Here is a 266,848-nt window from a genome sequence, read left to right on the forward strand (position 1 = left end):
AACCCTTCAGGTGCTTCACAGGAATTTTTGTAATGTGGAAGAAAAAATTAACATTTAATTTTTTCACAAAAATGTTACTTTAGACCCAATTTTTTTATTTTCGCAAGGGTATCAGGAAAAAATGGACCACAAAATGTGTTGTGTAATTCATTCTGAGAACGCCGATACCCCATATATGGAGGAAAACCACTGTTTGGGCGCACGGCAGGGTTCGGAAACGAAGGAGCGCCATTTGACTTTTTGAATGTAAAATTTGCTTGAACAATTAGCGGATGCCATGTTGTGCTTGGGGAGCCCCTAATGTGCCTAAACAGTGGAAACCCCCCACAAGTGACCCCATTTTGGAAACTAAACCCCCTCAGGGAACTTATCTAGATGTGTGGTGATCACCTTGAACCCCCAGGTGTTTCATAGAAGTTTAGAACATTGAGCCGTAAAAATAAAATTTTAACATTTTTCCAACAAAAATGCTTTTCAGCCTCCAATTTTGCATTTTCATAAGAATAATAAGAGAAATTGCACCATGCAATTTCTTGTGCAATTTCTCCTGGGTAAGCCTACACCCTATATGTGGGGAAAATACACTGTTAGGGCACACGGCAGAGTTCGGAAGGGAAGGAGCCATTTGAATTTTTGAATATAAAATTTTCTTGAATAATTAGCGGACGTCATGTTGCTTTTGGAGAGCCCCTGATGCGCCTAAATAGTGGAAATCCCCAAGAAGTGACCCCATTTTGGAAACTAGACCCCTCAAGGATTTTATTAAGGGGTATAGTGAACATTTTAAACCCAGAGGTACGACACAGAATGTGATAACATTAGGTCATCATATTGAATAATTGGTCATTACTCTTGATCGCAAGTGCTCGCTACTTGAGTTTGCATCGGGTACTCAGGCATGCACCATGTATCGCGGGTGCACAAGGAACATGCTCGAGTCCCCGCCCACATGTTTCGCGGTTATTAGACACCCAAAAATAAACATGCGGGGATCGCTCGTGCATGGCTGGCAATCCCCGCAAGTTTTTTTTTGCTGTATAACAGCTGCAAAACATATGAGGCGGAGACTCAAGCATGTCACTCGAGCACCCACTATTCTCAGTGCATACCCGAGCTCCCGATGCAAACTCAAGTAGAGAGCACTTAACACTAGTCACCATATCGTCGTCATTTTTTTTCTTTACTGTTGAAAAAATCCCAACCCCAACCCTAACCCTAGCCCAACCATAAACCTAGCCCAACCCTAACACAACCCTAACCCAACCATAACCCTAGCCTAACCTTGGCCGAACCCTAACACAACCCTAGCCCAACCCTAACCCTAGTCTATCCCAACCCTAACCCTAGCCCAACCGTAACCCTAGCCTAACACTAACTCAACCCTAACCCTAGCCCAACCCTAACCCTAGCACAACCCTAACCCTAGCACAACCCTAACCCTAGCACAACCCTAGAGTTTATTTTTTATGCCGTTCCTCGTGCGGTATAATTGAATAAGAGACTTTATTCTTCGGCTTGGTGCGATTACAGCGATACCAGATCCATATCAGTTTTTTATGACTGACAGATGTCACATAAAAAGACGCGGCGATCGGCCCGCACCGCTTGTGTGTGGGCGTGATCACCACATGAAGTAACATGAAAAAGGCTTTTCCCCTGAGTGAGTTATTTGGTGTATAACAAAAATCAATTTATGGTTAAACAATTCCCACTTTCTGAACAGGAAAAAGGCTCCTTCATTGTGTGACTTTTCTGATGTTTATTAACAGCTGATTTCCTCATAAAATATTTCCCACATTAAGAACATGAAAATGGCTTCTCCCCTGTGTGAAGTGTCTGGTGTCTAACAAGGTGTGATTTCTGCACAAAACATTTTCCACAATCTGAACATAAAAAGGGCTTCTCCCCTGTGTGAGATCTCTGGTGACTAACAAGATCTGATTTCTGGTTAAAACATTTTCCACATTCTGAACATGAAAAAGGCTTCTCTCCTGTGTGGGTTCTCTGGTGCTTAGCAAAATCTGATTTCTGGTTAAAACATTTCCCACATTCTGAACATGAAAAAGGTTTCTCCCCTGTGTGAATTCTCTGGTGTGCGATAAGCTGTGATTTCTGTATAAAACATTTCCCACATTCTGAACATGAAAAAGGCTTCTCCCCTGTGTGAATTCTCTGATGTGTATTAAGGTGTGATTTCTCTACAAAACATTTCCCACATTCTGAACATGAAAAAGGCTTCTCCAATCTGTGAGTTCTCTGGTGATTAACAAGAACTGATTTGCGGTTAAAACATTTCCCACATTCTGAACATGAAAAAGGCTTCTCCCCTGTGTGAATTCTCTGGTGATTAACACAATCTGATTTATGTTTAAAACATTTTTCACATTCTGAACATGAAAAAGGCTTCTCCCCTGTATGAGTTTTCTGATGTGCGATAAGCTGTGATTTCTGTACAAAACATTTCCCACATTCTGAGCATGAAAAAGGCTTCTCCCCTGTGTGAATTCTCTGGTGATTAATAAGATCTGATTTCTGGTTATAACATTTCCCACATTCTGAACATGAACAAAGCTTCTCCCCTGTGTGAATTCTCTGGTGATTAACAAGGATCCAATTTTGGTTAAAACATTTCCCACATTCTGAACAGGAAAATGGCTTCTTTGCATTAGGAGCAGTTTGTTTTTTAATGCTTATTTTGTGACTTAGATTTCCATGAGTAGTCAGTAATGAATCAGAAGACAGGACCTGTTTCATAGGATCAGATGACAGATCTTTGCTGTGAAGGGATGATGGCATATCTGGAGTAATGGCATTCACTTCAATTGTATCCTGTGGGATCTCAAGATCGTCTGATTTAAAAATTGAAGATGTCAGCTGTCCCTCTGATCTCCGGGTACAGTCATCTGCTAAGAATAAAACCAATTATTATTTTTGAACAAAATATCCATGAAATTTATGTTTTTGAACATTTCTTCTTACACTGTCAGTACAAATGGGAAGTTATGTAAAAATATTGAATTGTTCACTAAGACAATGACAGTTCACAGTCTAATAGAAAACCTCATAGGATGAACCAGTGGAGCATTGTGTTCAACTATTTGTTCATTCTGCCTCCCAAATATGGAATAAAAAGCCAAACAATGTTATGTAGATGAAAATAATACCAATAAAAACTTCTACACATCTCGCAATAAACAAGTCCTCACTTAGGTCCATCATCAGTCAGTGGAAAAACAGAGATTTCCACATTACTAGTGGCTGAAAGGCTCTTGTAAAGAAATATGGCTTCCATAAACCAATCCAGCAATATCCGCTCTCCCAAAGTCAGATCTCCCCCTCTCTTCCGAGCCTTGCAGTGCGCCCAAACCACATTTATCATCCATGTATTTGGCATTACTATAGTGAGAAGAACCCACTTAATTTACGGTGTGGGTCTCCTGGAGCACCATCTGGGCACTATGTGTAGACACAGATGCGTTTTTTATGGACTGCAACCTAAACTATGAGTTACAGGTCATCAGTATCCAGTCTCGGGAAAGAAGAATTACTCATTTAGCGGAAAAAGAGATACCGCCTATTTTGGAAGATTAATTCCCTTAAATCTAATCAGGAACGTGAACGAGTCCCTAGGGCGCTCTGAGTCTTCAAAGAGGTGTTTCAATTTTCCAAAAATAAGAACTTTGTGTTATCTTGGGAAAAAAATACACTTAAACTACACAAAAAATCTGATGGATGTAATCCTTAAGCAGAACGAAAAAGAATATAATGAAGTAGCCATAGAGTTGGAAAAAGTAAAAATAGAACTTCAACTTCTCACTAGCGGCACAAATAATCAAGTTACAACGTTTTTCTCCAAATTAGAGAAGAAACTGGTCCCTATTAGTGTTGAGCGAGCACTAAAATGCTCGGGTGCTCGAAGCTCGGGCCGAGCTCACCGTGATACTCGGGTGCTCGACCCGAGCAACGAGCCTAATGTTAGTCTATGGGAGACCCGAGCATTTTTGCGGCGGCACCCCCGGCAGTCTGTAGAAAGCCTAAAAAGTGCCCAAACAGAAGTGCAGAAACGCTTAAAAAACGCATGGTAGAAAAAAAAAATCTATACTTACCTTCCGATGGCCCCCGGTGTCTTGCTTCGCTGCGTCCTGGCCGTCGGCAGATCGCGGTACACTGAAGAACCTGCCGACGTCAGCATCGCGTGACCCGTCACATGACTATGACGTCAGCGCAGGTCCTTCAGTCAATCGCTAGCTGCCGGCATGGGAGTACAAGCGCACCGGGGGCCATCAGAAGATAAGTATAACATTTATTTTTTATTTTTTTTACAGGTTCTATGGTACCCGGGTCCGGAGGAGAGTCTCCTCTCCTCCACACCTGGGTACCATCTGCACATTGGAATGCATGGAATGCGCATCTACATATACAGTGATGCGTAATCCATGCGTTCCAATGAAAGTCAATGGCGGCGAAAACGCAGAGCTTCCGCAAAATAATTGGTAGTGCTGCGTTTTTTTCCGCAATAATAATCCGCAGCGGATTATCATTGGGGAACATGGCAGGCAAATGACATCACCGCTTGAGCAGGAGAATTCTCCCACACTGGGATGGCATTGAGATGGCAGGCTGGATGGTAGCAGAACGCTGCCATCCAGCTTGTCATCCTTCAGAGACATTGCCTGCGCTCCTCAGTGTCTCTGAAGGATGGCACGCTGGATGGCAGCGTGCTGCTACCATTCAGCCTGCCATCTCAGTGCCGTCCCAGTGTGAGAGAATTCTCCTGCTCAAGCGGTGACGTCATTTGCCGGCACCGCATGCGCAGGAGAATTCTCCCACGCTGTCAGTGACGACGTGCATGAGGTGAGCTGAGTTCATTGGACATGAACTCAGCTCATCTGGATGCCGTCACAGCCAGACACTGAGGAGCTTCACTGAGGAGCTTCTCAGTGTCTGCAGCATGGCAAGCTGGATTTCAGCGTTCTGCTCCGATGCAGCCTGTCATGTCAATGTAGCAGAGCTGAAACTGTCCTGGGAACCATGGAAAGGTAAGGATGAGGTTGGTTTATTATTTTACTTTTATTGCAGGAGATCGTTGGCTTCAGCTGGAATGGGCGTGACGGTAAGTAGAGTTTAATTTAGAACATTAAAGAATTGTGTCTTTATTTCAATTAAAGGACTTTATTCTGAGTGTTTGTGGGTTTTTTTTAACTTTGACTATGGGGTTAATAATGGGGGTGTCTTATAGACGCCTCTCCATTACTAACCTGGGCTTGATGTCAACTGGCATTATAAGCTGACATCAACCTCAACCCTATTACCCCACTGCCACCGCTACAGGGCAGTGGGAAGAGCGAGGCTAAGTGCCAGAATTGGCGCATCCTATGGATGCGCCATTTCTGGGGCGGCTGACGGCTGGTGTTTCTAGCCTGGGAGGGGGCCAATATTCATGGCACCCTTCCTGGGCTATTAATATCAGCCCCCAGCTGTCTGCCTAGCCTTTGCTAGCTATTAAAATAGGGGGGACCCCACGTCATTTTTTTGGGGGTCCCCCATTTTAATAGCTAGTAAAGGCTAGGTATTCAGCTGGGGGCTGATATTAGTAGCCTGGGAAGCTCCGTGGGTATTACCCCCTACCCAGGCTTCAAACATCTGCCCCAGCCGTCTGCTTAACCTCCGCTAGAGAGTAAAATTACGGGGAACCCCACGCCAATTTTTTTTTTTAATAAATCCTTTATTTTAACACTAAATGACAAGTACAGTAACCAACACTGTCACTGTACTTATTATATATGTGACTGACATGTTTCTATCTATCTAATCTATGTGTGATGCTCTATTCTTTCTGTTCTAAATTGTCTGGTACCGGTGTATGCCGCTGCTGAATTGCCGGCTTTTCATGTTTCACTGTGAGCACTGTTCCCATCGATTTGGGCAATCACTATAATGCCACAACCACCATGGCTGTGACATTACAGTGAGTGGCAGACAATCCCTGCATGATTGGTGCTCTAAATAGCGCCAAAATGCAGGACGGGGACCCAAGCTCCCGCCCGAGCATCTCGAAAGTACTCGGCGAGCTCCGAGCATCTCGAGTACTGAGATGCTCGGGCGAGTACCGAGCAGTGGTGAGCATGCTCGCTCATCACTACAGCATATTAAAAACATTCCCATTATTGGGGAGTGGGTCTCCCATAGTCTTTGCCTATGCCTTCCAAGCAAAAGCTGCCAAAAATTAGGACAGAGGAACTTGCAATGCCCCTTACAAGAGCCATGCAGTACAGCATATTAAAAACATTATTCCCATTATTGGGAAGTGGCTCTCCCATAGTCTTTGCCTATGCCTTCCAAGCAAAAGCTGCCAAAAATTAGGACGGAGGAACTTGCAATGCCCCTTACGAGTGCCATGCAGTACAGCATATTAAAAACATTATTCCCATTATTGGGGAGTGGGTCTCACATAGTCTTTGCCTATGCCTTGCAAGCAAAAGCTGCCAAAAATTAGGACGGAGGAACTTGCAATGCTGGCAACACGTACCACGGTCACCCTGGTGGTATAGTGGTGGTGGAGGCTGAGGATAAGTAGAAGAGCAAAAAACAGCCGAAATTAGGAAGCGTATACCCATGTGTGGGTGTGAAGCGGTGCATGGGAATACACCTCCCGAAATAACACAGTGGATTTGACTTTATGTTACTCTGCTGTCATTTGGTGGTGATGAGAAGTCTGGCCCAATCCAGCCCTTTTTGATAAGGGTCAGCTTGTCAGCATTGTCAGTTGACAGGCGAGTGCGCTTATCAGTTATAATTCCCCCAGCAGCACTAAAAACACGCTCCGATAACACGCTAGCGGCAGGGCAGGCCAGGACCTCCAAGGCGTACAGAGCGAGTTCATTCCAAGTGTCCAGCTTGGATACCCAATAATTAAAAGGCACAGAGGAATCACGGAGGATGCTGGTACAGTTGGAAAGGTACTCCCTCACCATCTTTTGAAACTTTCCACTCCTTGTGAGAGTACCCCGCGCCTCAGGGCCTGTAAGCTGGGCGGGTCTCAGAAAACTGTCCCAGAATGTTGACAGTGTTCCCCTGCCTCTGGTGGATTGGAGTTGCGTCTCTCTCATCTGTACGCCTTGGTTGGGCAACGAACTGTGACCTCTGCTGCTAGTGTGTTCAGATGGGAATTTTTTAACAGTTCTGCAGCAAGGGCCTTCTGGTACTGCCCCATTTTTGTAGACCTCTCCACCTCAGGAATAAGAGAGTGAAAGTTCTCCTTGTAGGGGGGGTCTAAAAGTGTCACCAACCAGTAATGACTATCACCCAACATTTTGACAAAGCGAGGGTCCTCACCAAGATGACGACTGACCATGCTCTCCTCCTCCCCCCTGTCCTCTGGCCACCCACGCTGAACCGACGGTATGGCAGTTGTACAGGTACTATTGTCTACAACGCATGACACCAGCTCCTGTTCTTCCTCCTCCTCCTCCACTCCCTCATTGTCCCTAAATGCACGTTGGGATGAGATGAGGCTGGGGTGTGTGTAATCGCCTGCTACGGCTTCTTGATCCATCTCATCATACTCTGGCTGCAATGCCTCCTCTTTAATTTTCTGCAGAGAGCATTGCAAAAGACAGACAAGTGGGATGCTGACGCTAATGATGGCGTCATCGCCACTCACCATTTTGGTGGACTCCTCAAAGTTTGCCAGGATGGTACATATGTCAGACATCCAGGTCCACTCCTGAGGTCTTATGTGTAGAGTCTGAACCTGAATATCGACGGCCTTGTTGCAGCTGGTACTCCACAACTGCTCTCTTCTGCTCACAAATCCTTTGCAACATGTGGAGGGTAGAGTTCCAACATGTGGGGACATCACACACCAGTCGGTGTGCCAGAAGCTGCAAACGCTGCAGCAACACAGCAAGGGCGGCGGAAGCTGTAGCCGACTTCCAAAAATGAGCTGACAGGCGGCGTACTTTGACGAGCAGATCTGGCAACTCGGGGTACGATTTAAGAAACCGCTGAACCACGAGGTTAAGCACATGAGCCAGGCATGGTACGTGTGTGATCTCGCCTCAAAGCTGCCACCAGGTTACGGCCATTGTCACACACGACCATGCCTGGATGTAGGTTCAGCGGTCTCAGCCACAGAGCTGCCTGCTCTTTCACAGCTGTCCACAACTCACAAGCAGTGTGAGGTTTATCACCTAAGCTTATGAGTTTCAGCACAGCCTGTTGCCGCTTGGCTGAGGCAGTACTGCAGTGCTTCCAGCTTGTAACTGATGTGGTGATATCTGAGATGGAGGCTGAACATGAGGAGGAGGATGATGCGCATGAACTGTACACTGTGGGGGCAACTCTGACTGACATAGGGCCCGCAATCCTCGGTGTGGGGAGGATGTGTTCCGTCCCAAGGTCCAAATGGGTCCCGGCTTCCACTATGTTTACCCAGTGTGTCATCAGGGAGATGTACCGTCCCTGGCCACAAGCACTTGTCCACGTGTCAGTTGTCAGGTGGACTCTCCCAGTAACTGCATTGTTGAGGGCACGGCAGATGTTTTGGGACACTTGCTTGTGTAGTGCGGGGATGGCACACCGGGCAAAATAGTGTCAGCTGGGGACCGAGTACCGAGAGACGGCCACCGCCATAAGGTTGCGGAAGGATTCCGTCTCGACTAGCCTAAAAGGCAGCATTTCCAACGCAAGTAGTCGTGAAATGTGCGAATTTAGGACTGTGGCCTGTGGGGCATTGGCTGCGAATTTGCGCTTTCATTCAAAGGTCTGGGATATGGACAATTGAACGCTGCGGTGGGACGTGGACGTTGATGCTGTTTCTTGAGAAACTGCCATAACAAGTGAAGACTGAGAGGAGGGGGCATCTTTGCATGCAGTATGGACAGGGGATTGCCTTGTACGCACAACAGGCAGTTCTCTTACACGCACAACAGCGGAAGAAGCAGTGGTGACACCCGCTGACACTGGTCGTGGACCCTGGGTTTCGACCCACAAAGTCGGGTGCTTTGCTGACATGTGCCTGATCATGCTGGTGGTGGTCAGGCTGGTAGTTTTGTCACCCCTGCTGATGCTGGCCTGGCAGGTGGTACAAATGGCCTTTTTGGGGTTATCAGCAGAGTCTTTAAAAAAATTCCAGACTCTGGAAGACCTACCGGTTGTACTAGTTACGTCCCTCGTGTTGGTGTTACGGGGAACCGTTGCCCGCCTTCTGTCTGCGGCCACCACACTGCTTCTTCCTGCCTGTTGGGGTACTCTACCTCCCTCCCCCTGTGTGCTGCTGGCCTCGCTCTGCGTGTCCTCCTGCCACGTTGGGCCAGTTACTAGATCATCCACCACCTCCTCCTCTTCTTCCACTTCCGCACCACGGTCCTCCTCCTTACTTCGTGGCAATTGTGTCTCGTCATCGTCCACCTCTTGTGACAAATTGCCAGCGTCGCCTTCCTGTGGCCGTGTCTGTTCAAATATTTGGCCATCGCTACATGGGATCTCCTCTTCCACCACTTCAAGCGGAGCAGGCGAGGGGCCCAAATATGGAAATGGACCAGTGAACAGTTCTTCAGAGTGTCCAACTGTGGGATCAGTTGCGTGCGCAACAATGAGGTTTGGTCCCCCCTTCCTCTCGGATAGCAGGATGCCGAGAGGATGTGGGAACCAAACCTCATTGTTGCGCACGCCGGAGGTCACTGGAGCGGAAGTCACAGTGACTCCCGGCAATTGCGCACTAGAGCAAATCAGTATAATAGCGCAGGGAGAGAAAAAAAAGCACCTTCAGCTATATGCACATTGCGCATAAGAGGGATGTTCAGCTTTAGACTGCACGCTACAGGGCCCTGTGACGTGCAGGGGCGGGGGTAATATTTAAATTAAGCAGATAAGTGGACATTCCTTGGAAGGTGAGCCTTCGTCCAAGTCTGAGGTCCAGAGCACTCTGGAAGAAGTTTTCATCCAGGGTATCTCTGTACTTGGCCGCATTCATGTTTCCTTCAATTGCAACCAGTCGTCCTGTCCCTGTACCTGAAAAACATCCACACAGCACGATGCTGCCACCACCATGTTTCACTGTTGGGATTGTATTGGGCAGGTGATGAGCAGTGCCTGGTTTACTCTACACATACCGCTTAGAATTATCACCAAAAAGTTCTATCTTCATCTCATCAGACCAGAGAATCTTATTTCTCATAGTCTGGGAGTCCTTAATGTGTTTTTGAGCAAACTATATGCAGGCTTTCATATGTCTTGCACTGAGGAGAGGCTTCCGTTGGCCCTTCTGCCATAAAGGCCCGACTGCTGGAGGGCAGCAGTGATAGTTGACTTTGTGGAACTTTCTCCCATCTCCCTACTGCATCTCTAGAGCTCAGGCAAAGTGATATTTGGGTTCTTCTTTACCTCTCTCACCAAGGCTCTTCTCCCACGATTGCTCAGTTTGGCTGGAAGCCCATGTCTTGGAAGACTTCTTTTGTAACCTTGGCCAGATCTGTCCCTTGCCACAATTCTGTCTCTGAGCTCCTTGGGTAGTTCCTTTGAGCTCATGATTCTCATTTGGTCTGTGATATTTTAGTTTTTCTTTTTTTAATAAATTTACAAAAATGTCTACATTTCTGGGGGGTTTTCAGTCAAGATGGGGTGCAGAGTGGACTTTAATGAGAAAAAAAAAACTTTTTAGAATTTACCAAATGGATGCAATAAAACAAAGAGTGAAAAATTTAAAGGAGTGTGAATATTTTCCGTACCCACTGTAAAGTGACACACGTCAGATTTGAAAAATGGTCCCTGATTAGGAACACAAAACTATCTGCGGGAAGGGGTTAAATCAGAGTATTAGGGGGAAATAACTACTGTAGTCGAAAACTGAGTATAGACAATAACACATCTACTGAAACTGAGTATAGACAATAACACATCTACTGAAATGATCAAACTCAACAGTCTCCATCAGTGAAAAATGTAAAGGAGAATATTTTCTATCAGATGCGATTCAAGAGGAAATATTAGTCATTTAAAGAGAAATATAGTTATAAAACTGCAGAGCTGAGGAGTCTTAAATAAAGATATCAGACTTTTGGAAGAGGCAATGGAGATCTTTTTTTATAGACTACCAGTGAGATACAGTCTCATATAAGTGAGGCCGGCCGATCCCACCACAATCAAACTATCATACAGAATGAACGTGTAAAAAAAAGACATAGAAGAAAAAAACATGTTACATCCTCAACAAGAACGTATGTATGAGGGGAGACCTTCAACACTAAATGGAGTTGCACTCATTTATGGTGGACCATTGGAGCTACTATGAGTACTGACCAGAAGAGTAGAGAAAGTATTAGTGCCCCCATTTCAGGAGAGATTGTGCAGGAATCTGAATTCTTTAGGATTGAAAACATAATGAAATTTATGACGTGGAGTGAATCCATGAAACCAGGGCTCGAGCCATGCCACCACATCTCCTGCAGGCGTGAATAGATGTATATTACAGCCATCAGCCAAAAGAGATACAGTGGGGGAAATAAGTATTTGATCCCTTGCTGTTTTGTAAGTTTGTCCACTAACAAAGACATGAACAGTCTATAATTTTAAGGGTAGGTTAATTTTAACATTGAGAGATATAATATCCCCCAAAAAATCACATTATATAAATTAAATATTTTTTTTTGCATTTTGCAGTGAGAAATAAGTATTTGAACCCCTACAAGCCATTATAAGTTCTGGCTCCTACAGACCAGTTAGACGCTACTAATCAACTCGTTACCTGCATTAAAGACAGCTGTCTTACATAGTCACCTGTATAAAAGACTCCTGTCCACAGACTCAATTAATCAGTCAGACTCTAACCTCTACAACATGGGCAAGACCAAAGAGCTTTCTAAGGATGTCAGGGACAAGATCATAGACCTACACAAAGATGGAATGGACTACAAAACCATAAGTAATAAAAAAAAAAGAGTAAGACGCTGGGCGAGAAGAAGACAACTGTTGGTGCAATAGTAAGAAAATGGAAGAAATACAAAATGACTGTCAATCGACATCGATCTGGGGCACCATGCAAAATCTCACCTCGTGGTGTATCCTTGTTCATGAGGAAGGTAAGAGATCAGCCTAAAACTACACGGGGGGATCTTGTTAATGATCTCAAGGCAGCTGGGACCACAGTCACCAAGAAAACCATTGGTAACACATTACGTCTTAAAGGTTTAAAATCCTGCAGTGCCCGCAAGGTCCCCCCTGCTCAAGAAGGCACATGGGCAGGCCCATCTGAAGTTTGCCATTGAACACCTGGATGATTCTGAGTTATTGGGAGAAGGTGCTGTGACAAAATTTGAGCATTAACTCAACTCGCCGTGTTTGGAGGAAGAGAAATTCTGCCTATGACCCAATGAACACCGTCCCCACAGTCAAGCATGGAGGTGGAAACATTAGGTTTTGGGAGTGTTTCTCTGCTAAGGGCACAGGACTACTTCACCGCATCAATGGGAGAATGGATGGAGCCATGTACCTTAAAATCCTGAGTGACAACCTCCTTCCCTCCGCCAGGACATTAAAAATGGGTCGTGGCTGGGTCTTCCAGCAAGGCAATGACCTAAAACATGAAGCCAAAGCAACAAAAGGAGTGGCTCAAAAAGAAGCACATTAAGGTCATGGAGTGGTCTAGCCTGTCTCCAGACCTTAATCCCATAGAAAACTTATGGAGGGAGTTGAAGGTCAGAGTTGCCAAGTGACAGCATCACAATCTGAATGATATGATTTAAAGATGGTCTGCAAAGAGGAGTGGACCAAAACTCCTCCTGACATGTGCGCAACCCTCATCATCAACTACAAACAACGTCTGATTGCTGTGCTTGCCAACAAGGGTTTTGCCACCAAGTATTAAGTGTTGTTTGCCAGAGGGATCAAATACTTCTCACTGCAAAATGAAAAAAAAATATATAGAAATTTATACAATGTGATTTTCTTGATTTTTTTTGGGATATTCTATCTCTCAATGTTAAAATTAATCTAACCTTAAAATTATAGACTGTTCATGTCTTTTTGTCAGTGGGCAAACTTACAAAAACAGCAAGGGATCAAATACTTATTTCCCCCACTGTATATCATGGCACAGGTGTAATGTTTTTTTATGTAGTTTATCGCAATCCTGTTAGAAGTTAGTCAATTTTAAAAGAAATTGAAAAGTATAAAGGGAAACTCTGTTGTTATTGTACAGAAATTCACACTTGGTCCTCACTGCACATTAAATGTTGTCGATCATAATAGTGAAGTTTGGTCAGAAAGACTGGACCTGGTCTTGTAGGGACCATATGAGAACATTCAGCAGCACAGAAAGGGCTTCCATTGCCCAAAGTCATTTGAACAGTTTTTGGTGGAGGAGAATGTTGTGGTCTAGAGGCAAAATGGTGATCACACGATTGTGATACGGCCGGACTACACCACCGATAAAGCAGCCACAGCTGATGACTGAGAAGAATCTGTGACTTCTCTGCATTTAGTGGTCACTACTCACCTGGGTAGTCATATGTAGGAATCTCCTCCTTACACCGATCATCACCCCTCACATATGTCTCTGTAGTATTAATATGGGTCAGATCTTCACCCTGAAACAAATATTATAAAAGTCACAGACAGATGGAGAAGTCACATCTATGATCAGCTCTAATCCTGCCATCTCCACCGTTCTCATTACACAAGTATAAAACATATAATACTGGTGGATAAAACAAGACTGAGCACAAGACCTTCACAGCCATCTACACATCATAGGGGAGATCTCATGACACCTTCTCTCCATCTACCTGATGATCCTGAGGAACATTGGGATCTTCTTGTTTACAGTCCTGTGGAAGAAGAGGACGGGGACATCTTTCTGGTGTTGTCCTCTTACTGCATAGATCCGGAGGAAACACAAACAGGGCTGAATTCATTCTTTACATAGAGATAATTATAGGCCGTGTGTACTTAGTCCTGTCTATTACCTGGTGATGTGAGGGGCTGGGGAACCTCCATTATGACGTCCTTGTATTCATCTTTGTATCCTTCTAAATACTCCCACTCCTCCATGGAGAAATAGACGGAGACATCCTGACACCTTATAGGAACCTGACACATACAATGATACCGTCACCCCCCGATCCCTCCATAGTGTTACTGTATAATGTCCCAGCATTCCCAGCAGCGTCACCTCTCCAGTCAGCAGCTCAATCATCTTGTAGGTGAGTTCTAGGATCTTCTGGTCATTAATGTCCTCATGTATCAGGGGGCGAGATGGAGGCCCTGTGATTGGGCTTAGGGGTCTTCCCCATCCCTCAGACACAGGGTCCTGACAGCGCTCACTAGAGGTCTTCTTCACTACTGTGTAATCCTGGTTATGGAGAGACACATTAATAAATCTCACTCCAGACATTTCCAGAGTCCTCACCTCTCCAGTTCTGTCCATCTGTTATTCCCATAGATAAGAATGATGTAATGTGACGTCATCAGAATCTCTCACCTCTCCAGTAAGCCGGAAGAGGATCTCTAGGGTGAGGTGTAATATCCTCTCCGCCATCTTGTCTCTGTCCATATCGATATTTGATGGGTCCATAAGGAAAATTCTCTTATATAGATGTTCATTGACAGGATCCAATATTGTACGGACCTGAATGAGAAGAAGATGAGCCGATGTAACATCATAAAGAATCCTGTGTAATAATACAATTACTGCAGATAATAAGGGAAACATATCAGATTTATTATATTACAGTATTTAGTTTTCTTCTTTACATCTACTAATAAAACCTTTATATTTTAGGCCCCAGACAACAAGCAGTTACTTCCTCAGAGTCGGCAGCTGAATACGTTTCTCACGAGATGGTTGTCTGATGGTTTTATGAGATGGTTGTTAGTTCTCGGCCCCGACCCTTTCACATCTCCTGTCTCCTGGTTTAATCCCAAGAGAAGCCGATAACGAGAACCTGCCTTACACCTCTGGGTTTTCACCAATGCGGCATTGATGAATGTTCACCATGTAAATATGCCGAACACAAGAAATAGGTTTAATCACATTAAATAAAAACATTTCATTAAACAATCGATCGCCTGCAGCAGTGAATTTGTAGCATATGGTATTCAGTGTCTGGGATGTAATGTCAGATATGTCGGCTGCTGCTCCCGTAAATAAGGCAGAGAATTAATGAGCACATAGGAGACCCCATTAATCCCGCGCCCATTAACCCCTCCAACGATTCCACACATTTCCTAAGAGAACACAGTGGTGACTGTAAGAACGTTCAGTTTTGTGGCATTGAAAGGGTAAATAGCTGAGGTCGAGGAGAGATGGCGGAGGAGCATTGCTGAACCTGAGGGTAAATCCATCGCACCGGAGGAATAAAGAGAATATGGGGGCGATTATCACCAGTATCTACATCACTGTGCGGGAACTAGGAGAGAAGCAGCGGCCATTGTGTGAGGACGTCTCTGGGCTTCTGTCCTTCATCCTGCAGTCGTCTGAAGGGATCTAATGTGGACGGGAACCAGCGAAGCCGCATTCTGCCCACAGCTGTTACCTCACTGTTCACACCACACAGAGACCCCCAAAGAGCCTCCGTGCTGAAGGGGTTAATGCCCCTGCGCCCAGTAATGGGGTCTCCACATACCTCCACCTGCAGAGCCGCCACCACATATATGGCTGTTGTGTGCGCACAGGACCTGTGATGAGGTCACAGGAGGGGAGGAGTCAGGGGTCACATGATCAGGGGCCTCAGTGGATGCACAGTGTGAACTGCGCGGCTCCTGTCCTGATATCCGGGGTGAAGACTCTACATGGAGACGTCTCCGCAGTCAGGGACATTTCCGCCATTATTTGCCCCTCACTTCTGGCACAATTTCCCCGCGCCGCCTTTTCTACGGTTTTATGTGAGGATGTAACGTGGGACGACACATGAGGTGATTATCACCAGTTACCGGACGTCTACCATATGGCGGCATATGATTGTGCTATCCACTTCATGCCAGGAGCTAAAAGGCCGAAATCTCGTATGTTTAACCCCTTCCAGGGAGGGCGGCCTTGATAGACTATATTCAGAGTCCGGATAAGGGTCTGTTCACATCAGCAGATTATAAATCGCTCCGATGTTCATCCCGAAAAGTTGGACGATTGTCATGCGAGTGTGCGATCTTTTTCTCGCCTGCATCCGTATACAATGCGTCATTAACATCGTCTTTTACTTACTATAATCCTCTATGTAACCTAAAGCTGATTACAAAACTAAGAAAACAATGTTATGTACAGATATCGATAGATGATAGAAAGAAGTTAGAGAGATGATAGATAATAGATAGATTTCCTACATATAATTTCACAACCCCCCTACATATATAAATTTTCACCCTTTACAGCCTTTCCAATGGCATTAATGGCCGATAAGCCTTGTTTAACCTAACAAATAAATAATTAAAAATAATGATGTGCCCACCCCTCCCTATTTTTGTAACCAGCAAAGGTAAAGCATACAGCAGAGAGCTGATATCAGATTGGGAAGGTCCCTGGTTATTGGGCCCTTCCCAGCTTAAATATACCAGAAGTCTATGAGATGCACCAATTATGGCATTTTGCCTTTGCTCTTCCCAATTGCCCTGATGCATTGACAATCAGTGTAAAGTGTCTTGGGATTGATGTCAGCTGTAATTTGTCAAAAATCACAGCTGGCATCAAGCCCTGATGGTAGTAATGAATAGGTGTCTATAAGACACTCCCATTACTGACCCAGCAATCAAAAATAAAAACACACAAAAAATACTTCATTTGAATAAACATTTCCCAACACTTTTCCTGGTTCACTAATTTATTAAAAAACACAAAAAAAACATGCAGGTCTGACGTAGTCCACTGAATCCAATGTAGTCCACAAATGGATAACCAAAAAAACATAAAAAGAGGGAAAAAGAAACAAGGCACTGTCTCTCATTCAACAATTTATTAGAAAATAACAGGTCCAATGTAATCCAGTGCTTCCCACAACGTTCCCCGAATCCGTCGATAAAAGCCTATGGAGATTTGTTCTGAGTCTCCATAGGTTTTTAGCAGCAGTCACTCCTGGGTCCCGCTAAGCTCTGTGGGACTTGGCAGCTCTGAACAGCGGTGACGTTGGTAACTATACTGCTCATCAGAGTCGCCAGGTCTAACAGAGGACAGTGTGACCCGGCGACTCTGATGAGCAGTATAGTTACTGAAGTCACTGCTGTGCAGAGCCGCCGGGTCTCAGAGTGCAGCAGGAACCGGGAGTAGCGGCTGCTAAAAGCCTATGGAGACTCTCCATACACTTTTATCAACGGATTCAGGGAACGTCATGGGAAGCGCTGAACTATGCCGGACCTGCGGGGGATCCATATTTTCTAATAAATTGGTGAACAAGGGACAGTATCTTGTTTTTTAATTCTCTTTTTATGTTTTTAAGGTATCCATTTGTAGACTACGTTAGATTTCCAGGACTATTATAAAGTGCCTAAGGAGATCTTTCTTTGCCTTTGAGATTGAGGCTATGTGCGCACGATCAGGATTTGAAGCAGAAATTTCCTGAGCGTTTCTGCATCTCCTTGGCAGGAAAAATGCTGCGGATAAAATGTGCGGTTTTGCCTTGATTTTTTATGTGTTTTTTGGAGCTAAATAAAGTTATTTGGTGGACATTGCTTAAACCCTTGGATTTCCGTCAGAACTGGGTTCGGTATATTGGTTAATTTAAATGATTAAAGAATGTGCCTGTTGTATTTCAAATAAAGTGTTTGCTTTATGTCTGTGTGTTTATTTAACTCTTTACTTTACTTATGTTTGGTCATGAAAAGGTCTGATTGACATCTTGACATCACCAAAGAAAAGAGCTCGGTGTCAGCTACTGCCATTCACCCAATCACTGATGTCACTGCTGTAAAAGACAGCAATGTACACTGACAAGGAGTGTAAAATCACTCCTGTCAGTATATATTGCTGTGCAGGAGTGAGGTCACTGGGGTTGATCAGCTTAAGATCAGCCCCGGTGAGCTTACCACTCAGAACTTGAGAGTATTCCCAGGGTGAGGTCACGTGATCATCAGCTGATCGGTCACGTAACCAATCAGCTGATCGCTTACTTCACCACAGGTCCTGGAAGCACAGTATACTGCTAGGAGCGAGCGCACTCCCAGCAGTATAACGCCAGCCGCCGGGAGGAGAGCATTGCTGGGACCGAGGACACCAGGGGTCGCCGGACAGGTGAGCATAAGGTTTTTTTTTTCTCTTTTTACTTTTTTTCTTTCTTTTTTTCACCGCGGGCACGCCGGCTCTGTTGAGGAAAACTACTGCTCCCCTCAGCAGCGCCGCTCTCGCTGTTATCAGTGGGAGCGGCGGTCGGATGAGAGGAGTAGTAGTCCTCATCTCCCGACCCAACCGTCGATCTTTGACAGTTTACATGTTTTGAGAGATATTGACATGTTTTTTAGATCCAACGTTAATATCCTATTAACCCCCTTCTGGAACATCAAATTCTATTTCCGCTGGTCCTACTAATTTGGATCATCCCATTCTCCCTCTTCCGCCCCATTGCATTTCCCATATCCACCTTGTATCCATTTAAAACATAGTACTCAGCCTCGGAATGTGATATCTCTGATCCATAGTATTATCACTAGCTTGGAACACATACTTCCACCCATCTGGAACGCACCATAGGCATCACATGACCGGATATTCATCTACCTAGCAACCGATAGCGTCACTTCCGCCGTGGTCACAATTTTCCTATTGGCCGGGGTCTCTGCACGCTCATTGCATGCCTGTATAAAACACTTCCGGGTGCTCTCTGATACAGGCGCCGCACGCTGACAAGCGGTGAATACCGCGTCAGGACGCCAGACCTAGGAAATCCTGAACAAATCCTATGGTATGCCTGTATTCCTCTGACACTGGGGCTGTCTATGATGTGGTGGATACCTATCTTATCTGTCTTTCTTTACAGTCCTAGATCTCTCTGGTGAGACACTGTGTCACACATCTGTTCCTCTCATTATATAAGCTACACAGGTATATTTTCTCTTTCCCCTATATCTCCTTAACTCCCTGCCCAATAGGGAATGATTTAATGGCCTCTCATATCTCTCCTTCAGTGAAAGCTTTGTCTAGTACCTCCTGCTCGGGGGTCTGTAAGGAAGGAACGGTAGTGTCCATAATATATTTGTCAATTTTTGTTTCAAGACTCTTAGGTGGCACGTCGTGGTATTGTGCATGAATATTATATAGTGAGCTATAATAGCAATGAAATGCTTCCTCTATGTCAGTGGGGTTATGAATCTATAGCCGGGTGCCCCTTTTATTCTGGATACATATGTCCTTTACATGTGTGGATGTAACCTCCTTGTCAATGTGAGACCACATTTATCTGCGAATTTGTAAGAATACCTCTGCATGCGATCTTGATATTTTGCATATGTTTGATCTATTATAGACCTTCGCATCTTTCTTTTTTTCAATCAGATCATTTTGAACAAAAGAAATAATTACCAACATTTTTTTTTGTAAACAAACTTTGTGACAAAAAAAATAAATAAAAATAAATAACCAGTAACAAAACAACAACCGGTGTACAATGATACAAATCCCAATATCGCTCTATAGTACAAGGTTTTGGAATAGTAATTTTACATTTGTACATAAATGTCTGAAATATTCCTGACGGATTATTTTTTTCCCTATTGGGACATCAAAAGAAAAAGAATATATCTAAGAAGGGACAATTATGTGGACTGAGACAATTATTATTCGCTGACACCTTGGGTATAAGGATATAAATTCCTGGGTTACTGTAAGGAAATGGACAAACGGTCCAGTATAGTATTTCTGAGAAGGTTTTCTGAGGCCATACCGGGGGTAATTAACCATTGTTCCATATGTGTATGGATTTCTTGACAGCGTTTCTTCATATATAAGCTCCCTTTCCAAGCATAGTGTCATTTATCCTGGATTTTAGTTCTGTTATCGTTGGGGGAGAATTTTCTATCCAATGTAGTGCCAACAACTATCTGGCTAGAATAATATTCTGGAGCTAGCTATTGCCATATGGGAGTCTGGTCTACGTCCTCTCCCAGGAGTCCTAGGATACAGATTTTAGGTTCCAACTGAAGTTGTATCCCAAATACAGATAGTACAAGAGCGATCACCACATTACAGTAGTCGCCAATATTCCCACATCATATGTATCAGGTTGGCAGCATTTTGACCGCATCTAGGGCATGTGTCATCAGTTTGTATTAAAATTTTAAATAAAATACTTGGGGATCTATATACCCTATGAATGAGAAGAATTTGGGACAATCTTTGTGACTCTGACAATGAAAGATTCGCTGTCTAATCCAAGTTTCCTCAGATAAAGGACCCACATCCTCCTCCCATTTCGTCTTAACTATCAAAGGATATTTACCCAAATGTAGGGCAAGTAACTGCCTATAAATAAGGGATATTAGACATTTTGTATCCACCACTGTAGCAATGGTATCTATCGGGTGATGTCTATCAATCAGTATGGCGTTTTTTCTAATTGTGTGTTAAGGCCCCGTCACACTAAGCGACGCTACAGTGATCCCGACAAAGATAAGACCTGTCAGGGAACGTTGCTGCGTCGCTATGTGGTCGCTGCTGAGATGTCAAACAGTCAAATCTTCCCAACGACGCAGCAACGATGTGGTGACCCGCAACAATCAGTATAACGATGCACGCCTATGTGTTTCTGTGTCTGCGTCGTTAACAAGGTCGTTGGTAAGGTGTCAAACACACCGATGCATGCTACCCAGCGGGGCTTCAACGATGAAAGAAATGTCCAGACCTTTCCGACACGAGCAGCGATCTCACAGCAGGGGCCTGGTCGCTGCTAAGTGTCAAAAGTAACGAGATCGCTACTGAGGTCACTGTTGTGTCACAAAACTTGTGACTCAGCAGCGACCTCGCTAGCGATCTCGCTTAGTGTGAAGGGGGCTTTATATGCATGACGTATTTACAGATACTGATAAAGCACCCTATGTGAAAGGCTAAAATCTGCCTTTATTTGTTCAAAGCTCTTGAATAATCCATTCCTTAAGAGTTGTGATACCGAACATATACCCCTATCCACCCACTCACTAACAGTATTTAGTTTCTGTAACTCTGGTAAGTTATAGTTGTGCCATAAAGGAGTATAGTTTGTGTACTTTTCAATCCCCAGAATATTTTTACCCCTATCCCACACCTTATATATTAACTTTAGTTTAGGACATTTTAAGTCATTTTCTTGAGGAGGCCCCATATCTAGTACCGAGAATGGAAGCTTCCACTTGGTTCCTTCCATAAGTAACAATATTTGCGAGTAACCCATCCATGAAACGACCTTAGCTGCTTTCTAGCGTTAAGCAGGTCTGCGTATGTCTGGAGGGAAGCAGATCATTTATGTTGTTTGTCAAGGAGATCAATCCGCTCAAGCAAATGGGAGACTTTAGCTGCTTTCTCTTTTTAGCCGGCATCCATGTTTTATTAGTATCCCTCTGAGGACGCATTTGAGAGCTTCCCATTGAAATGGTAAGGCAGTTTCATCATGCTCATATTTGTGAAGGAGTCTATTGTCTCAAGAAGGTCTGAGACACAGAGTGAGTCTTTCAGCAGATTATCATTTAAGTTCCGACAGTTGAAGCCTTGGTGGAGTCAGGTATAGTCAGATTACAATATACAGGAGCATGATCTGACCATATAGCAGTCCCTATCAGAGATGTAGGTGGCCATGTAAGCAAGTGATGGCAATTTAATGAAAAGTCTCTACGGCTATGCATATTGAGTATAGGAGAATAATACGTATAATCCTTTACATCTGGATGTTGTATCTTCCATACATCGACCAGTTGGAAAGACCGGAGCACGTTTAGCAAAGCTTTTGGGTGATTTAGATTGGTGACTCCAGCCCAGGAACGCCTCTAAAGAAGGATCCAAGACCAAATGAAAGTCACCTTCAATGATGATAAGGTCCTACAGAAAATGTTTTAGTTTGTTTAAGTATTGACATAATGTCTTAATTAGGTCACAATTAGGGAGATACAAGTTTGCCAAAGTCAAAATGTTGGAATAGATGGAGATCTTAAACACATACATCCTCTCAGCGTCAGTGTTTCTACAATAGTATGCGGCAGTGATCTGTGGCGGCCTATACTCCGCACCTTAGACTTCAAAACAGCATTTGTACTGTGATGCCAAGATGAATAATATCTGTTAGTAATCTGAGGTACAGTATATGATCGCCTCTAAAGTGGGTCTCCTGAAGAAGAGAAAATGAACGTGTTGTTTATTCATATGATAAAACACTTGAGCTCCTTTCTCTCGAACATTAAGTCCTCTGACATTCAAGGAACGAGTTTTGAGTTGTGTCATATTATATGAAAAAAAGGAGGAGGGGAGGAGAGAAAGATTAAGAGCAAAGAGGAGGTATAGATGGTAGATAGTAATGTCTACTGCTCAGTGGCCAAAAGGTATAGATTAAGAATATATCGAACACCAGGAAATTACGAAACAAGCAGGTCCCAATGCAAGTCCCTAACTGGGGGTTGTCTTTACAGGCGTAAATCAAACCTTTAGTCCTAGAGTTCCTATTAGGGGGAACCATAGAATATATAGAGAGCAAAGTAATACGGCCTGATATTACAGTAATATAATGTGAACTCAGCTTAAATGGCGTTCTAAGATATGAACTGTGACATTCTGTATAGTGGAAGAGTGGCACCTAAAACTCTATTTAGATATATCTTATTATATACTGAAAGAAATAAGTACGCATCTGCAAACTGTCTCTCTCATCAGGGAAAAGAAGATTCATTTCAGGAGCTCATATGATTGGCAGGTTCCTTTCCCGTCTGGGTGCATCACCATCAAATTCCTGATCCATTGAAAGCCTTCTGTGATGTGCCGAAACTCTGTGGCAATGGTGGAGAAGGTGACCAGTCAGATATATGGATTCTGGGAATGTCCAGGGCATCACAGAATGGTCTCATGTCGCTTTGATCTTTCAAAGTATACAATGTTCCATTTTTTTCGGACTTGCAGCTGGAAAGGTACCACAGGAGCACATCAGACCATTTTCCTAGAGAGTATCAAGTAGTGGTTTCAATACCCTTCTTTGAGCAAGTGCCATTCAGGATAGATCTGTGAGCAATTGTATGCGTTTTCCATTGAAATCACCAGGACCCAAATCCCCTGCTTTCCTCAGAACGGCCTCTTTTACATTGAAAAAATGTATGTGACCGATAATGTCCCTTGGACGCTCAGGATCTGGGTCATGATTGCCTAATGTACGGTGTGCCCTGTCGATCTCCAGCTCCCTATCAATAGGGTCACCAAGAATATAATTGAACAATGTCCACAGTGTTGGCATAATCGCCTGTGTATTGATGATTTCAGGATATTATTGTGATTTTCTTGGTCATCAATGATATTAAAGAGACTGTTTATTTGCTGGCTGTGAAGATCCAGTGTTTGTTTCTCTGCATTTTGATGGCCACAACTTGTACGACATCAGCCTCTTATCTCTGTACCTTGTCAGTAAGCTGTGATAGGCTAGAAGTGAGGGGACGTATTTCAGTTTTGTACGTGGTCTTCAGCCTTTGTATATATTGCTCTATCTCTTGTTTAGTAGGGATAGACACAATATGAAATACAAATCAATTATGGCTTTCCCCATATTAAAATCCCTGTGGCTGCGGAGGGAGGGGAGTAAATTTCCCTGTGCAGCAAGCACTGCTCAGTATGTGGGCTTTGGTGAGAATACAGGGAGATTTGTGGAGATGTTTTCTTGTGAGGCCTACATTAAGAGAGAAGTTAGTGCAGGACTTACAGGCTTGAGCTGTCTGGCATCATGAGGGTTAACACTGCTTCTTTTTCCAAGCTGAGATGAGGCAGTAATGGCTCCAGAGCAGGATGATAAGACTTTCGATAAGAAACACTGCATACCAGACATGCTGACGGAGGTGGAGGACCTCAGATTAACCTCCGATCTCGTCTTTCTTTCCCATATCGGACATCATGTTCAAGGCCGACAATTGCTTATAATTCCCCCAGGAACACGGTCTGAAGAGAGTGCTCTCATTGCTATGTCCAGGTCATGTCTTTCCTGTTGATTTTCAATACGTCCGAAGGCGGCGTTGATTGGGAGCAGGATTGTGTGATGTAATAACCTTATGTGAGCCCCAGTAACGCGAGTTGTGACACCAATGGAACGGCGCCACAACGGGAGGTGCGTATGAGTGTTTTTATTTTAACAAGGCCAAACATGAGGAATGAGAAGACGTTGTACCAAGAGAAGTGGAAAACCCCTTTAAGAAGATACAATTTTCGGTTAGAATTTAAATAGGCTTCTCCCGTGTGACTTCTCTGAAGTTTATTAAGAGTTGATTTCTGTGTAAAACATTTCCCACATTAAGAACATGAAAAAGGCTTCTCGCCTGTGTGAGTACTTTGGTGACTAAGAAGTGAGGATTTCTTCACAAAACATTTCCCACATTCTGAACAGGAAAAAGGCTTCTCCCCTGTGTGAGTTCTCTGGTGCTTACCCAAATCTGATTTCTGTTTAAAACATTTTCCACATTCTGAACATGAAAATGGCTTCTCGTCTGTGTGAGTACTTTGGTGACTAAGAAGTGAGGATTTCTTCACAAAACATTTTCCACATTCTGAACAGGAAAAAGGCTTCTCCCCTGTGTGGGTTCTCTGGTGAATAACAAAATATGATTTCTGGTTAAAACATTTCCCACATTCTGAACATGAAAAAGGCTTCTCCCCTGTGTGGGTTCTCTGGTGGCTATCAAGAATCGCTTTACGGTTAAAACATTTTCCACATTCTGAACAGGAAAAAGGTTTCTCCCCTGTGTGAGTTCTCTGGTGCTTACCCAAATCTGATTTCTGTTTAAAACATTTCCCACATTCTGAACAGGAAAAAGGTTTCTCCCCTGTGTGAGTTCTCTGGTGCGTAACCAAACCTGATTTCTGGTTAAAACATTTTCCACATTCTGAACAGGAAAAAGGTTTCTCCCCTGTGTGAGTTCTCTGGTGATTGACCAAATCAAATTTCTGTTTAAAACATTTTCCACATTCTGAACAGGAAAAAGGCTTCTCCCCTGTATGAGTTCTCTGGTGCTTAAGCAAATCTGATTTATAGTTAAAACATTTTCCACATTCTGAACAGGAAAAAGGCCTATCCCCTGTGTGAGCTCTCTGGTGATTGACCAAATCAAATTTCTGTTTAAAACATTTTCCACATTCTGAACAGGAAAAAGGCTTCTCCCCTGTATGAGTTCTCTGGTGCTTAAGCAAATCTGATTTCTGGATAAAACATTTCCCACATTCTGAACAGGAAAAAGGCCTCTCCCCTGTGTGAGTTCTCTGGTGATAGACCAAATCTAATTTCTGGTTAAAACATTTCCCACATTCTGAACAGGAAAAAGGCTTCTCCCCTGTGTGGGTTCTCTGGTGGTTATCAAGATGCGCTTTACGGTTAAAACATTTCCCACATTCTGAACAGGAAAAAGGCTTCTCCCCTGTGTGAGTTCTCTGATGTCTGATAAAACTTGGTTTCAATGTAAAACATTTTCCACATTCTGAACAAGAAAATGGCTTCTCTCCTGTGTGGGTTTTCTGGTGGTTATCAAGATGCGCTTTCCGGTTAAAACATTTCCCACATTCTGAGCATGAAAAAGGCTTCTCCACTGTGTGAGTTCTCTGATGTCTGATAAACCTTGATTTCTCTGTAAAACATTTTCCACATTCTGAACAAGAAAATGGCTTCTTTGCTTTAGGAGCAGTTTGTTTTTTAATGCTTATTTTGTGACTTTGATTTTCCTTAGTAGTCAGTAATGAATCAGAAGACAGGACCTGTTTCACAGGATCAGATGACAGATCTTTGCTGTGAAGGGATGATGGTAGATCTGGAGTAATGGCATTCACTTCAATTGTATCCTCTGGGATCTCAAGATCATCCGATTTAAAAACTGAAGATGTCAGCCGTCCCTCTGATCTCCTGGTACAGTCATCTGCCAAGGATAAAACCAATTATCATTTTTGAATAAAATATTCTTGAAATTTATATTTTTTAACATTTCTGCTTAAACTGTCCGTAAAAAGGGTAAGTTCTGTAAATATATTGAATTATTTACCAAGACAATGACAGTTCACAGTCTAATAGAAAACCTCATAGGATGAGCCAGTGGAGCGTGGTGTTCAACTGTTTGTTCATTCAGTCTCCAAAATATGGAATAAAAAGCCACCAAACAATGTTATGTAGGTGAATATAATACCAATAAAAACTTCTACTAATCTCACAAAAAACAAGTCCCCACTCAGGTCCATCATCTGTCAGTGGAAAAACAGAGATTTTCACATTATTAGTGGCTCAAAGACTCTTGAAAAGCAACTTTGTTTCTATAAACCAATCCAGCAATATCCGCTCTCCCACAGTCAGATCTCCCCCTTACTTCTGAGCCTTGCAGTGCACCCAAACCACATTTATCATCCATGTATTTGGCATTACTATAGTGAGAAGAACCCTCTTCATTAACGGTGTGTGTCTCCCGGAGCACAATCTGGGCACTATGTGTTGGGCAATAAAATGGCATATTTGTAATTTTCACTTTGAAACATCTACTGTGTGCTAATTTTCGGAAAGTGACTGTGGAGTCAAAGTGGTGACAACTTCTTAAGATTAATTCATTGAGGGTCTTAATTTTCAAAATGGAGTCAATATATGGGAATTTCTACTGCTCTGATTTTCTGACATTTTGTATGGTGTGGTGTGTCCCATATCCTCTGGGACCTGCTCCTGCGACGTCTGCTTCTGTCACCAGGTGCTGTCCTATTTATTCTGCAGGCGGCGCTGGTGATTGAGAAGACGTCGGGACCAAAAGTTCTGGGCGGCGCAGGCTCTGTCCAGCCACTTAGATTAGTTTGCATGGAACCAGTAGTACCATCCAGTCTGGCGGTATGGGTGTGTGTGCTGTCCAGCTGGAGTAATCTGCTCCCTGCTTCAGCCATATGGAAAGCACCGCACCCTACTAAAGCTGGAAGCATATTGCCGGAAGCTGCCAGATCCAGCCTTGTTCTCCTCTGGTTCAGTCCTCTGTGCTCAGCTCCCGGCTTGTGTATTTGGTTCCTGTTGTGACCTCGGCCCGTTTACTGACTATTTTTGCGTATTCTGATTTTGTACTTTCTCTGCCCTCCTGGTTGTGACCCGGCTACCTGACTATTCTTCTTCCCATCTCACTCCACAGAACAGCAAGTAACACTATGGCCCAAGCCTAGGAGTATCTGTGTAAGTCAAGATCCGTAAGGAAGAATAAAGGGTAATGGGCAAAACTGTGACTACAGATAATAACACCGACTGAAATGATCAAGCTGAACAGTCTTCTTCAGTAAAAAAAACCTTTAGTCTGTAACTGTAACTACTAGGTAGTTAAAGACTCACATAGGTGAGGCCAGCCGATCCAACCCCAAATAAACTATCATACAGAATGAACATGTAAAAAAATATACAACAATAAAAATATATGTTACATTCCCAACACCAATGTATGTATGAATGGAGAAATCCAACACTAAACTGGAGTTGTGCTCATTTATGGTGGACCATTGGAGGTATGATGAGTCCTGACCAGAAGAGTAGAGAAAGTATTAGTGCCCCCATTTCAGGAGAGATTGTGCAGGAATCTTAATTCCTTAGGATTGAAAATGTAATGGAATTTATGACGCGGAGTGAATCCATGAAACCAGGGCTCGAGCCATGCCACCACATCTCCTGCAGGCGTGAATAGATGTATATTACAGCCATCAGCCACGCACAGCTTAGAGAGATATCATGGCACAGGTGTAATGTTATTTATGTAGTTTATCCCAATCCTGCTTGAAGTTATTCAGTTTTAAAAGAAATTAAAAAGTCAGGATAAAGGGAAACTCCGTTGTTATTGTACAGAAATTCACACTTGGCCCTCACTGCACATTTAATATTTGCAATCATAAAAGTGAAGTTTGGCCAGAAAGACTGGACCTGGTCTTGTAGGGACCATATGAGCACATTCAGCAGCACAGAAGGGAGAGAAGGTAGATTCATCCAATAAGATATCAGGGTCCTAGGAAGCCAACAGCATCATCACCCTCTACTTTCTCTTACAGGCCCATCAGAATATTTTTCTTCAAGTGATTTTCTCACTTGTCAGCACTTTCTACGTACGCTGTCATTTGGCTTTGTAGTTTACAGATGTGGGGAGGTAACGGTCAGCGTCTACTAATCCCAGGGGGTAGGTGGATCCCCAGGTTGCAAGTTCTCTAGAAAAGGGGTGTTCAATGCCCAAATTCATTTGAACAGTTTTGGGTGGAGAAGAAGGTTGTGGTCTAGAGGCAAAATGGTGATCACACGAATGTGATATGGCCGGACAACACCACCGATAAAGCAGCCACAGCCGGTGACTGAGAAGAATCTGTGACTTCTTTGCATTTAGTGGTTACTACTCACCTGGGGAGTCATATGTAGGAATCTCCTCCTTACACCGCTCATCACCCCCCACATATGTCTCCGTAGTATTAATATTGGTCAGATCTTCACCCTGAAACAAATATTATAAAAGTCACAGACAGATGGAGAAGTCACATCTATGATCAGCTCTAATCCTGCCATCTCCAACGTTCTCATTACACAAGTATAAAACATATTAATGGTGGATAAAACAAGACTGAGCACAAGACCTTCACAGCCGTCTACACATCATAGGGGAGATCTCAGGACATCTTCTCTCCATCTACCTGATGATCCTGAGGAACATTTGGATCTTCTTGTTTACAGTCCTGTGGAAGAAGAGGACGGGGACATCTCTCTGGTGTTGTCCTCTTACTGGATAGATCTGGAGGAAACACATATTGGGACTGAATTCATTCTTTACATACAGATAATTATAGGCCGTGTGTATTTAGTCCTATTACCTGGTGATGTGAGGGGCTGGGGAACCTCCATCATGATGTCTTTGTACAGATCTTTGTGTCCTTCTAAATACTCCCACTCCTCCATGGAGAAATAGACAGCGACATCCTGACACCTTATAGGAACCTGACACATACAATGATACCGTCATCCCCTCGATCCCTCCATAACGTTACTGTATAATGTCCCAGCATTCCCAGCAGTGTCACCTCTCCAGTCAGCAGCTCAATCATCTTATAGGCGAGTTCTAGGATCTTCTGGTCATTGATGTCTTCATGCATCACTGGAAAAGGTGGAGACCCCGTGATTAGGCTCTTGGGTCTTCCCCATCCCTCAGACGCAGGGTCCTGACAGCGCTCACTAGAGGTCTTCTTCATTACTGTGTAATCCTGGTTATGGAGAGACACATTAATAAATCTCACTACAGACATTTCCAGAGTCCTCACCTCTCCAGTTCTGTCCATCTGTTATTCCCATAGATAAGAATGATGTAATGTGACGTCATCAGAATCTCTCACCTCTCCAGTAAGCCGGAAGAGGATCTCTAGGGTGAGGTGTAATATCCTCTCCGCCATCTTATCTCTGTCCAGATCCATCTTTTATGGATCAATTAGGAAAATTCTCTTATATAGAAGATCTTCACTGAGAGGATCCAATATTGTAGGGATCTGAATGAGAAGATGAGCAGATGTAACATCATAAAAATCCTGTGTAATAATACAATTACTGGAGATAATAAGGGGAAACATATGAGGAGATTTATTATTTTACAGTGTTTAGTTTTCTTCTTTCTTCCTCAGAGTCTCCAGCTGAATACATTTCTCATAGACTCATCTTCCATGACGCTAATTCTCATCTCCTTTACCAACATTGGAATCAGCATTAGCAATACTGCAGGAGATATTCATTACACGTGACATGACAAAAAACTACTTCATGATGAGGATGATATCTTAATCTTCTACTACTGTTCTAGAAACATATTTGGCCAGAGTCTGTCACTGACTACATCATCACCACTAGCAGTCTGTATGAATGTTTCCCGTCTTCCCCGGAGTGTAATCTTCTATCACGTTAGATCTCATGCCTGATTCACACACAGAAGGTTGAGGCTTTTATAAAAGCATTTTTGTTTGCACAAACATCGCAGACAGAAATTATTTGATACCAAGGCCTCCATGTACAATGTTTTATGGAGTTTATTTTTGGCTTTAGGCTTTCCAATATTACAAGAAAAAAAGCAGAGATTAAAATGTTTCAAAAGAAAATTGGCACCAACAATTCTTGTAAAAAGAAAAAAACATGAAAAAGCACAAGACACATTTTGTTATTTTTTAACAAGTTAATTTGTTTTTTAAAAAAAACAACTCTTTTGGGCACCAGAACATAGATGTACACCGCAGGGATATCACAGGTGCGGCTGCAACAAAACCCTGGAGGTTGAACCACTTGCTGCTGTCAAAAGCAAATATGGCATCTAAGAAGGTGTGACAGAGTTCGGCCGTATGTCCCTCCTCCCCCAAGTATTTGATAGTATGGGGCTGCCTAGTTACTTTGATACCTAAATGTCTATTAATGGTGTCTGGGCCTGCAATGTATGAAAGTCTATTTGGCCGGGCCAGAGGCAGCACCCAATAAGTTACATTTTAACGCTCCCATACACATTAGACTAAAGTTGCATGAAAACACTGATTCAGGGGGTTTGATTGACTATATAAAGTATTTGGGGGCCTCCCGACAAATGATGTCAGAGCAGAGAAGGATCTGTCATCCTGAATTTCAGAGGCTAATCCATTTGTTTTTCCTGTAGATAATCGTCCGCTAGAGGAGTCGACTCTCTCATACAGACCACAGGAAAGCTGTAATATTTGAGTATGGGGGAGTCTGGAGAGATAGCCATCTGCCAAATGACCGTTCAGCCAACACTTATCTCATGTGTATGGGGCCGTTAGTATTACACTGACTGGCAGAGATAATACACGGCACCACAGTAGTACAGTGCATCACCTGAGCAATCAGAGGCTTGTATGGTGTATGATCGCACTGAGGAGAGTTGTTTAAAAAAATATTTAACCTGAAAAAATCTCAGTTTTAGCAATAAGAAATACCTGTCACTAGTAGTGTTGAGCCACCCCCGTAGTGTTCGAGTTCGGTTCGTCGAACACCCGTGTGTTCGCCGAACTGTTCGTTGAACTGTTTGTCGAACACCTTCGAACACCGTTAAAACCAATGGCAGGCAAACAAAAACACATAGAAACACATAGAAACACATAGAAAACACCTTCAAAGGTGTCCAAAAGCTGACAAACTGCTCAGAAGACACAACTAACACATGGAAAAGTGACAAGTACATATAGTCATGCGAAAAGAAAAGAGGTGGAGGAGTAAAAGGAGGGGGAGACACAGATATAGGCATGTCATGCCCTTCTAAAATCCAAAAAGTGAGAAGCCGACACGTTCAGTCCGCCCCTGCCCGTGCCACCTCCGTGTCGCCGGATTTGTGCCAGAGCCGCGGTGAACCCTGACGGCCAGCCCCCCTCTCCCAATACTGGTGCCTGTCCGCTGGTGGGTCGAGCGAGCCTCCCTGTGGTGGAGGCAGGTCTAAGCTTTTTAATTTAAATTGTCTCTCTAATTTGAATGAATACACTTTAAATCCATTTACAAGGATCTATTGGAGGGCAAGTCTCATGCCAGCATCCGCGTAATTCCGCTCCAGTAGCGTCCACTAAAGCTGCTGCAGTTAAAAAGCTTTTATAAGGATCGAGCTCGGCTGTCCACCACAAGGCATCCTACTGCCAGTCCCAGCCCCTATGCCTTGGGGTGCCTCCTGATGCTCTTCACTGAGTATCCCGTGGTCCCGAAGCATTTCCTTTGAAAAAATTAAGTGTCCAAACTACAGGTGGTGTAGCTTGCTTAACAGCCGGGATAATCCGCTGACTAGCAGACACTGCTACTAGGCACAAAGTATTTCCTGGGCTAGATGCAGTTAAAAATTTGTAATTAGATACTCTCGTTGGATGCTGAGAAAGCATTCCATAGAGTCTCCTGGCACGCCATATATGATTCTCTTAAAAAGCTTGGGGTAGGGGTCTAGGGGACCCTTTTATAGCCAAAATCACGGCCCTGTATCGCAATACGTCACCTAGGCTGAAGATGAATGGAACTGTAGCACCCTGAGGGCTCGGTTGCTACAGAGGTATTGCACCTCACCCAGAGGTGTGATATCTCACTCTCAGGTAAGGATGGAGTGTGGATCAGGACCCAACACCTGCATGCATTACACCACATTGCCGTGGGGCAGGGCGACCAATATGCCCCTGAGATGGGCACGACAGTCCCTGTCCCTGGCTGGAGTGGGGGAAGGGAACACTGAGGAAGGGGAACCCTGTAGTGCAGGAGCAGGGAGGAAGCAGTTCCTGGGTGCATTGAGAAGGGAGTATAAAAGGTGGGCACCATCTTAGTTCAGTGCAGAGAAGTCTGAGCAGAAGTGGCAGGGAGCAGGGGCTCTGCATGAGCTCTGCTCCGGAGGCGGGCCTAGAAACAGAGGCCCAGGCCTGGAAGAGGGAGAAGGAAGGAAGAGGAGCGGAGAAGGCTCCAGGAACGAGGAACGAAGGGATCCCAGGGGTGCGGACGGGCGAGTCGCCACCGCACGCCCGAATCCACCTGCGTGGAGGGGTCAGGCCAAAGGGGGAGACCGGTCCCCGAAACTAGTGGAGGCAGGAAAGGACCCTCAACTAGAAACCGGAGGCTGTGACATTTTATGTGGCGCAGCCCCTCGCTACACCCGCTAGGAAGGCACCACATAGGGTCAGGGAAACTGGCGCCAAGTTTACCAAGAGGAGGCCCGAGGCAGCCGGACAGAAGGGTTGGTAAGAAAGGCCAGACAAAGGACACACAAAGGGGGTCCTGTGAAGCGCTCCAAAGTTATCTGGGAGTTGTCTGAGCCCCTCACCTGGTGAGCACAGTACGACGTGGGCAGCCGTTACCTGCAGACGTGGTCTAGATAATAAGAACTGTGAGTAAAGGCCCTGGACTGCATCACTGACTCCGTGTCGTTACTGCTGCTGCCCTGCACCATCACCCCCATCCTCCGCATACACTGCCCTGAGGCTATACTCCTCCCGTGGGGAGTTATGCTACGCTCTGCTGCACCCACAACACCAGCCTCAGCGGTCTGCCCTGCAGCGGCGGTTCACTCTGACCGCAATCCATGGGTGGTGTAGTCGGACATTTAAACATCAAAACCACATAAATAGTTCCGCCACTGGTTTGACCGCCCTGAGCCACGGAACCGGGTCGCCGCCACGAAGACTACAACCACCAGCATCCACCAAAAAGGGTCCGGCTCCGGGTATCCCAAGGCCCAGGGGGTGCATCAGAACATTTTCATCACCTTTCACAATCACCAATGGGACAAGGCAGGGATGTCCTCTGTCCCCTCTCTTATACATCCTAGTGACGGAGCACCTGCTCTCATCAATTCACCATAACCCCAATATTAGGTGGATTGAGGTGGGAGGCACCGAGTACAAGTGCTCTCTATTTGCTGATGATGTCCTAGTATATATCACTCAATCACATATATCCATCCATGCTGTTATGGCTGAAATAGATCACTTTGTTACATGGTCAAATTTTAAAATCAATGCAGCGAAGTCTGAGGCCCTCGATGTCTCCCTCCCCAAATCCATACAGGATTCCATCCAGTCCAACTTTCCCTTTGCCTGGCCCTCACAGGGTATCAAATACTTAGGAATTCCTATTCATAGAGACCTCTCCCATCTATGTTATCTTAATTTTGGGCCCTTTATTGAACAACTCCATACAGACCACGGTTGGCAAGTTAGAATTGTAAGATTCACTACGTGAACCACTGGTGTTTTGTGGAAAAGCACATGTACACTGTGTTCCAAATTATTATGCAAAAAGTGTTTAGGAGTCATAAGGGAAGAATTTGTTTGTTTGTCAGTTAAACTCATTGATGGTGATGTGTGTCAGGGCTCTTTATATCACTGTAAGCAATTGCAGACACCTGTGCTAATTAGTTTGGCAGGTGTGTCCAATGAAAGGCAAGACTACTTAAGAAGGCTGTCTCACATTATTAAGCAGCCAACATTTTCTGCCAAAATGGGAAAGAAAAAGGATGTGTCGGCTGCTGAGAAGCAACAAATTGTGGAGTGTTTAGGTCAAGGCATGACTACAATCAACATTGTGCGATGATCAGGATGAAGTGTCTTGGCAATCAAGAAGTATGTAGCTGATTCACAGTACACACGTGTGCGTGCTGATAAGGGCAAATTGAGGACTCTTTTCTACAGGCAATTACGTCAGGTTAAAAGAGCAGCGGCAAAAAAGCCTTGTCATAGCAGCAGACAAGTTTTTGAAGCTGCTGGTGCCTCCAACGTCCCCCGACTGATTTCAAAACTGTTTTGTTCACGGATGAGTGCCGTGCAGCGCTCGATGGTCCAGATGGATGGAGTGGAGGATGGCTGGTTGATGGACACCCCACGCAAACACGGCTACAGCGCCAACAAGGAGGAGGTGGAGTAAAGTTTTGGGCTGGAATCATGGGGAGAGAGATTGTCGGCCCCTTTAGGATCCCTGAAGGGGTAAAGATGAACTCCATAATGTATGTGGAGTTTCTCAAACAGCACTTCCTGCCATGGTTCAAGAAGAAGAACCGTGTATTCCACAGCAAGATCATTTTCATGCATGATAATGCACCGTCTCATGCTGCACATAACACATCTGCATCTCTGGCTGATATGGGCATAAAAGGGGACAAACTTATGGTGTGACCCCCATGCTCCCCTGACCTCTACCCCATTCAGAACCTCTGGAGCATCATCAAAAGGAGTGTCTATGATGGCGGGAGGCAGTTCACATCTAAGCAACAGCTCAGGGAGGGTATTCTGTCCTCATGCAAAACAATTGAAGCAGAAACCATCCAAAACCTGACAAATTCAATGGACGAGAGAGTTCAGAAGCTCCTTTCGAACAAGGGGTCCTATGTGCAAATGTAACATCACCTAGAATAAAGTTTTGAGTTGAAAACTGTCTGATTTCAGTTTCTAATAACCTGCTAATGCTTATAATTTCAAAAATGACAATTTTTTTGGTCTTTATTAAAATGAAAAGGTTGATCGAAAAGTTTGGGGGATCTAAGAGTGTGGCAACCCAGTAGTCATGATTACTTCGAATTCTGACAATATGAGGGTCATGTTGCAGGTAGTGCAGCAAGAAGGCACTTATGTGTCTTGCGCATCTCGGAGCCCCAAAATAATTTTCCGGGCTAGATGCAGCTAAAAATTATTATTAATTTTAAATCTGGTGGAGTTTAGTATAGATGGCCTAATAGAATCAGTGCTGCACACTGCTACAAAGCCCAAATTATTTTCCAGCCAAGATACAGATAAACATGATTAGTAATTTGAAAGCTTAAAACGGTTGGTGAGGTGATTTTAACCAATCATCAAGCTTTTACTCTCCCCAGGATGACACAGGGGTAGAAAAGTCATTTCGGATCCATGATTTGTTCATCTTTATGAACGTGAGTCTGTCTACATTATCAGTGGAGAGCCGCGTGCGCTTATCTGTCAGCACACCACCAGCAGCGCTGAACACACGTTCAGACAGAACGCTGGCTGCGGGGCATGACAAGATCTCCAAGGCGTAAGTGGCTAGCTCCAGCCATTTATCCAGATTGGAAGCCCAAAAAGAACAAGGGTCCAGTGACACAGTCATGGCTTCAATGTTTACTTGGAGATACTCCTGTACCATCGTCTCTAGGCGTTGACTATGTGTCAGACTTCTTGTCTCCTGTGGCCTTGCAAAGGGTGGGCTAAAAAAGTGGTGGAATGATTCCGCAAAATTGATGTTACCAGCAGATACTGTGGTTCTGTTACGGTTTGAGTGCTGAACACTTGACGGTCCCATGGTTGGCACGTTGGAACTGTGAGATTCACTACGTGCACCACTGGTATTTTGTGGAAAAGCACATGTAAGATTCTGCAACAGTCTCTGCTGATACTCCTGCATGCGTGCATCCCTTTCTAAGGCAGGAATAATTTCTGCAAATTTACTTTTGTACCGGGGATCTAACAGTGTGGCAACCCAGTAGTCAGGATTATTTCTAATTCTCACAATTCGAGGGTCATGTTGCAGGTAGTGCAGCAAGAAGGCACTCATGTGTGTTGCGCATCCAGGAGCACCAAGTCCCTGTTGTGTTGGTGGCAAGGTAACAATCATGCTTCCTTCCTCTGTCCTCTCCCCCCAACCTCGCACAACAGAAATGTGATCAAGGTCTCCCTCATCTGATGAGTCTTGCATCAGTTCGTCCTCCACTTCTTCCTGGGCTCCTGCACCTTCCTCACTAGTTTGGCTGCTACCATGCGCCCTGGTAAAACCATCTCCCCCACTCTCACATGCCTGCCGCCTTGGTGCTGCCGACCGTCTGGACCTTGCAGATGTTAGCCCTTCCGCATACAACTCCTCCTCCTCTACTTTCTCCACCTCCTCTTGTGCCACCACCTGACTCCGAATTCTGTTTAACATGCGCTCCAGCATGTAAATCACCGGAATAGTCATGCTGATAATGGCATCGTCAGCACTAAACATCTTCGTCGCCATTTTAAAACTGTGCAGAAGGGTGCATAGGTCCCTGATCTGAGACCACTCCTCCAGCGTGATTTGCCCCACCTCTGGATCTCGTTGTCCCAGGCTATACGTCAGAACGTATTGCACCAGGGCTTGTCGGTGCTGCCACAGTCGCTGCAACAAGTGCAGAGTTGAATTCCACCGGGTAGGCACATCGCATTTTAGCCGGTGAAGTGGCAGGCCCAACAACTTCTGTAGAGATGTAAGTCGCTGAGCTGCGGGATGCGAACAGCGGAAGTGAGCACACAGCGACCGTGCCCTCTGCAGAAGGCCATCTAGTCCGGGATAGTGGGCTAAAAATTGCTGGACAACCAGGTTCAACACGTGAGCCATACAAGGCACGTGTGTGACATTGCCCCGGCGAAGGGCCGCACCCAGGTTTGCAACATTGTCGCACACGGCCTTCCCTGGTTTCAGGTCCAGTGGAGACAACCATTCATGAAATTGGTTCTCCAGAGCTGACCACAACTCCTCAGCTGTGTGACTCACATTTCCCAGACATTTCAAAGTAAAAACCGCCTGATGACGTTGAGCCCTACTGCCAGCATAGTAAGGAGGTGTACAGGATCCCTCCTGCGCAGTTAGAAAGCTTGTGGCATGACCAGACAAGCTTTGTGTGCAGGTGGAGGACCGAGAGGAGGTTGAGGAGGCAGAAGCAGTGGAGGAACTTTGACATAAAGAGGATTGACGCACAACTCGTGGGGACGGCAAGACTTGGACAGTGCAAACTGCCGGTCTGTGAGGAAGATGCAGGCGGACATGTTAGGTTGCCTTGATCCAAAGGTGGTGCTATCGATGTCGGACAGCGCTGAACACCAGCTGGTGTTACCACTTCCAAAGAAAATGATGACCTGCCAATCACGCTGGCTGTTGCGGGTAAAGAGGTGGCAGGTCTGTGCCCCAAAACAGGTGTGACTGCTGTCCCCCCAGTCACAGAGGATGAAGAGGCCGCGGATGCACAAGATATGGCAGACTTTGGGTGGCCCGGCCGGCTAGCCCGCATTGTAGCACAGTGAGCTTCCCACTGCAACTTATGCTTCATGTCCATGTGCCGGTTCATGCATGAAGTACTCAAACTATGTATTTTTTGGCCTCTACTTAGCTTTTGCTGACAAATGTTACAGATAACACGAGTTGGGTCATCTTTATCGATCTGAAAAAATGCCCAGGCTATGCAAGGCTTAGCACCCATGCGACCTGAAGAGCCACCACGACTTGTGGTGAGAGGCAGAGTTGTGTTTGAGGATGCAGTTGATGACGTGCTTCCAGTGCTACGTCTCTGTCCAGGAAGGCGCAACCTGACCTCGTCGTCACTAGCATCCTCCTCCACCTCCTCTGCTGACCTCATCTCTTGGCTGACTGTGGGTTGACAGTAAGTGGGATCTCCAACCTCATCATCATCACCCTGTGCGTTATCACACCCGTCGTCCTCAGAGCCAACCTGTTCCTGCCCTGACAAAAAACTAAAGTTGTCGCTCCAATCAGGTATTTGAGTCTCATCATCGTCTTCCTCATTGTCTCCACCAACAGGACTTACAGTTTGGGAATGAGGGTCTACATTATGGTCAGAACCTTCAGCGTCTGGTCCTGGATCCGACTCATAAAGATTCTGGGCATCAGTGCAGATCATTTCCTCGTCTGGATTCACAGAAGCGCTGGAGTCGACCTCTGATTCCCAGGCTATAGTATGAGTAAACAGCTCTGCAGACTCAACCATCTGTTCTACCTCATACTCAGACGGGCAGCTGGAGATTTGGGAGTTGTGAGGAAGCAAGTGCGATTGGGGTGACACCTTTGAGGACTGGAGTATTTGTGATGTTGAAGTTGATGTGGAGGAGAGCCCACTTAAAGGAGCACTTGATATCCGTTGAAGCACCTGCTGTTTTTGTGCCTCATCTGGAATTTGTAGCGATTGGCGTGGCCTTAAGAAAGGGATCTTATCACATTGTCCGCTAAAAGAAGTAGACATTTTAGTTTGGCTGGAAGATGGTCTTTCTTCTGCAGATGTTACTGTTGCTTTAACACCTACCCCACGGACACAACCTTTTTTCCCCTTCCCAACACGCCTATTCCCCTTTCCACCAGCCGCAGGCCTTTTTCCACTCATTTAGGTGGTTAACTAATTCACAACTCTGGAGTTGTTTGCACAAAAAAACAATGGATGGGATCCGAGCAGAGCTGAGTGGCCAAACTGTGGTATTAGGCCAAAACTATTGGCTGGGTTAGATGCAGAAAAAAATTATATTCAATTTGCAACCTGATGGAGGTCAGTATAGATGGACTAATAGAACAAGTCCCACACACTGCTAGAAGGCCAAATATTTTTTCAGAGGTAGATGCAGATAAAAATTATTTTTAATTTGCAACCTGATGGAGGTCAGTATAGATGGACTAATAGAGAAAGTCCCACACACTGCTAGAAGGCCAAATATTTTTTCAGAGCTAGATGCAGACAAAAAATTATTTTTAATTTGCAACGTGATGGAGGTCAGTATAGATGGACTAATAGAACAAGTCCCACACACTGCTAGAAGGCCAAATATTTTTTCAGAGCTTGATGCAGAAAAAAATTATATTCAGTTTGCAACCTGATGGAGGTCAGTATAGATGGACTAATAGAACAAGTCCCACACACTGCTAGAAGCCCAAATAATTTTTCAGAGCTAGATGCAGAAAAAAATTATATTCAATTTGCAACCTGATGGAGGTCAGTATAGATGGACTAATAGAGAAAGTCCCACACACTGCTAGAAGGCCAAATATTTTTTCAGAGCTAGATGCAGACAAAAAAATATTTTGAATTTGCAACCTGATGGAGGTCAGTATAGGTGGACTAATAGAACAAGTCCCACACACTGCTAGAAGGCCAAATATTTTTTCAGAGCTAGATGCAGAAAAAAATTATATTCAGTTTGCAACCTGATGGAGGTCAGTATAGATGGACTAATAGAGAAAGTCCCACACACTGCTAGAAGCCCAAATATTTTTTCAGTGGTAGATGCAGATAAAAATTATTTTTAATTTGCAACCTGATGGAGGTCAGTATAGATGGACTAATAGAACAAGTCCCACACACAGCTAGAAGCCCAAATATTTTTTCAGAGGTAGATGCAGATAAAAATTATTTTTAATTTGCAACCTGATGGAGGTCAGTATAGATGGACTAATAGAGAAAGTACCACACACTGCTAGAAGGCCAAATATTTTTTCAGAGCTAGATGCAGAAAAAAATTATATTCAGTTTGCAACCTGATGGAGGTCAGTATAGATGGACTAATAGAACAAGTCCCACACACAGCTAGAAGCCCATATATTTTTTCAGAGGTAGATGCAGATAAAAATTATTTTTAATTTGCAACCTGATGGAGGTCAGTATAGATGGACTAATAGAGAAAGTCCCACACACTGCTAGAAGGCCAAATATTTTTTCAGAGCTAGATGCAGACAAAAAATTACTTTGAATTTGCAACGTGATGGAGGTCAGTATAGATGGACTAATAGAACAAGTCCCACACACTGCTAGAAGCCCAAATATTTTTTCAGAGCTAGATGCAGAAAAAAATTATATTCAATTTGCAACCTGATGGAGGTCAGTATAGATGGACTAATAGAATGATGCTATGCCCAAAAGATTTTACTTCACTAGGTGCAGTAAAAAAATTGGTATTCTATACACAGGTGGTATATCTTGCAACACAGATAGGCTACTCCACTGACTAACACACTCTGCAATAGGCCAAAAAGGATTAGCTTTGCTAGATTCAGCCAAATGCTGTGAAAAAAACTTGCACAGCACTGGCACAGACCTGCCTGGCAAAAACTGATAGGAACTGATGTAACTTAGTCCTGAAAAGGACTGCAATTACAATTAGTCTTTACTCCCACAATCTATCTATTTAAGAGCACAGACCTGCCTGATAAAAGTCGTAGGAAATGCTGTAACCTAGTCCTTAAAAGGACTGCAATCACAACTATTCCCTACTCCCAAGCTATCTGTAGATTTGTGCGAAAATTGGCTTGAAATTAACAAGGTATAGTGCACACAGCAACAGCGGTGCCGTCTAACACGCAGCTGTAGCAGTGAGAAAATGGTGGCGACGGGGAAAATGGCTTGGTCTTATAGGGCAAGGACATGTGACATACACTGCCAATGACACATGCCCTTGCTTGTGTGAAAAAAAGCACTTCGCTCCGTTTGTGCGCTGCTGATAGGCTGACAGATTGCACCTCCCCACTGTAAATGCGGGAAAGAGAAAAAAAAATGGAGATCTTCATTATTCCTGCAGAGATCCATCCCCTGCCCCTCCCCCCACCCCGCTATACACTCAAACTGTGTATTAACATTAATTTTCATCATTACTGAGAAAAAAATCCAGTTATGATATTGGTGCACGAACAGTTATCGAACATAACCTCGAACAGCCGAATTTTTCTCAAATCGTTCGTGTTCGCCGAACGGCTCGAACACCGCCCAAAACAGCTCGAATTTGAGATTGGCGAACAGTTCGAGTCGAACAACGCTCATCTCTAGTCACTAGGGAAACCAGACTCACTGCACAATGTTCGTTAAGTCACGTCCATAATAACCTTCTTATACTCTGTTTTCCTTTACACATCCTCTACACAGTGACGTAGATAGAAATCACAGTGTTACGGATCCGGGTGGTGGAACCTCTGTGCTGCGGTGCAAGGAGGGACCAGAGGGGCGTAACTAGGTATCAACTTGGAGCAAACAAGGTCGTATGGCGGCTCAATCGACTCCGTGACCAGAGAAGGACCGAGCAGAGGGACCAGGTGCTACTCTGGGCCAGACTTTGTATGAGAGCAGGTGACTCCCACGGGTCAGAAGGCAGGGACTGACTGGTATAGCAGATGGGCACAGCAGGCAGGCTGGTGGGTGATCCGGGTAGACTGACTGGCAGACTCGGCAGGTAACAAGCAGGGGCCTCCAGGTAGGCACGGCAGGTAACAAGCAGGGGCCTCCAGGTAGGCACGGCAGGTAACAAGCAGGAGCCTCCAGGTATGCACGGCAGGTAACAAGCAGGAGCCTCCAGGTAGGCTGGCTGGTAGGCACGGCAAGAAACAGGCAGGTGCTTCCAGGTAAGCAAGCGGGTTGGCAGGCACGGCAGATAACAAGCAGGAGCCTCTAGGGTAGGCTGGCTGGTAGGCACGGATGGTAACAGGCAGGAGCCTCTAGGTAGGCTGGCTGGTAGGCATGGCAGGTAACAGGCAGGTGCTTCCAGGTAAGCAGGCGGGCAGAGCCCATAGACAGACTGGCGGACTGAACGGAAGACAGACTGACGGGCTGGAGAGTAGTCAGGCTGGCGGGCAGGACTGGTAGTCAGGCTGGCGGGCAGGACTGGTAGTCAGGCTGGCGGGCAGGACTGGTAGTCAGGCTGGCGGGCAGGACTGGTAGTCAGGCTGGCGAGCAGGACTGGTAGTCAGGCTGGCGAGCAGGACTGGTAGTCAGGCTGCCGGGCAGGACTGGTAGTCAGGCAGGCAGCGGAACCTGAGGGCTGAAGCAGAGGTAAGTACACAGTGCTACAACTTTGCTCGGGCACCTCCATTTTGGAGGAGGTGCCTTATATACGGGAGGTCCTCCGGCCATTAACCGGGGACTCCTTAGGACGGAATGCGCTGCCTCTTTATGAGGGAGGAAGCATGCGCCCTAAGCACAGTACCTGGACAGCTGCGCCTGCAGGCAGCCGCAGCAGTAGGAGCACCGGAGGATGCCGGGCAGGGAACGCGGCGGTAAGAGGGACGGCGTCTCTGCCTGTCAGGGAACAGACACGCCGATACTACACACAGTGACATAGCAATAGCTGAAATTGAGCCCCCCCACCCGAAGGGAAAAAAAAAAAATATATATATATATATATATATATATATATATATATATATATATATATATATATATATATATATATATATATATATATATATATATATATATATATATATATACAGTCATATGAAAAAGTTTGGGCACCCCTATTAATCTTAAGCTTAATGTTTCATAAAAATTGGTGTTTTTGCAACAGCTATTTCAGTTTGATATATGTAATAACTGTTGGATACAGTAATGTTTCTGCCTTGAAATGAGGTTTATTGTACTAACAGAAAATGTGCAATCTGCATTCAAACAAAATTTGACAGGTGCATAAGTATGGGCACCTCACCAGAAAAGTGACATTAATATTTAGTAGATCCTCCTTTTGCAAAAATAACAGCCTCTAGTCGCTTCCTGTAGCTTTTAATGAGTTCCTGGATCCTGGATGAAGGTATTTTTGACCATTCCTCTTTACAAAACAATTCCAGTTCAGTTAAGTTTGATGGTCGCCGAGCATGGACAGCCTCTTCAAATGATCCCACAGATGTTCAATGATATTCAGGTCTGGGGACTGGGATGGCCATTCCAGAACATTGTAATTGTTCCTCTGCATGAATGCCTGAGTAGATTTGGAGCGGTGTTTTGGATCATTGTCTTGCTGAAAGATCCATCCACTGCGTAACTTCAACTTTATCACTGATTCTTGAACACTATTGCCAAGAATCTGCTGATACTGAGTGGAATCCATGCGTCCCTCAACTTTAACAAGATTTCCAGTGCCGGCATTGACCACACAGCCCCAAAGCATGATGGAACCTCCACCAAATTTTACTGTGGGTAGCAAGTGTTTTTCTTGGAATGCTGTGTTTTTTTGCCACCATGCATAATGCCTTTTTGTATGACCAAACAACTCAATCTTGGTTTCATCAGTCCACAGGACCTTCTTCCAAAAAGAAATAGGCTTCTTCAAATGTGCTTTTGCATACCTCAGCCGACTCTGTTTGTGCGTACTTGCAGAAACGGCTTCTTTCGCATCACTCTCCCATACAGCTTCTCCTTGTGCAAAGTGCGTTGTATAGTTGACTGATGCACAGTGACACCATCTGCAGCAAGTTGATGCTGCAGCTCTCTGGAGGTGGTCTGAGGATTGTCCTTGACTGATCTCACCATTCTTCTTCTCTGCCTTTCTGATGTTTTTCTTGTCCTGACACTTCTGGCCTTAACAAGAACTGTCCCTATGTTCTTCCATTTCCTTACTATGTTCCTCACAGTGGAAACTGACAGGTTAAATCTCTGAGACAGCTTTTTGTATCCTTCCCCTGAACAACTATGTTGAATAATCTTTGTTTTCAGATCATTTGACAGTTGTTTTGAGGAGCCCATGATGCCACTCTTCAGAGGAGATTCAAACAGGAGAACAACTTGCAAGTGGCCACTTTAAGTAGCTTTTGTCATGATTGCATACACCTGGCTATAAAGTTCAAAGCTCAATGAGGTTACAAAACCAAAAAAAGTGCTTTAGTAAGTCAGTAAAAAGTAGGCAGGAGTATTTAAAACAAGAAAATGATAAGGGTGCCCATACTTATGCACCGGTCAAATTTTGTTTGAATGCAGATTGCACATTTTCTGTTAGCACAATAAACCTCATTTCAAGGCAGAAACATTACTGTGTCCAACAGTTATTACATATATCAAACTGAAATAGCTGTTGCAAAAACACCAATTTTTATAAAACATTAAGCTTAAGATTAATAGGGGTGCCCAAACTTTTTCATATGACTGTATATATATAAACCGTGAAGGAAATAATTATTTGATCCCATGCTGTTTTTGTAAGTTTGCCCACTGACAAAGACATGGACAGTCTATAATTTTAAGGGTAGATTAAGTGTAACATTGAGAGATAGAATATCTAAAAAAAAAAAAAATCAAGAAAATCACATTGTATAAATTTGATAAATATATTTGCATTTTGCAGAGAGAAATAAGTATTTGATCCCTCTGGCAAACACCACTTAATACTTGGTGGCAAAACCCTTGTTGGCAGTACAGCGGTCAGACGTTTCTTGTACTTGATAATGAGGGTTGCGCACATGTCAGGGGGAATTTTGGTCCACTCCTCTTTGCAGATCATCTCTAAATCATTCAGATTTTGATTGCTGTCGCTTGGCAACTCAGAGCTTCAACTCCCTCCATAAGTTTTCTAAGGGATTAAGGTCTGGAGACTGGCTAGGCCACTCCACGACCTTACTGTGCTTCTTTTTGAGCAACTCCTTTCTTGCCTTGGCTGTATGTTTTGGGTCATTGTCTTGCTGGAAGAACCAGCCACGATCCATTTTTAATGTCTTGGTGGAGGGAAGGAGGTTGTCACTCAGGATTTTACGGTACATGGCTCCATCCATTCCCCCATTGATGCGGTGAAGTAGTCCTGTGCCCTTAGCAGAGAAACACTGCCAAAACATAATGTTTCTACCTCTATGCTTGACAGTGGGGATGGTGTTCTTTGGTCATAGGCAGCATTTCTCTTCCTCCAAACATGGCGAGTTGAGTTAATGCCAAAGAGCTCAATTTTAGTCTCATCTGACTACAGCACCTTCTCCCAATATCTCACAGAATCATCCAGGTGTTCATTGGCAAACTTCAGATGGGCCTGCCCATGTGCCTTCCTGAGCAGGGGGACCTTGCGGGCACTGCAGGATTTTAAACCATTAAGGCGCAATGTGTTACCAATGGTTTTCTTGGTGACTGTAGTTCTTACTGCTTTGAGATCATTAACAAGTTTCCTCCATGTAGTTTTAGGCTGATCTCTCACCTTCCTCATGATCAAGGATAACCCACGAGGTGAGATTTTAAATGGTGCCCCAGATCGATGTCGATTGACAGTCATTTTGCATTTCTTCCATTTTGTTACTATTGCACCAACAGTTGTCTCCTTCTCACCCAGCATGTTACTTATGGTTTTGTAGAACATTCCAGCTTTGTGCAGGTCTATGATCTTCTCCCTGACATCCTTAGAAAGCTCTTTGTTCTTGCTTATATTGGAGAGGTTAGTCTGTCTGATTAATTGAGTCTATGGACAGGAGTCTTTTATACAGGTGACTATGTAAGACAGCCAGTGTTGGACTGGGGTGTCTGGGGCCCACAGGGGGAATTGATCCTCGGGGCCCACTCTACAGCTATATGCAAATACCTGTTAGCCGTTATCTCTGTTATAGTGGAGCGTCGACTGTAAATTGCAGGCGGCTCCTGCATCTACTGTGCACCACTATAACTAGGATGTACAAATAAGGTAGTTTGCATTAAAGGGGTTCTTTGGTTACAGCAAGTTATCACCGATCCATGGGCTTCACAAGATATGTGATAACTTATTGATTGTTTGGGTCCGAACATTGGAAAACGCACCTATCGGAAGAATGGGGAAGTTTTATCCCTGTCAGGACACTTATCCCCATTTTAAAATGCAGCAGCAGGTGGGAAGTCTGACCGCAGCCTCATACATTCATTTTGGGGCTTCCAGATGAAAACAAGAACAGCAACTGAGGGAATGAATGGATCAGTGGTCAAGTCGCACATGAGCTCCAGTCTAATGGGTATAAAAACTCCACATTCTACCAATTGGTGCAGGTTCCAGTATTCAGACCCCAACCAATCAATACTTTATCACTTATCCTGTGGAGAGGTGATTACTTGTTTTCCCCGGAGAACCCCTGTAAGTGCATCTTGTTCCAAGTATTTAATCACTAGTGCAAATAAAGAATCTTCTAATTAATATCAGAAAGAACAAATGACCGCCATACCCAACACAACCCACTATACCAACAGCAATAGTACCACATACAAAGGAGAAATACTGCCACACATTACCAGACCACATATTACCACCACATAGTGACCGAATAATACTACATACAAGGCAGAAATACAGTGACACCCGTGACAAGACCACATATTACCACCACATAGTGACTGAATAATACCACATACAAGGGAGAAATACCACCACACCCTGACCAGACCAGATATTAACAGCAAATAGCATCCAAATAATTTCCCATCATTGCTCTCCCCCCACCTCCTCCATCATTGCTCTCTCCCATCTCCATCATTTCTCTCCCCCACCTCCTTCATCATTGCTCTCTCCCACCTTCTCCATCATTTTCATATTGCCATCTTCATTGCCATATCTCCCCCCACCTCCTTCATCATTGCCATATCTCCCCGGCACTCCTCCATCATTGCCATATCTCCCCCACCTCCTATTTTATTAAATTTTATATTTAATCCAAAATTGAGGCAGTGTTTATGAAAAATGTACAAAGACTTTACACAAGGGGCAATACAATACATATGCAGTTACACAAAATAATAAGTATTAAAGAAGAAACTTACTATAAGATCGCAGAGATGATTCAATATAGCTGGAGGGGAGACCACACACGGTATAGCTGCAGTCCATTTTTCTCCCCGGAAGGGCTCACAGCTCCGGGAAAATAAGCATATTGTTGCTTGGCTGACCCTGTCACTAATAATATGGGCCCCATTATCATCGGAATAAATGGAACTTTAGTTATTCCATATTTTATTTTGGCTCCGATAATCCTGCAGTTTGCAGGTGGGGAATTGTCTTAGTTAACGAGCTGTGTCCTCCTCAGCTAGATGTAAATTGTCGGAGGTCTGTGTCAGAGGAAAACACACTCACATGGTAATTGGGGTTGTAGCACCTTTCTTTGTGCCAGCATCTGTCCAAGCCACTTCTGCTGTGGTGATAATTTGCATACAGACAGATGGCAGCTCTTCTCTCCTGACAAATACTATAGGGGAGGAGGAGAAGAAGAGGGGTCTGGGGGGGAGGGAATTCTTAATATTTTTCTGACAGGACTAAATACTTATTTCTCACTGCAAAAGGCAAATAAATTTATCTAATTTATACTATGTGATTTTCTTGATTTTTTGGGATATTCGATCTCTCAATGTTAAAACTAATCTGCACTTAAAATTATAGATTGTTCATGTCTTTGTCAATGAGAAAACTTTCAAAAACAGCAAGGGATCAAATACTTATTTCCTTCAATGTATATTTCATATATATATATATATATATATATATATATATATATATATAGTACAGACCAAAAGTTTGGACACACCTTCTCATTTATAGATTTTTCTGTATTTTCATGAGCATGAAAATTGTACATTCACACTGAAGGCATCAAAACTATGAATTAACACATGTGGAATTATATACTTAACAAAAAAGTGTGAAACAACTGAAAATATGTCTTATATTCTAGGTTCTTCAAAGTAGACACCTTTTGCTTTGATGACTGCTTTGCACACTCTTGGCATTCTCTTGATGAGGTTCAAGAGGTAGTCACCGGAAATGGTTTTCACTTCACAGGTGTGCCCTGTCAGGTTTAATAAGTGGGATTTCTTGCCTTATAAATGGGGTTGGGACCATCAGTTGTGTTGTGCAGAAGTCTGGTGGATACACAGCTGATAGTCCTACAGAATAGACTGTTAGAATTTGTATTATGGCAAGAAAAAAGCAGCTAAGTAAAGAAAAATGAGTGGCCATTATTACTTTAAGAAATGAAGGTCAGTCAGTCCGAAAAATTGGGAAAACTTTGAAAGTGTCCCCAAGTGCAGTTGCAAAAACCATCAAGCGCTACAAAGAAACTGGCTCACATGAGGACCGCCCCAGGAAAGGAAGACCAAGAGTCACCTCTGCTTCTGAGGATAAGTTTATTCGAGTCACCAGCCTCAGAAATCGCAGGTTAACAGCAGCTCAGATTAGAGACCAGGTCAATGCCACACAGTTCTAGTAGCAGACTCATCTCTTCAACAACTGTTAAGAGGAGACTTTGCGCAGTAGGCCTTCATGGTAAAATAGCAGCTAGGAAACCTCTGCTAAGGACAGGCAACAAGCAGAAGAGACTTGTTTGGGCTAAAAAACACAAGGAATGGACATTAGACCAGTGGAAATCTGTGCTTTGGTCTGATGAGTCCAAATTTGAGATCTTTGGTTCCAACCACCGTGTCTTTGTGCGACGCAGAAAAGGTGAACGGATGGACTCTACATGCCTGGTTCCCACCGTGAAGCATGGAGGAGGAGGTGTGATGGTGTGGGGGTGCTTTTCTGGTGACACTGTTGGGGATTTATTCAAAATTGAAGGCATACTGAACCAGCATGGCTACCACAGCATCTTGCAGCGGCGTGCTATTCCATCCGGTTTGCGTTTAGTTGGACCATCATTTATTTTTCAACAGGACAATGACCCCAAACACACCTCCAGGCTGTGTATGGGTTATTTTACCAAGAAGAAGCATATGGCGAAACGGCGTCGTCGGGGCAGATTTCTCTAAACCTCCATCGGCTGTACACTGCCACTAACACTCTACATGTAAGTACTGCACTTGGATTTCATGCCTATGAATAATACAACTCTGTGCACATAGCTTTCCACTAATAGTTTCAGTGAATGCTGATTCTTGTTGCTGCTTTTCATATACATATATGAAAATTGCACTTGCATCTATATCTACCAATATAGTCAATCTTCTCAAATATGAATAATATAATCCTATACACATAGTTCTCCATTATAACTTTATTTAGTGCTGATTTTTGTTGCCGTATTTCATATCCTTCATAATTGCACATTGCATTTATATTTACAAATATAATCAATCTTCTCCATATATAGGGAGAGGAATCGATCTTTCATGCACTTGCACTTTATATTTTGATTTGGGGGGATTGGCACTAAATTATTTACAGCACGTTATATCTAGGGAAGAAGTGCAATATTGATATTTTAGATCTTATAGGCATGTGTTGCTAAATAACTATTGTTGCATGTAATTTGAGCCAGTGTGGAGTGTTTTATTGATGACATTTGAAGGCACCTGTTTTTTACTAAGTTTTTAAATTATTGAAATAAAAATTAATTTATTTTAGTGGATTTGCATCTTATCTTGCTTTAAACCGAGCTCATATAGCCTGTGTTTGTGTGCCAAATATATTTATTCGGGAGGTATAATTGTTGACCTTATTGATATATACCATATCAATTCAAGTCTGCAACCACATAGACCAAAGGTCTGTATTTCTCACTTACTTATCCCTATCTCACTCATCACTAGGAAATTGTTCTCCTGTGCGCCCATGTAGCTCAGTATGAGGGCTCCCACACAGTATGATGGCCCCCACAGATGTCGGCCCCCACAACCCTTCACTTAATATGATGCCCCCACAATTCCTGACATTTAAAAAAAAACACAAACTACTCAACCAACTGTAATATGAAGCCTATAGTACTGAGACTCCATACTACAGGTGGGATGTAGTGACGCCATTGTGCCTGCAGTGCACGGAGTCTTAGACTCACAGGCGAAGGCTGAATGGTGGATCGGGAAGCTTTCGACTCCCTGATTCACTATTCTATTCAATGCCATCACCATCAATTCAAGGGCACCATAGCGGTCACGTGGGCTCCCACTATGGATGATTCGCCCCTGCCTATCCAACTATTGAGAGGTAAATATCTCATTAGTCCCGGGTTCATTAGAATCTGCCCCAAGAATGGGGCTCAGTGAGTGTCTCTTAGAAGCCCTAGTTTGCCCTTATATAGATATAGAAATATATATAAAAATACACTGATACATTAAATAGGACCAGATATGTATCAAGGTATAAAGGAAAGGGTATGGTACTCATATATGTATATATACACAGACACATACATACAGTAGGGAAAATAAGTATTTGATACAATGCCGATTTTGAAAATTTTCCCACCTACAAAGAATGGAGAGGTCTGTAATTTTTACCGCATGTTCACTTCAACTGTGAGAGGCAGTATCTGGAAAAAAAAACAGAAAATCATATTGTAGGATTTGTACATAATTGATTTTCATTTTATTGCATGAAATAAGTATTTGATACAATAGAAAAACAGAACTTAATATTTGGTCCAGAAACCTTTGTTACAGTTACAGAGGTCAGACGTTTCCTGTAGTTCTTGACCAGGTTTGCACACACTGCGCAGGGATTTTGGCCCCCTCCTCCATACAGATCTTCTCCAGATCATTCAGGTTTCGGGGCTGTTGTTGGGCAACATTGAATTTCAGCTCCCTCCAAAGATTTTCTCTTGGGTTCAGGTCTGGAGACTGGCTAGGCCACACCAGGACCTTGAAATGCTTCTTACGGAGCCACTCCTTAGTTGCCCTGGCTGTGTGCTTAGGGTCATTGTCATGCTGGAAGACCCAGCCACGAACAATCTTCAAAATTCTTACTGAGGAAGCTCAAGACTGGGTTAATGACGGCAGTTAATTTATAGGGACCAATGAACCTAGGTCCCAGCTTCCAGGAAGGGACTTTCAACTTAACATTCCTGGTAGACAACCACACAAAGTTAATCACATTCAGGTTCGGACCTGGCAAGCGTTTTTTGTCAGCCATGAGTTTATACCTGTCTCCCATGATCTTTAAACTACTCAGCACCCCCCGCCACATAAAGAAGAGCTACGAAGAAAACCGTTCCTCCTCAGGAACTCCTGAAGTTCCTCCCCCACTAAAGGTGCCAAACTGTGGATGGTAACCGTATGCACCAAAGAACAGTGACCTGCCAGTGGATACTTGAAGATGATTATTAATTGCAAATTCTGACATCAGTAAGTAGGATGCCCAATCCTCCTGATTTTTGGCGACAAAACACCTGAGGTAGGTCTACAAACTCTGACGCGCTCGGTCATGGGGTGGAAGGCAGAGGAAAAAAACAGCTGCACCCCCCAGTCGAGAACAGAATGCTTTCCAGAACTTGGAAACAAACTGGGTCCCCCTATCTGATACCACATCGGAGAGAACCCCATGAAGCTTCACAATCTCATTTATAAACACCCGAGCAAGTGTCTTAGCATTTGGAAGTGCAGGTAATGGGATGAAGTGAACCATTTTACTGAACCTATCTACAACCACAAAGACCACTGTTTTACCTGCAGAAACCGGGAGGTCAGTAATAAAATCCATGGACAAGTGTGTCCATGACCTGGTAGGGATAGGTAGTTGAAGAAAAGTACCAGATTGCAAAATAAGAGGAGGGGGGTATACATACCAAAATTTTTTGGAAACCAACAGCTACAAATTCCCTTCTTCGGTGGGAGAGCCACTATCCTCTCCCTCTGACGAAGGGAATACCAAAAGGCCAATACATCAGGCTGAGAAGGAATTGTTCGACTGATGGTGAATTTATACAGCAGGCTAAGGAAATGAGAGAGAGGTCTAAACGAAGGGGATACCCTGATTGGGTTTTGAGAAGGGCGCACCAGTTTGCTTTAAAACAAAATAGAGAAAATCTGCTCTCTCCAAGAACAAAAGACGATAATGAAAAAGAAAAAGAACTTATTAGGTTGATTGCGACATACAATAATGGTGCCCCACAAGCAAGGGTCATTATAGAAAAATATTCGGGAATTCTACCATAGACGAGGATTTGAAAAAAGTTGTTGGTACAAAACCACAAATCACGTTTCATAGAAACAAAACGATTGGAGACAGGGTTGTCAAAAGTCATTTTGTGCAATCTAAAAAGGACAAGTCTTGGTTATCAGGGAGACCGAATGGCTGCTACAATTGCAGCGGATGTGTGGCCTGTCCGAATGTTAAGACTACAAAAACCTTTATGAGTAACGTTACTGGATTGTCCTTTGATATTAGAAGTTTTATTAATAGCAGAACAAAATTTGTGATATTTAAAGCAACATGTATTTGCAAAAAGGAGTAAATGTGGCGCCCCTGCTGCGCATTGGAGCCACAGATCCCAGTGGGGTGCATGGACGGATTTCTCCACAAGAGGCCCTCACAGCATACACACACCTCCACCCTACCACCTCAGACCACCAGAGGGAGCCCGGATAGGGACGGATATATATGGAGGGTGGAGTTAGGCAGGGAGAACAAGGTCTATCAGGGAACAGATCAGAGCACAGTCTGCTCAGAGAACAGAGTTCCTGCTCATAGGCAGAGAGGGACAGAGTTCTCAGTTCAGTTCCTGCAGGAGTCAGCTCAGTTAAGAGTGATTAGACTGCAGTGGAGCTCAGGTTAGTGAGCTTAAGGTGTGCCGACACCATAAGAGCGGTGAAGAAGCAGTGAGCTTCCTGCTAGTGTGTAGCATAGTGAGGGCCCCAAGTAGGCCGAAGGCAAGTGGAAGGAGAGTAACATAGGGGGCAGAGGAGCTTTACCTGCTCACCCTAAGCACATATACCGGACACCGGGTCCACGTCTGCAGAGATTCCTTACACCCAGCAGAGACAACCGGAACCCCTGGAAGACTTCAGATCCCAGGATCACCCAAGAGCTGATACGTACCAGAGCCAGGAGTCACGGAGGCCCTGCAAGCAGGGAGAGTGATCTCCAACCAAAAGCCCTACCACAAGATCAGCCGGTGCAGGACAGAAACCAAGTTAGGCCTAGCTCCAAGCAGGTCAGAGACTTACTAAACAAAGGCAAGAAACAGGAGGCCCTACACCCGCTCACTGGGTAGAGTCCTGATATGCACCATTCACCCTACAGCGCCCCGGATCGTGCCTGAAACACCACCAGTAAAGATACTGAAGTGAACTGCGTGCCTATTCTTGCTCTGAACCTGCTGGGTCCCCTCTGTCCTGCATCCCTACCTCTACGCTGCCCTGAGGCCCTGCTCGACCTGTGGGGAGCTATACCATCTAAGCTGCCTGAACACCGGCCTCAGAGGACTGCCGCAGCGCTGGTGATCCTCACCAGACACCACTGGTGGCGTCACGAACATTTATAACCCCAACTTAAATTACCCTTTTTAAGAGATACCCCAGGGTACGGGCCCAGGAGCCGAGTACCGCAACATCCCCAAGACCAGGCAACAAGGCCCGGGCGCCGAGTACGTCCCCATCCCATGGGCGCGTCTGTAAACAGGGAAAACCATACGAGAAATGAGAAGAAGAATAGGAGAGCATCTAAATTATATTGCAAACAATAAAGACACCCATTGCTAAACATGTAAATTTCGTGCACGGGGGAGATCCGAAAGTTACATCATTTACGGGAATTGATTGCATGAAAGTGAATAGTAGGGGAGGGGACATGGACAGAATCCTACAGCAAAAAGGAGCAAGATCGATTTTCCGGTTGAACACCATGGCCCCTAAGGGGCTCAATGAGCAACTTGGCTATAGCTGTTTTATCTGAAAGGAGTATCTCCTGATCCCCATCTCCACCGAACAAAATCCTCCCCCTCCTTTCACCCCGTTTGATCATGGAGGGTCCCATTACATGAGCCTGTCAAAATCAGATTTTTGAGCCTTTAAAATCTTGAGTGCCTTCAAAAGAAGGTGATCTTTATATCCTTAAGGATTATATACCCTTAGGAAGAAGGGAAATTTATGGATAGATATATAATATATGACATTGTGGGCAACAGGTTGCTTAAAGAGTGCCTTCAGAATGAAATACGTATATTCAAATTATGTCTGATGAAGTTTGTATTTAAAGCTGCCAGCCTATCCCAAGTAGGAAGGAGCATTTGGATTGATGGTCACTATGGCAGTGGTAATCATTCAGAAATAATACGGTATATATGGGGACATGTGACCATATGTGGTCGGCCGTGTGACTGAGGCGTTTCGGGTGCCACGTGACCGAAGCGTTGTGGAGTCCACGGCCACATGTTGTAACATATGGCTGAGCGTAGATGGCTGTAAAAATGGGGCTGCATTGCGTGATCGCGGCATGCCGGGCGGCCAGAAATTATGTGATCGGTTATGTCACCTGGTCGCGGTGCGATCGGGTGAGACCCAGCCGTGTCATGTGATTGTGAGACTCCGCGCTGCAGGAAATGACATGTTTTGAAAGAGTGGGAATACATATAAGGTGGTCAAAATGGAATGAATCTGATGAGAGCACTATTATGGGATAATGTATTTGAAAAAGCAATGGGTTTGATAGAGATAAACCCGGGAATTATAGCAACAAAAATATAAGACAGATATACCCCGCCCGGGAAGTGACATAGGACTCCCTGGAAAGGAGGGAGAGTAAACCTATTTACATACAGGAAGTGAGTGTGTGGGATTATCTCCCCATACATTTTTTTGGAAAAATAGTGGAGGAAGCACTCTGCACCATTGTAATGAACACTCGCCATTGTGAGCCTCATTGAATTTTTTGTTTTACTCACTTTGACACTATATTGGCACAGAGTCACCTTCTCTCTTTGCATGAATTGTGCCTTCCCCAAAATGCTAAACATACTCCCCTGATGAATTCTCCGTAAGGAGAAAGAAACGCGTCGGAAGGGTTTTTGTGGGATATGTTAGAAGGTACACAAGGGTACTGCCCGTGTCGGGGTGGGAACTAAACCCAGGTTCATGACAGGGGGGCATCAGTCCTCATAAAAAGATCGACAGACAGAAAATCCTGGATGGTGTCTACATGCAAAATAGGTGAGAACCACACATTTTCTTTCTATATTGCACAATAGCACTTTAGATTATGATTAATGTTAACAGTCAGGACTGGATATATTCATCCGGGGACCGTATCCTGTAAATATCTGTAATGAGTCTTTTTGAGTCCTGAGGTTAATAGGGGTTATGTTGATTCAGTAATGGATATATAGGATATAAAGTTTTATAAGTATAAGTGAAGGTTATGTTATAAGAGAATCCTCTCTGCTGTGAGTTCTCCTTTCGTTTAGGAATTGAAGGACAGGTCCTAATAAAATGTCCCTTTTTCCCAGAAAAAAAAATACGCCTTTATTCCTGCGAATCTCCGGGGAAATGATGATGTAAAGGCACCCCCTAACTGCATGGGTTCTGCTACCTCCCCCAGTACTGGTTCACCTCCAGACCGCTCCCCCGGCAGAGGCACATAAACCCGACAAGAAGGTCCCGTAGCAGGTGGTCTCACCCGTCTATACCGAAGGCATCTATCAAGACGTATGGCCAACGACATGGCAGCCTCCAAGGACTGAGAGAGGAAGTAAGCAGACTACACCTGCTCCAAGCTTTCACAAGGAAACATGTGAATATCACCGGCACCTCCCTACTACAGACTGAGGTGCATGTGTCTAACAACCATGACACATGCAGCCGCGGCGGCACTAACATAGATGCCGAGCACGCCGCAAATACTGGGCGAGCACCCGAGCGTGCTCACCGAAAGGGTTAACAATACACGCTCCCTCATCACTAATGAGAACAATATGTTTCCTCCCTTCCTGTCTCCATAGTTGGGTCGTATGTATCTATTACAGGAAACAGAACAGAAACCTTATGATTCTTATAAAGGGGCAACACAAGACCCCAAAAGAGCCTCCGTGCTGAAGGGGTTAATGCCCCCTGCGCCCAGTAATGGGGTCTCCACATACCTCCACCTGCAGAGCCGCCACCACATATATGGCTGTTGTGTGCGCACAGGAGCTGTGATGAGGTCACAGGAGGGGAGGAGTCAGGGGTCACATGATCAGGGGCCTCAGTGGATGCAGGACTCTGCTGTGCTGGTTGTCATGGTGCTGGATGAGCTGAAGTTTATGTGTGGGGTCAGGAGGGGTTTACAGTGTGGATGTAGCAGAGCCGCGCATGTACGAGGCGTACGGAGCGGAGCCGCGCGTGTACGAGGCGTACGGAGCAGAGCCGTGAGTGTACGAGGTGTACGGAGCAGAGGCCCGTGTGTACGAGGTGTACGGAGCAGAGCCGCACGTGTACGAGGTGTACGAAGCAGAGCCGCACGTGTACGAGGTGTACGGAGCGGAGCCGCACGTGTACGAGGTGTACGGAGCGGAGCCACGCGTGTGCGAGGTGTGCGGAGCAGAGCCGCGCGTGTGCGAGGCACGCGGAGCCGCGCGTGTGCGAGGCGTGCGGAGCGGAGCCGCGCGTGTGCGAGGCGTGCGGAGCGGAGCCACGCGTGTGCGAGGCGAGCGGAGCCACGCGTGTGCGAGGCGTGCGGAGCGGAGCCACGCGTGTGCGAGGCGTGCGGAGCGGAGCTGTGAGTGTGCGAGGCGTGCGGAGCGGAGCCGTGTGTGTACAAGGCGTACGGAGCAGAGCCGCGCCACGCGCGTACGAGGCGTACGGAGCAGAGCCGCGCCACGCGCGTACGAGGCGTACGGAGCGGAGCCGCGCGCGTATGAGGTGTAGGGAGTGGAGCCGGAAATGTTTGGACTACTGCTTTGTGCAGGGCAATCAAAGATTTTTTATATACACTAATATGGACAGAAGGCAGGCTCTGACCCCTAAAGCAGCGGGGAAAATAGACCAGTGCTAAAAAAAAAAGAAAAAAATCCGCACACAATTCTACTTCTGTGTGTGCAGGAAAAATATTGCTTTGCCTCTGACAAGAGCTGTTTTAAGATGGACACTGGAAGAACACTTTATCCTCTCCCTAGCTAATACACAAGCTCTTCCCTGTACTCTGTCTTAGTTGTGAGTCTTCAGTAGTGTTGAGCCACCCCCGTAGTGTTCGAGTTCGGTTCGTCGAACACCCGTGTGTTCGTCGAACACCTTCGAACACCGTTAAAACCAATGGCAGGCAAACAAAAACACATAGAAACACATAGAAAACACCTTCAAAGGTGTCCAAAAGCTGACAAACTGCTCAGAAGACATAACAAACACATGGAAAAGTGACAAGTACATATAGTCATGCGAAAAGAAGAGAGGTGGAGGAGTAAAAGGAGGGGGAGACACAGATATAGGCATGTCATGCCCTTCTAAAACCAAAAAAGTGCGAAGCTGACACGGCCAGTCCGTTCCTGCCCGTGCCACCTCCGTGTCGCCGGGTTTGTGCCAGAGTCGCGGTGGACCCTGACGGCCAGCCCCCCTCTCCCAATACTGGTGCCTGTCCGCTGGTGGGTCGAGCGAGCCCCACTGTGGTGGAGGCAGCTCTAAGCTTTTTAATTTAAATTGTCTCTCTAATTTGAATGAATACACTTTAAATCCTTTTACAAGGATCTATTGAAGGGCAAGTCTCATGCCAGCAGCCGCGTAATTCCAGCTCCAGTAGCGTCCACTAGCTGCTGCAGTTAAAAAGCTTTTATAAGGATCGAGCTCGGCTGTCCACCGCAAGGCATCCTACCGCCAGTCCCAGCCCCTATGCCTTGGGGTGCCTCCTGATGCTCTTCACTGAGTATCCCGTGGTCCCGAAGCATTTCCTTTGAAAAAATTAAGTGTCCAAACTACAGGTGGTGTAGCTTGCTTAACAGCCGGGATAATCCGCTGACTAGCAGACACTGCTACTAGGCACAAAGTATTTCCAGGGCTAGATGCAGTTAAAAATTTGTAAGTAGATACTCTCGTTGGATGCTGAGAAAGCATTCCATAGAGTCTCCTGGCACGCCATATATTATTCTCTTAAAAAGCTTGGGGTAGGGGTCTAGGGGACCCTTTTATAGCCAAAATCACGGCCCTGTATCGCAATACATCACCTAGGCTGAAGATAAATGGAACTGTAGCACCCCGAGGGGTCGGTTGCTACAGAGGTATTGCACCTCACCCAGAGGTGTGATATCTCACTCTCAGGTAAGGATGGAGTGTGGATCAGGACCCGACACCTGCATGCATTACACCACATTGCCGTGGGGCAGGGTGACCAATATGCCCCTGAGATGGGCACGACAGTCCCTGTCCCTGGCTGGAGTGGGGGGAGGGAACACTGAGGAAGGGGAACCCTGTAGTGCAGGAGCAGGGAGGAAGCAGTTCCTGGGTGCATTGAGAAGGGAGTATAAAAGGTGGGCACCATCTTAGTTCAGTGCAGAGAAGTCTGAGCAGAAGTGACAGGGAGCAGGGGCTCTGCATTAGCTCTGCTCCGGAGGCGGGACTAGTAACAGAGGCCCAGGCCTGGAAGAGGGAGAAGGAAGGAAGAGGAGCGGAGAAGGCTCCAGGAACGAGGAACGAAGGGATCCCAGGGGTGCGGATGGGCGAGTTGCCACCGCACGCCTGAATCCACCTGCGTGGAGGGGTCAGGCCAAAGGGGGAGACCGGTCCCCGAAACTAGTGGAGACGGGAAACGACCCTCAGCTAGAAACCGGAGGCTGTGACATTTTATGTGGCGCAGCCCCTCGCTACACCCGCTAGGAAGGCACCACATAGGGTCAGGGAAACTGGCGCCAAGTTTACCAAGAGGAGGCCCGAGGCAGCCGGACAGAAGGGTTGGTAAGAAAGGCCAGACAAAGGACACACAAAGGGGGTCCTGTGAAGCGCTCCAAAGATATCTGGGAGTTGTCTGAGCCCCTCACCTAGTGAGCACAGTACGACGTGGGCAGCCGTTACCTGCAGAAGTGGTCTGGATAATAAGAACTGTGAGTAAAGGCCCTGGACTGCATCACTGACTCCGTGTCGTTACTGCTGCTGCCCTGCACCATCACCCCCATCCTCCGCATACACTTCCCTGAGGCTATACTCCTCCCGTGGGGAGTTATGCTACGCTCTGCTGCACCCACAACACCAGCCTCAGCGGTCTGCCCTGCAGTGGCGGTTCACTCTGACCGCAATCCACGGGTGGCGTAGTCGGACGTTTAAACATCAAAACCACATAAATAGTTCCGCCACTGGTTTGACCGCCCTGAGCCACGGAACCGGGTCGCCGCCACGGAGACTACAACCACCAGCATCCACCAAAAAGGGTCCGGTCTGGGTGTCCCAAGGCCCAGGGGGCGCGTCACAACATTTTCATCACCTTTCATAATCACCAATGGGACAAGGCAGGAATGTCCTCTGTCCCCTCTCTTATACATCCTAGTGACGGAGCACCTGCTCTCATCAATTCGCCATAACCCCAATATTAGGTGGATTGAGGTGGGAGGCACCGAGTACAAGTGCTCTCTATTTGCTGATGATGTCCTAGTATATATCACTCAATCACATATATCCATCCCTGCTGTTATGGCTGAAATAGATCACTTTGTTACATGGTCAAATTTTAAAATCAATGCAGCGAAGTCTGAGGCCCTCGATGTCTCCCTCCCCAAATCCATACAGGATTCCATCCAGTCCAACTTTCCCTTTGCCTGGCCCTCACATGGTATCAAATACTTAGGAATTCCTATTCATAGAGACCTCTCCCGTCTATGTTATCTTAATTTTGGGCCCTTTATTGAACAACTCCATACAGATCACGGTTGGCAAGTTAGAACTGTAAGATTCACTACGTGAACCACTGGTGTATTGTGGAAAAGCACATGTACACTGTGTTCCAAATTATTATGCAAAAAGTGTTTAGGAGTGATAAGGGAAGAATTTGTTTGTTTGACAGTTAAACTCATTGATGGTGATGTGTGTCAGGGCTCTTTATATCACTGTAAGCAAGTGAAGTGACTTGGCAATCAAGAAGTATGTAGCTGATTCACAGTACACACGTGTGCGTGCTGATAAGGGTAAATTGAGGACTCTTTCCTACAGGCAATTACGTCAGGTTAAAAGAGCAGCGGCAAAAAAGCCTGGTCATAGCAGCAGACAAGTTTTTGAAGCTGCTGGTGCCTCCAACGTCCCCCGAACAACAAGATGCAGGGTCCTTCAGAGGTTTGCAGCTGTGCGTACGCCATCCTGTCGACCTCCTCTATCCACTGCACACAAGCAGAAACGGCTCCAGTGGGCCAAACAATACATGAAGACTGATTTCAAAACTGTTTTGTTCACGGATGAGTGCCGTGCAACGCTCGATGGTCCAGATGGATGGAGTGGAGGATGGCTGGTTGATGGACACCCCACACAAACACGGCGACAGCGCCAACAAGGAGGAGGTGGAGTAATGTTTTGGGCTGGAATCATGGGGAGAGAGATTGTCGGCCCCTTTAGGATCCCTGAAGGGGTAAAGATGAACTCCATAATGTATGTGGAGTTTCTCAAACAGCACTTCCTGCCATGGTTCAAGAAGAAGAACCGTGTATTCCACAGCAAGATCATTTTCATGCATGATAATGCACCGTCTCATGCTGCACATAACACATCTGCATCTCTGGCTGATATGGGCATAAAAGGGGACAAACTTATGGTGTGACCCCCATGCTCCCCTGACCTCTACCCCATTCAGAACCTCTGGAGCATCATCAAAAGGAGTGTCTATGATGGCGAGAGGCAGTTCACATCTAAGCAACAGCTCAGGGAGGGTATTCTGTCCTCATGCAAAACAATTGAAGCAGAAACCATCCAAAACCTGACAAATTCAATGGACGAGAGAGTTCAGAAGCTCCTTTCGAACAAGGGGTCCTATGTGCAAATGTAACATCACCTAGAATAAAGTTTTGAGTTGAAAACTGTTTGATTTCAGTTTCTAATAACCTGCTAATGATGATAATTTCAAAAATGACCATTTTTTTTGTTCTTTATTAAAATGAAAAGGTTGATCGAAGAGTGTGGGGGATCTAAGAGTGTGGCAACCCAGTAGTCAGGATTACTTAGAATTCTGACAATCTGAGGGTCATGTTGCAGGTAGTGCAGCAAGAAGGCACTTATGTGTCTTGCGCATCTCGGAGCCCCAAAATTGTTTTCCGGGCTAGATGCAGCTAAAAATTATTATTAATTTTAAATCTGGTGGAGCTTAGTATAGATGGCCTAATAGAATCAGTACTGCACACTGCTACAAAGCCCAAATTATTTTCCAGCCAAGATACAGATAAACATGATTAGTAATTTTAAATCTGGTGGAGCTTAGTATAGATGGCCTAATAGAATCAGTACTGCACACTGCTACAAAGCCCAAATTATTTTCCAGCCAAGATACAGATAAACATGATTAGTAATTTGAAAGCTTAAAACGGTTGGTGAGGTGATTTTAACCAATCATCAAGCTTTTACTCTCCCCAGGATGACACAGGGGTAGAAAAGTCGTTTCGGATCCATGATTTGTTCATCTTTATGAACGTGAGTCTGTCTACATTATCAGTGGAGAGCCGCATGTGCTTACCTGTCAGCACACCACCAGCAGCGCTGAACACACGTTCAGACAGAACGCTGGCTGTGGGGCATGACAAGATCTCCAAGGCGTAAGTGGCTAGCTCCGGCCATTTATCCAGATTGGAAGCCCAAAAAGAGCAAGGGTCTAGTGACACACTCATGGCTTCAATGTTTACTTGGAGATACTCCTGTACCATCGTCTCTAGGCGTTGACTATGTGTCAGACTTCTTGTCTCCTGTGGCCTTGCAAAGGATGGGCTAAAAAAGTGGTGAAATGATTCCGCAAAATTGATGTTACCAGCAGATACTGTGTTTCTGTTACGGTTTGAGTGCTGAACACTCGACGGTCCCACGGTTGGCAAGTTGGAACTGTGAGATTCACTACGTGCACCACTGGTGTTTTGTGGAAAAGCACATGTAAGATTCTGCAACAGTCTCCGCTGATACTCCTGCATGCGTGCATCCCTTTCTATGGCAGGAATAATTTCTGCAAATTTACTTTTGTACCGGGGATCTAACAGTGTGGCAACCCAGTAGTCAGGATTATTTCTAATTCTCACAATTCGAGGGTCATGTTGCAGGTAGTGCAGCAAGAAGGCACTCATGTGTCTTGCGTATCCAGGAGTACCAAGTCCCTGTTTTGTTGGTGGCGAGGTAACAATCATGCTTCCTTCCTCTGTCCTCTCCCCCCAACCTCGCACAACAGAAATGTGATCAAGGTCTCCCTCATCTGATGAGTCTTCCATCAGTTCGTCCTCCACTTCTTCCTGGGCTCCTGCACCTTCCTCACTAGTTTGGCTGCTACCATGCGCCCTGGTAAAACCATCTCCCCCACCCTCACATGCCTGCCGCCTTGGTGCTACCGACCGTCTGGACCTTGCAGATGTTAGCCCTTCCGCATACAACTCCTCCTCCTCTACCTCCTCTTGTGCCACCACCTGACTCCGAATTCTGTTTAACATGTGCTCCAGCATGTAAATCACCGGAATAGTCATGCTGATAATGGCATCGTCAGCACTAAACATCTTCGTCGCCATTTCAAAACTGTGCAGAAGGGTGCATAGGTCCCTGATCTGAGACCACTCCTCCAGCGTGATTTGCCCCACCTCTGGATCTCGTTGGCCCAGGCTATACGTCAGAACGTATTGCACCAGGGCTTGTCGGTGCTGCCACAGTCGCTGCAACATGTGCAGAGTTGAATTCCACCGGGTAGGCACATCGCATTTTAGCCAGTGAAGTGGCAGGCCCAACGATTTCTGTAGAGATGTAAGTCGCTGAGCTGCGGGATGCGAACGGCGGAAGTGAGCACACAGCGACTGTGCCCTCTGCAGAAGGCCATCTAGTCCGGGATAGTGGGCTAAAAATTTCTGGACAACCAGGTTCAACACGTGAGCCATACAAGGCATGTGTGTGACATTGCCCCGGCGAAGGGCCGCACCCAGGTTTGCAGCATTGTCGCACACGGCCTTCCCTGGTTTCAGGTCCAGTGGAGACAACCATTCATGAAATTGGTTCTCCAGAGCTGACCACAACTCCTCAGCTGTGTGACTCACATTTCCCAGACATTTCAAAGTAAAAACCGCCTGATGACGTTGAGCCCTACTGCCAGCATAGTAAGGAGGTGTACAGGATCCCTTCTGCGCAGTTAGAAAGCTTGTGGCATGACCAGACAAGCTTTGTGTGCAGGTGGAGGACCGAGAGGAGGTTGAGGAGGCAGAAGCAGTGGAGGAACTTTAAGATAAAGAGGATTGACGCACAACTCGTGGGGACGGCAAGACTTGGACTGCAGCCCCTTGTCCTGCTGTCACCATAGTTACCCAGTGCCCAGTCAGCGACATGTAACGCCCCTGTCCATGCCTACTCGTCCAAGTGTCTGTGGTGAAATGCACCCTGTCACACACAGAGTTTCTCAAAGAAGCGGTGATGTTGTGTGCGACATGCTGGTGGACCGCAGGCACATCTTTCTTTGAGAAGTAGTGCCAACTGGGCATCTGGTACTGGGGCACTGCGACGAACATAAGGTCTCGAAAATCCTCTGTGTCCACCAGGCGGAAAGGTAGCATTTCTGCAGCCAAGAGCTTGTAGATGGTGAAATTCAACCTCTTAGCTTTCTCATGGCTAGGAGGAAATGGTCTTTTACTTGTCCACATCTGAGGGACCGAGGGCTGGCTGTTGTGCTTAGACGGGGTTGATAAGGGTGTCCCCGGCAAACTGCCGGTCTGTGAGGAAGATCCAGGCGGACATGTTAGGTTGCCTTGATCCAAAGGTGGTGCTATCGATGTCGGACAGCGCTCAACACCAGCTGGTGTTACCACCTCCAAAGAAAATGATGACCTGCCAATCACGCTGGCTGTTGCGGGTAAAGAGGTGGCAGGTCTGCGTCCCAAAACAGGTGTGACTGCTGTCCCCCCAGTCACAGAGGATGAAGAGGCCGCGGATGCACAAGATGTGGCAGACTGTGGTTGGCCCGGCCGGCTAGGCCGCATTGTAGCACAGTGAGCTTCCCACTGCAACTTATGCTTCATGTCCATGTGCCGGTTCATGCATGAAGTACTCAAACTATGTATTTTTTGGCCTCTACTTAGCTTTTGCTGACAAATGTTACAGATAACGAGATGGGTCATCTTTATCGATCTGAAAAAATGCCCAGGCTATGCAAGGCTTAGCACCCATGCGACCTGACGAGCCACCACGACTTGTGGTGAGAGGCAGAGTTGTGTTTGAGGATGCAGTTGTTGACGTGCTTCCAGTACTACGTCTCTGTCCAGGAAGGCGCAACCTGACCTCGTCGTCACTAGCATTCTCCTCCACCTCCTCTGCTGACCTCATCTCTTGGCTGACTGTGGGTTGACAGTAAGTGGGATCTCCAACCTCATCATCATCATCCTGTGTGTTATCACACCCTTCGTCCTCAGAGCCAACCTGTTCCTGCCCTGACAAAAAACTAAAGTTGTCGCTCCAATCAGGTATTTGAGTCTCATCATCGTCTTCCTCATTGTCTCCACCAACAGGAGTTACAGTTTGGGAATGAGGGTCTACATATGGTCAGAACCTTCAGCGTTTGGTCCTGGATCCGACTCATAAAGATTCTGGGCATCAGTGCAGATCATTTCCTCGTCTGGATTCACAGAAGCGCTGGAGCCGACCTCTGAGTCCCAGGCTATAGTATGAGTAAACAGCTCTGCAGACTCAACCATCTGTTCTACCTCATACTCAGACGGGCAGCTGGAGATTTGGGAGCTGTGAGGAAGCAAGTGCGATTGAGGTGACACCTCTGAGGACTGGAGTATTTGTGATGTTGAAGTTGATGTGGAGGAGAGCCCACTTAAAGGAGCACTTGATATCCGTTGAAGCACCTGCTGTTTTTGTGCCTCATCTGGAATTTGTAGCGATTGGCGTGGCCGTAAGAAAGGGATCTTATCACATTGTCCGCTAATAGAAGTAGACATTTTAGTTTGGCTGGAAGATTGTCTTTCTTCTGCAGATGTTACTGTTGCTTTAACACCTACCCCTCGGACACAACCTTTTTTCCCCTTCCCAACACGCCTATTCCCCTTTCCACCAGCAGCAGGCCTTTTTCCACTCATTTTGGTGGTTAACTAATTCACAACTCTGGAGTTGTTTGCACAAAAAAACAATGTATGGGAACCGAGCAGAGCTGAGTGGCCAAACTGTGGTATTAGGCCAAAACTATTGGCTGGGTTAGATGCAGAAAAAAATTATATTGAATTTGCAACCTGATGGAGGTCAGTATAGATGGACTAATAGACCAAGTCCCACACACTGCTAGAAGCCCAAATATTTTTTCAGAGCTAGATGCAGAAAAAAATTATATTGAATTTGCAACCTGATGGAGGTCAGTATAGATGGACTAATAGAACAAGTCCCACACACTGCTAGAAGGCCAAATATTTTTTCAGAGCTAGATGCAGATAAAAATTATATTCAATTTGCAACCTGATGGAGGTCAGTATAGATGGACTAATAGAACAAGTCCCACACACTGCTAGAAGCCCAAATATTTTTTCAGAGCTAGATGCAGAAAAAAATTATATTCAATTTGCAACCTGATGGAGGTCAGTAAGATGGACTAATAGAACAAGTCCCACACACTGCTAGAAGCCCAAATATTTTTCAGAGCTAGATGCAGAAAAAAATTATATTCAATTTGCAACCTGATGGAGGTCAGTATAGATGGACTAATAGACCAAGTCCCACACATTGCTAGAAGCCCAAATATTTTTTCAGAGCTAGATGCAGAAAAAAATTATATTCAATTTGCAACCTGATGGAGGTCAGTATAGATGGACTAATAGACCAAGTCCCACACACTGCTAGAAGCCCAAATATTTTTTCAGAGCTAGATGCAGATAAAAATTATTTTTAATTTGCAACCTGATGGAGGTCAGTATAGATGGACTAATAGACCAAGTCCCACACACTGCTAGAAGCCCAAATATTTTTTCAGAGCTAGATGCAGATAAAAATTATTTTTAATTTGCAACCTGATGGAGGTCAGTATAGATGGACTAATAGAACTAGTCCCACACACTGCTAGAAGTCCAAATATTTTTTCAGAGCTAGATGCAGAAAAAAATTATATTCAATTTGCAACCTGATGGAGGTCAGTATAGATGGACTAATAGAACAAGTCCCACACACTGCTAGAAGCCCAAATATTTTTTCAGAGCTAGATGCAGAAAAAAATTATATTCAATTTGCAACCTGGTGGAGGTCAGTATAGATGGACTAATAGAACAAGTCCCACACACTGCTAGAAGCCCAAATATTTTTTCAGAGCTAGATGCAGAAAAAAATTATATCCAATTTGCAACCTGATGGAGGTCAGTATAGATGGACTAATAGAACAAGTCCCACACACTGCTAGAAGCCCAAATATTTTTTCAGAGCTAGATGCATTAAAAAATTATATTCAATTTGCAACCTGATGGAGGTCAGCATAGATGGACTAATAGACCAAGTCCCACACACTTCTAGAAGCCCAAATATTTTTTCAGAGCTAGATGCAGAAAAAATTATATTCAATTTGCAACCTGATGGAGGTCAGTATAGATGGACTAATAGACCAAGTCCCACACACTGCTAGAAGCCTAAATATTTTTTCAGAGCTAGATACAGATAAAAATTATATTCAATTTGCAACCTGATGGAGGTCAGTATAGATGGACTAATAGACCAAGTCCCACACACTGCTAGAAGCCCAAATATTTTTTCAGAGCTAGATGCAGATAAAAATTATTTTTAATTTGCAACCTGATGGAGGTCAGTATAGATGGACTAATAGAACAAGTCCCACACACTGCTAGAAGCCCAAATATTTTTTCAGAGCTAGATGCAGAAAAAAATTATATTCAATTTGCAACCTGATGGAGGTCAGTAAGATGGACTAATAGAACAAGTCCCACACACTGCTAGAAGCCCAAATATTTTTCAGAGCTAGATGCAGAAAAAAATTATATTGAATTTGCAACCTGATGGAGGTCAGTATAGATGGACTAATAGAACAAGTCCCACACATTGCTAGAAGCCCAAATATTTTTTCAGAGGTAGATGCAGAAAAAAATTATATTCAATTTGCAACCTGATGGAGGTCAGTATAGATGGACTAATAGACCAAGTCCCACACACTGCTAGAAGCCTAAATATTTTTTCAGAGCTAGATACAGATAAAAATTATATTCAATTTGCAACCTGATGGAGTTCAGTATAGATGGACTAATAGACCAAGTCCCACACACTGCTAGAAGCCCAAATATTTTTTCAGAGCTAGATGCAGATAAAAATTATTTTTAATTTGCATCCTGATGGAGGTCAGTATAGATGGACTAATAGAACAAGTCCCACACACTGCTAGAAGCCCAAATATTTTTTCAGAGCTAGATGCAGAAAAAAATTATATTCAATTTGCAACCTTATGGAGGTCAGTATAGATGGACTAATAGAATGATGCTATGCCCAAAAGGTTTTACTTCACTAGGTGCAGTAAAAAAATTGGTATTCTATACACAGGTGATGTAGCTTGCAACACAGATAGGCTACTCCACTGACTAACACATTCTGCAATAGGCCAAAAAGGATTAGCTTTGCTAGATTTAGCCAAATGCTATGAAAAAAGCTTGCACAGCACTGGCACAGACCTGCCTGGCAAAAACTGATAGGAACTGATGTAACTTAGTCCTGAAAAGGACTGCAATTACAATTAGTCTTTACTCCCAACCTATCTATTTAAGAGCACAGACCTGCCTGATAAAAGTCGTAGGAAATGCTGTAACCTAGTCCTTAAAAGGACTGCAATCAAAACTATTCCCTACTACCAAGCTATCTGTAGATTTGTGCGAAAATTGACTTGAAATTGACAAGGTATAGCACACACAGCAACAGCGGTGCCGTCTAACACGCAGCTGCAGCAGTGAGAAAATGGTGGCGACGGGGAAAATGGTTGGGTCTTATAGAGCAAGGACATGTGACATACAGTGCCAATGACACATGCCCTTGCTTGTGTGAAAAAAAGCAGTTTGCTCCGTGTGTGCTCTGCTGATAGGCTGACAGATTGCACCTCCCCACTGTAAATGCGGGAAAGAGAAAAAAAAATGGAGATCTTCATTATTCCTGCAGAGATCCATCCCCTGCCCCTCCCCCCGCCCCGCTGAACACTCAAACTGCGTATTAACATTAATTTTCAGCATTACTGAGAAAAAATCCAGTTATGATTTTGGTGCACGAACAGTTATCGAACATAACGTTGAACAGCCGAATTTTTTTCAAATCGTTCGTGTTCGCCGAACGGCTCGAACACCGCCCAAAACAGCTCGAATTTGAGATTGGCGAACAGTTCAAGTCGAACAACGCTCATCTCTACTAGGTAGTGCTTGAACCTTTCTGTGATGGCCCAGACCAAGGCCAGGAACTCTAACTTAAAGCTGCTATAGTTCTCTGGGTTCCTCTCAGTCGGGCGGAGCTTCCTGCTTGCATACGCGATGACTTTCTCCTGGCCATTCTGCTTCTGACTTAGGACAGCTCCCAATCCTTCATTGCTGGCATCAGTATACAGCAGGAACGGTTGGCTGTAGTCAGGGTAGGCTAGGATCTCATCACCTGTCAGGATCTCCTTCATTTCTTGAAATGATTCAGCCTGTTCTTTACCCCAGTGGAATGGGGAATTTCTGCCCTTGGGGGACTGTCCTACCAGGAGGTCTTGCAGAGGCGTTGCTTTCTTCGTGTAATCTTTTACAAACCTCCGGTAGTATGCTACTAGTCCCAGGAACTGACGCACCTCCTTGAGGTTCTTCGGCTACGGCCATTTCTAGATGGCAGTGACCTTCTCCGGGTCTGGTGCTACTCCCTCTGGACTAACAATGTGCCCCAGGTACTGTACCTTTTTCTTGAGCAGGTGGCACTTTGAGGGCTTCAACTTCATCCCATACCAGGACAGTGACTCAAATACCTCCGCCAGGTGCTTCAAGTGGTCCTCATACGTTTTGGAGTACACAATCACGTCATCCAGGTATAGTAACACGGTCTCGAAGTTGTGGTGTCCCAGGCAGCACTCCATCAATCTCTGGAACGTTCCAGGGGCATTGCAGAGTCCAAACGGCATACTGTTGAACTCGCAGAGTCCCATCGGGGTGGTGAAGGCCGTCTTCTCCCGATCCTCCTCAGTCACAGCTACTTGCCAGTACCCACTAGTGAGGTCAAGGGTGGAAAAGTAATTTGCAGACTTTAAGGCAGCCAGGGATTCCTCAATACGGGGTAAAGGGTATGCATCCTTATGTGTAATGAGATTTACTTGACGGTAATCTACACACATCCTCATGCTCCCATCCTTCTTCCTGACTAGGACTAGGGGAGCTGCCCAGGGACTACAACTATCCCTTACTACCCCTGCCTTCTTCATGTCATGCAACATCTCCTTGGCTTTCTGGTAGTGTGCTGGAGGTATAGGCCTGTACCGTTCGTTGATGGGGGGATCGTTGCCTGTGGGGATGTGATGTTGTACCCCCTTAATCCTCCCAAAGTCAAGTGGGTGTTTGCTGAATACCTGCGCGTATTCCTGAACCACCCGGTGTACTCCCTGTTTCTGGTGGGCTGGAGTGGTGTCTGTCCCAACATGGATCTGCTGACACCAATCCTCCACCTGGGTTGCAGGGTCATTATCCTCCATTTGGTCTGGGGAGGTTAAGGACTCCGCCGTGTGAATAGAGTTATTATTTACAGTGTAAAGTTTGGCAACAGTGGCATAACGTGGTAATCTGACCTCATCTTCCCCATAGTTGAGAAGACGGACGGTCACCCTTCCATTGCGTACATCTACTACCCCCCTGGCAGTTAAGAGTGTAGGTCTGTGCTCTGAGCTAATGGGTTCTACTACCGCCTGGTAGCTCTGTCCTTTAAGACCTATTGCTGCTCTACACCAGATAAGCATTTCACTCATTGGGGGAATCACAATGGGTATGGGATCTGTTACCCGCACATTACCAATCTCACCACCGGTCAGCTTCACTTGCTGCTGGTACATCAGGGCTCGGATCTCCTTCTGGATCGCTCTCTTCTGCCCTGGTCTGGCAACGTCAGGGAGCTGTTGGAGTAAAAACACAACCTCCTCCACAGGTTACCAACAATGTTAGTGACTAGTACCACATTCAGTCCATTTTCCTCATTGACAGTCTTCACTACAATGAGTCCCTGGTCCTTTAACTCCACTCTCCCCACTTTTACTGCTACATTGTTAACCCCAAGTAGGTCAAGAGGGAGGCCGTTAGAGGCATATTCTGAAAAGTCTGGGTTTGGGGGTTGGAGACTGTCCATGGACCAGTATTTGCTATAGAGGATATCAGGTATGATTGTTACCTGGGATCCGGTGTCTAGCAGGGCAGGTATCGCAATGCCGTCCAGTATGATGTATAGGAAAGGTCTTCCTCCCACGAACCTGCGGTGCCAGTCTGAGGGGCCTGCTGAGTCTATTCCTGGGTGTTGGCCCTCGGACCCAGGGTCTGCTTGTTTAAAGGACACTGGTGCACTGTGTGACCTGCCTTCTGGCAGCAGTGGCAGACGAACTCTTGGTGAGAATGGCGCTGGTTGTTGGTCTTTCCTGGGGGCGGCGTAGTCCTCCTCCGGGGTGGCGATGTCCTCCTTCTCCTCCGGTTCATCCAGGGGACATCCTCAGGGCAGTCGGCTAGCAGGATCTTTCCCTCCGTCTCTGGGTCCGTCCATAGCTGCAGGGCACTCATCACAGTGGCCAGGTTTTTGGTCAGCTGGCGCACATCTGAGCGCAGACAGTCCAGCTCAGTGGGGGGCGCAGCCTGCACTTTGGCTTCAGAAGCCAGTGGGGAAAAGGTGGGTGCTTCTGGCGTTGGAGTGGCCCCACCCTGGTAACGTTGGATTGCAGTATCTGCCGTCTTCAGGGGTTGCAGTCCCTTTATAGCCATATCCTTAAGGGTGTCAAAGGTAGCATCTGGATGATCCAAGGACCACCAACGCACAGTCCTGCTCTCCGCTTGGGACCTCAGCCCCCGGACAAATTGTTCTTTTAGCATTTTACTCTCATTAGTTATGCTAATTGGACTAACCTGTTTTAGAGCTCACAAGGCCCCTTGTAAATGGCAGGCATAGTCCCGAACGCTGTCCTCCGGTTTCTGAGAGCATTGGTAGAACCTCATCCGGAGGTCGGCTTCAGTGCGGTCCTCAAAGGCAGTCTGTAATTTTTCGAAAATTGCGGACACTGACTCCTGGTCTGCGGCCGACCAGGTCTCTACTTCTCTCTCTGCAGCACCAGTCAATTGTCCCACAACAACTGTAGCTCTTTGTTTGCCCGTCATAGAATACATGTCCAGGATGCTGCATATTTTGCGCTTGAATCCAGACAGGGTGTCTGGCTTGCCGCTGTACTGGGGGAGCCACTTTGCTCCAGGCATGTATGGTAAAGCCAATGGTACGATAGGGGCTACAGGCCCTGGTGATGGAGCGGCGGCTCCGTCTTGCGCGGCGGCGGCCGCGGGTGCATCATCGGGGCTGTCAGCCTGGGTCGCGACGTTGGGTTGTTGCTGCAACATCTTGGCACCCCCCTAGTGAACCATGGCCTACCTTCCTTCTGTAGGCCGCAGCTCCGCAGGTGACAGTCTTCTGGTAGGACCTTGTGTCGCTTACTTTCCACGTCAGAGCGTTCGCTGGGGCTTCCTGCCAGGACCTGACGCTGCGTCAGTGCGTGGGGTGTGTCCTCGACTTCGCGCGCTTCCAGCGGTTATGCCCCTCTTCTTCCCACGCGGTGACCGGAAAGATGGCGGCCAGAGGCGGGAAACTCCAGAAAATGGCGGGAAAAGCTTCACCACTGTGAGTGTTACAGTTTCTTAAGGTGCACAGTACCCGGTGGCAACGGGCACGCAATCTTGTTCGTGACGCCAGTTAGAGAGATGTGACGCCCAGGGGATGGGGACTACTCGGCGCCCGGGCCTTAATGCCTGATTTTGGGGGATGTCGCGGTGGTCGGCTCCCGGGCCCGTACCCTGGGATCTCTCTTAAAAAGGGGAAAATGAAATGTCAAAGTTCGTGACGCCACCTGTGGTGTCTGGTGAGGATCACCAGCGCTGCGGCAGTCCACTGAGGCTGGTGTTACGGCAGCTTTGATGGTGTAGCTCCCCACAGGTGGAGCTAGGCCTCAGGGCAGTGATGTTTGACGAGGTGCACGATATGGCGGTGACCCAGCCGGGTCCAAGGAAGGACAGGGGACACACACGGTTTGGTTCTGTACCTTTTACTGGTGGAAATGCAGGTACCGTCCGGAGCACTGTAGGGTGAGGGGTGCACTGCAGGACTCTCCCCAGTGAGCAGGTGTAGGGCCTCCTGTTTCTTCGCCGCTTAGTGTTAGTCTCTGGTCTGCCTGGAGCTAGGCCTAACTTAGTCTCTGTTCTGCACCGGCTGATCCTGTGGTAGGGCCTCCTGTTTCTTCGCCGCTTAGTGTTAGTCTCTGGCCTGCCTGGAGCTAGGCCTAACTTAGTCTTTGTTCTGCACCGGCTGATCCTGTGGTAGGGCCTTCTGTTGGAGTACACACTCCCTGGTATATGGGGCCTCGGTAACTCCTGACCCTGGTATAACAGTCAGCGTTTGGTATTCCTGGGACATGTAGTTCGCCAGGGGTTCTGGTTGTCTTCTGCTGGGTGTAAAGAATCCCTGCAGACTAGGACCCGGTGTCCGGTATATGGTTTCTGGGGTGAGCTGGTAAAGCTCCTCTGCCCCCAATGCTACTCACTCCTCTAGCCTTCGGCCTACTCGGGCCCTCACTAGGCTATACACACTGGCAGTTAGCTGGCTGCCTCTTCTGCTGCTCTCTGAGCGTCAGCAACGCTCCTAGCTCACTTAACTCGAGCTGCTTGAGTCTGACTGAGCTCCACTGCAGACTGACCTGTTTCTCTGTGTCTCACTCTGCAGGAACTGGCTGTGGACTCCAGACTGTTCTGTCTCCACTCACTTCCTGAGGAGAACTAACTCACAGACTCACTCTGCCTAGCTCCACCCTCCGTATTTATATCCCTATCCGGGCTCCCTCTGGTGGTCTGAGGTAGGGTGGAGGTGTGTGTATGCTCTGAGGGCCTCTTGTGGAGAAATCCGGAAATGTACACCTCCAGGATCTGTGGCTCCATGCACAGAAGGGCGTCACACTAGGGTCATGGGAAAGGCAGCGTAACATAAACTCAGCCATGCGTGCCAGACTACTAACAGGCAAGACTTCTGTGTCCTCACCAAGAGGATGACTGACCATGCTCTCCTCCTCCTTCTCCTCTCTGTCCTCTGGCCATCCACGCTGAACAGACAGCTATACAGGTAGTGCAGGTGCAGGTAGTACCGTCTATAGTGCATGAAACTAGCTCCTGTCCTTCCTCCTCCTCCTCCTCTTCCTCATTGTCACCTAATCCTTCTTCCACGTTAGGATGAGATGAGGCTTGGCTGTGTGTAATCACCCTGTATGGTTCCTTGCTCCATCTCATCGTGCTCCGCCTGCAATGCATCCTCTTTGATTGTGAGCAGAGAGCATTTCAGAAGACAGAGAAGCGGGATGGTGACGCTAATTATGGCGTCATCGCCGCTCACCATCTTAGTGGAGTCCTCAAAGTTTTGGAGGATGGTACATACAGGGTCGGACTGGGGTGCCTAGGGCCCACCAGGGGAACTGACTCTAGGGGCCCACACTACTGCCCACCATAAACAGTTTTATTACTTGTTATGCTTTTCTATAATGCACTATGGTTACATGATTGGCCGTGCTGTGGAGCACCAAGCGGCAGGACTTTCTTCGAACAGCCATTCCGTACTGCCAGAGTCCTTTTAATGGTAACTTGTCACCTTGAAAAATGCTATTTATCTGCAGATATAGGGGTAATCTGCAGGTAAATAGGGTTTAAAGCCTGGTTAGACGGCTTATTGGAAAAGTCTTGGCTACACGGAGAAAATTACATTTTATTCTCCCTACCGCCACTCGCTTCCTGTCATAGGATCGGCAAGGAGGGAGACTTTACAGTCACCGCGAACTACAAAGTGAGGGTGCTGCAATAACGTCCGGCACCTTGATTGTGACATCTTCCATGGAGCCCAACCTCAGGCTGAGCTTCATTGAATGACTAACATGGCAGCAGCACCTGGCAACTAGTGCTGAGCTAGCGTTGTCGGATAAGGTGTGATCCCAGCATGCTCAGGTGTTATCTGAGTATCTTGTAGTGCTCTGCTACTATGCTCGAATCCCCAGGGTATCATGTTTTGCGGCGGTAGACAGACGCAACACATGCAGGAATTGCCGGTTTGTTAGGTAATCCCTGCATGTGTTGCTTCTGTCTACCGCCGCAAAACATGTTACCGCAGGGACTCGAGCATATTAGCAGAGCACTACAAGATACTCGGATAACACCCGAGCATGCTGGGATCACACCTTATCCGACCACACTCACTCAGCACTAGTTGCCAGGTGCTGCTGCCATGTTAGTCATTCAATGAAGCTCAGCCTGAGGTTGGGCTCCATGGAAGTGTCACAATCAAGGTGCCGGACGTTATTGCAGCACGCTCACTTTGTAGTTCGTGGTGACTGTAATGTCTCTTATCCGACCACGCTCACTCAGCACTACTGGCAACCCATCAGCAACCTGCAACTGCGTCACAGGGGGCTGAAGGGAACAGGTGACTGCATGCACCGGCCATTGTGCTATCTAAATGCCGCTGTCAGTGATTGACAAGGGCACTTAAATACTCAAAACAGCAGCAATCAAGGCGAGCTCTGATCACTGCTGTTACAGGCAGACGCCGGCTATGTAACACAGCCGACATCTGCCCGGTATGGAGCAGGCTCAGCTCCTGAACCCGCTTCCATACAAGCACATCCCTATGGTGACAGTTATGTCAGGGTTAGCAAATTTCACTTGTCTGTTCCTAAATGTGGAAAGACAAATGGAATTCCCTAACACATGTGAAAGAGACCTAATAGATTTAGTAAAGGTGCCTCAAGCATATGAATGTTATTACACACCACAATGCACAGTTACATACACGCATCTTACAAAAATACATATTATTCCAGATACGCAGACGCGCACAAACACGCAGAAGCGCACAAACACGCAGACGCGCACAAACACGCAGACGCGCACAAACACGCAGACGCGCACAAATACATCAGTACATGAATACATCATCTGAACCACCATCATTTGTAATGTCAGGTCAGCCCCATATATCTTTGTATCGCATAAACCTACAACTCCCAGTATGTAATTAACAATAGAGATACTGGGAGTTGTTATCAGTCATCATCAGACTGCGGACCATACAGGAACCACAGTACTGATGAGACACAGGGAGGATCACAGATGAACATTTACATCCAGGTATCTTACCTGAGACGTCTTCTCTGATTAGTCGTTCTCTTTCTTTTCTTCCTCTAGTCCAGACGCCATGATGACTTTTCTCATCCACAGCTTGTCTCTGCAGACTTCCATCTTCTCCGGTCTTCTGCAGCACATCCCCACACGATGCCCTTAAAGATACAGTGTCATTATAATGCTCCTGAATACAAATATCTACACTGAGCCCCTGAATAAACCTAACTCTTACAATGCTCCCTGCACAAAAAAACATGACATACACTCTACCCCTCTTATGGTACCTGCTCTCCACACTGTCCTCTCCTTACCATACTGGGCCCCCTCTTCACATTGTCCTCTCACACTGTGTCCCCCCTATACTGCCCAGTCTCTATACTGTGCCCCTTCATCACACTCCCCCCTCCTCAGCATACTGTTCCCTCCTTGCTGTGCCCTCACACTGTTTCCCCCATATTGCCGCATCTCTATACCTTCCCCCACACTACCTAGTCTCTGTGCGGTGTCACCTCACACTTTTCTCCCTCCATACTGTCTCCTCACACTATTCCCCCACTCTCCATACTGTTTCCTCACACATCCCCCTTCCCCATTCTGTTCCTGCACTCATTCCCACCCCTCCTCTGGTTCACCATACTGTTTTTTCACACATCTCCCCATTCTGTCTCCTAAAATTTCTCTCCCATCTCTCCCCAAATATAATAAATCTTCGGAAGACCACACAGACATGCAGAAGCGCGCTTACACACACGAAAACAAGCGCACACAGACACATACTAAGGGCTCTTTCACACGTCAGTACATGCGGTGACAGTTTCCACACGAACCAGAGACATTGGTACACGTAGACCCATTCAAATGAATGTTTTTACCTGCTGCACCTCCCGCAAAACGTCCCGCACACTGATGACAGCGCTCTTCCTAAGCACCGGGTGCTGAACGCTGCTCTCATCATAGATCCCTGCCGGCGCTGCGATCAGCAGCAGCAGAGTCAATGATGAGAGTAGTAGTCTACTCCCGCCGTGTAGAACTGTAAAAATAGGAATAAAATAAAAAAAATCCTTATACTCACCTCTCCTAAACGTCAGCCACTGTAATCCGTGCAAGCGCTCACGCCGAGGAGAACGACTCCTGCAGCGAGTGGGCCCCGGAGCTGCGCTCAACAAGGGGTGCCCTGTCAATCACTGAGCGCAGCTCCGGGGCCCGCTCGCTGCAGGAGTTGTTCTCCTCGGCGTGAGCGCTCACACGGATTACAGCGGGTGATGCTTAGGAGAGGTGAGTATAAGGATTCTTTTATTTTATTCCTATTTTTACAGTTGGACACGGAGGGAGTAGACTACTACTCTCACCATTGACCCTGCTGCTGCTGATCGCAGCACCGGCAGGGATCTATGATGAGGACAGCGCTCAGCACCCGGCTCTTGGGAACAGCGCTAACTGTACACTGATTCCCAAGCGCCGGTACGTGTCACACGGATGACACACAGGTGGACACGGATATCTCCAGTCCCGTAAATATCAGGACATGTGAAAGAGCCCTAATATGCACACACAGATACACATACTCACAGAAATGGGGACACGTACACACGCAGGCAAGCACACACAGAAATGCACACGCAGTCATGCTCAGACACACTCAGACAATCACACACAAAAATGCAGATACACAGGGAAGTACGCACACACGTGTGAAGACACATATACACACGTAGACATGCAGGCACTCAAATACATACACACAAACACATGCAGGCATATACAGTACACACACAGGCATATACACACACACTGTACACACACAGGCATATACACACACACTGTACACACACAGGCATATACACACACACTGTACACACATAGGCATATACAAACACACACAGGCAGGCATATATACACACAGTCAAGCATATATACACACACACACACAGGCATATACACACACACATGCAGGCATACACACACACACATGCAAGCATATACACACACACATGCAGGCATACACACATGCATACACACACACACATGCAGGCATATATACACACACATGCAGGCATATACACACATGCAGGCATATACACACACACACATGCAGGCATATACACACACACATGCAGGCATATATACACACACACACGCAGGCATATACACACACACACACATGCAGGCATATACACACATGCAGGCATATACACACACACACACATGCAGGCATATACACACACATGCAGGCATATACACACACACACACACACACACATGCAGGCATATACACACACACATGCAGGCATATACACACACGCATGCAGGCATATACACACACGCATGCAGGCATATACACACACACATGCAGGCATATACACACACACATGCAGGCATATACACACACACATGCAGGCATATACACACACACATGCAGGCATATACACACACACACATGCAGGCATATACACACACACACACACACACACATGCAGGCATATACACACATGCAGGCATATACACACACATGCAGGCATATACACACACACACACACATGCAGGCATATACACACATGCAGGCATATACACACACACACATGCAGGCATATACACACACACACACGCAGGCATATACACACACACACACGCAGGCATATACACACACACACATGCAGGCATATACACACATGCAGGCATATATACACACACACACACACACATGCAGGCATATACACACACACATGCAGGCATATACACACACGCATGCAGGCATATACACACACGCATGCAGGCATATACACACACGCATGCAGGCATATACACACACACATGCAGGCATATACACACACACATGCAGGCATATACACACACACATGCAGGCATATACACACACGCATGCAGGCATATACACACACACATGCAGGCATATACACACACACATGCAGGCATATACACACACACATGCAGGCATATACACACATACACACACACACATGCAGGCATATACACACACACGCATGCAGGCATATACACACACATGCAGGCATATACACACATACACACACACACACATGCAGGCATATACACACACACATGCAGGCATATACACACACACATGCAGGCATATACACACACACATGCAGTCATATACACACACACACATGCAGGCATATACACACACACACATGCAGGCATATACACACACACATGCAGGCATATACACACACACGCATGCAGGCATATACACACACATGCAGGCATTTACACACACACACACATGCAGGCATATACACACACATGCAGGCATATACACACACACACACAGCCATATATACACACACACACACACACACACACAGCCATATACACACACACACACAGCCATATAACTCACCCATAAAAACGTTATTGACTATTTGGCACGGTGCTCTTGACATGAAATTGAAGCAGTGAGAGCTGTAGGCCTGCAGCCTTGTTTCCAATTCCAGGCCAGATTCCACATATCCAGCCCCGAAGCCGGTATAAAAAAGCCCAGAGTCAGAGCAGGAGAGAAGAGGGCGGTGCCACCACCTGGTCGGGAGCCGGTATTACTACAGGTCAGCAGGCCAGGGCAGATATAGAGCCGGGATGGGTCCGTATCAGAAGCCCGGGAGCAGGGAGAGCAGAGCAAGACATCAGCTTCGGTGGCGCCGGCGTATCATAGGACGGCCCCGGAGCAGAGAGAGAGCACTGCAGAGCGCGGGCGCGGTGTATCAGAGGCCAGAAGAGAGCGGCGTCAGCGTCACCACAGTCTGCCAGCCAGCGGGAAAGCAGAGCGCGGTGCGTGACACCGCCCAGAAAGAATCCATCCTCTTAGTGTCAAGGACTCACGTGGTAAGTATGCTGCATGCACGTCACTGCAGGCCCGCTGTCACCAATGAATGTGCCGTGCGCGCGACGCTACATTTGATTCAGCCGCGCTTTTAAAGGGCTCACACTTTTAAAGGGCCCCCACCACCAATTTTCTCACACTCATATCGGGGCCCACCGGGAAATTTCCCGATTTCCCGCCAGGCCAGACCGACCCTGGGTGGAAGAATGGCCATTCTGGCAAACAGGAAAGGGTTCTTTACATTCAGGGCAGTGAGACTGTGGAACGCCCTACCACAAGAGGTAGTAATGGCAGACACTATAACAACTTTTAAAAAAGGGCTGGATGATTTCCTCACTACATAACATTGTGGGTTATAGATAATTTATTGACAAAAAAACTATAATTGGTGGAGAATTGGTTAACTTGATGGAACTAGGTCTATTTTCAAAGTATGTAACATCCCCCATGTTGCTGTATGGCGATCTCTACTCCCCTCTAAACTTATATTAGAAAATTCACCAAAATGGGAATGCAAACCATAATTACAAAAGAGGGCAAAGTTCCACTGGACTGATTGATCCGATTATTAAAGGCAAACTCAGCAAGAGATAAGAATGAGGACCAGTCCTGCTGAGCCGCAATAAAACACATTAAAATTTGTTCCAAAGATTGATTTGTTCATACATAATGTTATCAGGAATTCCATGCAGTATCACAACATGACACACAAACAACCTGGAGAGTGTCTCACCATCAGGTAACCCTGGCAAAGGAACAAAATTAATCTGTTTACTGAATCGGTCAACTACCACCCAAATAACAGTCTTCCCACCAGACAGAGGCCAATCCGTGATGAAATCCATGGACAGATGAGTCAGCTGTCTTTCTGGAATTGGCAATGGAGCCAATTCCCCGGCCAGACAGTTATGACAGACTTTATTGTGTGCACATACTTCACAAGCGGATACGAAATCTTTAATATCATTATTCATAGACGGCCAACAAAAAAGCCTAGTAATAGCTTTCCTCATAGCTGTAATCCCAGGATGACCACTCAAGATGGAATCATGAAACTCCTGCAACAGATGCAATGTTAGATACACGGCTACAAATAATTTGGACCCAGGAGTGGCAGAAGGAGCCAAAGACTGGACTTTACGTATCTCAAATTCCAATTCAGAGGATATCACAGAAACCACAATGCCCTTAGGTAGAATGGAGGTTCTGGAGGAGAAACTGAACTTAAACTGCTTGATAGTGCGACAGCCTTCACATCCTTGGACCCGGCCTGAAAGCGATAAATAGAAACTAGAGAAAAATAAAGACTCTCCGGCCTGTCTAGGGGCTAGTCAATTATCTGATCAATATATTCCAAATTCTTATGGTCCGTGACCACAGTGACTTGATGAACCCTCCAGAAAAGGTCTCCATTCCCAACAGCAGAATGTCTTTCAGCAGACGAAAATTTTCTCTAGAAAAAAGCACATGGCCACAAATAGGTCAAAGTTTTGTAACCCTGAAATAAAACGGCCCCTACCCCGACCTCTGAAGCATCCGCCTCCACAATGAATGGTTCTTGTAGATTGGGTTGGATTAGAACAGGAGCAGACATAAAACTCTCCTTCAATTTTTCAAAAGCCCCAATAGCATCCGGTGACCAAACCTTGAGATCTGCCCCCTTACGTGTGAGGTCAGTAAGAGGTTCAGCAATCAGAGAACAACCCCTAATGAATTTCCTATAATAGTTGGTGACGCTTTCAGGTCACTAGGTTGGACCCAATCTATTATGGCTTTCACTTTCCCAGGATCCATCGTAAACCATCAGCCGATAAAATGATCCCCGGGAATGAAATTTCCTGAACAGAAAAAAAAATATTTCTCAATTTTAGCAAACAAATATTTTTTTTCCCCTCAATCTTTGTAATAGAAGACGGACATGTTCCTGGTGAGAATCCAAATCAGGAGAGAAAATTCTATCATCAAGATAAATCACAACAAATCTCCCGATGTAATCAGAGAAATATCATTCAGAAAGTCGTGAAATCCTGTTGGTGCATTGGAGAATCCAAAGGGCAGAACAAGATTATCGATAAAACCTCAGACGCTAAAGACGCCGATTTACACTCATCACCCTTCATGATTAAATTGTAATAAGCTCCTCTAAGGGCAAGGTTAGAAAAGCATTTATCCCCCAAAGGCTGATTATAGTCACGGCTCCGCTCCGTACACCTCGTACACACGCGGCTCCGCTCCGTACACCTCGTACACACGCGGCTCAGCTCCGTACACCTCGTACACACGCATCTCCGTACACCTCGTACACAAACGGCTGCGTACACTTCGTACACACGCTTCTCCGCACACCTCATACACACGCGGCTCAGCTCCGTACACCTCGTACACGCGCGGCTCAGCTCCGTACGCCTCGTACACGCGCGGCTCAGCTCCGTACGCCTCGTACACGCGCGGCTCAGCTCCGTACGCCTCGTACACGCGCGGCTCAGCTCCGTACGCCTCGTACACGCGCGGCTCAGCTCCGTACGCCTCGTACACGCGCGGCTCCACTCCGTGCGCCTCGTACACGCGCGGCTCCACTCCGTGCGCCTCGTACACGCGCGGCTCCGCTCCGTGCGCCTTGTACACACGGGGCTCCGCTCTGTACACCTCGTTCACGCGCGGCTCTGCTCTGTACACCTCGTTCACGCGCGGCTCTGCTCCGTACACCTCGTACACGCGCGGCTCCGCTCCGTACGCTTCATACACGTGCGGCTCCGCTCCGTACGCTTCATACACGTGCGGCTCCGCTCCGTACGCTTCATACACGTGCGGCTCCGCTCCGTACGCTTCATACACGTGCGGCTCCGCTCCGTACACCTCGTACACACACGGCTCCGCTCCGTACACCTCGTACACACGCGACTCTGCTCCGTACACCTCGTACATACGCGGCTCTGCTCCGTACACCTCGTACATACGCGGCTCTGCTCCGTACGCCTCGTACACGCGCGGCTCCGCTCCGTGTGCCTCGTACACGCGCGGCTCCGCTCCGTGCGCCTCGTACACACGCGGCTCCGCTCTGTACACCTTGTACACACGGGGCTCTGCTCTGTACACCTTGTTCACGCGCGGCTCTGCTCCGTACACCTCGTACACGCACGGCTCTGCTCCGTACACCTCGTACACGCGCGGCTCCGCTCCGTACACCTCGTACACGCGCAGCTCCGCTCCGTACACCTCGTACACGCGCGGCTCCGCTCCGTACACCTCGTACACGCGCGGCTCCGCTCCGTACACCTCGTACACGCGCGGCTCCGCTCCGTACACCTCGTACACGCGCGGCTCCGCTCCGTACACCTCGTACACACGCGGCTCCGCTCCGTACACCTCGTACACACGCGGCTCCGCACACCTCATACACACGTGGCTCAGCTCCGTACACCTCTTACACGCACGGCTCCGCTCCGTACACACGCTTCTCCGCACACCTCATACACGCGCAGCTCCGCTCCGTACACCTCGTACACGCGCAGCTCCGCTCCGTACACCTCGTACACGCGCAGCTCCGCTCCGTACACCTCGTACACGCGCGGCTCCACTCCGTGCGCCTCGTACACACACGGCTCCGCTCCGTACACCTTGTACACACACGGCTCCGCTCTGTACAGCTCGTACACGCGCGGCTCTGCTCCGTACACCTCGTACACTTCGTACACACGCGGCTCCACTCCGTACACCTTGTACACACGGGGCTCTGCTCTGTACACCTTGTACACACGGGGCTCCGCTCCGTACACCTCGTACACACGCGGCTCTGCTCCGTACACCTCGTACATACGCGGCTCTGCTCCGTACACCTCGTACACGGACAGCTCCGCTCCGTACACCTCGTACACACGCGGCTCTGCTACATCCACACTGTAAACCCCTCCTGACCCCACACATAAACTTCAGCTCATCCAGCACCATGACAACCAGCACAGCAGAGTCCTGCATCCACTGAGGCCCCTGATCATGTGACCCCTGACTCCTCCCCTCCTGTGACCTCATCACAGCTCCTGTGCGCACACAACAGCCATATATGTGGTGGCAGCTCTGCAGGAGGGGTTGCGTCTAGTTTGGAGTTGATTATTTGTGCTCCTCCATTCTAGCTGATTCACCAGTGAGCCGTCTAGATCGGAGTTGATTTTTTGAGGCCTCATTTTATCAGCTCCACTCTAGGCGGCTCACTACTGAAGTGACTGGATCGGGGGGATATTTTGTGGTCCTCATTCCGACATCTCCACTGTAGCTGATTCACTGGTGAGGTGACTGGATCGGGGGGATATATTGTGGTCCTCATTCCGGCATCTCCCCTCTAGCTGATTCACTGGTGAAGTGACTGGATCGGGAGGATATTTTGGGGACCTCATTCCAGCATCTCCACTCTAGCTGATTCACTGGTGAGGTGACTGGATCGGGGGGATATTTTGGGATCCTCATTCCGACATCTCCACTCTAGCTGATTCACTGGTGAGGTGACTGGATCGGGGGGATATATTGTGGTCCTCATTCCAGCATCTCCCCTCTAGCTGATCACTGGTGAGGTGACTGGATCGGGTGGATATATTGTGGTCCTCATTCCAGCATCTCCCCTCTAGCTGATCACTGGTGAGGTGACTGGATCGGGTGGATATATTGTGGTCCTCATTCCAGCATCTCCCCTCTAGCTGATCACTGGTGAGGTGACTGGATCGGGGGGATATTTTGTGGTCCTCATTCCGACATCTCCACTCTAGCTGATTCACTGGTGAGGTGACTGGATCGGGGGGATATATTGTGGTCCTCATTCCAGCATCTCCACTCTAGCTGATTCACTGGTGAGGTGACTGGATCGGGTGGATATATTGTGGTCCTCATTCCAGCATCTCCCCTCTAGCTGATCACTGGTGAGGTGACTGGATCGGGGGGATATTTTGTGGTCCTCATTCCGACATCTCCACTCTAGCTGATTCACTGGTGAGGTGACTGGATCGGGGGGATATATTGTGGTCCTCATTCCGGCATCTCTCCTCTAGCTGATTCACTGGTGAGGTGACTGGATCGGGGGGATATTTTGGGGTCCTCATTCCGACATCTCCATTCTAGCCGATTCACTGGTGAGGTGACTGGATCGGGGGGATATATTGTGGTCCTCATTCCGGCATCTCCACTCTAGCTGATTCACTGGTGAAGTGACTGGATCGGAGGGATATTTTGTGCTCCTCATTTTAGCATCTCCCCTCTAGCTGATCACTGGTGAGGTGACTGGATCGGGGGGATATATTGTGGTCCTCATTCCAGCATCTCCCCTCTAGCTGATCACTGGTGAGGTGACTGGATCGGAGGGATATTTTGTGCTCCTCATTTTAGCATCTCCCCTCTAGCTGACCACTGGTGAGGTGACTGGATCGGGGGGATATTTTGTGGTCCTCATTCCAGCATCTCCACTCTAGCTGATTCACTGGTGAGGTGACTGGATCGGGGGGATATTTTGGGGTCCTCATTCCGACATCTCCACTGTAGCTGATTCACTGGTGAGGTGACTGGATCGGGGGGATATATTGTGGTCCTCATTCCGGCATCTCCACTCTAGCTGATTCACTGGTGAAGTGACCGGATCGGAGGGATATTTTGTGCTCCTCATTTTAGCATCTCCCCTCTAGCTGATCACTGGTGAGGTGACTGGATCGGGGGGATATATTGTGGTCCTCATTCCAGCATCTCCCCTCTAGCTGATCACTGGTGAAGTGACTGGATCGGAAGGATATTTTGGGGTCCTCATTCCAGCATCTCCACTCTAGCTGATCACTGGTGAGGTGACTGGATCGGAGGGATATTTTGTGCTCCTCATTTTAGCATCTCCCCTCTAGCTGATCACTGGTGAGGTGACTGGATCGGGGGGATATATTGTGGTCCTCATTCCAGCATCTCCACTCTCGCTGATTCACTGGTGAGGTGACTGGATCGGAGTTGATCTTTTGATAATCTCTCTGCTTCTCCATTCTAGACAGTTCAGTTTCTACAGTGATGTTCCTCAAAAAATCACCTCCAATGTCCAGAATGGAGCAGATTCCCGGATCCTCATAGCCTGCAATGTAGTGGAATTGGAATGTACACACATTGTAGATATATATCAGCTTTATAATTGTAATGATTTCATGTTTTTATTTTTTAGGTACTTGCTGAAACTGTTATATTTATTACGTATTTCCAAAGGGCAAAATTTTATTTTTTTCATGATTAATCAAAGTTGTATTTTATTATCGCTTTTTATAATATAAATAATCACACACAGCGCTGATCGTTCAGTTTTACGTGGGGAAAAACGTAACAGAGCGCAGCGACAGACTCCTCATAATTTACAACATTGGATCGGAGTGGATGTTTTGAGGACCTCATTTGAGCAACTCCATTCTAGCTGATACACTAGTGAGCCATCTAGATCGGAGTGGATTTTTTGAGGATCTCCCTGTAGCCTTCACTCTGTACAGTTTGGTGCTGAGGTGACTGGAATTTAGGTTTTCAAAGAGTAGGTGTAGCCTCGCGGGGAAAAACATAACAGAGCGCAGCCGACAGTCCTCATAATTTACAACATTGTATTGGAGTGGATTTTTTGAGGTCCTTATTTGAGCAACTCCATTCTAGCTGATTCACTAGAGAGCCGTCTAGATCGGAGTGGGTATTTTGAGGATCTCCCTGTAGCCTCCAAAGTGTACAGTTTGGTGCTGAGGTGACTGGAATTGAGTCTTTCGAGAGTGAGCGGAGCCTCGCGGGGATAAACGTAACAGTGCAGCGACGGAGTCCTTATAATTAACAATAATGGATTGGAGTGGATTTTTTGAGGACCTCATTTTAGCAACTCTATTCTAGCTGATTCTTCATTGAGCCGTCTAGATTGGAGTGGATTTTTTGTGGACCTCCCTGTAGCCTCCAAACTGTACAGTTTGGTGCTGAGGTGACTGAAATCAATTTTTTTTTAAAGAGAGCGGAACAGCGGAACACAGCGCAGCAACAGAGTCCTCATAATTTACAACATTGTATTGGAGTGGATTTTTTGAGGACCTCATTTGAGCTACTCCATTCTAGCTGATTCACCAGTGAGCCGTCTAGATCGGAGTGGATTTTTTGAGGATCTCTCTGCAACCTCCATTCTATACAGTTTGGTGCTGAGGTGACTGGAATTCAGTTTTTCAAAAAGTGGCGGAGCCTCGCAGGGATAAACGTAACAGAGCGCAGCCGAGAGCCTCATAATTTACCACATTGGATTGGAGTGGATTCTTTGAGGACCTCAAGCAGCCTCTGTGGCCAAATGTTTGAGACACCCACTCGAGTCTATAAGCTACAGCTGCCAATCAAAATACAGGGTGCCATGATATACTGAGGGGCTGCCATTGGTTTGATTAGTTATTCTGTGATGACAGAGTCTCTTTACACCCTGAGTGATTTCAGACCAATCACTTATTCTGTGGGGAAGTGATAAAGATTTACAACATGGTGACTTGAAGGGTCAACATGATATTTGAAATTTTTTCTCAACATTTTATTTCAGTTATATTTTCAAGCAGATCAGGGGGTGTTCATATCCTGAGACGACCATAAGCTGCCCCCCGAAAAACTCACTGTCTTCACCGAGGGGTGCGCAGTTCAGGCATAAGAAACTATACTCAGTCCATAATATGGATATCCATGGAAAACAGAGGGCTTGTAGTGATCGATGGGTTATTGCATTGTGGGGTGTCTAGGTTCTGCTTGAAAGTATAAGGACATTCACAAATGAAAAAGATATCATACAAGGTTTACTTAAATCTCACAAATGAGAAAACAGGTGTACTGGTGTGATAATTCTAATAATACAGGTGCATCTCACTAAATTAGAATATCATCAAAAAGTTAATTTATTTCAGTTCATCAATACAAAAAGTGAAACTCATATAGAGTCATTACAGACAGTCATCTATTTCAAGTGTTTATTTCTGTTAATGTTGATGATTATGGCTTACAGCCAATGAAAACCCAAAAGTCATTATATCAGTAAATTAGAATGATTAACAAAATACATCTGCAAAGTCTTCCTAAGCATTTAACAAGGTCCCTTAGTCTGTTTCAGTAGGCTCCACAATCATGGGGAAGACTGCTGACTTGACAGATGTCCAGAAGGCAGTCACTGACACACTCCACAAGGTCTCAGAGTCTGGAGGAAGAGTGGAAAGGCCACAATCCAAGCTGCTGGAGGTCTAGTGTGAAGTCTCCACAATCAGTGATGGTTTGGGGAGCCATGTCATCTGCTGGTGTAGGTCCACTGTGTTTTATCAAGACCAAAGTCAGCGCAGCCGTCTACCAGGACATTTTACAGCACTTCATGCTTCCCTCTGCCGACAAGCTTTTTGGAGATGGAAATGTCATTCTCCAGCAGGACTTGGCCCCTGTCCACACGGCCAAAAGTACCAGTACCTGGTTTACACACAACAGTATCACTGTGCTTGGTTGGCAGCTATCTCGCCTGACCTTAACCCCATAGAGAATCTATTATAGAGAATCTATGGGGTATTGTCAAGAGGAAGATGAGAGACACCAGACCCAACAATGCAGACGAGCTGAAGGCTGCTATCAAAGCCACCCGGGCTTCCATAACACCTCAGCAGGGCCACAGGCTGATCGCCTCCATGCCACAGGCTGATCGCCTCCATGCCACATTGCCGCATTGATGCAGTGATTGATGCACAAGGAGCCCGACCAAGTACTGAGTCATTTACTGAACAGACATTTCAGTAGGATAACATTTCGGTTTTAAAATAATTTTTCAAGCTGTTATAAAAGTATTCTAATTTACTGAGATAATGACTGTCGTGTTTTCATTGGCTGTAAGCCATAATCAACATTAACAGAAATAAACACTTGAAATAGATCACTCTGTGTGTAATGACTCTGTATAATAGATCACTCTGTGTGTAATGACTCTATATAATAGATCCCTCTGTGTGTAATGACTCTATATAATAGATCACTCTGTGTGTAATGACTCTATATAATAGATCCCTCTGTGTGTAATGACTATATAATAGATCACTCTGTGTGTAATGACTATATAGGAGTTTCACTTTTTGTATTGAAGAACTGACACAAAGTAACTTTTTGATGATATTCTAATTTAGTGAGAAGCACCTGTAGATAAAAGGGTTTCTTAACTTGAATTGACGTCATAGCACAGACCTGCATCAACTCAGCTTAAACAGAACAAAACCCATAGGACCCTATTCATCATAGTTTTTACTCCAGAATTCTGTTATAAAATGCTCAATCGTATAATTTGGATGCAACTGAAAACTATGTAAAAATGTTGGAACTTTTTGCTTTCTAATACCATTTTTATGGGTAAGTGGGCCGGGTTGTGATGACTGCTGTTTGGCATCTTCATCATCAGCAGCTGTGGTCGCTACAAGTCCTACTCCAGTCAGTGGCATAGCATGGAGGCGCTGTCCAGCCATCAGACGCTTCTGATCAATATGTCTCTTAATGAATCTGGAGCTGCGTCCTTCACCCCTGCCCTCTCATCAAGACATTAATCAAGTGCAGAGTTCTTTAAGGCGACAATGCAGCAATTTAGCTCGAGTAGTTAATATTTTCTATGCATTTATGTACATAAGTGACATAGCCGAGTGCTGTGATGGCCTATTTTTATTAGTCCCATACAGAATCCATGAATGGACGGACAGACCTGTGCTATGCATATGTGAATTTTTTTTTATTAAATATGGACATAGTCTTTCCTAAGTAACATTGGGGTCCCTGGTGGTCCTAACCTCAGCAACTTGTTTTATCCAATATGACTAACAGTGCGTTCTTCACTTGCATTTCCGCATGCGGGTTGACAAGCGCTTTCCAAGCGATTTTAGCATCACTTGGAAACTGCTTGACAACTTGGTCACACTATATAAATCCATGCAAACGGCATGAATTTATATAGTGTGACCGTAAAAGAATGGTTAAAAATAAAAAAATAAATCTATACTTACCCTCTGATGGCCCCCGGTGTCTTGCTTTGCTCCGTTCTGGCTGCCGGCAGATCGGGGGACACTGAAGGACCTGCCGACGTCAGCGTCACGTGACCCGTCACATGACTATGACGTCAGCGCAGGTCCTTCAGTCCATCGCGATCTGCCGGCATGGGAGGACAAGCGAAGCGGGGGCCGCCAGAAGGTAAATATAACATTTATTTTTTATTTTATTCTTTTTTTCACAGTGTCTATGGTACCCGGGTCCGGAGGAGAGTCTTCTCTCCTCTAGACCTGAGTACCATCCGCACATTGAACGCTTGTATTCCGCATGTGCTTATCTAGTGAAGCGGAATGCATGCGTTCTAATGCAAGTCACTGGCGGCGAAAATGCTGCGCTTCCGCAAAATAATTGGTAGTGCTGCGTTTTTTTTCCGCAGCTCGCGGTACACTGAAGGACCTGCCGTCACATGACTAAATGACGTCCCCGCAGGTCCTACAGTCCACAGCACGCTGCCGGCAAGTGAAGACAAGGAGAGCGGGGACCATCAGAAGGTAAGTATAATATTTATTTTATTCTTTTTTTCACAGGTTCTATGGTACCCAGGTCTGGATGAGAGTCTCCTGTCCTCCACACCCGGGTACCATCCGCACATAGAAATGCATGTTATCCGTGTGTGCAAATGTGCTGACACGGATAACATGCGTTTCAATGCAAGTCAATTACGGCAATTACGCTGCATGTCCGCAAAATTAATGGACATGCTGCGTATTTTTCCGCAGTGATAATGCACAGCGGAAATTTCCACAGCATGTGCAGAGCACAGATTATCATGGGGGAACATGGCAGGCCTTCTACCATGCGTTTAAGCATTTCTGCAGCGTTTTTGCTGCTGAGGAAACGCTTAAACACATAGTGGGCAGACAGCCTAACAGCGTGTCCCTCCCCCGGCCGGTGTTCATGGACTGTCATGTAATCAGGCCTAGGTCAACATCTCTTGTTGCATCTAGAGGGTGTAAACCCTTCCCGCATCCAGGGGCTGATCCCAGTAGACAGAACAATAGACTCATGTTTGGCCCAGTCAGTTGCGTGGTGCCTCCCGACGCTGGAGGGTCTCAGGCTGAGGCCAGATCCTCGTGGCGTGTGAGGATTGATAGAAGCTGCCACGTTGGATTGTGTTGTGTCCCTCATCTGCTGGATCCATTGAACTCATTCAAGGACTATTTCTATATTTTCCTGGCGAGAGGCGCCCCCGAACTTGTTTCTGCTGTTATATAGCAAAAACGAACCAAATACGGAGTATATGGCAAAGAATCAAAAAACTTTATTGTAAACAATATATAGAAAAGACATACAGTGCCTACAAGTAGTATTCAACCCCTTGCAGATTTAGCTGGTTGACACATGCGGAATTAACTTGGCATTGTGACATTTGTACTGTAGATCAGCCTGGAAGTGGGAAATGCACTGCAGCAAATATTGTTGTTTTTTTTTGTTTGTTTGTTTTTTTAAAACGTTAAAAGTTAATTCAGAGTGTCATTTATTATTCAACCCCTCAAACCACAAGAATTCTGTTTGGTCCCCCTAAAGTATTAAGAAGTAGTTCAGGCACCAAGAATAATGAGCTTCACATGTGTGGATTAAAGATCTCTTTTGCCAGCCTTTTCTGACTATTTAAGACCCTCCCCAAACTTGTGAACAGCACTCAGACATGGTCAACATGGGAAAGACAAAGGAGCATTCCAAGGCCATCAGAGACAAGATCGTGGAGGGTCACAAGGCTGGCAAGGGGTACAAAACCCTTTCCAAGGAGTTGGGCCTACCTGTCTCCACTGTTGGGAGCATCATCCGTAAGTGGAAGGCTTATGGAACTACTGTTAGCCTTCCACGGCCTGGACAGCCTTTGAAAGTGTCCTCCCGTGCCGAGGCCAGGCTTGTCCGAAGAATCATAGAATGGTAGAGTTGGAAGGGACCTCCTGGGTCATCTGGTCCAACCCCCTGCTCAAAGCAGGATTCACTAAATAATCTCAGACAGATGTCTGTCCAGCCTCTGTTTGAAGACGTCCATTGAAGGGGAACTCACCACCTCTCGTGGCAGCCTGTTCCACTCATTAATCACCCTGTCAAAAAGTTTTTTCTAATATCTAATCTGTGTCTCCTCCCATTTAGTTTCATCCCATTGCTTCTAGTCTTTCCTTGTGCAAATGAGAATAAAGATGATCCTTCTACAATGTGACAGCCCTTGACATATTTGTAGACAGCTATTAAGTCTCCTCTCAGTCTTCTTTTTTGCAAGCTAAACATTCCCAAATCCTGCAACCGTTCCTCATAGGACATGGTTTGCAGACCAGTCACCATTCTGGTCGCTCTTCTCTGAACTTGCTCCAGTTTGTCTATGTCTTTTTTAAAATGTGGTGCCCAAAACTGTACACAGTATTCCAGATGAGGTCTGACCAAAGAGGAGTAAAGACCAATAATGACTTCACGTGATCTAGACTGTATGCTTCTGTTAATACATCCCAGAATTGTATTTGCCTTTTTTGCTGCTGCATCACACTGTTGACTCATGTTCAGTCTATGATCTATTAGTATACCTAAGTCTTTTTCACATGTACTGTTGCTTAGCTCTATTCCTCCCATTCTGTATATGCTTTTTTCATTTTTATTGCCCAGATGTAGTACTTAGCATTTTTCCCTGTTAAAAACCATTCTGTTGGTTGCTGCCCACTGCTCCAGTTTATTTAGGTCTTTTTGAATCCTCTCTCTCTCTTCTCTAGTATTAGCTATCCCTCCTAGCTTTGTGTCATCAGCAAATTTAATCAGTTTACCCTCAATTCCTTCATCTAAATCATTGATAAAGATGTTGAACAATACAGGTCCCAGGACGGAGCCCTGTGGTACCCCACTTGAGACATTCATCCAGCTGGATGTGAAGCCATTTACAATCACCCTTTGAGTCCGATCACTAAGCCAGTTATGAATCCACCTAACAGTTGCCTGGTCCATTGCATACTTGGTCATTTTTTCAATAAGAGTCAAGGCTAACCCAAGGACAACAAGGAAGGAGCTCCGGGAAAATCTCATGGCAGTGGGGACATTGGTTTCAGTCAATACCATAAGTAACGTACTCCACCGCAATGGACTCCGTTCCAGACGAGCCCGTAAGGTACCTTTACTTTCAAAGCGTCATGTCAAGGCTCGTCTACAGTTTGCTCATGATCACTTGGAGGACTCTGAGACAGACTGGTTCAAGGTTCTATGGTCAGATGAGACCAAGATCGAGATCTTTGGTGCCAACCACACACGTGACGTTTGGAGACTGGATGGCACTGCATACGACCCCAAGAATACCATCCCTACAGTCAAGCATGGTGGTGGCAGCATCATGCTGTGGGGCTGTTTCTCAGCCAAGGGGCCTGGCCATCTGGTCCGCATCCATGGGAAGATGGATAGCACGGCCTACCTGGAGATTTTGGCCAAGAACCTCCGCTCCTCCATCAAGGATCTTAAGATGGGTCGTAATTTCATCTTCCAACAAGACAACGACCCAAAGCACACAGCCAAGAAAACCAAGGCCTGGTTCAAGAGGGAAAAAGTCAAGGTGTTGGAGTGGCCTACTCAGTCTCCTGACCTTAACCCAATTGAAAACTTGTGGAAGGAGCTCATGAATAAAGTCCACATGAGACACCCAAAGAACCTAGATAACTTGGAGAAGATCTGCATGGAGGAGTGGGCCAAAATAACTCCACAGACCTGTGCCGGCCTGATCAGGTCTTCTAAAAGACGATTATTAGCTGTAATTGCAAACAAGGGTTATTCCACAAAATATTAAACATAGGGGTTGTATAATAATTGACCCACACTTTTGTTTAAAATTTAATAAAATTCAACTGAGCAACATAACTTTTTGGTTTGTAAGATTTATGCTTCTGTTCATAAATCCTACTCTCGTTTGCAGTTTGAAGGCTTTAACTTATTTGCATCTTATCAAACCAGCTAAATCTTCAGGGGGTTGAATACTACTTGTAGGCACTGTACATGATTAAAAAGGACGACACACAGACAACCAAACTGGGTGGCACATATACAACATAATAATAGATGTTAAATATCTATTGGGACAAAGTGCAAGAAATGCTCGTATTCAAGGCATTTATGCACTGGTACAAAATTATGGCATATTTCATCACTATGGATATGTACCACGTGCCATATGGCCTATAGTGTCCTATGAAAAAATGATAAAGAATTATCATTATTGTTTAATAGGACCTTCCATGTCTGTTTAAATATACTTTAGGGCCTGAGGTCACATGACCACAACGGACCAATCATCTCCTGGACCATCAGCGCATGCGCGCTGAACAGCCCAAGCCAGATGCGTCACGCATTGCCATCAAGGTGAACCACGCATGACAGGGAACCAGGACACGTTGCCATGGCCCCCCAACATGCGCAGACACCATGCAGATGCCGTGCATGACGCAGAGGCAAGGGGAGGCACAGCACCCACGCGCTCGCCAAAGAGAACAACACACCAACGCATTTAGACAAGTATAGTAACGCAACTACTTAATAATGCAAAAATGTGTTAGAGTAAGCAGTATCATTTTCCTATAATTGCAACACGATTCTGTCAGTACGAAAATCTATTTTCTTGGTCCAATTTAATTGTTGCTCGTAGTATCCTCATATTGATTACCATATGTAGGTGATCCATATAGATGGTGCATATAGACTATGGAGGGAGAAAGTTACAAATGACAAAGAAAACTAATTAAAATCAACACATACAATTGTATAAAAATACCACAAAGATTATATCTATTAAAGAAATGGGTGAAGCTTAGAGCCTCATTAAGGCCATTTGGTGTCATTGTTCCCAGTTCCACTATCCATTTGGTTTCCCCTTGAGCCAGAACTTTTTTACATTTCCACCCCTAATGCCACTATGGATGACATCGATACCACGTACCATAAATGTTTCAGGAATTCTCCCATGACAGATTTTAAAATGGCGTGCTATCGTCTTTAAGGAGGTTGTGTCGGCCACCGTCCTCATACCCCATGCCCCCTCACACCAGCCACGCAGCCCCTCTACATACCCCATGCCCTCTCACACCAGCCACACAGCCCCCTGGATGTCCCTCTACATACCCCATGCCTCCTCACACCAGCCAGACAACCCCCTGGATGTCCCTCTACATACCCCATGCCCCCTCACACCAGCCACACAGCCACCTGGATATCCCTCTACATACCTCATGCCCGTCACACCAGCCACACAGCCCCCTGGATGTCCCTCTACATACCCCATGCCTCCTCACACCACCCACACAGCCCCCTGGATGTCCCTCTACATACCCCATTCCCCTCACACCAGCCACACAGCCCTCTGGATGTCCCTCTACATACCCCATTCCCCTCACACCAGCCACACAGCCCCCTGGATGTCCCTCTACATATCCCATGCCCCTCACACCAGCCACACAGCCCCCTGGATGTCCATCTACATACCCCATGCCCCTCACACCAGCCACACAGCCCCCTGGATGTCCATCTACATACCCCATGCCTCCTCACACCAGCCACACAGCCCCCTGGATGTCCCTCTACATACCCCATGCCTCCTCACACCAGCCACACAGCCCCCTGGATGTCCCTCTACATACCCCATGCCTCCTCACACCAGCCACACAGCCCCCTGGATGTCCCTCTACATACCCCATGCCTCCTCACACCAGCCACACAGCCCCCTGGATGTCCCTCTACATACCCCATGCCTCCTCACACCAGCCACACAGCCCCCTGGATGTCCATCTACATACCCCATGCCTCCTCACACCACCCACACAGCCCCCTGGATGTCCATCTACATACCCCATGCCTCCTCACACCACCCACACAGCCCCCTGGATGTCCATCTACATACCCCATGCCTCCTCACACCAGCCACACAGCCCCCTGGATGTCCATCTACATACCCCATGCCTCCTCACACCAGCCACACAGCCCCCTGGATGTCCCTCTACATACCCCATGCCTCCTCACACCAGCCACACAGCCCCCTGGATGTCCCTCTACATACCCCATGCCTCCTCACACCAGCCACACAGCCCCCTGGATGTCCCTCTACATACCCCATGCCCCCTCACACCACCCACACAGCCCCTGGATGTCCCTTTACATACCCCATGCCTCCTCACACCACCCACACAGCCCCCCGGATGTCCCTCTACATACCCCATGCCTCCTCACACCAGCCACACAGCCCCCTGGATGTCCCTCTACATACCCCATGCCCCCTCACACCAGCCACACAGCCCCTGGATGTCCCTCTACATACCCCATGCCTCCTCACACCACCCACACAGCCCCCTGGATGTCCCTCTACATACCCCATGCCTCCTCACACCAGCCACACAGCCCCCTGGATGTCCCTCTACATACCCCATGCCCCCTCACACCACCCACACAGCCCCTGGATGTCCCTTTACATACCCCATGCCTCCTCACACCACCCACACAGCCCCCTGGATGTCCCTCTACATACCCCATGCCCCCTCACACCAGCCCCCTTTATGCCTCCACAGCATTTATTCCCATGGTCAGTTCTCCCACCTCAATCCTCACAGCACAACGCTGAACACAATCTCCTCATCACCATCCTCCGGTCCCGGCACAATGTGCACTGCTGCAGCTGCAGGTGGAAGAGCGTCCACTAGACTGAGAAGCCCCGCCCCTTCCGGTGACGTCTTCTTAGAATGAAATCACTCCTCCCCCTCAAGAGATCAACTCCAATCTAGACGCTACCGTGGAGGTATATGGAGACCCCATTACTGGGCGCAGGGGGCATTAACCCCTTCAGCACGGAGGCTCTTTGGGGTCTTGTGTTGCCCCTTTATAAGAATCATAAGGTTTCTGTTCTGTTTCCTGTAATAGATACATACGACCCAACTATGGAGACAAGAAGGGGGGAAACGTATTGTTCTCAGAGTACAGGGCCCCCCACAGTGTAATGCCCCATTATGCCCCTTATGCAGGATGTATGATGCCCCCCACAGTGTAATGCCCCCATTATGCCCCTTATGCAGGATGTATGATGCCCCCACAGTGTAATGCCCCATTATGCCCCTTATGCAGGATGTATGATGCCCCCACACAGTGTAATGCCCCCATTATACCCCTTATGCAGGATGTATGATGCCCCCACACAGTGTAATGCCCCGATTATTCCCCTTATGCAGGATGTATGATGCCCCCATTATGCCCCTTATGCAGGATGTATGATGCCCCCATTATGCCCCTTATGCAGGATGTATGATGGCCCCCACACAGTGTAATGCCCCCATTATGCCCCTTATGCAGGATGTATGATGCCCCCACACAGTGTAATGCCCCCATTATGCCCCTTATACAGAATGTATGATGCCCCCACACAGTGTAATGCCCCCATTATGCCCCTTATGCAGGATGTATGATGCCTCCCACACAGTGTAATGCCCCCATTATGCCCCTTATGCAGGATGTATGATGCCCCCCACATAGTGTAATGCCCCCATTATGCCCCTTATGCAGTATGTATGTTGCCTCCACACAGTGTAATGCCCCCCTTATGCCCCTTATGCTGAATTTATGATGCCCCTAGACAGTGACTATGACGTCAGCGCAGGTCCTTCAGTCCATCGCGATCTGCCGGCATGGGAGGACGAGTGAAGCGGGGGCCGCCAGAAGGTAAATATAACATTTATTTTATTCTTTTTTTCACAGTGTCTATGGTACCCGGGTCCGGAGGAGAGTCTTCTCTCCTCTAGACCTGGGTACCATCCGCACATTGAACGCTTATATTCCGCATGTGCTTATCTAGTGAAGCGGAATGCATGCGTTCTAATGCAAGTCACTGGCGGCGAAAACGCAGCGCTTCTGCAAAATAATTGGTAGTGCTGTGTTTTTTTTTCCACAACTCGCGGTACACTGAAGGACCTGCCGTCACATGACTAAATGACGTCAGCGCAGGTCCTACAGTCCACAGCACGCTGCCGGCAAGTGAAGACAAGGAGAGCGGGGACCATCAGAAGGTAAGTATAATATTTATTTTATTCTTTTTTTCACAGGTTCTATGTTACCCAGGTCTGGATGAGAGTCTCCTGTCCTCCACACCCGGGTACCATCCGCACATAGAAACGCATGTTATCCGTGTGTGCAAATGTGCGGACACGGATAACATGCGTTTCAATGCAAGTCAATTACAGCAATTACGCTGCATGTCCGCAAAATTAATGGACATGCTGCGTATTTTTCCGCAGTGATAATGCACAGCGGAAATTTCCGCAGCATGTGCAGAGCACGGATTATCATTGGGGAACATGGCAGGTCTTCTACCATGCGTTTAAGCGTTTCTGCAGCGTTTTTGCTGCTGAGGAAACGCTTAAACACATCGTGGGCACACAGCCTAACAGCGTATCCCTCCCCCGGGCTGTGCTCATGGACTGTAATGTAATCAGGCCTAGGTCAACATCTCTTGTTGCATCTAGAGGGTGTGAACCCTTCCCCCATCCAGGGGCTGATCCCAGTAGACAGAACAATAGACTCATGTTTGGCCCAGTCAGTTGCGTGGGGCCTCCCGACTCTGGAGGGTCTCAGGCTGCGGCCAGATCCTCGTGGCGGGTGTGGGTTGATAGAAGCTGCCACGTTGGATTGTGTTGTGTCCCTCATCTGCTGGATCCATTGAACTCATCCAAGGACTATTTCTATATTTTCCTGGCGGGAGGCGCCCCCGGACTTGTTTCTGCTGTTATATAGCAAAAACGAACCAAATACAGAGTATATGGCAAAGAATCAAAAAACTTTATTGTAAACAATATATAGAAAAGACATACATGATTAAAAAGGACAACACACAGACAACCAAACTGGGTGACACATATACAACATAATAATAGATGTTAAATATCTATTGGGACAAAGTGCAAGAAGTGCTCGTATTCAAGGCATTTATGCACTGGTACAAAATTATGGCATATTTCATCACTATGGATATGTACCACGTGCCATATGGCCTATAGTGCCCTATGAAAAAATGCTAAAGAATTATATTGCACTCTTACCCATATTAGATCAGCACCCAGAATAAACAAGGACCCCAATGCGTGTTTCGCGTGGTATATCCTGTGGCTTCCTCGGGGGGATTGTTTAATAGGACCTTCCATGTCTGTTTAAATATACTTTAGGGCCTGCGGTCACATGACCACAACGGACCAATCATCTCCTGGACCATCAGCGCATGCGCGCTGAACAGCCCAAGCCAGATGCGTCACGCATAGCCATCAAGGTGAACCAGGACACGTTGCCATGGCCCCCCAACATGCGCAGACACCATGCAGATGCCGTGCATGACGCAGAGGCAAGGGGAGGCACAGCACCCACGTGCTCGCCAAAGAGAACAACACAGCAACGCATTTAGACAAGTATAGTAACGCAACTACTTAATAATGCAAAAATGTGTTAGAGTAAGCAGTATCATTTTCCTATAATTGCAACACGATTCTGTCAGTACGAAAATCTATTTTCTTAGTCCAATTTAATTGTTGCTCGTAGTATCCTCATATTGATTAACCATATGTAGGTGATCCATATAGATGGTGCATATAGACTATGGAGGGGGAAAGTTACAAATGACAAAGAAAAATTAAAATCAACACATACAATTGTATAAAAATACCACAAAGATTATATCTATTAAAGAAATGGGGTGAAGCTCAGGGCCTCATTAAGGCCATTTGGCGTCATTGTTCCCAGTTCCACTATCCATTTGGTTTCCCTTTGAGCCAGAACTTTTTTACATTTCCACCCCTAATGCCACTATGGATGACATCGATACCATGTACCATAAATGTTTCAGGATTTCTCCCATGACAGATTTTAAAATGGCGTGCTATCGTCTTTAAGGAGGTTGTGTCGGCCACCGTCCTCATACCCCATGCCCCCTCACACCAGCCACGCAGCCCCTCTACATACCCCATGCCCTCTCACACCAGCCACGCAGTCTCCTGGATACCCTTCTACATACCCCATGCCTCCTCACACCAGCCACACAGCCCCCTGGATGTCCCTCTACATACCCCATGCCTCCTCACACCAGCCACACAGCCCCCTGGATGTCCCTCTACATACCCCATGCCTCCTCACACCACCCACACAGCCCCCTGGATGTCCCTCTACATACCCCATGCCTCCTCACACCAGCCACACAGCCCCCTGGATGTCCCTCTACATACCCCATGCCTCCTCACACCAGCCACACAGCCCCCTGGATGTCCCTCTACATACCCCATGCCTCCTCACACCAGCCACACAGCCCCCTGGATGTCCCTCTACATACCCCATGCCTCCTCACACCACCCACACAGCCCCCTGGATGTCCCTCTACATACCCCATGCCTCCTCACACCACCCACACAGCCCCCTGGATGTCCCTCTACATACCCCATGCCTCCTCACACCACCCACACAGCCCCCTGGATGTCCCTCTACATACCCCATGCCTCCTCACACCACCCACAGCCCCCTGGATGTCCCTCTACATACCCCATGCCCTCTCACACCACCCACAGCCCCCTGGATGTCCCTCTACATACCCCATGCCTCCTCACACCAGCCACACAGCCCCCTGGATGTCCCTCTACATACCACATGCCCCTCACACCAGCCACACAGCCCCCTGGATGTCCCTCTACATACCACATGCCCGTCACACCTGCCACACAGCCCCCTGGATGCCCCTCTACATACCCCATTCCCCTCACACCAGCCACACAGCCCCCTGGATGTCCCTCTACATACCCCATTCCCCTCACACCAGCCACACAGCCCCCTGGATGTCCCTCTACATACCACATGCCCGTCACACCTGCCACACAGCCCCCTGGATGCCCCTCTACATACCCCATTCCCCTCACACCTGCCACACAGCCCCCTGGATGCCCCTCTACATACCCCATTCCCCTCACACCAGCCACACAGCCCCCTGGATGTCCCTCTACATACCACATGCCCGTCACACCTGCCACACAGCCCCCTGGATGCCCCTCTACATACCCCATTCCCCTCACACCAGCCACACAGCCCCCTGGATGTCCCTCTACATATGCCATGCCCCTCACACCAGCCACACAGCCCCCTGGATGTCCATCTACATACCCCATGCTCCTCACACCAGCCACACAGCCCCCTGGATGTCCATCTACATACCCCATGCCTCCTCACACCAGCCACACAGCCCCCTGGATGTCCATCTACATACCCCATGCCTCCTCACACCAGCCACACAGCCCCCTGGATGTCCCTCTACATACCCCATGCCTCCTCACACCAGCCACACAGCCCCCTGGATGTCCCTCTACATACCCCATGCCTCCTCACACCAGCCACACAGCCCCCCGGATGTCCCTCTACATACCCCATGCCTCCTCACACCAGCCAAACAGCCCCCCGGATGTTCCTCTACATATCCCATGCCTCCTCACACCAGCCACACAGCCCCCCGGATGTCCCTCTACAGATCCCATGCCTCCTCACACCGGCCACACAGCCCCCTGGATGTCCCTCTACATACCCCATGCCCTCTCACACCACCCACAGCCCCCTGGATGTCCCTCTACATACCCCATGCCCTCTCACACCACCCACAGCCCCCTGGATGTCCCTCTACATACCCCATGCCCTCTCACACCACCCACAGCCCCCTGGATGTCCCTCTACATACCCCATGCCTCCTCACACCAGCCACACAGCCCCCTGGATGTCCCTCTACATACCACATGCCCCTCACACCAGCCACACAGCCCCCTGGATGTCCCTCTACATACCACATGCCCCTCACACCAGCCACACAGCCCCCTGGATGTCCCTCTACATACCACATGCCCGTCACACCAGCCACACAGCCCCCTGGATGTCCCTCTACATACCACATGCCCGTCACACCAGCCACACAGCCCCCTGGATGCCCCTCTACATACCCCATTCCCCTCACACCAGCCACACAGCCCCCTGGATGTCCCTCTACATACCACATGCCCTTTACACCAGCCACACAGCCCCCTGGATGCCCCTCTACATACCCCATTCCCCTCACACCAGCCACACAGCCCCCTGGATGTCCCTCTACATACCACATGCCCGTCACACCTGCCACACAGCCCCCTGGATGCCCCTCTACATACCCCATTCCCCTCACACCTGCCACACAGCCCCCTGGATGCCCCTCTACATACCCCATTCCCCTCACACCAGCCACACAGCCCCCTGGATGTCCCTCTACATACCACATGCCCGTCACACCTGCCACACAGCCCCCTGGATGCCCCTCTACATACCCCATTCCCCTCACACCTGCCACACAGCCCCCTGGATGCCCCTCTACATACCCCATTCCCCTCACACCAGCCACACAGCCCCCTGGATGTCCCTCTACATACCACATGCCCTTCACACCAGCCACACAGCCCCCTGGATGTCCCTCTACATATGCCATGCCCCTCACACCAGCCACACAGCCCCCTGGATGTCCATCTACATACCCCATGCTCCTCACACCAGCCACACAGCCCCCTGGATGTCCATCTACATACCCCATGCCTCCTCACACCACCCACACAGCCCCCTGGATGTCCATCTACATACCCCATGCCTCCTCACACCACCCACACAGCCCCCTGGATGTCCATCTACATACCCCATGCCTCCTCACACCAGCCACACAGCCCCCTGGATGTCCCTCTACATACCCCATGCCTCCTCACACCAGCCACACAGCCCCCTGGATGTCCATCTACATACCCCATGCCTCCTCACACCAGCCACACAGCCCCCTGGATGTCCCTCTACATACCCCATGCCTCCTCACACCAGCCACACAGCCCCCTGGATGTCCCTCTACATACCCCATGCCTCCTCACACCAGCCACACAGCCCCCTGGATGTCCCTCTACATACCCCATGCCTCCTCACACCAGCCACACAGCCCCCTGGATGTCCCTCTACATACCACATGCCCCTCACACCACCCACACAGCCCCCTGGATGTCCCTCTACATACCCCATGCCTCCTCACACCAGCCACACAGCCCCCTGGATGTCCCTCTACATACCCCATGCCTCCTCACACCAGCCACACAGCCCCCTGGATGTCCCTCTACATACCACATGCCCCTCACACCACCCACACAGCCCCTGGATGTCCCTTTACATACCCCATGCCCCTCACACCACCCACACAGCCCCCCGGATGTCCCTCTACATACCCCATGCCCCCTCACACCAGCCCCCTTTATGCCTTCACAGCATTTATTCCCATGGTCAGTTCTCCCACCTCAGTCCTCACAGCACAACGCTGAACACGATCTCCTCATCACCATCCTCCGGTCCCGGCACAATGTGCACTGCTGCAGCTGCAGGTGGAAGAGGGTAGCGTCTAGTTTGGAGTTGATTTCTTGAGGGGGAGGAGTGATATCATGAAATCATGACGTCACCGGAAGGGGCGGAGCCTTCTCAGCCCAGTGGAAATTAGCAGTGCAGCCGCAGCAGTGCGCATGTTGTGCGGGGACGGGAGGACTGGTGATGAGGAGCTCCTGTAGTTGTTTCTGTAGTTGCTCCTGAGTTGTGCTGTGGAGAGGACTCCAGGACTCTGCTGAGGTTCCTGTACTGAGTTGTGTAACAACCTGTGCTCTGGCGAGGACTCTGCTCAGGAACTCGTGTTTTGCTGTGAGGACTGATGCGGATCCGGAGTGGACTGAGGTGGGGAGAACTGACCATGTGAATAAATGTTGTAGAGGCCTCCAGGGGGCTGCGTGGCTGGTGTGAGGGGGCATGGGGTATGTAGAGGGGCGTCCAGGGGGCTGTGTGGCTGGTGTGAGGGGGCATGGGGTATGTAGAGGGGCGTCCAGGGGGCTGTGTGGCTGGTGTGAGGGGGCATGGGTCATGTAGAGGGGCTTCCAGAGGGCTGCGTGGCTGGTGTGAGGAGGCATGGGGTATGTAGAGGGGCGTCCAGGGGGCTGCGTGGCTGGTGTGAGGGGGCATGGGTCATGTAGAGGGGCGTCCAGAGGGCTGCGTGGCTGGTGTGAGGAGGCATGGGGTATGTAGAGGGGCGTCCAGGGGGCTGCGTGGCTGGTGTGAGGGGGCATGGGTCATGTAGAGGGGCGTCCAGGGGGCTGCGTGGCTGGTGTGAGGGGGCATGGGGCATCCAGGGGGCTGCGTGGCTGGTGTGAGGGGGCATGGGTCATGTAGAGTGGCGTCCAGGGGGCTGCGTGGCTGGTGTGAGGGGGCATGGGTCATGTAGAGGGGCGTCCAGGGGGCTGTGTGGCTGGTGTGAGGGGGCATGGGTCATGTAGAGGGGAGTCCAGGGGGCTGCGTGGCTGGTGTGAGGGGGCATGGGTCATGTAGAGGGGAGTCCAGGGGGCTGCGTGGCTGGTGTGAGGGGGCATGGGTCATGTAGAGGGGCGTCCAGGGGGCTGCGTGGCTGGTGTGAGGGGGCATGGGTCATGTAGAGGGGCGTCCAGGGGGCTGCGTGGTTGGTGTGAGGGCGCATGGGTCATGTAGAGGGGCGTCCAGGGGGCTGCGTGGTTGGTGTGAGGGCGCATGGGTCATGTAGAGGGGCGTCCAGGGGGCTGCGTGGCTGGCGTGAGGGGGCATGGGGCATGTAGGGGGGTGTCCAGGGGGCTGCGTGGCTGGCGTGAGGGGGCATGGGGCATGTAGAGGGGCGTCCAGGGGGCTGCGTGGCTGGCGTGAGGGGGCATGGGGCATGTAGAGGGGCGTCCAGGGGGCTGCGTGGCTGGCGTGAGGGGGCATGGGGCATGTAGAGGGGCGTCCAGGGGGCTGCGTGGCTGGTGTGAGGGGGCATGGGGCATCCAGGGGGCTGCGTGGCTGGTGTGAGGGGGCATGGGTCATGTAGAGTGGCGTCCAGGGGGCTGCGTGGCTGGTGTGAGGGGGCATGGGTCATGTAGAGGGGCGTCCAGGGGGCTGCGTGGCTGGTGTGAGGGGGCATGGGTCATGTAGAGGGGAGTCCAGGGGGCTGCGTGGCTGGTGTGAGGGGGCATGGGTCATGTAGAGGGGAGTCCAGGGGGCTGCGTGGCTGGTGTGAGGGGGCATGGGTCATGTAGAGGGGCGTCCAGGGGGCTGCGTGGCTGGTGTGAGGGGGCATGGGTCATGTAGAGGGGCGTCCAGGGGGCTGCGTGGCTGGTGTGAGGGGGCATGGGGCATGTAGAGGGGCGTCCAGGGGGCTGCGTGGCTGGCGTGAGGGGGCATGGGGCATGTAGAGGGGCGTCCAGGGGGCTGCGTGGCTGGCGTGAGGGGGCATGGGGCATGTAGAGGGGCGTCCAGGGGGCTGCGTGGCTGGTGTGAGGGGGCATGGGGCATCCAGGGGGCTGCGTGGCTGGTGTGAGGGGGCATGGGTCATGTAGAGTGGCGTCCAGGGGGCTGCGTGGCTGGTGTGAGGGGGCATGGGTCATGTAGAGGGGCGTCCAGGGGGCTGCGTGGCTGGTGTGAGGGGGCATGGGTCATGTAGAGGGGAGTCCAGGGGGCTGCGTGGCTGGTGTGAGGGGGCATGGGTCATGTAGAGGGGAGTCCAGGGGGCTGCGTGGCTGGTGTGAGGGGGCATGGGTCATGTAGAGGGGCGTCCAGGGGGCTGCGTGGCTGGTGTGAGGGGGCATGGGTCATGTAGAGGGGCGTCCAGGGGGCTGCGTGGTTGGTGTGAGGGCGCATGGGTCATGTAGAGGGGCGTCCAGGGGGCTGCGTGGTTGGTGTGAGGGCGCATGGGTCATGTAGAGGGGCGTCCAGGGGGCTGCGTGGCTGGCGTGAGGGGGCATGGGGCATGTAGGGGGGTGTCCAGGGGGCTGCGTGGCTGGCGTGAGGGGGCATGGGGCATGTAGAGGGGCGTCCAGGGGGCTGCGTGGCTGGCGTGAGGGGGCATGGGGCATGTAGAGGGGCGTCCAGGGGGCTGCGTGGCTGGCGTGAGGGGGCATGGGGCATGTAGAGGGGCGTCCAGGGGGCTGCGTGGCTGGCGTGAGGGGGCATGGGGCATGTAGAGGGGCGTCCAGGGGGCTGCGTGGCTGGCGTGAGGGGGCATGGGGCATGTACAGGGGCGTCCAGGGGGCTGCGTGGCTGGCGTGATGGGGCATGGGGCATGTACAGGGGCGTCCAGGGGGCTGCGTGGCTGGCGTGAGGGGGCATGGGGCATGTCCAGGGGGCTGCGTGGCGGGGCATGGGGCATGTAGAGGGGCGTCCAGGGGGCTGCGTGACTGGCGTGAGGGGGCATGGGGCATGTAGAGGGGCGTCCAGGGGGCTGCGTGGCTGGCGTGAGGGGGCATGGGGCATGTAGAGGGGCGTCCAGGGGGCTGCGTGGCTGGCGTGAGGGGGCATGGGGCATGTAGAGGGGCGTCCAGGGGGCTGCGTGGCTGGCGTGAGGGGGCATGGGGCATGTAGAGGGGCGTCCAGGGGCCTGCGTGGCTGGCGTGAGGGGGCATGGGGCATGTAGAGGGGCGTCCAGGGGCCTGCGTGGCTGGCGTGAGGGGGCATGGGTCATGTAGAGGGGCGTCCAGAGGCCTGCGTGGCTGGCGTGAGGGGGCATGGGTCATGTAGAGGGGCGTCCAGGGGCCTGCGTGGCTGGCGTGAGGGGGCATGGGTCATGTAGAGGGGCGTCCAGGGGCCTGCGTGGCTGGCGTGAGGGGGCATGGGTCATGTAGAGGGGCGTCCAGGGGCCTGCGTGGCTGGCGTGAGGGGGCATGGGTCATGTAGAGGGGCGTCCAGGGGCCTGCGTGGCTGGCGTGAGGGGGCATGGGTCATGTAGCGGGGCTGGCGTGAGGGGGCATGGGTCATGAAGAGGGGCGTCCAGGGGGCTGCGTGGCTGGCGTGAGGGGGCATGGGTCATGTAGAGGGGCGTCCAGGAGGCTGCGTGGCTGGCGTGAGGAGGCATGGGTCATGTAGAGGGGCGTCCAGGGGGCTGCGTGGCTGGCGTGAGGGGGCATGGGTCATGTAGAGGGGCGTCCAGAGGGCTGCGTGGCTGGCGTGAGGGGGCATGGGGCATGTAGAGGGGCGTCCAGGGGGCTGCGTGGCTGGCGTGAGGGGGCATGGGTCATGTAGAGGGGCGTCCAGGGGCCTGCGTGGCTGGCGTGAGGGGGCATGGGTCATGTAGAGGGGCGTCCAGGGGCCTGCGTGGCTGGCGTGAGGGGGCATGGGTCATGTAGCGGGGCTGGCGTGAGGGGGCATGGGTCATGAAGAGGGGCGTCCAGGGGGCTGCGTGGCTGGCGTGAGGGGGCATGGGTCATGTAGAGGGGCGTCCAGGAGGCTGCGTGGCTGGCGTGAGGAGGCATGGGTCATGTAGAGGGGCGTCCAGGGGGCTGCGTGGCTGGCGTGAGGGGGCATGGGTCATGTAGAGGGGCGTCCAGAGGGCTGCGTGGCTGGCGTGAGGGGGCATGGGTCATGTAGAGGGGCGTCCAGGGGGCTGCGTGGTTGGCGTGAGGGGGCATGGGTCATGTAGAGGGGCGTCCAGGGGCCTGCGTGGCTGGCGTGAGGGGGCATGGGTCATGTAGCGGGGCTGGCGTGAGGGGGCATGGGTCATGAAGAGGGGCGTCCAGGGGGCTGCGTGGCTGGCGTGAGGGGGCATGGGTCATGTAGAGGGGCGTCCAGGAGGCTGCGTGGCTGGCGTGAGGAGGCATGGGTCATGTAGAGGGGCGTCCAGGGGGCTGCGTGGCTGGCGTGAGGGGGCATGGGTCATGTAGAGGGGCGTCCAGGGGGCTGCGTGGCTGGCGTGAGGGGGCATGGGGCATGTAGAGGGGCGTCCAGGGGGCTGCGTGGCTGGCGTGAGGGGGCATGGGGCATGTAGAGGGGCGTCCAGGGGCCTGCGTGGCTGGCGTGAGGGGGCATGGGGCATGTAGAGGGGCGTCCAGGGGCCTGCGTGGCTGGCGTGAGGGGGCATGGGTCATGTAGAGGGGCGTCCAGAGGCCTGCGTGGCTGGCGTGAGGGGGCATGGGTCATGTAGAGGGGCGTCCAGGGGCCTGCGTGGCTGGCGTGAGGGGGCATGGGTCATGTAGAGGGGCGTCCAGGGGCCTGCGTGGCTGGCGTGAGGGGGCATGGGTCATGTAGAGGGGCGTCCAGGGGCCTGCGTGGCTGGCGTGAGGGGGCATGGGTCATGTAGAGGGGCGTCCAGGGGCCTGCGTGGCTGGCGTGAGGGGGCATGGGTCATGTAGCGGGGCTGGCGTGAGGGGGCATGGGTCATGAAGAGGGGCGTCCAGGGGGCTGCGTGGCTGGCGTGAGGGGGCATGGGTCATGTAGAGGGGCGTCCAGGAGGCTGCGTGGCTGGCGTGAGGAGGCATGGGTCATGTAGAGGGGCGTCCAGGGGGCTGCGTGGCTGGCGTGAGGGGGCATGGGTCATGTAGAGGGGCGTCCAGAGGGCTGCGTGGCTGGCGTGAGGGGGCATGGGTCATGTAGAGGGGCGTCCAGGGGGCTGCGTGGCTGGCGTGAGGGGGCATGGGGCATGTAGAGGGGCGTCCAGGGGGCTGCGTGGCTGGCGTGAGGGGGCATGGGGCATGTACAGGGGCGTCCAGGGGGCTGCGTGGCTGGCGTGAGGGGGCATGGGGCATGTACAGGGGCGTCCAGGGGGCTGCGTGGCTGGCGTGAGGGGGCATGGGGCATGTACAGGGGCGTCCAGGGGGCTGCGTGGCTGGCGTGAGGGGGCATGGGGCATGTCCAGGGGGCTGCGTGGCGGGGCATGGGGCATGTAGAGGGGCGTCCAGGGGGCTGCGTGACTGGCGTGAGGGGGCATGGGGCATGTAGAGGGGCGTCCAGGGGGCTGCGTGGCTGGCGTGAGGGGGCATGGGGCATGTAGAGGGGCGTCCAGGGGGCTGCGTGGCTGGCGTGAGGGGGCATGGGGCATGTAGAGGGGCGTCCAGGGGGCTGCGTGGCTGGCGTGAGGGGGCATGGGGCATGTAGAGGGGCGTCCAGGGGCCTGCGTGGCTGGCGTGAGGGGGCATGGGGCATGTAGAGGGGCGTCCAGGGGCCTGCGTGGCTGGCGTGAGGGGGCATGGGTCATGTAGAGGGGCGTCCAGGGGCCTGCGTGGCTGGCGTGAGGGGGCATGGGTCATGTAGAGGGGCGTCCAGGGGCCTGCGTGGCTGGCGTGAGGGGGCATGGGTCATGTAGCGGGGCTGGCGTGAGGGGGCATGGGTCATGAAGAGGGGCGTCCAGGGGGCTGCGTGGCTGGCGTGAGGGGGCATGGGTCATGTAGAGGGGCGTCCAGGAGGCTGCGTGGCTGGCGTGAGGAGGCATGGGTCATGTAGAGGGGCGTCCAGGGGGCTGCGTGGCTGGCGTGAGGGGGCATGGGTCATGTAGAGGGGCGTCCAGAGGGCTGCGTGGCTGGCGTGAGGGGGCATGGGTCATGTAGAGGGGCGTCCAGGGGGCTGCGTGGTTGGCGTGAGGGGGCATGGGTCATGTAGAGGGGCGTCCAGGGGCCTGCGTGGCTGGCGTGAGGGGGCATGGGTCATGTAGCGGGGCTGGCGTGAGGGGGCATGGGTCATGAAGAGGGGCGTCCAGGGGGCTGCGTGGCTGGCGTGAGGGGGCATGGGTCATGTAGAGGGGCGTCCAGGAGGCTGCGTGGCTGGCGTGAGGAGGCATGGGTCATGTAGAGGGGCGTCCAGGGGGCTGCGTGGCTGGCGTGAGGGGGCATGGGTCATGTAGAGGGGCGTCCAGGGGGCTGCGTGGCTGGCGTGAGGGGGCATGGGGCATGTAGAGGGGCGTCCAGGGGGCTGCGTGGCTGGCGTGAGGGGGCATGGGGCATGTAGAGGGGCGTCCAGGGGCCTGCGTGGCTGGCGTGAGGGGGCATGGGGCATGTAGAGGGGCGTCCAGGGGCCTGCGTGGCTGGCGTGAGGGGGCATGGGTCATGTAGAGGGGCGTCCAGAGGCCTGCGTGGCTGGCGTGAGGGGGCATGGGTCATGTAGAGGGGCGTCCAGGGGGCTGTGTGGCTGGCGTGAGGGGGCATGGGTCATGTAGAGGGGCGTCCAGGGGGCTGCGTGGCTGGTGTGAGGCGGCATGGGTCATGTAGCGGGGCGTCCAGGGGCCTGCGTGGCTGGCGTGAGGGGGCATGGGTCATGTTCATTGTCTTCCACAGGAAAAGGGGTGATGGTGCATACACAGGGCTGCTTCTTGGGTGTGCTTGCACAGTGAAGGGGGTTATGCAGGTATGTTGCTGCATGTTGTTGGCGGTTGCACAGGGAATTTGCTGATGTTGCCTGCACAGGACTGCTTGCAGTGTGTTTTGCATAGTCATGATGGCGCTGCATGTTGGGGATTGCACTGGGAAAGAGGTCATGTTGCAAAAGGTTAGTCTAAAAAAGGGGGTGATGTATGGTATTTATCTTACAGTTAGATTGTGCTGATGATACATGCATAGGGCTGCACTTAGGGGGGCTTTCACAAGGAAGGTGGTGGTACATATAAATGTCTGTGTGTAGGGGGGAGGATTGTGTGATGACTCAGCATCTGGCCGTTTGTGTAGTGTGAACTGTTCTTGATTAGGCCAGTCTACAAATATTGTTCCTTTGGTAAATCAAGATAAGTTAGCCATTGGTTCATGTCACAGGACCGGAGTCCTAATTTGTGTGTAACTTTGTAGATTGTCTGACACGTGGATTTCCTCAATCCCTCTCCCTACATAATTCAGAATAAAATTATGAAAACTGTGGTATAAAAAGGAATTTGCTTCTGTTACTATCATACATTCTACAGGGCTTCAGCCTAGGATCCATGGATCCAGCTGGAAGATCATACAACAGTGAACAGTAAGTACACCTGGGTTAAACATATCTCACACAAGTGTAGTTGGGGATTTGTGTATCTCCTATCCCAGGGCTCCTTTCAGCAGGCCAGTGAATCTGTTCCACTTAAGGCCCCGTCACACTAAGCAATGCAGCAGCGATCCCGACAACGATACGACCTGTCAGGGATCGTTGCTGCATCGCTAATACATCGCTGGTGAGCTGTCAAACAGGTAGGCTCACCAGCGATCAGGGGAATCTTTCCACGATGCCCTGCTCCGGTTACCAGCCTGCTGCTGAAGCAGGAGCAGGCTCGTAACCATGGTAAACAGCGGGTTACTAAGTGCGCGCGTGCCCCTAGTAACCCGATGTTTACCATGGATACCACTCTGCTACGGTGCGCGGGAGGTTACCGTTCACCTTAGCAGAGTCGTATCCATGATAAACATCGGGTTACTAGGGGCACGCGCACTTAGTTACTAAGTTACTTAGTTACTAAGTGCGCGCGTGCCCCTAGTAACCCGATGTTTACCATGGATACCAGCCTGATCGTTGGTCCCGCTGGTCACACACAGCGATGTGTGCTGGCCAGCGGGAGGCCAACGACCAAAAAATGGTCCAGGACACCTTGCAGCGATCAGCGACCTCACAGCAGGGGCCTGATCACTGCAAAGTGTCACACATAGCGACATCGCTTGTGAGGTCGCTGTTGCGTCACCAAAACCGTGACACAGCAGCGATCTCGCTATGTGAGACGGGGGCTTTACTTCCGCAGCCCTTTGTAAGCAATGAATGAGTGGAGCTGTAGCGTTTCCAGTAGGGTTCTCCACTTCACGGAGGCTTACTCCCCCATGGTCACACTGCTTTGCAGTCTTGCCACGCTCCCTCTTCTTGCGGATTTTTTCCTTCTCTGCCTGCCAATCAGTTTACTTTTTTCTCTCAGCTAAAGTTTATACCGCGAGTGCTCCCACCCCAATTTTGGGGGAAAGTGTGTCTTTCAATCCAAAATATACTTTAATTTTTCAGCCACCTCTTGTGTTCTGAATGCTCCACGAGGTATTTCGGTTTTCCTTCCTGATGCACTCCGTCAGTGCAGATCGCATAGAAGATCCAAAGAGCAGACACCCTCCAGTTACTCTTCTGGTTCTCCCTGGACTTCCACATTTTCCAGGTTGACATCTGTCTATTGCTCTTCATCGTTCAAGCTGCAGGCTGTTCAGGCTTCTGACTAAGTTGGACTCTGATCTAGACTCTGACCGGGCCATCCAAGCTTCAGGATATGGTGAACAGTCTGATCTTAGTAGTCAACCAGACACTTAAGGTCAAGGAAGATGAAGTGCTTCCCACAGAGCCTTTGGTATCTTTCAAAAGGCAAATCATACCCCTCGGTTGTTTTCTTACCACAATGAGTTTGAAACTATTTTATCCAGGGAATGGGACCATCTGGAAAGGCATTTTCAAAGTAGGCGAATAGAAATCCTATTTCCCTACCTCCTAAAGGTCTAGGCCAGGGGTGGGCAACCTCTTTCCTGCCGTGGGCCATTTTATTATCATTCAGGGGCCTCACAAACTTATCACCTGTACACTTCCCCTACTATATTAAGTCAAACAATTAACTCCCCCCCCCCCCCCTCCCCCTACTTTGGTGGCTGGAGCTGCTTCTCTTTGGTTTGGCTGTGATGTTGGGTATTATTGATCTTGTTGTTTTGCACAACTGCTTTTCCAGGTTTGACAGCCTGGAGCGCAGTCACAGACAGCCCTGGGCTAGCCTACCTATGGATGTAAACAATTCTATTTATGTGTTGTAGTAACATGGTGGTTCAACAACACAAAAATATTGTTGTTGCGGCACTATTACTGCATTGTCCTTATTCCAGCCCAGGTTTTCTTATCTGGCTGCCCTCCGTAAACCTTCCTCTGAGAATCAATGCTTGGCTCCATCCATTGAATGACCAGTGACACCAGTGTGTTTGGGAGGCAGGGGACGCTCTCTGTACTTTTGCTGTGACAAGCTATTGCAGATACACAGCTGCAAGGACATGAAGTCAACCTAAACAAGTATAGATGACCTAAAGATTTAATGTAGATATTATTCTTTGCCAGATCTACCTATTTTTTTATTTTTCTTTAAATTCACTATAGGTACAATTGAAATGGCTGAAAACAGCTCTGGTTTGCAGTTGGGACAAGCTGTTGATTGTAAAGAAGTGGATGTAGACAACAAGAAGGTATTTTTTTTTTTTTTGCTTTGGGGGTGTTTTGCACCATCCCTTTTTTTTTTTTTTTTTTTGTTTTTTACACATCACTTTTCTTCTAGGAAGCAGTAATGACTGCTAATCAGGTCAAGGTCTCTATTTCACCTGATGGAGTGGGTACCGAAGGAACTGACGTAGAAAATATTTCTAAGGAGACAGACAAAATCAAGGTATCATTTTATATTTTTAAAAAATTATTTTGTTCCTTATGTTAAAGGTAATCTGTCATATGACTCATGCTGCTCAAAACAGTCAGCATGAATTGCATTCTAGCTTGACGATTGTATCCAGGTTTACTTTTTCTTTGCAGTGTTTCAAAGCTTCACAGAAAATATACCATATTTTTTTGATTATAAGACACTTTTTTGTTTGAAAAATGGGGGTGCATTTTATAATCCAGATATAGCTTAGCGGGTGGTGTATCTGGGTCACAGGAGGCATGGTTTCTGCTGAAGGAAGTGAGCGAGTGCAACGTTGGGCAGTGCTGCAGGTAGGAGGGGGGGGTGTCGGGCGCACGAGGTTGGTGCCATTGATTTTCAGGCAGTCAAAGGAATGGTGTTAAGGAAAATGTCTGCAGAGGCAGTGCTCTCACAGATTGAGTTATCTGCTCTCTGCTGCCATTTTCATTAAGCCCGTCACTTCCACTGGTGGGCGATTAATGTCGCACGCCTCATGCCGGCGACATGCCCCATGCTTGAGCCTGCAGCGTTGTGCCCCCGCTAACTTCCTTCAGCAGGGACCCTGCCTCCTGTGACGTCGCTCCATTGCGCCCCCCTCTCTCCTTGGTAAGCTACATTGACTATAAAATGGACATTGAGATTATAAGACAGTCCCCAAAAATATATATTTTATTTAAATTTGGGGTTCATTTTATAATCTGGTGCAGCTTAAAACCCTCAAAAATAGAATTATTCTTACCGTTAATTCAGTTTCTAGGAACCTTCCATGACAGCATATGGAGGTTGTCTCCACACCCTAATGGGGACAGGAAGCACAAAGAGGTTAAAAGCCCCTCAACAAAACAAAGCACTGGCAGTGTGCAGAGCTGTGGAGTTGGAGTCTGTATAAAACTGGACCGACTGACTCCTAGAATATATAATGAATTGGATAAATTTGTTTAATATAGAAAGAACATATCTATATTCAATCATAATTAAAAGCCTGATGTTCACATTGTACTATTGGCCATGACTAATTAGCCGTACTTTACTAGGTGTTTCGAGAGTCTTCAGAAATCCAAGTGATACAGACCTTTGAATCCTTAGATGCTGTAGCACAAGCTATTACTGATTTTGAAGAGAGCACAACATCAAATTTCATTGTTTTAGAAAAACAAAAAAACTTTGGAGATGAAGGTATGTGTTTTAAACTAAAATTACATAATTTATTAAATGAATTGTGTTAGTATGATGTTTGACGTTCATTTATGCACATTGCATATTTTTATTTTATGTAAACATAGTAAAGTTACTTAATTTTTAGGTTGTGTGGGTGGAAACACCTTTGCTATTTTCTTTTTATTTTTTTTTTTCCCTTTCTTTCAAAAACCATAACTTATTTATTTTTATTTTTCCATCAATATAGCCAAATGAGGGCTTGCAGGACGAGTTGTAGTTTTGAATGACATCATTTATTTAACCATATAGTGTACAGAAAAACGTTAAATTTCCAAGTACGGTTAAATTGCCCAAAAAAGTCAATTTCACAACTTTTTTTTTTATTATAAAAATCTGTCTACAATCTTCACTATATGGTAAAACTGATGTGACTGTATGATGCCTCAGGTCGGTACGTGTTCGTAGATACCAAACGTTTACTTTATGTAAGTGGTGGTAAAAATACCAAAGTTTTTAACACAATCACAACCAAGGATGTATATATACGTCCTTGGCCATGTCCCGCCCCCTCACGCTCTCAGATGGCATCATCACCCACATCTCAGCTGATCTGATCAGCTAACATGTGTAGCTAACAGCACCGATCTGATCAGCGATCGGATTTGTGCTGTTAATCCTTTGGATCGTGTTGGCAATCACTGTCGGGGATCGCACCGTTCCCCATAGGCTGTTACCTCGACCAACTGGGGTCCTGTGATCTCCCCGGATGCTGTCTGCAATAGCTTCCTGCCAGCAAAGTCTGAGTGACGTTGCCGCCAGAAAAGGATCATTTCTCTTGTGTACAGACGTGCAGTAGCTAATCTGAACATAAGAGAAGCGATCGTAGTCTGCAACGCTGAGGTCCCCTAGGGGCCAGTGTAACAAAGAAAAAATCAAATTTTTTTACAGATATGAAAAAAAATAATAATTTCAAATGCCCCCCTTTTGCCCCATTGAAAATAAATATTAAATACACATTTTGGTCAGAAATGCCCGATCTATCAAAGTATAAAATCAATTCATCAGATCTGTAAACTGCGGAGCGGAAAAAAAAACGCCTAAACTTCCAGGGTTTTTTTTTGGTCACTTCAACATTGCAATACAATGCAATAATGGGCGATCAAAACATCGGATGTACTCAAAAATGGTATCGTTAGAAGCGTCAGCTCAAGCCGCAAAAAATAAGCAATCACCCTCATCCTGAAAAATGAGAACGCTACGGGTCACCGAAATTGGCGCAAAAGTGTAATTATTTTTCTTTAAAAACTTCATTTTTTTTCCACCACTTACATAACAGTAAAAGCAGGGGCGTGACGGGACCCGGATGTACAGGGGCCCGCCCAGCGCCCGCCGATCCCAGCTCCTGTTTAATTTTTTTTTCCCAGCCAAGACATTTTCCAAGTTTGCGTTCCGACACTCCGTATTTTTGAGGATGCGTTTTCACTGCAAAGCGGATCCTCAGAAAGAATGAACAATTATTTTTGCGCTTTTGAGGATGTGTTTTCCATTGCCCACATTGTAGTATGGGCTCAAAAAAAGCACATCCTGAATAGCGCACTGGTGTGAATGGTGATGTGTTTTTTTTTTTGTTTTTTTTTTTTTAGAAAAGCACATCTGTTTTGCGGATCCTCAAAAAAACGCAGCGCAAATGCAGCATGTGAATGTAGCCTTCGATTGCGCTGTCCTTGTTTGACGTCTTGATCTAAGGGGTTAAGAGGTGTGGGTTTATCTCCTATGCACCCACAACTGTTAGCTACACATATCAGCTGATCAGATCAGCCAGTATGTGCAGGGAATGATGTGAGCCAGCATAAAAGGGAGGGAGGCAACCTAGTATGTACCCAGTACGTCACAGGTCGTAGAGGTGTTAACAGAATATCTCCTTGGGTGTTTCATGTGTTTTGTGACTAGTTCCCATTGTTTCTTTTATTGTTACTACTGATCAGACTTGTGGAGGTTCAGGTTCTGGTGGCTCAGCTTGACTTCTTACGCACCTTTCGCATCAGCGTTTTGAGCCTTTTACGGCAGATCTGGCAGCTTTGTCGCATAATGGGTCACTTGTGGCAAGCCCCATTCATTCCCTATAGGACTTGCGGTTTTGCCGGGTCCGGCACTTGCAGCAATTAAAAACGCTGCTAGCGTTTTTGTTTTTAACTTGCCGCAAGTGCCGGATTTGCCGTATCTGGCAAAACTGCAATTGCCGCACCCGACCACAAGTCCCATAGGGAATGAATGGGGCTTGCCGCAAGTGACCTGTAATGCGGCAAGGCTGCCAGATCTGCTGCAAAAGGCTCAAAACGCTGATGTGAAATCAGCCTTACAAAGTTCTGTTCTGCAACCAAATTTGACCTGAACCTCATTGAAAGTCACTGATTGGGTCGTTCGGCTCTTTGCCCACACAAAGCCTGCCATAAGCGAAACACGGGGGGAGGGAGGGCAAGGCTTTGTAATTTTTTTATTTTTTTTTGGTACACACTACATCCGATCACTCTTATTTTACCCTCAAAGCAGCAGATCAAACACTGCAATTGGCTCGCACTGAGTGTACCCGCAGCAAGCGATGCCCACTCCTGTGATTTGCATACTTAAAGCACCGGAACTCTGAACACAGTACCAAACACAGACTTCCCCAAACTTTTCTAACACCAAACTATAAAAGTCCAGTTCACTCATCCCTAATTGTTCCCATTTCAAATTTCTCACTTTTTCAGATTAACTTGGTGCCAGTAGGCACGTGTATCCTTTTGAGAAGTAGCTGTTTTTTTCTTTTTTTTCTTTAAGTATATTTCTCAGTGTCAGCCTTGTAGATGGCAGAGCGTGGTTACTTGTCTCCCAATGACTGATTTTCCAGTAAGTTCACAAACTTATCCATATAAATGTTTTAAAACTTGTATTGTTTTAGCTTTTAGACCTTCTTCTAAAATCTCAATACATTGGCACGGTCCACGAGTTAAAAATGTGTCTCTACTTGAATATACCGGAGTACCTTTTGGCATTGCTGGAAGAAAAGTGTTATGCTGCCATCTTGGAAAGGATTTGGCTCTTCCACAAAAAAAGCGATATGTCCAGGCGACACATCAAAAACAGGTACAATTAAATTTGTATTATAAAGTAGTTCAACTTATTATATTGGCTCTTTACTAATCCTGATGATATACTGGTTAAAATTTCAGAGTGCACCTAGTTAGCAATATCCTAAATCTATCTGTTATATAGATATTATTGCACATTGTGCATCATAGGTGTGCGGGTTTCATAACACGGTCATGGAAATAAGACATTACAAATCTTGTCCTATAACTCCAGTACAAGTACCTGCCTTGTTACATAAATACTGTATCAATCCAAACTTCCTTTATAGTTATTGCCTCAGAACTAAACTTAGTATGTAAAAGCTGTATCTTAACCAAGCGCAATAACTAAATATCCTACCACAACAAAATTCTGAAAACATACAGAAGTCAGCTCCCCACTTCCATGAGTGCACGCATCATGCTGTGAGGCATGTTCCAGATGCAAATAGATATGTCTTTCCGCAACAAAACATCAGATTTTTTAAATCCTTTTTTGCTTGATGGATTGTGACTGAATTGTTGTAATTCAGCTCATGGCTTAAAGTTTTTTAGATTTTAATGGATCTACAATGCTGGATTTATCGTTATTTACAGCCCAATATTGTTCCCAAAATAAGTCTAATAGACAGATTACCAAGGTTCAGTTCTCAGAATAGGGAACAAAGTTCATTACCTAATTTCCTTCACAGAAGTTACCCTGATACAAAAAAAAATGGTGTACCCAAAAATGAGGTTAGGCCATAATTACGCTAGCATAAGCATTCACAGCTCATGAATATAGTGTTAGATCCATGGTCTGTGCAAATATGCAGCACCAAGGTGTGTGTTCTCATTTTATTATATATATTTTAGTATAATATATACAAATTTTTTTGACTTTCGATATAGATGTCTTCATTAGATTTTATATTTATGTACTAAAATAGATTATGTAATAAAAATGTAAATATAGTGTTACAATTTTATAGATGTATGTCTTTTTTAATGACTAAAAATGTTTAAAACACTACACACATATATTTGCCAGTCAACTTCCTATGAACGAGAAGAACCCTGACAGTCTGTCCAAAATCACTGAGAACTATGCATTGTCACGTGGTGGCTGTGTTTGTACCACAGTTGTGTGCGCTCCTGTACTGTGCAGATGCATATGACTAGGCCTGGATGAATGGACACAACACTCACCAGACCTTACCCAGATGCAGTTTCTTTTTTGGAGTTATCAAAGATTAGAGGTTGTCCAGTACCATAACTTTTTTTTTTTTGTTCAGAAATCTTGCTATTATGTGCCTCTCCATTATTTTATTTTAGCAATATTATCTTTTGATCATGCTCTAACAATACATCCTCATTGCTGATAAATCTCTGATGGGGTTAATTGACATCTTCCTCCCCTGACTTTCTGCTTCTATTACTACAATTTCCATCATGCATTGCACTGGCCTGTGAGGCAACTCACTCAAAACTCCACCGAAACCACTCCTTCCCGTATCTTCATCCTGCTGCATCTTAGTCCTGCTTCACATGTCTATGTATCCAGTACGTGTGGTGTCCATTTTCACAAGTTCTGGAGACACGTTCACACGCATACGAATTAAAATCAATGAGGATCTTCATAGCTGTATATTTTTACAGACCATGTCCCTGTTAACCATGCACGTGTCCATGTGATCCACACGGAGACAAGTCAGTTTTTTTTGCAACTAGCACAGATGACACACCGCACACAAATGTGATCCGTGTGACATCTGTCTGACACATAACGTAACAAATACATGATAAAGAAATGAATGGTTTGTGTAAAAGATGTGCAGAGATAGATAAATGATGATGTATAGAGATGTTCTGCTGTAGGAGGCCATCTGACATCCTATGGGCCTAATTTTGCTTAATTCTGTATAGAGTATCACATGCACAGCTACCCACGCTTATAGTCACACCAGTCCTACTCCGTGGATTATGGTACAGTGGCATAATCTATGGTAGCTAGACCCCTCTAGTCTTCATTTCAGGTGAATTAACAGCTTGGCGTTACCTTTATTTTTCATGTGTAAGCAGTGGTGCGGCCATTTTTCCAAAGTCTCCCAGGAGCAGTTTTTTACACATGACAAAGCCAGGCTTCATGTTCCTCAAACTAGTATGAGCAACCTGTGTGGCCTAAATATATTTGCGTCGCTGCCGGGTCCGTGGAGTCTTCTCGCGTCGCTGCCGGGTCCGTGGAGTCTTCTCGCGTCGCTGCCGGGTCCGTGGAGTCTTCTCGCGTCACTGCCGGGTCCGTGGAGTCTTCTCGCGTCACTGCCGGGTCTGTGGAGTCTTCTCGCGTCGCTGCCGGGTCCGTGGAGTCTTCTCGCGTCGCTGCCGGGTCCGTGGAGTCTTCTCGCGTCGCTGCCGGGTCCGTGGAGTCTTCTCGCGTCGCTGCCGGGTCCGTGGAGTCTTCTCGCGTCGCTGCCGGGTCCGTGGAGTCTTCTCGCGTCGCTGCCGGGTCCGTGGAGTCTTCTCGCGTCGCTGCCGGGTCCGTGGAGTCTTCTCGCGTCGCTGCCGGGTCCGTGGAGTCTTCTCGCGTCGCTGCCGGGTCCGTGGAGTCTTCTCGCGTCGCTGCCGGGTCCAGGTGGCAGAACCTTCCCAGATGACCATTTAAAGGGAACCTGTCAGGTCGTTTTTTACTCCCTAACCTATCACTACCTGTCCCTGCACCTTCCTTTTTCACAGCCAATATAGGGCAGTTTTAGGTCAGACGAAGATGGTTAGGGATGTGCTAGGAAGGTGCAGGGGACAGGTAGTGATAGGTTAGGGGGTAAAAACGACCTGACAGGTTCCTGTTAATAACCTTAGTGATGGCAGCTGAGGCTGTAAGAGCAGGGATGTCTGCACATGGTGTTCATACTCCATACTAAATAAATCAAGATGTTTTGATAGTTTCATTTTTTGCCAAATTTACATACTAGCAAGATGTCTATCATTCCACCACTTTTCTTCTTGGGTCTCATTCACAGTGATCTTTTTTGATCCGTTTTGTTTTGTTTTTTTTCCTCCTTGGAAAACTGCACCAAAAACGGATCAGTCACTGCGTCTGCCAGCAAAGTGAATGTGATTTTCAATTTGCCGTGCAGACGTCAGCGTTGTTGACTGCTGTATTAGTGGCGCAGAAAGTGCATCCACAAAATGAGCGTCAATTACTGCTCCATTTTTCTGCTGCGCTTTCTTCATTATACATAAAAAAAAAAAAAAAAAAAAAAAAAAAAACAACAACACAGATTGGTATTCACACAGTCCCTTTGATGTTTTTTTTTTTTTTATTTTATTTTTTTTTTTTTACTGCACTTTCCACGCGACAAACGTTCAGTGGACCTGGCCATGTGACTGTCAGGTGACCTGTTACTGTGCAAAACCTGGAAACAACTCATCGCTGGACACCGGACATTGGGGAAGGTAATAAAGTGTCTGCCTGTGTCCTCCCTGCCCTTTATGGATTAGTACTGCATTTTTGCTTTGAAAAAGCAAAAGTGCAGCATTAATAAAATGGAGCAAAAAAGCAACACAGACGCATGATGCATTTGATGCTTTTTTTCCAAAAATGATCTGTTTTTTGATGCAGAAACTGCACCAAAAACGGAGCACAAACGCTCTGTTTGAACTAATTCAAGGTTGCGTTTTGTATTTAACTACAACTCTCTAAAATGAACATTGTTAATATCACATTGTTAATATCACAAAATTAAAAAAAAAAATGGTACCAGGTGTCATCTTGTCTTGATTATTTTTTTTTTATTCTTATTTTTTCTTTCTCAAATTAGCTGTGAAACATGACAACTCCTTAATGTGATTCGTCTCTACAGATTTTGATATAAAGATGTTTTGGGCTCCTCTTAGTCTTTCGACTTACAAGACAAACTTTCCATTCAACTTCCTGCTTTGACATTGTAGAGCAAGAGCGAACCTGTCCACCCGCAATACTATGGCTACAACATACTTTAGAACAAATGACGTTTTAATCAACGCTTCATCTGTGGGCTTAGTCTCCTATATCAATGGCACACATTTGTAGAATGATTGAACTCTTGCTAGCCGGGTTGTTTTTTTAATTGAAAAAAACAATAAAACATGATGATCATCAGATTGTGCCGGAATAATGTTAATACATACATACACCACAGCAAAAATATGGAATCAGGGCAAAATGCTCCAGATCATAAACTCAATTTAGATAATCAGACTCCAAATTAAAACTACACCTTTATAAACAGATAACAGAATTATTAATGTATACTGACCACATAGTACACTTCAAAGTTCATAAATACTACACACCATGTCCAGAATAATACATGCCGACCCCTCATATACTCAGTACATTTGATATATAACATTAAACCTTTATAAATGATAAACAAGACACACAATCTGAACTTGCATCGTAGTTAAGTCTTCTTTGTCTCTGGTTCCGGATGGCAATATGTCTGACGTCCATGTTATGACCTGGTGTGCGGTGGGCAAGCTGTTCAATTACAGTGGAAACACCATTCACTCAGTCAAATCTGCTTGTCCTACATCTTCCTGCCCTCTTCCTACAAAGTTTCTTTGAGATGACCACACTACAATCAGCACAGTACATCAGATTGCACTACAATCAATTATGGATCCACTTAATATGAAGATGATATATAAAAAGGTAATGACATTTATAAGCATACTATTACTGTTTGTTATTTAAAGGTAAGCTGTCATCATGATTTCTAATGCTATTTACAGACCTGCAGGTTTGATGTGCAGTCAAATTGCGTTACAAGTCATGTGTTACCCATAATGCATCTACACATTAGCCTATTTACATCTATTACATACTGAAAATGTACTGCTCTAGATAAACATCCTATATGGGTACTTCCGTGTACGGTTTTAAAATTTATGCTTTTAGTTTATGTAACATTTATCATGGTTTTTCCAAAAATTATGAATTCACCCCCCCCCCTTTCCTCCTCCCTGAAGAATGCCTTACCTCCTAGTGGCCACCAACAATAACAAAAGGTCATGTATTCCCCCAATGTCACATGAGAGAATTTGGATATTTTGTCTTTGAAAATATTTTGGTTTTAATCTTTGTAAAATTTCCATGCTCTTCCTGCAGACTGGTGATCATGGTTACATAAAATGTAGAAAGCTAATCCAGGCCACTAAAAAAATGGATTGTCCTGCCAAAATATATGTATATCATATCATAAGATATCCGGATTTTCAGGTATGTAACAAAGTTGATGTGTAACCTCCTCCCAATAAACAAATTTTACATTGTGTTTTAATTAATTCCTTGCACCACATTTATAATTTGACATATTTGTGGCTGAGTGTGTCTTGTTTTCTCAAAGCTTTATTTTTTATAGTTACAATTTTGAGCCACATTTTAGTCCATTTATCTTTTTTTTTTTAATGCTGAGCACTGCTTGATGCCTCAACTATTAGTTTCTAATATGTGAATGTTCCTTTTAACTTTTTTATAAAATGGCTTAGTTTCACAAAATAGTCAAGAGAAAGGAAACTACATCTATGTATTTTTCTTTTTTTTTTTGTTTTTTTAGATCACAAGAAACACAGCTTGGCACAAAAGAATGGCATCTAAAAAAATGAATCAAGAGATTACAAAAGACAACAAAGTTTTACACTGTTATGTTGTTCAGTTTCCAAAACTGTCAGAGCATAGAAACCACCCTATAGCTGGAGAGGTAATGGATTGTGTTTCAAAACATGTTGACAATTGGAGGTTAGATCACCGATTCAACCCACCTTTATCAAAAAATGTCCATATTGTCTTTAAAAACTTTTTATATCATAATATGGATTATTATTCATAACTATCTAATGGGTGGTTCCCTTTCACCAATTTGGTCGCCATTTACTATAGTACCTGTGTTAAACAATATCTACAGTGCTAGAGCGGATGAGCTGTGTGATTGGCTGCCGTGTTCTTCATGTAATTCTACATCTGTCATTCTTTCTACATTGCACATAATTATCCTTTTAGATTTATTTGGCTTCCAAATAAAGTATATTAAATGGACATACTTATAATGTGCCAACACAAGTGGCCCTCATAAGTCTACCTCTTGCTAAAAAATTCATATCACTTAATGGATCACTTTATTGTGCTTTAATAAAGCAAACTGGACATTTTAAGTCGCTTCACGTGCCTACCTCAACCGCCACAGTGTGACTGTGTATAATATACATGTATATATGTGTCTCTATCTCTATCCTGACTGCGCATGCATGACGCTCAGTCTGGCTCCAGACAGAAGCAGGCATGGACCCTTTACAGGTAAGAGGAGTGTATGGCACTGGAGATCGCGGTATGCGTAGACACAACGCATACTGCGATCTCTGGCGCCATACTGACATACTTACCTGACCGGGAGGAGCGTTGCCACGGTGCCTCTCTTCTGGCCGGAGACCGGGGGCAGGAGTGAGGTGTTGGATTGGTGCATGCGCATAGCGCTATCCAGCACCATTTTACTGAAGACACATTTGCAGTGTTCAGCAAAATGGCGCCGGACAGCGCTGTGCTCCGGTGCCGCACTCCTCCCCCGGCCTGCGGCAGAACAGGACGCTGCAGCGCTGGAGCACAGGGAAGAAAGGTGAATATAAGTGTGTTTTTTTTTTTTTTTTTTGTGTACAGCGTGAAAGGGATGAGGGGGCCACACATACCGGGATTGGGGTGTGAGGGGGGCCACGCATACCGGGATTGGGGGATGAGGGGTGCCACGCATACCGGGATAGGATGGTGGAGACAGGAGGGGGGCAGCACATACCAGCATGGGAGACCATATACCAATAAAAATGCTCGCCACCCGGGCGTAGAAGGGTTCAATTGTTAGTACTGTATATATTATATTATTGTGGCGGTTGAGGTAGGCACGTGAAGCGACTTAAAATGTCCAGTTTGCTTTATTAAAGCACCATAAAGTAATCCCCAAACAATAAAAAATAAAAAGGGTTTCTTTGCAGTAAGACAGGATACACAGTCCTAACAATGGCATTTCAAGGTTAAAGCAGCACACAAAAAAACATGGAGCATGACACCGCGGAATTCTTACCTCTACAAATACAGATAATGAATTTCACTTGGAGTTTGTCCACCATATCACACCCCAGGCTGTGGATTTGTGAGTAGTCAGACCCAACCATCTCTGACTGCTCAGTAACCTATCTGACACTTTCTAGCTAGCTTAAATCAGATGATAACCATCTGATCCATATCTTCCATCTGTATGTAAGTTAATATGAGATTTTGTTGTGTTTACTTTAATTCTGGATTCGATATAAAGTTTGTTTTTTATATGACTGATAAAAAAAATGTTGTAATTATTTTTTAGGTAGCTAATATCCGTGAAAAAATCGACCCAAGAGTTGTGGACAAAATTTTGGAGCTTTACCAGAGTGGTATTCGTAAAAAAAGAGATATCAAAAAACTCGTGGAGCATTTTGTCGTTCAAGAGCTCTTCACAGGGCTTGATCTTCCACAATCCTCAAGACGAAGATATTATCCCACGTTGAAGGACATCACAAATATAATGGGTCGAACTTCTAAAGGGACCACTACCTCTGTGTTTGACCAAAGCAAGGTATTGGATTTGGTTTCTAAGTGGCAACAAGAAGATAATAGAGCCAGCATTTATTGTCGTCCTCATTCTGTAAAGGGGGAAGACCAAGATGAGCAAAAATTTCTTTTGTGCTATCAAAGACACTGGCAAAAAAGACTCCTTTCAACCTATGGTAATAGTATTACACTGCTTGATGCCACTTACAGGACAACAAGATATGCACTACCTTTATATTTTCTTTGTGTACGCACAAATGTGTGCTATACTGTGGTAGCTGCTTTTGTGGTTCAACAGGAACGGACTGAATATATCATAGAAGCTTTGAAAATGATTAAGGACTGGAATCCAACTTGGAACCCATCTTGTTTCATGCTTGACTTTTGCTTAGAAGAAATAAATGCCATCGCACAAGTATTTGCAGGTAATTTTAAGATAAAAAAAACTTTATAAAAGGTTATCTTTTAACATCCCAAGCATTTGTCACTAACATTATTTACACAAGACCTTACACTTATCACTCTAATCCCTACATTTTTATATAAATATTTTTTTTTGCTTCCCGTAGTATTTGGATTGAGAAGAGTGTTACAGTCCTTGAAAGATGCGTGTGGATGCACTCACTTTTCAGCAACATCCATCACTAATGGAACAGGAGGCAGGGCTGCAGTTACTTTATGTAGTTTATTGTATCTGAGGACATCCAGGATCCATGTTGATAGAAGCTGCGGGAGAGGCCAGTACTGTGCCATCTTTTGTTTTTATAGCTTCTAACTGTGAAACATTACTTCTTCAGGGACCAGACATACAAGTCAGTGACATCAGCACTAGTCCACAGGTTCTATCACCACCCTCAAACAAACTATTATCACAGGATGTTTCTAGTGTCACTGATTGCTTTTATCTACGCTCCTTTTGACTTCATTTGAGGGTGGTGACAGAAGCAGATTGTTGGTGCTGTTCTCACCTCTGACACCTTCCTTCACCCAAGATGCAGGACTAGAGATGGGCGAGCCTTTGGAAGCTCGATGTCACATGTTGTCTGCTCCGCAGTCCACGTGAATTGCTCCACGCGTGACACTCTAATTCGGTTCGTCGAACTTGCACTATTCGATGAACAGTTCGCCGAGCTTCTGAATCCCATTGAAAACAAAAGGAGGCAAAATCAAGGGTCTACAAAACACATTATAATGGGCACAAAAGCTGCCAAACACAGCTCAAATTTGGGACAGACACAAGGAAAAGTGCCATCTATTTTCCAGAGTTAAAATTTTCATCATTATGCATGCATGGAAAAGGCCTGGCCCAGTATTTCAAGCTTCAGATGTAGGCATGGTGCTCAGCCCTGCTAAATACAGGAAACAGACAAGGAAACCCCCAAAACGAGTCTCCACATTTCAAAAAATTAGGGCCAGGTACCACCAAAATGGCATCAAGTGGCCCACAATAAAATTTGGAGAATGGCAATATCAATGCAGCATACTGAAAAGTAAATTGTCTACTCAGAGCAGTCCACTACTGGGGTGGAAAAGTCCTTGGAGATCTATGACTTCATCTTGATGAAAGTTAGGTGGTCTACACTTTCAGGGGACAGTCGGATGTGCTTATCCGTCAGGATGTCGCCAGCAGCGCTGAAGACATGTTCTGAAAAAATGCTTGCTGCCGGACATGACAAAACCTCCAAGGCATGACTGGCAAGCTCAGGACATTCTTCCATTTTTTTGAAGCCCAAAATGCAAAAGGGTCCAACTTCTCCCTTCCTGCCAATGGCATGGATATTGAACTCTAGATACTCCTGCACCATCCTCTCCAATCGTTCACTACGTGTCAAAATTGTACTCATTTATACTGGTGGATAGGCTGGTTGAAAAAATTGGTGAAACGTTTCCAAGAAATTGCTGACACAAACATTAGCAGAAGCAATGTATGGTGACGACTCAACGTCCCCCCGGTTTGTTAGTGTAGATTTGTCATGCGTACGGTGTCCCTCAGTACTGTGTTGGGGAAAATCAGTCCTAAGATTGTATACAAGCAGCTTTTTTTTTTTTTTTTGGCTACTCCAGCATGCGTCCCTGTCCAGGGCAGGAAGTATCTGTCTAAACTTACTGTTGAACCGCGGATCCAACAGTGTCGCAAGCCATTATTTGTCGTTAATTCAAATCCTAACAATACGGGCATCATATTGCAGATAGTGCAGCAAGAAGGCGCTCATGTGTCTGTGTACATGAGGCTCAAGTCCTTGTGTTGCGGAGAGAGAACATTTCCACTTGCTTCCTCCGTTCTCTCCCGCCAACCTGGGACAACAGAAAGGGAAATCATTTCTTCCTTATCTCCTGACTGTTCTGTGCCCAACACCTCTTCATCCTCATCTTCCTCCATTTGTTCCTCAGCTCCTGCATCTTCACCACCAGTTTGTCTGGTACCATTAGCTCCTCTGTCGCTCTACTCCACCTTGACATGCCACCTGGCTGTGTGACTAGAGTCCGGACCTTTTGAGATCTTCATCCCCTTTCCACGTCCTCCTATTCTTGCTCCTCCTCTTCCTGTGGTACCACCACCTCATCCTGTAGATTTTTCCAAGTTTTCTCCAGCATGTAGATGAGTGGAACAGTGATGTTGATGACTGCATCGTCAGTGCTAACCATCTTGGTAGCCATTTCGAAACTGTGAAGGAGGGTGCAGAGGTCCTTGTTCTGTGCCCACTCTGGAACATTCATTTGCACCACATTCAGCTTGCTTTGAGTCACTATACGCATCTTTACTATGCCAGGGCTTGTCGCTGCTGCCACAGTCGCTGCAACATGTGCAGAGTGGAATTGCACTGTGTTGGCATATTGCATATGAAACGGTTAACCGGTTGTCCAAAAGACCTCTGTAGCGATGCTAGTAGATGAGCCGTGGGGTGAGAATGGCGGAAGTGAGCACACAGCGACCGTGCCTTGTGAAGCAGCTCATCCAGGCCGGCATAGTGGCGTAGGAATTGCTGGACAAGGTTGAGGATGTGAGCAAGGCATGAGTGTAGAGCCACCACCAGGTTTGCACACTGCCTTCCCTGGCTCCAGGTTTAGCAAAGACATCCATTGGTCAAACTCGGCTTGCATAGCTGTCTACAACTCTTCAGCTGTGTGACTTGCATCTCCAAGGCATTTTAATTTAAACACTGCCTAATGGCGGAGAGCCCTGGCAGTGCAGTACAGAGTTGGGGGGAAGGGGGGAGTTGAACTGTTACAACATTAAGGAAGAAGTCGAGGGTGCAGCTGGAGGCCCTAGAGGAGTTGGATGAGGCAGAAGCATTGGATGAAGAGGTGCAGGCAGAAGTTTGTCCCAAGTCTTGAAATCCACAAGACTTGGAGTAGCCCCATCCCCCGCCTGGCCTCGCAGCCACCAGAGTCACCCAGTGGCCAGTGAGGGAGATGTAACGCCCCTGGCCATATTTGCTCGTCCAGGTGTCAGTAGTGATATGCACCCTGTCAGTGTTTCTCAAGGTACAAGTAATGTCTGCGACATGCTAATGTATCGCAGGCACAGCTTTCTTTGAAAAGTAGTGGCGATTGGGAAACTGATAATAGGTGTCTGCAACGGCCATCAGCTTGCAGCAACCATCTATATCCACCAGCATTTCCGTGGCCAACAAATGGGAGATGGTCAACTTCAAACGGGATGTGTTGAATAAAATAATCTTTTCAATGACCACACCTGCGGGACTGAGGGCTGGCTGCTGTACTGACAGAGGGTGGATTAGGATGTACCCGACAAACTGCTGCACTGTGAAGGAGGTGCAGGCTGAGATGTTCTGGTGGGTTTACAAACAAGTGGTGTGCTCGGTGTCTGTAATCAGTCCAGAGAAACAGTTGTGGCTGAGGATGCAGCGCTTGTCGGGCTTGCAGCCCTCAGTCTCTGTGGGAACATGCTACTGACTCGCCCCCTGGGCCTTGGGGCACTCGGATCCGGGCAATAGGGGGAACGATGGGAGTAGTAGTGGCAACCCGGTTCCGTGGCTCAGGGTGGTCAGGCCAATGGTAGTCTGCTACGTTCTGCTGATAATGTCCGACTACGCCACCCGTGGATTTGCGGTCATTAGGAACCGCCGCTGCAGGGCAGACCGCTGGGGCTGATGATATATGCAGCTGGGATGGTGTGACTCCCCACGGGAAGAGTGCGGCCCCAGGGCAGTATAATGGATGGTGGGAGCAATGGTAGTGAGAGTCCCGGTGCCGATAGTGCTGGAGGAGCAAGGAGCACACAGACAACAAGTTGCAGTCCAGGGTCTTTACTAAAATAGGTAAACTGACCCATAAACAGTCCCAGCTAGGAGGGGACCTGGATGTCTGAGAGCAACGGGGAAATTGGCCCTGGTCAGGGTGAGGTTGTAGGCCTACCGTGCTTTCTGCGCTCCTTCTGGCTATCTCCTCGTTATAGGGTAACAGCCCACGCTTCCGAGCTTTCCGTGTATTCTCGCCTGTATGGCCTGCGACGTGGGTTCCTTTCTGCTCCCAGCCTTGTACGGCTTTACTGGTCCCTTCGGTTGTGGCAGGGCCTCCAGGCTTCTTAGGCCAAGGAATATACAGTCCCTTGCGGACTGGTTCTCTGCTGGAGGATGTAGAATCCTCCCAGCCTCAGACACCAAAGTCTGGTAAAGTCAGTCTCTTATCTGCCAAGACAGGCTTGCTTCGCCTCTTGTCTCTGGCTTGTGGCTCTCCTCCTGCCACACTTCCTCTTAGGTGCAGTGCAACTGTCTGTCCCTGCTCTGCTCTGGGACAAGTCTCAGTGCTGAGACAGGCCATCAAGTTCTCCCTAACCCTGCCCCCAGTACCAGCTTTTATAGGGGCAGCCAGCTCTCCCTACTGGCCTGAGACAGGAGGCATTGCATGCTAATGTTCCCCTGACTAGAGAACCTCCCCCTTGCTCTCAGACACAGCTTTAATTACACTTGTGGCATCCAGGCCAGGGTGACACACTACCTAACCTCCTTTTCAGCAGCAGAAGGGAAGGAAGGGAGACACAGATCCATTACTAGTGGGTAGGCGGAGCCCCACAGGATAGTTCACCTCAGATTAGAAAAAAGTGATGACCGGCCCCTTCAGCTTAGGCTCCTCCTACTCCCATGTCCTTCAGTCTAAAATTTGAGGTCGCAGAGGATAGTCGCTGCCTTGGCAGCTCCTCAGAAAAAAAATTTCTTTTATCATTTCCGGAGACCTGGACCCCCCGTGGTCTAGAGGTCTCAGGGGGTCTCGGCGCTGCTGGGACCCCTGACCCTCCCCTGGCAGATCTGCGTACCCCCTAAGGAGGTCCCCGCAGAAGCCTGCCGGCCCCGGGGGATACAGGGCTCTCCCTGGCGGAGACGCACACCGCTTCTGTGGGGTCCCTGCACGCTCCGCCGTGGGGGGGAGCAAAGGGCCACGGCGCCACATATCCCTGGGGGTCCCTGTGGCGCTCAGCTGGGTAAGTGCTCTCAAGGTCTGAGTGCTTTAGCGGCTGCGGCGGCAGCCACTGTTACAAGTGGTGACTGCTGTTTTGTCCTTGCAGGAAGGATATCACCGCTGCATACGGCGTTTGTGTAACTCTCTGCTAGCAGGGGAGCAGGGACGGAGGAGCCGCGGACTCCGTTAGTATGCGGCGTGGGGCGTGGCTTCGCGCCTCTCTGCTGCCTGTCATCTTAGTCTCAGGCAGGAAGCGTGCGCTGGAGCTGACCCAGCCCCTTCTTCTTCCGGGTCCTTCTGAAGGCGTCCATACTTCGTGCAGCGCCTCCTGCTCCCTGCTCTCTACACCACCAGACACCGGGAAGAGCAGTCACCGCGGCCAGCTGGTGAGTCACTTCTGCCTTTTAAGGCAGAAGATTCCTTTTTCTCACTATTGCAGCGCAGAGCACCTTACTGCTGGCCTGTTAAGGCAGACAGGGTGTGCTATATCCGGCGCTGCTACCTCTGCTGAGGAGGCTCTGGGACTCGCACATCTCTGTCCTTTTAAGTCAAAGGTGTATTGCGTGGTCAGCAGCGCTAACCCCTTCTGAACGGGGTCTGGCCTCATCAGGGCAGTTAACCCTTTCTGGATGTGCATGCTTCTGGGATCAGAGGGTGAATCACCCTAGTCTGTTAGGTTAACTTTTGCTCTGCAGGCAGCTGGGGTAGCTCTTCTCCCTCTAAGGAGGAGCTTTAACCCTTCAGTGCTTGGTGATTTTCTGTGTAGGAACAGGCTGTGGTAGCGGAATCACACATCCTCGGTTACTGTACCCATTGTAAGGGGTTATTACCGCCTTATCTGCGACGCTCGCAACTGTGTGGGGGCATGTCGTATCAGGGACTAGGGGGCGCGGACCTCTCCCCCGGTCCGCTTCAGGATCGGTCACGCGTATCTGATGCGCCGGGGTCTTCGACGGCATCAGGTTCGACACTGGTCGTGGGTCTCAGTGATGTTAAAGTGGAGGCGCTCACACGCTCCATTGACAGTCTATCTGACCTCCTGGGTCATTGGGTATCAGCTAAGTCCCAACCGACGTCACGAGGCAAGAAGCGCCACAGGCCTGTGGTGGCGCTGTCTCCTCCGCGCAGTGTCGGAGGCTTCGGAATCACCGACAAACTCTGCTGGTGAGATCTCAGATTCTGATGAAGAGGATCGGCAGGGTCGCTCTGCTTCTCTTTCGGGCCGCGTGGACTCTTTTATTGGGGCTATGCGGGAGGCGTTACAGCTGTCTGAAGAGGTGACGAGGCTCCCTGGCAAGTCGGCCCGGCTGTATCAGGAGTCGCGTCGGGCTCGTTCGACGCTGCCGGCGCACGATGAACTTAACTAGGCGGTGGAGAAGGAACTCCTGTGTCCGGATAAACGCTTCCAGGAGATGCGGTTTTTTGATGCCCCGTATCCCTGCTCCACGGAGACTATCGCTAATTGGGTTCCCTCTCCTGAAGTGGACGTACCATTGTCTCAGCTGAGCAAATCTTCTTTGCTTCCTGTTTAAAGGGAAGGCGAGTCTACAGGAACCTTTGGACAGAAGGACAGAGTTAGCGGCGAAGTCCATCTACGAGGCCGCGGGTCATGGATTCCGAGCGGCCTTGGGGGCCATGTGGGCTGGTGAGGCTTCTCTGCGGTGGTTGGATCAGCTGCGGACGGCGTGGCAAGATGGGACTCCGCTGTCTGAGGTGGAAAGGCTCTTCCAGCTGTTGGAAGAGGCGGCCCGATATGGCAGGGACGCAGTGCGGGATACTACTTCGGTTCTGTCCAGGGCTCAATCCTCGGCCATCACAGTCAGGAGAGCACTGTGGCTTAAACAGTGGACTGGAGACGCAGTATCCAAACAAGGTTTGTGGAGTCTGACGTACAAGGGCGGTCAGCTTTTTGGTTCGGACCTCACGGAGCTGATGGCCAAGGACAAGGATACGGCTTTGCCGCAGCGGAAAGCAGCGGCTTCTACATCTGGCAAGTCAAGTGCCGGTAGTGGTTGTCGGTACTTTCGGCCCAGGGGACGGTTCGGTCAGCCCTCTTGGAGATCGGGTCGTCCCTCGTCTTCCAGAAAGACAACCCAGAAATACAGTACACCCTGGAAACATTTCCGTCAGGACAAACGGGAGGTTGACAAAAAGCACGCTAAGGCGGACTGACGCCAGGAACCCACTCGAGGGCTCTCGGGTGGGAGGTCATCTGCTACAATTTGGGTCGGTTTGGGCGTCCCACGTATCGGACACCTGGGTGACGCGGGTTATGTCGGCAGGCTATTTCATAGTTTCATTCTCGACCCCCGGACAGGTTTCGTCAGTCTCACATCCCGTCCAAGCCCAAGCTGACTGCTGCGGGAGGTCGACTCTCTTCTGCAGCAGGGTGTGGTGGTTCCGGTTCCGCCGGAGGACCGGGGAAGGGGGTTTTACTCCAACCTTTTTGTGGTCCCCAAAAAGGAGGACAAGTTTCGCCCCATTCTGGACCTCAAAGAATTGAATTTTCATGTTCGTACCCGGAAATTCCGTATGGAGTCTCTTCGCTCTGTCGTGGCGGCCCTGTCACAGTACTATTTCTTGGTGTCAATCGACATCCGCAACGCCTATTTGCATGTCCCTATCGGCAGGGCTCACCAGCGCTTCCTGCGTTTCGCCATAGGTCAGGCCCATTACCAGTTTGTGGCCCTACCATTCGGGTTGGCCTCGGCGCCCAGGGTTTTTATAAAGATTCTGGCGCCGCTCATGGCGCTCCATCGAAGGCAAGGAGTTACGATTCTCCCCTACCTGGACGACCTGTTAATTGTGTCGCCCACAGCGGAGGTGGCGGTGACAGCTCGCGATCTCTCCCTTCAGCACCTGGAGGACTTCGGGTGGCTGGTCAATTGGAAGAAGTCGTCATTGGAGTCGTCGCAGTCAATCCTGTTCTTGGGGATGCTTTTCGACACGGTATGGGCAGTGGTGTCCCTGCCTCCGGACAAACAAGCGAACCTTCGTCACAATGTCCAGGCTATGAGGTTGGCGATGGCAATGTCCCTTCGGAAGTGTATGCGCCTTCTGGGTCTGATGGTGGCGGCAATGGAAGCGGTACCGTTTGCACAATTTCATTCCTGGGGTCTCCAAAATCTTATTCTGACCCGTTGGGATCGATTGGCGGCTTCGCTGGATCGCTGTCGGTATCTCCCGCAGGGTGCGAGAGTCTCTTGGATGGTGGTTACGTCCGGAGGCTTTATCCCTGGGGAAATCCTTCCTCCTCCCACGGTGGTCGGTCATTACCACCGATGCCAGCCTGACTGGCTGGGGGGGGTTTGGAACGATCTCTGGGTTCAGGGGGTCTGGTCGTCAGAGGAGTCGTCTCTGCCTATCAACATCCTGGAGTTGAGAGCAATATTTCTCTGCCTCCGACATTGGACAGTCCCTTTGAGCGGTCTGCCGGTCCGGATTCAGACGGACAATGCGACAGCTGTCGCGTATATCAACCATCAGGGAGGGACGAGGAGTTCCAGACTCATGATGGAGGTCTCTCGGATCCTGGTATGGGCAGAGTCCAGGGTTCCAGCCATCTCCGCGATTCACATCCCAGGAGTGCTGAATATCACGGCGGACTTCCTCAGTCGCGAGCAGGTGGATCCCGGAGAATGGAGTCTTCATCCGGAAGTTTTTGCACTGCTGTGCTCCCGCTGGGGGACTCCCCAAGTGGACTTGATGGCATCCAGGCTGAACGCCAGGATTCCGACGTTCACGTCCAGGTACAGGGACCCGGAGGCTGTGGCGGTAGATACTCTAGTAGCCCCGTGGGACCATTTCGAGCTGATCTACATGTTTCCGCCGGTATCCTTGCTTCCTCTGGTGATCCGGCAGATCAAACTCGAACGAATTTTGGCGATTTTGGTGGCGCCGGATTGGCCGCGGAGGGCGTGGTATTTAATGCTGGTCTCTTCTGGCGGCGCCTCCGTTTCCACTGCCTCTTCGCCCGGACCTGTTAACCCAAGGGCCCATTCGCCATCCGGACCTGAAGTCACTTCGTTTGACGGCGTGGCACTTGAGACCGAGATCTTGACCCGTCGGGGGTTTTCGGCCGAGGTCATTGCCACCTTGCGGGCGGCCAGAGGTCCAGCTACGACTAGCATTTATCACAGAACTTGGGAGGCCTTCTATTCGTGGTGTTCTGGATCGTCAAGGAACCCGAGGGTTTTTTCCATTCCCAACGTCTTGGCTTTTCTGCAATGTGGTTTGGCCAAGGGTCTGGCGGTTGGTACCTTGCGGGGTCAGGTATTTGCACTATCCGTGCTTTTTCGGAAGGCTATTGCCTCGCGCAGGGATGTGCATTCGTTTTTTCGTGGGGTTGCACGTCAGTTTCCGCCTCGGAGGGCGTTTGTGGCTCCTTGGCGGCTCAATCTAGTCTTGGGGGCTCTTCAGCATGGACCGTTTGAGCCTATGGATTCAGCTACGCTTTACTTGCTTTCTTGGAAGGTGGCCTTCCTGGTGGAGGTCACCTCTTTGAGAAGGGTTTCTGAGTTGGCGGCACTGTCTTGCTCGCCCCCTTTTCTGGAGTTCCACTCAGATCACGTGGTGCTTCGTACCCATTGCGATTTTCTGCCTAAAGTGGTGTCGCGTTTCCACGTCAATCAGGACATTGTGTTGCCCTCCCTCTGTCCGAAACCGAAGAGTCCAAAGGAGCGGGCCTTGCACGTGTTGGATTTGGTGCGGACGTTGAAGTTCTATCTTACAATCACGCAAGGGTTTCGGAAGTCGGACACTCTTTTTGTGATTCCTGCTGGTCGTCGGCGTGGTGTGCGGGCTTCCAAGGATACTATAGCTCGGTGGATACGTTCGGCTATCCTGGAGGCGTACCAGCTCAAGGGCGAGCCTTGTCTGGTTAAGGTTCGAGCTCATTCCACGAGAGCTGTTGGTTCGTCGTGGGCTTTTCGTCAGGGGGCCTCGGCAGCGCAGCTCTGCCGGGCGGCTACCTGGCGCTCCGTTCACACTTTTACTAAATTTGATAAAGTGGACGTGAGTGCTTCCGCCGATGCGGCCTTGGGACGGAGGGTCCTGCAGGCGGCGGTTTTAGGTTATCTCTTTATCTCGTTTTCGGCTCTTGTTGCGCGCTTGCCTAAGTTGTTGGGGTGTTGGCGATTCTGCCACGGTTTCCCACCCTTGAGTTCTGGACTGCTTTGGGACGTCCCCCTAGTAATGGATCTGTGTCTCCCTTCCTTCCCTTCTGCTGCTGAAAGACGGATTTTGGTAAGACCTTACCTGTAAAATCCTTTTCAGCGAAGGAAGGAAGGGAGACACAGCACCCTCCCATGGCAGAAGTGTATTATTGTTTTCCAGATGCGGCGCGACTCCTCTCTGATGGCGGTCATCTGGGCTGGGGTCGGCGATCTAGGGCTCTGTTCCAGCATTGCCAGCTCATCGCAGTTGTCAGGTCCAGTGAGTAGTGCCTGGGACTGTGTGTTTTTTCTGTTATATGCATAACCTGTTCTCTCGCATTTCTGAATTTTCGGAGGGGGTTGTGTTGTTCCGCTGGTGTTGTCTGCTCTTCCTTAGCTTGTGTACGGACTGAAGGACATGGGAGTAGGAGGAGTCTAAGCTGGAGGGGCCGGTCGTCACTTTTTTCTAATCTGAGGTGAACTATCCTGTGGAGCTCCGCCTACCCACTAGTAATGGATCTGTGTCCCTCTTCCTTCCTTCGCTGAAAAGGATTTTACAGGTAAGTTCTTACCAAAATCTGTCTTTTTTCCTCCTCTGCTGAGCTGGTCAGCTGCGTTACTCTGGGCTCATTCCAAGTCAGATCTAAAACCTCATCATCCGCTCTGTTGTCCAACTCCTCGCCATGAGTCGCCCTCCTACACTTGCTGCTCTGAACGTACAGTGCGGGTTTTCCTCAGGTATCTGACTCTCATCATCGCCATCAACTCTACCCCGGGGGGTTAACGTCTGGCAACCAGGGTTTTGATTTCTGCTAGAACCTAATTTCCTCTATCTCCAGAGAAAGATTGCAAAAGATTTTGGGCATCGGTTCAGATGCTTTCCTCCTCTGGAGTATGTTTGGAGCAGACCTCTGATGCCCATGGAATATAATGTGTGAACATCTCAGCAGAAGCCGTCATCTGTGTTTCCCCAGTCATTTGTGCGGTTGGAGACTTGTGAGTGTGACACATGGGTAATTGGGGCGCCACCTCTGAGGACTGTACTGTTTGATGATGGGGTGGAGGAACAGGACAGGCCACTTGATGCAGTGGTTTCCATTAACTGTAGCAAAAGCTCTTTCTGGGCCTCATCCACAACTCGTATTTCTCTGCTGCTGGCAAACAGAGACTGGAGTAGGCCATCCAGTAACAGAAGTTGTCACTTCGCTTGGGATACGACGATAAGCCAATGTTTGGTTACTACTGCTTTCAGTAATATTACCAGTAGCACCTACCCCCACATACACCTCCAACACCAAGACTAGTTCCCCTTTACAATAAACTTTTTCCCCTTCCCCTTTCCACCACGACCTCCGGATTAGGGATGGGCAAACTGTTTGGGTTCGTGACCGGGGTTGCGGCGATAAAGTAAGCCAATAGTTAATAATGTTAATATACTTACCGGGTGCGCATTCTCTCTTCCTGGTGTGACGCATCGCTCCGTCACTTCCAGGCCGCACCTTATCATCTTGGTGTATGTAATTGGCTGTGGCAAGTCACGTGACTATTCTCCCTGGAATTGACACAGCGTCGCGGCACAGCTGAACGGGATAACGCGGACATGGTAAGTATAATCAGCCTGATTATTAGCCATTAACTTGCTTTAACACTGCAACCCCAGTCACGAACCCAGGTAAAAACCACAAGTTCACCCATCCCTACTCAGGATTTCCCACTCGGCTTTTCTGCACACAGATTTGGTAAGCACTTGTTTGAGGCCAAATTCAACCTTTTTAGGGGAAACTGATGGATATGGCAATCGCTTCCTGAATGCAAAAAAAACCGCAGCTTTGGCAACACACACAGGTTTAGGAATTACACTTGTTCTCGGCACAAAATGCTAAAAAGCGATGGAGTACTAGCTATCTAATTGTGTAACGCGGATGGAGCTGTACGGAGTGCAGCAGCAATGTGTCTAACCAGTAACACTGAAAATGGTGGCGACTGCAAATGTCTGCTTCTTATATCCCTACAGACGTGATTTTGGTATCTAAAGAAACAGCCATAAAATGACACAAGCCCTTGTGTCTTCAACTTATGGATGTTTTATTCGCCCTGATTGGCGGCTGACCTGCAACATGCACACAGAAAATGCCGTGCAAGAGAAAAAAAATAGTCTGACACTACTGTTCCCACACCCCTCCTCTCAACAAACACATGCAAACACATCCCACCCGCTATCCTACCCGTTATCCTACACAGTCAGAAGGTAGAAGAAAAGCATCACTTAAACGCAGTAATGCTTTTTTTAATCCGATCACTCACTGAGCAAACCTTTGTTCGCTGACTTTTTTGGAAATTGGTCTTGTCTGACCAACCCAAACTGAATCGGCCATGTTCTTGCCGAATCTGAAATGGGCAAACACGTTCGAGCAAAGTTCACTCATCACTATCCAGGATGTCTTGTGACGGCTGAGAGTCAAGACTCCTATAGTAAATAACTGCAGCCCCTCCTCCTGATAGCATTGTGTTCCAGTACAGGTGAGGGATGATGAAGAAATGTAATTGCAACCCTGGTCTCCTGCGACATCCTGTTCTTTGACAAGACAAAGTGAAGGAATTCCCTCTCTCCCCTCGCCGCCACCCCCCCCCCTCCTCAACCCCAAAAAAGGGGGGGTTAGCTAGATAAGTATAAGTGTTTTGTTAGTTTAGAGTAAAGGTAGTTACATTGATAATGGTTTAAAAATAGATATTTTGAAATGAAATGTTGGGTACTGGCCCACACATTTTTAAGCAAATCTTCATTATTGTGGTGCTCTGGACCTTTTTTGGTCATGCATAGGTTAGAACGGTTATCCACTACTTGGAGACCGTTTCAGCACTGTCTCTCCTGGAGCTCTTGTAACATTGCTTGCAGGGAGGTATTGTGTGACATATCCAGTGTCCACTGCTGTTACTTCAGGTTTCTGATTTCTTAGGAGGGGTGAGTGAAGCGGTTGCTAATTGAACACATTGGATGTCATGCAAGCACTGGGAGAGCCATTGCTGACCTCTGGAACAGTGCCAGAAATTATGTAGGTATTATTTTGTTGTGGGTAAATTTAGAAACTGAGAAGGGGTTGGCTGAGTAGAGGACAGCCCCTTTAAATATTAGATACAAGTAATAGTTTAGTTAATTTGTAACTTTCTTTAAAATATTATGTTTAGATGCTGACATAAAGTTGTGTGACTTTCATCGGGAGAAAGCTTGGACAGAATGGGTTAACCAAAAAGTGCATGGTGTTCATGAAAATAAAAAAGAAGTTCTGGCCTTGCTTCGGGGCATAGCTCTTGCTTCTTCAAGAGAAGAACATGATACAGCCTTGGCTACTCTAACATCTAGCAATGTCTGGAAGAGAAATAAGATGTTGAGAATGTGGTTCTCACATAAATGGCTACCGGATATAAAGGTAAACCAACAAATATCTTTTGATTTTAGATTTATTGATACTATAGATTTATTTTATGGGTCATTATGATTATATTAATATCCAATATTTCAAATCTGATTGAAAATACTACCTAATCACAGGCAAGTAAATTTTTACTCAAAACAACATATATTTTTTGCATCAAGTACAAAGAAACATAGTTTTTACAATATGCAGAGCAGGGTTAAAGGCTTGCTTGGCATAACAAGCTGTATGTTATCTATATCTTGTAAGTAAAATCTGTCTTCATAACACCATTTTTTTATTTTTAATTGTTACTTTATAGGGCTGCTTTGCCGTATCAGTATGCTCTAACATGATTTTTTTTTTCTTACAAGAAATGGGCACATGTGTATCGTACTGGGACACAACAATTTGGAATCAATACCAACAATGGTCTAGAAAGGCAACATCAGACTTTGAAGCATTCTTATCTATCAAGTCTGAAAAACTGTAATTTAAGCCAGTTGATCCGTGTTCTGCATTTTGAATTTTTCACAGATATGTATCAAAAGTAAGTCCTTTTCAGTACTTTTTAGTGTATGCCTGTAATCATACATATCATGAACTTAACCTTACCAATAGTGTTAAATATTTTTTAGCTGTTTTCTTCTCCCATTTACCTGCATTTTTTCACATAGGTTTTTTTCTAGTTAGTAAATCAATTTAATCTTTGAATATTCCTTTTTAAAGGGATCCTGTCATCAGATCCATGATGCCCGAACTGCAGGCAGCATACATGATACTGGCTAGATTATATTGCAGATGTGTTATCTTACTCCAGGATGTTGCAGCATTTCTTAGTAACTCTGAAAAGCATGCTGGGAACCACGTGTCTCAGATTACAAGTGCAAACAGCAGGTCCTTCCCCAAACTATTCTCCCTGTCCTGCTCTGTATGACTGACAGGTCTCTCCCTATCAGTTTTTGAAGTGTGATGTACAGAAGCTTTCTGTGGACAGACGTGCTTCAAGCACTTGTCATCTAAGACACATGGTACCAGCATGCTTTACAGAGTTACTATGAACCAAGATATCTACAATATAATGTAGCCAGTATCTTTTATGCTGCCTGTGATTCAGGCATCATGGATCGTATTTCGGGTTGCCCATTACTTAAAGCACAATTTATCTTTTTTTTTTTTTTTTTTAACAGTACAGTGGTGCTTAAATGCAAGGCCTCTGGCTCCAGTCTTTACACTCACCTGCCTCAGTTTTCATCTGTTTCCAGCGTTACTACAGTTAGTGGAGATTTGGGATCTGCCAGCAGCTCCAGTTTTTTATGGGGTTGCTGTAGGTCACAAATCAATACATCTTTACGAGAGCCTAGATCTGCCTCTCATACTGCATTGAACACTTGTGAGGTTACTTCGGACTTCTATACAAAAGATGTTGCCATAGGAGTGACGCGGCACTTAAAGGATGAAGCCACGGGTCGGGAGGGTAAGTATAAGACAAGAGGCAGGGGAATTAAATTTAAAGCACCACTCCAGTGGTGCAATAAATAAAAAAAAAAAGCATGGAATGTTGCTTTAAAGCCAGAAACACACTGGGTGAAATGCATGTGAGATACTCCCACGAGTCTCACATGCCTCAACTGGCACGACCACCGGCTCTCTGGACAGGATCGGGTCAGCAGCTTTACAGAAACACATGCACCTGATACACTCCTGTCCAGAGAGCTGGCGGTCGTGCCAGGTGAGGCATGCGAGACTCTTGCGAGTATATCGCATGCATTTTGCCCAGTGTGTCTCCAGCTTTAAGGGGTTGTCCACTTGTAGGACAACCACTTCTTATTCTCCATGTGCGCACCCATCTAAAAAGAAAAAAATACCCTTGGGCCGGCACTGTTCAAGCGATGTCAGAACGATCCTTCCTGGAGCCTAGATGACATTGTTATGACAAGCAAGGTCCGAGACTAGTCACCTCCACCTTCATTCTCCTTGCCTTGGTATGCAGGAGCAATTGATATGAAGTGGGTGGCAGATGCAGAGTTCACTTAAGAATTTGAAGGTGGGGAGAAGGAAACTGGTGATGATTGGTTGTGAAGCTCACATGTCATAAAAATGGCACCTGGGCTATGGAAACGCGAGTTCGGACATCACTGGAACCGGACTGGCACTAGAGGGGAGTATAGGCTTTATTATTCTGGGGTTGAACATGGGGAGTGAGAAGGAGTAGTCCAAGCATTGGACAACCACTTTATGCAAAACCAAGAATGGGACCAAAAAGTCCAAAATATAATGCTTTTTTTTTTCACATAATTTTTGAAGGCTATGTTTTAAAACTTCATTTATTACTATTAAACAGGTTCTTGTATTTGTTTTTGTTTGTTTTTAAATGACAAAACAAAAAATGGGTGTATAGATACCCCAGAGTGAGTGTTTCAACTTCAAATTATTTTTTTTTTCTGTTTGTTGTAGCAGACTAATGAAATTAGAATTTTGTTTTAATCACATGAATATCCACATCATCCATTGGCAAATGATAGATTTTGAAGCCACAACCTCTCTACTGATGCACTGTACAGCCAGCTGTCAGTCAGTGTCGGGATGTGTTTACAGCCACTGCGCACTATTTACTGATGCACTGCTAAGGAAACATCTTCAGTTGTTCATGGCTAGGGATGGGCGAACTGTTTGGCTTTACCCGGGTTCGTGACCGGGGTTACTCCGTTAAAGCAAGCAAATAGTTACTACACCTAATATACTTACTGGGTAGGCGTTCTCTCTTCCTGCTGTGAAGAATCGCTGCGTCACTTCTGGGCCGCCCCTTATCTTCTGAGTGTATGTGATTGGCTGTGGCCAGTCACGTGACTATTCCCCCCGAAAGTGATGCAGCACCGCAGCAGAGCTGGAAGACAACGCAGACTCGGTAAGTATAATCAGTATGGTTATTAGCAGTTTGCTTTAACAAAGCAACCCCGCTCACAAACCCGGGTAAAACCGAGCAGTTTGCCCATCTCTACTCACAGCAGCAGGGCTTTCAGTGCGGCTTCCAAACCCTATTAACCTGTCAATTCACCCTATACCTTCAGGTTAACAGCTTTTTTTTTTTTAACTGACTTGTTTTATTTTCACAGATACGTACAGATGAATTTAACGAGTTCTGACTATTACCGAAAATACGTCGTAGAAGTCCCATCGTTTTTAAAAAATCGGCCTCGTGGATTCATTGACCATGTAATGCAGCGTTACTACAGTGGCCTTGATTTGTCACACCTTAAATGTTTGGACTCTGATAAGGGACTTTTTGAAGTTAAAAGCGAGTCTGCAATTGACTTAGAAAAAATGCATACTGTTTGTGTTGGATTGGATGGGCCCACTTGCACATGCAAAGACTGGCAGAAATTTCTGCTACCATGTAAACACATGTGTTTAATTTTGCGTGTTGCAAATTGGCAGTGGCATGACATTAATCCAGCATACTCTGAAAACCCCCTTTTTATCCTGGATAGTGATTGTTTTGTGGACACAAACACTAGGCATTGTGACAATGGTTTACAAGAACACGAGTGTAGACCACAAAATAGTGTCCGTTCAGATCCAACACTGCACGAATTGCCCTCTAGGAGGAGAAATCGGCTGACCTATTTGATTCGCCATTGTGTCAAAGTGTTAAAAAGATTTATAGACTCAGTATATCTTTTGGACAATCAAGACTTTGTGAAACATCTCACTGTTGAATTAAGTAATTTGTATTTACAATTACGGGAACAAATCCCCCAAGAAGGTGGCTTGCCACTGAAACCAGCACCAAAAGTAACAGTCTCAAAAGCTATACAGGAGCTTCCTGTAAGAAAATATGGGAAACAAAAAAACATGGACATTCACAGAGTAGGATCTAAGGCAGAGAATAAAACAGCTGATGTATGGGAAACTGTGAATGTAGATGGACAAGGGGCTACCCCACAAACACCCCCAACAGAAAAGCTGGATTGTGTGTGGGTCACTGTAAAGAATATAAAATTGAGCTTCAGGGATCGTGCCTTGATAACCGAGCAAGAATGGTTAGACGATAATATAATTAATGCGTGCCAGAATTTAATTATAAAAGCATGCCCTAAAGTATCAGGTTTGATGGACACAGTAGTGTTGGCCCATTCTGACATTCCTTTGGTAACTGGCAGCCATATCATCCAGATCCACCATGTTGGCGCACATTGGCTAGTTTCAGCATGTAACAACAATTCGGTCACTGTATTTAACTCATTGCACTCCTCTTCCATTTCTGACACTCTGAAAAAACAAATTTTGAAAATGTACAAACCACTTTTCCACGGCTGTAATAAAATTCTGGATGTTACAATTATGTGTTGCCAGAAACAAAATGGAGCAAATGATTGTGGGCTTTTTGCAATTGCCAATGCAGTGGCATTAGCCGAAGGTGTAGATCTAAAGAGTGTAGAATTTAACCAGGCTGAGATGCGCAGTCATCTAATTTTATGCCTAGAAAAGGGTCGTTTGGAATTATTTCCTTATGAAACCAAGCTTCGTCAGAAAATATATAAAAAAAGGTTAACTCTTACAACTTACTGCCTTTGCCACGTGTACAAAGCACATGAACATATGGTGGAATGTTCCTTGTGCAAATCATGGTTTCACTTAGCATGTGTAAATATCAAAAAAGATGACAAACTTGTTACAACAAGAAAACGCTTTTACTGTCCCATGTGCCTAGAGAATAAAAACAAAAATTTACTTTAGGTAGGGTTGGGTGTTTTTGATATAGATAGAGATTATATATATCTATCTCACACTTAGAGCTTGTCCACCTTTTGTGGCTAGTTGCTAGTTACTTTTCTTGAATTCATACGTTTATGACCTAGAAAAAAATATTTAGCAAACTAGTTGTAATTGAAAATTTTGCACTATTTATCTCTTATGGCTGCTGTATTACAGTGTCTATTGTGGCTGCAGAATAAGTTAATAAGGTCAGGCACATAAAATAAAGATTAATCAGATGTGTTGAGGACCTATTTTTGTGGTACTTACTATTATACAGTTGACACTTTATCCTCACAGACTGCACAGTTCTCCACTCCATGCAATGGCTGCTGGTGAAAGCACATGTAACTAGGCCCATCCATCAGTCTTCTCCTGTAGATTTGAAGATTACAATTGGACAAGGCTGATAGAAAGGTCTGGTCAAATGCCCGGCCTCCTCTTCAAATGTCTGTTAAATAATCATACTGTCTTCCAATGCTGACCTTAGGTTATAGCAAACTTGATGGAACTAATTTTAATTTAATATTTACGAGTTGGATTTCTTTTTCTTTGCACTTTACCACTTTAAGTGGCTTGAAATAGTTGTTTACTATTCTATTTATATATGCATATTATGTGTGTGTGTATAATATCTGTTGCACATTAACATATTCGCTACAAACAAAAACAGTAAAGGGTTTATCACATGAACAATATACACTTTAATAGGTCTTGGAATAATGATACAGGTATGTAAAATTTGGCTTTATGAAAATTTATTCAAATCCAATGACTGACTTTTATTTTTTTTTATGCCCTGACCCCCCCTGCCCACCCAAAAGTATTGATTTTGCCCCCCTAAAAAATGCACACAAAATTGCGTATAAGCTACATGTACAAGAGACCTCTTTATTGTACCCACAAATTTACACTATTATATATAAAAATGTGTTCACCAGTCATTCGGCAACATTATTGGAAATTAATTTTTGCTCCTATTCCCTTCAAAGCTTCTCTCGCTCCCTTTTGTCTTATACAAGGCTGTGGACCTTCTCTGTGAAGCGCCCAGTAGTCGTCCCCCATCATGTTCACCTTCCATCACCTTATTCCACAAGGCTGTATACAAGTCCCCAGGCCAGTCTGTAATAATTTAAAAAACAGCATTTATTCTCACTGGAGGGGCAGCCTGGTCTGTTGGGCCTTGCTGATCTGGGCACAACGCCTCCTATTTTGTGAATGGCGTCCTGGTCTGCTTCATTTGGATAACGCGTCCTATGTCATATACACAGTCTCCTCCATTGCGCTCCTGCGCAGGTGCACTTCTCTCTGCACTGCTGAGGGCAGAACAAAGTATCTTAATGGGCCGGGAAAGCTGAAAGAAAGCCGGCCTTATCCCAAGATCTATTGATGAAAATGTATTTTGTTTGGAAAAACCATTCAAAGCAGATCCTGCCTCCTTGTGTGACCTGATCCATGTGATCTCTGCCATTACTCCTGCGCACCATGACACGCAATATCAATTCAAAGTCTTCATATCTCAGAAGTCCTCCATTGATTGTGGATGATCCGTGCCATCTTAGTGTACTACATACAGACCTCATTCTAATGGCAGGAACTATGAGCAACATGTTTTGTGTAATGTTACATTTGTTTGTTACTTTTTGTATTTTACAAATGTCAGTAACTTCTTCATATAGATGTTTTTTATATGTAACTAAAATCACAGGTTACTCTGGTACAAACGTTTTGCCTTTGTCAATGTTTTGTTATTTATATTTTTTTTAATTAAACAGTTTGAGAGAAGCTTGTTGTGGCATTAATGACCAGTAACTGATAGAGATCAAACTATCAAGGTGTATAAACGTTATATTTTCAAAAAATCCAGAAGTATCTACACAAATGTCCACAATAATAGATCTGCAACAATGTGGATCGTGTTCCTCCTGCAGACTATTTTATTAGGTCACAGCAGTGTTTCTTTGGCAATCTTGGTGCATCACAACCTTCTGTGGTGGTTTTGCATTCCAGGTGGCCTGGAGAACTAAATTTTTAGTGGTCACTGTGACGGGGTGTGTGACAGAGCAGGAAGGGACACCAGGCCGATGATCAAATAAATCTCGTTGGATTGAACAGGGAAAATGGAACAGCACGAATGAAGGTAATTCTGCTAGTCCGCAAAGAGTCCATAACAGCAGAAACAAGTCCGGGGGTGTCTCCCGGTAATCCGACGCCAGGGAAAATATAGAAATAGTCCTTGGATGAGTTCAATGGGTCCAGCAGATGAGGGACACAACACAATCCCACATGGCAACTTCTATCAATCCACACACGCCACGAGGATCTGGCCGCAGCCTGAGACCCTCCAGCGTTGGGAGTCACCACGCAACTGACTGGGCCAAATATGAGTCTATTGTTCTGTCTACTGGGATCAGCCTCTGGATGGGGGAAGGGTTCACATCCACTAGATGCAACAAGAAATGTTGACCTAGGCCTGATTACATTACAGTCCATGAACACAGGCCGAGTGAGGGACGTGCTGTTAGTCATATTGGATAAAACATAAGTTGCTGAGGTTAGGACCACCAGGGACCCCAATGTTACTTAGGAAAGACTGTCCATGTTTAATTAAGTAATTTTCACGTATACATAGCACAGGTCTGTCCATCCATTCATGGATTCTGTATGGGACTAATAAAAAATAGGCCATCACAGCACTCGGCTATGTCATTTATGTACAGTACAGACCAAAAGTTTGGACACACCTTCTCATTTAAAGATTTTTCTGTATTTTCATGACTATGAAAATTGTACATTCACACTGAAGGCATCAAAACTATGAATTAACACATGTGGAATTATATACTTAACAAAAAAAAAAGTGTGAAAAAACTGAAAATATGTCTTATATTCTAGGTTCTTCAAAGTAGCCACCTTTTGCTTTGATGACTGCTTTGCACACTCTTGGCATTCTCTTTGAAGAACCTAGAATATAAGACATATTTTCCGTTGTTTCATACTTTTTTGTTACGTATATAATTCCACATGTGTTAATTCATAGTTTTGATGCCTTCAGTGTGAATGTACAGTTTTCAAAGTCATGAAAATACAGAAAAATCTTTAAATGAGGTGTGTCCAAACTTTTGGTCTGTACTGTACATAAATGCATACAAAATATTAACTACTCGAGCTAAATTGCTGCGTTATCACCTTAAAAGAACTATGCACCTGATTAATGTTCATGCCAGTCTTGATGAGAGGGCGGGGGTGAAGAACGCAGCATACAAACAAACTCCGAGGGGATGGTGAGTTGAACCCTCTCCTCCCTCTTTTTTGCCTTTAATGCAAAGCATCAATAATAGGGCCTAGAACTCAGCAGTATCTTTATCTCATTAGATTTGAACTTAAGATGGTCCTGGCTCCAGACATCCCTCACCAGGAGATGTCAGGATACATTAGCTCTATTAAAGTTTCTACCTGGATATACCTGATAAAACAATCAAAAGACTTGTGTGTGCTAAAAAAACGTTATGAAATGACGAACGACCTCGCCGAGTTTATTCACTGTCCACACTTTCTCTTGCAGCTCTATGCCCTCATCATGTGACATACCAGCCTCCGGACCAATTGTCTCAATAAATCGCTATCTCAAGTGTGTTTTCTCCCGACGCGTTTCATCGGCCCCACCATCAGGGGAGTAAGGCCGTGCAGGGATCACCGTTTCCAGGTGACTCCCTTATAGACATTACTGCCTGCCCAAATATTATGAACCTCAGGGTAGCAACTCCCATCTAGTCACCTCTGTAGTGAGACAGAATGGAGTTGCTGTACAGAGGACATCCATATACACAGTACAGTGCACAGAAATCATGAGCCTCGGTGCAGTAACTCTGATCTAGTCACCTCTGTACTGAGACATCTAGAATGAAGTTTCTGTAAAGAGGACGTCCTTATACACAGTACATTGTGCCCACAAATCATGGACCTCAGGGCAGCAGCTCAATCTTGTCATCTCTGTGCTGAGACATATAGATTGGAGTTGCTGCAGGGTGTTTTATTATTTCTTGGCAGACATTATACAAGATTACAGCCACAATTCATTAAGAAACAAATTTTGCAAGCCAGTATTAATAAAAGGTGAGAGGTACAAAGCTGGGCCAGTTTTTTTTTTTTGGTTAACTTAAAAAAAATTTTTTTTATATTATCACTTTTCACAGTTTAAAAACTTACACAAAGCTCTGATTGTTCATGTTTGACAAAATGTTACTTTTCTTGTCTGTCCACAAGTCCTGGTCAGCCCCAGCATTTTGAAGAGCGGGTGGACATTATCATAATTTACATCACAAAAGTGGCAAAAATGATCACATAAATGTTTTATAGCTCCGCCCACTCTTCAGAAATGTCGATGCTGTGGCTGTGATTGGTGGAAATACAGTAAAAGTCAAATTCGGCCAAAACTGAACAATCAGTGCTGTGTGTAATTATTTATGTTACAAAAAGTGACAATACATACATCCATATATAATTCCTATGCCACTAGATTGGAATCTATGAGGAGCTCCTGGAATTAACGCCATTCTGGAGGTTTCAGTCATGAGCCGTCTAGATTGCATTTGATCCTATGAGGACATCGCTCCAGCAACTCCATTCTAGTCAGGTCAGCAATGAACTGTACAGAATAGAAGCTACAGGGACATCATCTAAAAACCCACTCCGATCTATACGGCTCACTAGTGAATCAGCTAGAATGGAGTTGCTCAAATGAGGTCCTCAAAAAATCCACTCCAATACAATGTTGTAAATTATGAGGACTCTGTTACTGCGCTCTGTTATGTTTCTCCCTACGAAGATCCTCTCACTCTTTGAAAAACTCAATTCCAGTCACCTCAGCACCAAACTGTACAGTTTGGAGGCTACAGGGATATCCTCAAAATACCCACTCCGATCTAGACGGCTCTCTAGTGAATCAGCTAGAATGGAGTTGCTCAAATGAGGACCTCAAAAAATCCACTCCAATCCTATGTTGTAAATTATAAGGACTGTCGGCTGCACTCTGTTATGTTTTTCCCCACGAGGCTACACCGACTCTTTGAAAAACTCAATTCCAGTCACCTCAGCACAAAACTGTACAGAGTGAAGGCTACAGGAAGATCCTCAAAAAATCCACCCCGATCTAGACGGCTCTCTAGTGAATCAGCTAGAATGGAGTTGCTAAAATGAGGTCCTCAAAAAATCCACTGCGATCTATACGGCTCACTAGTGAATCAGCTAGAATGGAGTTGCTCAAATGAGGACCTCAAAAGATCCACTCCAATACAATGTTGTAAATTATGAGGACTCTGTTGCTGCGCTCTGTTATGTTTCTCCCTGCAAAGCTCCGCTCACTCTTTGAAAAACGCGATTCCCGTCACCTCAGCACCAAACTGTACAGTTTGGAGGCTACAGGGATATCCTCAAAATACCCACTCCGATCTAGACGGCTCTCTAGTGAATCAGCTAGAATGGAGTTGCTAAAATGAGGTCCTCAAAAAATCCACTCCGATCTAGACGGCTCACTAGTGAATCAGCTAGAATGGAGTTGCTCAAATGAGGACCTCAAAAAATCCACTCCAATCCTATGTTGTAAATTATGAGGACTGTCGGCTGCACTCTGTTATGTTTTTCCTCACGAGGCTACACCTAATCTTTGAAAAACTCAATTTAAGGCTGTGTGCCCACGTAGCGTTTTACAAGCGTTTTTGATGCGAAATTTCCGCAGCGGAAACGCTTGTAAAATGCTTGGTAACCCGCACCCCATGATCCCCAATGGGTTTCCGCAACTTCTATGCACATGCTGCGGATTTTTCCGCAGCGTTTATGCCGCGTTCAAAAATCCGCAGCATGTCATTTAATTTTGCGTTTCCGCAAGCGGAATTGCCTTTGTCCAATGCATAAAAAACGCAAGGCAATTCCGCATGTGGAAAACGCGTGATAAACGCGCGAAAAAAGCGCGATAAACGCGTGCGGAATTCCGCATGCGTTTTTCCGGGAGAGGACTTGCATTTATGCAGCAGAAATTTTCTGCTTCATAAATGCAACGTGGGCACATAGCCTCAGTCACCTCAGCTCCAAACTGTACAGAGTGAAGGCTACAGGAAGATCCTCAAAAAATCCACTCCGATCTAGACGGCTCACTAGTGAATCAGCTAGAATGGAGTTGCTCAAATGAGGACCTCAAAAAATCCACTCCAATACAATGTTGGAAATTATGAGGACTCTGTTGCTGCGTTCTGTTATGTTTCTCCCTGCAAAGCTCCGCTCACTCTTTGAAAAACGCGATTCCCGTCACCTCAGCACCAAACTGTACAGTTTGGAGGCTACAGGGATATCCTCAAAATACCCACTCCGATCTAGACGGCTCTCTAGTGAATCAGCTAGAATGGAGTTGCTCAAATGAGGACCTCAAAAAATCCACTCCAATACAATGTTGGAAATTATGAGGACTCTGTTGCTGCGCTCTGTTATGTTTCTCCCTGCAAAGCTCCGCTCACTCTTTGAAAAACTCGATTCCCGTCACCTCAGCACCAAACTGTACAGTTTGGAGGCTACAGGGATATCCTCAAAATACCCACTCCGATCTAGACGGCTCTCTAGTGAATCAGCTAGAATGGAGTTGCTAAAATGAGGTCCTCAAAAAATCCACTCCGATCTAGACGGCTCACTAGTGAATCAGCTAGAATGGAGTTGCTCAAATGAGGACCTCAAAAAATCCACTCCAATCCTATGTTGTAAATTATGAGGACTGTCGGCTGCGCTCTGTTATGTTTTTCCTCACGAGGCTACACCTAATCTTTGAAAAACTTAATTCCAGTCACCTCAGCACCAAACTGTACAGAGTGAAGGCTACAGGAAGATCCTCAAAAAATCCACACCGATCTAGACGGCTCTCTAGTGAATCAGCTAGAATGGAGTTGCTAAAATGAGGTCCTCAAAAAATCCACTCCAATACAATGTTGTAAATTATGAGGACTCTGTTGCTGTGCTCTGTTATGTTTCTCCCTGCAAAGCTCCGCTCACTCTTTGAAAAACTTGATTCCCGTCACCTCAGCACCAAACTGTACATAGTGAAGGCTACAGGAAGATCCTCAAAAAATCCACTGCGATCTATACGGCTCACTAGTGAATCAGCTAGAATGGAGTTGCTAAAATGAGGTCCTCAAAAAATCCACTCCGATCTAGACGGCTCACTAGTGAATCAGCTAGAATGGAGTTGCTCAAATGAGGACCTCAAAAAATCCACTCCAATCCTATGTTGTAAATTATGAGGACTGTCGGCTGCACTCTGTTATGTTTTTCCTCACGAGGCTACACCTAATCTTTGAAAAACTCAATTTCAGTCACCTCAGCACCAAACTGTACAGAGTGAAGGCTACAGGAAGATCCTCAAAAAATCCACTCCGATCTAGACGGCTCACTAGTGAATCAGCTAGAATGGAGTTGCTCAAATGAGGACCTCAAAAAATCCACTCCAATACAATGTTGGAAATTATGAGGACTCTGTTGCTGCGCTCTGTTATGTTTCTCCCTGCAAAGCTCCGCTCACTCTTTGAAAAACTCGATTCCCGTCACCTCAGCACCAAACTGTACAGTTTGGAGGCTACAGGGATATCCTCAAAATACCCACTCCGATCTAGACGGCTCTCTAGTGAATCAGCTAGAATGGAGTTGCTAAAATGAGGTCCTCAAAAAATCCACTCCGATCTAGACGGCTCACTAGTGAATCAGCTAGAATGGAGTTGCTCAAATGAGGACCTCAAAAAATCCACTCCAATCCTATGTTGTAAATTATGAGGACTGTCGGCTGCGCTCTGTTATGTTTTTCCTCACGAGGCTACACCTAATCTTTGAAAAACTTAATTCCAGTCACCTCAGCACCAAACTGTACAGAGTGAAGGCTACAGGAAGATCCTCAAAAAATCCACACCGATCTAGACGGCTCTCTAGTGAATCAGCTAGAATGGAGTTGCTAAAATGAGGTCCTCAAAAAATCCACTCCAATACAATGTTGTAAATTATGAGGACTCTGTTGCTGTGCTCTGTTATGTTTCTCCCTGCAAAGCTCCGCTCACTCTTTGAAAAACTTGATTCCCGTCACCTCAGCACCAAACTGTACATAGTGAAGGCTACAGGAAGATCCTCAAAAAATCCACTGCGATCTATACGGCTCACTAGTGAATCAGCTAGAATGGAGTTGCTAAAATGAGGTCCTCAAAAAATCCACTCCGATCTAGACGGCTCACTAGTGAATCAGCTAGAATGGAGTTGCTCAAATGAGGACCTCAAAAAATCCACTCCAATCCTATGTTGTAAATTATGAGGACTGTCGGCTGCACTCTGTTATGTTTTTCCTCACGAGGCTACACCTAATCTTTGAAAAACTCAATTTCAGTCACCTCAGCACCAAACTGTACAGAGTGAAGGCTACAGGAAGATCCTCAAAAAATCCACTCCGATCTAGACGGCTCACTAGTGAATCAGCTAGAATGGAGTTGCTCAAATGAGGACCTCAAAAAATCCACTCCAATACAATGTTGGAAATTATGAGGACTCTGTTGCTGCGCTCTGTTATGTTTCTCCCTGCAAAGCTCCGCTCACTCTTTGAAAAACTCGATTCCCGTCACCTCAGCACCAAACTGTACAGTTTGGAGGCTACAGGGATATCCTCAAAATACCCACTCCGATCTAGACGGCTCTCTAGTGAATCAGCTAGAATGGAGTTGCTAAAATGAGGTCCTCAAAAAATCCACTCCGATCTAGACGGCTCACTAGTGAATCAGCTAGAATGGAGTTGCTCAAATGAGGACCTCAAAAAATCCACTCCAATCCTATGTTGTAAATTATGAGGACTGTCGGCTGCGCTCTGTTATGTTTTTCCTCACGAGGCTACACCTAATCTTTGAAAAACTTAATTCCTGTCACCTCAGCACCAAACTGTACAGAGTGAAGGCTACAGGAAGATCCTCAAAAAATCCACACCGATCTAGACGGCTCTCTAGTGAATCAGCTAGAATGGAGTTGCTAAAATGAGGTCCTCAAAAAATCCACTCCAATACAATGTTGTAAATTATGAGGACTCTGTTGCTGTGCTCTGTTATGTTTCTCCCTGCAAAGCTCCGCTCACTCTTTGAAAAACTCGATTCCCGTCACCTCAGCACCAAACTGTACAGTTTGGAGGCTACAGGGATATCCTCAAAATACCCACTCCGATCTAGACGGCTCTCTAGTGAATCAGCTAGAATGGAGTTGCTAAAATGAGGTCCTCAAAAAATCCACTCCGATCTAGATGGCTCACTAGTGAATCAGCTAGAATGGAGTTGCTCAAATGAGGACCTCAAAAAATCCACTCCAATCCTATGTTGTAAATTATGAGGACTGTCGGCTGCGCTCTGTTATGTTTTTCCTCACGAGGCTACACCTAATCTTTGAAAAACTTAATTCCAGTCACCTCAGCACCAAACTGTACAGAGTGAAGGCTACAGGAAGATCCTCAAAAAATCCACACCGATCTAGACGGCTCTCTAGTGAATCAGCTAGAATGGAGTTGCTAAAATGAGGTCCTCAAAAAATCCACTCCAATACAATGTTGTAAATTATGAGGACTCTGTTGCTGTGCTCTGTTATGTTTCTCCCTGCAAAGCTCCGCTCACTCTTTGAAAAACTCGATTCCCGTCACCTCAGCACCAAACTGTACATAGTGAAGGCTACAGGAAGATCCTCAAAAAATCCACTCCGATCTATACGGCTCACTAGTGAATCAGCTAGAATGGAGTTGCTCAAATGAGGACCTCAAAAGATCCACTCCAATACAATGTTGTAAATTATGAGGACTCTGTTGCTGCGCTCTGTTATGTTTCTCCCTGCAAAGCTCCGCTCACTCTTTGAAAAACTCGATTCCCGTCACCTCAGCACCAAACTGTACAGTTTGGAGGCTACAGGGATATCCTCAAAATACCCACTCCGATCTAGACGGCTCTCTAGTGAATCAGCTAGAATGGAGTTGCTAAAATGAGGTCCTCAAAAAATCCACTCCGATCTAGACGGCTCACTAGTGAATCAGCTAGAATGGAGTTGCTCAAATGAGGACCTCAAAAAATCCACTCCAATCCTATGTTGTAAATTATGAGGACTGTCGGCTGCACTCTGTTATGTTTTTCCTCACGAGGCTACACCTAATCTTTGAAAAACTCAATTTCAGTCACCTCAGCACCAAACTGTACAGAGTGAAGGCTACAGGAAATCCTCAAAAAATCCACTCCGATCTAGACGGCTCACTAGTGAATCAGCTAGAATGGAGCTGCTAAAATGAGGTCCTCAAAAAATCCACTCCAATACAATGTTGTAAATTATGAGCACTCTTTCGCTGCGCTCTGTTATGTTATTCCCCGCGTAAAACTGAACGATCAGCGCTGTGTGTGATTATTTATATTATAAAAAGCGATAATAAAATGCAAGTTTGATTAATCATGAAAAAAATAAAATTTTGCCCTTTGGAAATACGTAATAAATATAACAGTTTCAGCAAGTACCTAAAAAATAAAAACATGAAATCATTAGAATTATAAAGCTGATATATATCTACAATGTGTGTACATTCCAATTCCACTACATTGCAGACTATGAGGATCCGGGAATCTGCTCCATTCTGGACATTGGAGGTGATTTTTTGAGGAACATCACTGTAGAAACTGAACTGTCTAGAATGGAGAAGCTGCAGAGAGATCATCAAAAGATCAACTCCGATCCAGTCACCTCACCAGTGAATCAGCTAGAGTGGAGTTGCTAAAATGAGGTCCTCAAAAACATGTCACTACAGTGAGGCCTCAAAAATTCAACTCCGATCTAGTCACCTCACCAGTGAACCGTCTAGAGTGGAGTTGCTGGAATGAGGACCACAAAATATCCACTCCGATCTAGTCACTTCAGTAGTGAGCCGTCTAGAGTGGAGTTGATAAAATGAGGCCTCAAAAAATCAACTCCGATTTAGACGGCTCACTGGTGAATCAGCTAGAATGGAGTTGATTGTTTGAGGACCACAAAAAATCAACTCCAAACTAGACGCAACCGTGGAAGAGCGTCCACTGGACTGAGAAGCCCCGCCCCTTCCGGTGACGTCATCTTAGAATGAAACCACTCCTCCCCCTCAAGAGATCAACTCCAATCTAGACGCTACCGTGGAGGTATATGGAGACCCCATTACTGGGCGCAGGGGGCATTAACCGCTTCAGCACGGAGGCTCTTTGGGGGTCTTGTGTTGCCTCTTTATAAGAATCATAAGGTTTCTGTTCTGTTTCCTGTAATAGATACATACGACCCAACTATGGAGACAAGAAGGGGGGAAACGTATTGTTCTCAGAGTACAGGACCCCCACAGTGTAATGCCCCATTATGCCCCTTATGCAGGATGTATGATGCCCCCACACAGTGTAATGCCCCCATTATGCCCCTTATGCAGGATGTATGATGCCCCCACACAGTGTAATGCCCCCATTATGCCCCTTATGCAGGATGTATGATGCCCCCACACAGTGTAATGCCCCCATTATGCCCCTTATGCAGGATGTATGATGCCCCCACACAGTGTAATGCCCCTTATGCAGAATGTATGATGCCCCCCACACAGTGTAATGCCCCCATTATGCCCCTTATGCAGGATGTATGATGCCCCCCACACAGTGTAATGCCCCCATTATGCCCCTTATGCAGGATGTATGATTCCCCCACACAGTGTAATGCCCCCATTATACCCCTTATGCAGGATGTATGATGCCCCCACACAGTGTAATGCCCCCATTATGCCCCTTATGCAGGATGTATGATGCCCCCACAGTGTAATGCCCCCATTATGCCCCTTATGCAGAATGTATGATGCCCCCCACACAGTGTAATGCCCCCATTATGCCCCTTATGCAGGATGTATGATACCCCCACACAGTGTAATGCCCCCATTATGCCCCTTATGCAGGATGTATGATGCCCCCACACAGTGTAATGCCCCAATTATGCCCCTTATGCAGGATGTATGATGCCCCACACAGTGTAATGCCCCCATTATGCCCCTTATGCAGGATGTATAATGCCCCCACACAGTGTAATGCCCCCATTATTCCCCTTATGCAGGATGTATGATGCCCACATTATGCCCCTTATGCAGGATGTATGATGCCCCTTATGCAGGATGTATGATGCCCCCACACAGTGTAATGCCCCCATTATGCCCCTTATGCAGGATGTATGATGCCCCCACACAGTGTAATGCCCCGATTATTCCCCTTATGCAGGATGTATGATGCCCCCATTATGCCCCTTATGCAGGATGTATGATGCCCCCATTATGCCCCTTATGCAGGATGTATGATGGCCCCCACACAGTGTAATGCCCCCATTATGCCCCTTATGCAGGATGTATGATGCCCCCACACAGTGTAATGCCCCCATTATGCCCCTTATACAGAATGTATGATGCCCCCACACAGTGTAATGCCCCCATTATGCCCCTTATGCAGGATGTATGATGCCTCCCACACAGTGTAATGCCTCCATTATGCCCCTTATGCAGGATGTATGATGCCCCCCACATAGTGTAATGCCCCCATTATGCCCCTTATGCAGTATGTATGTTGCCTCCACACAGTGTAATGCCCCCCTTATGCCCCTTATGCTGAATTTATGATGCCCCTAGACAGTGACTATGACGTCAGCGCAGGTCCTTCAGTCCATCGCGATCTGCCGGCATGGGAGGACGAGTGAAGCGGGGGCCGCCAGAAGGTAAATATAACATTTATTTTATTCTTTTTTTCACAGTGTCTATGGTACCCGGGTCCGGAGGAGAGTCTTCTCTCCTCTAGACCTGGGTACCATCCGCACATTGAACGCTTATATTCCGCATGTGCTTATCTAGTGAAGCGGAATGCATGCGTTCTAATGCAAGTCACTGGCGGCGAAAACGCAGCGCTTCTGCAAAATAATTGGTAGTGCTGTGTTTTTTTTCCACAACTCGCGGTACACTGAAGGACCTGCCGTCACATGACTAAATGACGTCAGCGCAGGTCCTACAGTCCACAGCACGCTGCCGGCAAGTGAAGACAAGGAGAGCGGGGGCCATCAGAAGGTAAGTATAATATTTATTTTATTCTTTTTTTCACAGGTTCTATGTTACCCAGGTCTGGATGAGAGTCTCCTGTCCTCCACACCCGGGTACCATCCGCACATAGAAACGCATGTTATCCGTGTGTGCAAATGTGCGGACACGGATAACATGCGTTTCAATGCAAGTCAATTACAGCAATTACGCTGCATGTCCGCAAAATTAATGGACATGCTGCGTATTTTTCCGCAGTGATAATGCACAGCGGAAATTTCCGCAGCATGTGCAGAGCACGGATTATCATTGGGGAACATGGCAGGTCTTCTACCATGCGTTTAAGCGTTTCTGCAGCGTTTTTGCTGCTGAGGAAACGCTTAAACACATCGTGGGCACACAGCCTAACAGCGTATCCCTCCCCCGGGCTGTGCTCATGGACTGTAATGTAATCAGGCCTAGGTCAACATCTCTTGTTGCATCTAGAGGGTGTGAACCCTTCCCCCATCCAGGGGCTGATCCCAGTAGACAGAACAATAGACTCATGTTTGGCCCAGTCAGTTGCGTGGGGCCTCCCGACTCTGGAGGGTCTCAGGCTGCGGCCAGATCCTCGTGGCGGGTGTGGGTTGATAGAAGCTGCCACGTTGGATTGTGTTGTGTCCCTCATCTGCTGGATCCATTGAACTCATCCAAGGACTATTTCTATATTTTCCTGGCGGGAGGCCCCCCCGGACTTGTTTCTGCTGTTATATAGCAAAAACGAACCAAATACGGAGTATATGGCAAAGAATCAAAAAACTTTATTGTAAACAATATATAGAAAAGACATACATGATTAAAAAGGACAACACACAGACAACCAAACTGGGTGACACATATACAACATAATAATAGATGTTAAATATCTATTGGGACAAAGTGCAAGAAGTGCTCGTATTCAAGGCATTTATGCACTGGTACAAAATTATGGGATATTTCATCACTATGGATATGTACCACGTGCCATATGGCCTATAGTGCCCTATGAAAAAATGCTAAAGAATTATATTGCACTCTTACCCATATTAGATCAGCACCCAGAATAAACAAGGACCCCAATGCGTGTTTCGCGTGGTATATCCTGTGGCTTCCTCGGGGGGATTGTTTAATAGGACCTTCCATGTCTGTTTAAATATACTTTAGGGCCTGCGGTCACATGACCACAACGGACCAATCATCTCCTGGACCATCAGCGCATACGCGCTGAACAGCCCAAGCCAGATGCGTCACGCATAGCCATCAAGGTGAACCAGGACACGTTGCCATGGCCCCCCAACATGCGCAGACACCATGCAGATGCCGTGCATGACGCAGAGGCAAGGGGAGGCACAGCACCCACGCGCTCGCCAAAGAGAACAACACAGCAACGCATTTAGACAAGTATAGTAACGCAACTACTTAATAATGCAAAAATGTGTTAGAGTAAGCAGTATCATTTTCCTATAATTGCAACACGATTCTGTCAGTACGAAAATCTATTTTCTTAGTCCAATTTAATTGTTGCTCGTAGTATCCTCATATTGATTAACCATATGTAGATGATCCATATAGATGGTGCATATAGACTATGGAGAGAGAAAGTTACAAATGACAAAGAAAAATTAAAATCAACACATACAATTGTATAAAAATACCACAAAGATTACATCTATTAAAGAAATGGGGTGAAGCTCAGGGCCTCATTAAGGCCATTTGGCGTCATTGTTCCCAGTTCCACTATCCATTTGGTTTCCCTTTGAGCCAGAACTTTTTTACATTTCCACCCCTAATGCCACTATGGATGACATCGATACCACGTACCATAAATGTTTCAGGATTTCTCCCATGACAGATTTTAAAATGGCGTGCTATCGTCTTTAAGGAGGTTGTGTCGGCCACCGTCCTCATACCCCATGCCCCCTCACACCAGCCACGCAGCCCCTCTACATACCCCATGCCCTCTCACACCAGCCACACAGCCCCCTGGATGTCCCTCTACATACCCCATGCCTCCTCACACCACCCACACAGCCCCCTGGATGTCCCTCTACATACCCCATGCCTCCTCACACCAGCCACACAGCCCCCCGGATGTCCCTCTACAGATCCCATGCCTCCTCACACCGGCCACACAGCCCCCTGGCTTTCCCTCTACATACCCCATGCCTCCTCACACCAGCCATGCAGCCCCCTGGATGTCCCTCTGCATACCCCATGCCTCCTCACACCAGCCACACAGCCCCCTGGATGTCCCTCTACATACCCCATGCCTCCTCACACCAGCCACACAGCCCCCTGGATGTCCGTCTACATACCCCATGCCCCTCACACCAGCCACACAGCCCCCTGGATGTCCATCTACATACCCCATGCCTCCTCACACCAGCCACACAGCCCCCTGGATGTCCCTCTACATACCCCATGCCCCTCACACCAGCCACACAGCCCCCTGGATGTCCCTCTACATACCCCATGCCCCTCACACCAGCCACACAGCCCCCTGAATGTCCATCTACATACCCCATGCCTCCTCACACCAGCCACACAGCCCCCTGGATGTCCCTCTACATACCCCATGCCCCTCACACCAGCCACACAGCCCCCTGGATGTCCATCTACATACCCCATGCCTCCTCACACCAGCCACACAGCCCCCTGGATGTCCCTCTGCATACCCCATGCCTCCTCACACCAGCCACACAGCCCCCTGGATGTCCGTCTACATACCCCATGCCCCTCACACCAGCCACACAGCCCCCTGGATGTCCATCTACATACCCCATGCCTCCTCACACCAGCCACACAGCCCCCTGGATGTCCCTCTACATACCCCATGCCTCCTCACACCAGCCACACAGCCTCCTGGATGTCCCTCTACATACCCCATGCCTCCTCACACCAGCCACACAGCCCCCTGGATGTCCCTCTACATACCACATGCCCCTCACACCAGCCACACAGCCCCCTGGATGTCCCTCTACATACCACATGCCCCTCACACCAGCCACACAGCCCCCTGGATGTCCCTCTACATACCACATGCCCGTCACACCTGCCACACAGCCCCCTGGATGCCCCTCTACATACCCCATTCCCCTCACACCAGCCACACAGCCCCCTGGATGTCCCTCTACATACCACATGCCCCTCACACCAGCCACACAGCCCCCTGGATGTCCCTCTACATATTCCATGCCCCTCACACCAGCCACACAGCCCCCCTGGATGTCCATCTACATACCCCATGCCCCTCACACCAGCCACACAGCCCCCTGGATGTCCATCTACATACCCCATGCCTCCTCACACCAGCCACACAGCCCCCTGGATGTCCATCTACATACCCCATGCCTCCTCACACCAGCCACACAGCCCCCTGGATGTCCCTCTACATACCCCATGCCCCTCACACCAGCCACACAGCCCCCTGGATGTCCCTCTACATACCCCATGCCCCTCACACCAGCCACACAGCCCCCTGGATGTCCCTCTACATACCCCATGCCCCTCACACCAGCCACACAGCCCCCTGGATGTCCATCTACATACCCCATGCCTCCTCACACCAGCCACACAGCCCCCTGGATGTCCCTCTACATACCCCATGCCCCTCACACCAGCCACACAGCCCCCTGGATGTCCATCTACATACCCCATGCCTCCTCACACCAGCCACACAGCCCCCTGGATGTCCCTCTACATACCCCATGCCTCCTCACACCAGCCACACAGCCTCCTGGATGTCCCTCTACATACCCCATGCCTCCTCACACCAGCCACACAGCCCCCTGGATGTCCCTCTACATACCCCATGCCTCCTCACACCAGCCACACAGCCCCCTGGATGTCCCTCTACATACCACATGCCCCTCACACCAGCCACACAGCCCCCTGGATGTCCCTCTACATACCACATGCCCGTCACACCAGCCACACAGCCCCCTGGATGTCCCTCTACATACCACATGCCCGTCACACCTGCCACACAGCCCCCTGGATGTCCCTCTACATACCACATGCCCGTCACACCTGCCACACAGCCCCCTGGATGCCCCTCTACATACCCCATTCCCCTCACACCAGCCACACAGCCCCCTGGATGTCCCTCTACATACCACATGCCCCTCACACCAGCCACACAGCCCCCTGGATGTCCCTCTACATATTCCATGCCCCTCACACCAGCCACACAGCCCCCCTGGATGTCCATCTACATACCCCATGCCCCTCACACCAGCCACACAGCCCCCTGGATGTCCATCTACATACCCCATGCCTCCTCACACCAGCCACACAGCCCCCTGGATGTCCATCTACATACCCCATGCCTCCTCACACCAGCCACACAGCCCCCTGGATGTCCCTCTACATACCCCATGCCCCTCACACCAGCCACACAGCCCCCTGGATGTCCCTCTACATACCCCATGCCCCTCACACCAGCCACACAGCCCCCTGGATGTCCATCTACATACCCCATGCCTCCTCACACCAGCCACACAGCCCCCTGGATGTCCATCTACATACCCCATGCCTCCTCACACCAGCCACACAGCCCCCTGGATGTCCCTCTACATACCCCATGCCCCTCACACCAGCCACACAGCCCCCTGGATGTCCCTCTACATATGCCATGCCCCTCACACCAGCCACACAGCCCCCTGGATGTCCATCTACATACCCCATGCCTCCTCACACCAGCCACACAGCCCCCTGGATGTCCATCTACATACCCCATGCCTCCTCACACCAGCCACACAGCCCCCTGGATGTCCCTCTACATACCCCATGCCCCTCACACCAGCCACACAGCCCCTGGATGTCCATCTACATACCCCATGCCTCCTCACACCAGCCCCCTTTATGCCTCCACAGCATTTATTCCCATGGTCAGTTCTCCCACCTCAATCCTCACAGCACAACGCTGAACACGACCTCCTCATCACCATCCTCCGGTCCCGGCACAATGTGCACTGCTGCAGCCGCAGGTGGAAGAGCGTCCACTGGACTGAGAAGCCCCGCCCCTTCCGGTGACGTCATCTTAGAATGAAACCACTCCTCCCCCTCAAGAGATCAACTCTAATCTAGACGCTACCGTGGAGGTATGTGGAGACCCCATTACTGGGCCCAGGGGGCATTAACCCCTTCAGCACGGAGGCTCTTTGGGGTCTTGTGTTGCCCCTTTATAAGAATCATAAGGTTTCTGTTCTGTTTCCTGTAATAGATACATACGACCCAACTATGGAGACAAGAAGGGGGGAAACGTATTGTTCTCAGAGTACAGGACCCCCACAGTGTAATGCCCCCATTATGCCCCTTATGCAGGATGTATGATGCCCCCACACAGTGTAATGCCCCATTATGCCCCTTATGCAGGATGTATGATGCCCCCACACAGTGTAATGCCCCCATTATACCCCTTATGCAGGATGTATGATGCCCCCACACAGTGTAATGCCCCCATTATGCCCCTTATGCAGGATGTATGATGCCCCCACACAGTGTAATACCCCCATTATGCCCCTTATGCAGGATGTATGATGCCCCCACACAGTGTAATACCCCCATTATGCCCCTTATACAGTATGTATGATGCCCCCACACAGTGTAATACCCCCATTATGCCCCTTATACAGTATGTATGATGCCCCCACACAGTGTAATGCCCCCATTATGCCCCTTATGCAGGATGTATGATGCCCCCACACAGTGTAATACCCCCATTATGCCCCTTATGCAGGATGTATGATGCCCCCATTATGCCCCTTATGCAGGATGTATGATGCCCCCACACAGTGTAATGCCCCCATTATGCCCCTTATGCAGGATGTATGATGCCCCCACACAGTGTAATACCCCCATTATGCCCCTTATGCAGGATGTATGATGCCCCCACACAGTGTAATACCCCCATTATGCCCCTTATACAGTATGTATGATGCCCCCACACAGTGTAATGCCCCCATTATGCCCCTTATGCAGGATGTATGATTCCCCCACACAGTGTAATGCCCCCATTATACCCCTTATGCAGTATGTATGATGCCCCCACACAGTGTAATGCCCCCATTATGCCCCTTATGCAGGATGTATGATGCCCCCACAGTGTAATGCCCCCATTATGCCCCTTATGCAGAATGTATGATGCCCCCCACACAGTGTAATGCCCCCATTATGCCCCTTATGCAGGATGTATGATTCCCCCACACAGTGTAATGCCCCCATTATACCCCTTATGCAGGATGTATGATGCCCCCACACAGTGTAATGCCCCCATTATGCCCCTTATGCAGGATGTATGATGCCCTCACAGTGTAATGCCCCCATTATGCCCCTTATGCAGAATGTATGATGCCCCCCACACAGTGTAATGCCCCCATTATGCCCCTTATGCAGGATGTATGATACCCCCACACAGTGTAATGCCCCCATTATGCCCCTTATGCAGGATGTATGATGCCCCCACACAGTGTAATGCCCCAATTATGCCCCTTATGCAGGATGTATGATGCCCCCACACAGTGTAATGCCCCCATTATGCCCCTTATACAGAATGTATGATGCCCACATTATGCCCCTTATGCAGGATGTATGATGCCCCTTTTGCAGGATGTATGATGCCCCCACACAGTGTAATGCCCCCATTATGCCCCTTATGCAGGATGTATGATGCCCCCACACAGTGTAATGCCCCCATTATGCCCCTTATGCAGGATGTATGATGCCCCCACACAGTGTAATGCCCCCATTATTCCCCTTATGCAGGATGTATGATGCCCCCATTATGCCCCTTATGCAGGATGTATGATCCCCCCATTATGCCCCTTATGCAGGATGTATGATGGCCCCCACACAGTGTAATGCCCCCATTATGCCCCTTATGCAGGATGTATGATGCCCCCACACAGTGTAATGCCCCCATTATGCCCCTTATACAGGATGTATGATGCCCCCACACAGTGTAATGCCCCCATTATGCCCCTTATGCAGGATGTATGATGCCCCCCACACAGTGTAATGCCCCCATTATGCCCCTCATGCAGGATGTATGATGCCCCCCACAGTGTAATGCCCCCATTATGCCCCTTATGCTGGATGTATGATGCCCCTAGACAGTGTAATGCCCCCATTATGCCCCTTATACAGGATGTATGATGCCCCCCACACAGTGTAATGCCCCCATTATGCCCCTTATGCAGGATGTATGATGCCCCCACACAGTGTAATGCCCCCATTATGCCCCTTATGCTGGATGTATGATGCCCCTAGACAGTGTAATGCCCCCATTATGCCCCTTATACAGGATGTATGATGCCCCCCACACAGTGTAATGCCCCCATTATGCCCCTTATGCAGGATGTATGATGCCCCCCACATAGTGTAATGCCCCCATTATGCCTCTTATGCAGGATGTATGATGCCCCCACACAGTGTAATGCCCCCATTATGCCCCTTATACAGTATGTATGATGCCCCCACACAGTGTAATGCCCCCATTATGCCCCTTATGCAGTATGTATGATGCCCCCACACAGTGTTATGCCCTGATTATGCCCCTTATGCAGTATGTATGATGCCCCACACAGTGTAATGCCCCTATTATACCCCTTATGCAGGGTGTATGATGCCCCCACACAGTGTAATGCCCCCATTATGCCCCTTATGCAGGATGTATGATGCCCCCACAGTACCGCCTGAGGTTTTACAGTTGGAATAATCCCTCTGCAGTTGGTTTTCCCTTTGCCTGCTCCCCTCCATGTAGACCCTCGAGCATGTATACATGCATGTAGGGGAGCAGCCGGCCTTACTAGATATCGAGGCTTTGTACAGTAATATACGGCCTGAGGATGGTATCAGAGGAATAAGACATTTCTTTAAATCGAGATCAATACAGTGTAGCAGACATAATGACTTCATGGAAGATCTTCTAAAATTCACTCTTACTCATAACTTCTTTCTTTTTGACAGGAAGTACTTCCTCCAGCTCAGGGGTACTGCGATGGGGGGCCCCTGTGCCCCCTCATGTGCTAACTTATCCCTGGACTGGTGGAAGGAAAACATAATATTCTTTGATGATTATAAGTGGTGGCATCCATATACTGGGTTATGGTACAAATATATTGACTACATTTTTGTCATCTGGTCGGGGACGACTGAACAATCTTTTTAATTTGTCGGGGAACTCAACATCAATAGAGTGGGCTTTAGATTTACATCTGAATTTAATTATAATAATAATTTTTATTTTTTTAGCGCCAACTTATTCCACAGCACTTTACAATTTTAGGGGCGGCTTATACCGACAATACAGACTTTACAGAATAAGCTTAACTCAGATGTTAAAAGGAGTGAGGGTCGCAAGCTTACAGTCTATAAGGAAATAGGGGAGACACAAAGGTAAAATGTTGTGATGTAGCAGACATCCCTTTAATGGTTCAGTGTGTTTGAATGACCATGTACCTTCCCCTTTAACTGACTGGTCACATGACCGTGACATCACACAGGTCCTTATGCACACAGTTAAGGTCCTATCTGTGAGTGTGTGTGTGTGCTGCAGTATATATAAACCCTGTGTGATTTGTGACAGGTGTGTTCCGGTGTGTAGGAGTTCCTGTGTGTTGGGAGCTCCTGTGTGGGCACCGTGTGTCAGGCACGAGGCTGTTCCCTGTGTGTGTGTGTGTGTGTGTGTGTGTGTGTGTGTGTGTGTGTGTGTGTGTGTGTGTGTGTGTGTGTGTGTGTGTGTGGGGAACCCTGCTCGTGTGAGGCCTGGTGGACTCCGGTGGAGGTGAAGCCTGGATCCCTCTGTGAGAGTGTGTGGGATGCCAGTAAGCCTCGGAGTGCCACACAAGAGGCCTGGTGGACTCCGGTGGAGGTGAAGCCTGGATCCCTCTGTGAGAGTGTGGGGGATGCCAGTAAGCCTCGGAGTGCCACACAAGCATCCTGGAGGGTGAAGCCTGGGTATGATATCTGTAATACGCCAGTAAGCCTTGGACGGGAGTAATGGCTGGAGACCATGTGTGGTAAGCCGTGAAGCCACAGTGGTGGCATATGAAATGGACTATTACAGCTGAAGCCGGCAAAAGGTAATACTCTTGTATTATGGACATTTGCATGGACATTGTTTAGTACTACCTTGCGGAAGGCTGTAATTGGAGCTAAGTGGGCCGGTCTGCCACTTGGGCTCGTGAACTTTATCAGTGTGTCGGTGAGCCACTAAGATGTACTGAGTGATCAGCAGTTTATGGAGTTAATAAACTGCTGAGTTGAGAAATACCGAAAAATATGGCTGGTGTGTTTGTAAATTGACGCAGCGAAGCGAGTATCCCCCAGGATAATAAGTAGCGCTGCCTTACATGTGGTGGAGAATGCGGGCAACTGCAGTCTGGTTGCTAGGGGCACTCTGCAGTCTGGTTGCTAGGGGCACTCTGCAGTCTGGTTGCTAGGGGCAACTGCAGTCTGGTTGCTGGGAGCATCTGCAGTCTGGTTGCTGGGAGCATCTGCAGTCTGGTTGCTGGGAGCGACTGTACAGGTCGACGAGTGTGGTAAAGCATCTGGCTGCAACTCAGCGGGGTTGTGAAGGTCGTCATCGCACTCAAACCTGGTTTGCTGTGGCTCGGCGGGGCTCACGAAGGTCAAAGCATCTTGCTGCAACGCGGCGGGGTTGTGAAGGTCGTCGTCGAACTCAAACTTGGTTTGCTGTGGCTCAGCGGGGCTCACGAAGTTCAAAGCATCTTGCTGCAACTCGGCAGGGTTGCGAAGATTGACGTCGCACTCGAATCCGGTTTTGCGGTGGCTCGGCGGGGCCACGAAATTTTTTTCGGGGAGAGCGGTGAAGTTCAAGTGTGAACAGTGTACCGTGATGGCTGTGAGCAAAGCAACAGAGGTGTCTGGAACTATTGAGCGTTTGAAGGGCCGGTTGGGTTCGGAACAGGTATTTGAGAAACTCTTGCAGGACATGGTATGGGAACCGCAGGAGCTGTGGGCACCGTATAGAATGGCGGCCGTGGACCATTCTATGTACTCTCTGGGGGCGCACGTGTTGTCCCAGAGTGCCCGGGGAGGTGGTAAGAGATCTTGTGAACTGAGTCCTAAGACTGTCGCTGATGTTTTTTGTAAAAATTCCCTTACAGGTGTGGTTGTTAAAAAGGGGGCGGAGTCTAAAAAGGGGCGGATTTTCACAAGAGTGTGGAGTATAGAAAACTGGAAATTGTTGCTGATTGTGGGTTGGTACCTCCTAGAAATGACAAGGTGACCGTTGATAACTGGGTAGCTCCAGTGGAAGGGGGTGAAGTCAAAGGGGGAGGTGACCTGGTAGTCCACAACATCATGAAGAGTGACACAGACCAGATAGCTGACGGTGACACTACGGAAGTAGAAGGAGAGGTCAGTCAGGAGGGACTAGACGAGGGGAGAGAGTCCACCTCTCGTCGTAGACGGTGCAGGGGCCACAAAAAGGTTGCTCCGGTAGTCTTGGATGAAAATGAAAATAAAGGAGATGTAATGCTGTGTGCTGTTGTTACAAGGGTGGATCCTCCTTCAGAGGTAGAAGAGGAGGTGACGGACCTGGAGAACGTGTCCTCAGACCAGCGGAGCCTGGAGTCTGAACGGCAGAGGGTATACCAGGTTGTGAGGAACTTACAGCGAGGTCTAAAGGAAAGCAACGAGGAAGTTGTCCAGTGGAAGGAGATGTTCCACACAATTAAGGAGGACCGCCGCAAAATCAAGGAAGAGGTTTTGCAGTTGAAACTTGAGAAGGAGTCGCAGCAGGAGGGAGTTTCTGGAAGTGAACAGGAACTAGAACGACTGCGCGAACAGTTCAACCAGGAGCTGTGTGACTCCAGGATGGAGTGTGGTGAACGCAGTAGGGAACTGCAACAGAGTAAGAGAGATTATGAGGATCTCCTCAAGGTGAAGAAAAAACTAGAGGAGGATAAGGCGGGTGCAGAGCAAGTGCACCAAGTGGTTGAGACCACTCTGCAAGATATCCGTGAGGAGAATGAAGATCTCCGGGGAAAGACCCTAGATCTGGAAGCTCAGGTGAAGGAGTTACAGATGTCCTGTGATACTCTCCAGAAGGCGGAGACGTACCTTAAGGAAACAGTCAGCAAGATGGAAGCTGAGCGAGAGAAGATGGAGGAGTCCATCGGAAAAGCCACAGACCAGGGCCAGGAGTTGGTCACTGGAGATGGGTGGTATGAAGCAGATACTTCCTCGAGTGATGTGGGCTCGGAGGATTCGGTGGATGTCGGAGCCGAGATCAAGCAGCTCAAGGAGTTGCCACAAGCCCAGTGGACGCAAGAGAAGCGTGAGAGACTGGCTATTAAGAGCCGAGTGGGCGCATTGGAGACGGAGAGGTCTGAGAGAGCTCTGCTGCTGGAAGAGCAGTTGAAGCAGGAAGAGCTTCAGAGATGGACTGCTGAGAGGTGAGTAACTGAGCTGGAAGGAGAAGTTTTAGAGCTCAAAGGTCGCCTAGCAAAGTGTCACGTGGTGAACGAGGTCTCCTTGGAGAAGGAAAAAGGCAAACAAGTTGCACTTACTCCCTTAGACCATGAGAAGGTAGACCTTAGGAGAGCTAAGAGTATGGTGTTGGAAGATAAAGATGAAGTGGAGGTGGTCAAGACGAAAAGTTGTGAAGTTGTAGCTGTGAGTCCGCTCAGGGGAAGCATCCAGGGTGAAGAAGCTGGAAGTCAGTTGTCCCTGAAACCTGAGCTGGTTGATCGTCTGGAAACCACTGGTGAGACCGAAACGTCTCGGTACAAGTGCCTCGTAGATGTACCCGAGGACTTGAGGGAAGAATGCACCCGTGAGTTCGTGCATGAGGAGTTTAAGAAGGCCGTGGGAGCCTGTAAGGTGTACTTGACCTCAGAGGCTAGACAGCTGGTGGTCCTGTCCACGACTGAAGTCACGGTGAAGAGGGTGGAGATCCTGAGTGACATACATTGGCGATGTATTCGCACAAAGCGGTTTCTCCGGTTGAAGACGGAGGAAGCCGCTAGACAACTGGAGCTGATGAGAAAGGCTCACAGTCTGCGAGAAGAGGTCATCCGGGTGCCTCGTGTTCTGGTGAGAGAGCTCATTGGGAGAAATGGCCGAGCCATGCAGATGATGGTGAAGAAGTCTGGTGTGGTAAAAGTAAGCAGTCCACGTGATCGTCGGGACTGGATGCCGGATGAAGACGGCATGGTGTCGTTCTACGCTGTAGGAACGGAAGAAAGTCTTGCAGATATGAGCATGCTGGTGGAGTACCGAGTGACCTACCTGCGAGAGGTGGAAAAGTTGAATCTCGCTAGACTGCGAGTAAATAGACAGCATCATCTGAGCAGCAGAAGATGGCAGCCGTCTAGAAAGTGTGAGACCAGACAGAGAAAGGGCTCCCTAAATATCAGAGCAGCTGAGGTTAGGGACCTTTCAAGATGTCCTGGGAGTGGGTTTGGAGGTAGTGAGACCTCCAGTGACTCAGGGTTGAGTGGCCCATACAATCGACCCAATAGAGGACAGAACAATGTAGAGTCGCACTGCTATACTGACCGCTGGGAGCGTGGGAGACCTGACAGGGTTTCGACTGACCGCTGGGAGCAGGGGAGACCTGACAAGGTTACGACTGACCGCTGGGAGCGAGGGAAGTCTGGCAAGTTTATGACCCGGAAATGTGACTTGACGGAGTCGATGACATTGACAGATGGTAGGTCCCTAAGGAGTGGGCTAATGTCAATGACTAATGTTCCAGGGGCTGGACAACACAAGGGTCAAGTGCATGGTCTCAGTGTGAACTGCGGGATATAGACTGTTTGTGTATTATGTGTTCAACAGAGGGGGGGAATATGTGATGTAGCAGACATCCCTTTAATGGTTCAGTGTGTTTGAATGACCATGTACCTTCCCCTTTAACTGACTGGTCACATGACCGTGACATCACACAGGTCCTTATGCACACAGTTAAGGTCCTATCTGTGAGTGTGTGTGTGTGCTGCAGTATATATAAACCCTGTGTGATTTGTGACAGGTGTGTTCCGGTGTGTAGGAGTTCCTGTGTGGGCACCGTGTGTCAGGCACGAGGCTGTTCCCTGTGTGTGTGTGTGTGTGTGTGTGGGGGAACCCTGCTCGTGTGAGGCCTGGTGGACTCCGGTGGAGGTGAAGCCTGGATCCCTCTGTGAGAGTGTGTGGGATGCCAGTAAGCCTCGGAGTGCCACACGAGAGGCCTGGTGGACTCCGGTGGAGGTGAAGCCTGGATCCCTCTGTGAGAGTGTGGGGGATGCCAGTAAGCCTCGGAGTGCCACACAAGCGTCCTGGAGGGTGAAGCCTGGGTATGATATATGTAATAAGCCAGTAAGCCTTGGACGGGAGTAACGGCTGGAGACCACGTGTGGTAAGCCGTGAAGCCACAGTGGTGGCCTATGAAATGGACTATTACAGCTGAAGCCGACAAAAGGTAATACTCTTGTGTTATGGACATTTGCATGGACATTGTTTAGTACTACCTTGCGGAAGGCTGTAATTGGAGCCAAGTGGGCCGGTCTGCCACTTGGGCTCGTGGACTTTATCAGTGTGTCGGTGAGCCACTAAGATGTACTGAGTGATCAGCAGTTTATGGAGTTAATAAACTGCTGAGTTGAGAAATACCGAAAAATATGGCTGGTGTGTTTGTAAATTGACGCAGCGAAGCGAGTATCCCCCAGGATAATAAGTAGCGCTGCCTTACAATGTATATATATTCTATAATACAGCCTTACTATACTAAATAGGGTAAGTACATAACACTACATGAACTGGCCGCCAGCCAGTATGTGTACTGTACAGACTGAGGCTAATCAGTGCATGGATGGTATGAGCATGATTGTGAAGAAAATTTTAATATGGGCCAAACTGGGACAGTTAGATGAGTGTGTTGAGGTGATAGGTCAGTCTAAAGAAATGGGTTTTTATGGCACGCTTAAAACTTTGGGTATTGGGATTAATCGAATTGTCCTGGGTAGTGCATTCCAAAGAATTGGTGCAACACGCGAGAAATCTTGGAGACGGGAGCGGGAGGTTCGGATTATGGAGGATTTTAGTTTTAAGTCATTGGCAGAACGGAGGGCACTTGAAGGGTGGTAGACTGAGATGAGGGAGGAGATGTAGGGCGGTGCTGAATCGTGGAGCGCTTTGTGGGTGAGAGTGATAAGTTTATATTGAACTCTGTATTGGATGGGTAACCAGTGCAATGACTGGCTCAGGGAAGAGGCATCGGCGTATTAGTTGGTGAGTAATATGATCCTGGCTGCTGCGATCAGGATGGATTGGAGAGGGGAAAGTTTAGAAAGAGGGAGACCAATTAGTAAAGAGTTGCAATAGTCTAGACGAGAATGAATAAGAGCTACAGTAAGAATTTTTGATGAGTCAAAGGTAAGAAAATTTCTGATTCTAGAGATGTTTTTGAGGTGTAGATGACACGAACGAGCGAGTGATTTGATGTGAGGAGTGAAGGAAAGATCTGAATCGAGTATGACCCCAAGACCAACAAGTGGGCTTGTTGCTGGTTGCTGGGGAGTAATGGTGGAGCCACAAACTGAAGTGGCAATATTGGGCACAGGTAGGTTAGTGGAGGGAGGAAATATGAGTAGTTCAGTTTTTGACAGATTCAGTTTTAAATAGAGGGAGGACATAGTGTTCGAGACGGCGGAAAGACAATCACTGGTATTTTGTAATAATGCAGGGGTGTTGTTTGGAGAAGAGGTGTATAATTGGGTGTCATCAGCTTAGAGATGGTACTGAAAACCGAATCTGCTGATTGTTTGTCCAATAGAAGCGGTATATAAGGAAAAAAGAAGGGGGCCTAGGACTGATCCTTGAGGAACCCCGACAATAAGGGGAAGGTGAGAGGAAGAGGAGCCAGCAAAAGATACAGTGAAGGAGCGGTCAAAGAGGTAGATCCACAGTGTCGAATGCTGCAGAGAGATCCAGGAGAATCAGTAGGGAGTAGTGACCATTAGATTTTGCTGTTAGTAGATCATTAGAGACTTTAGTGAGTGCTGTTTCAGTAGAATGTAAAGGGTCAAGAAGGGAGTTATCTGAGAAATAGAGTATTAGACAGGAGTAGACCAGGCGTTCCAGGAGTTTAGAGATAAAAGGAAGATTGGAAACAGGTCTGTAGTTGGCCGTGCAGTTCTGGTCGAGGGATGTTTTTTTAAGTAATGGATGTATGTTGGCGTGTTTAAAAAAGGAGGGGAAAATACCAGATGAGAGGTAGAGGTTGAATATTTTAGTTAGGTGAGTGGTGACAGCTGGAGAAAGGGACTGAAGGAGATGTGAGGGAATAGGGTCACTGGTGCAGGTGGTAGAGCTAGGGGAAGCAAGGAGCCTTGTCACTTCTTCCATGACTGGTTCAAAATCAGAAAATGAGCAAGATGCAGTGTGGGAGGGGGGAGCATGCATAACATTTGGGGATTAGGAGAAAATTTCCTGTCTGTATGGTCAATTTTTTCTTTGAAATAATTGGCCAGATCGTAAGCGCTGAGGTCGGTGGTTGGGCCTTAAGCTGTTTGATTAAGGAGAGAGTGAAAAGTGTCAAACAGGTGTTTTGGCTTATTGGGCCGTGAGATGATGAGGTTGTTAAAGTAGGATTGTTTGGAGAGGTGAAGGGCGGAGTTATAGGTTTTAAGCATGAATTTATAATGGAGGAAATCTTCGGCCAGATTAGATTTTCTCCACAGCCGTTCAGCGCACCTGGAGCACCGCTGGAGAAGACATGTTTACAGCGTGTGCCAGGGTTGTCGCCGTTTGTGCCGAGTTGTACTCTGTGTAGGAGGTGCAGCGTGCGGCTTCATCCAAGGCGCATAGCAATATCTCGTTCTAATGCTTCAGTTCAGAGTCAGGACATGAGAGGGAGGAGATTGGGACCAATGATGTTTGCAACGTTTTCATAAATTTCTGGGTGTTAATGGACTATATATTTCTATAGGTGAGGAAAGTGGGGGTGTCTTGAGCAGGGTGACTGTTCTTGACAGAGAATGAAAGAAGGTTGTGATCAGAGATCGGTAGAGGAGCGTTAGTAAAGTCATGTATTAAACAGAGCCGAGCGAAGATCAGGTCAAGAGTATTTCCATTTTCATGTGTAGGAGAATTAGTAAGCTGTGAAAGGCCGAAGGAGGAAGTTAGCGATAAAAGATGAGTGGCAGATGGGGAGACGGAATCGCCAATTGGGATGTTAAAGTCTCCCATGATGAGGGTGAGGATGTCATAGCATAGAAAGTTTGGAAGCCAAGTGGCAAAATGATCCACAAACTGATGGGAGGGGACGGGAGGGCGATAGACAACCGCCACTCGCAGGGAGAAGGGCCGGTAGAGTCTCACTCTGTGGGCCTCAAAAGAAGGGAAGATAAGTGAGGGTGCTGGGGGGATAACCTGAAAAGTACATTTTATTTAAAGGAGCAGACCAACACCAATTATTACCAGTTGCCGTTCCTGTATGTACTGATCAAGAAAGATTGAAATGGGACCCTAGAGACACTCATCTACCATAAACTTTCAAGCACTAATAAACTATTGAAGTGTGATAACCACCACCCCCATCCCCATACAAAGAGGAAAACCCAAGGGCCAATTTTTATGGTTGAGAAGGTACTGCTCGAATGTCACAGATTTTAATATACAGGCAATAGACCTGAACACCAGATTAAGGGATAAAGGGTACTCATGGTACATTTTCGATTCCGCATCATCGTTTGCAGAAAAATGGGAGAGAGAGACACTCCTGCATACCAATCCAAGAGACCAAGAAGAAGATTGGACTACACGAGTAAGAAAAACGTATGACAAACAGAGTGACCGTATCTTTCATATCCTCAGAAAACACTGGGATATACTTGTGGTCGACCCGGACCTGAGGGTGCTGTGGAATCTACTCCCACAATAACTTTCAGAAAGGGTTGGTCAATTAGTCACCATGCACAGTTTCTATAAAAAAACTGCACCCAAGGGGACTTGGCTAGATAGAAGAATCTGCGGTTTGTTTAGATCTGGAGAATGTTGTATATGTAATTGGATGAGACCATGTAAATCTTTCTCAAGTTCCTCCATGGTTAAAATCTTTTTCCAGTGGGATTATTCCAACTGTAAAACTTCAGGACAAGTATATATGGCCACATGCACCTGCCCCCTAGAATATGTAGACAAGATCAAGAGGGAGTCTAGGAGGAGAGCAGGGGAGCATTTGGGCAATATATGCCATGGTCGGGAGATCCCATTAGTGAGACACATGAACAGTGCACATCGAGGTGAAACCGGAGACCTCTCCTTTTGTATCATTGTGGTGCTTAAACCCAATGTGAGAGGAGGTGATCACAATAGATGTATCCTCTGAAAGGAAAGTGAGTGGATTGTTAGACTGGATTCACCAGCCCCTAAGGAACTCAATGAGCAAATTTCCTATGCCTGTTTTGTGTGACTACAGCCCCATGTCACACTGTCACAGAATACTGGAGGTAGGGGGCCTAAGCTGACCCTAAGCTGGGGCCCTGACTAATCCCTCATCCTGGAGGTACTGTTAAAGGTACAGAGGTCCAGGCCGCCAGCGTAACCCCTACCTTCTGAGGATCCCTGCACCTAAGTAATCTAGTCCTGAGAAGGACCCCGATCACAACAATAGGGAACCAGAAATAATATGCCCACACACAGTATTTAGACGAACGAGACAGTACAAGGGAAAAACCAAAACCACCTTGCATACAACTTCTAAACAACTACAACAGAGGGAACACCAACGGGAAAGGAGATAAATGATAAAGCGAGGAAAGGGAAAACACACTTCCAAATACACTTATCTCAGCAACTCCAAACACCACGATCCGCTCTGTAAGTCTGAATGAAAAGCTTTCACCGACACCTCCCAAACAGACCTGCAGGAATATAAAGGAGTCTCACTAAAGAAGCATTGATTGCAGCTGGGCGAGGCTGGACCTCAGCTAGCCCAGAGAGAGAGAGAATTAACTCCTACACTGCCGAGAAAACACAAAGCACCAACAAGTCAGCTGCGAGAAGTCAGGCTGTGTACTCGTGACGATCTTCGTGGCAACACACCCGTGACAGTACCCCCCCTTCTACGAGGGGCCTCTGGACCCTCAGGGCCAGGTTTATCCGGGTGAGTCGTGTGGAAGGCCCGAACTAATCGGTCTGCGTTAATATCCGACGCAGGAACCCACATCCTCTCCTCAGGACCATACCCCTTCCAATGAACCAAGTACTGAAGGGACCGGCGATTAAAGCGTGAATCAATGACCCTCGATACCTGGAACTCCAAGTTACCATTGACAACCACAGGAGGGGGAGGTAAAGGTGACGGTACCACCGGCGCCACATACCTCTTAAGCAATGATCTGTGAAACACGTTGTGAATTTTAAACGTAGGGGGGAGGTCAAGACGGAATGCCACCGGATTAATAACAGAACTGATTCTGTACGGCCCGATGAACCTGGGACCCAGTTTCCAGGAGGGAACCTTAAGTTTAATATTCCTGGTAGACAACCATACCTGATCGTTCACACTTAGGTCCGGACCAGACACTCTCCTCCTATCAGCCATACGTTTGTATCGGTTCCCCATAGTATTCAGATTCTTCAGCACCCCTCTCCATACTGAAGCGAGAGATGAGGAAAATCGTTCCTCCTCCGGAACCCCCAAAGAGCCCCCCCTACTGAAAGTACAAAACTGGGGGTGAAAACCATATGCCCCAAAAAACGGGGACTTACCAGTGGACTCGCTCCGCCTATTATTGAGAGCAAACTCTGCCAGAGGTAGGAAAGAAGCCCAGTCCTCCTGGTTCTCTGACACAAAACACCGAAGATATGTCTCCAAGCTCTGGTTCATACGTTCCGTCTGACCATTGGTCTGAGGATGAAAAGCCGACGAGAATGACAAATGCATCCCCCGCCGTGCACAAAACGCCCTCCAGAACTTGGACACAAACTGAGACCCCCGATCAGACACCACCTCGGCGGGTACCCCGTGAAGCCTCACAATCTCCCCAATGAACACCTGCGCAAGAGTTTTAGCATTAGGGAGAGCCGGAAGAGCGATAAAATGTGCCATCTTGCTGAACCTGTCCACTACAACGAGTATGACCGTTTTACCCGAAGACGGAGGGAGGTCAGTAATAAAGTCCATAGACAGATGAGTCCAAGGACGCTCCGGGATCTTCAAAGGTAAGAGGGCCCCAGACGGACGGGTATGTGAGGTCTTAGAGCGCGCACAAACCCCACAGGACGCGACAAAAGTTACCACCTCTTTATGTAAGTTAGGCCACCAAAACCGACGCGAGAGGAGATCCACAGTTGCTTTACTCCCCGGGTGTCCTGCAAAAACTGAGTTATGGTGTGCCTCGATCACCTTTTGTCGCAACTGATCTGGAACGAACAGTCTCCCCGGAGGTCCAACAGGGGCGTCTCCCTGAGCCTCCAATATCTCCTCCTCCAGCTCAGAGCATACTGCCGAAACCACCACCCCCTCCTGAAGAATAGGAATCGGGTCGTCCGTATTCCCGGCCCCAGGGAAACTACGAGATAAGGCATCCGCCTTTACATTTTTAGACCCAGGACGATATGTAACGACGAAATTAAACCTGGTAAAAAACAATGACCACCTAGCTTGTCTGGTATTCAGACGTTTAGCGGACTCCAGATATAGCAGGTTCTTGTGATCGGTGATGACGGTGACCGGATGAACTGCCCCCTCCAAAAAATGGCGCCACTCCTCAAAAGCTAACTTAATGGCCAAGAGTTCCCTATTGCCGACATCGTAATTCCTCTCAGCGGACGACAATTTTTTAGAGAAAAAGGCGCACGGATGCCACTTACCAGGGGACGAACCCTGTGACAATACTGCTCCCACCCCTACCTCGGAAGCGTCTACCTCTACAAAGAATGGCTGAGACGCATCAGGTTGAATGAGTATGGGTGCCGAGGCAAAACATTTTTTCAAGGAGGAGAATGCTTGACAAGCCTTGTCAGACCACCTAGAAAAATCCGTCCCCTTTTTAGTCATGTCTGTGAGAGGCTTAACCATGGACGAGAAATTACGAATGAACTTCCGGTAATAGTTAGCAAACCCCAGGAAACGTTGTAGTGCCTTAAGATTCTCCGGCCGATCCCACTCAAGAACTGCCCGCACTTTCCCAGGGTCCATACGAAAACCGGACGCTGAAACCAGGAAGCCTAAAAACTGGAGTTCCTGTACGGCGAACACACACTTTTCCCACTTGGCATACAGTTTATTATCCCGCAAGATCTGTAACACCTGTCTAACGTGCTCCTGATGAGACACCAGATCCGGCGAGTAAATTAAGATATCATCCAGATATATGACAACAAACTGTCCCACCAGGTGGCGAAAAATATCATTAACAAAGTGTTGAAACACCGCCGGGGCATTAGTCAGACCGAATGGCATGACAAGGTTCTCATAATGCCCCTCCGGAGTGTTAAAAGCCGTCTTCCACTCATCCCCCTCCTTCATCCTAATCAGATTGTACGCCCCCCTGAGATCCAACTTAGAGAACCATTTGGCGCCCACGATCTGATTAAAGAGATCGGGAATAAGTGGGAGCGGATACGGATCTCGGACCGTAATCCGATTAAGTTCACGGAAATCCAGGCAAGGGCGTAGGCCTCCATCTTTCTTCTTAACAAAGAAGAACCCCGCGGCCACCGGAGAAGATGAAGGTCTAATATGCCCCTTAGCCAGACTTTCAGAAATATAATCCTTCATGGCCTGCCTCTCAGGACCAGAAAGGTTATACAACCTAGCTTTAGGTAACTTGGCCTCAGGGAGCAGTTTTACAGAACAGTCATACACGCGATGAGGAGGTAGTTCCTGACACCCATTCTCCGAGAATACATCCTCAAAGTCCGCCAGAAATGGAGGTAAGACCCAAGGAGTAACCGCACCGATGACCGTGTTCATGCAGTTTTTATTACAGAATTTACTCCATTGGCTTATCTCTCTGGTTTGCCAATTAATAACCGGGTTATGCTTAGCTAACCAAGGAAGGCCCAACACTATGGGAGTGGGAAGACTCTCCAACACGTAGCAAGACAACAGTTCTTTATGTATTGCCCCCACTTGAAGTTTTACGCCATGCACAGCTTGCAAAAAACTTCCCTGACCGAGAGGTCTGGCATCGATCGAGAATATGGGGATGGGTTTAGCCAACTCACTCAATCGCATACCTTGAACCCGGGCAAACCGAGCATCAACCAGATTAGCCCCGGCCCCACTATCCAGAAGAACAGATATCCTCTCAGTTCTCGTACCCACCACCACCTCCGCCGGTACGAGAAACTGAGACGAACCTAGGGACGAAATACCTACTCCCAGATTGCCGTCCACCACACAACCTGGGATCAACAGTTTTTTCGACGACTCTTTACTCTGCAAGGGACGGGATGGACACCCCCCAATAAAATGTCCCTTTTTCCCGCAGAGAAAACACCTTCCTGTCTTATGGCGCACCACCGGTCCCCTTCCCCGAAATGATGTCCCTCCTAATTGCATAGGCTCCTCCGGACTGACCAGGGGAACCACCATATGAGGGGACCTTGTAGGAGGTGGAGACATTACAGGGGGTAGAGTTATCCCGCACCTCTCCCGAAGCCGTCTGTCAACGCGAATGGCAAGGGCCATAGCGGCTTCCAGTGACGCGGGAGAGTCATACTGTGCCAACACATCCTGTAATTTGTCGGATAAACCATGACAAAACTGGCTCCTAAGAGCCGGGTCATTCCACTGGGTGTCCGTGGCCCACCTACGGAACTCCGAACAGAATTCCTCCGCCGGACGATCTCCCTGCTGAATCCTACGTAACTTAGACTCAGCAAGGGAGATCCGATCTGGGTCATCATATACGAGTCCCAGAGCAGCGAAAAACCTATCCACTGACTGGAGAACCGGGGAGCTTGGGGGAAGAGAGAACGCCCAAGATTGTGGGTCCCCTTGTAGGAGCGAGATGACAATTCCCACCCTTTGTTCTTCACTGCCCGATGACCGAGGCCGCAGCCGAAAGTACAATTTGCATGCCTCCCGGAAAACAAAAAACTTGTCCCGCCCCCCAGTGAACCTGTCAGGGAGAGCTACTTTAGGTTCTGGTCCGGCTTGCTCCAGAGGATGCAAAACCTTGGACCTAACGTCCGCCAGCCCCATGGACAAACTCTGCAACTGCCGAGCTAGACCGGCTACTGGATCCATGGTAGCTGGAGAAAAACTAAGATGGTCGGTGAAAATGTCACACTGTCACAGAATACTGGAGGTAGGGGGCCTAAGCTGACCCTAAGCTGGGGCCCTGACTAATCCCTCATCCTGGAGGTACTGTTAAAGGTACAGAGGTCCAGGCCGCCAGCGTAACCCCTACCTTCTGAGGATCCCTGCACCTAAGTAATCTAGTCCTGAGAAGGACCCCGATCACAACAATAGGGAACCAGAAATAATATGCCCACACACAGTATTTAGACGAACGAGACAGTACAAGGGAAAAACCAAAACCACCTTGCATACAACTTCTAAACAACTACAACAGAGGGAACACCAACGGGAAAGGAGATAAATGATAAAGCGAGGAAAGGGAAAACACACTTCCAAATACACTTATCTCAGCAACTCCAAACACCACGATCCGCTCTGTAAGTCTGAATGAAAAGCTTTCACCGACACCTCCCAAACAGACCTGCAGGAATATAAAGGAGTCTCACTAAAGAAGCATTGATTGCAGCTGGGCGAGGCTGGACCTCAGCTAGCCCAGAGAGAGAGAGAATTAACTCCTACACTGCCGAGAAAACACAAAGCACCAACAAGTCAGCTGCGAGAAGTCAGGCTGTGTACTCGTGACGATCTTCGTGGCAACACACCCGTGACACCCCATTCTGGATTATATTTTTGGATTTTATGCTCTACCCATTGCTAGTCAGTTCCCTGTGAATAGGGTTCACATATTGTTGTACTTCACCGAGATATCTGAGCTTCTATATCAGAATTATTACTTATCAATTATATTCCACTCATACTATTTCGTCATTGACAAGTGTGGTGATCCTTGTGTACCTCCAATTGTGCAATAGAGGTCAAATTTGACCATTTAGGAATATACTGTGGGCCACCATCCCATATTTTTGTAGTGATAAAGTAGATCTACATGCCTATTACATGATGGGAGGATGTGCAGTACTTGTTTTTAGTCTCCCATGATGCTGATCTCAGAGATAGGATTTTTCTATGTTGGTGGTATGCAATCCATTACCATATGCGATCCGGCGTGGAACGCATGCTTCCGGACATGCGCATGCGCAGATAGGAGACCATGATGCCCTCCGGCATGGAACGCACATATCCGGGCACGTTTGAGCTTTCTGCCCGCCCGTTGTTTTGTGCTGGATTGTGGGACGTTCTTGAGAATTTATTTTTGTTCCATCTTTCTTTAGTTGATCCCACTGATGCATCAGATAAGTCCTCAGAGAATTATAATTAGAGGAACCCATGGACACATTAGGATTTGTGAAGCTGACCTCCGCTCTCCTCTATTTCCTTTGAATTTATTGTGTGACCTGTATTTCAGAACAGTAGCTCCTGGTTTGTTTCATTTCCATGTGTAAATTGAATTTGACTCGTAGTCTTTGATATCTCTCTCAAACGTAGTTTTTTTGATGTCTGAGATGGCATCCTCCAGACTTTGTAAATTCTTTTGCATATTTTGTTTGAGCTTTGGATCCAAAAAGGCTTCTACACCAGTCGGAATAAGCAAGAAACAAATATCAAGCACAATGTAACTTGGTTATCCTATAAGGGGTTTTTTAAATGTGGCCATACACCCTGTAAAGCATGCAACTATGTTAATAAAACCAACACATTTGAAGAAAACCTAATGGTACACCAATTTCCAATACTCAATTTCATCAATTGTAACACTATAGGGGGTCATTTATTTAATAGAGTGTATAGAGAGTTAACTACAATACGTGGGATGCTCGTCAGGTCCGCTAAAAAAATGTATTAGAAGACATTAATCTATTAAGATATTTGGCAGTCGGCACCACACAATCTAAATCACTGAAATATGATACGGGGTGCAATGGTAACTGTGCAACAAAGCACATAAAGAAGTAGGTAGAGAAAAGCTTGCACAGTGAGATAATGCACATCCAAAAATAATAAGAATTACTACAAATAATAAATACAATAGCAACTTTATTTCATGTAGGGACACACAAGTGGTTAAAAAACATACGACCCCTGACGAAGCTACTGTAGTAGCGATACACGTAGGGCAGGCATAGATACCTATGGAGGGAGTCCACTGCAGAGAGGTAAGCCCTACGCATATCGCTACTACAGTAGCTTCGTCAGGGGCTGTATTTCTCTTGCTGATCAAAAAGGTCATAGCATTTGTATAACCCTGAATGCTGAATTCTATTCGTTTGGAAGCAATCATGCTTACTGTGCTAATGACAAATTGTACTAAGTCAGCTGAAAGTTTATTTGCAACAGCCCCTGTGATACCAACTATGTAAATAGATTAGCTCAAACAATGATATCTGATACCTGCACCTTTACCTGGGCTTTATGACCTCACACAGATGTAAATATAAACAGGGGTGTCTGTAGTGCTGTAGACAGAATGAAATTTGGGACAGAGAATCACGGAACATCAGAAGGACTTTGGAAGGAGAATGGGAGACATCCTTCAGGAAAGTAGATGGATTGCATGGCATCTAAAGAGACACAGATTTGTATTCTACATGATTCTAGTCTAAGGGTATCAGCCCTCACTGGAAAGTTTCAGATCTGCTCCATTAACCATCAGAGAGACCATGGATACTTTTGAGAAGTCCAGGAGAGGACGGAAAAGTCACTTGGCCCCATGGATATGCTGTTTTGGTGTTACTAGGAGGGACCCACCGGTCACCTAGAACCCATGGAGACATTTGGAGTTGCCAGGAGGCACCCACCGGTCGTCTGGTCCCATGGAAACTCTCGGAGAGGTCAGGATGGGACCATCGGGTCTCCTGGTCTTGTACCTCGATGGACTGTTGACTTCCTAAGCTTGCCGCTACCTTCTCTCTGTGGGGGCCAGCCAGAAGCGGAGGGCCACTGGTTGAGGTAGTAGGCCCTGGAAGTCTCCAAAATCGCAGCTGTTCTATCCCAGGCGGGCGGAGATGGAAGGATGAGACTGTGTAATGTACCATCTTAGGTATTTGCTGGACTGTTCTGTATGTTTAATGTCCACTTTGTGGTTCAATAAAGTGTTGCCACTCACTCTAAAGTTTTACCCTCACCCTATGTTGTTTGAGTAGCGTTACGCCCACAGAAGACCCTGGGGCTTCACCGTCCCTGACCAGGGCGGCTCATGCTGTATTCTTCAGACAAGGTGCATTAAATAAACAGTGAGCCGACCTCCCTCTCCATTTTCTCATTATATGCATGTTTTCCTTATAGTGACAAATATTTATTTTTGCTAAAACTGTGATATTTTCACTTTAAAACTTTTTTAAACCTTTTTTATAAACTTTTTAAAATAACTCTCATTAGTGCGATCATACAACACAGAAGCCTTTGATTGCTCAGGTGATGCACTGTACTACTGTAGTGCCGTGTATTATCACTGCCTGACAGTGTAATACTAACTGCCCCATACACATGAGATAAGTGTTGGCTGAACGATCATTTGGCAGACAGCTATCTCTCCAGACTCCCCCATACACAAATATTCCAGCTTTCCTGTGGTTTGTATGACTGACTGCATCTGTAGGGAGGTCCCCAAATACATTATATAGTCGACCAAAATCAGTGCTTCCATGTAACTTTAGTCTAATGTTTATGGAGGCGTTAAAAAGTAAGTTATGGAACGTTGCCTCTGGCCCGGCCTAATAGACTTTTGTACATTACAGGCCCAGTACTTGGGAGAGGAGGGCATTCAGCTGAACTCTGTCACACCTTCTTAGATGCCATGTTTGCTTTTTGCAGGAGCAAGTGGTTAAAGTGCCAGGGATTTTATTGCAGCCGCACCTGTGCCATCCCTGAGGTGTACATCTATGTTCTGGTGCCCAAAAGAGTTCATAACATGTTAAAAAATTACAAAATGTGTCTTGTGCTTTTTGCATGTTTTTTCTTTTTACAAGAATTGTTGGTGCAAATTTTCTTTTCAAACCTTTTAACCCCTTAAGCCCCGCGGGTGGTTTGCACGTTAATGACCGGGCCAATTTTTACAATTCTGACCACTGTCACTTTATGAGGTAATTACTCTGGAACGCTTCAACGGATCCCCCTGATTCTGAGACTGTTTATTCGTGACATATTGTACTTCATGATTGTGGAAAAATTTCTTCGATATCACTTGCGTTTATTTGTGAAAAAAATGGAAATTTGGCGAAAATTTTGAAAATTTTGCAATTTTCAAAATTTGAATTTTTAAGCCCTGAAATCAGAGCGATATGTCACACAAAAGAGTTAATAAATAACATTTCCCACATGTCTACTTTACATCAGCACAATTTTGGAACCAAAATTTTTTTTTGTTAGGGAGCTATAAGGGTTAAAAGTTGACCAGTGATTTCTCATTTTTCCAACAAAATTTACAAAACCATTTTTTTAGGGACCACATCACATTTGAAGTCACTTTGAGAGGTCTTTATGACAGAAAATACCCAAAAGTGACACCATTCTAAAAACTGCACCCCTCAAGGTGCTCAAAACCACATTCAAGAACTTTATTAACCCTTCAGGTGCTTCACAGGAATTTTTTGAATGTGGAAGAAAAAAATGAACATTTAACTTTTTTCACAAAAATGTTACTTTAGACCCAATTTTTTTTATTTTCACAGGGGTAACAAGAAAAAATGGACCCCAAAATTTGTTGTGCAATTTCCCCTGGGCACGCAGATACCCAATATTTGGGGAAAAAATACTGTTTGGGCGCACGGCAGGGCTCGGAAGGGAAGGAGCGCCATTTGACTTTTTGATTGTAAAATTTGCTTGAATAATTAGCGGACGCCATGTTGTGTTTGGAGAGCCCATGTGTGCCCAAACTTTGGAGCTCCCCCACAAGTGACCCCATTTTGGAAACTAGACCCCCCAAGGCACCTTTCTAGATGCATAGTGAGCACTTGGAACCCCCAGGTGCTTCACAAATTGATTCGTAACAATGAAAAAGTGAAAAAAAAAAACACTTTTTCATTTTTATGAATCAATTTGTGAAGCACCTGAGGGTTCCAAGTGCTCACAATGCATCTAGATAGGTGCCTTGGGGGGTCTAGTTTCCAAAATGGGGTCACTTGTGGGGGAGCTCCAATGTTTGGGCACACAGCGGTCTCCAAACGCAACATGGTGTCGCTAACAATTTGAGCCGATTTTCCGTTAAATTTGTTAGAGGACACCATGTTGCATTTAGAGAGTCCCTGTGTGCCCAAACATTGGAGCTCCCCCACAAGTGACCCCATTTTGGAAACTAGACCCCCCAAGGCACCTATCTAGATGCATAGTGAGCACTTGGAACCCCCAGGTGCTTCACAAATTGATTCGTAACAATGAAAAAGTGAAAAAAAAAACACTTTTTCATTTGTATGAATCAATTTGTGAAGCACCTGAGGGTTCCAAGTGCTCACTATGCATCTAGATAGGTGCCTTGGGGGGTCTAGTTTCCAAAATGTGGTCACTTGTGGGGGAGCTCCAATATTTGGGCACACAGCGGCTCTCTAAATGCAACATGGTGTCCGCTAACAAATTTAACGCAAAATTGGCTCAAATTGTTAGCGACACCATGTTGCGTTTGGAGAGCTGCTGTGTGCCCAAACATTGGAGCTCCCCCACAAGTGACCCCATTTTGGAAACTAGACCCCCCAAGGCACCTTTCTAGATGCATAGTGAGCACTTGGAACCCCCAGGTGCTTCACAAATTGATTCGTAATAATGAAAAAGTGAAAAAAAAAACACTTTTTCATTTTTACGAATCAATTTGTGAAGCACCTAGGGGTTCCAAGTGCTCACTATGCATCTAGATAGGTGCCTTGGGGGGTCTAGTTTCCAAAATGGGGTCACTTTTGGGGGAGCTCCAATGTTTGGGCACACAGGGACTCTCTAAATGCAACATGGTATCCGCTAACAAATTGAATGGAAAATCGGCTCAAATTGTTAGCGGACGCCACATTGCGTTTGGAGAGCCCCTCTGTGCCCAAACTTTGGAGCTCCCCCACAAGTGACCCCATTTTGGAAACTAGACCCCCCAAGGCACCTTTCTAGATGCATAGTGAGCACTTGGAACCCCCAGGTGCTTCACAAATTGATTCGTAATAATGAAAAAGTGAAAAAAAAAACACTTTTTCATTTTTACGAATCAATTTGTGAAGCACCTAGGGGTTCCAAGTGCTCACTATGCATCTAGATAGGTGCCTTGGGGGGTCTAGTTTCCAAAATGGGGTCACTTGTGGGGGAGCTCCAATGTTTGGGCACACAGGGACTCTCTAAATGCAACATGGTATCCGCTAACAAATTGAATGGAAAATCGGCTCAAATTGTTAGCGGACGCCACATTGCGTTTGGAGAGCCCCTCTGTGCCCAAACTTTGGAGCTCCCCCACAAGTGACCCCATTTTGGAAACTAGACCCCCCAAGGCACCTTTCTAGATGCATAGTGAGCACTTGGAACCCCCAGGTGCTTCACAAATTGATTCGTAATAATGAAAAAGTGAAAAAAAAAACACTTTTTCATTTTTACGAATTAATTTGTGAAGCACCTAGGGGTTCCAAGTGCTCACTATGCATCTAGATAGGTGCCTTGGGGGGTCTAGTTTCCAAAATGGGGTCACTTGTGGAGGAGCTCCAATGTTTGGGCACACAGGGACTCTCCAAATGCAACATGATATCCGCTAACAATTTGAGCCGACAATTTGTTAGCGGATATCATGTTGCATTTGGAGAGTCCCTGTGTGCCCAAACATTGGAGCTCCCCCACAAGTGACCCCATTTTGGAAACTAGACCCCCCAAGGCACCTATCTAGATTCATAGTGAGCACTTGGAACCCCAGGTGCTTCACAAATTGATTCATAAAAATGAAAAAGTGTTTTTTTTTTTCACTTTTTCATTTTTACGAATCAATTTGTGAAGCACCTGGGGGTTCCAAGTGCTCACTATGCATCTAGAAAGGTGCCTTGGGGGGTCTAGTTTCCAAAATGGGGTCACTTGTGGGGGAGCTCCAAAGTTTGGGCACAGAGGGGCTCTCCAAACGCAATGTGGTGTCCGCTAACAATTTGAGCCGATTTTCCATTCAATTTGTTAGCGGATACCATGTTGCATTTAGAGAGTCCCTGTGTGCCCAAACATTGGAGCTCCCCCACAAGTGACCCCATTTTGGAAACTAGACCCCCAAGGCACCTATCTAGATTCATAGTGAGCACTTGGAACCCCAGGTGCTTCACAAATTGATTCATAAAAATGAAAAAGTGTTTTATTTTCACTTTTTCATTTTTACGAATCAATTTGTGAAGCACCTGGGGGTTCTAAGTGCTCACTATGCATCTAGAAAGGTGCCTTGGGGGGTCTAGTTTCCAAAATGGGGTCACTTGTGGGGGAGCTCCAATGTTTGGGCACACAGGGGCTCTCCAAACGCAACATGGCGTCCGCTAACAATTTGAGCCGATTTTCCATTCAATTTGTTAGCGGACACCATGTCGCGTTTGGAGAGCCCGTGATGTGCCTAAACAGTGGAGCTCCCCCACAAGTGTCCCCATTTTGGAAACTATACCCCTCAAAGATTTTATTAAGGTGTATAGTGAACATTTTGAACCCAGAGGTACGGCATATTATTTGTTTACATTAGGTCATCATATTGAATAAGTTGTCATTATTCTTGAGCGCAAGTGCTCGCTACTTGAGTTTGCATCGGGTACTCAGGTATGCACCATGTACAGCGTGTGCTCGAGTGACATGCTCGAGTCCCTGCTCCGCATGTTTCACGGTTATTATACACCCAAAAAAAAACATGCGGGGATCGCTCGTGCATGGCAGGCAATCCCCGTAAAGTTTTTTGGCCGCGAAGCATATGGGGCAGAGACTCGAGCATGTCACTCAAATACCCACGATACTAAATGCATACCAGAGCACCCGATGCAAACTCAAGTAGCGAGCACTTGCTCTCAACACTAGTCGCCATATCGTCATCTTTTTTTCTTACTTTTGAAAAAAATCCCAACCCCAGCCCTAACCCTAGCACAACCCTAGCCCCAGCACAACCCTAGCCCCAGCACAACCCTAGCCCCAGCACAACCCTAGCCCCAAACCCAGCCCTAACCCTAGCCCAATCCTAACTCAAGAGTTTATTTTTGACGCCGTTCCTTGTGCGGTATAAGTGATTAGACGACTTTATTCTTCGGGTCGGTGTGATTACAGCAATGCCAGAATCATATGGGGTTTTTATGACTGACAGCTGTCACACACTAAAAGACGCATTTTTTGTAAAATCTAGTTTTTGCATCGCCATATTTTGAGAGCTATAATTTTTCCAGATTTTGGCAGACAGTCATGTGACGGCTCGTTTTTTGCGGGATGACTTGACGTTGTTATTGGTGCCATTTTCAGGCACGTGACATTTTTTGATCGCTTTCTATTCCGATTTTTGGGAGGCAGAATAAACAAAAACCAACAATTCAGGAATTGTTTTTTTTTTTTTTTTTTTATTCTGTTCCGCGTGTGGTAAAATTGATGAGGCAGCTTTACTCTTCGGGTCAGTACGTTTACAGCGGTACCACATTTGTATCATTTTTCTATGTTTTGGCGCTTATACACAATAAAAGCTATTTTATAGAAAAAAATATTTTTTAGTATCGCTTTATTCTGAGAGCTATAACTTTTTTATTTTTCGGCTGATGGAGCTATATGGCAGCTTGTTTTTTGCGGGACGAGATGACGTTTTCAGCGGTATCATTTTTATTTATATGCGTCTTTTTGATCGCGTGTTATTCCACTTTTTGTTTGGCGGTATGGTGATAAAGCATTGTTTTTTGCTTGTTTTTTTTTGTTTTTTTTTTACCGTGTTCACTGAAGGGGTTAACTAGTGGGACAGTTTTATAGGTCAGGTTGTTCCGGACGCGGCGATACCAAATATGTGTACTTTTATTGTTTTTTTTTATTTTTTTTATAATAATATTTATTGATGGGTACATTATATTTTTATTTTTGGTGTATTATTTTTTTTATTTTTTTATAATATTTTTGCACATTTTTTTTTTTTTTTTTTTTTTTTCCACTTTCACACAGTTTATACACTTTATTACTTTGTCCCACTCTGGGACTTTCACTTTTTTTTTTTCTGATCGCCTGCATGGCACAGGAATGGAGCACCATCCCTATGCCATGAAGGCTGTCAGAAGTGCACAGTGTGAAGATTGCTTGGAGATGCACTGCGCATGTCCAAGCAATCTTCCTGCTCTCTGGTGACCCGGATGTTGTCATGACGACATCGGGTCGTCATGGCAACACCCGGGAAGCCTTTGCAGACTGCGCTGGAAGCCGGAAGAGGAGGTGAGTATCGCCGATCACCTCCCCTTGCCCCCGCAATGCCGCGATCGACTTCGATCGCAGCATCGCGGGGGTTAATGTGCTGGGAACGGTGCGTGACCGCTCCCTGCACATAGTACCGGGTGTCAGCTGTGACAATCAGCTGACACCCGGCGGCGATCGCGCCCGCACAGCCTGTGTGCGCGCGCGATCGCGATGACGTACTAATACGGGTCTGGCTCTTAAGTCCCAGGGCACAGACGCGTATTAGTACGTCAGATGTTATTAAGGGGTTAATATCTGCTTTTTTTCTGTTTTTTTTTCTTGTAATATAGGAAAGCCTAAGGCTAGAAATGAAACCCATAATAACACTGTACATGTAGACTTTAGTATCAAATAATTTTTGTCTGCGGCATTTGTGAAAACAAAACAGCTTTTATAAAAGCCTCAAACTTCTGTGTGTGAATCAGACCTGAGATCTAACTTGATAGAAGATTACAGTTCGGGGAAGACTGGAAACATTCATACAGACGGCCAGTGGTGATGTAGTCAGTGACGGACTGTCTCCAAATATTGTTTTAGAGCTGTAGTAGAAGATGTTTCCTCATCATGAAGTAGTTATTTCTCATGTCGCGTGAAATAAATATCTCCTGCAGTACTGCTAATGCCAATTCCAGTGACAGAAAATGAGACGAGAATTAGCGTTATGGAAGATGAGTCTACGAGAAACATATTCAGCTGCAGACTTTGAGGAAGAAATTGATTGTTGTCTGTGGCGTAAAATATATAGGTTTTATTACTAGATGTAAAGAAAAAACTAAATAAAAAAAAAATAAATCTCCTCATATGTTTCCCTTATTATCTCCAGTAATTGTATTATTACACAGGATTTTTATGATGTTACATCGGCTCATCTTCTTCTCTTTCAGGTCTCTACAATACCGGATCCTCTCAGTGAAGATCGTCTATATAAGAAAATTTTCCTGATTTACCTATCAAAGATGGATATGGACAGGGACAAGATAGTGGAGAGGATATTACACCTCACCCTAGAGATCCTCTTCCGGCTTACTGGAGAGGTGAGAGATTCTGATGACATCACATAACATCATTCTTATCTATGGGAATAACAGATGGACAGAACTGGAGAGGTGAGGACTCTGGAAATGTCTGTAGTGAGATTTATTAATGTGTCTCTCCATAACCAGAGATTAATCACAGGGCCTCCACCTCACCCCCTGATACATGAGGACATCAATGACCAGATCCTAGAACTCGCCTACAAGATGATTGAGCTGCTGACTGGAGAGGTGACACTGCTGGGAATGCTGGGACATTATACAGTAACACTATGAAGGGATCGGGGAGATGACTGTATCATTGTATGTGTCAGGTTCCTATACGGTGTCAGGATGTCGCCGTCTATTTCTCCATGGAGGAGTGGGAGTATTTAGAAGGACGCAAAGATCTGTACAAGGACATCATGATGGAGGTTCCTCAGCCCCTCACATCACCAGGTAATAGACAGGACTAAATACACACGACCTATAATTATCTGTATGTAAAGAATGAATTCAGTCCCTGTATGTGTTTCCTCCAGATCTATCCAGTAAGAGGACAACACCAGAGAGATGTCCCCTTCCTCTTCTTCCACAGGACTGTAAACAAGAAGATCCCAATGTTCCTCAGGATCATCAGGTAGATGGAGAGAAGATGTCATGAGATTTCCCCTATGATGTGTAGACGGCTGTAAAAGTCATGTATTCAGTCTTGTTTTATCCACCATTATTATGTTTTATACTTGTGTAATGAGAACGTTGGAGATGGCAGGATTAGAGCTGATCATAGATGGGACTTCTCCATCTGTCTGTGACTTTTATAATATTTGTTTCAGGGTGAAGATCTGACCCATATTAATACTACAGAGACATATGTGAGGGGTGATGAGCGGTGTAAAGAGGAGATTCCTACATATGACTACCCAGGTGAGTAGTGACCACTAAATGCAGAGTAGTCACAGATTCTTCTCAGTCACCGGCTGTGGCTGCTTTATCAGTCGTGTAGTCCGGCCGTATCACAATCTTGTGATCACCATTTTGCCGCTAGACCACAACATTCTCCTCCGTCCGAAAATATTCAATTTACTTTGTGTAGTTGTAAAAGCCTTTTCTATAGAACTTACAACCTGGAGGATCCACCTACCCCCTTGGATTAGTAGACGCTGACCGTTACCTGCCCAGGTCTGTAAACTACAAAGCCAAATGACAGCGTACGTAGAAAGTGCTGACAAGTGAGAAAATCACTTGAAGAAAAATATTCTGATGGGCCTGTAAGAGAAAGCGGAGGGTGATGATGCTGTTGGCTTCCTAGATCCCTGATATCTTATTGGATGAATCTACCTTCTCTCCCTTCTGTGCTTCTGAATGTGCTTGTATGGTGCCTACAAGACCAGGTCCAGTCTTTCTGGCCAAAGTTTGCTTTTTTGATCGATAACATTAAATGTGCAGTGAGGGACAAGTGTGAATTTCTGTACAATAACAACAGAGTTTCCCTTTATCCCGACTTTTCAATTTCTTTTTAAACCAACTAACTTCAAACAGGATTTTGATAAACTACATAAAAAACATTACACCTGTGCCATGATATACAGTTAGGTCCATATATATTTAGACTGAGACAACATCTTTCTAATTTTGGTTCTAGACATTACCACAATGAATTTTAAACAAAACAATTCAGATGCACTTGAAGTTCAGACTTTCAGCTTTCATTTGAGGGTATCCACATTAAAATTGGATGAAGGGTTTAGGAGTTTCAGCTCCTTAACATGTGCCACCCTGTTTTTAAAGGGACCAAAAGTAATTGGACAGTTGACTCCAAGGCTATTTCATGGACAGGTGTGGGCAATCCCTTCGTTATGTCATTCTCAATTAAGCAGATAAAAGGCCTGGAGTTGATTTGAGGTGTGGTGCTTGCATTTGGAAGGTTTTGCTGTGAAGTAAACATGCTGTCAAAGGAGCTCTCCATGCTGGTGAAACAAGCCATCCTTAAGCTGCAAAAACAGAAAAAAAACATCCGAGAAATTGCTACAATATTAGGAGTGGCAAAATCTATAGTTTGGTACATCCTGAGAAAGAAAGAAAGCACTGGTGAACTCATCAATGCAAAAAGACCTGGGCGCCCACGGAAGACAACAGTGGTGGATGATTGCAGAATAATCTCCATGGTGAAGAGACCCCTTCACAACAGCCAACCAAGTGAACAACACTCTCCAGGAGGTAGGCGTATCAATATCCAAATCTACCATAAAGAGAAGACTGCATGAAAGTAAATACAGAGGGTTCACTGCACGGTGCAAGCCACTCATAAGCATCAAGAATAAAAAGGCTAGACTGGACTTTGCTAAAAAACATCTAAAAAAGCCAGCACAGTTCTGGAAGAACATTCTTTGGACAGATGAAACCAAGATCAACCTCTACCAGAATGATGGAAAGAGAAAAGTATGGCGAAGGCGTGGTACAGCTCATAATCCAAAGCATACCACATCATCTGTAAAACACGGCGGAGGCAGTGTGATGGCTTGGGCATGCATGGCTGCCAGTGGCACTGGGTCACTAGTGTTTATTGATGATGTGACACAGGACAGAAGCAGCCGGATGAATTCTGATGTATTCAGAGCCATACTGTCTGCTCAGATCCAGCTGAATGCAGCCAAACTGATTGGTCGTCGTTTCATACTACAGATGGACAATGACCCAAAACATAAAGCCAAAGCAACCCAGGAGTTTATTAAAGCAAAGAAGTGGAATATTCTTGAATGGCCAAGTCAGTCACCTGATCTCAACCCAATTGAGCATGCATTTCACTTGTTAAAGACTAAACTTCAGACAGAAAGGCCCACAAACAAACAGCAACTGAAAACCACCGCAGTGAAGGCCTGGCAGAGCATCAAAAGGAGGAAACACAGCGTCTAGTGATGTTCAAGACTTCAGGCAGTCATTGCCAAAAAAGAGTTTTCAACCAAGTACTAGAAATGAACATTTTATTTACAATTATTTAATCTGTCCAATTACTATTGGTCCCTTTAAAAACAGGGTGGCACATGTTAAGGAGCTGAAACTCCTAAACCCTTCATCCAATTTTAATGTGGATACCCTCAAATGAAAGCTGAAAGTCTGAACTTCAAGTGCATCTGAATTGTTTTGTTTAAAATTCATTGTGGTAATGTTGTCTCTGTCCAAATATATATGGACCTAACTGTATCTCTAAGCTGTGCGTGGCTGATGGCTGTAATATACATCTATTCACGCCTCCAGGAGATGTGGTGGCATGGCTCGAGCCCTGGTTTCATGGATTCACTCCACGTCATAAATTCCATTATGTTTTCAATCCTAAAGAATTCAGATTCCTGCACAATCTCTCCTGAAATGGGGGCACTAATACTTTCTCTACTCTTCTAGTCAGGACTCATCATACCTCCAATGGTCCACCATAAATGAGTGCGACTCCAGTTTAGTGTTGGATTTCTCCCTTCATACTTACGTTGTTGTTGGGAATGTTACATGTTTATATATTCTTTCTTTTTTTTACAAGTTCATTCTGTTTGATAGTCTGATTGTGGTGGGATCGGCCGGCCTCACTTATGTGAGTCTGTAACCCCCTTGTCGTCTTTTAAAAAGATCTCCATTGCCTCTTCCAAATGCCCGAGATCTAAATTTAAGACCCCTCAGCTCTGCAGTATTGTAAAAAACTTCACTTTAAATGTCTAATATTTCTTCTTGACACTCATGTGACAGAAAATATTGTCCCTTACGATAGTTTAGATGATGAAGAGCCACCGAGCCCCAGACTCTAATTACCCAGAGAGGTTTCTCCACTAGTTACTCATTTTTCTCTGATGAAGACTGTTGAGTTTGATCATTTCAGTAGATGTTTTATTGTCTATACTCAGTTTTTGACTTCAGTAATCCTCTGATTTAACCCCTTCCCACAGACAGTTTTTTGTTAATAATCAGGCCCCATTTTTCAAATCTGAGGTTTTGTCACTTTATGTGGTGATAATTTTGGAATTCTTCACAAAGGATAATAGGAAACAAATGGACCTTACAAATTATTTTCCAACTTCTCCTGAATCTGACAATCCCCTATATACGGTTGTACACTACTGTCTGGGCACATGGCAGGGTAAGAAGGGAAGGAGCGCCATTTAGCTATTAGGAATGCAGATTTCCCTGGAATAGTTCGCAGACACAATGTATTGGGGGCACTGTTCATGGTCACCTGGCAGCTAAAAAGATGGCTACCACAAACAGGCTTGTCACTATCTACCCTGTTTACAGATTTCACAAATTACTTTGCTCATCACCCTTTAACCCCTCTACATGGATCTGGACTTACACAGAGACCCCTAGGCTTGGGCCACGGTGTTACCTGCTATTCTGTGGAGTGAGATGGGAAGAAGAATAGTCAGGTAGCCGGATCACAACCAGGAGGGCAGAGAAAGTACAAAATCAGAAGACACGAGAGTAGTCAGTAAACGGGCCGAGGTCACAACAGGAAACAAATACACAAGCCGGGAGCTGATCACAGAGGACTGAACCAGAGGAGAACAAGGCTGGATCTGGCAGCTTCCGGCAATATGCTTCCAGCTTTAGTAGGGTGCAGTGCTTTCCAAATGGCTGAAGCAGGGAGCAGATTACTCCAGCTGGACAGCACACACACCCATACCGCCAGACTGGATGGTACTACTGGTCCCAGGCACCCTAATCTTAGTGGCTGGACAGAGCCTGCGCCTTTTACTCCATATTTGGGAAGCAGAATGAACAAACAGTTGAACACCACGCTCCACTGGTTCATCCTATGAGGTTTTCTATTAGATGGTCATTGTCCTGGTGAATAAGTGAATTTTTTTTTTATAGAACTTGCCTTTTTTTACAGACAGTTTAAGTAGAAATATTCAAAAATATAAAATTCAAGGATTTTTTATTAAAAAATAATAATTGGTTTTATTCTTGGCAGATGATTGTACCCGGAGATCAGACGGACTGCTGACATCTTCAATTTTCAAATCCGATGATCTTGGGATCCCACAGGATACAATTGAAGTGAATGACATTTCTCCAGATCTACCATCATCCCTTCCCAGCAAAGATCTGTCATCTGATCCTATGAAACACGTCCTGTCTTCTGATTCATTACCGACTACTAAGGAAAATCATAGTCACAAAATAAGCATTAAAAAACAAACTGCTCCTAATGCAAATAAGCCATTTTCACAGTCAGAATATAGAAATAGTTTTCCTCTCAAAAAGTCTTTTCTTAAACATCAAAAAATTCACACAGTCAAGAATAGATTTTCTTGCTCCAAGTGTGGGAGATGTTTTAATCGGAAATCAAATCTTGTCAGGCATGAGATAACTCACACAGGGGAGAAACCATTTTCCTGTTCAGAATGTGGGAAATGTTTTATACAGAAATCACATCTTATCACTAGTGTTGAGCATTCCGATACTGAAATATCGGGTATCGGCCGATATTCACTGTATCGGAATTCCGATACTTAATTCCGATACTTTTATAATATCGAATACCGGAATCGGAAGTTCCCATAATGCCTGCGCTCTGCAGTGTCTGTGAAGGATGACAAGCTGGGTGGCAGCGCTCAGCTGCGATCCAGCTTGTCATCAGAATGCCATCCCAGCGTGGGAGAATTCTCCTGATTGTTTAAAAGCCGGCGCGCGGTAAAAAGCCGCCGGCTTTTAAACAATCACGCAGCCCCATACTGCTTCCCCGCAGCCTCCCACCCCGATCCTCCGCTCCCCTCGCCACCTCCCATCCCGATCGTAAATTAGGACCGGGCGGGGAGCGCAGCACCAAGGAGCGAAGGACCCGGGCGGGGAAGCCGGCAGTGAAAAGACTTCACCGCCGGCTTTCCCGTTCTGTGCTGCGCTTTCCCGCCGGTTATTTCAAATGAACAGCTGAGGTATCAGGTGATGCCGATCAGCTGTTCATTTGAAGTAGCCGCGGTGCCCTCAGAGGGTTCATGTGAGTTCATGCTTGACTGCATGAACTCACATGAACTTTCCCACGGCCGCACAGGTCAGCCACTCCTCCCAGACCCGTCATGATTAGTGTGTGCGGGGTGTGTGTGTGTGTGTGTGCGCGGGGTGTGTGTGTGTGCGGGGTGTGTGTGTGTGCGGGGTGTGTGTGTGTGCGGGGTGTGTGTGTGCGGGTGTGTGTGCGGGGTGTGTGTGTGTGTGTGCGGGGTGTGTGTGTGTGCGGGGTGTGTGTGTGTGCGGGGTGTGTGTGTGTGCGGGGTGTGTGTGTGTGCGGGTGTGTGTGCGGGCAGACATAGGCCGATGTGACACTACTACTCCCATCGGCCTATGTCTGTCCCCCGTCCACTCCTGCCAGCAGGATCAGCTCGATGGGAGCAGTAGTTCCCATCAGCCTGATCCTGCTATTTAAATTGCCCTACTGTGTCCCCAATAAATGTTAAAAACATGTCATTGGTGGCCAGTGGTTACCTAAAAGAAATTAGTTCATACATTACCTGTCCCCGCCGATCGCCACCTGAAATAAAGTAAAAAATAAAAAACTACACCTATACTCACCAAGACACCTAATTCCCCGAAGCCATCGATCTCCTGTAATAAAATATAAAATAATAAACCACAACCTTATCCTTACCCCTCCGTAGCAGTCCACGAGTGTCCCACGAAGATCTCCAGTTCAGAGCAGCCACATAGAATGTGACCGCTCTGAACCGCTGCCGCCGCTAGAATGACGGGGCCGTAAGGGTTCACCGGAGTTCAGGCAGCGCTGCTCCGGTTAGCTCCTTTACGGCACTGCTGTATCGTGAGAAATTCCCACGGTACAGCACTGCCGTAAAGGAGGTCTCCGGAGCTGCGCTGCCTGAATGCACTCCGGTGACCTCAGTCAGTGGCTCCCGCTGCCGGGAGCGGACGTGTTCCCGGCAGCCTGAGCTTACAGCAGCCATGCACAGCTGTCACCATCTCCAGATGTGACAGCTGTGCATGGGAGATCAGCGCAGGAACGTGGACAGGTAACTATTTTTTTTTTAGTAAACTAAGAATTAAATAAAATGGTGTTTTATTTCAAATAAATTATTTTTTCTGGGTGTAGTGTGTTTTTTCTTTTTAACACTTTGTAGGTTAGTAATGGGGGTGTCATATAGACGGCCATCATTACTAACCTGGGCTTCATGGCAGCTGGCGCTGACATGAACCCCACCACTATTACCCCCTGCCACCGCACCAGGGCAGCGTGGAAGAGCGAGGCTAAGTGCCAGAATTGGCGCATCCTATGGATGCGCCATTTCTGGGGCGGCTGACGGCTGGTGTTTCTAGCCTGGGAGGGGGCCAATATTCATGGCACCCTTCCTGAGCTATTAATATCAGCCCCCAGCTGTCTGCCTAGCCTTTGCTAGCTATTAAAATAGAGGGGACCCCACGTCATTTTTTTTTGGGGGGTCCCCCATTTTAATAGCTAGTAAAGGCTAGGTATTCAGCTGGGGGCTGATATTAGTAGCCTGGGAAGCTCCGTGGGTTTTACCCCCTTCCCAGGCTTCAAACATCTGCCCCAGCCGTCTGCTTAACCTCCGCTAGAGACTAAAATTATGGGGGATCCCACGCCATTTTTTTTTTAAATAAATCCTTTATTTTAACACTAAATGACATTTGAGGACTTAATAAAGATGCAGTCCCTAAATTATTATTTATTTTTTAATAAATTTTTCCCAAAACTTTTGACGTGGGCTTCGCCATATTTTTGTATGCCAGCCAGGTACAGCATCCAGCTTCTATGAACGCGCCATTTTCCGGGGCGGCCGCGGACTGCAATTTTCAGCGGGGGGGGGGAGGGCAAAAAGCTTGGGCCTCCCTGCGCTGCAGATTCCATCCCCCAGCTGCCTAGTTGTACCTGGCTGGACACAAAAATAGGGAGAAGCTCCACGTTTTTTTTTTTTTAATTATTTCATGAAATTCATGGAATAATTAAGAAAAAAAGGGCTTCCCTATATTGTTGTGTCCGGCTAGGTACAAATAGGCAGCTGGTGGTTGGGGGCAGCCCGTTCCTGCCTGCTGTACCTGGCTGGACACAAATATAGTGTGAAGCCCCACGTCAATTTTTTTTTAATTATTTCAGGAAATTCATGAAATAATTAAAAAAAAATTATGTGGGGCTTCGCCCTATAATTGTGTCCAGCCAGGTACAGCAGGCAGGAACGGGCTGCCCCCAACCACCAGCTGCCTATTTGTACCTAGCCGGACACAACAATATAGGGAAGCCCTTTTTTTCTTAATTATTCCATGAATTTCATGAAATAATTAAAAAAAAAAAAATGTGTGGCGCTTCGCCCTATTTTTGTGTCCAGCCAGGTACAACTAGGCAGCTGGGGGCTGGAATCTGCAGCGCAGGGAGACCCAAGCTTTCTGGGTCCCACCCGCTGCAAATTGCAGTCCGCAGCCGCCCCGGAAAATGGCGCGTTCATAGAAGCGCCATCTTCTGGCGCTGTACCCAACTCATCCAGGGCCCTGGTGCGGTGGCTCACTGGGTAATAAAGGGGTTAAGGCCAGCTTGGCATTATCAGCTGGCCCTAAGCCCGAAATTCATGGGGTCACGCCAATATTAGACATGACCGCCATGAATTTCTAGTAAAGTATTTAAAAAAAACACAAACACCCAGAAAAAAGTCCTTTAATTGAAATAAAGACACAATTCTTTATTGTTCTAAATTAAACCATACTTACCGCCACACCCATTCCAGCTGAAGCCAACGATCTCCTGCAATAAAAGTAAAATAATAAAGCAACCTCATCCTTACCTTTCCATGGTTCCCAGGACAGCTTCAGCTCTGCTACATCGAGATGACAGGCTGGACCGCAGCAGAACGCTGCCATCCAGCCTGTCATCCCGCGGACACTGAGAAGCGCAGGCATGCTTGCGCTCCTCAGTGTCTTTCTGTGACGTCATCCAGATGAGCCGAGGTCATGTCCAATGAACTCAGCTCACCTCATGCACGTCACTGACAGCGTGGGAAAATTCTCCTGCACTCAGCGCTTCAGCGTGAGAATTCTCCCACGCTGTCAGTGACGTGCATGAGGTGCGCCGAGTTCATGGGACATGACCTCACCTCATGCACGTCACTGACAGCGTGGGAAAATTCTCACGCTGAAGCGCTGAGTGCAGGAGAATTCTCCCACGCTGTCAGTGACGTACATGAGGTGAGCCGAGTTCATTGTCGGCTCATCTGGATGCCGTCACAGCCAGACACTGAGGAGTGGAAGTATGCCTGCGCTTCTCAGTGTCTGCGGGATGACAGGCTGGATGGCAGCGTTCTGCTGCGGTCCAGCCTGTCATCTCGATGTAGCAGAGCTGGAGCCGTCGTGGGAGCCATGGAAAGGTAAGGATGAGGTTGCTTTATTATTTTTCTTTTATTGCAGGAGATCGTTGGCTTCAGCTGGAATGGGCGTGATGGTAAGTATGGTTTAATTTAGAACAATAAAGAATTGTGTGTTTATTTCAATTAAAGGACTTTTTTCTGGGTGTTTGTGTTTTTTTTAAATACTTTACTAGAAATTCATGGTGGTCATGTCTAATATTGGCGTGACCCCATGAATTTCGGGCTTAGGGCCAGCTGATAATGCCAAGCTGGCCTTAACCCCTTTATTACCCAGTGAGCCACCGCATCAGGGCCCTGGATGAGTTGGGTACAGCGCCAGAAGATGGCGCTTCTATGAACGCGCCATTTTCCGGGGCGGCTGCGGACTGCAATTTGCAGCGGGTGGGGCCCAGAAAGCTTGGGCCTCCCTGCGCTGCAGATTCCAGCCCCCAGCTGCCTAGTTGTACCTGGCTGGACACAAAAATAGGGCGAAGCTCCACGTTTTTTTTTTTTTAAATTCATGAAATTCATGGAATAATTCAGAAAAAAAGGGCTTCCCTATATTGTTGTGTCCGGCTAGGTACAAATAGGCTGCTGGTGGTTGGGGGCAGCCCGTTCCTGCCTGCTGTACCTGACTGGACACAAATATAGGGCGAAGCCCCACATCAATTTTTTTAAATTATTTCATGAATTTCCTGAAATGATTTAAAAAAAATTGACGTGGGGCTTCGCACTATATTTGTGTCCAGCCAGGTACAGCAGGCAGGAACGGGCTGCCCCCAACCACCAGCTGCCTATTTGTACCTGGTTGGACACAACAATATAGGGAAGCCCTTTTTTTCTTAATTATTTCATGAATTTCATGAAATAATTAAAAAAAAAAAATACGTGAAGCTTCTCCCTATTTTTGTGTCCAGCCAGGTACAACTAGGCAGCTGGGGGATGGAATCTGCAGCGCAGGGAGGCCCAAGCTTTCTGCCCCCCCCCCTCCCCCCGCTGAAAATTGCAGTGCGCAGCCACCCCGGAAAATGGCGCGTTCATAGAAGCTGGATGCTGTACCTGGCTGGCATACAAAAATATGGCGAAGCCCACGTCAAAAGTTTTGGGAAAAATTAATTAAAAAATAAATAATAATTTAGGGACTGCATCTTTATTAACTCCTCAAATGTCATTTAGTGTTAAAATAAAGGACTTATTTTAAAAAAAATTGACGTGGGGCTTCGCCCTATATTTGTGTCCAGCCAGGTACAGCAGGCAGGAACAGGCTGCCCCCAACCACCAGCTGCCTATTTGTACCTGGCCGGACACAACAATATAGGGAAGCCCTTTTTTTCTTAATTATTCCATGAATTTCATGAAATAATTTTAAAAAAAAATGCGTGGGGCTTCGCCCTATTTTTGTGCCCAGCCAGATACAACTAGGCAGCTGGGGGCTGGAATCCGCAGCGCAGGGAGACCCAAGCTTTCTGGGCCACCCCCGCTGCAAATTGCAGTCCGCAGCCGCCCCAGAAAATGGCGCGTTCATAGAAGCGCCATCTTCTGGCGCTGTACCCAACTCATCCAGGGCCCTGGTGCGGTGGCTCACTGGGTAATAAAGGGGTTAAGGCCAGCTTGGCATTATCAGCTGGCCCTAAGCCCAAAATTCATGGGGTCACGCCAATATTAGACATGACCACCATGAATTTCTAGTAAAGTATTTAAAAAAACACAACACCCAGAAAAAAGTCCTTTAATTGAAATAAACACACAATTCTTTATTGTTCTAAATTAAACCATACTTACCATCACGCCCATTCCAGCTGAAGCCAACGATCTCCTGCAATAAAAGTAAAATAATAAAGCAACCTCATCCTTACCTTTCCATGGTTCCCATGACAGCTTCAGCTCTGCTACATCGAGATGACAGGCTGGACCGCAGCAGAACGCTGCCATCCATCCTGTCATCCCGCAGACACTGAGAAGCGCAGGCATACTTCCACTCCTCAGTGTCTGGCTGTGACGGCATCCAGATGAGCCGAGGTCATGTCCAATGAACTCCGCTCACTTCATGTACGTCACTGACAGCGTGGGAAAATTCTCCTGCACTCAGCACTTCAGCGTGAGAATTTTCCCACGCTGTCAGTGACGTGCATGAGGTGAGCTGAGTTCATTGGACATGACCTCACCTCATGTATGTCACTGACAGCGTGGGAGAATTCTCACGCTGAAGCGCTGAGTGCAGGAGAATTTTCCCACGCTGTCAGTGACGTGCATGAGGTGAGCTGAGTTCATTGGACATGAACTCGGCTCATCTGGATGACGTCACAGAGAGACACTGAGGAGCGCAAGCATGCCTGCTCTTCTCAGTGTCTGCGGGATGACAGGCTGGATGGCGGCGTTCTGCTGCGGTCCAGCCTGTCATCTCGATGTAGCAGAGCTGGAGCTGTCCTGGGAACCATCGAAAGGTAAGGATGAGGTTGCTTTATTATTTTACTTTTATTGCAGGAGATCGTTGGCTTCAGCTGGAATGGGCGTGATGGTAAGTATGGTTTAATTTAGAACAATAAAGAATTGTGTCTTTATTTCAATTAAAGGACTTTACTCTGGGTGTTTGTGTTTTCTTTTAACTTTGACTATGGGGTTAGTAATGGGGGTGTCTTATAGACGCCTCTCCATTACTAACCTGGGCTTGATGTCAGCTGGCATTATAAGCTGACATCAACCCCAACCCTATTACCCCCTGCCACCGCACCAGGGCAGCGTGGAAGAGCGAGGCTAAGTGCCAGAATTGGCGCATCCTATGGATGCGCCATTTCTGGGGCGGCTGACGGCTGGTGTTTCTAGCCTGGGAGGGGGCCAATATTCATGGCACCCTTCCTGGGCTATTAATATCAGCCCCCAGCTGTCTGCCTAGCCTGTGCTAGCTATTAAATTAGGGGGGACCCCACGTCATTTTTTTGGGGGGGTCCCCCATTTTAATAGCTAGTAAAGGCTAGGTATTCAGCTGGGGGCTGATATTAGTAGCCTGGGAAGCTCCGTGGGTATTACCCCCTTCCCAGGCTTCAAACATTTGCCCCAGCTGTCTGCTTAACCTCCGCTAGAGCCTAAAATTAAGGGGAACCCCACGCCAATTTTTTTTTAAATAAATCCTTTATTTTAACACTAAATGACAAGTACAGTAATCAACACTGTCACTGTACTTCATATATATGTGACTGACATGTTTCTATCTATCTAATCTATGTGTGATTCTCTATTCCTTCTATTCTAAATTGTCGGGTACAGATGCTGAATTGCCGGCCGGCTTTCTTAAAGAGACGGTGCATGAAAACACTATTATTTTTTTAAATAAATCCTTTACACTAAATGACAAGTTCTGTAAGCAACACTGTCACTGTACTTCTTATATATGTGACTGACATGTTTCTATCTATCTAATCTATGTGTGAAGCTCTATTCTGTCTGTTATAAATTGTCGGGTACAGATGCTGAATTGCCGGCCGGCTTTTTTAAAGAGACGGTGCACGAAAACACTAATATTTTTTTTAATAAATCCTTTACACTAAATGACAAGTACAGTAATCAACACTGTCACTGTACTTCATATATATGTGACTGACATGTTTCTATCTATCTAATCTATGTGTGAAGCTCTATTCTTTCTGTTGTAAATTGTCGGGTACCGGTGAATGCCGCTGATGAATTGCCGGCTTTTCATGTCATTCTACATTATTCTTAGTTGTTTTACTTCATGTAGAATTAACCTACAAGGAAAGAAAGGGTTTATTTTCATTCCGATATTTGTGTCCCATTGACTTGCATTGGTTTCCGGTATCGGAATCGGCGATATCCGATACTTTTTGGGTATCGGCCCGATCCAATCCGATACGATATTTCCTGATATCGGAAGGTATCGCTCAACACTACTTATCACACATCAAAGAAACCACACAGGGGACAAGCCTTTTCCATGTTCAGATTGTGGAAAATGTTTTACAGAGAAATCAACTCTTATCAACCATCAGAGAACTCACACAGGAAACAAGCCATTTTCATGTTCAGAATGTGGGAAATGTTTTGTAAAGAAATCATATCTTATCACACATCAGAGAACTCACACAGGGGACAAGCCTTTTCCATGTTCAGAATGTGGAAAATGTTTTACAGAGAAATCAGCTCTTATCAACCATCAGAGAACTCACACAGGAGACAAGCTATTTTCATGTTCAGAATGTGGGAAATGTTTTACAGAGAACTCAAATCTTATCACACATCAGAGAACTCACACAGGGGAGAAGCCTTTTACATGTTCAGAATGTGGGAAATGTTTTACAGAGAAATCAACTCTTATCAACCATCAGAGAACTCACACAGGGGAGAAGCCTTTTACATGTTCAGAATGTGGGAAATGTTTTACAGAGAAATCAACTCTTATCAACCATCAGAGAACTCACACTGGAGACAAGCCATTTTCATGTTCAGAATGTGGGAAATGTTTTACACAGAACTCAACTCTTATCACACATCAGAGAACTCACACAGGGGAGAAGCCTTTTACATGTTCAGAATGTGGGAAATGTTTTACAGAGAAATCAACTCTTATCAACCATCAGAGAACTCACACTGGAGACAAGCCATTTTCATGTTCAGAATGTGGGAAATGTTTTACAGGGAACTCAAATCTTATCACACATCACAAAACTCACACAGGGGAGAAGCCATTTTCATGTTCAGAATGTGGGAAATGTTTTACACGGAACTCAACTCTTATCACACATCAGAGAACTCACACAGGGGAGAAGCCTTTTCCATGTTCAGAATGTGGGAAATGTTTTACAGACAAATCAACTCTTATCAAACATCAGAGAACTCACACAGGGGAGAAGCCTTTTCCATGTTCAGAATGTGGGAAATGTTTTACAGACAAATCAACTCTTATCAAACATCAGAGAACTCACACAGTGGAGAAGCCTTTTCCATGTTCAGAATGTGGAAAATGTTTTAACCAGAAATCTAGTTTTCTTAAGCACCAGAGAACCCACACAGTGGAGAAGCCTTTTTCATGTTCAGATTATGGGAAATGTTTTGTACAGAAATCATATCTTAATATACATCAGAGAACTCTTACAGGGGAGAAGCCATTTTCATGTTCAGAATGTGGGAAATGTTTTACAGACAAATCAACTCTTATCAAACATCAGAGAACTCACACAGGGGAGAAGCCTTTTCCATGTTCAGAATATGGAAAATGTTTTAACCAGAAATATGATTTTGATAAGCACCAGAGAAGCCACACAGGGACGAAGCCTTTTTCATGTTCAGATTGTGGGAAATGTTTTAACCAGAAAGCGCATCTTGATAACCACCGGAGAACCCACACAGGGGAGAATGCTGCAACTACACACAACTAGTCTCTGTACAAACAAGAAAGGCCCTAGCTGCACAACTAAAAACGGCACCACAGACCTAACTCCCTAATAAGCCATTGAGGAGTTTCTCATACCTCCTGAGGAACCAGAGGGGAGGCTGCAACACACTGTCAACTAGGGGAAAGTAAAGTATGAAGACCCATGACCTAGGACGCAAACCCAGCTTTCTGACACTAGGCACTAAAGCTAATCTTCAGATTTCATGATGTCTTGCACACAGGCAAGGCACCTAGTGCCAGAGGCAGCAAAACAACCCCAAAACACCTTTGAACCTCCACCATATTTGACTGTATGGGTTGTAAATTTATTGGTTATGCTGCGCACCTTGGACAAAGGAACATGCTTATCCCTAAAGATGGACTTATAACCTTGAAATTGTTGATATTTTTCAACAATTTTGGTTCTCAAGTCCTCAGACCGTTCTCTTCTCCTCTTTCTGTTTTCTCCATGCTTAGTGTGGCACACATATGCACACAATGCAAAGATTGAATCAACTTCTCCCATTTTTATCTAGTTTTAGTTGTGATTTTCATATTGCCCTCACCTGTTACTTGCCACAATTGCGTTTGAACAAGCTTCACATGCTTGAAACAAAGTTGTTTACCTACAATTTTGGCAAGGTGCCAACAATTTTTTCCGGCCTATTTTGTGTGAAATTATGTTCAATTTGCCTTATTTTCTCTGTTTTCTTGTGTTGTTCCAATACACGCAAAGGAAATAAACGTGTATAACAAAACATGTAATTGCAATAATTTTCTGGGAGAATTACTTCATTTTCTGGAACAATTTCAAGAGATCCAACACTTTTCACCATGACTTGTTTTTGTTGCCTTTTTAATTTGTTGCAGCATTTCCTCCTCTACGTGTTCAGCTATATTAGGAGGCTTGTAGCAAACTCCAGTTAGCAGCTTTCCATTATTGCCATGTCCATGTACATTTACCCAGACTGATTCTACATCAGGGATGTAAAACTCAAAACATGAAAACTGACAAAGTCGTGGGCCAACCAGTATACAGTGTAATGGGCCCCACATCCTCCTCCATACATAAGAAACAAGAGGAAAAAACTTCAAGTCAGAGTCCCATATAATAGTGAAAAAATTACAAAATGTTATTAATTATAATTTATACAGGAAAAAAATATGAATCACAGAGACAGTTAATAGTAAAACAATGGAGGAGACTAATGAGGAGCATGAGACAAATTACCATGATTCTTTTCTGATGTAAATACATAATTGGGCTGCCAAAAAATAAGAATATATTGTTAAAATGCAGTGAAGCATTCAATAAAAGTGCAGGTGCTTATGAGGTAGGTCAGAAGTAGTTGCTATATAAGAGGTTAGTCACACCGCTGTCTATATATAGGTACTAATATAGATAGCTCATACCGGGGACAGCAGATCTTTATAAGTGGTATCAGTGCCCTGACTCTTAGGCGACAGGGTAAAAGTATATCCTAATACATATTAAAGCCTAGAAAATGCATCTAAGTAGGAAAAAAGATTAAAGAACGGCAGCAAAAAGAGTGTAGCATGAACCCTATAGAATACGTACAGCCACAGTGGATGTGAATACGCCCCTCAATTGCGCTCACCCTCATGCGCGTTTCGGCATGGCTGCCTTCATCAGGAGGTGGCGTCAGTGTAGGTGGGTAAGGTTTAAAAAGGGCCCTTGAGCCAATAGAAAAGGGGGTGTGTAGTCTCTCGGCCAATGGGTGTGGGGAGGGCGTGGCATGACACATGGCAATCACCGCTACACCGCCGCATCCATGGCAACCGTGTCATATGATCCATCACGCCGCAAGCATGTGGGGAACCACGTGAGCACGCGTCATGGAGCACAGATTGATACGGCCAACGAGGACACCACAGAGAACAGTGAAGCATGAAGTATAACATGATTATATGAGATCATAGTATAAATGCATAATAAGATATAAGAAAATATCTCTCAAAATATCGATCTATAAATGCGAAATATATATAAATTATATTATATATATAAAATATATAGAAATTATTAACTACTACCCAACCATACTACACTGCTCAAAAAAATAAAGAGAACACTTAACAGAATAGAACTCCAAGTAAATCAAACTTCTGTGAAATCAAGCTGTCCACTTAGGAAGCAACACTGATTGACAATCAATTTCACATGCTGTTGTGCAAATGGAATAGACAATAGATGGAAATAATTGGCAATTATCAAGACACCCTCAATAAAGGAGTGGTTCTGCAGGTGGGGACCACAGACCACATCTCAGTACCAATGCTTTCTGGCTGATGTTTTGGTCACTTTTGAATGTTGGTTGTGCTTACACACTCATGATAGCATGAGACGGACTCTGCAACCCACAGAAGTTGCTCAGGTAGTGCAGCTCATCCAGGATGGCACATCAATGCGAGCTGTGACAAGAAGGTTTGCTGTGTCTGTCAGCGTAGTGTCCAGAGGCTGGAGGCGCTATCAGGAGACAGGCCAGTACACCAGGAGATGTGGAGGGGGCCGTAGAAAGGCAACAACCCAGCGGCAGGACCCCTACCTCCGTCTTTGTGCAAGGAGGAACAGGAAGAGCACTGCCAGAGCCCTGCAAAATGACCTCCAGCAGGCCACAAATGTGCATGTGTCTGCACAAACAGTTAGAAGCCGTCTCCATGAGGGTGGTATGAGGGCCTGACGTCCACAGATTGGGGTTGTGCTCACATCCCAAGACCGTGCAGGACACTGTGCTCTTCACGGATGAAAGCATGTTCACACTGAGCACATGTGACAGATGTGACAGAGTCTGGAGACGCCGTGGAGAGCGATCTGCTGCCTGCAGCATCCTTCAGCATGACCGGTTTGGCAGTGGGTCAGTAATGGTGTGGGGTGGCATTTCTTTGGAGGGCCGCACAGCTCTCCATGTGCTCGCCAGAGGTAGCCTGACTGCCATTAGGTACCGAGATGAGATCCTCAGACCCCTTGTGAGACCATATGCTGGTGCGGTTGGCCCTGGGTTCCTCCTAATACAAGACAATGCCAGACCTCATGTGGCTGGAGTGTGTCAGCAGTTCCTGCAAGATGAAGGCATTGAAGCTATGGACTGGCCCGCCCGTTCCCCAGACCTGAATCCGATTGAGCACATCTGGGACATCATGTCTCGCTCCATCCACCAACGTCACGTTGCACCACCGACTGTCCAGGAGTTGGCAGATGCTTTAGTCCAGGTCTGGGAGGAGATCCCACAGGAGACCATCCGCAACCTCATCAGGAGCATGCCCAGGCGTTGTAGGGAGTTCATACTGGCACATGGAGGCCACACACAATACTGAGCCTCATCAGGAGCATGCCCAGGCATTGTAGGGAGGTCATACAGGCACGTGGAGGCCACACACAATGCTCAGCCTCATCAGGAGCATGCTCAGGCGTTGTAGGGAGGTCATACAGGCACGTGGAGGCCACACACAATACTCAGCCTCATCAGGAGCATGCTCAGGCGATGCCGGGAGGTCATACAGGCACGTGGAGGCCACACACTATACTGAGCCTTATTTTGACTTGTTTTAAGGACATTACATCAAAGTTGGATCAGTCTGTAGTGTGTTTTTCCACTTTAATTTTGGGGATGACTCCAAATCCAGGCCTCCATTGGTTAATAAATGTGATTTCCATTGATGATTTTTGTGTGATTTTGATGTCAGCACATTCAGCTTTGTACAGAACAAAGTATTCAATGAGAATATTTCATTCAGATCTAGGATGTGTTATTTCAGTGTTCCCTTTGTTTTTCTGAGCAGTGTATGTGTATATATCTATATACAGTGAAGGAAATAAGTATTTGATCCCTTGCTGTTTTTGTAAGTTTGCCCACTGACAAAGACATGAAGAGTCTATAAGTTTAAGGGTAGATTAATTTTAACATTGAGAGATAGAATATCCAAAGAAAATCAAGAAAATCACAGTACCCCTGATGAAGCATCAGCAATACGGCGTTGGGGTGGTGTGAGGGGGCCGGGGTATGTTCTGAATACATTTTCTCTTTTGATCCCTCTGGCTGTAGCCATTATGGGAAGGTGTCGCAGCTTTTATTTGAGTTTTATCTCTTTATATATGAAATTAATATTTGTTATCAATTTAATACATGCATATTTATATATATTTAAAAAAATTCTTTCCAAATCAGACAATGTGATTTTCAGGATTTGTTTTCTCATTTTGTCTCTGATAGTTGAGGTCGACCTATGATGTCAATATACATATAATATAATATATATACATATATTATCCCACATGAATATTGCTCCACTCATGTAATTCCTCACGTGTTTGTGTATATGTGTGTGTGTGTGTGTATATATATATATAATGTGTGTATATAAGACAGTGTGCTTTGCTGGAGGGGGAAGAACTTTTCTCTGAACATAAGCTCAGTCTGGGCAAATCAGAAGCAGATTTACAATAGTTGTGTAAAGGTGGTGTATACAACTCGTAACACCAGTTCCCTTCTGTCCTATCAGCTGAGGTTACCAGGGTTCATCATAGCTCTTAGTCAGTGATGGGGGAAAATGGGAGAATACAATAGGCTGGTGATATCAGTCCCCCACATTGGGGGCTGGAGATGCCCCTCTTGGACTGGATGTAAAATCACAAGACACATGTGACTTCTCTCTCTTACTCCATGGACACAATGACGACCATATCTGGCTGAGTATGTACTGATCCTCTGTGACCCCTTACTTACTAGGCCCTGCTTACCCTGTGCTCCTGCATTAACCCTATATATATATATATATATATATATATATATATATATATATATTACAGACCAAAAGTTTGGACACACCTTCTCATTTCAAGATTTTTCTGTATTTTCTTGACTATGAAAATTGTACATTCACTCTGAAGGCATCAAAACTATCAATTAACACATGTGGAATTATATACTTAACAAAAAAGTGTGAAACAACTGAAAATATGTCTTATATTCTAGGTTCTTCAAAGTAGAAGGGAAGGACCAAATGTATGACTATGGGAAAATGGGGGAAGCCCAACAACTAGGGAAAATGAGAGAGGAGACCCCCTAGGCAGATCTTACAACACCCTGACTCCCCTATCGTCCCTAATCACCAAGAAACTCCAAGAAGAAACTAGCCGACTGCTAGAACTCCAGGCCTGAACAAAGGAAAATAGTTCACCGGTGACTCTCTGGAGACACTGTGGGTTTTTAAATATCAAGCAAGGGTGTGTCAATTAGCAGCAGAAAGAGGAGATCACTGCTGGGTCCTAGCGAGAGGATAGTACTACACTACAGGGATGAAAGACGGCTTCGCTCCGTACACCTCATACACACACGGCTCCGCTCCGTACACCTCGTAGACATGGCTCCGCTCCGTACGCCTCGTACACGCGCGGCTCCACTCAGTACACCTCGTACACGCGCGGCTCCACTCCGTACACATAAGGCCCCACTCCGCACACCTCGTAGACACGGCTCCATTCCGTACACGCGCGGCCCTGCTCCGTACGCCTCGTACACGCGCGGCCCCGCTCCGCACGCCTCGTACACGCGCGGCCCCGCTCCGTACGCCTCGTACACGCGCGGCCCCGCTCCGTACGCCTCGTACACGCGCGGCTCCGCTCCGTACACCTCGTAGACACGCAGCTCCGCTCCGTACACCTCGTACACATGTAATGCAGGTGCCGGAATGCAACGCACAGAGACACAAGGCGAGAACAGTCAGAGATGTTTGTAAACAGTTTTATACAACAGGTATACTGAAACAAGGGATTAGCAACAAGGGTAATGAACAGTGGTTTGAAATATCAGCAAAATACGAAATTTCTCGAAGTAAGGCGCAGTCTCTTAAAATAAGGCGCAGTCTCTTAAAGTAAGGTGATGCCCTCAAGCATGAGAGACACCACACAAGTTCTTTAACCGTGAATTTGGCCCTAGTGGGGGGGTCACCGGTTATTCCCGCTAGGCCGTGAGTCTCTTTCCGGATAAATTCAATTAAATCACGTTGTGCGACTTTAGCCCCAACTGTTCCCCTCCCAACCTGAGTACTTAAACCCAATTGTCCCCGGTACCGTGGGTGAGCAGTGGAAGTGACGGCCCTGCTCACGTATGCAGCTCCTCTCTGCTTGGCCGTTGGAGGCAGTCTCTCGAGCCTTGGATAGGGGGGTCCAGGCCTCGTCTGTCGGCGGGTGACGTCGGGTTCCGCGAACTCACTCAGCACCGCGATCAGGTTCCTAGTATCCTCAGCAGGCACAGCACTCGGGTCACAACTGTGAGGGATCCGGAGCTCTTTTACCGGTGCCTGGCTGGAGCACCTCTCAGGCCTCTGGATTTGGCCTGTCACGCGGGGTTTCTCAGGACGCAGGGAGCACGTATGCTCCTCTGCTGCTTGGCGCCAAAGACCCCTCTGGTTTGGCGCGCTGGCCTTTTATCTCTCTGAACTCCTTCCAGGAAGTCACCTGATCGGGTCCATCGTCTGAACCTGCTCCCCCTGCAACTTCCCTTGTATATTTTGGTTCCGCTTGACTGTATCTGGCCAGTAGATGGCAGTCTCGCTCCATCCTTGAAACGTCATGTTGAAGTTCTTTTACTAGCTTTCTTGCCCGTTCTACATTCCTCCCTCCTTTTTGCTCGCCAGTCCTCGGGCGAGTGGACTCCTCGCAGAATTGATGTCTCCTTCCAGGCAGTGCAAGCTCAGACAGGAGTTGGGCACACTCCTGCGTTTTCTGCTGGATTCGAGACCAGATAAACTCTTCCAGAGCATATCGGTTAGGCGGAATTCCGGCATTAGCCCGCTCAGTTCTGCGGGGCTCTTCTTGCGGAGGAGACTCCGGGAGATCCGAGGAATCAACTACTGGGGATTGCAAATCATTTCCTGACTCATTCTGAGTTCCACTCAGGAGTGGCACCAACGGTTCTGACGGGCCCAACTGCATTGTGGCCCAGCCTTCTTCATCCCCCAAGGTTCCTGTATGTGGCACTTCAGCCAACACATCTGAGGGCCCAGCCCCGTTACAGACTTCTGCTTCAGAGGAGCAAGGTCACAACATATTACGGTGCAAAACCCTGGATGTCGCGGCGTCATCCCCTTCGGGCCTAACCTCGTAGACGGGGTTGTCTGGGTGAACCTTCTTCACCACCCGATATGGTATTGCCTCCCAACGATGGTCCAGCTTACTCCCAAATCGTTTAGCCCTCACCAGCACTCGGTCTCCTGGCTGAAGCGATCCACCTGTGGTCGGGGGTCGAACTGCATGCTCTACTTCCTGAAACTTCTGAGCAACCAGTCTTCTCACGGTATGGAGTCGACGCTGGTGTTCTCGAATCCAGGTACTTGGCTACTGCCCGGACCGGGGTCTTCTGAGTCTAGCTCCAGTTCGGTGATTTCTCGCCCACTTCTACCAAACAGCAACATGTAGGGGGTGTAGCCGGTGGTTGCATGAACTCGATTATTATACACCCACACCAGCTCGGACACGAATTCGGGCCACTTCATCTTTTTGTCCTCTTCCAGTGTTCGCAACAGGGTTCGGTTAAAGCGCTCGCATGCACCGTTCCCTTGCGGGTGGTAGGGCATTGTCCGGGAACGGTCGATCCCATAGATGCGGTATAGCTCATCCATAACTCGTCCTTGGAAGCAGGCTCCCTGGTCAGAATGTATTCGCTTTGGGCACCCATAAATCCGGATGAAATCTTGACAGATGGCCTTGGCTGCGGCTTCTGCCGTCTGATCTTTAATGGTTTTCACTACTGCGAACTTGGTGAAGTGATCAGTCATGACTAAACAGTGTCCATAACCGTTGTATGAAGTTCCTACCATCAAGTAGTCAATCATCAAGACTTCCAAGGGGGCAGAAGTTCGGATGGTCTGAATGGGAGCTCTTTGCTCCAGGGGCTTGTTCAACTCACACTGGCGACATGTTCGGCAGACCCCCTCGACTTCTTGTCGCAGTTGAGGCCAATACACCAGCCGCTGCAACCACCGGAAGGTCTTTTCTACTCCGAAGTGAGCACCTCTTCTATGAGCTTCTTGGGCTAGCTGTGTTACTAGCGCTCCTGGAACTACCACTTGCCAGGTAACATCAAACTTTCGAGGCAGCTGGATTCTTCGGCATAGCAAGCCGTCCTTCAGGAGGAGCCTCTCCCACTGGCCTAGGATTTGTAGGGTAGTTGGAAGTGAAGCGGCTCTGGTTTCCTGGTCTGGTCTCTGGTTAAGGGCGACCCATTCTCTCAACTTTGCTAGCTCCGGGTCGGATTGCTGCAGATGTATCCATTCGTCTCTTGAACGGCCCAGAATCTGAGTGGGCCTTGGCTCCTCTCTGGTCTCTTGGACGTCGACCACAGCAGCGGCGAACTGGCTGAAATCCGGGATCTCGTCGCCTTCAAGCTCCTCATCTCTGTCCTTCTTCGGCCCCGCCTGAGTGACCCGGGACAGGGCATCTGCATGTGTGTTCAGGGCCTTGGACCTATAGGTGATTTTATACTGGAATTTGAACATCCTTGCGACCCACCGCTGTTCTAACGTGCCCAGTTTGGCGTTCTCCAAGTGGGCCAAAGGGTTGTTATCTGTCTGCACTTGCACTTCTGACCCTAACAAGTACTCAGCAAATTTTTCGGTCATGACCCACACCAGTGCCAGTAGCTCCAGCTTAAACGAACTGTAGTTGTCCGGATTCTTCTCCGTATCTCGGAGTGACCTGCTGGCATACGCGATCACTCGCTCTTTCCCTCCTTGTACTTGAGCCAGCACTGCTCCCAGCCCATGCAAGCTTCCATCAGTGTACAACATGAAAGGCTGCGAAAAGTCAGCGTAGGCCAGAATTGGGGCATCTGTTAGCGCCATTTTCAATGCTCGGAATGCCTCTTCTTGTTGTGGGCCCCACTGAATGGGCTGCCGCTTGGCTCCCCCGGCTGTTCCTCTCAGCAATTCATTGAGCAGGATCGCAATCTTAGCGAAGTCTTTAATGAATCTGCGGTAGTATCCAGCAAGCCCCAGGAACGCCCTTAGTTCCCTTAGATTGGCGGGCGTGGGCCACTTCTGCACGGCAGCTACTTTCTCTGCAGTGGGGTGCACCCCTGCGCTGGACACAGTGTGCCCCAGATATTCAATTTCTCGTTTGAAGAGACGACACTTACGAGGCTTAATTTTCAGGCCGTGCCTTTGTAGCCGTTCTAACACTTGTTCCAATCGGCGGAGATGATCCTCAAACGTAGCGGAATAGATAATTATATCGTCCAGATATATTAAAGTGGCTTCAAAGTTGAGGTCCCCCAAGCATCTCTCCATCAGCCGTTGGAAGGTTCCTGGCGCATTTGTTAGTCCGAACGGCATCCGATTGAACTCAAACAGGCCCATAGGGAGAACAAAAGCTGTCTTTGGACGATCCTTCTCAGCTACTGGGACCTGCCAATAGCCACTGGCCAGGTCGAGGGAGGAGAAGAATTTGGCGCTCTCTAGTGCAGATAGAGACTCTTCGATTCAGGGGAGTGGATAGGAGTCCCGTACTGTACAGGCATTCAGCTTTCGATAGTCTACGCAGAATCTCAGGGTACCATCCTTCTTTCGGACCAGCACGATCGGAGCCGCCCAGGGGCTCTGGCTTTCACAGATCACACCGTTCCGCAACAGGTGGGCCAACAGCTCTTTCACCTCCTGGTACATTTGAGGCGGGATCTGCCGATATCTCTCTCGGATGGGAGCAGTATTTCCGGTGGGTATTTCGTGCTGAATGTCCCGAGTGCACCCGAAATCATCTTCATGCTGTGCAAACACTCCCTGATATCGCTGTAGAAGTTGTTCGATCTGCCTTACTTGTCCAGCAGAAAACTCAGTCAGGTTAGCTTCCATTTCTTCCAGGAGCTGGCATCCAGCCAACGGTTCTCTTCCATGTTCCTGGCTATTGAGGGACACCTCTAGGGTCCATGGTTTTCCTTCCACAGGTGCCAGCCCTATAGCGTCAGCTCTAGTAAAGGCCTCCGGCATTATGCACACTCGCGCCACCTCTTGTCGGGGCAACTGTAAACTGGTGCCACTTAAATTGATGCAGCGCACGGGTACTCGACCGTGCCGCACAGTGGCCAGAGTTCGAGCAATCAGGAGTCCAGAGGGCGCTTCTTCTCCCTCCATTGGTTCAACTTGAATGTCCACGCCCTCTAAGGACACATGTGCCAGCACCGGCAAAGTGAGTACAGTCTGTCCCACCGGCAGTGTCATTGTGGCTTCGGGCGGTATCGATACCTTACCAAGGTACTGGGAGGTAGTGGGCAACTTTTGAATCTGACGGACCCGCACGAGGTGCTGGAACACTCTCTTGTTAGCTGGGTCTCGAGTGGCGCGGGTCCAGTTGTTTTTGCTACAGCCCTCAGCCAGGAACTGTCCGACTTCTTTCAGCACATTCATGCCCAGGGTTACAATGGGCCTATCGCCTCCGGGCCCGGTGGTCAGTACGATCCCTTTTCGACCGAGGTCCTTTCCACATGCCCGCACGGACATCCATACTACTCCCGCTACTGGGATAGGTAGTTGATTAGCCGCCACCAGTTTGACAGTGGGTTCCCGGCAGGAACGAGCGACTTCAGGAAAGTGACTTTGGAAGTACGTCTCAGGCATAGTGGTCACTTGAGACCCGGTGTCCATCAAACAGTGGATCCGCTGCCCATTGAATTCAGCCCAGATAATGGGCCTCTCGGAGACAATGTCTTCAGAGCTCCCTCTTCTACTCTCTGAAGCTCGAGACCCCACGGTATGCTCCACAACCGTGGGGCATTTTAGTTTAACGGCTGTCCCCTCCTCCTCCTTTCTCGGTTGGGACAGTCATTGGAGATATGCCCCCTACCTCTGCAGGTCCAGCACTCCGGTCCTCATTCTGCCGATAGGTCGGGTACATGTCGTGCTGGGGCCAGATAGGAACGTCTTTCTCGCTCTGGTCTCCGTCCGCATTGAGCAGTACGGTCCGTCGGCAAGGGAGCAGTAGGAGTCTTCCTAATGGCATTCAGCTCACCCCGAATGTCTCGAATTTCCTGATGTATTTCCCGTACCCAATCAGGCTCTTGGTTGGTGAATCCAGGAGCAATTGCCTCATGACTTCTAACTGTGGCTTTGAGAACAGGAACTTCTCTCTCCAGGACTCTAGCTTCAGCCCCTACCTCCAGGAAGCCCATATCAGGGCTCAATCGCAGCCGCTCCTTCAGGATCTGCCTCAGGGAAGGGTCTTTCAAGCCAGCAATCAGTTGGTCACGCAACACCTCATCCAATGGTCCCAGTCCTCGGTTCCCATCTCGAGTTTTCTTAGTGATATGGGCCGTCACTTCCTGTAATGCATTAACATACTGATTTACTGTCTCATTTTCCCCTTGGACCCGCTGAAACAACCGTAAGCGCAAGTGTCCCAAATCTGTAGTGTCACCGTGCATGTCCTCTAGAATTTTTATCACTTTATCCACGGTGTCACGGTCCCCAGGTGGGCGGTACATCACAGTCTGTCGGGCCTCTCCATCAAGGGTTAGGAGGGCCAGCTCCGCCTGGGCTAGAGGGTCAAGGGGATACATGCGTAGCATACTTCTCAGTCTTTCTGCCCAGTCCCAAAGTGACATGCCATCCCCTGCAAACTTGGGAAGATAGCTGAGAATAGCCCCCAGGGGTATATGGCTCCGGCCGGACCCAGCCACAGAATGATCCGCCATCTCTGCGTCTGAATGTTGCATCCTGCCGACTACACCAAATGTAATGCAGGTGCCGGAATGCAACGCACAGAGACACAAGGCGAGAATAGTCAGAAATGTTTGTAAACAGTTTTATACAACAGGTATACTGAAACAAGGGATTAGCAACAAGGGTAATGAGCAGTGGTTTGAAATATCAGCAAAATATGAAATTTCTTGAAGTAAGGCGCAGTCTCTTAAAATAAGGCGCAGTCTCTTAAAGTAAGGTGATACCCTCAAGCATGAGAGACACCACACAAGTTCTTTAACCGTGAATTTGGCCCTAGCGGGGGTCACCGGTTATTCCCGCTAGGCCGTGAGTCTCTTTCCGGATAAATTCAATTAAATCACGTTGTGCTACTTTAGCCCCAACCGTTCCCCTCCCAACCTGAGTACTTAAACCCAATTGTCCCCGGTACCGTGGGTGAGCAGTGGAAGTGACGGCCCTGCTCACGTATGCAGCTCCTCTCTGCTTGGCCGTTGGAGGCAGTCTCTCGAGCCTTGGATAGGGGGGTCCAGGCCTCGTCTGTCGGTGGGTGACGTCGGGTTCCGCGAACTCACTCAGCACCGCGATCAGGTTCCTAGTATCCTCAGCAGGCACAGCACTCGGGTCACAACTGTGAGGGATCCGGAGCTCTTTTACCGGTGCCTGGCTGGAGCACCTCTCAGGCCTCTGGATTTGGCCTGTCACGTGGGGTTTCTCAGGACGCAGGGAGCACGTCTGCTCCTCTCTGCTGCTTGGCGCCAAAGACCCCTCTGGTTTGGCGCGCTGGCCTCTTATCTCTCTGAATTCCTTCCTGGAAGTCACCTGATCGAGTCCAGCGTCTGGACCTGCTCCCCCTGCAACTTCCCTTGTATATTTTGGTTCCGCTTGACTGTATCTGGCCAGTAGATGGCAGTCTCGCTCCATCCTTGAAACGTCATGTTGAAGTTCTTTTACAAGCTTTCTTGCCCGTTCTACACACACGCGACTCCGCTCCGTACACCTCGTACACACGCGGCTCCGCTCCGTATACCTCGTACACGCGCGGCTCTGCTCCGTACACCTCGTACACACGGCTCCGCTCCGTACACCTCGTACACACGGCTCCGCTCCTTACACCTCGTACACACGGCTCCGCTCCGTACACCCCGTACACACGCGGCTCCGCTCCGTATACCTCGTACACGCGCGGCTCTGCTCCGTACACCTCGTACACACGGCTCCGCTCCGTACACCTCGTACACACGCGGCTCTGCTACATCCACACTGTAAACCCCTCCTGACCCCACACATAAACTTCAGCACCATGACAACCAGCACAGCAGAGTCCTGCATCCACTGAGGCCCCAGATCATGTGACCCCCTGACTCCTCCCCTCCTGTGACCTCATCACAGGTCCTGTGCGCACACAACAGCCATATATGTGGTGGCGGCTCTGCAGGTGGAGGTATGTGGAGACCCCCATGACTGGGTGCAGGGGGCATTAACCCCTTCAGCACGGAGGCTCTTTTGGGGTCTTGGGTTGGCCCTTTATAAGAATCATAAGGTTTTTGTTCTGTTTCCTGTAATAGATACATACGACCCAACTATGGGGACAGGAAGGGAGGAAACGTATTGTTCTCATAGTACAGGACCCCCACAGTGTAATGCCCCCATTATGCCCCTTATACAGGATGTATGATGCCCCCACACAGTGTAAAGCCCCCATTATGCCCCTTATGCAGGATGTATGATGCCCCCCACACAGTGTAATGCCCCCATTATGCCCCTTATGCAGGATGTATGATGCCCCCCACACAGTGTAATGCCCCCATTATGCCCCTTATGCAGGATGTATGATGCCCCCCACACAGTGTAATGCCCCCATTATGCCCCTTATGCAGGATGTATGATGCCCCCCACACAGTGTAATGCCCCCATTATGCCCCTTATGCAGGATGTATGATGCCCCCCACAGTGTAATGCCCCCATTATGCTCCTTATGCAGGATGTATGATGCCCCCCACACAGTGTAATGCCCCCATTATGCCCCTTATGCAGGATGTATGATGCCCCCCACACAGTGTAATGCCCCCATTATGCCCCTTATGCAGGATGTATGATGCCCCCACACAGTGTAATGCCCCCATTATGCTCCTTATGCAGTATGTATGATGCCCCCCACACAGTGTAATGCCCCCATTATGCCCCTTATGCAGGATGTATGATGCCCCCCACACAGTGTAATGCCCCCATTATGCCCCTTATGCAGGATGTATGATGCCCCCACACAGTGTAATGCCCCCATTATGCCCCTTATGCAGGATGTATGATGCCCCCCACACAGTGTAATGCCCCCATTATGCCCCTTATGCAGGATGTATGATGCCCCCCACCGTGTAATGCCCCCATTATGCTCCTTATGCAGTATGTATGATGCCCCAACACAGTGTAATGCCCCCATTATGCTTCTTATCTAGTATGTATGATGCCCCCACACAGTGTAATGCCCCCATTATGCCCCTTATGCAGTATGTATGATGCCCCCCACACAGTGTAAAGCCCCCATTATGCCCCTTATGCAGGATGTATGATGCCCCCCACAGTGTAATGCCCCCATTATGCTCCTTATGCAGTATGTATGATGCCCCAACACAGTGTAATGCCTCCATTATGCCCCTTATCTAGTATGTATGATGCCCCCACACAGTGTAATGCCCCCATTATGCCCCTTATGCAGTATGTATGATGCCCCCACACAGTGTAATGCCCCCATTATGCCCCTTATACAGGATGTATGATGCCCCCCACAGTGTAATGCCCCCATTATGCCCCTTATGCAGTATGTATGATGCCCCCACATAATGTAATGCCCCCATTATGCCCCTTATACAGTATGTATGATGCCCCCACACAGTATAATGCCCCCATTATGCCCCTTATGCTGTATGTATGATACCCCCACACAGTGTAATGCCCCTATTATGCCCCTACAGTACCGCCTGAGGTCCTGCAGTTGGAATAATCCCTCTGGAGTTGGTTTTCCCTTTGCCTGCTCCCCTCCATGTATACCCTCGAGCATGTATACATGCATGTAGGGGAGCAGCCGGCCTTACTAGATATCGAGGCTTTGTACAGTACTATACGGCCTGAGGATGGTATCAGAGGAGTAAGACATTTCTTTAAATCGAGATCAGTACAGTGTAGCAGACATAATGACATCATTGAAGATCTTCTAAAATTCACTCTTTCTCATAACTTCTTTCTTATTGACAGGCAGTACTTCCTCCAGCTCAGGGGTACTGCGATGGGGAGCCCCTGTGCCCCCTCATACGCTAACTTATCCCTGGACTGGTGGGAGGAATCCACAATATTCAGAGATGATTATAAGTGTGGGATCCATATACTGGGGTATGGTACAAATATATTGACTACATTTTTATCATCTGGTCGGGGACGAGTGAACAATCTTTTTCATTTGTCGGGGAACTCAACATCAATAGAGTGGGCCTTAGATTTACATCTGAATTTAATTATAATAATAATAATATTTTTTATTTTTATAGCACCAACATATTCCACAGCACTTTACAATTTTAGGGGAGACTTATACAGACAATACAGACTTTACAGAATAAGCATAACTCAGATGTTAAAAGGGGTGAGGGTCGCAAGCTTACAGTCTATAAGGAAATAGGGGAGACACAAAGGTAAAATGTAGATATATTCTATAATACAACTGTAATATACTAAATAGGGTAAGTACATAACACTACATGAACTGGTCGCCAGCCAGTATGTGTACAGGACAGACAGAGGCTAATCAGTGCATGGATGGTATGAGCATGATTTTGAAGAAAATGTTAATATGGGCCAAACTGGGACAGTTAGATAAGTGTGTTGAGGTGATGGGCCAGTCTAAAGAAATGGGTTTTTATGGCATTCTTAAAACTCTCCGTATTGGGAATTAATCGAATTATCCTGGATAGTGCATTCCAAAGAATTGGTGCAGTACGTGAGAAATCTTGGAGACTGGAGTGGGAGGTTCGGATTACAGAGGATTTTAGTTTAAAGTTATTAGCAGAACGGAGGGGACTGGAAGGGTGGTAGACTGAGACGAGGGAGGAGATGTAGGGGGGTACTGAAGGATGGAGCGCTTTGTTGGTGAGAGTGATAAGTTTATATTGAACTCTGTATTTGATGGGCAACCAGTGCAATGACTGGCACAGGGAAGAGGCATCGGTGTAGCGGTTGGCGAGGAATATGATCCTGGCTGCTGCATTCAGGACGGATTGGAGAGGGGAGAGTTTTGAAAGAGGGAGACTGATTAGTAGAGAGTTGCAATAGTCTAGACGAGAATGAATAAGAGCTACAGTAAGAGTTTTTGCAGAGTCAAAAGTAAGAAAATTTCTGAATCTAGAGATGTTTTTGAGGTGTAGATGACACGAGTGAGTGAGTGATTTGATATGAGGAGTGGAAAGATCTAAATCAAGTATGACCCCAAGACAAGCGGGCATGTTGCTGGCGAGTAATGGTGGAGCCACAAACGGAAATGGCAATATCGGGCACAGGTAGGTTAGTGGAGGGAGGAAATACGAGTAGTTCAGTTTTTGACAGATTCAATTTTAGATAGAGGGAGGACAAAATGTTAGAGACAGCGTAAAGACAATCACTGGTGTTTTGTTATAATTCCGGGGTGATGTTTGGAGAAGAGGTGTATGATTGGGTCATCAGCATAGAGATGGTACTGAAAACCGAATCTGCTGATTGTCCAATAGGAGCGATGTATAAGGAGAAAAGAAGGGGGCCTAGGACTGATCCTTGAGGAACCCTGACAATAAGGGGAAGGGGAGAAGAAGAGGAGCCAGCAAAAGATAAAGTAAAGAAGCGGTCAGAGAGGTCGGAGGAGACCCAGGAGAGGACAGTGTCCTTGAGGCCGATAGAGCGGAGCGTAGTGAGGAGGAGCTGGTGATCCACAGTGTCGAATGATTCAGAGAGATCCAGAGAATCAGCAGGGAGTAGTGACCATTAGATTTAGCTGTTAGTAGATCAATAGAGACTTTAGTGAGTGCAGTTTCAGTAGAATGTAAACAGTGGAAACCAGATTGTAAAGGGTCAAGAAGAGAGATATCTGAGAGATAGCGGATCAGACGGGAATGGATGAGGCGTTCCAGGAGTTTAGAGATAAAGGGAAGATTGGAGACAGGTCTGTAGTTAGCAGCACAGTTCTCGTCCAGGGATGGTTTTTTTCTTATTCTTCTTCCGTGACTGGTTCGAAGTCAGAAAATGAGCAAGATGCAGTGTGGGAGGGAGGAGCATGCATTACATTTGAGGATTGGGAGAAAAGTTTCTGTCGGATATGGTTAATTTTCTCTTTGAAATAATTGACCAGATCGTTAGCGCTGAGGTCGGTGGTCGGGGCCTGTGCTGTTTGATTGAGGAGAGAGTGAAAAGTGTCAAACAGGCGTTTAGGATTATTGGACCGTGAGATGATGAGGTTGTTAAAGTAGGTTTGTTTGGAGAGGTGAAGGGCAGAGTTATAGGTTTTAAGCATAAATTTATAATGGAGGAAATCTTCGGCGAGATTAGATTTTCTCCACAGCCGTTCAGCGCACCTGGAGCACCGCTGGAGAAGACGTGTTTGCGGCGTGTTCCAGGGTTGTCGCCGTCTGTGCTGAGTTGTTCTCTGTGTATGAGGTGCGGCTTCATCCAGGGAGCATTGCAATGTTTCGTTATAATGCTTCAGTGCAGAGTCAGGACATGAGAGGGAGGAGATTGGGGCCAATGATGTTTGCAACGTTTTCATAAATTTCTGGGTGTTAATGGATTGTATATTTCTGTAAGTGTGCAAAGTGGGGGTGTCCTGAGCAGGGGGACAGTCCTTGACAGAGAATGAATGAAGGTTGTGATCAGAGAGTGCAAGAGGAGCGTTAGTAAAGTCATGTATTGAACAGAGCCAGGCGAAGATCAAGTCAAGAGTATTTCCATTTTTATGTGTAGGAGAATTAGTAAGCTGTGAAAGGCCAAAGGAGGAAGTTAGAGATAAAAGATGAGCTGCAGATGGGGAGACGGAATTGCCAATTGGGATGTTAAAGTCTCCTATGATGAGGGTGGGGATGTCATAGGATAGAAAATTTGGAAGTCAAGTGGCAAAATGATCCACAAACTGACGGGAGGGGATGGGAAGGGCCCGGAGGGCGATAGACAACCGCCACTCGCAGGGAGAAGGGCCGGTAGAGTCTGACTCTGTGGGCTCAAAAGAAGGGAAGCTAAGTGAGGGTGCTGGGGGGATAACCTGAAAAGTACATTTTGTTTAAAGGGGCAGACCAACACTAATTATTACCTGTTGACGCTCCTGTATGTACTGATCAAGTTAGATTGGAATGGGACCCTAGGGTCACTCATCTACCATAAACCTTCAAGCACTAATAAACTATTGAAGTGGGATAACCACCACCCCCATCCCCATATAAAGAGGAAAACCCAAGGGCCAATTTTTACGTTTGAGAAGGTACTGCTCGAATGTCACAGAATCTAATATACAGGCAATAGACCTGAACACCAGATTAAGGGATAAAGGGTACTCGTGGTACATTTTGGATTCCGCATCATCATTTGCAGAAAAATGGGAGAGACAGACACTCCTCCATACCAATCCAAGAGACCAAGAAGAAGATTGGACTACACGAGTAAGAAAAACTTATGACAATCAGAATGACTGTATCTTTCATATCCTCAGAAAACACTGGGATATACTTGTGGTCGACCCGGACCTGAGGGTGCTGTGGAATCTACTCCCACAATAACTTTCAGAAAGGGTTGGTCTTGCAACCAAGGGGATTTGGCTAGATAGAAGAATCTGTGGTTTCTTTACATCTGGAGAATGTTGTACATGTAATTGGATGAGACCATGTAAATCTTTCTCAAGTTCCTCCATGGTTAAAATCTTTTTCCAGTGGGATTATTCCAACTGTAAAACCTCAGTACTAGTATTTATGGCAACATGCACCTGCCTCCTAGAATATGTAGACAAGATCAAGAGGGTGTCTAGGAGGAGAGTAGGGGAGCATTTGGGCGATATATGCCATGGTCGGGAGATCCCATTAGTGAGACACATGAACAGTGCACATCAAGGTGAACCCGGAGACCTCTCCTTTTGTATCATTGAGGTGGTTAAACCCAATGTGAGAGGAGGTGATCACAATAGATGTATCCTCTGAAAGGAAAGTGAGTGGATTTTTAGACTGGATTCACGAGCCCCTAAGGAACTCAATGAGCAAATTTCCTATGCCTGTTTTGTGTGAACAGCCCCATTCTGGATTATATTTTTGGATTTTATGCTCTACCCATTGCTAGTCAGTTCCCTGTGAATGGGCTTTACATATTGTTGTACTTCACCGAGATATCTGAGCTTCTATATCAGAATTATTACTTATCAATTATATTCCACTTATACTATTTCGTCATTAACAAGTGTGGTGTTCCTTGTGTATCTCTAATTGTGCAATAGAGGTCAAGTTTGACCATTTAGGAATATACTGTGGGCCACCATCCCATATTTTTCGTAGTGATAAAGTAGATCTACATGTCTATTACATGATGGGAGGATGTGCAGTACTTGTTTTTAGTCTCCCATGATGCTGATCTCAGAGATAGGATTTTTCTATGTTGGTGGTATGCAATCCAATACCATATGCGATCCGGCGTGGAGCGCATGTGTGGCACCCCAGGGGTCTGGTTACCACAGTAATAGAAATATTATGTCTGAGAGCAAGTGGGAGGTTTCTCTGGTCAGGAGCCCTAAGCATGCAACACCGCCGGCCCAGACCTGGGAGGGGAGGAATCTGCCCTATATAAACTGGGTCTAGGGCAGGATTAGGAAGGGAGAGTCCCAGACAGAGACGCAGTCAGGTCTGGAGGACAGCAGACACAGGGAAAGCAAGAACTAGGAGCTCTGTAGGAGCAGGAGCGAGTGCCAGAGGCTGGAAGCTAGAAAGCTCGCCTTGGCTGAAGACACTAAACCCGGACACGGAGTCCGAGGCTGTGGGGACATCCAGGTCCAGCAGCAGAATCCAACCGGCAGGGGATTCCGTGTCCTCTGGCCATAGAAGCCCGGAGGCACGGTCACAAGCAAGGGACCAGCACCGCCATCGTGAAGCGGAGGCTGACGGAAGGCCCCAAGTCACCGGCCATACGGGTGAGCACCACACGGTATACTCAGGGACGTGGGCTACTTCTACCCGCATAGAGCAAGGTAGCCAGGAAAGAGTGCAGATAGTCAGGGAGGCCTACAACTCCACCTGGCCAGGGGAGATCCTACTTGCTTACAGACTGACCAGGCCCCTACTGCTAACCGGTACTCCCGGGAGGGTCTGCGTTATTCCATCAGTAAAGACCCTGAACTGCACCACACGTCTCTGTGTTTCATCGCTGCACCAGCACCATCAGTACTGGGACGCTCACACCATCACTCCCATCATCCACACTAGCTGCCCTGAGGCAATACTTCTCCCGTGGGGAGTTATCCCATACTTGGCTGCGCATACAACATCAGCCTCAGCGGTCTGCAGCGCAGCGGCGGTCCCCACTGACCGCAATCCACGGGTGGCGTAGTCGGACATTTGTCACATTACTAAGACTGCCACTGGTTTGACCGCCCTGGGCACGGACCGGGTCACCGCCACGGAGGACTACAACCCCCAGCAATCCGGCTCCGGGTATCCCCTGCACAGCACAGGCCCAGGGGGCGCGTCACATGCTTCCGGACATGCGCATGCGCAGATAGGAGACCGTGATGCCCTCCGGCATGGAACGCACATGTCCAGGCACGTTTGAGCTTTCTGCCGCCCGTTGTTTTGTGCCGGATTGTGAGGCGTTCTGAAGAATTTATTTTTGTTCCATCTGTCTTTAGTTGATCCCACTGATGCATCAGATAAGTCCTCAGAGAATTATAATTAGAGGAACCCATGGACACATTAGGATTTGTGAGGCTGACCTCCGCTCTCCTCTATTTCCTTTGAATATATTGTGTGACCTGTATTTCAGAACAGTAGCTCCTGGTTTATTTCATTTCCATGTGTAAATTGAATTTGACTCGTAGTCTTTGATATCTCTCTCAAACGTAGTTTTTTTGATGTCTGAGATGGCATCCTCCAGACTTTGTAAATTCTTTTGCATATTTTGTTTGAGTTTTGGATCCAAAAAGGCTTCTACACCAGGCGGAATAAGCAAGAAACAAATATCAAACGCAATGTAACTTGGTTATCCTATAAGGGTTTTTTTAAATGTGGCCATACACCCTGTAAAGCATGCAACTATGTTAATAAAACCGACACATTTGAAGAAAACCTAACGGTACAGCAATTTTCAATACACAATTTCATCAATTGTAACACTATAGGGGGTCATTTATTTAATAGAGTGTATAGAGAGTTAACTACAATACGTGGGATGCATGTCAGGGCCTCTAAAAAAAATGTATTAGAAGACATTAATCTATTAAGATATTTGGCAGTCGGCACCACACAATCTAAATCACTGAAATATGATACGGGGGCAATGGTAACTGTGCAACAAAGCACTTAAAGAAGTAGGTAGAGAAAAGCTTGCACAGTGAGATAATGCACATCCAAAAATAATAAGAATTACTACAAATAATAAATACAATAGCAACTTTATTTCATGTAGGGACACACAAGTGGTTAAAAAACATACGACCCCTGACTAAGCTACTGTAATAGCTATACACGTAGGGCATAGATACCTATGGAGGGAGTCCACTGTAGAGAGGTAAGCCCTACGCGTATCGCTACTACAGTAGCTTCATCAGGGGCTGTATTTCTCTTGCTGATGAAAAAGGTCATAGTTATTTGTATAACCCTGAATGCTGAATTCTATTCATTTGGAAACAATCATGTTTGCTGTGCTAATGACAAATTGTACTAAGTCAGCTGAAAGTTTATTTAAAACAGCCCCTGTGATACCAACTATGTAAATAGATTAGCTCAAACAATGATAGGTGATCCCTGCACCTTTACCTCTTTTACCTGGGCTTTATGACCTCACATAGATGTAAATATAAACAGGGGTGTCTGTAGTGCTATAGACAGAATGAAATTTGGGACAGAGAATCACGGAACATCAGAAGGACTTTGGAAGGAGAATGGGAGACATCCTTCAGGAAAGTAGATGGATTGCATGGCATCTAAAGAGACACAGATTTCTATTCTACATGATTCTAGTCTAAGGGTATCATCCCTCACTGGAAAGTTTCAGATCTGCTCCATTAACCATCAGAGAGACCATTGATACTTTTGGGAAGTCCAGGAGAGGATGAAAAAGTCACTTGGCCCCATGGATATGCTGTTTTGGTGTTGCTGGGAGGGACCCACCAGTCACCTAGAACCCATGGAGACATTTGGAGTTGCCAGGAGGGACCCACCGGTCGTCTGGTCTCATGGAAACTCTCGGAGAGGCCAGGATGGGACCATCGGGTCTCCTGGTCTTGTACCTCGATGGACTGTTGACTTCCTAAGCTTGCCGCTACCTTTTCTCTGTGGGGGCCCACCAGAAGCGGAGGGCCACTGGTTGAGGTAGTCGGCCCTGGAAGTCTCCAAAGTCGCAGCTGTTCTATCCCAGGCGGGCGGAGAAGGAAGGGTGAGACTGTGTAATGTTGTACCATCTTGGGTATTTGCTGGGACTGTTCTGTATGTTTAATGTCCGCTTTGTGGTGCAATAAAGTATTGCCACGCTGTTTTACCCTCACCCTGTGTTGTTTGAGTAGCATTACGCCCACAGAAGACCCCGGGTCTTCACAGTCCCTGACCAGGGTGGTTCCATGCGGTGTTCTTCAGACAAGGTGCATTAAATAAACAGTGAGCTGACCTCTCTTTCCATTTTCTCATTATATGCATGTTTTCCTTATAGTGACAAATATTTCTTTTTGCTAAAACTGTGATATTTTTACTTTAAAACTTTTTTTAAACCTTTTTTATAAACTTTTTAAAATAACTCTCATTAGTGCGATCATACAACACAGAAGCCTTTGATTGCTCAGGTGATGCACTGTACTACTGTAGTGCCGTGTATTATCACTGCCTGTCAGTAATACTAACTGCCCCATGCACATGAGATAAGTGTTGGCTGAACGATCATTTGGCAGACGGCTATCTCTCCCGACTCCCCCATACACAAATATTCCAGCTTTCCTGTGGTTTGTATGTCTGACTGCATCTGTAGGGAGGTCTCCAAATACATTATATAGTCGACCAAAATCAGTGCTTCCATGTAACTTTAGTCTAATGTTTATGGAGGCGTTAAAAAGTAAGTTATTGAACTCTGCCTCTGGCCCGGCCTAATAGACTTTTGTACATTACAGGCCCAGTACTTGGGGGAGGAGGGCATTCAGCCGAACTCTGTCACACCTTCTTAGATGCCATGTTTGCTTTTTGCAGGAGCAAGTGGTTAAACTGCCAGGGATTTTATTGCAGCCGCACCTGTGCCATCCCTGAGGTGTACATCTATGTTCTGGTGCCAAAAGAGTTCATAACATGTTAAAAAATTGCAAAATGTATCTTGTGCTTTTTGCATGTTTTTTCTTTTTACAAGAATTGTTGGTGCAAATTTTCTTTTGAAACATTTTAATATCTGCTTTTCTTCTGTTTTTTTTCTTGTAATATAGGAAAGCCTAAGGCTAGAAATAGAACCCATAATACACTGTACATGTAGACTTCAGTATCAAATAATTTCTGTCCGTGGCATTTGTACAAACAAAACAGCTTTTATAAAAGCCTCAAACTTCTGTGTGTGAATCAGACATGAGATCTAACTTGATAGAAGATTACAGTTCGGGGAAGACGGGAAACATTCCTACAGACGGCCAGTGGTGATGTAGTCAGTGACAGACTGTCTCCAAATATGGTTTTAGATCCGTAGTAGAAGATGTTTCCTCATCATGAAGTAGTTATTTCTCATGTCACGTGAAATAAATATCTCCTGCAGTATTGCTAATGCCAATTCCAGTGACGGAAAATGAGACGAGAATTAGCGTTATGGAAGGTGAATCTATGAGAAACGTATTCAGCTGCAGACTTCGAGGAAGAAATTGCTTGTTGTCTGTGGCCTAAAATATAAAGGTTTTATTACTAGATGTTAAGAAAAAACTAAATTTAAAATAATAAATCTCCTCATATGTTTCCCTTATTATCTCCAGTAATTGTATTATTATACAGGATTTTTATGATGTTACATCGGCTCATCTTCTTCTCGTTCGGGTCTCTACAATACCGGATCCTCTCAGTGAAGATCGTCTATATAAGAAAATTTTCCTGATTTACCTATCAAAGATGGATATGGACAGGGACAAGATGGTGGAGAGGATATTACACCTCACCCTAGAGATCCTCTTCCGGCTTACTGGAGAGGTGAGAGATTCTGATGACGTCACATTACATCATTCTTATCTACTGGAATAACAGAAGGACAGAACTGGAGAGGTGAGGACTCTGGAAATGTCTGGAGTGAGATTTATTAATGTGTCTCTCCATAACCAGAGATTAATCACGGGGCCTCCACCTCACCCCCTGATACATGAGGACATCAATGACCAGATCCTAGAACTCACCTACAAGATGATTGAGTTGCTGACTGGAGAGGTGACGCTGCTGGGAATGCTGGGACATTATACAGTAACGCTATGAAGGGATCGGGAAGATGACGGTATCATTGTATGTGTCAGGTTCCTATAAGGTGTCAGGATGTCGCCGTCTATTTCTCCATGGAGGAGTGGGAGTATTTAGAAGGACACAAAGATCTGTTCAAGAACATCATGATGGAGGTTCCCCAGCCCCTCGCATCACCAGGTAATAGACAGGACTAAATACACACGGCCTAGAATTATCTGTATGTAAAGAATGAATTCAGTCCCATATGTGTTTCCTCCAGATCTATCCAGTAAGAGGACAACACCAGAGAGATGTCCCTGTCCTCTTCATCCACAGGACTGTAAACAAGAAGATCCCAATGTTCCTCAGGTATATAGAAGATGTCATGAGATCTCCCCTATGATGTGTAGACGGCTGTAAAAGTTATGTCTTCAGTCTTGTTTTATCCACCATTATTATGTTTTATACTTGTGTAATGAGAACGGTGGAGATGGCAGGATTAGAGCCGATCATACATATGACTTCTCCATCTGTCTGTGACTTTTATAATATTTGTTTCAGGGTGAAGATCTGACCCATATTAATACTACAGAGACATATGTGAGGGGTGATGAGTGGTGTAAGGAGGAGATTCCTACATATGACTACCCAGGTGAGTAGTAACCATGAAATGTTGAGAAGTCTCAGATTTTTCTCAGTAATAGTGGTGGAGAACGCAGCACTACTGGACCAGGGTACACGAGTAGGGTCCAAACCCCATATAATATAAGAGAAACCTCGGCACTCAGGTAATGAATTTTAGCAAAAGCAATTTTAATTGCAGTCCACAGCAGAAAAAAAAACAAAAACACGTTTCGGTCTATACGACCTTCATCAGTGTACCACTTGTTGGGAATGACAATAGGAAAGGAGGGTGAGGACGCAGTGTCTCAGGCACGTGATCCCTTTGGACCTGAAGACAGTGAGAATAGGCTACCAAAACCTCGATATCCACGCCGATGTATGGTGTGGATGCCGCGGTTTTGATAAGACCAGAAGACAGGGAGAATGGGCTAAGGGATCACGTGCCTGAGACACTGCATCCTCTACCCTGGTGAGTAGTGACCACTAATTTCTGAGAAGTAACAGATTCTTCTCAGTCACCGGCTGTGGCTGCTTTATCAGTCATGTAGTCCGGCCGTATCACAATCGTGTGATCACCATTTTCCCTCTAGACCACAACATTCTCCTCCATCCGAAAATATTCAATTTACTTTGTGTAATTGTGAAAGCCCTTTTCTATAGAACTTACAACCTGGAGGATCCACCTACCCCCTGGGATTAGGAGACGCTGACCGTTACCTGCCCAGATCTGTAAACTACAAAGCCAAATGACAGCGTACGTAGAAAGTGCTGACAAGTGAGAAAATCACTTGAAGAAAAATATTCTGATGGGCCTGTAAGAGAAAGCGGAGGGTAATGATGGTGTTGGCTTCCTAGATCCCTGATATCTTATTGGATGAATCTACCTTCTCTCCCTTCTGTGCGGCTGAATGTTCTCATATGGTCCCTACAAGACCAGGTCCAGTCTTTCTGGCCAAAGTTTGCTTTTTTTGATCGAAAACATTAAATGTGCAGTGAGGGCCAAGTGTGAATTTCTGTACAATAATAACAGAGTTTCCCTTCATCCTGACTTTTCAATTTCTTTTTAAACCAACTAACTTCAAACAGGATCTTGATAAACTACATAAAAACATTACACCTGTGCCATGATGTATCGCTAAGCTGAGCGTGGCTGATGGCTGTAATATACATCTATTCACGCCTGCAGGAGATGTGGTGGCATGGCTCGAGCCCTGGTTTCATGGATTCACTCCACGTCATCAATTCCATTATGTTTTCAATCCTAAAGAATTCAGATTCCTGCACAATCTCTCCTGAAATGGGGGCACTAATACTTTCTCTACTCTTCTGGTCAGGACTCCTCATACCTCCAATGGTCCACCATAAATTAGTGCATCTCCGGTTTAGTGTTGGATTTCTCCCTTCATACATACATTGTTGTTGGGGATGTTACATGTTTATATATTCTTTCTTTTTTTTACAAGTTCATTCTGTATGATAGTTTGTGGTGGGATCGGCCGGCCTCACTTATATGTCTCTGTAACTCCCTGGTAGTCTTTTAAAAAGATCTCCATTGCTTCTTCCAAATGCCCGAGATCTAAATTTAAGACACCTCAGCTCTGCAGTATTGTAAAAAAATTCACTTTAAATGTCTAATATTTCTTCTTGACACTAATGTGACAGAAAATACTGTACCTTACGATAGTTTAGATGATGAAGAGCCACCGAGCCCCAGACTCTAATTACCCCAGAGAGGTTTCTCCACTAGTTACTCATTTTTCTCTGATGGAGACTGTTGAGTTTGATCATTTCAGTAGACGTGTTATTGTCTATACTCACAGTTTTTGACTTCAGTAATCCTCTGATTTAACCCCTTCCCGCAGACAGTTTTATGTTCCTAATCTGACGTGTGTCACTTTATGTGGTGATTATTCTGGAATTCTTCACAAAGGATAATAGTAAACAAATGGACCTTACAAATTATTTTCCAACTTCTTTTGAATCTGACAATCCCCTATATACGGTTGTACACTACTGTCTGGGCACATGGCAGGGTAAGAAGGGAAGGAGCGCCATTTAGCTATTAGGAATGCAGATTATCCTGGAATAGTTCACAGACGCAATGTATTGGGGGCACTGTTCATGGTCACCTGGCAGCTCAAAAGATGGCCACCACAAACAGGCTTGTCACTATCTACTCCATTTACAGATTTCACAAATTACTTTGCTCATCACCCTTTAACCCCTCTACATGGATCTGGACTTAAACAGAGACCCCTAGGCTTGGGCCACAGTGTTACCTGCTATTCTGTGGAGTGAGATGGGAAGAAGAATAGTCAGGTAGCCGGGTCACAACCAGGAGGGCAGAAAAAGTACAAAATCAGAAGACACGAGTAGTCAGTAATCGGGCCGAGGTCACAACCGGAAACAAATACACAAGCCAGGAGCTGAGCACAGAGGACTGAACCAGAGGAGAACAAGGCTGGATCTGGCAGCTTCCAGCTTTAGTAGGGTGCGGTGCTTTCCAAATGGCTGAAGCAGGGAGCAGATTACTCCAGCTGGACAGCACACACACCCATACTGCCAGACTGGATGGTACTACTGGTCCCAGGCTACCTAATCTTAGTGGCTGGACAGAGCCTGCGCCTTTTACTCCATATTTGGGAGGCAGAATGAACAAACAGTTGAACACCACGCTCCACTGGTTCATCCTATGAGGTTTTCTATTAGATGGTCATTGTCCTGGTGAATAAGTGAATTTTTTTTTTATATAACTTGCCTTTATTTACAGACAGTTTAAGTAGAAATGTTCAAAAATATAAAATTCAAGGATTTTTTATTAAAAAATAATAATTGGTTTTATTCTTGGCAGATGTCTGTACCAGGAGATCAGAGGGACAGCTGACATCTTCAATTTTTAAATCAGATGATCTTGAGATCCCACAGGATACAATTGAAGTGAATGACATTTCCCCAGATATACCATCATCCCTTCACAGCAAAGATCTGTCATCTGATCCTATGAAACAGGTCCTGTCTTCTGATTCATTACCGACTACTAAGGAAAATCATAGTCACAAAATAAGCATTAAAAAACAAACTGCTCCTAATGCAAAGAAGCCATTTTCACATTCAGAATATAGAAATAGTTTTCCTCTCAAAAAGTCTTTTCTTAAACATCAAAAAATTCACACAGCGAAGAATAGATTTTCTTGTTCCAAATGTGGGAGATGTTTTAATCAGAAATCAAATCTTGTTAGGCATGAAATAACTCACACAGGAGAGAAGCCATTTTCCTGTTCAGAATGTGGAAAATGTTTTGTACAGAAATCAAATCTTATCGCACATCAGAGAACTCACACAGGGGAGAAGCCTTTTCCATGTACAGAATGTGGGAAATGTTTTGTTCAGAAATCAAATCTTATCAAACATCAGAGAACCCACACAGTGGAGCAGCCTTTTTCATGTTCAGATTGTGGGAAATGTTTTGTTCAGAAATCAAATCTCATCAAACATCAGAGAACTCACACAGGGGACAAGCCTTTTCCATGTTCAGAATGTGGAAAATGTTTTACAGAGAAATCAACTCTTATCAACCATCAGAGAACTCACACAGGAGACAAGCCATTTTCATGTTCAGAATGTGGGAAATGTTTTACACAGAACTCAAATCTTATCAAACATCACAAAACTCACACAGGGGAGAAGCCATTTTCATGTTCAGAATGTGGGAAATGTTTTATACAGAACTCAACTCTTATCACACATCAGAGAACTCACACAGGGGAGAAGCCTTTTACATGTTCAGAATGTGGGAAATGTTTTACAGACAAATCAACTCTTATCAAACATCAGAGAACTCACACAGGGGAGAAGCCTTTTCCATGTTCAGAATGTGGGAAATGTTTTACAGACAAATCAACTCTTATCAAACATCAGAGAACTCACACAGGGGAGAAACCTTTTCCATGTTCAGAATGTGGAAAATGTTTTAACCAGAAATCTAGTTTTCTTAAGCACCAGAGAACCCACACAGTGGAGAAGCCATTTTCATTTTCAGATTGTGGGAAATGTTTTAACCAGAAAGCGCATCTTGATAACCACCGGAGAACCCACACAGGGGAGAATGCATCAACTACACACAACTAGTCTCTGTACAGACAATAAAGGCCCTAGCTGCACAACTAAAAATGCCACCACAGACCTAACTCCCTAATAAGCCGTTGAGGAGTTTCTTGTACCTCCTGAGGAACCAGAGGGGAGGCTACAACACACTGTCAACAAGGGGAAAGTAAAGTATGAAGGCCCATGACCTAGGACGCAAACCCAGCTTTATGACACTAGGCACTAAATTGTGACCCAAAATCCTTTGCTAATCTTCAGATTTCATGATGTCTTGCACACAGTCAAGGCACCTAGTGCCATAGGCAGCAAAACAACCCCAAAACACCTTTGAACCTCCACCATATTTGACTGTATGGGTTGTAAATTTATTGATTATGCTGCGCACCTTGGTCAAAGGAACATGCGGATCCCTAAAGATGGACTTATAACCTTGAAATTGTTGATATTTTTCAACAATTTTGGTTCTCAAGTCCTCAGACAGTTCTCGTCTCCTTTTTCTGTCTTCTCCATGCTTAGTGTGGCACACATATGCACACAATGCATAGATTGAATCAACCTCTCCCTTTTTTATCTAGTTTTAGCTGTGATTTTCATATTGCCCACACCTGTTACTTGCCACAACTGCGTTTGAACAAGCTTCACATGCTTGAAACAAAGTTGTTTACCCACAATTTTGGCAAGGTGCCAACAATTTTTTCTGGCCTATTTTGTGTGAGATTATGTTTAATTTGCCTTATTTTCTCTGTTTTCTTGTTTTGTTCCAATATACGCAAAGGAAATAAACGTGTATAACAAAACATGTAATTGCAATAATTTTCTGGGAGAATTACTTCATTTTCTGGAACAATTTCAAGGGATCCAACACTTTTCACCATGACTTGTTTTTGTTGCCTTTTTAATTTGTTGCAGCATTTCCTCCTCTACGTGTTCAGCTATATTAGGAGGCTTGTAGCAAAGTCCAGTTAGCAGCTTTCCATTATTGCCATGTCCATGTACATTTACCCAGACTGATTCTACATCAGGAATGTAAAACTCAAAACATGAAAACTTTGACAAAGTCGTGGGCCAACCAGTATACAGTATAACGGGCCCCACATCCTCCTCCATACATAAGAAACAAGAGGAAAAAACTTCAAGTCAGAGTCCCATATAATAGTGAAAAAATTACAAAATGTTATTAATTATAATTTATACAGGAAAAAAATATGAATCGCAGAAACAGAGACAGTTAATAGTAAAGCAATGGAGGAGCACTAATGAGGAGCATGAGACAAATTAACATGATTCTTTTCTGATGTAAATACATAATTGGGCTGCCAAAAAATAAGAATATATTGTTAAAATGCAGTGAAGCATTCAATAAAAGTGCAGGTGCTTGTGAGGTAGGTCAGAAGTAGTTGCTATATAAGAGGTTAGTTATACCGTTGTCTATATATAGGTACTAATATAGATAGCTCATACCGGGGACAGCAGATCTTTATAAGTGGTATCAGTGCCCTGACTCTTAGGCTACAGGGTAAAAGTATATCCTAATACATATTAAAGCCTAGAAAATGCACCTAAGTAGGAAAAAAGATTAAAGAACGGCAGCAAAAAGAGTGTAGCATGAACCCTATAGAATACTTACAGCCACAGTGGATGTGAACACGCTCCTCAATTGCGCTCACCCTGATGCGCGTTTCGGCACAGCTGCCTTCATCAAGAGGTGGCGTCAATGAAGGTGGGTAGGGTTTAAAAAGAACCCTTGAGCCAATAGAAAAGGGGGTGTGTAGTCTCTCGGCCAATGGGTGTGGGGAGGGCGTGGCATGACACATGGCAATCACTGCTACACCGCCGCATCCAAGGCAAACGCATCATATGATCCGTCACGCCACAAGCACGTGGGGAACCACGTGATCACGCGTCATGGAGCATAGATTGATACGGCCAACGAGGACACCACAGAGAACAGTGAAGCACGAAGTATAACACGATTATATGAGATCATAGTATAAATGCATAATAAGATATGAGAAAATATCTCTCAAAGTATCGATCTATAAATGCGAAATATATACAATAATAACTGGACAAAAAATGCGCACACAGAAAAAAAGTTACAGATCTTGAGAGACAATAGAGTGCCAGCAATTATGTCCATGTTATCCAATAGCCGAATGGAAGTCCTCAACGTCATTGACAGATAGAAATTATTAACTACTATCCAACCATACTACACTGCTCAAAAAAATAAAGGGAACACTTAACAGAATATACAGTATCTCCAAGTAAATCAAACTTCTGTGAAATCAAACTGTCCACTTAGGAAGCAACACTGATTGACAATCAATTTCACATGCTGATGTGCAAATGGAACAAACAACTGGTAGAAATGATCGGCAATTAGCAAGACACCCTCAATAAAGGAGTGGTTCTGCAGGTGGGGACCACAGACCACATCTCAGTACCAATGCTTTCTGGCTGATGTTCTGGTCACTTTTGAATGTTGGTTGTGCTTTCACACTCGTGGTAGCATGAGACGGACTCTACAACCCACAGAAGTTGCTCAGGTAGTGCAGCTCATCCAGGATGGCACATCAATGCGAACTGTGGCAAGAAGGTTTGCTGTGTCTGTCAGCATAGTGTCCAGAGGCTGGAGGCGCTACCAGGAGACAGGCCAGTACACCAGGAGACATGGAGGGGGCCGTAGGAGGGCAACAACCCAGCAGCAGGACCGCTACCTCTGGCTTTGTGCAAGGAGGAACAGGAGGAGCACTGCCAGAGCCCTGCAAAATGACCTCCAGCAGGCCACAAATGTGCATGTGTCTGCACAAACGGTTAGAAACCGACTCCATGAGGGTGGTATGACGTCCCGACGTCCACAGATGGGGGTTGTGCTCACAGCCCAAGACCGTACAGGACACTGGCGCCCTGAGCTCTTCACAGATGAAAGCAGGTTCTCATTGAGCACATGTGACGGACGTGACAGAGTCTGGAGATGCCGTGGAGAGCGATCTGCTGCCTGCACCATCCTTCAGCATGACCGGCTTGGCAGTGGGTCAGTAATGGTGTGGGGTGGCATTTCTTTGGAGGGCCGCACAGCCCTCCGTGTGCTCGCCAGAGGTAGCCTGACTGGCTGAATTGTGTGTCCCCTAAAGGAATTAATGAGGATCTTTTATTCACCAGTCTCTATAAACGATAGGACCGAATGTAAAATCAGTACTGGTTTTATTATGGCAGGGACATCTTTTTGATGTCTGAGCCATTCTTTATGGCTGCCCTATTTAAAACACTCTGTCAGCATATAAATGTGAACCATTTAATCATTTACTGTATGGTAATACTATTTCGGTATTTGACTAATATTTCATGTGCTTTGTACCTTTTATTGCTGGACTCTTTTTCTAGATAAATGTGATGGTCTACAGCACTTGGTACAGTTGGACCTGCCTGCTTATAGATATATCCTCCTCCACCCTCTGTTCCTATATGTCTCCAACACTGCTGTCCGTGTTATTATACAGCACTCTGCATTGTTGGATCTATCTACTTATAGATATATCCTCCTCCACCCTCTGTTCCTATATGTCTCCAACACTGCTGTCCGTGTTATTATACAGAACTCTGCATTGTTGGATCTGTCTACTTATAGATATATCCTCCTCCCTCCTCTGTTCCTATATGTCTCCAGCACTGCTGTCCGTGTTATTATACAGCACTCTGCATTGTTGGATCTGTCTACTTATAGATATATCCTCCTCCACCCTCTGTTCCTATATGTCTCCAGCACTGCTGTCCGTGTTATTATACAGCACTCTGCATTGTTGGATCTGTCTACTTATAGATATATCCTCCTCCACCCTCTGTTCTTATATGTCTCCAGCACTGCTGTCCGTGTTATTATACAGCACTCTGCATTGTTGGATCTGTCTACTTATAGATATATCCTCCTCCACCCTCTGTTCTTATATGTCTCCAGCACTGCTGTCCGTGTTATTATACAGCACTCTGCATTGTTGGATCTGTCTACTTATAGATATATCCTCCTCCACCCTCTGTTCTTATATGTCTCCAACACTGCTGTCCGTGTTATTATACAGCACTCTGCATTGTTGGATCTGTCTACTTATAGATATATCCTCCTCCACCCACTGTTCTTATATGTCTCCAGCACTGCTGTCCGTGTTATTATACAGCACTCTGCATTGTTGGATCTGTCTACTTATAGATACAGTTATATGAAAAAGTTTGGGCACCCCTATTAATCTTAAGCTTAATGTTTTATAAAAATTGGTGTTTTTGCAACAGCTATTTCAGTTTGATCTATGTAATAACTGTTGGACACAGTAATGTTTCTGCCTTGAAATGAGGTTTATTGTACTAACAGAAAATGTGCAATCTGCATTCAAACAAAATTTGACAGGTGCATTAGTATGGGCACCTCACCAGAAAAGTGACATTAATATTTAGTAGATCCTCCTTTTGCAAAAATAACAGCCTCTAGTCGCTTCCTGTAGCTTTTAATGATTTCCTGGATCCTGGATGAAGGTATTTTTGACCATTCCTCTTTACAAAACCATTCCAGTTAAGTTTGATGGTCGCCGAGCATGGACAGCCCTCTTCAAATGATCCCACAGATGTTCAATGATATTCAGGTCTGGGGACTGGGATGGCCATTCCAGAACATTGTAATTGTTCCTCTGCATGAATGCCTGAGTAGATTTGGAGCCGTATTTTGGATCATTGTCTTGCTGAAAGATCCATCCCCTGCGTAAATTCAACTTTATCACTGATTCTTGAACATTATTGTCAAGAATCTGCTGATACTGAGTGGAATCCATGCGTCCATCAACTTTAACAAGATTCCCGGTGCCGGCATTGACCACACAGCCCCAAAGCATGATGGAACCTTCACCAAATTTTACTGTGGGTAGCAAGTGTTTTTCTTGGAATGCTGTGTTTTTTTGCCACCATGCATAACGCCTTTTTGTATGACCAAACAACTCAATCTTGGTTTCATCAGTCCACAGGACCTTCTTCCAAAAATAAATTGGCTTCTCCAAATGTGCTTTTGCATACCTCAGCCGACTCTGTTTGTGGCGTGCTTGCAGAAACGGCTTCTTTCGCATCACTCTCCCATACAGCTTCTCCTTGTGCAAAGTGCGTTGTATAGTTGACCGATGCACAGTGACACCATCTGCAGCAAGTTGATGCTGCAGCTCTCTGGAGGTGGTCTGAGGATTGTCCTTGACTGATCTCACCATTCTTCTTCTCTGCCTTTCTGATGTTTTTCTTGGCTTGCCACTTCTGGCCTTAACAAGAACTGTCCCTGTGTTCTTCCATTTCCTGACTATGTTCCTCACAGTGGAAACTGACAGGTTAAATCTCTGAGACAGCTTTTTGTATCCTTCCCCTGAACAACTATGTTGAATAATCATTGTTTTCAGATCATTTGACAGTTGTTTTGAGGAGCCCATGATGCCACTCTTCAGAGGAGTTTCAAACAGGAGAACAACTTGCAAGTGGCCACTTTAAGTAGCTTTTCTCATGATTGCATACACCTGGCTATGAAGTTCAAAGCTCAATGAGGTTACAAAACCAAAAAAAGGGCTTTAGTAAGTCAGTAAAAAGTAGGTAGCAGTATTTAAAACAAGAAAATGATAAGGGTGCCCATACTTATGCACCTGTCAAATTTTGTTTGAATGCAGATTGCACATTTTCTGTTAGTACAATAAACCTCATTTCAAGGCAGAAACATTACTGTGTCCAACAGTTATTACATATATCAAACTGAAATAGCTGTTGCAAAAACACCAATTTTTATAAAACATTAAGCTTAAGATTAATAGGGGTGCCCAAACTTTTTCATATAACTGTATATCCTCCTCCACCCTCTGTTCCTATATGTCTCCAGCACTGCTGTCCGTGTTATTATACAGCACTCTGCATTGTTGGATCTGTCTACTTATAGATATATCCTCCTCCACCCTCTGTTCCTATATGTCTCCAGCACTGCTGTCCGTGTTATTATACAGTACTCTGCATTGTTGGATCTCTCTACTTATAGATATATCCTCCTCCACCCTCTGTTCCTATATGTCTCCAGCACTGCTATCCGTGTTATTATACAGCACTCTGCATTGTTGGATCTGTCTACTTATAGATATATCCTCCTCCACCCTCTGTTCCTATATGTCTCCAGCACTGCTGTCCGTGTTATTATACAGCACTCTGCATTGTTGGATCTGTCTACTTATAGATATATCCTCCTCCACCCTCTGTTCTTATATGTCTCCAGCACTGCTGTCCGTGTTATTATACAGCACTCTGCATTGTTGGATCTGTCTACTTATAGATATATCCTCCTCCACCCACTGTTCTTATATGTCTCCAGCACTGCTGTCCGTGTTATTATACAGCACTCTGCATTGTTGGATCTGTCTACTTATAGATATATCCTCCTCCACCCTCTGTTCCTATATGTCTCCAGCACTGCTGTCCGTGTTATTATACAGCACTCTGCATTGTTGGATCTGTCTACTTATAGATATATCCTCCTCCACCCTCTGTTCCTATATGTCTCCAGCACTGCTGTCCGTGTTATTATACAGCACTCTGCATTGTTGGATCTGTCTACTTATAGATATATCCTCCTCCCTCCTCTGTTCCTATATGTCTCCAGCACTGCTGTCCGTGTTATTATACAGTACTCTGCATTGTTGGATCTGTCTACTTATAGATATATCCTCCTCCACCCTCTGTTCCTATATGTCTCCAGCACTGCTGTCCGTGTTATTATACAGCACTCTGCATTGTTGGATCTGTCTACTTATAGATATATCCTCCTCCATCCTCTGTTCCTATATGTCTCCAGCACTGCTGTCCGTGTTATTATACAGCACTCTGCATTGTTGGATCTGTCTACTTATAGATATATCCTCCTCCATCCTCTGTTCTTATATGTCTCCAGCACTGCTGTCCGTGTTATCATACAGCACTCTGCATTGTTGGATCTGTCTACTTATAGATATATCCTCCTCCACCCTCTGTTCTTATATGTCTCCAGCACTGCTGTCCGTGTTATTATACAGCACTCTGCATTGTTGGATCTGTCTACTTATAGATATATATGACGCGCCCCTGGGCCTGTGTCGCGCTGCGTTGCGCATGCGGGAGCCTACCCGGAGCCGGATCAGTGGAGGGTTGTAGTCTCGTGGCGGTGACCCGGTCCGTGCCCAGGGAGTCAAACTAGACGGCAGTCTATTAGTAGTAACTAGTTGATGACTACGCCACCCGTTGAGTGCAGCCAGGGAGCTGCTGCTGCAGGGCAGACCGCTGAGGCCGGTGGTAGGATTGTGCAGCGTGATAGTGTAACCCCCAACGGGAGGGGTATGGCCTCAGGGCAGCCGACGTGGATGATGGGGGTAGCAGGAACCACTCAGAGACGGTACGGTGTAGTTCAGGGTCTTTACTGGTAACAACGATAGACCCTCCCGGAGTACTTGCTAGCAAACGGGGCCTGGTCAGTCTTTGAGCAGATGGGATCTCCCCTGGCCAGGCGTAGTTGTAGGCCTCACAAACTGACTGTACTCTTCTGGCTACCTTGCTAGAAGCTGATGTAAGTAGCCCACGTCCCTGAGTGTACCGTGTGGTGCTCACCCGTATGGCCGGTGACTCGGGGCCTTCTAATGGCTTCCGCTCCACGATGGCGGTGCCGGTCCCACGCGTGTGACCGTGCCTTCGGGCTTCTGGGCCAGAGGACCTGAAATCCCCTGCCTGACGGATTCTGCTGCTGGGTAGAAGTTAGTCCCCACAGCCTCGGACTCCGGGTCCGGTAAAGAATCTTCTTAGTCAGGGCGAGCGCTGCAGCTGCCAGCCCCTGACTCCTTGGAACTCTCCTGTTTCCTATGCTGCTTCTTGTCTCCACTCTCCTTGTCTGACTCACCCTGCCTCAGCCCCGGGTTTATACAGGGGAAGTTCTTCCCCTCCCAAGACTGGGCAGGAGGTGTGGCATGCACAGGATCCCTGACCAAAGGACCTCCCACCTGCTCTCAGACATAACATTACATTACTGTGGAAAACCAGACCCCTGGGGTGCCACATATACTTCTCCACCCTCTGTTCCTATATGTCTCCAGCACTGCTGTCCGTGTTATTATACAGCACTCTGCATTGTTGGATCTGTCTACTTATAGATATATCCTCCTCCACCCTCTGTTCTTATATGTCTCCAGCACTGCTGTCCGTGTTATTATACAGCACTCTGCATTGTTGGATCTGTCTACTTATAGATATATCCTCCTCCACCCTCTGTTCTTATATGTCTCCAGCACTGCTGTCCGTGTTATTATACAGCACTCTGCATTGTTGGATCTGTCTACTTATAGATATATCCTCCTCCACCCTCTGTTCCTATATGTCTCCAGCACTGCTGTCCGTGATATTATACAGCACTCTGCATTGTTGGATCTGTCTACTTATAGATATATCCTCCTCCACCCTCTGTTCTTATATGTCTCCAGCACTGCTGTCCGTGTTATTATACAGCACTCTGCATTGTTGGATCTGTCTACTTATAGATATATCCTCCTCCACCCTCTGTTCTTATATGTCTCCAGCACTGCTGTCCGTGTTATAATACAGCACTCTGCATTGTTGGATCTGTCTACTTATAGATATATCCTCCTCCACCCTCTGTTCCTATATGTCTCCAGCACTGCTGTCCGTGTTATTATACAGCACTCTGCATTGTTGGATCTGTCTGCTTATAGATATATCCTCCTCCACCCTCTGTTCCTATATGTCTCCAGCACTGCTGTCCGTGTTATTATACAGCACTCTGCATTGTTGGATCTGTCTACTTATAGATATATCCTCCTCCACCCTCTGTTCTTATATGTCTCCAGCACTGCTGTCCGTGTTATTATACAGCACTCTGCATTGTTGGATCTGTCTACTTATAGATATATCCTCCTCCACCCTCTGTTCTTATATGTCTCCAGCACTGCTGTCCGTGTTATTATACAGCACTCTGCATTGTTGGATCTGTCTACTTATAGATATATCCTCCTCCACCCCCTGTTCCTATATGTCTCCTGCACTGCTGTCCGTGTTATTATACAGCACTCTGCATTGTTGGATCTGTCTACTTATAGATATATCCTCCTCCACCCCCTGTTCCTATATGTCTCCAGCACTGCTGTCCGTGTTATTATACAGCACTCTGCATTGTTGGGTCTGTCTACTTATAGATATATCCTCCTCCACCCTCTGTTCTTATATGTCTCCAGCACTGCTGTCCGTGTTATTATACAGCACTCTGCATTGTTGGATCTGTCTGCTTATAGATATATCCTCCTCCACCCTCTGTTCTTATATGTCTCCAGCACTGCTGTCCGTGTTATTATACAGCACTCTGCATTGTTGGATCTGTCTACTTATAGATATATCCTCCTCCACCCTCTGTCCTATATGTCTCCAGCACTGCTGTCCGTGTTATTATACAGCACTCTGCATTGTTGGATCTGTCTACTTATAGATATATCCTCCTCCACCCTCTGTTCTTATATGTCTCCAGCACTGCTGTCCGTGTTATTATACAGCACTCTGCATTGTTGGATCTGTCTACTTATAGATATATCCTCCTCCACCCTCTGTTCTTATATGTCTCCAGCACTGCTGTCCGTGTTATTATACAGCACTCTGCATTGTTGGATCTGTCTACTTATAGATATATCCTCCTCCACCCTCTGTCCTATATGTCTCCAGCACTGCTGTCCGTGTTATTATACAGCACTCTGCATTGTTGGATCTGTCTACTTATAGATATATCCTCCTCCACCCTCTGTTCTTATATGTCTCCAGCACTGCTGTCCGTGTTATTATACAGCACTCTGCATTGTTGGATCTGTCTACTTATAGATATATCCTCCTCCACCCTCTGTCCTATATGTCTCCAGCACTGCTGTCCGTGTTATTATACAGCACTCTGCATTGTTGGATCTGTCTACTTATAGATATATCCTCCTCCACCCTCTGTTCTTATATGTCTCCAGCACTGCTGTCCGTGTTATACAGCACTCTGCATTGTTGGATCTGTCTACTTATAGATATATCCTCCTCCACCCTCTGTCCTATATGTCTCCAGCACTGCTGTCCGTGTTATTATACAGCACTCTGCATTGTTGGATCTGTCTACTTATAGATATATCCTCCTCCACCCTCTGTTCTTATATGTCTCCAGCACTGCTGTCCGTGTTATTATACAGCACTCTGCATTGTTGGATCTGTCTACTTATAGATATATCCTCCTCCACCCTCTGTTCTTATATGTCTCCAGCACTGCTGTCCGTGTTATTATACAGCACTCTGCATTGTTGGATCTGTCCGCTTATAGATATATCCTCCTCCACCCTCTGTTCTTATATGTCTCCAGCACTGCTGTTCGTGTTATTATACAGTACTCTGCATTGTTGGATCTGTCCGCTTATAGATATATCCTCCTCCACCCTCTGTTCCTAGATGTCTCCAGCACTGCTGTCCGTGTTATTATACAGCACTCTGCATTGTTGGATCTGTCTGCTTATAGATATATCCTCCTCCACCCTCTGTTCCTATATGTCTCCAGCACTGCTGTCCGTGTTATTATACAGCACTCTGCATTGTTGTATCTGTCTGCTTATAGATATATCCTCCTCCACCCTCTGTTCTGATATGTCTCCAGCACTGCTGTCCGTGTTATTATACAGCACTCTGCATTGTTGTATCTGTCTGCTTATAGATATATCCTCCTCCACCCTCTGTTCCTATATGTCTCCAGCACTGCTGTCCGTGTTATTATACAGCACTCTGCATTGTTGTATCTGTCTGCTTATAGATATATCCTCCTCCACCCTCTGTTCCTATATGTCTCCAGCACTGCTGTCCGTGTTATTATACAGCACTCTGCATTGTTGGATCTGTCTACTTATAGATATATCCTCCTCCACCCTCTGTTCCTATATGTCTCCAGCACTGCTGTCCGTGTTATTATACAGCACTCTGCATTGTTGTATCTGTCTACTTATAGATATATCCTCCTCCACCCTCTGTTCTTATATGTCTCCAGCACTGCTGTCCGTGTTATTATACAGCACTCTGCATTGTTGTATCTGTCTGCTTATAGATATATCCTCCTCCACCCTCTGTTCTTATATGTCTCCAGCACTGCTGTTCGTGTTATTATACAGCACTCTGCATTGTTGTATCTGTCTGCTTATAGATATATCCTCCTCCACCCTCTGTTCTTATATGTCTCCAGTACTGCTGTCCGTGTTATTATACAGCACTCTGCATTGTTGGATCTGTCTACTTATAGATATATCCTCCTCCACCCTCTGTTCCTATATGTCTCCAGCACTGCTGTTCGTGTTATTATACAGCACTCTGCATTGTTGTATCTGTCTGCTTATAGATATATCCTCCTCCACCCTCTGTTCCTATATGTCTCCAGCACTGCTGTCCTTGTTATTATACAGCACTCTGCATTGTTGGATCTGTCTACTTATAGATATATCCTCCTCCACCCTCTGTTCTTATATGTCTCCAGCACTGCTGTCCGTGTTATTATACAGCACTCTGCATTGTTGGATCTGTCTACTTATAGATATATCCTCCTCCACCCTCTGTTCTTATATGTCTCCAGCACTGCTGTCCGTGTTATTATACAGCACTCTGCATTGTTGGACCTGTCTACTTATATATATATCCTCCTCCACCCTCTGTTCTTATATGTCTCCAGCACTGCTGTCCGTGTTATTATACAGCACTCTGCATTGTTGGATCTGTCTACTTATAGATATATCCTCCTCCACCCTCTGTTCCTATATGTCTCCAGCACTGCTGTCCGTGTTATTATACAGCACTCTGCATTGTTGGATCTGTCTACTTATAGATATATCCTCCTCCACCCTCTGTTCTTATATGTCTCCAGCACTGCTGTCCGTGTTATTATACAGCACTCTGCATTGTTGGATCTGTCTACTTATAGATATATCCTCCTCCACCCTCTGTTCCTATGTGTCTCCAGCACTGCTGTCCGTGTTATTATACAGCACTCTGCATTGTTGGATCTGTCTGCTTATAGATATATCCTCCTCCACCCTCTGTTCCTATATGTCTCCAGCACTGCTGTCCGTGTTATTATACAGCACTCTGCATTGTTGGATCTGCCTACTTATAGATATATCCTCCTCCACCCTCTGTTCCTATATGTCTCCAGCACTGCTGTCCGTGTTATTATGCAGCACTCTGCATTGTTGGATCTGTCTACTTATAGATATATCCTCCTCCACCCTCTGTTCCTATATGTCTCCAGCACTGCTGTCCGTGTTATTATACAGCACTCTGCATTGTTGGATCTGTCTACTTATAGATATATCCTCCTCCACCCTCTGTTCCTATATGTCTCCAGCACTGCTGTCCGTGTTATTATACAGCACTCTGCATTGTTGGATCTGTCTACTTATAGATATATCCTCCGCCACCCTCTGTTCTTATATGTCTCCAGCACTGCTGTCCGTGTTATTATACAGCACTCTGCATTGTTGGATCTGTCTACTTATAGATATATCCTCCTCCACCCTCTGTTCCTATATGTCTCCAGCACTGCTGTCCGTGTTATTATACAGCACTCTGCATTGTTGGATCTGTCTACTTATAGATATATCCTCCTCCACCCTCTGTTCCTATATGTCTCCAGCACTGCTGTCCGTGTTATTATACAGCACTCTGCATTGTTGGATCTGTCTACTTATAGATATATCCTCCTCCACCCTCTGTTCTTATATGTCTCCAGCACTGCTGTCCGTGTTATTATACAGCACTCTGCATTGTTGTATCTGTCTACTTATAGATATATCCTCCTCCACCCTCTGTTCCCATATGTCTCCAGCACTGCTGTCCGTGATATTATACAGCACTCTGCATTGTTGGATCTGTCTACTTATAGATATATCCTCCTCCACCCTCTGTTCTTATATGTCTCCAGCACTGCTGTCCGTGTTATTATACAGCACTCTGCATTGTTAGATCTGTCTACTTATAGATATATCCTCCTCCACCCACTGTTCTTATATGTCTCCAGCACTGCTGTCCGTGTTATTATACAGCACTCTGCATTGTTGGATCTGTCTACTTATAGATATATCCTCCTCCACCCTCTGTTCCTATATGTCTCCAGCACTGCTGTCCGTGTTATTATACAGCACTCTGCATTGTTGGATCTGTCTACTTATAGATATATCCTCCTCCACCCTCTGTTCTTATATGTCTCCAGCACTGCTGTCCGTGTTATTATACAGCACTCTGCATTGTTAGATCTGTCTACTTATAGATATATCCTCCTCCACCCACTGTTCTTATATGTCTCCAGCACTGCTGTCCGTGTTATTATACAGCACTCTGCATTGTTGGATCTGTCTACTTATAGATATATCCTCCTCCACCCTCTGTTCTTATATGTCTCCAGCACTGCTGTCCTTGTTATTATACAGCACTCTGCATTGTTGGATCTGTCTACTTATAGATATATCCTCCTCCACCCTCTGTTCTTATATGTCTCCAGCACTGCTGTCCGTGTTATTATACAGCACTCTGCATTGTTGGATCTGTCTACTTATAGATATATCCTCCTCCACCCTCTGTTCTTATATGTCTCCAGCACTGCTGTTCGTGTTATTATACAGCACTCTGCATTGTTGGATCTGTCTACTTATAGATATATCCTCCTCCACCCTCTGTTCTTATATGTCTCCAGCACTGCTGTCCGTGTTATTATACAGCACTCTGCATTGTTGGATCTGTCCGCTTATAGATATATCCTCCTCCACCCTCTGTTCTTATATGTCTCCAGCACTGCTGTTCGTGTTATTATACAGTACTCTGCATTGTTGGATCTGTCTACTTATAGATATATCCTCCTCCACCCTCTGTTCCTATATGTCTCCAGCACTGCTGTCCGTGTTATTATACAGCACTCTGCATTGTTGGATCTGTCTGCTTATAGATATATCCTCCTCCACCCTCTGTTCCTATATGTCTCCAGCACTGCTGTCCGTGTTATTATACAGCACTATGCATTGTTGTATCTGTCTGCTTATAGATATATCCTCCTCCACCCTCTGTTCCTATATGTCTCCAGCACTGCTGTCCGTGTTATTATACAGCACTCTGCATTGTTGTATCTGTCTGCTTATAGATATATCCTCCTCCACCCTCTGTTCCTATATGTCTCCAGCACTGCTGTCCGTGTTATTATACAGTACTCTGCATTGTTGGATCTGTCCGCTTATAGATATATCCTCCTCCACCCTCTGTTCCTATATGTCTCCAGCACTGCTGTCCGTGTTATTATACAGCACTCTGCATTGTTGGATCTGTCTGCTTATAGATATATCCTCCTCCACCCTCTGTTCCTATATGTCTCCAGCACTGCTGTCCGTGTTATTATACAGCACTCTGCATTGTTGGATCTGTCTACTTATAGATATATCCTCCTCCACCCTCTGTTCTTATATGTCTCCAGCACTGCTGTCCGTGTTATTATACAGCACTCTGCATTGTTGTATCTGTCTGCTTATAGATATATCCTCCTCCACCCTCTGTTCCTATATGTCTCCAGCACTGCTGTCCGTGTTATTATACAGCACTCTGCATTTTTGTATCTGTCTGCTTATAGATATATCCTCCTCCACCCTCTGTTCCTATATGTCTCCAGCACTGCTGTCCGTGTTATTATACAGCACTCTGCATTGTTGGATCTGTCCGCTTATAGATATAACCTCCTCCACCCTCTGTTCTTATATGTCTCCAGCACTGCTGTCCGTGTTATTATACAGCACTCTGCATTGTTGTATCTGTCTGCTTATAGATATATCCTCCTCCACCCTCTGTTCCTATATGTCTCCAGCACTGCTGTCCGTGTTATTATACAGCACTCTGCATTGTTGTATCTGTCTGCTTATAGATATATCCTCCTCCACCCTCTGTTCTTATATGTCTCCAGTACTGCTGTCCGTGTTATTATACAGCACTCTGCATTGTTGGATCTGTCTACTTATAGATATATCCTCCTCCACCCTCTGTTCCTATATGTCTCCAGCACTGCTGTTCGTGTTATTATACAGCACTCTGCATTGTTGTATCTGTCTGCTTATAGATATATCCTCCTCCACCCTCTGTTCTTATATGTCTCCAGTACTGCTGTCCGTGTTATTATACAGCACTCTGCATTGTTGCATCTGTCTGCTTATAGATATATCCTCCTCCACCCTCTGTTCCTATATGTCTCCAGCACTGCTGTCCTTGTTATTATACAGCACTCTGCATTGTTGGATCTGTCTACTTATAGATATATCCTCCTCCACCCTCTGTTCTTATATGTCTCCAGCACTGCTGTCCGTGATATTATACAGCACTCTGCATTGTTGGATCTGTCTACTTATAGATATATCCTCCTCCACCCTCTGTTCCTATATGTCTCCAGCACTGCTGTCCGTGTTATTATACAGCACTCTGCATTGTTGGATCTGTCTACTTATAGATATATCCTCCTCCACCCTCTGTTCCTATATGTCTCCAGCACTGCTGTCCGTGTTATTATACAGCACTCTGTATTGTTGGATCTGTCTACTTATAGATATATCCTCCGCCACCCTCTGTTCTTATATGTCTCCAGCACTGCTGTCCGTGTTATTATACAGCACTCTGCATTGTTGGATCTGTCTACTTATAGATATATCCTCCTCCACCCTCTGTTCCTATATGTCTCCAGCACTGCTGTCCGTGTTATTATACAGCACTCTGCATTGTTGGATCTGTCTACTTATAGATATATCCTCCTCCACCCTCTGTTCCTATATGTCTCCAGCACTGCTGTCCGTGTTATTATACAGCACTCTGCATTGTTGGATCTGTCTACTTATAGATATATCCTCCTCCACCCTCTGTTCTTATATGTCTCCAGCACTGCTGTCCGTGTTATTATACAGCACTCTGCATTGTTGTATCTGTCTACTTATAGATATATCCTCCTCCACCCTCTGTTCCTATATGTCTCCAGCACTGCTGTCCGTGATATTATACAGCACTCTGCATTGTTGGATCTGTCTACTTATAGATATATCCTCCTCCACCCTCTGTTCTTATATGTCTCCAGCACTGCTGTCCGTGTTATTATACAGCACTCTGCATTGTTGGATCTGTCTACTTATAGATATATCCTCCTCCACCCTCTGTTCCTATATGTCTCCAGCACTGCTGTCCGTGTTATTATACAGCACTCTGCATTGTTGGATCTGTCTACTTATAGATATATCCTCCTCCACCCTCTGTTCCTATGTGTCTCCAGCACTGCTGTCCGTGTTATTATACAGCACTCTGCATTGTTGGATCTGTCTACTTATAGATATATCCTCCTCCACCCTCTGTTCTTATATGTCTCCAGCACTGCTGTCCGTGTTATTATACAGCACTCTGCATTGTTGGATCTGTCTACTTATAGATATATCCTCCTCCACCCTCTGTTCCTATATGTCTCCAGCACTGCTGTTCGTGTTATTATACAGTACTCTGCATTGTTGGATCTGTCCGCTTATAGATATATCCTCCTCCACCCTCTGTTCCTATATGTCTCCAGCACTGCTGTCCGTGTTATTATACAGCACTCTGCATTGTTGGATCTGTCTGCTTATAGATATATCCTCCTCCACCCTCTGTTCCTATATGTCTCCAGCACTGCTGTCCGTGTTATTATACAGCACTCTGCATTTTTGTATCTGTCTGCTTATAGATATATCCTCCTCCACCCTCTGTTCCTATATGTCTCCAGCACTGCTGTCCGTGTTATTATACAGCACTCTGCATTGTTGGATCTGTCCGCTTATAGATATAACCTCCTCCACCCTCTGTTCTTATATGTCTCCAGCACTGCTGTCCGTGTTATTATACAGCACTCTGCATTGTTGTATCTGTCTGCTTATAGATATATCCTCCTCCACCCTCTGTTCCTATATGTCTCCAGCACTGCTGTCCGTGTTATTATACAGCACTCTGCATTGTTGTATCTGTCTGCTTATAGATATATCCTCCTCCACCCTCTGTTCTTATATGTCTCCAGTACTGCTGTCCGTGTTATTATACAGCACTATGCATTGTTGGATCTGTCTACTTATAGATATATCCTCCTCCACCCTCTGTTCCTATATGTCTCCAGCACTGCTGTTCGTGTTATTATACAGCACTCTGCATTGTTGTATCTGTCTGCTTATAGATATATCCTCCTCCACCCTCTGTTCTTATATGTCTCCAGTACTGCTGTCCGTGTTATTATACAGCACTCTGCATTGTTGCATCTGTCTGCTTATAGATATATCCTCCTCCACCCTCTGTTCCTATATGTCTCCAGCACTGCTGTCCTTGTTATTATACAGCACTCTGCATTGTTGGATCTGTCTACTTATAGATATATCCTCCTCCACCCTCTGTTCTTATATGTCTCCAGCACTGCTGTCCGTGTTATTATACAGCACTCTGCATTGTTGGATCTGTCTACTTATAGATATATCCTCCTCCACCCTCTGTTCTTATATGTCTCCAGCACTGCTGTCCGTGTTATTATACAGCACTCTGCATTGTTGGATCTGTCTACTTATAGATATATCCTCCTCCACCCTCTGTTCCTATGTGTCTCCAGCACTGCTGTCCGTGTTATTATACAGCACTCTGCATTGTTGGATCTGTCTACTTATAGATATATCCTCCTCCACCCTCTGTTCTTATATGTCTCCAGCACTGCTGTTCGTGTTATTATACAGCACTCTGCATTGTTGGATCTGTCTGCTTATAGATATATCCTCCTCCACCCTCTGTTCCTATATGTCTCCAGCACTGCTGTCCGTGTTATTATACAGCACTCTGCATTGTTGGATCTGTCTACTTATAGATATATCCTCCTCCACCCACTGTTCTTATATGTCTCCAGCACTGCTGTTCGTGTTATTATACAGCACTCTGCATTGTTGGATCTGTCTACTTATAGATATATCCTCCTCCACCCTCTGTTCCTATGTGTCTCCAGCACTGCTGTCCGTGTTATTATACAGCACTCTGCATTGTTGGATCTGTCTGCTTATAGATATATCCTCCTCCACCCTCTGTTCCTATATGTCTCCAGCACTGCTGTCCGTGTTATTATACAGCACTCTGCATTGTTGGATCTGCCTACTTATAGATATATCCTCATCCACCCTCTGTTCCTATATGTCTCCAGCACTGCTGTCCGTGTTATTATGCAGCACTCTGCATTGTTGGATCTGTCTACTTATAGATATATCCTCCTCCACCCTCTGTTCCTATATGTCTCCAGCACTGCTGTCCGTGATATTATACAGCACTCTGCATTGTTGGATCTGTCTACTTATAGATATATCCTCCTCCACCCTCTGTTCCTATATGTCTCCAGCACTGCTGTCCGTGTTATTATACAGCACTCTGCATTGTTGGATCTGTCTACTTATAGATATATCCTCCTCCACCCTCTGTTCCTATATGTCTCCAGCACTGCTGTCCGTGTTATTATACAGCACTCTGCATTGTTGGATCTGTCTACTTATAGATATATCCTCCGCCACCCTCTGTTCTTATATGTCTCCAGCACTGCTGTCCGTGTTATTATACAGCACTCTGCATTGTTGGATCTGTCTACTTATAGATATATCCTCCTCCCTCCTCTGTTCTTATATGTCTCCAGCACTGCTGTCCGTGTTATTATACAGCACTCTGCATTGTTGGATCTGTCTACTTATAGATATATCCTCCTCCACCCTCTGTTCCTATATGTCTGCAGCACTGCTGTCCGTGTTATTATACAGTACTCTGCATTGTTGGATCTGTCTACTTATAGATATATCCTCCTCCCTCCTCTGTTCTTATATGTCTCCAGCACTGCTGTCCGTGTTATTATACAGCACTCTGCATTGTTGGATCTGTCTACTTATAGATATATCCTTCTCCACCCTCTGTTCCTATATGTCTCCAGCACTGCTGTCCGTGTTATTATACAGCACTCTGCATTGTTGGATCTGTCTACTTATAGATATATCCTCCTCCACCCTCTGTTCTTATATGTCTCCAGCACTGCTGTCCGTGTTATTATACAGCACTCTGCATTGTTGTATCTGTCTACTTATAGATATATCCTCCTCCACCCTCTGTTCCTATATGTCTCCAGCACTGCTGTCCGTGATATTATACAGCACTCTGCATTGTTGGATCTGTCTACTTATAGATATATCCTCCTCCACCCTCTGTTCTTATATGTCTCCAGCACTGCTGTCCGTGTTATTATACAGCACTCTGCATTGTTGGATCTGTCTACTTATAGATATATCCTCCTCCACCCTCTGTTCCTATATGTCTCCAGCACTGCTGTCCGTGTTATTATACAGCACTCTGCATTGTTGGATCTGTCTACTTATAGATATATCCTCCTCCACCCTCTGTTCCTATGTGTCTCCAGCACTGCTGTCCGTGTTATTATACAGCACTCTGCATTGTTGGATCTGTCTACTTATAGATATATCCTCCTCCACCCTCTGTTCTTATATGTCTCCAGCACTGCTGTCCGTGTTATTATACAGCACTCTGCATTGTTGGATCTGTCTACTTATAGATATATCCTCCTCCACCCTCTGTTCTTATATGTCTCCAGCACTGCTGTCCGTGTTATTATACAGCACTCTGCATTGTTGGATCTGTCTACTTATAGATATATCCTCCTCCACCCTCTGTTCTTATATGTCTCCAGCACTGCTGTCCGTGTTATTATACAGCACTCTGCATTGTTGGATCTGTCTACTTATAGATATATCCTCCTCCACCCTCTGTTCTTATATGTCTCCAGCACTGCTGTCCGTGTTATTATACAGCACTCTGCATTGTTGGATCTGTCTACTTATAGATATATCCTCCTCCCTCCTCTGTTCTTATATGTCTCCAGCACTGCTGTCCGTGTTATTATACAGCACTCTGCATTGTTGGATCTGTCTACTTATAGATATATCCTCCTCCACCCTCTGTTCCTATATGTCTCCAGCACTGCTGTCTGTGTTATTATACAGCACTCTGCATTGTTGGATCTGTCTACTTATAGATATATCCTCCTCCCTCCTCTGTTCTTATGTGTCTCCAGCACTGCTGTCCGTGTTATTATACAGCACTCTGCATTGTTGGATCTGTCTACTTATAGATATATCCTCCTCCACCCTCTGTTCTTATATGTCTCCAGCACTGCTGTCCGTGTTATTATACAGCACTCTGCATTGTTGGACCTGTCTACTTATAGATATATCCTCCTCCACCCTCTGTTCTTATATGTCTCCAGCACTGCTGTCCGTGTTATTATACAGCACTCTGCATTGTTGTATCTGTCTACTTATAGATATATCCTCCTCCACCCTCTGTTCTTATATGTCTCCAGCACTGCTGTCCGTGTTATTATACAGTACTCTGCATTGTTGGATCTGTCTACTTATAGATATATCCTCCTCCACCCTCTGTTCCTATATGTCTCCAGCACTGCTGTCCGTGTTATTATACAGCACTCTGCATTGTTGGATCTGTCTACTTATAGATATATCCTCCTCCACCCTCTGTTCCTATATGTCTCCAGCACTGCTGTCCGTGTTATTATACAGCACTCTGCATTGTTGGATCTGTCTACTTATAGATATATCCTCCTCCACCCTCTGTTCTTATATGTCTCCAGCACTGCTGTCCGTGTTATTATACAGCACTCTGCATTGTTGCATCTGTCTACTTATAGATATATCCTCCTCCACCCTCTGTTCCTATATGTCTCCAGCACTGCTGTCCATGTTATTATACAGCACTCTGCATTGTTGGATCTGTCTACTTATAGATATATCCTCCTCCACCCTCTGTTCTTATATGTCTCCAGCACTGCTGTCCGTGTTATTATACAGCACTCTGCATTGTTGCATCTGTCTACTTATAGATATATCCTCCTCCACCCTCTGTTCCTATATGTCTCCAGCACTGCTGTCCGTGTTATTATACAGCACTCTGCATTGTTGGATCTGTCTACTTATAGATATATCCACCTCCACCCTCTGTTCTTATATGTCTCCAGCACTGCTGTCCGTGTTATACAGCACTCTGCATTGTTGGGATCTGTCTGCTTATAGATATATCCTCCTCCACCCTCTGTTCTTATATGTCTCCAGCACTGCTGTCCGTGTTATTATACAGCACTCTGCATTGTTGGATCTGTCTGCTTATAGATATATCCTCCTCCACCCTCTGTTCTTATATGTCTCCAGCACTGCTGTCCGTGTTATTATACAGCACTCTGCATTGTTGGATCTGTCTACTTATAGATATATCCACCTCCACCCTCTGTTCTTATATGTCTCCAGCACTGCTGTCCGTGTTATTATACAGCACTCTGCATTGTTGGATCTGTCTACTTATAGATATATCCTCCTCCACCCTCTGGTCCTATATGTCTCCAGCACTGCTGTCCGTGTTATTATACAGCACTCTGCATTGTTGGATCTGTCTACTTATAGATATATCCTCCTCCACCCTCTGTTCTTATATGTCTCCAGCACTGCTGTCCGTGTTATTATACAGCACTCTGCATTGTTGGATCTGTCTACTTATAGATATATCCTCCTCCACCCTCTGGTCCTATATGTCTCCAGCACTGCTGTCCGTGTTATTATACAGCACTCTGCATTGTTGGATCTGTCTACTTATAGATATATCCTCCTCCACCCTCTGTTCCTATATGTCTCCAGCACTGCTGTCCGTGTTATTATACAGCACTCTGCATTGTTGGATCTGTCTACTTATAGATATATCCTCCTCCACCCTCTGTTCCTATATGTCTCCAGCACTGCTGTCCGTGTTATTATACAGCACTCTGCATTGTTGGATCTGTCTACTTATAGATATATCCTCCTCCACCCTCTGTTCTTATATGTCTCCAGCACTGCTGTCCGTGTTATTATACAGCACTCTGCATTGTTGGATCTGTCTACTTATAGATATATCCTCCTCCACCCTCTGTTCTTATATGTCTCCAGCACTGCTGTCTGTGTTATTATACAGCACTCTGCATTGTTGTATCTGTCTACTTATAGATATATCCTCCTCCACCCTCTGTTCCTATATGTCTCCAGCACTGCTGTCCGTGTTATTATACAGCACTCTGCATTGTTGGATCTGTCTACTTATAGATATATCCTCCTCCACCCTCTGTTCCTATATGTCTCCAGCACTGCTGTCCGTGTTATTATACAGCACTCTGCATTGTTGGATCTGTCTACTTATAGATATATCCTCCTCCACCCTCTGTTCTTATATGTCTCCAGCACTGCTGTCCGTGTTATTATACAGCACTCTGCATTGTTGGATCTGTCTACTTATAGATATATCCTCCTCCACCCTCTGTTCTTATATGTCTCCAGCACTGCTGTCCGTGTTATTATACAGCACTCTGCATTGTTGGATCTGTCTACTTATAGATATATCCTCCTCCACCCTCTGTTCTTATATGTCTCCAGCACTGCTGTCCGTGTTATTATACAGCACTCTGCATTGTTGGATCTGTCTACTTATAGATATATCCTCCTCCACCCTCTGTTCCTATATGTCTCCAGCACTGCTGTCCGTGTTATTATACAGCACTCTGCATTGTTGGATCTGTCTACTTATAGATGTATCCTCCTCCACCCTCTGTTCCTATATGTCTCCAGCACTGCTGTCCGTGTTATTATACAGCACTCTGCATTGTTGGATCTGTCTACTTATAGATGTATCCTCCTCCACCCTCTGTTCCTATATGTCTCCAGCACTGCTGTCCGTGTTATTATACAGCACTCTGCATTGTTGGATCTGTCTACTTATAGATATATCCTCCTCCACCCTCTGTTCTTATATGTCTCCAGCACTGCGGTCCGTGTTATTATACAGCACTCTGCATTGTTGGATCTGTCTACTTATAGATATATCCTCCTCCACCCTCTGTTCCTATATGTCTCCAGCACTGCTGTCCGTGTTATTATACAGCACTCTGCATTGTTGGATCTGTCTACTTATAGATATATCCTCCTCCACCCTCTGTTCTTATATGTCTCCAGCACTGCTGTCTGTGTTATTATACAGCACTCTGCATTGTTGGATCTGTCTACTTATAGATATATCCTCCTCCACCCTCTGTTCCTATATGTCTCCAGCACTGCTGTCCGTGTTATTATACAGCACTCTGCATTGTTGGATCTGTCTACTTATAGATATATCCACCTCCCACCCTCTGTTCTTATATGTCTCCAGCACTGCTGTCCGTGTTATTATACAGCACTCTGCATTGTTGGATCTGTCTACTTATAGATATATCCTCCTCCACCCTCTGTTCCTATATGTCTCCAGCACTGCTGTCCGTGTTATTATACAGCACTCTGCATTGTTGGATCTGTCTACTTATAGATATATCCTCCTCCACCCTCTGTTCCTATATGTCTCCAGCACTGCTGTCTGTGCTGATGTACATGTCTGTGAGTGTATTCCTGCACCTTCTTCCTATTGGTCCACATTCCCACCATGCCTTCAGCGCTGCTGTCTGTGCTGATGCACATGTCTGTGGGTGTATTCCTGCACCTTCTTCCTATTGGTCCACATTCCCACCATGCCTTCAGCGCTGCTGTCTGTGCTGATGCACATGTCTGTGGGTGTATTCCTGCAACTTCTTCCTATTGGTCCACATTCCCACCATGCCTTCAGCGCTGCTGTCTGTGCTGATGCACATATCTGTGGGTGTATTCCTGCACCTTCTTCCTATTGGTCCACATTCCCACCATGCCTTCAGCGCTGCTGTCTGTGCTGATGTACATGTCTGTGGGTGTATTCCTGCACCTTCTTCCTATTGGTCCACATTCCCACCATGCCTTCAGCGCTGCTGTCTGTGCTGATGCACATGTCTGTGGGTGTATTCCTGTACCTTCTTCCTATTGGTCCACATTCCCACCATGCCTTCAGCGCTGCTGTCTGTGCTGATGTACATGTCTGTGGGTGTATTCCTGCACCTTCTTCCTATTGGTCCACATTCCCACCATGCCTTCAGCGCTGCTGTCTGTGCTGATGCACATGTGTGTGGGTGTATTCCTGTACCTTCTTCCTATTGGTCCACATTCCCACCATGCCTTCAGCGCTGCTGTCTGTGCTGATGCACATGTCTGTGGGTGTATTCCTGCACCTTCTTCCTATTGGTCCACATTCCCACCATGCCTTCAGCGCTGCTGTCTGTGCTGATGTACATGTCTGTGGGTGTATTCCTGCATCTTCTTCCTATTGGTCCACATTCCCACCATGCCTTCAGCGCTGCTGTCTGTGCTGATGCACATGTCTGTGGGTGTATTCCTGCACCTTCTTCCTATTGGTCCACATTCCCACCATGCCTTCAGCGCTGCTGTCTGTGCTGATGCACATGTCTGTGGGTGTATTCCTGCACCTTCTCCCTATTGGTCCACATTCCCACCATGCCTTCAGCGCTGCTGTCTGTGCTGATGCACATGTCTGTGGGTGTATTCCTGCACCTTCTTCCTATTGGTCCACATTCCCACCATGCCTTCAGCGCTGCTGTCTGCGCTGATGCACATGTCTGTGGGTGTATTCCTGCACCTTCTCCCTATTGGTCCACATTCCCACCATGCCTTCAGCGCTGCTGTCTGTGCTGATGCACATGTCTGTGGGTGTATTCCTGCACCTTCTTCCTATTGGTCCACATTCCCACCATGCCTTTAGCGCTGCTGTCTGTGCTGATGCACATGTCTGTGGGTGTATTCCTGCACCTTCTTCCTATTGGTCCACATTCCCACCATGCCTTCAGCGCTGCTGTCTGTGCTGATGTACATGTCTGTGGGTGTATTCCTGCACCTTCTCCCTATTGGTCCACATTTCCACCATGCCTTCAGCGCTGCTGTCTGTGCTGATGCACATGTCTGTGGGTGTATTCCTGCACCTTCTTCCTATTGGTCCACATTCCCACCATGCCTTCAGCGCTGCTGTCTGTGCTGATGTACATGTCTGTGGGTGTATTCCTGCACCTTCTTCCTATTGGTCCACATTCCCACCATGCCTTCAGCGCTGCTGTCTGTGCTGATGCACATGTCTGTGGGTGTATTCCTGCACCTTCTTCCTATTGGTCCACATTCCCACCATGCCTTCAGCGCTGCTGTCTGTGCTGATGCACATGTCTGTGGGTGTATTCCTGCACCTTCTTCCTATTGGTCCACATTCCCACCATGCCTTCAGCGCTGCTGTCTGTGCTGATGCACATGTCTGTGGGTGTATTCCTGCACCTTCTTCCTATTGGTCCACATTCCCACCATGCCTTCAGCGCTGCTGTCTGTGCTGATGCACATGTCTGTGGGTGTATTCCTGCACCTTCTTCCTATTGGTCCACATTCCCACCATGCCTTCAGCGCTGCTGTCTGTGCTGATGCACATGTCTGTGGGTGTATTCCTGCACCTTCTTCCTATTGGTCCACATTCCCACCATGCCTTCAGCGCTGCTGTCTGTGCTGATGCACATGTCTGTGGGTGTATTCCTGCACCTTCTTTCTATTGGTCCACATTCCCACCATGCCTTCAGCGCTGCTGTCTGTGCTGATGCACATGTCTGTGGGTGTATTCCTGCACCTTCTTCCTATTGGTCCACATTCCCACCATGCCTTCAGCGCTGCTGTCTGTGCTGATGCACATGTCTGTGGGTGTATTCCTGCACCTTCTTCCTATTGGTCCACATTCCCACCATGCCTTCAGCGCTGCTGTCTGTGCTGATGCACATGTCTGTGGGAGTATTCCTGCACCTTCTTCCTATTGGTCCACATTCCCACCATGCCTTCAGCGCTGCTGTCTGTGCTGATGCACATGTCTGTGGGTGTATTCCTGCACCTTCTTCCTATTGGTCCACATTCCCACCATGCCTTCAGCGCTGCTGTCTGTGCTGATGTACATGTCTGTGGGTGTATTCCTGCACCTTCTTCCTATTGGTCCACATTCCCACCATGCCTTCAGCGCTGCTGTCTGTGCTGATGCACATGTCTGTGGGTGTATTCCTGCACCTTCTTCCTATTGGTCCACATTCCCACCATGCCTTCAGCGCTGCTGTCTGTGCTGATGCACATGTCTGTGGGTGTATTCCTGCACCTTCTTCCTATTGGTCCACATTCCCACCATGCCTTCAGCGCTGCTGTCTGTGCTGATGCACATGTCTGTGGGTGTATTCCTGCACCTTCTTCTATTGGTCCACATTCCCACCATGCCTTCAGCGCTGCTGTCTGTGCTGATGCACATGTCTGTGGGTGTATTCCTGCACCTTCTTCCTATTGGTCCACGTTCCCACCATGCCTTCAGCGCTGCTGTCTGTGCTGATGTACATGTCTGTGGGTGTATTCCTGCAACTTCTTCCTATTGGTCCACGTTCCCACCATGCCTTCAGCGCTGCTGTCTGTGCTGATGCACATGTCTGTGGGTGTATTACTGCACCTTCTTCCTATTTGTCCACATTCCCACCATGCCTTCAGCGCTGCTGTCTGTGCTGATGCACATGTCTGTGGGTGTATTACTGCACCTTCTTCCTATTGGTCCACATTCCCACCATGCCTTCAGCGCTGCTGTCTGTGCTAATGCACATGTCTGTGGGTGTATTACTGCACCTTCTTCCTATTGGTCCACATTCCCACCATGCCTTCAGCGCTGCTGTCTGTGCTGATGCACATGTCTGTGGGTGTATTCCTGCACCTTCTTCCTATTGGTCCACATTCCCACCATGCCTTCAGCGCTGCTGTCTGTGCTGATGCACATGTCTGTGGGTGTATTCCTGCACCTTCTTTCTATTGGTCCACATTCCCACCATGCCTTCAGCGCTGCTGTCTGTGCTGATGCACATGTCTGTGGGTGTATTCCTGCACCTTCTTCCTATTGGTCCACATTCCCACCATGCCTTCAGCGCTGCTGTCTGTGCTGATGTACATGTCTGTGGGTGTATTCCTTGCACCTTCTTCCTATTGGTCCACATTCCCACCATGCCTTCAGCGCTGCTGTCTGTGTTGATGTACATGTCTGTGGGTGTATTCCTGCACCTTCTTCCTATTGGTCCACATTTCCACCATGCCTTCAGCGCTGCTGTCTGTGCTGATGCACATGTCTGTGGGTGTATTCCTGCACCTTCTTCCTATTGGTCCACATTCCCACCATGCCTTCAGCGCTGCTGTCTGTGCTGATGCACATGTCTGTGGGTGTATTCCTGCACCTTCTTCCTATTGGTCCACATTCCCACCATGCCTTCAGCGCTGCTGTCTGTGCTGATGCACATGTCTGTGGGTGTATTCCTGCACCTTCTTCCTATTGGTCCACATTCCCACCATGCCTTCAGCGCTGCTGTCTGTGCTGATGCACATGTCTGTGGGTGTATTCCTGCACCTTCTTCCTATTGGTCCACATTCCCACCATGCCTTCAGCGCTGCTGTCTGTGCTGATGCACATGTCTGTGGGTGTATTCCTGCACCTTCTTCCTATTGGTCCACATTCCCACCATGCCTTCAGCGCTGCTGTCTGTGCTGATGTACATGTCTGTGGGTGTATTCCTGCACCTTCTTCCTATTGTTCCACATTCCACCATGCCTTCAGCGCTGCTGTCTGCGCTGATGCACATGTCTGTGGGTGTATTCCTGCACCTTCTTCCTATTGGTCCACATTCCCACCATGCCTTCAGCGCTGCTGTCTGTGCTGATGCACATGTCTGTGGGTGTATTCCTGCACCTTCTTCCTATTGGTCCACATTCCCACCATGCCTTCAGCGCTGCTGTCTGTGCTGATGCACATGTCTGTGGGTGTATTCCTGCACCTTCTTCCTATTGGTCCACATTCCCACCATGCCTTCAGCGCTGCTGTCTGTGCTGATGCACATGTCTGTGGGTGTATTCCTGCACCTTCTTCCTATTGGTCCACATTCCCACCATGCCTTCAGCGCTGCTGTCTGTGCTGATGCACATGTCTGTGGGTGTATTCCTGCACCTTCTTCCTATTGGTCCACATTCCCACCATGCCTTCAGCGCTGCTGTCTGTGCTGATGCACATGTCTGTGGGTGTATTCTGCACCTTCTTCCTATTGGTCCACATTCCCACCATGCCTTCAGCGCTGCTGTCTGTGCTGATGTACATGTCTGTGGGTGTATTCCTGCACCTTCTTCCTATTGTTCCACATTCCCACCATGCCTTCAGCGCTGCTGTCTGCGCTGATGCACATGTCTGTGGGTGTATTCCTGCACCTTCTTCCTATTGGTCCACATTCCCACCATGCCTTCAGCGCTGCTGTCTGTGCTGATGCACATGTCTGTGGGTGTATTCCTGCACCTTCTTCCTATTGGTCCACATTCCCACCATGCCTTCAGCGCTGCTGTCTGTGCTGATGCACATGTCTGTGGGTGTATTCCTGCACCTTCTTCCTATTGGTCCACATTCCCACCATTCCTTCAGCGCTGCTGTCTGCGCTGATGCACATGTCTGTGGGTGTATTCCTGCACCTTCTTCCTATTGGTCCACATTCCCACCATGCCTTCAGCGCTACTGTCTGTGCTGATGCATATGCCTGTGGGTGTATTCCTGCACCTTCTTCCTATTGGTCCACATTCCCACCATGCCTTCAGCGCTGCTGTCTGTGCTGATGTACATGTCTGTGGGTGTATTCCTGCACCTTCTTCCTATTGGTCCACATTCCCACCATGCCTTCAGCGCTGCTGTCTGTGCTGATGCACATGTCTGTGGGTGTATTCCTGCACCTTCTTCCTATTGGTCCACATTCCCACCATGCCTTCAGCGCTGCTGTCTGTGCTGATGCACATGTCTGTGGGTGTATTCCTGCACCTTCTTCCTATTGGTCCACATTCCCACCATGCCTTCAGCGCTGCTGTCTGTGCTGATGCACATGTCTGTGGGTGTATTCCTGCACCTTCTTCCTATTGGTCCACATTCCCACCATGCCTTCAGCGCTGCTGTCTGTGCTGATGCACATGTCTGTGGGTGTATTCCTGCACCTTCTTCCTATTGGTCCACATTCCCACCATGCCTTCAGCGCTGCTGTCTGTGCTGATGCACATGTCTGTGGGTGTATTCCTGCACCTTCTTCCTATTGGTCCACATTCCCACCATGCCTTCAGCGTTGCTGTCTGCGCTGATGCACATGTCTGTGTGTGTATTTCTGCACCTTCTTCCTATTGGTCCACATTCCCACCATGCCTTCAGCGCTGCTGTCTGTGCTGATGTACATGTCTGTGGGTGTATTCCTGCACCTTCTTCCTATTGGTCCACATTCCCACCATGCCTTCAGCGCTGCTGTCTGTGCTGATGCACATGTCTGTGGGTGTATTCTTGCACCTTCTTCCTATTGGTCCACATTCCCACCATGCCTTCAGCGCTGCTGTCTGTGCTGATGTACATGTCTGTGGGTGTATTCCTGCACCTTCTTCCTATTGGTCCACATTCCCACCATGCCTTCAGCGCTGCTGTCTGTGCTGATGCACATGTCTGTGGGTGTATTCCTGCACCTTCTTCTTATTGGTCCACATTCCCACCATGCCTTCAGCGCTGCTGTCTGTGCTGATGCACATGTCTGTGGGTGTATTCCTGCATCTTCTTCCTATTGGTCCACATTCCCACCATGCCTTCAGCGCTGCTGTCTGTGCTGATGCACATGTCTGTGGGTGTATTCCTGCATCTTCTTCCTATTGGTCCACATTCCCACCATGCCTTCAGCGCTGCTGTCTGCGCTGATGCACATGTCTGTGTGTGTATTTCTGCACCTTCTTCCTATTGGTCCACATTCCCACCATGCCTTCAGCGCTGCTGTCTGTGCTGATGTACATGTCTGTGGGTGTATTCCTGCACCTTCTTCCTATTGGTCCACATTCCCACCATGCCTTCAGCGCTGCTGTCTGTGCTGATGCACATGTCTGTGGGTGTATTCTTGCACCTTCTTCCTATTGGTCCACATTCCCACCATGCCTTCAGCGCTGCTGTCTGTGCTGATGTACATGTCTGTGGGTGTATTCCTGCACCTTCTTCCTATTGGTCCACATTCCCACCATGCCTTCAGCGCTGCTGTCTGTGCTGATGCACATGTCTGTGGGTGTATTCCTGCACCTTCTTCTTATTGGTCCACATTCCCACCATGCCTTCAGCGCTGCTGTCTGTGCTGATGCACATGTCTGTGGGTGTATTCCTGCATCTTCTTCCTATTGGTCCACATTCCCACCATGCCTTCAGCGCTGCTGTCTGTGCTGATGCACATGTCTGTGGGTGTATTCCTGCACCTTCTTCCTATTGGTCCACATTCCCACCATGCCTTCAGCGCTGCTGTCTGTGCTGATGCACATGTCTGTGGGTGTATTCCTGCATCTTCTTCCTATTGGTCCACATTCCCACCATGCCTTCAGCGCTGCTGTCTGTGCTGATGCACATGTCTGTGGGTGTATTCCTGCACCTTCTTCCTATTGGTCCACATTCCCACCATGCCTTCAGCGCTGCTGTCTGTGCTGATGCACATGTCTGTGGGTGTATTCCTGCATCTTCTTCCTATTGGTCCACATTCCCACCATGCCTTCAGCGCTGCTGTCTGCGCTGATGCACATGTCTGTGGTGTATTCCTGCACCTTCTTCCTATTGGTCCACATTCCCACCATGCCTTCAGCGCTGCTGTCTGCGCTGATGCACATGTCTGTGGGTGTATTCCTGCACCTTCTTCCTATTGGTCCACATTCCCACCATGCCTTCAGCGCTGCTGTCTGTGCTGATGCACATGTCTGTGGGTGTATTCCTGCACCTTCTTCCTATTGGTCCACATTCCCACCATGCCTTCAGCGCTGCTGTCTGTGCTGATGCACATGTCTGTGGGTGTATTCCTGCATCTTCTTCCTATTGGTCCACATTCCCACCATGCCTTCAGCGCTGCTGTCTGTGCTGATGCACATGTCTGTGGGTGTATTCCTGCATCTTCTTCCTATTGGTCCACATTCCCACCATGCCTTCAGCGCTGCTGTCTGTGCTGATGCACATATCTGTGGGTGTATTCCTGCACCTTCTTCCTATTGGTCCACATTCCCACCATGCCTTCAGCCCTGCTGTCTGTGCTGATGTACATGTCTGTGGGTGTATTCCTGCACCTTCTTCCTATTGGTCCACATTCCCACCATGCCTTCAGCGCTGCTGTCTGTGCTGATGCACATGTCTGTGGGTGTATTCCTGCACCTTCTTCCTATTGGTCCACATTCCCACCATGCTTCAGCGCTGCTGTCTGTGCTGATGCACATGTCTGTGGGTGTATTCCTGCATCTTCTTCCTATTGGTCCACATTCCCACCATGCCTTCAGCGCTGCTGTCTGTGCTGATGCACATGTCTGTGGGTGTATTCCTGCACCTTCTTCCTATTGGTCCACATTCCCACCATGCCTTCAGCGCTGCTGTCTGTGCTGATGTACATGTCTGTGGGTGTATTCCTGCACCTTCTTCCTATTGGTCCATATTCCCACCATGCCTTCAGCGCTGCTGTCTGCGCTGATGCACATGTCTGTGGGTGTATTTTTGCACCTTCTTCCTATTGGTCCACATTCCCACCATGCCTTCAGCGCTGCTGTCTGTGCTGATGTACATGTCTGTGGGTGTATTCCTGCACCTTCTTCCTATTGGTCCACATTCCCACCATGCCTTCAGCGCTGCTGTCTGCGCTGATGCACATGTCTGTGGGTGTATTCCTGCACCTTCTTCCTATTGGTCCACATTCCCACCATGCCTTCAGCGCTGCTGTCTGCGCTGATGCACATGTCTGTGGGTGTATTCCTGCACCTTCTTCCTATTGGTCCACATTCCCACCACGCCTTCAGCGCTGCTGTCTGTGCTGATGCACATGTCTGTGGGTGTATTCCTGCACCTTCTTCCTATTGGTCCACATTCCCACCATGCCTTCAGCGCTGCTGTCTGTGCTGATGTACATGTCTGTGGGTGTATTCCTGCACCTTCTTCCTATTGGTCCACATTCCCACCATGCCTTCAGCGCTGCTGTCTGTGTTGATGTACATGTCTGTGGGTGTATTCCTGCACCTTCTTCCTATTGGTCCACATTCCCACCATGCCTTCAGCGCTGCTGTCTGCGCTGATGCACATGTCTGTGGGTGTATTCCTGCACCTTCTTCCTATTGGTCCACATTCCCACCATGCCTTCAGCGCTGCTGTCTGTGCTGATGCACATGTCTGTGGGTGTATTCCTGCACCTTCTTCCTATTGGTCAACATTCCCACCATGCCTTCAGCGCTGCTGTCTGTGCTGATGCACATGTCTGTGGGTGTATTCCTGCACCTTCTTCCTATTGGTCCACATTCCCACCATGCCTTCAGCGCTGCTGTCTGTGCTGATGCACATGTCTGTGGGTGTATTCCTGCACCTTCTTCCTATTGGTCCACATTCCCACCATGCCTTCAGCGCTGCTGTCTGTGCTGATGCACATGTCTGTGGGTGTATTCCTGCACCTTCTTCCTATTGGTCCACATTCCCACCATGCCTTCAGAGCTGCTGTCTGCGCTGATGCACATGTCTGTGGGTGTATTCCTGCACCTTCTTCCTATTGGTCCACATTCCCACCATGCCTTCAGCGCTGCTGTCTGTGCTGATGCACATGTCTGTGGGTGTATTCCTGCACCTTCTTCCTATTGGTCCACATTCCCACCATGCCTTCAGCGCTGCTGTCTGTGCTAATGCACATGTCTGTGGGTTTATTCCTGCACCTTCTTCCTATTGGTCCACATTCCCACCATGCCTTCAGCGCTGCTGTCTGTGCTGATGCACATGTCTGTGGGTGTATTCCTGCACCTTCTTCCTATTGGTCCACAATCCCACCATGCCTTCAGCGCTGCTGTCTGTGCTGATGCACATGTCTGTGGGTGTATTCCTGCACTTCTTCCTATTGGTCCACATTCCCACCATGCCTTCAGCGCTGCTGTCTGTGCTGATGTACATGTCTGTGGGTGTATTCCTGCACCTTCTTCCTATTGGTCCACATTCCCACCATGCCTTCAGCGCTGCTGTCTGTGCTGATGCACATGTCTGTGGGTGTATTCCTGCACCTTCTTCCTATTGGTCCACATTCCCACCATGCCTTCAGCGCTGCTGTCTGTGCTGATGCACATGTCTGTGGGTGTATTCCTGCACCTTCTTCCTATTGGTCCACATTCCCACCATGCCTTCAGCGCTGCTGTCTGTGCTGATGTACATGTCTGTGGGTGTATTCCTCCACCTTCTTCCTATTGGTCCACATTCCCACCATGCCTTCAGCGCTGCTGTCTGTGCTGATGCACATGTCTGTGGGTGTATTCCTGCACCTTCTTCCTATTGGTCCACATTCCCACCATGCCTTCAGCGCTGCTGTCTGTGCTGATGTACATGTCTGTGGGTGTATTCCTGCATGTTCTTCCTATTGGTCCACATTCCCACCATGCCTTCAGCGCTGCTGTCTGTGCTGATGCACATGTCTGTCTGTGTATTCCTGCACCTTCTTCCTATTGGTCCACATTCCCACCATGCCTTCAGCGCTGCTGTCTGTGCTGATGCACATGTCTGTGGGTGTATTCCTGCACCTTCTTCCTATTGGTCCACATTCCCACCATGCCTTCAGCGCTGCTGTCTGTGCTGATGCACATGTCTGTGGGTGTATTCTTGCACCTTCTTCCTATTGGTCCACATTCCCACCATGCCTTCAGCGCTGCTGTCTGTGCTGATGTACATGTCTGTGGGTGTATTCCTGCACCTTCTTCCTATTGGTCCACATTCCCACCATGCCTTCAGCGCTGCTGTCTGCGCTGATGCACATGCCTGTGGGTGTATTCCTGCACCTTCTTCCTATTGGTCCACATTCCCACCATGCCTTCAGCGCTGCTGTCTGTGCTGATGCACATGTCTGTGGGTGTATTCCTGCACCTTCTTCCTATTGGTCCACATTCCCACCATGCCTTCAGCGCTGCTGTCTGTGCTGATGCACATGTCTGTGGGTGTATTCCTGCACCTTCTTCCTATTGGTCCACATTCCCACCATGCCTTCAGCGCTGCTGTCTGTGCTGATGTACATGTCTGTGGGTGTATTCCTGCACCTTCTTCCTATTCGTCCACATTCCCACCATGCCTTCAGCGCTGCTATCTGTGCTGATGCACATGTCTGTGGGTGTATTCCTGCACCTTCTTCCTATTGGTCCCCATTCCCACCATGCCTTCAGCGATGCTGTCTGCGCTGATGCACATGTCTGTGGGTGTATTCCTGCACCTTCTTCCTATTGGTCCACATTCCCACCATGCCTTCAGCG

At 46.9% G+C, this 266,848-nt stretch overlaps 6 protein-coding genes and 2 long non-coding RNA genes across 15 annotated transcripts; 5 read left to right on the forward strand and 3 right to left on the reverse strand.

Annotated features, from left to right (window-relative positions):
• Positions 1-1,407: 1,407 nt before the first annotated feature.
• Positions 1,408-21,742, reverse strand: LOC141235840 (uncharacterized). Its single transcript, XM_073668191.1, has 3 exons — positions 21,707-21,742; positions 13,496-13,586; positions 1,408-2,903 (listed from the first exon to the last, which is right to left on the reverse strand). The coding sequence occupies exons 1-3, from the start codon at positions 21,740-21,742 to the stop codon at positions 1,798-1,800; spliced, it is 1,233 nt and encodes a 410-aa protein (XP_073524292.1). The 3' UTR covers positions 1,408-1,797.
• Positions 19,775-55,920, reverse strand: LOC141235834 (uncharacterized). Of its 4 annotated transcripts, none has more exons than XM_073668185.1 (8): positions 55,851-55,920; positions 50,253-50,312; positions 29,480-29,629; positions 29,171-29,350; positions 28,964-29,087; positions 28,787-28,884; positions 28,500-28,590; positions 19,775-26,028 (listed from the first exon to the last, which is right to left on the reverse strand). In XM_073668185.1, the coding sequence occupies exons 3-8, from the start codon at positions 29,555-29,557 to the stop codon at positions 24,419-24,421; spliced, it is 2,181 nt and encodes a 726-aa protein (XP_073524286.1). In that variant the 5' UTR covers positions 29,558-29,629; positions 50,253-50,312; positions 55,851-55,920; the 3' UTR covers positions 19,775-24,418. The 4 variants fall into 4 exon arrangements, with proteins under 4 accessions (XP_073524286.1, XP_073524285.1, XP_073524284.1 ...); XM_073668184.1 differs by having other exon boundaries at positions 50,249-50,312; XM_073668183.1 differs by having other exon boundaries at positions 46,837-50,312.
• A 46,679-nt stretch (positions 55,921-102,599) lies between these two features.
• On the forward strand, positions 102,600-112,124 carry LOC141235845 (uncharacterized). Its single transcript, XR_012301565.1, has 3 exons — positions 102,600-102,888; positions 109,865-109,917; positions 112,036-112,124. It is a non-coding gene; the product is annotated as an uncharacterized lncRNA (long non-coding RNA).
• An 84-nt stretch (positions 112,125-112,208) lies between these two features.
• LOC141235844 (uncharacterized) lies at positions 112,209-144,716 on the forward strand. Of its 3 annotated transcripts, none has more exons than XM_073668199.1 (11): positions 112,209-112,318; positions 113,362-113,503; positions 116,427-116,611; positions 119,942-120,027; positions 120,393-121,267; positions 121,724-121,834; positions 122,172-122,315; positions 123,963-124,611; positions 137,947-138,188; positions 138,548-138,723; positions 141,290-144,716. In XM_073668199.1, exons 5-11 carry the CDS (start codon positions 121,232-121,234, stop codon positions 142,911-142,913), a joined length of 2,982 nt encoding a protein of 993 aa, XP_073524300.1. In that variant the 5' UTR covers positions 112,209-112,318; positions 113,362-113,503; positions 116,427-116,611; positions 119,942-120,027; positions 120,393-121,231; the 3' UTR covers positions 142,914-144,716. The 3 variants fall into 3 exon arrangements, with proteins under 3 accessions (XP_073524300.1, XP_073524302.1, XP_073524301.1); XM_073668201.1 differs by having other exon boundaries at positions 120,435-121,267; XM_073668200.1 differs by lacking the exon at positions 119,942-120,027.
• On the reverse strand, positions 112,736-143,583 carry LOC141235846 (uncharacterized). Its single transcript, XR_012301566.1, has 3 exons — positions 143,202-143,583; positions 140,922-141,060; positions 112,736-113,123 (listed from the first exon to the last, which is right to left on the reverse strand). It is a non-coding gene; the product is annotated as an uncharacterized lncRNA (long non-coding RNA).
• A 9,346-nt stretch (positions 144,717-154,062) lies between the features above and the next one.
• Positions 154,063-195,248, forward strand: LOC141235843 (uncharacterized). Of its 3 annotated transcripts, none has more exons than XM_073668195.1 (7): positions 154,063-154,126; positions 188,476-188,625; positions 188,755-188,856; positions 188,940-189,063; positions 189,147-189,244; positions 189,441-189,531; positions 193,565-195,243. In XM_073668195.1, the coding sequence occupies exons 2-7, from the start codon at positions 188,548-188,550 to the stop codon at positions 194,107-194,109; spliced, it is 1,038 nt and encodes a 345-aa protein (XP_073524296.1). In that variant the 5' UTR covers positions 154,063-154,126; positions 188,476-188,547; the 3' UTR covers positions 194,110-195,243. The 3 variants fall into 3 exon arrangements, with proteins under 3 accessions (XP_073524296.1, XP_073524295.1, XP_073524297.1); XM_073668194.1 differs by lacking the exon at positions 154,063-154,126 and adding an exon at positions 161,054-161,147 and having other exon boundaries at positions 193,565-195,242; XM_073668196.1 differs by lacking the exon at positions 154,063-154,126 and having other exon boundaries at positions 188,497-188,697; positions 188,768-188,856; positions 193,565-195,248.
• Positions 195,249-201,757: 6,509 nt separating this feature from the next.
• LOC141235841 (uncharacterized) lies at positions 201,758-204,092 on the forward strand (the record flags this gene model as incomplete). Its single annotated transcript, XM_073668192.1, has 1 exon — positions 201,758-204,092. A coding segment is annotated over one exon (1,581 nt), but the record flags the coding sequence as incomplete, so codon positions are not given.
• Positions 204,093-216,423: 12,331 nt separating this feature from the next.
• On the forward strand, positions 216,424-233,133 carry LOC141235836 (uncharacterized). The gene is made up of 7 exons (XM_073668187.1): positions 216,424-216,484; positions 227,247-227,438; positions 227,568-227,669; positions 227,753-227,876; positions 227,959-228,047; positions 228,240-228,330; positions 231,154-233,133. Exons 2-7 carry the CDS (start codon positions 227,361-227,363, stop codon positions 232,428-232,430), a joined length of 1,761 nt encoding a protein of 586 aa, XP_073524288.1. The 5' UTR covers positions 216,424-216,484; positions 227,247-227,360; the 3' UTR covers positions 232,431-233,133.
• The last annotated feature ends 33,715 nt before the right edge of the window (positions 233,134-266,848 follow it).

This window comes from Phyllobates terribilis, unplaced genomic scaffold (assembly GCF_046119375.1).
Source record: "Phyllobates terribilis strain yellow unplaced genomic scaffold, ASM4611937v1 Scaffold_691__1_contigs__length_813055, whole genome shotgun sequence".
Classification (NCBI taxonomy): domain Eukaryota; kingdom Metazoa; phylum Chordata; class Amphibia; order Anura; family Dendrobatidae; genus Phyllobates; species Phyllobates terribilis.

Coding starts and splice junctions, on each gene's coding strand:
- LOC141235840 (XM_073668191.1), bottom strand. CDS start 21,742: ATGGCCACCTACATCTCTGATAGGGACTGCTATATG. Junction 13,587..21,706: donor CTGATAGGGACTGCTATATG/GTCAGATCATGC, acceptor TATTTGTTTCAG/GGTGAAGATCTGACCCATAT. Junction 2,904..13,495: donor TCCTACATATGACTACCCAG/GTGAGTAGTGAC, acceptor TATTCTTAGCAG/ATGACTGTACCCGGAGATCA.
- LOC141235834 (XM_073668186.1), bottom strand. CDS start 29,557: ATGGATCTGGACAGAGATAAGATGGCGGAGAGGATATTACACCTCACC. Junction 29,351..29,479: donor TCTTCCGGCTTACTGGAGAG/GTGAGAGATTCT, acceptor CTCCATAACCAG/GATTACACAGTAATGAAGAA. Junction 28,885..28,963: donor CCAGCCCCTCACATCACCAG/GTAATAGGACTA, acceptor TGTTTCCTCCAG/ATCTATCCAGTAAGAGGACA.
- LOC141235844 (XM_073668199.1), top strand. CDS start 121,232: ATGGATCCACTTAATATGAAGATGATATATAAAAAG. Junction 124,612..137,946: donor CATCGCACAAGTATTTGCAG/GTAATTTTAAGA, acceptor TATTATGTTTAG/ATGCTGACATAAAGTTGTGT. Junction 138,189..138,547: donor AATGGCTACCGGATATAAAG/GTAAACCAACAA, acceptor TTTTCTTACAAG/AAATGGGCACATGTGTATCG.
- LOC141235843 (XM_073668195.1), top strand. CDS start 188,548: ATGGATATGGACAGGGACAAGATAGTGGAGAGGATATTACACCTCACC. Junction 188,857..188,939: donor TTGAGCTGCTGACTGGAGAG/GTGACACTGCTG, acceptor TGTATGTGTCAG/GTTCCTATACGGTGTCAGGA. Junction 189,245..189,440: donor ATGTTCCTCAGGATCATCAG/GTAGATGGAGAG, acceptor TATTTGTTTCAG/GGTGAAGATCTGACCCATAT.
- LOC141235836 (XM_073668187.1), top strand. CDS start 227,361: ATGGATATGGACAGGGACAAGATGGTGGAGAGGATATTACACCTCACC. Junction 227,439..227,567: donor TCTTCCGGCTTACTGGAGAG/GTGAGAGATTCT, acceptor CTCCATAACCAG/AGATTAATCACGGGGCCTCC. Junction 227,670..227,752: donor TTGAGTTGCTGACTGGAGAG/GTGACGCTGCTG, acceptor TGTATGTGTCAG/GTTCCTATAAGGTGTCAGGA.